Source organism: Carcharodon carcharias, chromosome 5 (genome assembly GCF_017639515.1).
Source record: "Carcharodon carcharias isolate sCarCar2 chromosome 5, sCarCar2.pri, whole genome shotgun sequence".
NCBI classification, from domain to species: Eukaryota; Metazoa; Chordata; class Chondrichthyes; order Lamniformes; family Lamnidae; genus Carcharodon; species Carcharodon carcharias.
This window is the reverse complement of record NC_054471.1, coordinates 105656699-105945056: the sequence shown is the minus strand read 5'-3', so window position 1 is coordinate 105945056 and position 288358 is coordinate 105656699. Positions and strand designations below refer to the sequence as shown.

The 288358-nt window shown below is 44.5% G+C and overlaps 1 protein-coding gene across 1 annotated transcript; it reads left to right on the top strand.

The window, feature by feature from the left end:
* The first annotated feature begins 78156 nt into the window (after positions 1 to 78156).
* On the top strand, positions 78157 to 229341 carry hmgcll1 (3-hydroxymethyl-3-methylglutaryl-CoA lyase-like 1). Its single transcript, XM_041187369.1, has 9 exons — positions 78157 to 78255; positions 81782 to 81859; positions 83088 to 83195; positions 101456 to 101551; positions 110172 to 110320; positions 149009 to 149072; positions 161252 to 161440; positions 220984 to 221109; positions 229240 to 229341. Exons 1-9 carry the CDS (start codon positions 78157 to 78159, stop codon positions 229339 to 229341), a joined length of 1011 nt encoding a protein of 336 aa, XP_041043303.1.
* The last annotated feature ends 59017 nt before the right edge of the window (positions 229342 to 288358 follow it).

The following is a 288358-nucleotide window of genomic DNA, read 5'->3' as shown; positions in this document are numbered from 1 at the left end:
CCAGCCACAGAACTCCACTACTCATCCTGAAGTTGGTGGGGTCAGGGGTGAGACCTCTCTGTCTTAGACCAGTACATGGTTAGGGGCACAGCTGTGGTCACTCCCAATACTGAAGACCCTGGAAATGCTGACAGTAGTTGCCTGCACAGGGCAGGAGGAGTCCCGAGTTAATGAATAGTCTGGATGCCAAATTGATCCCCCTGCCTCCTTCCCCATCTCCTTGGCCTATGATCTTCAGAGGTCCAGGTTCTGGCCACTGCCTGGAATCAAGATCTTTTCAATTTCTGGAAAATCAGGCACATTTCCCCAGTGAGACCGGCTGTACCTGTACAGATCACACAACAAATTTCAACTAGCTCCAAGTGTAGGGACTCCTGACTTTGGAGGTGTTTGCCTGTTTTATCTTCTGGTTTTTGTGCTGTGCATCTTCATAGTCATTCAGTTGGAGAGTAATGTGGAGTATTGGAAGGATTCATAGGCTGATTAACAACCTGATCAGCCTTCCTTGGCCTTCAAGTCTTGAAGTCGAATTGAATCCTGAGTCTTCCGACTCAGAGGGCAGGAGTGTTATTTACTGAGCCACAAGACCTCTGACCTTCTGGCAGAGGCCCAGCTCCCACAAAGCCATTCCAGTAGCTAGCACATGGTTGGGACCTGGCATATTTGGATCTTAGCTGAGTTTGTTGGCAGGGCCAGTATAATTAAAATTGATCGATGGCTCTGACACCAGTACAAAAGCCACAAAATTGGTTGGGTGCCCAAATGGATAAGAATCACCGATTGTGCCTGTGAAAGCAAGGAGAGATAATTAGTGCATGGCAGTGGCCTGTGAAACAGGACACATCACTCACAGCATGGTTGTCTGATGGATGTTGCACTGCTGGACCCTCACTTAGTAGAGCAGTGCCAACCTTACCGTCAGCACAGGACCGGTCTAGATTGTGGCCGGTCAGCTGTGTGTCTCTGTTTTCAAAGTCTGTGAGCGCCTTGATTCCAGGCATTCCTCCACTGGTCTGCGACCTGTCCCTCTTGTTGTGTGCCAGCTTGTCCTGCATGAAAAGAGATGGAGGGAGCGTAAGCTGGATGCCTGCCAGGCCAGATGGTAAGGATGTCTGGCTAGTATGGTTGGTGAATGGTGCCATGGATGGGATGAGGAACGATCCGCAGGGCAGATGAAGGTGTGTGTGAGAGAGTGAATGGTGATGTCCCTTGAACTGGCAGTGAGTGAGGGCCCTGTGAATGTGTAATTGGTTTGTGAGTGTGTGAGTTGTGAGTGATGAGAAGAATGACTTACCCTCATGAAACGGAAGAGATCATTCATCCTCTTTCAGCACTGGATGGCTGTCCTCTTATGTAGGACATTGGTGCTGACCACCGCTGCCACCGCCTCCCAAGCTGAATTGGTGAGCTTGCTTGCAGATCTTCACCTAGAGAGTGGGTAGAGGACTTCACGGTGGGCCTCCACAGTGTCCAGTAGATGCCTGAGGGAGGCATAATTAAATTTGGGGTCTGCATGTTTCTTTCCTTTGGCAACCATGACTTTCCAGCAGCTTCTGATGCCTTAGAGTGTGCTAGCTCTGTGCAGGGGTGCCCTTTAAATATAGCACCTGGATTACTGAAGGCTAAGGTGATGGTGGGGCAGGTGAATCAGAGGCTACCCTGCCAGTGACCTGGAGTGTTTCCTGGGGATGCATTATTTATGAGGCAGGACACGCTGGAATTGGGATGACCTAGACTGTGGTGTGCAGGACATGATTTCAAAATTTTCAGATGATGTGAAGATTGGAAATGTTGTCAACTGTGGTGAGGATAGTCTTGAACTTCAAAAGGACACAGACATGTTGGTGGATTTGGCAGACAAGTGGCAGATGAAGTTCAATGCAGAGAAGTGTGAGGGATCCATGTTGGCAGGAAGAACATAGTGAGACAGTATAAAATAAAGGGAGAGACTCTAAAAGAGGCGCAGGAAAAAAGGGACCTGGTGTATATGTATATAAGCCATTGAAGATGGCAGGGCATGTTGAGAGAGCAGTTAATAAAGCATATAGTATTTTAGGCTTTATTAATAGGGGCATTGAGTACTAGAGTATGGAGGTCATGTTGAACTTATATAAGACATTATTTAGGCCTCATCTGGAGAACTGCGTCCAGTCCTGGCACCATACTTAAGGAAGGATGTGAAGATGTTGGAGACAGTACAGAGGGGATTCACAAGAATGATTCCAAGGATGAAGAACTGTAGCTATAAGGAAAATTGGAAAGATTGGGACTCTTTTCCTTGGAGAAAAAAAGGCTGAGAGAAGACTTGATAGAGGTATTCAAGATCCTGAATAACCCAGGCTGGCCAGAAGGAGATGGATCATCTGCTAAGACAAAGGGCCCACAACCTTCCTTTCAATTCCTAATGGTGGAGACATTTAACAGCCATTGGAATCCAGGCAATGGATACACATCCTTTATCAAAGGTGCCGAGGTGGGAGTAATGTGATATGGGCCTCTGGCTTGTGGAACAAGTAAAATTGCCTTGCTGAACTGCATAACTCAGTCTGCTGTTTAACAATTGACTAGCAGGCCACACCAAAGGAGCTCTGGCCCAGGTTGGATAACTGGCCCCATCTATCCTGCTTCAGCTGGAAGTCTGTACCATAGCCTACAAGACTGATACATCACTGTATGCCTATCTTATTGTGTGAAGACAACACCACTGGAAAACTGAACTATCCAGCATCGGCTTTCAGCTCACTGACCTCTGTGGAGGAATACTTCATTGGACTTTGATTTTGGACTCTCAAACACACATGAAACAATATTTCTTTTCTCTTTGGTTCTGTACTATAAACCTTTCTTTTTGCTATCCCTCTCTTTACTATATGAATAGGAGGAGGGTTGTGAACCCTCTTTTGCTTTTTGAGTGTGTGCAAATAAACTAACCCTTTGAGTTCATCCTATCTTGAGTTTGCTGTGAGGTTATTAATAGAAAATTGTATTGCACCAAAACTGAGGGGTTGGGGAATATGCCGTTGTTTAAAAAGAGGGAAACAAATCAATACACTTTACTGTTTACGGACGGGTGGTGGAGAGGTGAACTTAAGAACGGAAGAGTGAACAGAGACACTAGGGTAGATTTTAACTGATCCAGAGGAAGGGGTTATGATAGTGGGGTGGGCCAGGGGGATTGCTGTGATCTGTTCCTGCCCACATCGTGTTCACTACCCTAATTTGGACAAAGTAGGACAATCACCACTGGTAGATGCGGACCTACTTTACATTAAAAAATCTGTTTTCCATCATTGGTGCTGCAACAGCATTTTATTTTCCAGATTCTGAGACAACCCTGAGATCTGAACAATGGTGGGAGTCATGGAGTAGCTAGAAGAGCTCATTGTAGCTTTCAGGAAAATGTTTCAGTACATCCTTGTAGGCTGTGGCTCCCGTGGACCCTGAGAGGAATCCTCAGGCCTCTGAAGCCTGGTCTTGCCTCTCCTTCCCAGCCTTAGTGTCAATGCCAAAGACCTAAGCAGTAGTAACTTTCTTCTGGCACCATTCTCTTGGATCCATGAGGTCCTCAGGCTCCCACCTATTGACACTGACGTCATGTTTTGGGCATGAGAATGTCCTGGAGTTATAATGGCCTGGGCATCACACTGGGGTTTCAGTCACTTCCCTGAGCCCTGCCTAAAGTCAACTCCATTGGAACAAAATAATACCTGACACATCCAAAATATATGTAATGATAATTCATTCCTTTTATTATAATTAGATTTTGTGCTCTTCCTATGTCATATCTGTATAATTAGCTTTGTGAATAAATTCACTGACTCACCTCAGAAAAGATAAAATTGTACGTACAATACTACACTAAATATCTTGAGTCAGTTTTGCTGTAACAGAGGATCTAACAGCATCTGATTTATTAGTTTTCTCCCTGCATGCTTCAGATCAAAATATTTTTCCCACAAAAAGCACAAGCTGATAACAATGCACTGAGAGAAACAAGCCTCCCAACCTGGGTAAGCAGGGCAAACTGCTGTGCACCTCCTGAAGGATTAAGAAATTAGCAGATGAAGGACTGAGAAGGAAGGTGAATCAAAGTGGGCAAATTCAACATCAAATCAGCTACAGAAAGAAAAATAGAGAATAAAAAAAAATTGTAAGAGAAAAAGAGAGAAAGAAAAAGTAAACTAAAATAAATTTGAATTTTGAAAAATCTCCAATAATTAATACCAGAAATAAGAAGACTCCATGACTTGTAGTCATTAATAGTTAACACCGCCAACAAAAGCACACAGCCTCTTCATCGATTTATATAAGATAACTGTTGGCCTGGGCATTTGATGATGTTGCCACATAAGAACATAATAGATGGCTGTGCATGCAGTGCTAAAGCAGCGTGAGGGAGCACCTGCCTTACCAACCTTGACTTCTTACAAGGAGGGTGTTGGGCATTCTGAGTAAGAAAATAATGGAGAAAGTGAGAAAGGGTGAGGTCCGAGGTATCTCCCAAGCTCACGGGTCATACTATCCTTTATTCTTCATTCTTTATATCCTTATTCACTCTCTTAAACACAGTATGGGGATAACATAGGATGTACGGCACAGAAACAAGCCATTCAATCCAAACAGTCCATGGCAGTGTTTATGCTCCACTCGAGCCTCTTTCGTCTTTTCTCATCTAAATCCAACATCATGACCCTCTAGTCCCTTCTTCCTCAAATGCTTGTCTAGTTTCCCCTTAAATACATCTGCATTATTCACGTCAATCTCTCCCATTGATAGCGAGTTCCACCTTCTCACCACTCTTTGGATGACGAAGTTTCTTCTGAATTCCCTATTGAATTTCTTGGTAATTATCTTATATTGATGGCCTCTAGTTACACTCTTCTCAACAAGAAGAAACATTCTCTCTGAACCCACTCTATCAAAACCTTTCATAATTTTAATAAGGTCACCCCTCGGCCTTTTCTCAAGAGGGAAGAGATCCAGGCTGTCAATCCTTTCATGATATATATACCCACACATCCAATATCATCATCATAAGCCTTCTTTGCATCCTCTGCAGTACCTCTATATCCTTTTGGGCAGAATTTTATGCTTCATGGGTGGGTGGGTGGGTGAGCGTCTTGACTTCATCCTGCATGCGAGCAATCTTCATCTCGGTAGGTGCACATGGTAGTTGGAAGAGCGCCCGCTGACAATTAAGCGGGCAATTAAGCCCATTAACGATGCAATTAACAGCGATTTTACGGACCAATTGGCCAACCGGCCTTTACAGTTTTGCTGAAACCTTGATCCAGGGCGGGATGAAATCTCCGTGGGAAAATAAAATAAAATGAGATATTTTGGGGTCTGTTTTTTTATGAGGTATGCTTTCAGATGCTTAACTGTGCTGCATGGACATATTTTACAGCGTTTTTGTTGCTTTGTTTAATCTGTGGAGGTCTGCATCTCCCTGAGGCAGCTGTCTGCCTTCAGGGAGCTCACCAGCACCCGTGGTGATGTCGGAGCCTTTCTCAGTGCGTGTTTCATGCTAGCTGGCCGTTAATTGGCCAGAGAGCATGAAATCACAGTCGGGGAATCCATCGTGGTCGGGGGCCTGTTTCCTGTCCACTCCTGAGCCCGCCAATCGCGTGTGCCTGATGAGCAAAAAATTCAGGCCATGGTGACTAGAGCTACATGCAGCTCTCTAAGTGTTGTCTAGCCAAGCTTCGATATAGGTTTAAAATAACTTCCCTACTTTTCAATTCTATCCCTCTAGCAAGAAAATATCTTCAGCTGCTTCATCAATGACCCTCACTCCATCCTAAGATCAGGAGTGGGGATGTTCGCTGATGATTGCACAATGTTCAGTACATTTGTGACTTCTCAGATATTGAAGCAGTCCACGTCTATATGCATTAAGACCTGGATGACATTCAGGATTGGGCTGATAGGCTGGCAAGTAACATTAGTGCTGCACAAGTGCCAGGCAATGGCTATCTCCAACAAGAGAGAATCTAAGTGTCTCCCTTTGACATTCAATGGCATTATCATTGCTGAATCCCCCACTATCAACATCCTGGGGGGTTACCATTGACCAGAAACTGAAGTGGACTAGCCATAGCAATACTATGGCCAGGAGTTTTCCCTCATTGAACGGGCACGATGGGGGCGAGTGGGAGCGGTCGGGAAGCCAACCACCACCTGCATTTGCTATTTCACGCTGGCAGGCCAATTAAGGCCTGCTCAATTTCAAACATCTGCAGCAGTGCTCAGTGTTGCCTGTGTGGTGGGGGGAGGAGGTCTGCCTCAGGGAGATGAAGAGTTTTGCAAATTAAAAATAAAGAATTGTAAAATGTTAAAAAAAACATGTCCCCTCATGTGCATGAGCAGGGACATGTTATTAATGAAATGTTAACATTTTTATTTTATTTTTAAGTGCCGTTGGAAACCTCATCCCGCCCGTGGCTGAGGTTTCCTAAAAAATCCAAAGTCCTTTTGGTCTTTTCACCTGCCCGCCAACTGTAAGATTGGACAGGCAGCAAAAATTCCAATTAATTGGTAACTTAATCGCCTTAATAGGCCTGTTAATTGACCGAAATATCGCGCCAGTGCGCGATGATGTCGGGATGCTCGCTCGTGTCATTTTACGCTTGTTCAGGTCAGGCACGCGTCCGCTCGATGAGCATAATATTCTGGCCTATGGCTGCAAAAGCAGATCAGAAACTCGGAACTCAGCAATGAGTTACTCACCTCCTGACTCCTCAAAGCCTGTCCACCAATCCACATGGCGCAAGGCAGGAGTGTGATTGAATACTCCCCATTTTCCTGGATGAGTGCAGCTCCAACAACCTTCAAGAAGCTGGACACTGTCCAGAAGAACAGACCGTTTGATTGGCAACCCATCCACCACCTTCAACATTTAGTCCCTCTAACACCGATGCACAATGGCAGCAGTGTGTACCATCTACAAGATGCATTGCAGTGGCTCAACAAGGCTCCTTCAATAGCACCTTCCAAATCCATGACATCTGCCACCTAGAAAGGTGTTTGGAACACCATCGCCTGCAAGTTCCTTTCCAAGCCACACGCCAGCCTGTTTTAGAACTATTTCACTGTTCCTTCACCCTATCTTCACTGGGTCAAAACCCTGGAATTCCCTCCTTAACAGAACTGTGGGTGTTCCTACACCACACTGACTGCAGCAGTTCAAAAAGGTAGCTCACCACCACCTTCTCAAAGGTAATTAGGAATGGACAATAAATACTGGCCCAGCCACAATGCCCACATCCTGTGAAAGAATAAATTAAAAAGGGTTGTGCTCGTTGGCAATGTCATGCATGTGCAGTTGTGTGCAGCTGCATCTTTATAGGAGACAATATGCAGCAGGGTGCGTGCGCAGTGATCATTGGCCCTGTGCAAATATTACAGCACTGGCAGCAAATCTCTCAGGGGTCTCCTCACAGGTTTCTTTATCCCATTTGATTCCCCATTTTTGTTGCCTTTTTTCCCTATTCATTTGAGAAGGCTCCTTTCTTCCAATGAACCATCTTGCCTTAGCAGCATATCTTAGTGGTGTGGAAGGGATGCTCTGTAATTATGCCTGTATTCCATCAGCTGCCTGCCTGTCGGTGCTTAAATGCGCTGTGCTGGGAGCAACAAGCCCCAGAGCTGCAAACAAAACTCTGGGTGGATCAGAAGACTCCCCCTCCTTCCCCAAACCTGATCCCTGGAAACTGCGGGGTGGCTGTGTCCCAACTTCCCGCCCACCGCCGGGCTCAGAAACTGAGTGAGCAGCTTCAGGGATCAGAAGCCTCCCCTTCCCTCCCCATCCCAATTCCAGAATCAGAAGCCTCCCCTTCCCTCCCCATCCCAATTCCTGGAATCAGAAGCCTCCCCTGTGGGGATGCCGCCTCGCGACTTCCCAAATGCTCAGAAACTGGATGAAGGGCTTCCGACTGGCACTATATCTCCTGCAAATAACAACACAGGATTCTGTGCATGCACGGCCAAGTGTGCATGTGCAGGAGATACAGTGATTAAAGAAACAGTGCTGGTTTGCTTTTTTGTTATGGCATTGCTAATCTGTGGTGCAACAATGCTGCAGCTTAGGCCTATCAGTGAAAATTCTTACCATAATTTATTTTTTTAATGGGAATTGTATTACAAGCATTCTAAAACCTACTCTCCTTTGCTTCTGGTCATTGTGAAGTTCGGGCATTGACTTGTGCAAAATAGGGTTGCCGATCGTCCAGGATTGGCCTGGAATCTCAAGGCATTGAAGGCCAATCTCCAGGATACTGCTGTCTGTAACCCTAGAAAAAAATCATCAGGACATTAAAAATAGATTGTTTTTTCTGGCAATATGTTATGACTGATACAGTTGGTAAGGCAGAGTTATTTAAAAACACCAGAGGGAAATTTTAAACAACTGTCATAACCTATAATTTTAAGTGTTAATTTTGAGATGTGATTCTAAATTCAGGAATCAGGCCATCAGTTCTTGAAGTTTCACATTAAACTAATTGAAACGTTTTATTAATTTACATAGGTTAAAAATACACATGGCTACAAATTACTACTATCATAAGTTTTAACAAATTTCCAAACTAATCTCCATTAAGGCAACAGCAACCCATGGACTTAACGAGACACCAGGCAAAGCATTTTCAACTTATGAATTCAAAATGAGGTTCTTTTCACTGTGGATCCAGGTGGAGGATTGCAGCTGCCTTTTGATCTTACATTGGCTCTGCTCTGCACACCCAAAAACTACTGAAGTTATACAACACAAAAACAGAAATACCTGGAAAAACTCAGCAGGTCTGGCAGCATCGGCGGAGAAGAACAAAGTTGATTTTTCGAGTCCTTATGACCCTTCAACAGAACTAAGTAGAAATAGGAAAGGGGTGAAATATACAACCACTGATTGAATTCAAATTCTCATTGTCTCACCAGTCTCTTTGAACTTTACCTTTTAACAATGAAACCCTATTCATGTACCAATTTTATTAGTAATATAAACATATTGCTTGGTAGCTGTTGGAAAGGTGTCAAGTTTTCACCCCACTTCTTGAATGCTGTATTCAAAAAATGCAAATACACTCTACCTCTCTGTTTACATCGCAAACTAATACATATCAAAGCACCCAGACTAGCTGGCTTTAATCTAATTAAGACAGAGCCGCAGACTAGACCTCTATTTTAAAATAAAAATATTCTCCAAAATATTATATACATTAATAGCTTCATGACAAGTACCTTTTAACATTTCTTTTTACCAGGAATAAAACTATTGAAAATGGGAAAAAAGGCTTTTTAGCTGACACTCAAGTGTCATCCAACTGGATAGTGAGTCAGCTTGCTTTCAAGTTGGCATAGGAAGGCAGTGCATCATAAGGATGAATGTGTTGGCCAACTAATGGCTGGAGCGTGGGGGCAAGTCACCTGATGAAACCTTCTGGAGTACATTTAATCACAGTGGGTAATGCTAGTATGAGGGAACTCTTGGTGAAGCACAGAACATGAGTGAGGGGGGGCTAAGTGCAATGGAATTGGAGGGGATATATTGTGCTGACTGATGGTGATGTTGAGAACTTTGGCTAACCTTGAGCTCAGGGATTTCACTTCACAGGGTCTACCAATGCAGTTTGGAGGTTCAGTCCTAGCAGTTGATGCAGCCATTTGTGAATGTGTTCAGCAGGTTGTCCAGTTTTGGACTGTCTGTGGTGGAGTCTACAACTTGAACCTGTGTAGTATGATTCCCTGCAATGAGCTGCAGACCACGTGCGGTCATTCCTGAAGCCCCCTTCACTCAGACATCACATGATACAGTTGTGAAGTTGGTAAGATTATTATGTTTTGGACTATGTCCTTTGGCTTATAAGAGAGTTATAGTTGGAGACTGTGTCTTTAAACTTATGATAAATGAAGGGGGTCATGTGACATATGCTGAAGTTTGCCTGAGAGTAAACCTTGGTGGTTTAATTGTTAGAGATCAGATGAAGACTCCGATTGTTTTATTGAGAGGGAGGTACAAGGTATTTATGCTTGGAGACAATGCCAGCAGGTATTGAGTACACCATAAGGTCTGGATTTTCGCTTCTTGGGAGCATAGAGTCGGGACATTTTATGGCTCTACAAACCCAGACCCAGGAAAAAGTGCTCTGGAAGTTGGGATTTTCATTCTGGAATGGCAGGCTTCTCTGGGACTTGGGTTGGGCAATCCCCCAAGCGATTGCAGAGGATGCCGGGTGCAAAAGCAGGCTGGGCAAAGGTGCATCGGCACTGTGTTGAAGTTTAAAAAAATACATAAAACAACCCTCCAGCCCTCACCCCTCACACCCCCTCACCCCCCCACACTACCGATGCCCCATCCTTGCTAACCTAGGCCGCCACCCACCCCTATGGCCCGGCATACTCTCTATGCCACCTCAAACCTCCCAACTACCCCTCATGGTCCCTCATAATCCCCATGCCAACCTATGCCCCTCCTCCCACCCTCATGGCCCCTTATATCCTCTATGTCAACATATGCCCTCTGCCCACCCCCATTCCCCCTCAATCTCCATGTCTCCTCATGCACCTCTGCCCACCCCAACACTGCATCCATGCCAAACTATGCCCCACCAATGCCATGGCCCCTCATACCATGAATACCACCTCATACACATCTTCCCAACTCCCATGGTCCTTTATAGCCCCTATGCCAACTTAGTGCCAACTCATGTTATGCCATGCCCCTCACCCATGCTGAAATTAAATAATATAAAGTTTTATGTCTATTGCGGACTTTTATTTAAAATAAAACCTCATTCATAAAAACCCATGTACTGAATTTATATTTCTTCAACTATATAATCTCTTATAAGAACAAACATTTCATTCAAGCTCAAATTCTAATAAAAACAAACAGTAGAATTTGTAGTCCCACATCAAACAGTCCATAACCACTTGGAGGTGCCAATCAAACTGTGAAATCGCAGGCACCCTACTGTGCTAATAGAACGTTATGAATCAGTCATGCAGCATGAATCCTGTAATGGAAACCCTAAGCCTTATATCAACAGACAGAGTGAAATAGCAAACAATTATTTTTTAAAGATTTATAGGGCAGGATTTTTAAATGCCTTGAGAGCTTTACAGTTGGGGTTGGTTTACAGAGCTTTAGAAGTTCGTTTGGATACTTCTGACAGATTTTTTTATTCATCCATGAGATGTGGCCAGCATTTATTGCCCATCCCTAATTGCACTTGAGAAGGTGGTGGTGAGCTACCTTCTTGAACCGCTGCAGTCCATGTGGTGTTGCATCTGACAGTTGCCTTTGACAGTTCATTTTGACACTTTCGACAGTTCCAATGAGCTTGACAGTTAATAAGTTTATGTATTTTTTACACGCATTCATGTCTAATTTTAACAATCCCAAGGACTCCTTACCTCTCCCAAAGGACACTGTACATCTCCCAAGGGACACATAGCTTCCCCTGGAGCCATGTGACCTCCCCCAAAAGTACCCTGGGATCTTATCCAAAGGGGTACCCCAACTCTCCAAAGGATACCACAAAGCTCAGCTCCTACCAGGTTTAACCTGCACATATCATGTTTCACACACCTGGGTCACCAAAATTGGACATGAATGGAGGAAGCTACTGATTTATAGGGCAGCTGCCTCTGCAAAACACACATGTGTGAGACATGACCCATCCCTATTCCCGCCCCCATGAAAATGGTAGGTGCTGTATTTGGGGGCGGGCTTATGAGTTTGGGCCTCTTCTGCCATTTTGAAAATTACTGAGAGGCTCTCCGTTAATGTGAAAATCCAGTTCTAAGTCTCTAAAGTCCCAGAAAGATGTTATAGCTATTAAGATGTAAACAACGGTGTTGTAAACTATCCCTTTACTCCGAAGTTGAAAGGAAAGTTGGGATCAGAGATAACTGATTAGCATTTCTACTTAGATACAAAGCTGATGTGTTTCCCGTTGCCATGGGGAAAGAGGATGGAGATGACAGGCTTCCCTTTAAACCCAGGAAATCACAAGACAGACAGGGGTTGCAGTTCTGTCCCATGTTGTCTGTAGCCAACCGGGAGATAGTGAGCAAGAAGATAGAATTAGCCAGGTCTGCACCTTAAGCAGAGAAAATGCTTAGTCTATTCACTACGCAGAATGCAGGTGGGAGCTCTCACTCAGTTTGAAGAAAATGAGCTAGCCTCCTTGGAACTAAAGGAAGAAAGTCACAGTCTAACCCTCACAGTGAAAGGCAGTTCTGGGATTAGGAGTTACCTGACGGGGGAAGTAGAAAGAAAGCAAACTACTGGAAGCTGGGAGCAATTGTGAATCATTTGCTATACAAAAGAACATACGAATATACATATGAATTAGAAGCAGGAGTAGGCCACTTGGCCTTTCGAGCCTGCTCTGCCATTCAATAAGATCATGGCTGATCTGATGGTAACCTTAATTCCACATTCCACCTACTCTCGATAACCTTTCACCTCCTTGCATATTAAGAATCTATCCACCTCTGCCTTAAAAATATTCAAAGACTCTGCTTCCACTGCCTTTTAAGGAAGAGAGTTCCAAAGTCTTGCAACTCTTTGAGAGAAAAAAATTCTCTTCAGTTCTGTCCTAAATAGGTGGCCCCCTATTTTTAAACAGTGGCCCCTAATACTAGATTCTCCCACCAAGAAGAAACATCCTCTCCATATCGACCCTGTCAAGACCCCTCAGGATCTTATATGTTTCAATCAAGTTGCCTCTTACTCTTCCAAACTCCAGTTGATACAAGTCTATCCTGTCCAACTGTTCCTCATAAGACAACCTGCCTAACCCAGGTATTAGTATAGTAAACTTTCCCTGAGCTGCTTCCAACACAGTTACATCTTTCCTTAAATATGTAGACCGATACTGTAAACAATACTCCAGATGTGGTCTCACCAGTGCCCTGTATAACTGAAGCACTACCTCCCTACTTTTGTTTCCCATTCCCCTCGCAACAAACAACATTTTATCAGCTTTCCTAATTACTTTCTGTACCTGCAGACTAGATTTTTGAGATTCATGTGCAAGGACACCCAGATCCCTTTGCTTCCCAGAACTCTGCAATCTTTCACCATTTAGATAATATGTTTCTTTTTTACACTTCCTGCCAAATGGACAATTTCACATTTTCCCACATTATACTCCAATTGCCAGGTCTTTGCCCATTCACTTAACCTATCTATACCCCTTTGTAGCCTCCTTGGGTCCCCTTCACATCTTACTATCTTATCTATCTTTGTGTCATCAGCAACTTTAGAAACCATACCTTCGGTCCCTTCATCCAAGTCATTTATATAAATTGTAAAAGGCTGAAGCCTCAGCAATGATCCCTGTGGCATACCAATCATCACATCCTGCCAACCTGAAAAAGACCCATTTATGCCAACTGTCTACTTCCTATTAGCTAGCCAAACTTCTATCCATATCAATATGTTACCCACTACACCATGAGCTTTAATTTTTCACAATAACTTTTGATGTTCACCTTATCAAACGGCTTCTGGAAATCTAAATACAGTACATCCACCTTTATCCACAGTATTTGTTACTTCTTCAAAGAGCTCCAATAAATTGGTTAAACATGATTTCCCTTTAACAAAGCCATGCCTGATTACCCTGAATTTTTCCAAGTGCCCTGCTATACCATCTTTCATGGTAGCTTCTAACATTTTTCCTATGACAGATGTTAAGCTAACTGGCCTGTAGTTTCCTGCTTTCTGTCTCCCTCCCTTTTTGAATAAAAGAGTTACATTTGCTACTTTCCAATCTAATAGAATCTTCTCCGAATCTAGGGAATTTTGGAAAACTAAAACCAACACATCAACTATCTCATGAACCACTTCTTAGAATAAAAGAGTTACATTTGCTATTTTCCAATTTAATTTAATCTTCTCCGAATTTAGGGAATTTTGGAAAATTAAAACCAACACATCAACTATCTCACGAGCCACTTCTTAGACCCTAGGATGAAATCCATCAAGGCCCGGGAACTTGTCAGCCCACAGCTCCAACAGCTTTCTCAGTACCACTCCCCTGGTGATTGTAATTTTCTAGAGTTCCTCCTCCCTTCCATTGCCTGATATACCGCTCTTTCTGGGGTGTTACTAGTATCCTGTATAGTGAAGATGATGCAAAATACCTGTTAAATTCTTCTGCCAAGTCCTTACTTTCCATTATTAATTCCCCAGACTCACTTTCTATAGGACCAATGCTCAGTTTGTTAACTCTTTTCTTTCTTAAATATCTATGGAAACTCTTACTATCTGTCTTTATATTTTTAGCTAGCTTTCTCTCATATTTTAATTTTTCCTTCCTTATCAATCTTTTGGTCATTGTTTGCTTTTTTTATAATCTCTCCAATCCTCTGACCTACCACCCATTCTAGCACAATTATATGCTTTCTCTTTTAGTTTGATACTATCTTTAATTTTTTTTAGTTAACCATGGCTGATGAGTTCTCCCATTGGAATTTTTCTTTCTTGGTGTAATGCATTTATTCTGTGTAATCTGAAATATCCCCTTAAATGTCCACTACAGCATCCCTATTGACCTATCACTTAACCTAATTTTCCAGTTCACTTTAGCAGTTCTGCTTTCATGCCCTCACAATTGCCCTTATTTAAGTTTAAAATATTAGTCTTGGACCCAGTCTTCTCTCCCTCAAAGTGAGTTTAAAATTCAATCATATTATGATCGCTGCTACCTAGGGGCAACATCACTATGAGGCCATTAATTAATCCTACCTCATTGCATAATACCAGTTCCAGTATTGGCTGCCCTCTGGTTGGTGCCAGAACATGCTGTTTTAAGAAACTATCCCAAAACATTCTATGAATTCCTCACCGAGGCTACCTTTACCCATCTGATTTTCTAGTCTATGTTTAGATTAAAATACCCCATGGTCATTGCCATTCCTTTCTGACAACTTCCCATTATTTCTTCCTTTATACCATGCCCTACATTGTGGGTATTGTTAGGAAACCTGTACATCACTTCCACAAGTGACTTCTTGCCTTTATTTCTCATCTCTACCCAAACCGTTTCTACATCCTGGTTTCCTGACTTACATCATTCTATTCTAAAGTGCTAATACCATCATTAATTAACACCCTTCCACCTTTTCTGAGCTTCCTACCCTTCCTAAATGTCCTGCACCCTTCAATATTGAGGTCCCAATCCATGTCATCCTGCAGCCGTGTCTCTGTAGTGGCTATCAGATCGTACTTACTTATCCCTACTTGCACCATCAGTTCACCTGTTTTGTCTCACAAACTATGTGCATTCAGATCCAGAGCCTTTGGTCTTACCCTTTTATTATTTTTGGAACCTCTAGTCTTATCTGCTGATTTACTCTTAGATTTATATTCTCTGTCCCTTCCTGTCATGCTCTGTTTATCATTTCCCATGTTAATACCTTTTTCTCTTGCCTTTTCTCTACTCTTTGATTTGCCACACCTTCCTAAATTTGATCCCCTGCCCCCACTACTTAGTTTAAAACCCTCTCTACTTCCCTAGTTATGTGGCTCACAAGAACACCAGTCCTAGCATGGTTCAGATGCCAACCATCCCAATGGTATAGCTCTGATTTTCCCTAGTATGAGAGATGCAATTCTGGGGAGAGTGATAAATAGCTAGAAACAGTTTCCTTCTATAGTTTGAAGTATAAGTAGCCTACACAAGAAAATAGCGTTTGGTCAAATTTTTTTTAGTCATTTGATACAGCAGAAGTTTTTGTATTAAAACGTGAAATCCTCTAGCTAATAATTGGAAGTTCAAATTTCTTTTTAAAAGTCACTATGGAGGTTGTATCATTTTAACAAATACCATTTTGAAGAATTTTGGTTGCAATTTGGAGCAACCTGTCTCCTTTGTGTTTAGCATATTGAGGAACCAGGTAATGGCAGTAATCTCTTTGTGACCCAGTGATGTAGTCCCACACAGCTGTCTGTTAAGAAGGTATCACTGAGCAAAGGTACATCTGTATCAGAAGGTCTCCCTACCTAAGTGACTTCAAAAGTGTTGTATGCCTACAGACTTGAGCACCTACTGCATGACCTGGTGCCTACAGTTTTGGGTCATTTACTGGAAAGGTGAATAAAAGTTGATCTGATTTATCCTGTAGTGTATTCTGAGAGTTCTTTTTGTGTGAAGCAGATTAATGTAACTGAGAAAAAATATTTCTGTATTCATGGGCTTTAATCCACAGTTAGTGCCAATGGGAGCTTCTCCTTTATTTGGCAAGGGTCACTGGCCATTTAACAGATGACTATTGTTTTTTGGGTGTTTCAGACACTTCAGCAAATTACATCTTCTATAGCCTGACGCACAAATCTCTTGTGTCATGGTTGCTTGTATAAATGAATCTTCTACATTTTGATTGGGATTATCTTCTGTCTTTGCACTCTCCTACCTGATCCATGGCAAGGTCACTTTGCAAGAAGCAGCTGTGTAAGGTGGAATAGGTTACAATAATTTTGAACATCACTGCATTGTTCACTATTTTCTACCCATTCAAATAAATGGAAAATTGTAAACCACCCAAACAGACCACCTATTTTATTCAGTCTTGGGATGTTGGTAGCCTGGGCACAGTCAGCATTTGTTGCCCATCCCTAATTACCTTTGAGAAACTGGTGGTGAACCACCTTCTTGGACCACTGCACCCCATGTGGTGTAGATAGTAGGCCTTCGAGGTAGTGGTGGTGGTGAGTTTAGAAGGTGCTGTGAAAAGAACCTTAGAGATTTACAGCAGCGCATCATGTAGATGGTACACACTGCTGCCACTGCATGCTGGTGGTGGAGGAAGTGAATGATTAAGGTAGTGAATGGTGTGCCAATCAAGTGGACTGTTTTGCGTTGGATGGTGTCCAGCTTCTTGAGTTGTTGGAGCTGTGCTCATCCAGGCAAATAGATAGAGTATTCCATCACTATCTTGACTTGTGCCTTGTAGATGGTAGATAGGCTTTAGACATGCAGAATTTCCAGCCTGTTGACCTGCTTTTGTAATTGTAGTATTAATGGGGCACATCACTTTAGGTTTTGGTCAATGATGTGGGATCTATTGAATGTCATGAACAGATGGTTAGGCTTTTCTCCTTGAAGATGGTCATTGTCTGGCACTTGTGTAGTGTGAATGTTACTGTCCACGTATCAGCCCAAGCCTGAATATTGTACAGGTCAGCTGCATGTGGGCATGGACTGCTTCTGTATCTGAGGAGATGTGAATGGAATGGAACATGGTGCATCAGCAAATATCCCCACTGCTGACTATATGATGGGGGGGGGGTCATTGAAGCAGCTGAAGGTGTCGGGTTTAGGACACTGCTGCACGAGTTCCTCAGAGTTAATTCTTGGGGTCTGGTGCTGAGATCTTTGACCTGCAGGATGCCACCCCATATTGTTGGTATTGACACCCACCTTCCCACCCCCCGATGCCTGAGTCAGTACACCAATCCCTGAGAGCTCCATCCTACCTTACTTCCCTGACTCTGGAAGATCCAGCAGCAATCCTCTAGGTAGGCCCTGCTGCAATACCAGCAGTGGCCACTACTCCTGGTGGTGGTGCCAGTACTGCAGAGCTGCTTACCACTGGCTGCCAGCTCTCTGAGGTGGGACATGCACCTGAGGCACGGCAAAAATTAAATGACCCCTGGGGAGCCAAGAGATCCTGCAGCAGGGTTACTGCTGTGAATTAGGAACTTTGTTCCATCAGGGCTCCCAGAGATCGGGTTGGCAGAGGTGCTACCGGATTTTGTAGCAGGTGACAGGCTGTGTGCCACCTGGAGTAAATTCTGCCGTAGCAAATGCAAATGCTTAGCCACATTCTCTATATTGTCAAAACTGTTCACTTAACAGCCATGAATATTTTTAAAAATTGTGACTAGCTGTGGTACTAAGTATCATGACATCTCTGGGCCAAATTACAGCCATTTGTGGCAATTGATAAGTTTACACCCTTTTAAAAAACAGGAACAATCATAGCTGAACAGGCCAACCTGTTTTAAAACTTAAAGTCCTTGCCACATACTGTGGGGTTAGTGTCTGAACAGATCTTGTGGCACTGTGCCTCAGCATTGGGCCAAGAAAGATTTTGGAACACTCAATAATGTACTTATCCAGCTACAAAACTGTTTCGAGCAGCTGCAGACTGGTCTTGTCCAAAAGCTTGGGTAGCAGAATATTTTTTTCGTGTCAAACCAGCAATCAGTCTAAGGCGGGTACTACTACATATAATGCTCAAAAGCCATACTGGAGATCACCAATTCTTGTACAGAAGTAGTTAAAATTGATTAAACCTCTGCATCTACTGCTCATTGTATAAAGCTAGCAATGCATTAGAAGCCCATATATCCTTTGCTGCTTTACTTTTATGTGCTTAGGTCCCCTCAAATTCATTGAGTCTGTGTCAATTGAAAAATTTCAAAACGGAGAGAGATTTATCTTAGGTAAGGGATAAGGAGCAAATGTGAGTAAATGGGATGAAGATACAGATCAGTCATGATCTAATTAAATAATGAAGCAGGTTTAAGAGGCTGAGTAGACTGATCCTGTTGTCTCTATATGGTCTTCATTCTACTTCCCCTCAGGCAGCCCAATCACTGCAGCAACTGGCGGGAGCAACATTTCAGTAATGATTTAAATGCTGTCATTAGTACTCTGGCATTTAGCCGCTTGGTGGTACAGAACTTGAATTTTGCTGTTGAAGCTTTTTGTCTTGCACTCATCAGGACAGATTTCCAAGAATACCAAATCTCAAAGGGAACAACAATTTATGGTGCATGAGAAGAGGGTGTTGATTGGTTAACAAGTGATAGAGGCATTGCTATGGAGAATGCACCAGGGAACAGGTAACTGCCAAGCTTTTGTTCAAGGTATTGCCATAGGGAATGAACCAGGGAATTGCTATACCCCAGGATTTTGTTTAGTTGAAAATGTGCAATGTGAAAACATGTTCTTTCTGTTTGCAAAGATATGTGGCTTCTAGAAAGTATGAGCGAGCCACATTGCTAGCCCGACTGATGTTCTTAAATTGGTTGTTAGTGTAATTCTGAGCACAATCAGGATTGTTTAGTAAGTGCAGTACAACTGCAGAATCACATCTAGTGTTGGACACTATGTTCTGAGCTTTGCAAGCTCAGGCCGGTTGAGTATGGGTAGTACTCTGCCTGTTATGAACAGCCGAAGGGACATGCTGTTTTGTACAATCCACCAGTCATTGGGACATATGGCCTGCATACTTGGCATCACATCGGCACTGAAATTTATATACCAGATTACTTATTACTGTGATAGGCATAAAATCTTTTTGGCTTGATGGCAACATACTGTTAGTGGAGAATACCACTCATGTTGCTGCTGAATAGTAGCTGTTGGTCAAATTTTTGAGATACCTTACCCTTCCAGGGTAATATGAGGTAGACTGGGCACAGTTCTTCCCTTTCAGATTTACTATTTTTGCAAATCTGTCCTTATGTGTGCAAAAGGAAATGCTTCAATTGCATGTCTCGTTTTCAGTAATTTTTAAAACCTGATCTGAATGTGATTTCCATTGAGGGTGTTACATGCCTTTTAAAGTACAGAAAATGCAAATACTTCAATTAAGTGGACATGTTAGACCCTAGGCTGAATTTTCTGTGCCTGCTAGTGTCGGGTGTGTTCAGTGGCGTGAGCGGACAATTTAGCACGATTGGTTTTATGATGGCGGGAAACTAGTTCACGATCATCCGCTCAGCCCACTGATGGCAGGCCACGTTTCCCACCATCGGACATCAGGAACCTAATTTTAATACATCAGCATATCATTATTAGGCCTGCCCGCCAGCATCGTCTCCCCCCCACACCCAACTCTGTTGGATCGCCCGATGTGCACTTGACGGCCTGCACTTTGAGATGAACTCGGAGGTGAGTACACAGCAACTTTCTGTAGCGCTCACCAGTGTCCCCTGTTGGACTTTACGCTTGAGGAGCACTGGGGGGGTTGGGGTTAAGGGCAAACCTGCTATTGAGGTGACTTGTGGAGGTGGGGGGCCAAGGGCCTGCCGCTGAATATAGCACAAGCATTCGGGGTGGAGGGTAGGGTGGGCAAGGGAAGTGGCCACGCATTAGGGAAACCTGTATAAAGTGTCCATTCCTCTGCAACTGAGACAGTTCAGGCGCAGCCACATTGATATGATCAGGGCTTCTAGCTTATCTGCCCATTCAGGCAATGCAGAGGCATCAAAGTGCCACAAAGTACTCCAAAGCTTTTAAATCACACACCACCCCACCCGACCCCCGCCGCACCACCTGGCACAGACTGCAAAATCATGAGCATTTTAGTGGGCTGCAGAACATGTTGTTCAATCTCCTCGCTAAAGCTGGCCATGGAGCAGTCACTGCTGGAGGTGCTCACAGCCCCTTGCAATGTCATCATCTTGGTTAGGACCAGTCTTCCCCATGGTTCAAGCTAACAGTGCAATCTTGCAGTGTGGGTTAGGAGGATGCCTGCATCTGAACTGAGAGCACAGCATGCAGTCCAATGGGCAAAGCTGCTGCCAATCGGTCGGGTGGACTAGGGTGGCAGTGCTGGTGCTTCGGGCAGCCATGCAGCACACTAAACTCTGGCCATCCATGTGGCCAGCACTCTCCGGGACCTACAGACTTAACCAGGACAGGTTCTTAGTACCCATGCTAACCACATGTCTCTCCTTCTCATCCTGCAGGAGGAATACATCAGGATCATGGAGCTTGGTGAACTAGCTGTATGCCTGATGGTGTACAGAGAATGAAGACGATAGAGGAGAGAGTGACTGAGGCTCCTGCTGCACAGAAGCAGGAGCAGCAAATTCAGGAAGAAGAGGCAGCTGGGACTCCTGCACGTGCTGCCGTAGGACCAAAGTGAGCCATCATAGGCCAGTGCCTAGCAACACCCAGAGTCTACGGACACTGTCTTTCATTCCTGCAGATGAAGGAGAGCCAGTATCGCTGGAGACTGTGCATGTCTAGGGAACTAGTTGCTCACATTTGCCAGCTACTGCAGGATTTAGTGCCATGGGGACCTGGAGGGCATCCACTGCCAGTGGCCGTGAAAATGGCCACGGCACTCAGTTTCTATGCCGATGGCTCCTTTCAGGGCTCCAGAGGTGATCTCTGTGGGATATCACAAGCCTCCATCCACATATGCAACCATGAGGTCACGGATGCCAGCTTTGCGAGGGCACACAACTTTGTGCATTTCAACTGGGACCAGGACAGCCCAGATGCAAGAGCGACTGGATTTGCCCAGATCTCGGGATTCCCATAGGTGCAGGGTGCGATTCACTGCACTCATGTGGCGCTCAGAACTTGGTCACAACATCAAGGGATTCCATTCGCTGAATGTGCAGCTGATGTCCAACCACCACAAGTGCATCCTGCAGGTGTGCGCATGGCTTCCAGGGAGTGTGCATGACTCCTACATCCTCAGCTGGTCACAGATCCCTGACGTCTTCCAGGGTCCATAGAAAATGCAGGGATGGCTCCTTGGGAACAAGAGGCCGTGGCTGATGACACCTGTGTGGCGGACTCAGCCTGCAGCAGAGCGACGCTATAATGAGTCTCACGCTGCAGCTCACAACTTGGTGGAGCAGACCATCAGGATGCTGAAGATGAGGTTCCGGTGCCTGGACCGGTCTGGTTGAGCCCTGCAATACAGTCCACAGAGGATGTCATGCATCATCATCGTCTGCTGCGCCTTTTACAACCTGGCACTGCAACAGGGAGAGGAGCTGGTTGAGGAGGAGATGGAGGAGCTGGAGGCCTACTCCGATGAGGAGGATGTAGACAGGTATGAGGGTGAGGAGGTCCTTGGAGGCAGCGATGATGGGGACGAGGCCCTCGCACTGGCCAGACGAGTTAGGTGCATCCGTGAGACCCTCATAGCTGCTAGAATTGTGGAGGATAATGACAACACGCAGTGAGGACACTCCATAGATCTTCATATAGCCTCTGAGAATGTCTGACTCCTGTCTAGCTGAGGGCAGCTCACTTGCGCTCTGTGATTAGGATCATATATAGAGACACAGCCATGGAACTTTAGAAGCATCTGATCCTTGGTCCGCCTTCAGCACCTGAGCCCTTCAGGAGCACAATGTCACTGGTCACAGATGCTGAAGAGATGGGGGCCAGCCCCACCTTAAAGGTGCTGAGAACACACAGAGAGAATGAGAGAACTCTGTGATGCCTGCCCACTACATTCTGACAGCAATGACAAGCACCTCCGAGGTTCAGAATCAGTTATGTGCCCAGGGAGTGTGAGGCTGGACCATCATTTTGGTCTGAAGGCTGCACAAGGCACAGAGAAGAGCCCCTGGACTGAGACACCTGCCTTTACCTTGTGCAGAAAGTGACAAGAATGCTGCTCATCAGAACATGGGCAGGGAGACATTCTTGAGAGTTTATTGACAATAGTGAACACTATGTACAACTGATTAACACACATTCCCAGGCTGTGCAACTACATCTTCTTAACTTTCCTAATCCTGCCTCTACGTCTTGTTGCTCCCTGGACAACCACAGCGGAGGTAGAGGCAGCCTGCTGACTGCGACACCCTGTCTGTCAGGGAAGTCCCTGCTGCCTACTGTGGATCAGACAGTGTAATGTGCTCGTCAGATTGTGATCCCGAGGCTACTCTAAAGCTAGGTGCCACTGAGGTGTGTATCTCTGTGCTGGTGGAGGGCGTGGGTGAGCGCTGTGATGGGACTTCAAGGAGGGTGCCTCCAGATTCCTCTTCAGAAGCTTCTTTAGGGCTTATTTGGAGGCCCTGGGTCATGGACTCTGATAGCTGTTTGGCAGATGTGCCTGCGGAAGCAAGGAGAGATAATTAGTGCATGGCAGTGGCCTGTGAAACAGGACACATCACTCACAGCATGGTTGTCTGATGGATGTTGCACTGCTAGATCCTCACTTGGTAGAGCAGCACTGACCTCACCATCAGCACAGGCACGGTCCAGATCCTCGCCGGCCAGCTGGATGGTTCCATTTTCAAAGTCCATGAGGACGGTGTGCACACCGGTGTGCAGCCTCTCTCTCTTGTTGTGTACCAGCTTGTCCTGCATGAATAGAGATGGAGAGAGTGTAAGCAGGATGCCTGCCAGGCCAGATGATAAGTATGCCTGTCCTGTGTGGGTGGTGAGTGGTCCCATGGACGGGATGAAGCCAATGAAGGTGTGTGTGAAAGAGTGAATGGTGATGTCCCTTGAACTGGCAGTGAGTGAGATCCCTGTGTGTGTGTGTGATGGGTTTGTGAGTGTGTGAGTTGAGAGTGTTGAGAAGAGTGACTTACCCTGGTGGAACGAAGGAGATCATTCATCCTCTTGTGGCACTGGGTGGCTGTCCTCTTTTGCAGGGCGTTGGCGCTGACCACCACTGCCACCGCATCCCAAGCCAGGTTAGTGCAGTTGCTGCCCATCCTGCGGCCAGAACTGGGGTGGAGGACACCTGGTGGGCCTCCATGGCATCTAAAAGGTGCTCGAGGGGACATGTCGCTGAATCTGGGGGCTGCAGTCTTCTTCAGTTGCAGGGCCATGTCTTCTGTGCAGCAGTCATGGTCTGGAAGCACTGAGGTGTGTGCTTGCGGCTGGACGTTAAATATGGCGCCCGGCGTGATGCAGCAGCGAGGTGATGGCACACAAGCAAATGAGAGCCCAGTCACCATGGAAATGGTGTGTTTCCTGGGAGTGCATAAATAAAGTGGCGGGTTTAGGATGATACAGTGTGAAAACCTGCCATCGTGGACAGCAGGTAAAACATCATTATCCTAGCCCGCTGCTGCACTTAGTGCAAATCCGGGAGCTTCTGCCCCCTGTCTTTTTTTTAAATCAGCTAACTTTTATTTCTGCTCACTAATTTTCTTCCTTGCTTCCCCTAGCAAGATTGATTCCTTACTGGGATACAGTTCCACTTTGATGCTTATAGTGGCTCACTTTTACATGTAAGATTGAGCACTTGAGCATTGGCAGATTTTTCAACCTGTAGGGAATGGAGTTGGTCACCGAGCAACTCTGATTCACCAACAACACTTTGCAGATTTGCAGCTGAGTCAGCAAACAGCTATCAGAGACAGAGAGAAAGAGAGACTGCTAAAAGGGAGACACTGTGTTTATACAACATCTTTGTCACCCTCTGGACAACATAAATAATTTTACTTTGGATGTGTGGTCACTATTGTAATCTAGGAAGCACAGCAACCAGTTTAATCACAACAGCATCCTGCAAAGAGCTATGAAATAAATGACCACGTGATCTATTTTAGGTGTTAGTTGAGGGGGAAGTGATGGCCAGGATATTAATAGGACCCCTCTGGATCTGCCAATGTAGATCAATGACCCCAGCCAGATAATCTAACTGAATTTGGGACTGATTGGTCTGCTTTACCTACTCAATTGATAAACTTTCTTGACCATTTGTGGGGAGGCCAGGAGCATCCAATAATAATGGTCTTCAATAATTTTGTTCCTCTGTGCATTAAACATGTTTTGGAATACTTTAAGCCAATGTTAAGCCTAAAGTACCCTTACTGGCTGGAGGAACAACAAATACTCAGTGAGACATCTCCAACAATTGTCTAAGAATTAGTAATCATTGTAATTCACCGGATGGGCTCCAGTTGGAATACTGTGTCTGGTTCTGGGCACTACACTTTAGGAAGGATGTCAAGGCTCTGGAGAGGTGCAGAGGAGATTTATGAGGAAGATACCAGGAATGAGAGGCTTCAACCATGTGGAGAATTAGGGAAGCTGGGGGTGTTTTTCTTAGAGCAGAGCAGATTAGGGGGGCATTTAATAGGCAGGAATTGAGGGGTTTTGATAAAGCAGATAAGGAGAAATTGTTTCCCCTGACAGGTGGCTCAGTAACCAGAGGACACAGATTGAAGGTAATAGGCATAAAAATTCCATGGGGAAATGAAGAGTTTTTTTAAAGGTGTGAGTAAATACATGGAATGCACTACCTGTAAGGCAGTTTCAGTACTCAGTACTCTGATATGTATAATTTTTCTGTGTAAATCTGATAATTACATATTTGTTATTAATCATTCTTACAACTTTAACAGCCTTCACTAGAGTTAAAATGTCAGGACTATATACTAAAACATCTTGAATCAATTATGCTTCAACAACAGTTTTCTTCCAACCACAACAGTAGAAGCAGATTCAACAATATCTTTCAAAAATGAATTTGAATTTAAAAAGGAGAAATTTGCAGCTAGGTGGGATAATAGCAGGTGAGTGGGATTAATTAGATCGCTCTTCAAAGAGCTGCGATAGACATGATGGGCCGAATGGGCTCTTCCATGCTGTGTGATTTTATAATTCCATGGGCAAAAGAGTGGAGACTGAGTTGGGAGCAGGGCGTATATAGGATTTACAACACAGAAACAGGTCATTAAGCTCAACTAGTCCATGTCGTGGTTTATGCTCCACTCAAGCCTCGTCCCATCTTTTCTCATCTTACTGATTCATCATAACCCTCTATTCCCTTCTCCCTGATGCGCTTGTCTAGTTTCCCCTTAAATGCATCCATATTATTCGCTTCAATCACTTCCTTTGGTGCAAGTTCGACATTCTTTCTGGGTGAAGAAGTTTCTTCTGAATTCTCTACTGGATTTCTTGGTGACTATCTTATACTGATGGCCTTTAGTTATGCTCTTCCCCACAAGAGGAGACATCCTCTATACCCACTCTATCAAATTACCCCTTAGTCTTATTTTCAGGGAGAGGAGACACAGCCTGTCAATCCTTTCCTGATTTTACCCACTCACGTCTGGTATCATCCTTGTAAATCTTCTCTGTGCCCTCTCCAGTTCCTCAATCTATGCTCATTTTATAATATGGTGACCAGCCCTGCACGCTGTACTCTAAAGGTAGAATTGCCCCCTCCCGCCCTAATATCTGCGGCAGGACCAGAAAGTCAGAGTGACTCTTGCTGCGGAATGGGTCGGACTGTTACACACAATTGTGCACTCCCTACCTTATTAATTATGCGTGTGAGTTGAGTATCATGGTGGGATGGGCAGGAAGTCGGCTGCTGCACCATCATGTCCGGGCACCATATTTGAAAGGCACCAGGACATGCCTTCGTTAACGGTGCCAGGACCCTGGAAGAAGAATGCGCAGGAGAGGGCAACAAGCCGTGGCTCCCCGCTTCAGCGATGCATCCCTGAAGCATCTCCTCGAGGCTGTGCAGCAAATGTGGGATGTCCTCTTCCCCAGGAATGGCCGCAGGAAGCCCACACAGCTGACAACCGCCAGCTTGGGAGGAGGTTGCCAGGGCGGGAATATCCATGGGGTCCAGAGAAAGACTGCCCTGCAGTGCAGGAAACAGATGAATGATCTCATTCGTGCCGCTAGGGTAAGCGAACCTTCTCCTATCCCAACCCACCTCAGCACTCATTTTGCGTTTCTGCCACATGGACATGGGCATCACTGGCAAGGCCAGCATTTCTGTTGCCCATCCCTAACTGCCCTTGAAAAGATGGTGGGCCTTATTGAACCCCTGCAGTCCATGTGTTGGGCTGTTAGCAAGGCAACTGCAGGATTTTGGGTGGAGAAGAACGTGACTTGCAGGTGCTGCTGTTCCCATGCACCTTCTGCCCTTGTCCTTCCAGGTGGTATAGCTCATGGGTTTGGAAGGTGCTGTTGAAGGAGCCTTGATGACTTGTTGCAGTGCATCTTGTAAATGGTACACGCTGCTGTCACTGTGCGTCAGCAGTGGAGGGAGTGAATGTTTGTGGATGCGGTGCCAATCAAGCGGGCTGCTTTGTCCTGGATGGTGTCCAGTTTCCTGAGTGTTGTTGGACCTGCACTCATCCAGACAAATGGAGAGTATTCCATCACACACCTGACTTGTGCCTTGTAGATGGTGATCGGGTTCTGAGGAGTCAAGAGGTCAGTTATTAGCCACAGAATTAGGAGCCTGCAACCTGTTCTTTCAACATAGGTGTTTAAATCCATCTATCTCTTTTTTCAGGAGAAGGCAGCCCACAACAGGAGGGAGGGAGAGAAGACAGGAAGGAGGAATGCCTGAGCTCGGGACCTCACTGCTTTTGAACAGCAGGTTGCCGAGCTGGCAAGGGAGGATCGTGACTGTGCCTGTGCTGAGAGTGAATATCTAGTGAGGAAGCATGCAAAATCCAGACAACCTTGGAAAATAAAAGTTAATTGATGAGAGCAATGTTTGAACCAGCCTAGGTAGTCATTCATTCCCTCCTCTCTCCATTCTAGGTGCCAGCAGGAAGAGGGTGAGGCCAGCCCCCACTCCAAAAGTAAGCTCCATCACCCAGGAGATCTCAGAGATGGACGAAGCCTACCTCACACTTGCACAAGCATCATAGCACTTACCTGTACCCTCCATCAGCCCTGAGACACACACCTCAGTGGGTGATATATCCAGTATAGGCCTGGGGTCACACCCTGGTGCTCACCTCATACACACACATGATCCATAGCAGGAGGAGGTAGTGATAGTCAAGGTCTCCAGCACTCAAAGGGCTGCTGGAGAAGAGGCCACTGCTAAGTCCGAGTCAGATGATGAGCCTCTGGGACCATTCATGGACAGGATACTGGAGTATCAGAGAGTTGCAGGGCAACATCAGGCAGAGGAGTCAGAGGCCCTTGACAGAGTGGCAAGAGAGATGGAAGAGTGTGTCCGCATGGTCTCTGAAATTGTGACTCCGGCATGCAAGCACATGGAAGTCTCCATGGAGAGGATGACCGATGCCATGGGGAGCCTGCTCCAGCAGAATGCCCAGTTCCTGCCAGATATATGCTGGACCTACACTCATCACTCTAGCCATGGGTGAGGTCCTGCAGTGGCTACGAAAGAGGGGAATGAAGCACCTTGATCTCCCTCCAAGCGCCCCTTCTCCTCATGGAGTCAGGGAGGGGCCCTTGGGCAACCAAAAGGAGGATGAGCATTAGGAGGAACCTTGGAAGTTTCCACCCAAGGAAACTCCAAGGGTGTCCAGGTGTTCCCAGTTCCCTCTGCCTGTGACCCCATCAGTTTCAAATGCTCAAGCCAAGAAAGGCACACCTGCCCCTGAGCAGGAGACCCAAAGCAGCTCAGGGCCCTCCAGGCCTCATACTTCCAGAGGACGCCTGCAGAAGTGGTCACAAGCAAGAGGGCGTAGTAGTCAGCAGGCTGCCTCAGCCTCTGCTGCAGATGATGGGCATGCACCAAGACATAACGGTAGAGTAAGGAAAATTGAGAAGTATTGAAGTGACACTGGTGGTACGAGTGTATACAGTTTTGGCACTTCCAAATGTATGTTATCATGCACTGATTGGAAGTCTCTTGGGCCTGAACTTTTCACTCGTCGGGTGTGCCTGATTAGCGGGCCTGGAAACAGATGGGAAACATGCCCCCAAACACGATCAGCCCCCAACCACAATGGACCCCCGACAATGATTTCATGCTGTCTGGCCAATTAACAGCCAGCCAGCGTGAAACGCGCAGTGAGAAAGACTCAGCACTGCTGGTGGGGGCAGGGAGAGGGCGGCCACCAACGTCACCATGGGTGAGCACTTCCACTGAGCTCCCTGATGGCAGACAGCTGCCCCAGGGAGCTGTAGACCTCCACAGAATAAACAAAACAACAAAAAAGCTGCAAAATATGTCCATGCAGCACAATCAAACAGCCGAAAGCAGATCTCATAAAAAACAGACCCCAGATATCTCTCTTTATTTTATTTCTCCACAGAGATTTCATCCTGTCCTGGATTGAGGTTTCAACAAAAATATAAAGGCCGCCTGGTCGATTGGCCCGTCCGCCAACCGTAAAAGTGGACATGCCACGAAAAATCACTGTTAATTGTTTCCTTGGATTCATTCTTGCTGCTAATTGCTTTGTTGGTCGCGTGCACTCCACCCCTTCCAGCACTGGACCAAGGATGTGTCTTCCTCCTCCACCCACTGTCCCCATCTCCTCCAGACCCACCCTTCATCTCCTCCAGATACCCTCCACTTTGTGTCTCCCATCCACCCCGACATTGTCTCTTTTGGACCCTTCCGTTCATCTTGTCCGGAACGCCCCATTTGTCTCATCTGGACACGCCGTCCTTGTGTTTACCACCCCACTTCCCATCTTCCACCCTGCTCCACTACACCTCCTCTGGACCTCCCCCCATTTGTCTCTTCTAGCCCACCCCTGCCGCCTTGCCTCCTCTGGGCCTCCCCGCTTTTGTGTCTTTGCATGTACCATACCTGCAGTCAGCTCCAGTGGTGCAGCCAGCTTCAGCTGTAAGGTAAATGCTCTGAAATTCTCCCTCACCGGGTGCATGCCATGTTTGTGCAGTCAGGAAATGGAACAACGTAAATTCTCACTGGAGGGCTGGAAGATTTGACGGGGGGTGCATGATTCTGGTCTGTTGGGGTTTTAATGAGCATGCATGAGATGCAAAATGGTTTCCTGCTGAGCTTCAGCGGGAAAGCCAACCTGCCACCAACACGCCATGAACGTCAGGAGAGGAAGATCCCAACCTCATATCCCGATGTTGGGAAACCGCCATATTTTCTGTCCCTATCTTCCACAAATCCCACTGACGGCAGGAGGGGACAATTCTGCCCTGAGTGTGTGATGCAGCTTTAGAATAACTTCCCAACTTTTCAATTCTATCCCTCTAGAAATAAAACCTAGTCCTTGGTTTGCTTTTTTTATGGCTGTGCTAACCTATGGTGCAGCTTTTAGTTTTTGGTGTATGTGTACTGGTCCCAACACCCAAATTGTTAATGTAAATTCAGTGGTTCCAACAGAGATCCTTGAGGAATACCACTTCCCACCTTTTGCCACCTTGAATCAATACCCTCTACTCCCAATCTCTGCTCTCTGTCTTGAAGCTAGCTAGCAATCCATTCTGTCACTTGCCCCCTGTCTTCGCATTCTTTGACCTTATTCATTGGTTTATTATGGGGGCCCTTTTTGAAGGCCTTTTGAAAATCCAGATAAACCACACCTCATACATTATTACCACTGTCTACCCTCTGTTACATCCTCAAAAATTTCTATAAGTAGGTCAAGCAAGATTTTCCCTTTTGAAATCCATGCTGACTATTCATTATTTTGTTTCTTAGTTCTAGATGTTCTTCTATTGTCTCTTTTTGTAGGGATTTCCTTATTTTTCCTACTACCTATGCTAAGTTGACTGGTCTATAATTTCCTGGGTATGTTCGGTCCCCCTTCTTAAATGTAGGAATTACATTCGCCATCCACCAATCCTCTGACACCTTTTTCTAATGAATAATTAATTTTATGTAGCAACACCGCTGCTATCCCTTCCCTAGGTTTTTTTTAAAAAAATACGTGGATGTAATCTATTCAGATCAGAGGCTTTATCCTCTTTTTTGTTTTAGTTTATTCAGTACGTCCTTTTTTACATTTCAAATGCACTTATCTCAATGCACATTTTATCATTAATGCCTTGTCTAACTGACCTATCTCCCTGGCAGATACCAAAACTAAGGATTTAATAGTTCTGCCATCTCTCTATTGTTACCTGTGGTATTAGCCTGTCGATTGGGTCCTATTTCCATCATTCCCTTCCTTTTTGATTAATGTGCCTACAAAACATTTTATTCTTTTGTTTTATGTTCTGTGATCATTTAATTTCATTGTTCTTCTTTGCCTACCTAATTGATTTTTTATTTCTTTCCTAATCTTTGTATTCTCTCTTATCCTGTTCTTCTCTGCTATCTATCTACTTAATGTATGCCTCAGTCCTAACCCTCAGTTGTTCCACTATGTCTTTATACATCCATGGAGTTTCACAAGTGTTTAGTTTGCTTGTTAGTTTTAATAAAGGAAGAGAAGGATCTAGTGAGAGCAAAAACATTTAGAGAAATACTTTTAGGAGGCTTTTGAAACCAGGGAGGGAGGTGACTGAGTTTGATGGGAAATGATTGCGAAAATTATATTCTGACAGTCTGAAAATGGACCATTTGTTTTTAGAACTTGAAGTCTTTGTCAGACCCTTCAAGTGAGTTGTCCCAGCGATGTCCTGACAACTTATTTTAAAAACAATCTCAAATCAACAGAAATAGAATAGAGAAAATAACTGTAAAAACTAATCATACCTTTGCTGATTTATTAAAATGAGGTACTTGCTTTTTAAGGATTTAATGATCTTTTGGCACGCTATTGTTCAGGAAAACATTTTAAGAACCAGCAGTTACAACATGTGGCGCAATAGAACTTGCACCAGTGCCAGGCGAAGGAGGCTGACTGGCTATTGTTTACAAACTGCAGACATGGCTGGTTAAAGAATCGTTTTTGTGTAATTTTTAGCTGGTATTCCATAATCTTGTATTTATTTGTCTAGGCGACATACTTCCACAGAGTGCATGTAAGATATGATGCAACAAAAAAATCCAACTTGTGTTTTTTTTAGAAATGGTTATAGAACATTGGAGTCTCACTTCCAACCACAAGAATAATTATCTGTTCTGACTTATTCAGTGGCTCAAAAGTGGGCAATTCATAAAGGGTTTGTTATAAACCAGAAAAAAATATTTTTTTGTTCAATTATAACCACAAAAATGTTGTTTGTATTTTAAAAATAAGTAAGTGGGCAATTGTGTTTAATCACCATTTGAATCATTAGCTGGAAAATGGCATGTTGATGTAATTGCTGTTTCAATATTGCTGAGTATGATTGAGATGCAAAATGATAGTGAAGAAAATAGACTCCTCCATCTGAACCATTGGGGTAGGAACTGACTAAAGCCAGAAAACAGGCTTGGGATCATCTCACACCCATTTGTTGTGTTGCAGGTAGAACTTAAAATTACCGCTGCCTTCTCTGTTAAATGATCACTGTATGCTGCCAGTACTCCTGCACCGTTCACTGTCTGCAAACGTCAGCATGAGGCCCAAAACTGAGAGTGCTAAAGCCATTTAAAGGCAGCTTGCCCTTCTTAAAGGGGAGTGCATTGTGGCTGTAAGAAGTCGTGACAGTTTTTTCAAAAGTCAGTCTGGGCTGTGATACTTTGAGCAAGGCTAAATATAGTGTGATTCTGACACCAAGATCTTCAGCTTACACACCAGAGGTTTTGGTGGAAGAGATGGAAAGGAGAAATATCTTGTATCTGCAGGGTGGCAGGAGGCCCTCCAGGGACATGTTCAGGATGCAATGGGAATATGTAATAGCAGATGTCAATGACTTGAGTGCTATTCCAAGAACACGGATGCCGTGCAGGATGAAGCTTAATGCTCTGATACGAGTAGTCAAAATGAGCATGTTCACCTTCAATCCATATCCAACTAAATGTACCACTAGCTTAATGCACTGCTCAATTCTCCATGTCCCCATCATCCATCTGTCAACAATCTCTCTCAATCTGGTCTCAACCCTCATATTCATATGCTTTACCCCTCCCTTCATACACTTTGCACTGTTGCAAGCCTCACCCCCACAATACACAACTTGCACATACTGGCGATGATTCATCCATGACAATCACATTACCCAAACATTTTGTGGGGCACTCACCAATATACTTTCTTCTCTCTTGCTGGAGAAGATGGCCCATGACAGGAGGCAACAGAAAAGAGCTGGGGGAGATATGATGAAGACAGTGCTGGCCATCATGGGAAGGGGCATCAATGTGGCTTGGCCACTGGTGGGACTGGAAGGATTGATGATAAGGGTATTGACATAGCTAATCCTCCTTCTCTCACCCTTCTACCTCTTTTTGATTTATAAGCTACAGGTGGAGTAAGCATGAGCATCTTACATTATCCTCAGTCTACAAGAATCTAACTCATGTCCCTTTTTTCATTTCAGATACTCAAGAACTGGAACCATTCTAGTTCGTGGAGGAAGAGGAAGAAAACGATGAAGATGAACAAACACCATCATTTGATTCTTACTGTTACAACCAAAAACTCAAGAATTACACTGCCTACCTTTTAAAGATCACAATCCTCCTTCGATATGGGATGCTGCCAAAGAACTGGAGGATTGCAAATATACTCCCTGTTCAAAAAAGGGGAAAGAGATAAAGCAGGTAACTATAGGCTAGTCAATCTAATGCCACTTGTGGGGAAACGTTTGGAGATGATGGGGAGGATTTAAGTTCTTGACATGCTAGAAGCAGTGGAGTTCAATAATGTGTGGGAAACCTAGAAGTAAGTGCAGTACATCTGTCAGTGGTGTTTTAGCCAGCCATTGTTAGTATTTATTATTTCTTGGTTTCCTGAGCAGTTAGCAGGAGTGGACATAATGGTGTGATGGTGGTAACAGCGAAAGGCAAAATTCATACATGGAGACCTCCACATGAGACAATTTCACCTCCAGAATTTAAAGGGACACTCTCAACATACAATTTGAAGAAGCTTGGAGTTTGAAGCACAACAGGAGGAACTTACAGAATGAAGTCCAGATGATTAATGTTTGCAACTCCTCTTAGTGACGCCTCACTGGATGTGACCCTGGGGGCTGTAAGGACCCCTACTCTTCCCTACTGATAGGACAAGGAAGCCTGATGGTCAGACAAAGAAGTTGTGGCTGAAAGTTGCCCATGAAGACAGCAGCAGGAGCATTATGTAATGCTAGTGGGTTCAATGGCAAGTGGTTTAATGATCTAACCAGGGTAGGGAAGATGAATACAGTGGCACATTCACCTCTATCCAAGTGTATATTACACAAACTCACTCACTTGTCCTTATCAAGCCTACTACTGCACATCACTCCTTGCACCTACTTACCTTGCAGGTGCACCATCCCGCTCTTGTTTATACACTTCTTCACAGTGCAATCTATCCATCCACCACTGACACTCATCCTCATCTTTAAGCAATATCTTGTCTGTCTCATGTTGCCATCCTCAATAAATGCCTCCAGCCATTCAACACACATCATTACTCTTGCTCATGGGTCTCTTTTTTCACTCCTTGCAGGAGAAGAGAGGTTATCCTCCACCCAACACTAAATTGATGTTTGTGGAAGAGAAGGAATGGGTCATTGGTGATATCTCAATATGCTTGACCTTGGGAGATGGGGCCCTCCCAGCTATCTGGTGACAGAATTAGATATCAGACAGCAATATGGTGTACGACACTCACTCATGTTGTCTTGATGTCACAAGTGAAATATGATTCTTACCACAATAGAACTAATTCATGTCATCATTCCTCCACAGAAACATCAAGCGATCTGCAGAAGGTGCTGAAGGATGGCAATAAGGACTTAGAGGAGGTCGCACATTCTGAGGGTGCATCAGCTTAATTGCACACACTGCAGTGAATCTGCAGATAGTTAGGTTTTCACCTAGTGTCTCACCTTTGGGAGGGTTGGTTAGCTCAGTTGTCTAGAGTATGGTGCAGAATAATGCCAACAGCGTAAGTTCAATCCCTGTATGAGGTCATTCTTGGGCCTGCCTTCCCACCCTGCCTCATAATATCATGTCATGAGCCATGAACAAGGAGAATGCTACATGGAGACAGAAAGAGAGGCACACATGAAAAGAGCACATGGTAGATACTGAGACAATGTAGTCTGCATCAGAGGGCACAGCTGTTCAGTGAGATGCAGATGACATACCTTGGGGGCCCATTGATGAAGAGGATACTTCCAGAGCAGGAATGAAGAATTTACGATGTACTGGCAGACTTTCTAGCTGCACTGTGCAGGATTACAGAGAGTTTGGAGGAGTCTGTCCCAAGCATGAGTGGCTCAATGTCGCTAGCCTTTGCGATGATGCTTCATCCATGGGGGATTAAATTTGACAATGAAAGCTTGCATGGTCTGAATAACACTTTAAATGAGATGCACGATACCCTAATCTTGGCTGTTTATTGCCCAGTGATCTCCAGCGAGATGCTCTCCAGATCATCGCCAGCAGGGAAGTGTAGGTAGACCATGAGAGAGAAGGAAAAAGGGGAAATGGAAGTGAGGAGCCTGTTCAAAGCACTTCCTCTTCTTCTCCGTTGTTTGGTCCTGCTCAGTCAGCAACTCCCATCATGCCTCATGACTCGATGGCTAAGATTGTTCCTGCACAGGCAGCACAGCAATCTTTACCAGAACCCCGAATGGGCCCCAAATTCCAGAGGATGTCAGTCAAGAGCATCTCAGCAGTCAGAGCAGCCACAGGGGTTGCAACACGTAGAAATGCTAGAAAGAGGAAGAGTAAATGTTTGTAGTTGCATAAGAGCATGAGTAATGTTAGACAATGTTAGATTGTTACATTTCTTATTCTTGAGTGACAAATATTTTTTCTGTCCACTGCTTCCCATGTAGTCCATTGCTGGTTTCTACCTGACAAGTGACTTGTGATAAATGCAGTAAACATTGAGGGGGATAGTAACAGATTTCAGGAGAATATAGGCACGATGGTGAAATGGGCAATCACGTGGCATGAAATTTAATGCAGAGAAGTGTGAACCACTCCCCAAGGAAGAATGAGGAGAGGCAATACAAATGGATTGGTACTGTTTTATGGACAGACACATCGTAGTGCAGGGAGACCTGACAGTTCATGTACAGAAACTTTTGAAGTTGGCAGCACAACAAGTTGATAATGCTGTTAAGAACCAGAGGATACAGATAATTAAGTAAGTAGAGGACATGAAGAGACATTTTTTGATGTGGTCCATTGTTATGATGATGTGGAATGCATTGCCTGAAGGGCAGTGAAAGCAGATTCAAAAGTAACTTTCTAAAGGGAGTTGGATAAGTACTTGAAAAGGAATAATTTGAAGCAGAGTGGGACAATTTGCATCACAGCACATTTGCATGGCTCTTTCAAAGGTCCAATGATCTGAATAGCCTCCTCTGTGCTGTGCTGTGACCTTGACTCCCGACTGCCGACTTCAGACTTCTATGGGTCTAGGTGCTGGACCCCATGGTTGCCATGGTGGCCGCTGGCTGAACCTGGTGCAGCCCCGCCGACTTTGGGATTGAAGAGTGGTTTTAGTGGGATTGCAAGGGGTGGAACCAGTGCTTTAGGCTGAGCTATTATTTTAGACATGCAAAGCATTCAGCGGGCTGGCTATGAACTGCTCAGATCGGGGATGAGTTGATCTTTCTGTACCTTTAAAAGAACTCTTTTTACTGAAGATGTTTAGTACCAGTGGAATAGAGTCACTGAATAGGGACCTTCATGCATTTAGTGTGCTTTTTCCTGCATCACTATGTAATTCTATGACAATAAAAACAGATGGCCAGCCCACATGGAAAATTATATTTGTATGGTAATGTGGAGGTTTGGCTCAATAAAACAGTAAAAACCATCCAACATTGTATGGTCATGCTCAGTGGAGATCAAAATGTATGCAAGCTGTCGGAAACAGCGTCCTTTAAAATTGTATGCATCCTCAAGCTTGCAATTAGGTCTGTCATTGTAGTTGCCATACTTGCACCTCTATCCTCCAAAAAAGTGATAATATCTCGCTTCAGATGGTACTTCCTCCCTTAATTTCCATGTTTGTCAGTCCCAGTCACTTTGAACATAGTAAGTGAAAACATGCAACATTTTTTCCTAGTTTGAGGTTGAAATTTCCTTTCCCATGAAGCATTTTCTCATTCATACAATTTAAATATGTTATCTGGCAGACAGAACAGGAACAGTTACATGCTTCCAATTCTCTGCTGAAATGGCCATTGTGAGGCGCTTGAGAATATTTTAGGTTTATTTCCATTTCTCTCTCTTCATTTTGGGTTCCTATCTGACCACTGTTTAACAATTGCCCACAGGCAAAGAACTCTACATGCAGAGGATTAAAGACACGAAAATAAATTCTACCACTTAAATATCACAGTGCACTGGGGAGTGATTCCAATACACTGTCTTTGTGCAATGCCTGAATTAATTCATTTAAAATAAATGTAAACATCTTTAGCCTTACAGAAAGAAAGACCTGCATTTACAGTGCTTTTCATAATATTGCAACATCCCAAATCACTTTATACGCCAATGAAGTGCTTTTTGAAGTTGTGACCTCTTGTAATGTTGGAAATACAGCAGCCAATTTGCATACAGCTAGGTCGCACAAACAGTAATGCAAAAGTGACTAGATATCTTCCTTTGATATTTGTTAAGGGATAAATATTGGTCAGAGTATCTCCTGTCTTCTATGCAGTAGCGTCATGGAATCTTTTACATCCACTTAAAAAGGCAGACAGCCCTCAGCTTAACATCTCATCCGAAAGGCAGCATCTCTGAAAGCGCAGCACTCCCTCAGTATTGGACTGGAGTGTCAACCTAGATATCATGATCTGGCCTCAGGAGTGGGACTTGAATCTACAACCTGTGACTGATGGGCAAGTGTACTATCCACTTAGTCATAGCTGACTAAGCAACAGTTAGTACCAAGTGTGTTGTGTATGTAGTACAAATTATTTCAAATTTGCAGCAAACATAGCCAAGAAGAGCATTAATTATGAAAGACCCCAACAGAGAGAGCTAAATGGTAAAGTGCAATTTTGAGTTCTGCACTATGTTGAGGCAATATAGAGGGTACAGGACATATAGAGTAGGATGTTGCCTAGGATGAGAAGGTCCAGGCATGAAGAAAGAAACATCGAGGCAGTTTTTTATGAGAATGGAGGAGATGAATGAGTTTTTCAATTGAGGTGATTAAAATTATGAAGGAATGGGAAACAGCAGATAGAAAACCAGTTGCCAGTAATTTCGGCAGGGATTTTCCCCATCTCCCATTGCAAATTTGGCAGAAGTTCATTAAGAGCCCACAGAAAATGCAGAAGCAACTATTTTTATTGTTTCTCGGGGTCCCAACTGATCTTTCACTGAAGCGATGGTAGGAAATCAGGGAACCTCCATGGAAATTTTATCCCAGACAGTTCCCAGTGGTCAAGAGCAAAGACACATGGATCTTAGATATGAATGTAAAATATTGAGGACTGAATGCACGAGAAACTTTTTTTCAGAATTATGAGACTGTTGGGATTGACACAGGCATTGAAGAATATGTAAGCGAGGAGCATGAAGGGAATGGGAACAAAGGACATGTGAATAGAACACTCACGTGAAGGTAAACGCCAACACAGGGCAGAATTTAATGCCCTCACCCAGGGCAAGTTTGGTGGCAGGGGGCATTTAATCAGTGGGGTGAAAAGTAGGGCAGGTGGGGACCCCACCACTGCTTGATAAAGTCTTTGGATGGCATTCCTGCTTTGCCACTAATTGAGGCCCTTAAATGGGCAATTAATAACTACTTAAGGATCCCTTTTGGCTGCTATTGGTATTCGCCCAGTGGAAGGCAGGGAACTCGCCACGCAGGGACCCCATAAAGCAAACTCAGTCAGGATTACCTGCAGGCTTCCTGGGGGATGTGGACTTAGAATTGGTGGGGGAGGGATCCCTTGTTCACAGGCACTCAGTGCCTGATTGAGGGACCTGGTATCAGGAAGGGTGGAGCCCAGCTGAAAGCTGAGCCCCATTGAGAGACCTCCCTGCCACCCCTCAGTATGGCCTGCCACCCCCCTCCCCCAAGCCATTGCTCACTCACACCTGGGTCCCTTGGCAGTCCAAGGCCTCAGGTGGCTGTAGTACCTGCAGCAGCCACCATCTCCCCAGTGGTAATATTGAGTAATGAAGATTGGCTTCTGTTGGTCAGCAGCTTGCGGTGGATGGGCCTTCCCAAAAAGGTGATGCTGGGCTCTCTCCGGCTTGCCAGCAACCAACAAGACCCCTGTTGCCTCCATTCAACACCACCCACGGAGTGGCCAGGCTGACTGCTTTTTTAATTCATTTACGTGATGTGGGCGTCACTAGCTAGGCCAGCATTTATTGCCCATTCCTACTTGCCCTTGAGAAGGTAGTGGTGAGCTGCCTTCTTGAACCGCTGCAGTTCCTGTGATGAACATACACCCACAGTGTTGTAAGGGAGGGAGTTCCAGAATTTTGACCCAGTGACAGGGAAGGAACGGCGGTGATATATTTCCAAGTCAGGATGGTGAGCGACTTGGAGAGGAACTTCCAGGGTGGTGTTCCCATCTATCTGCTGCCCTTGTCCTTCCAGATGGTAATGGTCGTGGGTTTGGAAAGTGCTGCCTAAGGAGCCTTGGTTAGTTTCTACAGTGCAATTTGTAGATGGTACGCACTGCTGCCGCTCTTTGTCGGTGGTGGAGGGAGTGAATATTTGTGGATGTGGGGCCAATCAAGTGGGTTGCTTTGTCCTGGATGTTGTCAAGCTGACTGAGTTTTGTTGGAGCCTCACTCATCCAGGCAAGTGGGGAGCATTCCATCACACTCCTGACTTGTGCCTTGTGTTATGACTACAGCCTTCAAAATGTTGCAAAGCTAACACCGAACATAAGGGCAGGATTTTTGGGGCGCCGGTCAGGCAATGTGGGCAGGCCCGGGAGTGGTTGGGAAACTGTCCACCGCCTGCAATCGGCCCCTGACTGGGATTTAATGCTGGCTGGCCAATTAACAGCCAGCCAACGTGAAATGTACGCTGAAAGGCTCAGCACTGCCGCGGTGGAGGCGGGAGGATGGCGAGCGCTGAAGTCTGCGCAGGCGCCGGGGACCACGCACTGAAAGCTCCCGGAAGGCAGAGAGCTGCCTTAGGGAGCTGAAGAATTTTAAAATCAAAAATAAAGATTTTGAAAATCTGAAAAGAATATCCCCACACAGGACTCACTCACATAAACATATAATAATAAAAATGATCTCAAAACAATTTTTGAATTAATGTCAGAAACCTCATCCTGCCTATAGATGAGGTTTCCTTAGAAATGCAAAGGCCCAGACAGCGAAAAATCTCCCTTAATTTATACTTTAATGGCCTTAATGGGCCTCTTAGTTGTTGGTGGGCACTCTGCCGATTCTCACGCGTATGTGCCAAACAAAATATCGCTCCAGTGTGCGAAGATGTTAGGATGCTCGCCCGACGTCATCACGTGCTATTTTACGTCTGATCAGGTCGGACATGTGTCCGCCCGCGAAATGTAAAATCCTGCCCAAGGTCTGTTTCTCTATAGTTGAATAATGGCGTCCATTCAACTTCTGTAAGAAATATCCTACTGGATTCCCAATTCCTAGTCCATCATCTTGTAGTAATATGGCACCAATACCAATATTACTAGATTCAATACCCAACTTAAACTGTTCTGTATAATCTGGTGACGATAGAACATGTGTAGTTGTTAATACGGCTTTCAAGCTGTCAAATGCATTCTGATGCGCCTGTGTCCATTGGAATTTTTTCTTCTTTTTTAACAATCCAATCAGTGGAACAACTACACTGCTGAGGTTTGGTGCGAATTTTCAATAAAATCCATTCATGCCTAGATATCTCAAAAGTTCCCATTTTTCTGTAGACACTGGGAATTCCACAACAGCTTTTACTTTTGGATCTTGTGGGGCCACTTGACCATGTCCAACAGTGTGGCCTAAATATGTAGCTTGTGTTTTTGCGAATTGACTTTTATCCAAATTCACAACAAATTGCCTCCCTGCAATCGAGCAAAAAGTTGTAAATGTTCCTCCTATAATTTGACTGAATACAATTAAATCATCAATATAAACAGCACAATTGCTCTACCCTCTGTCACTTTGTTTGTCTCTAAAATGTTGCTGGTGCATTTATCATACCAAAAGGCATTACTTTGCATTGATATAGACCATCCGGCGTTACAAAAACTGATTGCTCTTTTGCCCTTTCTGATAAGGGTACTTGCCAATATGCTCGCAGCAAGTCAATTTTTGTGATAAATGTTGACTGTCCCACTTTCTCAATACAATCCTGCAATCATGGAACAGGACACAAATTGGCATTTGTTGCTGCATTCACTTTTAAGTAATCAACACATAGGCTAAGATTTTCTGTGCCCACCGGCATCAGGTGTGTTCAGTGGCATGATTGGTTTCACGACAGTGGGAAACCGGTAGGTGATGGTCCGCATAGCCCACCAACAGTGGTCCGCGTTTCCCGCCATCGGACATCAGGAACCTCATTGTAATACATCAGCATATTTTTATCAGTCCTGCCCGCCAGAATCATTCCCCCCACTCCCCCCAACTGGATCGCCCACTCACATTGGCAGGAATGCATGCCAACATGTTTCTCAACAGCACATAAAAAGTGTGCGTTTGGCAGGCTGCACTTTGAGGGGAAATCGGAGGTGAGTACATAGTAACGTCGTACAGCGCTCATCAGGGTTGCCTGTTGGACCTCAAGCTTCAGGAACGTTGGGGATGGGCTGGGGTATCAAGAGTAGCCCTGCCATTGAGGTGGCATGTGGGGGGGTGGGGGGTAGTGGCGAGGGGTTGTGGTGTGGGGGGCTGCAAGGGCAAGGGCTGCCTTTCAGTTGAGGCGACCTGTGGAACTGGGGTGGGGGCAAAGGCAGCCCTGCCGTTGAGGCAACTTGTGGGAGAGGGTACAAGAGCTGCCTTGCTGTGGAGTTGTCTTATGCAGGGCAGCCCTGCCATTAAGACAAATTGTGGTGGGGGGTGGGGAGGGCAAGGAGTAGCCCTGCTGTTGAATATAGCGCACAAGCATTCGTGGTGGGGATAGGGTGGGCAAGGGAAGTGGCCACGCATTAGGCAAACCTTGTATAAAGTGACCATTCCTTTGAAGCTGAGACAGGTCAGATGCAGCCAAATTTATATGATCAGGGCTTCTAGCTTATCTGCCCACTCAAGCAATGCAGAGGCATCAAAGTGCCACCCCAAATGCTACAGAGCTTCCTCCCCACCCGCTGGCACAGACTGCAAGGTCATGAGCATTTTAGTGGACTGCAGAACAGTTGGATGACTGCGCATGATGTACAATCTCCTCGCTAAAGCTGGCCATGTAGCAGCCACTGCTGGAGGAGGCGCTCACAGCCCCTTGCAATCTCAGCATCCCGGCTTGCACCAGTCCCCACCATGGTTCAAGCTGACAGTGCAGCCGTGCAGCACACTTATCTCTGGACATCCAAGTGGTGGCCAACACTCTCCAGGAAGCATTAAGGGGCTTTCATACTTAACCCATGCTCAACACATGTATCTCTCTTTCATCCTGCAGAAAGACTACATCAAGATCATGGAGCCTGGTGAACTAGCTGTATGCCTTGTGGCTTACAGAGAGCGGAGACAACAGAGGGGAGAGTGACGGAGGCTCCTGACTGCGCAGAGGGAGGAGCAGCAACCTCAGAATGAAGGGGCGGCTCGGGTTCCCGCATATGTCGCCAAAGAGCCACAGCGAGTTGTCATTGGTCAGGCCTAGCGATACCCAGGGTCTACAGACACCGCCTTTCATTCCTGCAGATGACAGAGAACCAGCATTGCTGAAGACTGCACATGTCTAGGAAATGATGGCTCACATCTGCCAGCTACTGCAGGACTTGGCGCCAAGGGAACATGGAGGGCATCCGCGCTCAATTTCTATGCCAGTGACTCCTTTCAGGGCACCGCAGGTGACCTCTGTGGGATTTCACAATCCACTACCCACAAATGCATCCATGAGGTCACAGATGCCACCTTCTCCATGGCACACAACTTTGTGCATTTTGCCTGGGACCAGGACAGCCAGGATGCAAGAGCAATTGGATTTGCCCTGATCTCAGGTTTCCCACAGTTGCAGGATGCATTCATGTGGTGCTCAGATCGCTGTCACAACATGGGGTGAACTACATCAACCGCAAGGGATTCCACTCACTGAATGTGCAGCTGGTGTGCGACGACCAAAAACACATCCTGCTGGTGTGCACATGGTTTCCAGGGAGTGTGCACAATGCCTACATTCTCAGTCAGTCACAGATCCCTGACGTCTTCCATGGTCCACAGAGGCTGCAGGGATGGCTCCTTGGGGATAAGGACTACCCACAGAAGCCGTGGCTGATGACACCCATGCGGCGGCTTCAGACTGCAGCAGAGCAACGCTACAATGAGGCTTAAGCTGCAACTCACAACTTGGTGGAGCAAACCATCAGGATGCTGAAGATGAGGTTCTGGTGCCTGGACCGGTCTGGTGGAGCCCTGCAATACAGTCCACAGAGGGTGTCACACATTGTCATTGTCTGCTGCGCCCTTTACAACCTGGTGTTGCAATGGGGAGAGGAGTTGGCTGAGGGGAAGGTGGCGGAGCTGCACGTCTCCTCCGATGAGGACGACGCCCAGGGATGAGAAGGAAGAGGTCCTCCAAAATGGTGATGATGGGGATGAAGCTCTTGCACTGACCAGGCGAGGCAGGCATGTTCGGGAGGCCCTCACAGCTGCTAGATTTGCGGAGGATGGTGATGACAAGCAGTGAGGAGACCCCATAGATCCTCACATCACAACTGTGAACATTTGACTCCAGAGTGGCTTAAGGCAGCGTGAATATCCTCTGTATGAATGCTCTTGTCATGAAGATGCAGTGGAGGCCCTAATAGTCACTTGATTGCAGGAGGATGATGACGACATGCAATGAGGACACTTCAGAAATCTTCACATAGCCTCTGAGAATGTCTGACTCCTGTCTGGCCGAGGGCAGCTCGCTTGCGCTCTGTGCTAATTAAGAATGGATGGTAAGGCACTCAAGGTATAACCGTGAAACTTTAGAAGCATCTGATCCTTTGTCCTCCTTCAGCACCTGAGCCCTTCAGGAGCACAGCATCACCGGTCACAGATGCTGAAGAGATGGGGGCCAGCTCCACCTTAAAGGTGCTGAGAGCACACAGAGAAAATGAGAGAACTCTGTGACACCTGCCCACGACAATCTGGCAGCAATGACAAGCACCATCAAGGTGCAGGCATCAGTAATGTGTCCAGGAAATGTGAAGCCGGACCAAGCACAAAGCACAGGGAGGTGGCCCTGGGCTGAGACATGTGCTTTACACATGGGGTGGTGTGGTTGTAGGCAAAAGCAGTGATAGAAGCAGATCATCAAAAGATGTCACAGACAGCAGAACAAAAGAACACATAGGTGTCGAAGTTGGTGACATTATCTAAACGAATGTGCTAATTAAGAATGGATGGTAGGGCACTCAAGGTATAGCTCTAGTGGGGGTGGGGGGAGCATAAAAGATTTAAAAATATTTAAAAATAATGGAAATAGGAAGGAAAAAGAAAAATCTATATAATTTATTGGAAAAAAACAAAAGGAAGGTTTTACATCTGAGTGACACAAACACTGCTCATCAGAACAAGGAGCCATAGGCAGGGAGCAAATTTCTGGCCTCCAGCAGTCCTCCGAGTGCCGGACACCTGGAAAGTCCCTGCCTCCAAAACAAAAACAGAATTACCTGGAAAAACTCAGCAGGTCTGGCAGCATCGGCGGAGAAGAAAAGAGTTGACGTTTCGAGTCCTCATGACCCTTCGACAGAACTGTCGAAGTTCTGTCGAAGGGTCATGAGGACTCGAAACGTCAACTCTTTTCTTCTCCGCCGATGCTGCCAGACCTGCTGAGTTTTTCCAGGTAATTCTGTTTTTGTTTTGGATTTCCAGCATCCGCAGTTTTTTTGTTTTTAAGTCCCTGCCTCCAGCTGCTGTAGATCAGACAGTGCGATGTGCTCACCAGATTGTGATCCTGAGGCTATTCTAAAGCTAGGTCCCACCGAGGTGTGTCTCTGTGCTGGTGGAAGGTGTGGGTGAGCGCTGTGATGGGAATTCAGGGAGTGTGGCTCCAGATTCCTCTTGACAGGCTCCCTCAGAGCTTGATTGGAGGCCCTGCGTCATAGTCTCTGTCGGCTGTTTCTCAGATATGCCTGTGGAAGCAAGGAGAGATAATTAGTGCATGGCAGTGGCCTGTGAAATAGGACACATCACTCACAGCATGGTTATCTGATGAACGTTGCACTGCTGGATCCTCACTTGGTAGACCAATGCCGACCTCACCGTCAGCACAAGAACGGTCCACACCCTCACCGGTCAGCTGGATGGCTCTGTTTTCAAAATCCTTGAGGACCTTGATTTCAGGCATTCCTCCAACGGTTTGCAACCTCTCCCTCTTGTTGTGTGCCAGCTTGTCCTACATGAATAGAGATGGAGAGAGCGTAAGCAGGGTGCCTGCCAGGCCAGATAATAAGTACGCCTGGCATATGTGGGTGGTGAGTGTCCTGTGGGTGGGATGAGGACAATGACGGTGAGTGTGAGATTATGAATGGTGATGTCCCTTGAACTGGCAGTGAGGGCCAGTGATGGGCTTATGAGTGTGTGAGTTGAGAATGATGAGGAGAGTGACTAATCCTGGTGGAATAGAGGAGATCATTCATCCTCTTGCAGCACTGGATGACTGTCCTCTTTTGAAGGGTGTTGGTGCTGACTACCACTGCCACTACCTCCCAAGCCTGGTTGTTCACACGACTGCCCATCCTACAGCCAGAGTGGGGGGGGTGGTAGAGGACACCCCGGCAGAGTCCACGGCATCCAAAAGACATTCCAGTGATATGTCACTGAAAATGGGGGCTGTAATCTTTTTGCCTTTCGTGAACATTTCCCCTGCAGTGGCCGTGGGCTGGAAGAACTGAGATGTGTGCACGTGGCCGGATTTTAAATATGGCGCCTGGCGTGATGAAGCGATGAGTTGATGGAGGGCAGGCGAATGACAGCCCACATGCCATAGAAATGGCGTGTTCCCCTGGAACACATAAGTAATGTGGCGGGTTTGGGCCGGCGACAGCCGCACTTAATGTAAATCTGGGATGCTTCTACCCATAGTCTTTGTGATCCATCCGGTTTTGGCACCATTACAATAGGTGAACTCCAAATACTGTGACTGGGCTCTAGGATGTCATTTTGAAGCATAAATTCAATTTCTTTTCGCACTTGAGCTAATTTTACTGGATTTAATCTACATGGGTGTTGCCTTATTGACTCCGAATTTCTCACATCAACATCATGTACAGTTAAATCTGTTTTTCCCAGTTTATTTCCACAAATTGCCTTGCGTGACTGCAATAGCACTTTTATATCACTCCGACACTTTTCTGGATGGTAATCCAATATTACATCTCACATCTTAAGTATTCCCTCATTGTCCAATTTAATCAGAGGAAAATCATTTTCAGAATCCTTAATTCCTACCTCTGTTTCTTTACTTACAACTACCAGTACCTTCTCCTGCCTATTCTTTTAATCTTTTCTAATTTTTTATTTTCCTTTTCCTGCTCCTCTCTTTCCCATTGAAGTTTTTTTTTAAACTCCTGTTTCTTTTAATCCATCCTTTTCTTTTTCCTTCTCTTCTTTTTCTCGTTTTCCCAATTCAATTCTTTTCCGTTCCATTTTCTGTTCAAGTTCAATCTTCTTCATTTTCAGCTGAAGTCTCACTACCTCCAGCTGTGGCACATTAGTTTCAGGTATCCCTTCCTCCAACATTAAATGCTGGGTAAGTACTTTGACCATATCAGCTTTACGAAATTCTGCTTTTATCTCCACCTGCACTTTCTCTGCCAATTCTTTCAACCAAGTTTTAGTCAGAGATTTCAAATACTCCACAGTTATATTTTCCATTCCCATAAAAGTCATAGCAATTGCCAAAGCCATGTTCCTGTCCGACCACTTTAAAACGCCTCAACACAAAACTCCTGAGTTCAGCGTTCTTCTTCTACCCGTATCCCCTGGTGTCACAAACTCCAACCCAATCAAGGATTTTTTATAATCCTGCAAAGAGCCCCCAAATTTGTTATGACCACAGCCGATGTTAATTGCTGCACAAGCCAAATCTCTGAAGGAAACTTGGCTTACGGGCCACAACTTTTTTTTGTATTCTGAAACCAAGAAGAAGATGTACCGACCAGTAAGAGGTCCAGTAACACCTTTGGTTTTTAAAAATTACAAGTAAAAGTTTTATCAGCAAGAATAAAACAAAACTTAAGCACACAAGATTACATTTACACAATTAAAGTTAGTCTTGCAAAATATTCCCCCCAAAACTCTCCACTTAGTCAAACCCACAAGTAAACATCTTAAAGGCAACACTCCCTTATAGATGTTAAATATGAAATCCAGTAATATTACACAAGGCAAACTGCTGTAGCTTCTATAAAGGTGTACCCTCTTCCACTCTGTGGTGGAATTCACTTCAGAATAAAACTTCTGGCTGCAGCCCAAGGCCAGAGTTTTTCACTCATCGGGTGGGTGCGTGCCCGACCTGAATGATCGTAAAATGATGAATGATGACGTCAGGTGAGCATCCCGACATCATCGCGCAATCATGCAATATTTCGGTCAGCAGGCATGCATGAGAATCAGCAGTGTGCCCGCCGACAGTTAACAGGTCTAATAAGGCCACTAAAGTACCAATTAAATTAAATTTTTGCTGCCCGTGCAACATTACAATTGGCGGGCAGGCGAAAAGGCCACGCCGCCTTTGGATTTTTTAGGAAACCTCATCCATGGGCGAGAAAACAGCAATTAAAAATTAAATAAACATTAACATTATTTAACATGTCCCTGCTCATGTGGCAGAGTCATGAGGGGACTTTTTTTTACATTTAAGAGGTCTTTATTTTTCATTTTTTAAATCTTCAGCTCCCTGAGGCAGCTCTGTGCCTTAGGGAGCTTTTCCAGTGCCTGCACAAAGTTCCTCACTTGCCTCTTCCCCCCTCCCCCCACACAGTTAGCGCTGAGCACTGCAGCATGCATTTCGCACTGGGTGGGCCTTAATTGGGCCCACCGCCAATTGTGGGCAGCAGTCGGCTTACCGACTGATCCTGCTTGCCCTCACTGAGCCTGCCCGAACGGGGCAAAACCCTGGACCAAGACTTTTTTGGCTTGTCTGGATGGGTGATTCAAACTGCATCCTCCTCCAGCCCAGCACTCCAGATATCCCAACAGCTTAAACAGCTCCAGCCATCTCCAGCCATCTCTAGCTTTCTCTCCAGTTTAACAGCTATCCACAGTAACTCTATTATATCTTATTTCCCCTTCATCTTTTATCTATTGTTCTCACACCCCTTTGAAACCCAAACCCTTTCAAATATCAGATTTTTCATGTTTCCTCTTGTCTTTGCTTTTGGGTCAATAAAATATCATAACCCAATTACTTGTTTACCTAAGCACTCCTGCAAGATGCAAACATTTTCTTGTCACCTATGACTCCCGTTTGATGCTCAAATGAACTCTCGGCTTATTTAAAAATGCAAATGTTAAATCTAACCTATTTATTTGTACATCCGAATAACACCTTTATCCTTTTCATGTTTCCAAACCTCCAGACAACCTGACTCCTATCAAACTCTTCCCAGCTTAATTAAATCACACACACACACACACACACACACACACATACACACACACACACACACAGAGACACCCAACACTCTTTACAGAATAGCACAATATTCTCCCAAAATATTTTAAAAAATCTATTTTCATATTTGTAGATGGTGGACAGGCTTTGGGGAGTCAGGAGCTGAGTTACTCACCAAAGGATCCCTAGCCTCTAACCTGCTCTTTTAGCCACAGTATTTATATGGCTGGTCCAGTTCAGGTTCTGGTCAATAGTAACCCCCAGGATGTTGATAGTCGGGGATTCAGAGATGATAATGCCATTGAACATCAAGGGGCAATGGTTGGATTCTCTATTGTTGGAGATGGTCTTTCCCTGACACTTGTGTGGCGCAAATGTTACTTGCCACTTGTCAGCCCAAGCCTGGATATTGTCCAGGTCTTGCTGCATTTGGACATGGACTGCTTCAGTATCTGAAGGAAACTCAAATGGTGCTGAACATTGTACAATCATCAGCGAACATCCCCACTTCTGACCTTATGATGGAAGGAAGGTTGTTGATGAAGTAGCTGAAGCTGGTTGGGCTGAGGACACTACCTTGATGAACTCCAGCAGCGATGTCCTGGAACTGAAATGATTGACCCCCACAACCATCTTCCTTTGTGCTAGGTATGGCTCCAACCAGCGGAGAGTTTTCTTCCTGATTCCCATTGACTCCAGTTTTGCTAAGGCTCCTTGATGCCACACTCTGTCAAATGCTGCCTTGATGTCAAGAGCAGCCACTCTCACCTCACCTTAGGAGTTCAGCTCTTTTGTCCATGTTTGAACCAAGCCTGTGATGAGGTCAGAACTGAGTGACTCTGGAGGAACCCAAACTAAGCATCAGTAAGCAGATTATTACTAAGCAAGTGCCATGCAACAAAGTGACTGAGCAAAGACTGTAACTAACCAAAGGCAAAAAACAGTGAGAGATAGAGATGAAAGAGTCTCCTGCCTGCATCAATTGTAATAGTGAACATGCAAGTTCCAGTCTTTGCTGAAACTTTGCTACATCTGAACGTAGGAGCATACAACTTATTATGTTTTTCTCTTGCAAATTCTGTCCTTTCCTTTTCCCTTCTGATATCACTGACCTGTTTGCTGGGTTACAGCATTATCATCAGTGCCAGTGGCACTCCTGTAACTCATCATTATTCAGGCTAGGTCCTGGTCATAAGTATTTGCAGGTGAATTGATTACATAGGGAATCACTATCAACTTCACTCCTGCCCCTCACATGACTTTCATATATGTGCACATGCAGCACCTATAGATAGACACTAGGTAGGCAATCAGAAACATTGGCCAGTTTTCCACTTTCTAATCCAGCAGTGCTGAGGCCAGTATTAAAACTTCTGCTACAAAAACAGAAATACCTGGAAAAGCTCAGCAGGTCTGGCAGCATCGGCGGAGAAGAGCACAAGTGACGTTTCACTCATGACCCTTCAACAGGACTAAGTAAAAATAGGAGAGGGGTGAAATATAAGCTGGTTTAAGATGGGCGTGTGGGGAGAAGGGGGGGTGGTGGTAGTTGTAGGGACAAGCAAGCAGTGATAGGAGGAGATAACCAAAAGATGACACAGACAAAAGAACAAAGAGGTGTTGAAGGTGGTGATATTATCTAACAGAATGTGCTAATTAAGAATGGATAGCAGGACAAGCAAGGTACGGATAGCTCTAGTGGGGGTGGGGTGAAATAAGACTAAAAGGGAATAAAAAGTATAGATTTAAAAATAATGGAAATAGGTGGGAAAAGAAAAAACTATATAAATTATTGGAAAAAACAAAAGGGAGGGGGAAGAAATGGAAAGGGGGTGGGGACGGAGGAGGGAGTTCAAGATCTAAAGTTGTTGAACTCAATATTCAGTCCGGAAGGCTGTAAAGTGCCTAGTCGGAAGATGAGGTGCTGTTCCTCCAGTTTGCGTTGAGCTTCATTGGAACAATGCAACTAGCCAAGGACAGACATGTGGGCAAGAGAGCAGGGTGGAATGTTAAAATGGCAAGCGACATGGAGGTCTGGGTAATGCTTGTGGACAGACTGAAGGTGTTCTGCAAACCGGTCACCCAGTCTGCGTTTGGTCTCTCCAATGTAGAGGAGACCGCATTGGGAGCAACGAATGCAGTAGACTAAGTTGGGGGAAATGCAAGTGAAATGCTTCTTCACTTGAAAGGAATGTTTGGGCCCTTGGACGGAGAGGAGAGAGGAAGTGAAGGGGCAGGTGTTGCATATTTTGCGTTTGCATGGGGAGGTGCCGTAGGTGAGGGTTGAGGAGTAGAGGATGATGGAGGAGGGGACCAGGGTGTCATGGAGGGAATGATCCCTACGGAATGCCGCTGGTAGGGTGAAGGGAAGATGTGTTTGGTGATGGCATCATGCTGGAGTAAAACTTCTGCTGCTGTCCTGCCTGAGATTAGCTAACTCGACACATACCAGCAACCAAACCTAGTACACCTCTGAACGTTTGAAGTATGCAATCTTAAATTGAGGAATGTAAGTTGCATGTTGTTACGTGGTGATCTTAAATTAAAATATCTGAACATTCAGAGTTACCATACTTTTCCTTAGTGTGTCCACTGAAGGCCATACAGTAAGACAGTATTCTTTTCAGGAAGTCTGAATCTTATCTGAAACCATTAGTCTGACTGACATAATTTTATCCTTTATGATACAGGTAGCGTCTCAAAACCAGCAACCCTCAGGTCAGATGTTGCCAGATTTCGGATTGGGTGGGTCGAGCCATGGGCGGTTCAGGTCAAGTCGGATTGGGTGGAATGAAGGGTCGTTTGGAGCGTAGGAATAGACCAATGCGTAAGCAGCAAAGGGGTTAACTATGCAGATGCCACATTGTGCCAAGGCAGAACCTAGCTGAATTCTTTGAGGAGGTAGTGAATAGGTTAGACAAATTAGAGCCAATGGATGTTATCTACTTGGACTTCCAGAAGGCCTTTGACAAGGTGCCACACAGGAGGCTGTTCAGTAAGATAAGAGCCCATGGTGTTAGAGGCAAGGTAGTAGCATGGATAGAAGATTGGCTGTCTGGCAGGAGGCAGAGAGTGGGGATAAGGGGGTCCTTCTCAGGATGGCGGCTGGTGACTAGTGGAGTTCCGCAGGGGTCAGTGTTGGGACCACAACTTTTCACTTTATTTATTAATGATCCAGATGAAGGAACTGAGGGCATCCTGGCTAAGTTTGCAGATGATACAAAGATAGGTAGAGGGACAGGTAGTATTGAGGAGGCGGGGAGGCTGCAGAAGGATTTGGACAGGTTAGGAGAATGGGCAAAGAAGTGGCAGATGGAATACAAAGTGGGGAAGTGTGAGGTCATGCACTTAGGTAGGAAGAATAGAGGCATAGACTATTTTCTAAATGGGGAGAGAATTCAGAAATCTGGAGTGCAAAGGGACTTGGGAGTCCTAGTCCAGGATTCTCTTAAGGTTATCTTGCAGGTTGAGTCGGCAAGTGCAATGTTGGCACTTATTTCGAGAGGACTAGAATATAAAAGCAGGGATGTGCTGCTGAGGCTCTATTAGGCTCTGGTCAGACGACATTTAGAATATTGTGAGCAATTTTGGGCCCCCGTATCTCAGGAAGGATGTGCTGGCCTTGTAGAGAGTCCAGAGTAGGTTCACAAGAATGATCCCAGGAATGAAATGCTTAACATATGAGGAACGTTTGAGGATTCTGGGTCTATACTCAATGGAGTTTAGAAGAATGAGGGGGATCTAATTGAAACTTACAGAATACTGAAAGGCCTGGATAGAGTGGACATGGGGAAGATGTTTCCATTAGTAGGAGAGACTAGGACCTGAGGGCACAGCCTCAGAGTAAAGGGAAGACCTTTTAGAACAGAGTTGAGGAGAAACATCTTTAGCCAGAGAGTGGTGAATCTATGGAATTCATTGCCACAGAAGGCTGTGGAGGTCAGGTCATTGAGTGTATTTAAGACTGAGATAGATAGGTTCTTGATTGGTAAGGGGATCAAAGGTTGCGGGGAGAAGGCAGGAGAATGGGGTTGAGAAACTTATCAGCCATGATTGAATGGCGGAGCAGATTCGATAGGCCGAATGGCCAAATTTCTGCTCCTATGTCTTATGGTCTTATGGTCTTATGTATTGTTCAGGTAAGTTATTTTTTAATTTTACTCATTAAAATTAAAACATGGCGCATTCTAAAAATGTCTGTTTCATTGACAACTCCAGTTTCTGGATTTGACACACTCTACCTTATAATGATTGACATAAAGAATGTCCTTCAGAGCTTTCCAAATAAGCATAAGTTTTCATCACATCTGTAAAAATAGTTTAGAGTATGTGCTTTCATTTTTCCTTTCAAAGTTTTGGAAGCGATTTTCTCCTTGACATTTTCAGTCTCCCTTGGATACCATCTCAGTTCCTGAGCACGAGGATTGCAGGAAGCTTGTCTTCAGCTCTTGCCAATGTCACACTTGAGCAGCCTGCCAAAATAGTAGCAGTGTAGATTGATACCCTCTGAGCATCTCCCTCTAAAGTGTCTTACCTCCAACTGCTAACTCCATAGGCAGCTAGCTGTGATTAGGAACTCGTGTGTGGAATAGCAGTAGTAAACCCATGATATATCACTTCGTGTTGTAGTTAGTGAAAACATGACTTTACCATAGCATTCTGGATATTTCTAATGCTGGAGGTGCTTAACTGGTGTGTGTAATCTTGAAATGACCCAAGTTACGATAATGGCAATTTGAAAAAAAATGAGGTGCTGACCCAGCTTTCAATTCTAGTGTTTAAATCGTGGATAAATTATCTGGATCTGATATCTGGTTCTTTATTCAGACCATACTTTTTACCACATAGAGTGGCTTTACAATCTAAAGGTTTTTTTTTATGAAAGTTAAGTGCTACCCAGAGAATCACTAGACTCACTGCAAAGGAAAAACAGCAGATGAGTATTCTTGCAGACCATGATCATGTACAATCTTTCTTTGACTGCTATATTTCACTGGAGCACGGATAGCCTATTAAAAACTTAGATTTGTAAATCCTCCTGCATTATTTCCAATTTAGTTGGGTCCTTTCTGTTTAATATCTTTGGCAAAATCCATGAAAAATGTTATTGATCTTTTTATAGAATGCAAGATAGAACAAAAAAAATGAAAATTATTCATGTGAATCTGAAAGTCTGCAGATTAAACTAGTGATTGGCAAAAACCCTGGGTTTGGTTTGAGGATCTTGCATCAGTAAAATTCATAAAATTCAGGCTGTGCTAGTTGACATGTTGTGAATCCTGCAAGAACATAATCTTTGAATTTCAGCCTGTCTCACTTTTCAAGCAGTCATGGTGCCCATGGGCCTGTAGATCAATGGTGTTCAATGTTCACCTGAGGTCCCCAGTGGACTTATAACTTGAGCCAAGACACTTGAACATCCCATCTCCTTCTCCCTTCCTGTGTTCTCTTAGAATCAGAGGCAATGACAGCCCCAGAAGCCTTCAATGATGCCTGTGTAAATTTCTCCTTTGGCTTCACTCAGGCTAATCTGTTTCCAACCGCCTTAGCTCCATATCCCCTGAACACCTTAGCTAACTAAAATCTGCTCAGCCGGGTGTTCCAATGCCAACATTGGCGAATGTTGAGGCATCTGCTGTTATTGCACGTTAGGATGCACTGGAAGTCCAGACCTGCGCACATACGTGGTAATTGATGGGGTAACTTAAACTCACAATGACTTAATTTATGCTGCCCAGTGCACTATGAAAATGTCACTTACACTGAGCTCAAGGTCAGAGATTTGGGCTACTTGCACAATATTTACCTGGATAGTTACCTACTATTGTCGCACTGTTTAATTTCTCTTCTAACTCAGTGATTAGCAGCATAACCCTACCCACCCCTCATGACCTGACGACCCAGCCCACCCCATTACCCATACCCCCAGCCCAACTTCCCACCCAATCTGAGAACCCACACACCCCTGACCTGACTACCCCACCCCTCGATTCACCCAAGACCCAACTACTCAAACCCCTGACACAACTGCCCAACCTCCTGACCTGACTACAAAACGCCCTGTCTTAACTACCAACACATCGAACCAACTAACTACTCCCGACCTGATTATCCCTCCCGCCGACCGTGGCTACCCAACCACCTCGATCCCTCATACCCCAACCCCAACTAACTACCCCCTGATGTGACTACCCACCCCCCTGACCTCAACTACATGACCCCAACTATCCTCCCCCACCAATGTGGCTACTCACCCATCCCAATCGTGACGACCACCTCTTGACCCCGACTACTCACCCCCTCAACCCGACTACCCACTCCCCCAATCCAACTATCCCACCCCCCTCGCATCCACCTATCCGACCCAAACTATCTACCCCCGCCTGATGTGGCTACTCACCCACCCCGACCTTGATCACTCATTACCCTGACCTTGACTACCCAGGAGGGATTTGCTTCAACCCACCCCATAAGCTGCCAAAACAGGTAACACTGCACCATGGGCCATCACAGTCAGATTTTGGCAAGATTCACAAAATTGAGTCTTCCAGGTATATCTTTGCAATTTATTCAATCTGAGCGTCATTTATTCTGCCAATGATTTTTTTTATTCATTAATGGGATATGGGCTTCGCTTGCGAGGCCAGCATTTATTTCCCATTCCTAATTGCCCTTGAGAAGGTGGTGGTGAGCTGCTTTCTTGAACTGCTGCAGTCCATGTGGTGTAGATACACCCACACTGCTGTTAAGAAGGGAATTACAGTATTTTGATCCAGTGACAGTGAAGGAACAGTAATATATTTCCAAGTCAGGATGGTGAGTGACTTGGAGGGGAACTTCCAGGTGGTAGTGTTCCATCTATCTGCTGCCCTTGTCTTTCTAGATGGCAGTGGTTGTGAGTTTGGCAGGTGCTGTTGAAGGAGCCTTGGTGAATTCCTGCAGTACATCTTGTAGGTGGTACACACTGTTGCTACAGTGCGAAGGCGGTGAGGGAATGAATGCTTGTGGATGTGGTGCCAATCAAGTGGGCTGCTTTGTCCTGAATGGTGTCAAGCTTCTTGAGTGTTTTGGGAGCTGCACTCATCCAGGCAAGTGGGGAGTATTCCACCACACTCCTGACTTGTGCCTTGTAAATGGTGGACAGACTTTGGGGAGTCAGGAGGTGAGTTACTCATCACACAATTCCCTGCCTCTGACCTGCTCTTGTAGCCACAGTATTTATATGGCTATTGCAGTTCAGTTTCTGGTTAATGATAACCCCAGGATGTTGATAGTGGGAGGATTCAGTGATGGTAATGCCATTGAACACCAAAGGGCGATGGTTAGATTCTCTCTTCTTGGAGATGGTCATTGCCTGACACTTAGGTGGCTCAAATGTTACTTGCCGCTTGTCAGCCAAATCCTGGATATTGTCCAGGCCTTGTTGCATTTGGACATAGACTTCTTCAGTATCTGAGGAGTCACAAATAGTGCTGAACATTGTGCAATCATCCGCGAACATCCCCACTTCTGACCTTATGATGGAAGGAAGATCATTGATGAAGCAGCTGAAAATGGTTGGGCCAATGACACTACCCTGAGGAACTCCTGCAGTGATGTCCTAGAGCTGAGATGATTGACCTCCAAAAAGCACGACCATCTTTCTTTGTGCTTGGTATGACTCCAACCAGTGGAGAGTTTTCCCCCAATTCCCATTAACTCCAGTTTTGCTAGGGCTCCTTGATGCCACACTCGGTCAAATACTGCCTTGATGTCAAGGGCAGTCACTCTCATCCCACGTCGGGAGTTCAGCTCTTTTGTCCATGTTTGAACCAAGGCTCTAATGATGTCAGGAGTTGAATGACCCTTGTGGAACCCAAACTGAGCATCAGTGAGCAGGTTATTGCCAAGCAAGTGCCAATTGATAGCACCGTTGATGATCCCTTCCATTACTTTACTGATGATCGAGAATGGACTGATGGGGCGGTAATTGGCTGGGTTGGATTTGTCCTGCATTTTGTGTACAGGACAAATTTGAGCAATTTTCCATATAGCCAGGTAGATGCTAATATTCTAGCTGTACTAGAACAGTTTGGCTAGGGGTGCAATTTCTGGAGTACAACCTTCAGTACTATTGCTGGAAAATTGTCAGGGCCCATAGCTTTTGCAGTATCCAGTTCCTTCAGCCACTTCTTGACTTAATGTGGAGGGAATCAAGTTGGCTGAAGACTGGGATCTGTGATGCTGGGCACCTCTGGAGGAGGCCAAGATGGATCATCCACATGGCACTTCTGGCTGAAGATTATAGCAAATGCCTCAGCCTTATATTTTGCACTGATGTGCTGAGCTCCTCCATCATTGAGGATGGGGATATCTGTGGAGCCTCCTCTTCCAGTGAGTTGTTGAATTGTCCACCACCATTCATGGCTGGATATGGCAGGACTGTAGAGCTTAGATCTGATCCGTTAGTTGTGGGATCGTTTAGCCCTGTCGATCACTTGCTGCTTATGCTGTTTGGCAGCAAGTAACCCTGTGTTATAGCTTCACCAGATTAACACCTCATTTTTAGGTATGCCTGGTGGCATGCCCTCCTGCAGTCTTCATTGAACCAGGGTTGATCCCCTGGCTTGATGGTAATAGTAGTATGGGGGATATGATGGGCCATGAGGTTACAGATTGTGTTCGAGGACAATTCTGCTGCTGCTGATGGCCCACAATGCCTCATGGATGCCCAATCTTGGGTTGCTAGAACCACCAGAAATCTATCCCATTTAGCACAGTGGTAGTGCCACACAACATGATGGGGGGTATCCTCAGTGTGAAGATGGGACTTTGTCTGCGCAATGACTGAGCAGTGGTCACTCCTACCGATACTGTCATGGACAGATGCATCTGCGGCAGGCAGGTTTGTGAGGATGAGGTCAAGTATGTTTTTCCCTCTTGTTGCTTCCCTGACCACCGGCTGCGGACCCAGTCTAACAGCTATGTCACTTAGGACTGGGCCAGCTCAGTCAGTAGTGGTACTACCGAGCCACAGTTGGTGATGGACGTGGAAGTCCCCCACCCAGAGTACGTTCTATGCCCTTCACACCATCAGTGCTTCCTCCAAGTGGTGTTCAACATGAAGGAGCACTGATGGTAATCAGCAGGAGGTTTCCTTATCCATAGATAAAAGCAAAAAACTGCGGATGCTGGAAATCCCAAACAAAAACAAAAATACCTGGAAAAATTCAGCAGGTCTGGCAGTATCTGCGGAGAGGGACACAGTTAATGTTTCGAGTCCGAATGACCCTTCAAAAGAACTAAGTAAAAATAGAAGAGAGGTGAAATATAAGCTGCTTTAAGGGGGGGGGGTGGGACAAGTAGAGCTGGATAGAGGGCCAGTGATAGGTGGAGATAACCAAAAGATGTCACAGACAAAAGGACAAAGAGGTGTCTAATGTGTGCTAATTAAGGGTAGAAAGCAGGACAAGCAAGGTACAGATAGCCCTAGTGGGGGTGGGGTGGGGTGAAGGAATCGAAAAAGGCTAAAAGGTAGAGATAAAACAATGGATGGAAATACATTTAAAAATAATGGAAACAGGTGGGAAAAGAAAAATTTATATAAATTATTGGGACAAAAAAGGGGGGGGGAATCGGAGAGGGGGTGGGGATTCAGGAAAGAGTTCATGATCTAAAATTGTTGAACTCAATATTCAGTCCGGAAGGCTGTAAAGTGCCTGGTCGGTAGATGAGGCGCTGTTCCTCCAGTTTGCGTTGAGCTTCACTGGAACAATGCAGCAAGCCAAGGATGGACATGTGGGCATGAGAGCAGGGTGGAGTGTTGAAATGGCAAGCAACAGGAAGGTCTGGATAATGCTTGCAGACAGACTGAAGGTGTTCTGCAAAGCGGTCACCCAGTCTGCGTTTGGTCTCTCCAATGTAGAGGAAACCGCATTGGGAGCAACGAATGCAGTAGACTAAATTGAGGGAAGTGCAAGTGAAATGCTGCTTCACTTGAAAGGAGTGTTTGGGCCCCTGGACGGCGAGAAGAGGAGAAGTAAAGGAGCAGGTGTTGCACCTTCTGTGGTTGCATTGGAAAGTGCTGTGGGAGGGGGTTGAGGTGTAGTGGGTGATGGAGGAGTGGACCAGTGTGTCCCGGAGGGAACGATCCCTGTGGAATGCCGCCGGGGGGGTGAGGGGAAGATGTGTTTGGTGGTGGCATCATGCTGGAGTTGGCGGAAATGGCGGAGGATGATCCTTTGAATGCGGAGGCTGGTGGGGTGATAAGTAAGGACAAGGGGGACCCTATCATGTTTCTGGGAGGGAGAGGAAAGTGTGAGGGTGGATGCGCGGGAGGTGGGCCGGACACGGTTGAGGGCCCTGTCAACCACCATGGGTGGAAAACCTCGGTTAAGGAAGAATGAAGACATGTCAGAGGAACTGTTTTTGAAAGCAGCAAATCAGAACAGATGTGACGGAGACGAAGGAACTGAGAGAATTGGATGGAGTCCTTACAGGAAGCGGGGTGTGAGGGGCTGTAGTCGAGGTAACTGTGAGAGTTGGTAGGCTCTTAATGGATATTGGTGGACAGTCTATCACCAGAAATTGAAACAGAAAGGTCAAGGAAGGGAAGGAAAGTGTTAGAGATGGACCATGTGAAAATGATGGAGGGGTGGAAATTGGAAACAAAATTAATAAATTTTTCCAGGTCCAGACGAGAGCATGAAGCAGCACCGAAGTAATCATTGATGTACCGGAGAAAGAGTTGTGGGAGGGGACCGGAGTAGGACTGGAACAAGGAATGTTCCACATACCCCATAAAGAGACAGGCATGTACCCAGATCTCCCTGTCACTTGCCATTTCAACACTCCACCCTGCTCTCATGCCCACATGTCCATCCTTGGCTTGCTGCATTGTTCCAGTGAAGCTCAACGCAAACTGGATGAACAGCACCTCATCTTCCGATTAGGCACTTTAAAGCCTTCCGGACTGAATACTAAGTTCAACAATTTTAGATCATGAACTCTCTCCTCCATCCCCACCCCCTTTTTGATTCCCCGCCCTTTTTTTCCCAATAATTTATATAGATTTTTCTTCTCACCTATTTCCATTATTTTTAAATGTATTTCCATCCATTGTTTTATCTCTACCTTTTAGCCTTTTTCGATTCCTTCACCCCACTCCACCCCCATTAGGGCTATCTGTACCTTGCTTGTCCTGCTTTCTACCCTTAATTAGCACATTCCTTAGATAATATCACCACCTTCAACACCTCTTTGTCCTTTTGTCTGTGACATCTTTTGGTTATCTCCACCTATCACTGGCCCTCTATCCAGCTCTACTTATCCCACCCCCCCACCCCCCCCCCCCCCCACCCCCCCCCCCCCCCCCCCCCCCCCCCCCCCCCCCCCCCCCCTTAAAGCAGCTTATATTTCATCTCTCTTCTATTTTTACTTAGTTCTGTTGAAGGGTCATTCGGACTCGAAACATTAACTGTGTCCCTCTCCGCAGATACTGCCAGACCTGCTGAATTTTTCCAGGTATTTTTGTCTTTGTTCCTTTATCCATGTTTGACCTGATGCCAGGAGATTTCATGGGGTCCGGAGTCGATGTTGAGGACTCCCAGGGCAACTCCCTCCCGAATGTATACCACTGTGTCACCACCTCTACTGAATCTTTCCTGCTGGTGGGACACGGCATACCCAGGGATGGTGATGGTGGTGTCTGGGACATTATCTGTAAGGTATGATTCTGTGAGGATGACTATGTCAGGCTGTTTCTTGACTTGTCTGTGAGACAGCTCTCCCAATTTTGGCACTAGCCCCAAATAGTAGTAAGGCGGACTCTGCAGGGTTGACAGGGCTGTGATTGCCGTTGTCATTTCTGGCGCCAATGTCGATGCCGGGTGGTCCGTCTGGTTTTATTGCTTTTTGTGTCTTTGTAGTGTTTTGATACAACTGAGTGGCTTGCGAGGCCATTAAATGGGGTATTTAGGAGTCAACCACATTGCTGTGGGTCTGGAGTCACAGGGTAGGCCAGCCAGACCAGGTAAGGATGACAGATTTCCTTCCTCAAAGGGCATTAGTAAACCAGATGGGTTTTTACAACAATTGACAATGGTTTCGTGGTCATCATTAGACTTTAATTCCAGATATTTATTGAATTCAAATTCAGCCATATGCTGTGGTGATTTCGAGCCCAGGTCCCCAGAGCATTACCTTGGGTCTCTGGATTACTAGTCCAGCGACGATACTACTACGTCACTGCCTCCCCTAACCATGCACTGGTTATGAATGTGACAGGTGAATCTTTGCGGTTGAAAGTTCTGTGGTTGTTGAACGTGTTCTAAGCAGCAGGTGAGGTAGAATTTCTTCTATCTGTTTCCCTGATTTACTGGCTCCAGATGAAATTTGGTATTCTTCCTGTGAGCAAACATGGCTGAAAACCATGACCAACTTGTCCATAACAGTACATAATAGTACACTAATGGATTGAACAATTGACCCTAGCACTGTGACACAGCTAAACTATGTTAAACGCATAACTAGTTTGCCAAGATATTGACTTGCATCTGAATTCTGCTTGGCTTAAGATTTCTATAATGACAGATGAAAATAGTTGATTTTTTTTTACAATGGTTTCAATTGTTCCATCAGGCATTTAATGTAAACAAAAAAAATCTTGACAAAAAACCAATATTGCACATGGAAGCAATAACACCTGTGCAAAGTTTATTTGTAAATTAGTTATATCTTGTATGCTATGCATTAAAAATGGATAAAAAGGGGCATTTGTTGTCAGTATAATATTGGTTTCTGCATGACCCTGGATCAGGAATCTTGTATGAGGGTTAGTCAGGGACATCCTTGCCCCGATGAACAGCTGGGTGGCTTCCATCCGTGCTGCCCCCATCCTATCCCATTCCCTCCTAATTTTCTACTCTGCCATTATCCTGGTACAATTCACACCACTGTATGTTTTACATTTAAGTCTGAAGGCTGCACATTTGAGCAGGTTTTCTGCACAACTTGGTTCTAGCCCCAGGTTTGGGTGCCTACATTTAACAATACTATATCGTCCTTCACTCTGGGGGTAGGACCAAATGTGAATTCTTTTACTTGAGGACATTTTATTTATTTTTTCATGGGATGTGAGCATGGTGGTCAAGGCCAGCATTTGTTTCCCATTCCTAATTGCCCTTGAGAAGGCAGTGGTGAGCCACCTTTTTGGACTGCTGCAGCCAACCTTAGGGACACCTTAAGAAGGGGGTGCCAGGATTATAACCCAATGACAATGAAGAGATGGCAATATTGTTTCAACCTAGGATGGTGTTAGCTTGGTGTGGTTTGCCCAAGTGTCCACTGCCCTTGACATTCTAGGTGATAGAGGTCATGGGTTTGGAAGGTGCTGTCAAAGGAGCCTTGGTGAGTTGCTGTAGTGCATCTTGTAAATGGAACATTCTGCTGCCACTGTGAGTCAGTGATGGAGGGAGCAAATGTTTAAGGTACTGGATGGATGCCAATCTAGTGGGGTGCTTTGTCCTGGGTGGTGTTGAGTTTTCTGAGTATTTTTGGAACCAGGCAAATGGAAAGTATTCCACCACACTCCTGATCTGTGCATTATAAATGGTAGATAGGATTTTAGGGAGTCAGGAGGTGAGCTACTCACTATCTCCCCTTGCCCAATGCCCACTAACTTAGACAATAGATCCCCTTCTTGGGAATCTGTTCCATCGATAATCAAAATTGATATGATAACCCACTCCTCAAAAGGTTTACCCTTGTACTTATTGCCCACTAACTGTAGATCCTTCTCTAATCTTGCTTTCCTCTCTAGTTATTCCTCACTACCACTTCTGTGCTTACCTCTCCCATCACTCCCTGTTTAAATAACATCAGTCCTGTTTCCATGCTGCTTTGTGGCTAAGGTCACCAATGAGATGCTTTGTCATGGTGAGCATAGTAAATCTTGTTTTCCTCAACTTCTGTACTGTATTGTAAATGATCACCCATTCAATCATCTTCCACCATATCTCCACTTTGCAGTGCCTCCATGGAACTGCTATTGCTTGGCTTTGTTCCTTCCTGTTACAAAGCTGCAGCCACATTGCCTGCAATGACTCCTTTGCTGCACCACACTGTGATCTTGGGTGTGATTCAATCTTCCATCTTTAGCCTCTTCCTAATCTTTCTCTACATGTTTTCCATTCATGACATTCTGTTTAAAAGTGGGGTCAGCTGATGACTACCTTTCAACCACTGCCTTTAACATGACTATCACTGCCCTTATCCACCATTAAATCTATAAATTTCCCCAACTTAATGTCGGTATGATGAAAGCTATCAATTTGGTTCCAGCCAAAACTTCTGTAACTTTGCTATTGATTCTATCTTCCTTTTTGACTGCATCTAGGCTGCATCTGACAGAGCACAAATGCAATATTCATTGTGACTCTAAACTGGGCTTCGATCCCAATATTCTATTCATTCCCAATACAATCAATTTCTAGCAACATTCCAATCTGTAGCTCACCCCTAATATTGCTGAAACCATCATCACTGCTTTCATTATGTCCAAGCTTGATTAGTCCAATACTCTATTGCTAACCTCCCAAAGTTCAGCCAACGCATTCAAAACTCTGCTGTCCTCATCCCATCCTATACTAAATCTTGGTTCCCTATTGCTCACATTCTCATAAGCCACCATTGTTCTCTGTCCACTAATATATTAAATTCACAAATTTAGGCCACATCTATAAATCTTCCTGGGCTTTACCTTTCATGACTGCTCCAGCGCTATATGCCAGCATGTCACGTCTCTTCTGATTCTCATTTTCTTTTCATTCTCCCCTTCCTCTGGGCAGCACTTTTCATCCCGCGGGCAGGCTTGCAGCCGACCCGATCGGAAGTAAAATGGTGTGCATTAACATCAGGTAAGTGTCCTGACATCATCGCGCACACGTGAGATAGTTTGCTCAGCGAGTGTGTGCAGGTGCTGGAGTGGCGCCCGCAATTAGTTAAGCGTCCACTTAGGCCCTTAACAGTCCAATTGACTGTGATTTTTCCTTGCCCATGTGATTTTCTGCTCATCGCACAGGCAAAATGGGCAGGCAGCCAGCCGAGCTTTTCACAAACCTCATCCAAGGGCAGGATAAAAAGGGCCATTGTGAATAGTGAACAGTTTTGGAGATAGTTTGCTGCTGGTTGCTTATTAGTACTTGGCAGCTTCATCTCTGTTCGGGGTTTCATCCTTAGCATTTCCAGGCTTCATTTCAGGACTCATTGCTGTCTGCCAGACCCCAGAGGATTCAGACAGTGTGGACCATTCCAGGTACCAGACTGCCTTCCCTTACCCTGGTAATGGGGATTTCCACTGGAGGCACCTCCTCTGAGGCGGAGAGAGGCAGAAGGGAGAGGAGGCCAGGTGTCCCAATGCAGCTTCCAGGGGAGGGACCTGTGGGAGGGGAGGCGCAGGCACAAGGATCGCAGGGCCAGCAGGTAGTCCAGGTGGAAGGAGCCGTGGAAGACACCAATATCCTGCTGCCAGGGTTTATAGGCAGCAATGCAGCTACCTCAATATGTCAGGGGTATAATGCTGAAGGAGGATCCGCCTCTCAAGAGAGAGCATGACCTCCATTTGCCAGATGATTGGGCCTGAGATCAGCTCTGACTGTATGGGTGGACACCCCATGCCAGTGGCTCTGAAGGTCACAGTGTCCCTCAATTTCAATGCCTCCAGCTCTTTCTAGGGGTCAGTCGAGGAACTTTGAGGAGTCTTCCAATCAGCTGTTCACAGTTACATCAGGCTGGTGACAGAAGCGCTGTTCAGGCGGATATTGACTTTCCATCATTTCCGTACGGATGAGGCCAGCCGGGCTGAGTGAGCCAGAGGCTTTGCAGCAATTTTTGACTTCCCCCGCTTCCAGGGCGCAGTAGACTGCACACATGTGGCCATCAAGGCGCCAGCAGGTGAGACTGGTGCCTTCATCAACAGGAAGGGCTTTCACTCCATGAATATACAGATAGTGTGTGACCACAGGATGCAGATTCTGCAAGTCTGTGCAAGGTACCCTGGCAGCACCAATGATGCATATACATTCAGACACTCCCAGGTGCCAAGGCTCTTCAGTGCTCCAGCCCGACTGGATGGATGAAAAAGAGCGCGGAGAGCGAGGGGAGGTCATTTGAAAAAGAGTGCGGAGATCAAAAATAAAAGGAGGGGAAGCTGAAGAGGAGCAGCCAGTGTGTGAGCGGCCAGTGTGTGAGTGGCCCAGTGAGGGAGTGGAGCTTTGAGGCTTTGGCTCGAGAGGCTTCAGCGAGCAGAGGCTGAGGACGAGCTTGCTCCCAGTGGGGTAGGGCCGGGTAAGTTCCTTTAATTAAATGAGGAGTGGGTAATGGAGGCAGCAGTTGGGGCAGTCGAGTACTCCGAATGCAGCATGTGGGAAGTCATGGACAGCACAATTGTCCCTGATGACTACACCTGCAAAAGGTGCATCCAGCTGCAGCTCCTGAGAAGCCGAGTTAGGGAACTGGAGCTGGAGCTGGATGAACTTTGGATCATATGGGAGGCAGAGGCAGTAATAGACAGGAGTTTCAGGGAGACAGTCACCCCTAAAAGTCAGGAGGCAGGCAGCTGGGTGAATATCAGGAGAGGGAAGGGGAATAGACAGAAAGAGCAGAGCACCCCTGTGGCTGTTCCCATCAACAATAGGTATACCATTTTGGATACTGTTGGTGGGGACGACCTACCAGGGACAAGTTGTAGTGGTCGTGTCTCTGGCACCGAGGCTGGACCCTCAGCTCAGAAAGGAGGGAGGGAAAAGAGGAGAGCAGTAGTGATAGGGGATTCAATAGTTAGGTTAACAGATAGGAGGTTCTGTGAGAGAGATCGAGAATCCCGGATGGTCTATTGCCTCCCTGGTGCCAGGGTCCGCGATATCTTGGATCGAGTTCTCAGTATTTTCAGGAGGGAGGGTGAGCAGCCAGATGTCGTGGTCCATGTAGGGACCAATGATGTGGATAGGAAGGAGGAGGAGGTCCTGCAAAGAGAGTTTAGGGAGTTAGGTGCAAAGTTGAAGGACAGGACCTCCAGGGTTGCGATCTTAGGAGTGCTAGCCGTGCCATGTGCTATTGAGGCTAGAAATAGGATGATAAAGCAGATAAATACATGGCTAAGGAGATGGTGCAGGAGGGAGGGCTTCAACTTTCTGGACAATTGGGCTCTGTTCCAGGGAAGGTGAGACCTGTTCCGACGGGATGATTTGCACCTGAACTGGAGGGGGACTAACATACTTGCGGGTAGGTTTGCCAGTGCTGCTCCGGGGCATTTAACCTAGATTTGCAGGGGGAGGGGAACCAGAGTGTTAGAGCAGATAGTGAGGTAGTGGAGGATAAAGGTCAAGCGAGGAATGCATGTATAGACAGAAATCAAAGGTTTGTACGTGATAGAAATGTTCTCAGGTGCATCTATTTCAATGCAAGGAGTATTGTCAGAAAAGCAGTTGAGCTTAGGGCATGGATTGGCACATGGGATTACGACATTATTGCTATTAGTGAGACTTGGTAGCGGGAGGGGCAGGACTGGCAGCTCAATGTTCCGGGGTTCCGTTGTTTCAGACGTGATTGAGGGGGAGGGATGAAAGGGGGAGGAGTGGCATTACTAGTCAAGGAAAATATCACAGTTGTGCGTAAGCAGGACAGCCCGGAGGGCTCGTATACAGAGGCCATATGGGTGGAGCTGAGGAACAGGAAAGGTATGACCAAAATAATAGGGTTGTATTATAGACCGCCCAATAGTCAGAGAGAATTGGAGGAGCAATTCTGTAGAGAGATAGCAGACCGATGTAAGAAACAGAAAGTTGTGATAGTGGAAGATTTTAACTTTCCACATATTGACTGGGACTCCCACACTGTAAAAGGGCTGAATGGCTTGGAGTTTGTCAAATGTGTTCAGGAAAGTTTTCTAAATCAATATATAGAGGTACCAACGAGAGAGGATGCAATACTTGATCTCCTATTAGGGAACCAGACAGGTCAGGTGACAGAAGTATGTGTAGGTGAACATTTTGGGTCTAGTGACCACAATTTCATAAGTTTTAAGTTCGTTATGGATAAGGATAGGTCCGGTCCTCGAGCTGAGATTCTAAATTGGAGAAAGGCCAATTTTGTGGAAATGAGAAAGGATCTAGGAAGAGTGGATTGGGATAAGTTGTTTTCTGGCAAGGATGTGTTCAGTATGTGGAAGGCATTCAAAGGCGAAATTTTGAGAGTGCAGAGTTTACATGTTCTTGTAAGGATTAAAGGCAAAGTTAACAGGCATAGGGAATCTTGGTTTTCAAGGGATATTGGCGATCTGGTTAAGAAGAAGAGAGAGGTGTATAGCAGGTATAGGCAACAAGGAGCAAATGAGGTACTTGTAGAGTATAGAAAATGTAAGAAAATACTAAAGAAGGAAATCAGGAAGGCAAAAAGAAAACATGAGGTTGCTTTGGCGGATAATGTGAAGGTAAACCCAAAGGGTTTCTACAAGTATATTAAGAGTAAAAGGATAGTAAGGGACACAATTGGTCCCCTTGGTCGTATATGTGTGGAGCCTCACGAGATGGGGGAGATCTTAAACAGTTTTTTTGCATCAGTATTTACTCAGGAAACTGGCATAGTGTATAAGGAAGGAAGAGAAACAAGCAGTAGTGTCATGGAACATATAGAGATTAAAGAGGAGGAGGTGCTTGCTGCCTTACAGCGAATAAAGGTAGATAAATCCCCCGGGCCTGACATGATATTCCCTCAGACCTTGAAGGAGACTAGCGTAGAAATTGCAGGGGCCCTGGCAGAAATATTTAAAATGTCCTTAGCCATGGGTGAGGTGCTGGAGGATTGGAGGGTAGCTCATGTTGTTCCGTTGTTTAAAAAAGGCTCCAAAAGTAAACCAGGTAATTACAGGCCAGTGAGCCTGACGTCAGTAGTAGGTAAATTATTAGAAGGTGTTCTGAGAGATCGGATATACAATTATTTGGATAGCCAATGGCTGACTAAGGATAGTCAGCATGGCTTTGTGTATGGTAGGTCGTGTTTAATGAACCTTGTAGAGTTTTTTGAAGAGGTTACCAAGAAAGTAGATGAAGGAAAGGCTGTGGATGTTGTCTACATGGACTTTAGTAAGGCCTTTGACAAGGTCCCACATGGGAGGTTAGTTCAGAAGGTTCAGACACTTGGTATCCATGGAGAGGTTGTAAACTGGATTCAAAATTGGCTGTGTGGGAGAAGACAGAGAGTGGTAGTGGATGATTGCTTCTCAGACTGGAGGTCTGTGACTAGTGGTGTGCCTCAGGGATCTGTGCTGGGACCATTGTTGTCTGTTGTCTATATCAATGAATTGGATGATAATGTGGTAAATTGGATCAGCAAGTTTGCTGATGACACTCAGATTGGAGGTGTTGTGGACAGCGAGGAAGGCTTTCAAAGCTTGCAGAGGGATCTGGACCAACTGGAAAAATGGGCCAGAAAATGGCAGATGGAATTTAATGCAGAAAAGTGTGAGGCGTTGCATTTTGGAAGGGCAAACCAAGGTAGGACATACACAGTAAATGGTAGGGCACTGAGGAGTGTGGAGGAACATAGGGATTTGGGAGTTCAGGTACATAATTCCCTGAAAGTGGTGTCACAGGTAGACAGGGTTGTAAAGAAAGCTTTTGGCATACTGGCCTTCATAAATCAAAGTATTGAGTATAGGAGTTGGGATATTATGGTGAGGTTGTAAGACATTGGTGAGGCCAACTTTGGAGTATTGTGTGCAGGTCTGGTCGCCTAATTACAGGAAGGATATCAGTAAGATTGAAAGAGTGCAGAGAAGATTTACTAGGATGTTGCCGGGTCTTCAGGAGTTGAGTTACAGGGAAAGATTAAACAGGTTAGGACTTTATTCCTTGGAGCGTAGAAGAATGAGGGGAGATTTGATAGAAGTTTACAAAATTATGAGGAGTATAGACAGAGTAAATGCGAATAGGCTCTTTCCAATTAGATTAGGAGAGATAAACATGAGAGGACGTGGCTTTAGGGTGAAAGGGGAAAGGTTTAGGGGGAACATTAGGGGGAACTTCTTCACTCAGAGAGTGATGAGAGTGTGGAATGAGCTACCATCTGACGTGGTAAATGCGGGATCACTCTTAAGTTTTAAGAATAAATTGGATAGATACTTGGATGGGAGAGGTCTGGAGGATTATGGGCTAGGTGTTGGTCAATGGGACTAGCGGAATAATATTTCGGCACAGACTAGAAGGGCTGAATGGCCTGTTTTCTGTGCTGTAGTGTTCTATGGTTCTATGGTTCTATGACAGCTGGGTGACAAGGGCTAAGCGTTGAAGAGGTGGCTCATGTCGCCTCTCCGCCACCCAAGAACAGAGACAGAGAAGTATTATGCTACGAGTCATGGTGGTAGAGAGGATCATACATCTTCTGAAGATGCACTTCTGCTGTCTGGATTGTTCAGGGGAGCACTACAGTACCCCCAGAGCAGGTGTCACTGATAATGATTGCATGCTGCGTTCTCCACAATCAGGCACTGCCAAGGGGGGACCCACTGGTGGAAGGAGGTCTTGAGGCAGCTGCACAGGCCACAGATGATGAGTCCAGTAGTGAGTCTGAAGAGGACAATGGTGAGGAGAATGCTAAGGGCATGGAGCTAGACCTTGGTAACCCCCAGGGAGGCAGGAACAGCAGGGATGCCTTGATCCAACGCTCCTTCAGCTTGCCTACCAAAAATCAATTTCAGATGCATGCCGGGGCTGCTGCCTCCATCCTAGACATCTGAAAGGACCCTTTTATTTGAATACAAAGAGCACTCAGTGCCTGTGCAATTAAGTTCAGAGCTACTTACATCCAGCATTACATACTGGCGTACCCTGCACCAATGAAATAAAAAGGTGCAGCATACACAGGCAATGATGACAAAAATGAAATTTATCTCCTTGTGACAGTTCAAAACTATTTATGTAACTTTTCTGCTCCTCAATCCCAGACCAGTAAAGATAAAGTAAACAGAAATGAACATAAAATCACCCTTGACTTGTCCCTCTTGTGCTCATGGTGCCTTTAACTCACGTTTCTAAGTGCTATGTCTAGGTGCTCCCCCCTCACTGCAGCGGCATTGGAGACAGCCTGATGACTCTGGTGTCTTGTTGGCCTTGATGACCTTGGCGGGCATCCTCTGGCCAGTGAAGCCTGTGATGGCCTCGCTTGGGAGGGACTGGCCAGTTCCATGGCGGGCATCTCCCCAGTCATAGCAGCCTCATTGGATGCCACAGTCACTGGCAGAGGGTTGGAGGAGCTGCTGTCATCATCCAGTGTGCCCTGAGAGGAGCCCACAAAGATGACAAGCAGCTTGTGTGCAAATGTGAGGTTACTCTAGGCCTCCCTGCTCACCACTGATGGACGGGCACCTAGCTGGGATACTGGGTGCCTCATCCATCTCCCACACTGACACTAATTACCTGAGACCAGTGCCTTTGTGAGGGTTTGCAGGTCTGAATGCAGCCCCAGGAACCCCTGATTCTGTTCCTCGAGCTGCCTCTCCATGAGAGTTGCCACTCTTTCAATGGGCAAAGCAGTGTGCTCGGCCATGGGGCTCAACGCGGTGCTCATGCTCCGCATGGACTCCTCCATTACGGAGACCATGGCACACAGACCCTCATAGATCTCTGCTAGATCGTTCTGCATAGTTCAGTACACATCCAACATCTGGCGCCTAATAGATGACTCCAGGGGCTGGTCAATTGCCTTCGACTGAGCATCGTCCTGGTCCCCAGCCGCCCACTGATAGCTGGCGTCCTAGGCACTCTCTGCCTCCACCTGCACCTCAAGCAAGTGTGAAGTGCCCTCACCAATGTGCATCGGGATACTAGCCGCCACTCTAATGCCCACCGAGGTGCTGGTATCTGTGCTGGTGGTCTGGCTTAGAGAGCGGGTTTGACACAGGTGAAAATGATATGCAGTGGTCCTCTGGCATTCGGGGTGGCCCTTCGAGGTCCAGAGAGTGAGTGTGTGCTGGCAAATCTAAAAAGGAGAACAAGGACATGTCATTAGTTTAAGTCACCACACTGTCACTGTGCACACCAGGCACCCTGGTGAGACAACGGAGATCAGCATCATGGTGCCCTTGTCTTCCAATGATCAATGGGGACTCAAGGTTTGAGGCTCACATCAATGAAGAGATGACACTAGAATGGTTGCACAATCTGAAGGTCTCATCTCTGTGCACTGCACTCTTACCTTCGTCTGGCACCCCCGCCTCTCCACGTCCGGTTGCATGTGGAGCGTGCCAGCTTTCCAGCTCTCGAACCAGGAGAGCAGCTGCAGGTTGGGAGGGCCTCCACCTGTACATGCCCTCTCGGCTTGGTTATGACTTGTCTTCTCCTGAAACGATAGAGGAGCATGGATTAATCCACTCTCTACCTGCAGCGCCGTTGCAGCCTGGCCAACCCCAGCTGAGGAACACCTCACAGGGCACATGTGAGTTGTGGCCCTTGAGCCGCAAGGCACTCGGTCCAAGCAGCCAGGGTTCACCCCCATGGCCAGCTCCGGTGTGATTGACAGTTGGCACTCAGGCTCTGGCACCCCTGAGGTCCCTTCCTGAGTGCAGCAGGTCATTGAAGTGCTTCTGGCACTGGACCCAGGTGCGCTGCACCATGTTATGACTGCTAACCAGCACTGCCACCTCCTCCCATTCTCTCTTGGTGAGGTGCAGTGGCCTCCTCCTCCCACCTCTGGCGACAAGGGTGTCCCCCTTGGCAGCCACCTCCTCCAGGAGGACAGCGAGGCATGTATCAGCAAAGCTGGGGGCCAAGTTCCCACCCAACCTGCCCTCCCACCAAGTGTCTGCAGCCTCACTCGAGTCCATCGTCAGAATGGCAAACAGAAGTCTTTCTATGGCAGCCTTCCAGGGGCTGTCTGGGCTGTTTTTAAACCAGCCGCTGGGTCACCATTTGACCTGCCAGCCGACAAGCCCCCGCCCCCGCTCAGCCCTTCCTGGCCAGTGCAGAGCTGCGTTTCACACTGGGCGGGCCTTAATTAGCCCGCCAGCGTGAAATTGCGGTCAAGGCCTGATTGCAGGCGGTGGTCAGTCTCACAGCCGCTCCCGGGCGTACCCACTGCGCACGTCCTACGAGAGCAAAATCCTACCCTCAGTTTCACTTTCACACCTTCATCTCTTTTGGCCTCAAGCTCTGGCACATTCTCTGTAAATCCTTCAACCTTCTGCCTCTATCCCTACCCTCAAAATGCTCCTCCAACTCTACTTTCTTGTTCATAGCTTTGCTCATGTCCTTTAAATGCTGCTATTGTTTTGATATTGTGAAGTATTTTGATATATGTTGGGAGATTTAAGAACATAAATGCCACTTGTGGCTGATGCCCTAATATCAGAAAATATTCTTTGATTTTCAATTTCACCCGGACAATGCATAAGTTATGATTAAATATGTTATGCTTTAGAATTTTACAGCTTTCCATTATAGTTTAAGAGTCAGCACTATATACTAAAACATCTTGAATCTATTGTGCTTCAACAACAGTTTTATTTCAAAAACAACAACTGTGGAAACAGATTCCGTTATTTTCCAAAGGGAATTGGATAAGTGCTCGAAAATGAGAAATGTCTAGGGATATGAGGAAAGGACAGGGGAGTGAGACTAATTGGAAAGCTCTTTCAAAGAGCCAGCACAGGCAAGCTAGGCCAAATGGTCTCATTCTGTTCTACCTGATGCTATGATTCTCTAAATTGCTCACTGCTATCACATTTCATTAAGTTCCTTTCTGGATGCAATTAGCCATGCTGTATGATCACAGGGATTCAGTACTGAAGAGAAGGACCAAACCTGCCAGAAATGCTCTTCCATACTGAAATACTCCATCACTGTGTGGTGCTCATCTTAACTGCACAGACAAAAACTGCACATACGAAAATATGCAAGTTAACCTATCCATTGAGATGCAGTTTAATAAGCATTCCACAATAAGGAGCTTGGTCGGTTTCTGCAACTCCCACGCAGCCAATTCTGGTGAGATCTTTTTTGACAAGGTGCTGCACTCAACCATCAGTAGAAATGTTTTAATCTAATTAGGTCATATTTTGTCAAGTTAAGGCAAGGTGAATGAACAATATGTTCAAATCATGTTTCGAATTGTCATGGCAAATTTTTGTAGATCCTAATCATGAAACATCTTATGGTATACAGTTAAATTAAGTTACAAAATCAGCACACCTAATTGCACTTTAAGATGTTGCAAACTTGATAACTTGTAGACCAGCGATGACTTTGTCTAAAAAAGTAGCTGAAGTTAGTAACAAAATTCCAGTAGTTGGACAGAGCGCAAATGGAGCAAGAATTAATTCTTATTGCATCTGGAGCCCCTCAAGAGGAATGGAAACTGGAAAGTTGGATGAACAATGATTGCTTTGAAAGAACCGGGTCCACGTTAATGGCTGTTTTTATAAACGTTGTTAACATTTGTAAAAATAATACTGGTACCTTGTGCCACAATGTGACTATTAAGAACCAAAAAGTGTACAAGGAACAGGGTCAAATAAGGTATGCATACAAAACTAACCCTGTCATCGCCATGGAGATTTAAAACTTACTTAAATCGGATCATGATATAATAAGGTATCAACCATTTAATTAGTTTCATCTGTTCCACTCAGAGGGTTGTGAATCTTTGGAATTCTCTACTTCTGAGGGCTGTGGAAGCTCAATCATTGAGTATATTTAAAATAGACATTGACAGATTTCTAAATGCCAATGATGCAAAGGGATATGGGGATTATGTGGGAAAAAGGCATTGAATTGGGTGACCAGCCATGATCATAATGAATGGAGGAGCAGGCCTGATGGGCTGAATGGCCTACTCCTACTCCTATTTCGTGTGTTCCAATGTTTCATGTTAATAATCTTTAGTGTGGGAATATTAAGCTTCTGCAATTAAAAATCTAAAAATCTACATGAATACAGAGCCAGAATCTAATTGTGGCAGGTTAAAATCAAAAAGAAAATTCTTACCATTAATCCTACATTGTTCAAAGAACAAAGAACAAAGAAAAATACAGAACAAAAACAAAAACAGAATTACCTGGAAAAACTCAGCAGGTCTGGCAGCATCGGCGGAGAAGAAAAGAGTTGACGTTTCGAGTCCTCATGACCCTTCGACAGAACTTGAGTTCGAGTCCAAGAAAGAGTTGAAATATAAGCTGGTTTAAGGTGTGTGTGTGGGGGGTGGAGAGAGAGAGAGAGAGAGAGAGAGAAGTGGAGTGGGGGTGTGGTTGTAGGGACAAACAAGCAGTGATAGAAGCAGATCATCAAAAGATGTCAACAACAATAGAACAAAAGAACACATAGGTGTTAAAGTTAAAGTTGGTGATATTATCTAAACGAATGTGCTAATTAAGAATGGATGGTAGGGCACTCAAGGTATAGCTCTAGTGGGGGTGGGGAGAGCATAAAAGATTTAAAATTTTTTTAAAAAATAATGGAAATAGGCGGGAAAAGGAAAATCTATATAATTTATTGGAAAAAAAAAGGAAGGGGGAAACAGAAAGGGGGTGGGGATGGGGGAGGGAGCTCACGACCTAAAGTTGTTGAATTCAAAATTCAGTCCGGAAGTCTGTAAAGTGCCCAGTCGGAAGATGAGGTGTTGTTCCTCCAGTTTGCGTTGGGCTTCACAAGAAAAATACAGCACAGGAACAGGCCCTTTGGCCCTCCAAGCCTGCGCTGATCATATTGCCCGTCAACTAAAACATTTTGCACTTCCGGGGTCCGTATCCTTCTATTCCCGTCCTATTCATGTATTTGTCAAGCTGATTCTTAAACACCACTATCGTACCTGCTTCCACCACCTCCTCTGGCAGCGAATTCCAGACACTCTACCCTCTGCATAAAAAACTTGCCCCGCACATTTCCTCTATAGTTTTCTCCTCTCACCTTGAATCTGTTCAATGAGATCTCCAAAAAACATGCATATTTTATGATAACTTTTATATTATTGTAAATATGCAAAGTTTTAAAATTTAAAATAAAACACTGTTAATCTTTAAATTTATTGAATGTGTTACAGTATCACATTGCAAATAAACAAAGACCAACACATTCAGATAGAATTAAAGATTAACAGAGTTTTATTTTGCATTTGTTTTTTTGAAAGTTTGTACTTATTAACGTGGGTAGGAAGTGTTTCACCTGAATGGTTGCTATGGTAATCTTTGTTTTGTGCCCCATTATGAGATCTGGTATTTTGTTTCTGTTAATGGGAAGCAACAATCTATAGCTGGACTGACTGGGAGAAAATTTTTAGATGATTGCTGTGTTTCTAAAGCAGTTGAAGATTTCCTCTTGGTTGGAATAAAGTTAATTTTGTTCAAGTGCGTGAAAGGGAAACGACAACTTGTAAAGATTATAGTCTGAAAAACTTCTCTCTGAATGCAGTCTATCTCTGAGTGACCCCCCGAGAGCAGTGAAGAAAAATTGCGAATAATAGAAATGGTGCTCCTGTTCTGGTCGGAAAAATGATAATTAAGAAGGGGGTCACCCCATTTTATGGCAATATTTCAATAGGAATTTTTTCTTTTAAAGATGGTCATTGTGGTCTTGATCTGCACTGGGGCAAGAATTCCAAGCAGAGAGGAGCAGAAAGCTGTAACCCAGGAGCAGGGAGATATTCTCTGGTTATCAGTCCTCCTGCCAGTGAAAATGGCTTCTCCTTATTTACTCCACTAAAGCCCTTCCTAATTTTGAAAATATTTCATTTATTTTCCTTTAAATTTTTCTGCTGTCTCCAATCTCTCCATATAACTGAAATTCCTCATGGGTGGTACCATTCTAGTAAACCTCCTCTTCACTCTCTCTAAGGCCTTGTCATCCTTACTAAAGTTGGGGACCCAGAATTGAATGTGATATTTCAACTGAGACCTAACCAATGACTTATAAAGGTTTACTTTAACTTGGAGGCCTTTGCAGTTGATGAACAGTCCTAGATGTAATCTATGTCCTGTTGCAGTCAATTGATATTATGCTCATTGCTTACCACACCTCCAAGTTTGGTGTCATCACCATTGCTTCTTTGGCTCCCCCTTCCTTTTACTATCCTTTTATCATCTATATATTTAGAAAAGACTTTAGAATTTCCTTTTATGTTATCTGCTAATCTAGTCACATACACACTTTCTGCTCCTTTTATTTCCTTTCTCAGTTCCCCTCTGCAATGTTAATGTTTAGCTTGGTTTTTTGTTGCATTATGAACCTTATGTTTATCATAATCCTCCTTTATCTATTTCATTTTAACCTTTAGTCACCTTTTGATGCCCCTTTTGTTCCCTTCAAAGGAATGTGTTCATGTGAACTTTGTCCTCTTTAAATGCCTTCCATTGGTCATTTGCTGTTTTATTTACCAGCTTTTCATTCAATCCATTTACGCAGATCCCTTTTTAACTCACTGGAATTAGTCCTCCTCCAGTAAAGTATTGTTATGTTTGATTGTTCCTTGCCCTTTCTTCAAGATGGATTTAGTAATATTTGATCACTGTTTCAAAAATGTTCCTCAATGTTGCAGATTTGGATACCTGCTCATAGGGTGTATTGCAAAGCTGCTCCTGAATGGTGCAGGGGTGGAAGTGTTAAGCATGTGAGTAGTTTGCCCCATGTTGTTTCTGGTGGCAGCATAGCTCTTGTCCTGGGCCAGCTCTTACACTCTGCTCAGGGTTCCTGAGAGGAGTCATGAGCCATGTCCGGAGGGCTTAGCCCTTGTTGCCCAATAGCCAGGCTGGTTAGAATAAAAATGGCATAGAAGGTTGGCTAGGATGAAAGAGTCATGACTGCTGCCAGTTATTGAGCAAATACCTTCACAATGTGCTGCTTATGGTATCAAACCAACTGTACAATGAGCGAGTGACTCACTCCCATTGGAAAGGGTGACAGGTTGATGACAGGGACCATGTGAGGTAATGTGGCTTCAGTCTATTGTACCCTGTAGCCATGGGAGATGCTTCCTTGTGCGTGAAGCCTAGTGCTGTTTCATCCTGCTTTTTCATCCTGCTTTGCTTTGTCCATAGGGAAGGAGCCGTAATTGTTCCTCTTGGTGAAATGAGGCTTGATAACCTCCTTGATACACTGATGTAGTGTGAACTGTGAAACTTTGCTCATGTCACCTGTTGCAGCCTGGAAAGAGTCAGTGGCATAAGAGGTAAGGGTCACTGTGATGTTGACAGCCACAGGCAATGCTCTGCATATGATGTTTGAGATGTGGCTGCAGCAGGTGGCATACCTCAGTGACAGCATCCAGCATGAAGTGAAGGCACCTCATTCATTGCTCCTCTACGAAGCTCATGCAGCTAAAGTGCTTTCTAAAGACCCACTGTGGGTGTGGCCTTCTATCCAATGCCCTCTTCCTCCTCCCTCCCATAGCACCCTCTGCTGTGTGTGAACATGCTAATAGTTTGCCCAGTGTTGTTTCTGGTGGCAGTTTGGCTCTTGTTCTGGGTCAGGTCCGCAGCTGTGCGCAGATTCCTGAGAGGACTCATTCCCCTTTCCCCTGCTGCCCCCAAAGCTGCCTTACCAGACCATTGCTGTTTGAGGGAGCTTTTGGTGTATTGGTTGGTTGCCATGTTTCCTTCATTACAGCAGTGACTACACTTCAAAAATGTTTCATTGACAGGAAGGAACTTTAGGACATCTTGAGGTTGTGAAAGGAGCTGCAATAAGTCATTCTTTTGCAGCACTATCCCTTTAAATGGCATGGCTGGAGGATTTTCCTTGGTTAGCATCATGATCTTATCAGCTGGTGAGTCAGACACTGGGGCACAGTAACAAAAACAGAAAATGCTGGAAAAACTCAGCAGCTCTGGCAGCATCAGTGGAGAGAGAAACAGAGTTAACGTTTCGAGCCCACATGACTCTTCTTCAGAGTAAAGCACAGTAAAATCTGAAAAGGGTTGTGGGAAAAGTGTATGAACTTGATTTAAATAAAACATTCTGTCTTTTCCTCCCACCTCCAACCTATCCACCTAACATCAACATGACGGATGCCACACATCTGGCTGGATATGTATGGGCCACCTGGCTACCACGTTGGGACGTGAGACCCAATATTGGACAGCCTGTGGCAATATTTCTCGGCCACTATATCCAAAGGAAGATTTGCAGTTATATAGCAATTCTCACAACCACCTGACATTTCAAAGCACTTCACAATCAATGAAGTAATTTTGAACTGCATTCCCCTCTTGGTGAATGAAACTGGGCAGCCAATTTGCCCACAGCAAGCTCTCACAAACAACCACGTGAGAATAATCAGATCATCTGTTTTTGTGATGTTGACTGAGGGATAAATATGGGCCAGGGCACCAGGGATAATTCCGCTGCTCTTCTTTGAAAAGTGCCATGGGATCTTTTACAGCCACCTGAGTGAGCAGATAGAACCTCATTTTAACATCTCATCCAAAAGTACATCTGACAGTGCAGCACTCCCTCACTATTTCAGTGGAGTGTCAACTTTGATTATCATGCCTAAATCATGGACACTTTAACACAGAACTTTTAAGACTCGGAGGCAAGGGCTGATAAACAAAAGGTGATCTTGAGTATAAAGTAAAAACCCATTTTATTTTGTTATATAATCTAGTGTCCTGGAAAATACCTCATCCATTGTGTGGAAGCTGATGGGTATTTTCCACTACTGATGTGTATGTGTTAGTGTCCACCTCCAGATGAATTTCCCAGCTGATAACTGCAGGCGTACAGACTGGGCGTGCTCTGGTGCGGTGTTTGCAGCAGCATCTGTGCTCGGAGAACGGAAAGCAGCGGATTCCCAGCGGTACTTGGATACTGATCCACCATCAGTGCATCAGCACCACGTTACCCTTGCAGTCATTGCTGTTTTTTTTTAAGTAAACAATTTTATTTATTGTTTACCCTGTCTTCTTTGGAGTCGTTTTGTCGGCGATTGTATTAAAAAGGGGGTCAGGCTGTGTGATTCGGCCAGTGTGTGGGTGTGTGTGGCGGGGAGGCACGTCCATGGGGAACGTTCCCTCGACCATCAAAGAATGCCTGAGCACCGGATTGAACATGGACTGGCTCTCCATTGGAGATACTCTCTTCCCGTTAGGACTGCAGGTAGGATGTACCCGTCATTCATTGCCACCCTGCAGCTCCAGTTAACTCTCTTGATGTATGCTAACCCTTGATCTAACCAGGGTAATTATATATCTAGAATTAGTAAAGGAACAGCTCAGCTTCATTCATTGAGCCACATATATTCCTCAAACCATAAAGTGTGTGTGTGCTTGGGGAGAGGAGTAAAGGGTGCTTCTGTCTCTGTAATTACCACAAATCAAAATATAGGAGTTGGCCGCAGACATTTTGGAAATTAGGTTGCTCATTGGATCTTATTTTATGTGAACAAATTGGGTGAAACATATTTGTTTGTTAAGTCACTAATTTGAATTGATGACATTCATTCCAACAGCTGGGAAGAAGGAATGGAAGAGGGTATGGCCAGAATAGTGAAGCCAGTTTGGTTAACCGTAACTGGTCAATTAGTTTATGTGCCACATCTCTTGTTGCACAATGAAGAGAACCATGAACTACATTGGGACCCGCCTACCATCCCCCACCCCCCAGCTCCTCATGGTAATACCAGTGTGGGTAACAAGCTGATAAATAACAATATAATGAATGGAACATTGCATTGATAGCCATTGTTCTAAAAATGGGAAATTATAGTTAAAAGATATAATGCTACCATTTCCACAGGAGCAAAATGAGCTGAAGGGATTTAATACAAAAGCGGATGTTTTATTTTGAAATACAAATAGAGTATTTTGTTAATAAGCACAATGAAATAATCAAATTCTATTTTATGTGGTGGAAATCATCTGGCAGGGTGATCCCATCAATGCAAACCTGTTTAAAAAATTTACAACTTTGTGTTAATATTTTGATATGAATACTGTCATTTGTTTTCACATATTCACAAGGAACACGTGTTAATATATTTTAAAATCTTTTATACTCTCCCCACCCCCACTAGAGCTATACCTTGAGTGCCCTACCATCCATTCTTAATTAGCACATTCGTTTAGATAATATCACCAACTTTAACACCTATGTGTTCTTTTGTTCTATTTGTTTGACAACATGTTAATATATGTTTATCTACCTGCTGCCTTCCCAATTCCACGAGGCTGCCCATTTATTATTCCCTTTCTTGCACAAAGTCAAAATTATCTCCTGAGGGTCAAGGCCTAATGCAATTTTTAGTTGAGTCACAGTTCAAGGCTTGGGGATTCAGTGGACTGTATCTCACTGATGTCAGTTAATCAGCATTTTAAAATCATAGGGGTAGATTTATCCTTGGTGCAGACACACCTGTGTAGTGTGCCTGGGAGGCCAGGTAGGGACTCATTAATATTCAGCTGGCAGACATACATACATTGAATTTTTATATTTTCATAGACTTTAATCTTTGCTGAACTATGACGTATTTGTTTTGAAGCAGTCCTGTTTTTGACCACTGTCAGTTTCAGCTTTAAAGTGACAAAATCATTTATGACTCACTTCTCCCAACTGCAGAAATCCAATCTCTTGTGTAAATAACTGACTGATTATTACAGTCAAATTAATGTTTCCACGTACCTGGGGCACCCATTTTGGAGATACAAAACTGGTGGTCTCAATGACAGATAGCCCTGTTTCTGACAGAAGGTTGATCAAGTTAATTTTCACTTCTGTTGGTACAATCGCCTGAAAACAATTCCATACTGAATTTCTTTAGCAAAGTGGTATGGAACACACAATATCCAGATGCCCCCTTTGATATTCTGTACTGATTAAAAGATTTCAGTGGAAGACATAATCAGTCTCCCTTTTGATTTTATTTTCTTCAGCTTCCTGTTGTGGGATCTTTCCATGACAGCAAGGAGCTACATCCATCATTCCAGGCTGAAACTTGCCCATTGGAGATTTGAAAACTGTGGCTTTGATTTAAACACTGGAAGTCTCATTATGGAAATCTGCCCTAAATGTTCATATAAAATGGTGTATGTCATTGAAGCAATAGTGTTATGTGACTTGCATTCCAGGGGACCTTTATGGTCTCCTTGAGAGGTGAAAACAAACATGTCCAACTAGTCTGTTTTTATAAGATTTGTGGTATTCTCATGATAAATTGTCTTCCGTCTGGGAACTATAAGGAAGGCTTTACTCTTTCATTGAAGCTGTATGTCATGTAGCAGGGAGTAGATGAAAGAAAGATTAAAATTTAAATTAGCACCTTTCACAACCACGGGACATCTCAAAGTGCTTTATAGCCAAAGAAGTACTTTTGAAGCGCAGTCAGTGTTGTAATGTAAGGAACACAACAGCCACTTTGTTCCCAGTAAACCTCACAAAAAGAGCAATGTGATTATGGCCAGATAACCAGTTTTTGATGATGTTGATTGAGGGCTAAATATTGCCAAGACATCAAGGATAACTACCCTGCTCTTCTTCAAAATAGTGTCATAGGTTCTTTTCAGGGTCTCAGTTTAGCATTTCATCTGAAAGAAGGCACCTCTGACAGTGCCACACTCCCTCAGTACTGCAATGGAATGTCAGTCTTAATTGTTATGCCCCGCAACTCAAGCTGCCTCATGGAAATGCCCTCTATGCCCTTTAGCACAGTGTGGAGGGGTTTCCTGTATGGACTGCTGTTGCACAACCTTCACTTCCTTGCCCTCACTCGCCGCCCAGACACGCCCTGGCATGCCTTGTTGCCATCCGGCGGCAGAGGTCCCCGTTGGGAGGGTGATCCCTCTATGGAGGTGTCCTCCTGCTTTCCATCGGGAACCTGGGGTGGAGTGTGTTGCACGCAGCAGTCTCATACAACCATAGAATATGTCGATTCACGGACTCCCAAGATACCTGCCCTTTTTGCGGTCTTGTGGAGTCTGTGGACCACATTTACATAGGTTGTTGTAGGCTGCACTCCCTTTTCAGTTATTTAAAGAACCTTTTATTAATGTTTTATTTGCATTTCAGCCCCACACTCCTGATCTACAGGCATCCGGTGTGGAGAGGGGCTGGGAGATAGAAGGACCTCCTTGTGAACCTGCACCTGGGCCTGGCCAAGTTAGCCATTAACAGGTCCAGGCAGCAGGTGATCAAGGGGGTTGTCTGACCTGACTGTCTGCCCCTCTTCCACAGCTACATTTGCAGCTGGGTGTCCCTGGAGAGGAAGCATGCGGTGTCTGCTGGCACCGTTGAGGCCTTCCGTGCCTGGTGGGCACCATGGGGACTGGGGTGCTTTATCAACCCTCTTGATCACTTTTTGATTTGATTTTTGTAAGTTTCCTTTAAACTTTATTTTTGGTTTTCAGTTACCTTAACTTAGGGGCTGCGTTTACTTTGTCCCTGATTTTGTTAATTTAGTTTATTTGGTTGACTCCGAAAGAGTTAATTGTTGTGCTCAAGTTCTGGAGTGGAACTTGAACCTATAGCCTTGTGAGTCAGAGGCACAAGTGCTACTGACTGAGCCATGGCTGACACACTTGAGGAATATTGGTCTCAAAGCTTTGCAAATGCACTGAATTCCAAGACAGAGCAGAAATTTGCTTGATGGTATTTTTACTTTGCTTCAATTTTTACTTTTTTTAACCTCCAGAACAATGTTACTCCAGCCCTCCCTGAATTTGTAAAGATAGTTGAAGTTGGACCTAGGGATGGTCTACAGAATGAGAAGGTATGTTTACTTCAGCAAAAAAAAAATGAATACAGTGAGTTTGAACGTCATTAACTTACTTGGTGAAACTATAACCAAGGAAAACAACTATATTTTGTCATAATCTTTTTCTAATTTGTTTTTAACATACTTTTAGCTTTATAGTTATGATGATACAATTTCAAAACCGATATTGCCAGATTTTTATTCTGCAAGGGCTTTAAAGGTTATGGAACCAATACAGGTAGATGGAGTTAAAGTACGGATCTGCCATGATTTAATTGCCTGGCTGAACAGGCTCAAGGGGCTGAATGGTCTACTCCTGCTCCTATGTTCTAATCGACCTATTAACTTTTATTTAGGTGGTTACTGATTCACTGGGAGCTGAGGTTAGCTGACTGGCTATCTCCTGGGTGTACCCGCCCAAAGGATTCTGTGAGAAAGGGAACAAAAAGACATCAGGGTAGATTTTTCCTTTTGCATATGGGCATAAGATAATCAACGGGGTGGAGTACATGGTGGAAATTTGAGTGCACCCAATACCTCATATACTACCAGCATGTAATGCCCACTTTACCTAACATCAAGATAGGAAGATAAAAACAAAAAAACTGCGGATGCTGGAAATCCAAAACAAAAACAGAATTACCTGGAAAAACTCAGCAGGTCTGGCAGCATCAGCGGAGAAGAAAAGAGTTGACGTTTCGAGTCCTCATGACCCTTCGAAGGGTCATGAGGACTCGAAACGTCAACTCTTTTCTTCTCCGCCGATGCTGCCAGACCTGCTGAGTTTTTCCAGGTAATTCTGTTTTTGATCAAGATAGGAAGAGTGTTTTCTCACAGCTTCTTGATGACTGAATGGTTGAGTGCATTTGATGAGCTATACAGATCCAGGGTTGATCTCTGATTTGTGCTACACAAGCTGATCTCAGGTGTGACAATGCTTGACGGCACATCATGTCCATATGAGTAAGTAGCTTAATGATGCTGTGCTAGTGGAGAAAAGCGGGCCCATTAGGTTGGAAAGGCATAAGCAGTGTAGGTATAATTTTCCAATATGCCATCGTGTGCTGGGTGTCAAAAAATAGTTCCCTCTTTACCAATGTTTCCATTAAGAAAGCACTTAGTATCTTTTTGGTGTCTCTCTAATACATTCGTCAAGAGCAGCACCCCGCCATTTGTTGAATCATGGTTAATGAACATTTTAAGAAGATTGGTATTTTACTATATTTGAATGAATTGTTTTCAGGTGATTGTACCAACAGAAGTGAAAATTAAGTTGATCAACCTTCTGTCAGAAACAGGGCTATCTGTCATTGAGACCACCAGTTTTGTATCTCCAAAATGGGTGCCCCAGGTACGTAGAAACATTAATTTGACTGTAATAATCAGTCAGTTGTTTACACGAGAGGTTGGATTTCTGCCGTTGGGAGAAGAATCGAGTTATAAATGATTTTGTCACTTTAAAGCTGAGACTGACAGTGGTTAAAAACAGGACTGCTTCAAAACAAATATGTCATAGTTCAGCAAAGATTAAAGTCTATGAATATATAAAAATTAAATATATATATGTCTGTCAGCTGAACATTAATGAGTCCCTGCTCTCTAAAGAGCTTCGATCCTGTCTGGCCTCCCAGGCACACTGCACAGGTGTGTCTGCACCAAGAATAAATCTACCCCTATGATTTTAAAATGTTGATTAACTCATGCCAGTGAGATATAGTCCACTGAATCCCCAAGCCGCAAACTGACACTCAGCTGAAGATTGCACTAGGCCTTGACCCTCGGGAGATAATTTTGACTTTGTGCAAAAAAGGGAATAATAAATGGGCAGCCTCATGGAAATATCAATCTGGAGAAATGACAATATGACTGCTGACTTGTCATCACCTGTTTTATGCTATAACACAAAGTCAAAATGACCCTCTCAGTGTGTGGCAACATAGGAGGCGACTAATAATGATAAATAAATTTGCTTTTAAACTGTGCTACAGATTCAAATCTAGTTCCTTGAAAGGTAATAATTCAATAACATTGCATCACTTCATAGAACCATAGATTGCTTATAACACAGAAGGAGACCATTCAGCCCGTTGTGTTTGTGCTATCCCTCTGAATGAGCAATTCACCCAGTGCCACTCCCCTGCCTTTTCCCCATAGTCCTGCAAACCATCCTTTTCAGATAATGATCTAATTCCCTCTTGAAAGCCTCAATTGAATCTGCCTCCACCACACACACAGGCAATGCATTCCAGATCCTAACCACTTGTGTGGTTTAAGATTGCCATATGTATGCTGAACGTATTCATATAAGAGCTAAAATATGATATGAAAATAATTTTGTGGTGCCTCTGATTTGGCTGATAATACATACAAATATTGTCACATTCACATACCTCAAATGTCCGGTGAATATTAATTCCAGTTGTGAGCCATACATTAAAAATAATGAAATGAGCTGTCCTATTAACTGATTCTGATTGCCTGAAACTTTTTGTCTACCATTATTGAGCTAATACACAAGATTCTACTATATCACCTATATTGTCAATGATCTTCCTTGGCCAAAATAATAGGTTAGAGCTAAACAGTGCTCCAGATAAATTGCCATTTAGTCTTTGGGCCGTTTGATTTGAACTTCCCACAGCTGCACAGTGGAGAATAGAACTTACCATCCTGAAACAAATCAGAAAGATTCATTGTAAATGAATGTGGAATTCGAAATACAAACCGACCAGCCATGATCTTAATGAATGGCAGAGCAGGCTTGAGGGGCCAAATGGCCTATTTCTGCTCCTATTTTGTACGTTCATATGTATTGTTGGTGTCCTATTACTCTAAAGTGTTGTATTTTGTGGTTCCATTACACTGTTGCATAAGGACATTTCTCATGTTTCTAACAATAACAACCATCAACAATACATTTTGTTGTTACTTGAGCACCTTTAAAGGTTAAATTATCTCACTTCTTAGCATCACGAAGAAGGCCTTTGCTAGGGTCATTCTTAAAGGACTCCATCTATGCAGGCGGGGTGTACCCGGAAGCATAGCGTGGTTTTCGGGCTGCACTGACTACAGCGCAGATTTCAACACCAACCACTGTCTTGTCAGCAGCAGGGTGAAGGTGCACCCCCAAAGTGCATTGTTAAGACTTCCTTGGTAATAGATTCCAGCACTTTCCCAATGAATGATGTCAAGCTAACTGGCCTATAATGCCCAGTTTTCTCTCTTCCTTCTTTCTTGAATAGCGGTGTTACATTTGCTAACACCCAATCTGCTGGGACTATTCCTGAATCTAGGGATTCTTGAAAAATCATTGCCAGTGGTTCTGCAGCTATCCTTTTTAAAAGCTTAGGAGGTAGGCCATCAGGTACACAATTTTACAGTAGGACAGGAAAGGGCTAAGCCTTGCCCCCAATTGAGGCCCTTAAGCGGCCAATTTAAGACCACTTATGCGCTGTTCCCACCTGGCCTTAGTTTTGGTGGGAGGAGTTCAGGGGTAGGGGAAAGCCCAGAAAGTGACCCTGCTCAGGCTCAGACAGTAAGGGGTGGAGGGGCACCTCCAACAATGGCCTTCTTTCAACATTTGGCGCTTCCCCCACAAGGTGTGCCCCCCAGTGGGTTCTCACTCCCCCCCTCCTCGGCGTCTCTGCCAACACCTCCACCACCCCCTGCCTACCTTTGCCTCCTTCTGGCCAACCCTTGCTGGCCTCACCTCACCTCCCTAGCCAGAGATGCCCATACCAATCTGTTCCTGGACCTCAGGACCGAGGCTCTGGGGACTGCTTATTGTCCCAGACCCATTCACTGCAGCTTCTGGTGCTGCTGGGACTAGAGAGCTGCCAGCCAATGGGGTCTCTGAGGTGGGGCTTGTTTCTGACTGAGAGGTGGAAAGCCCATCTCCAGCCAATTTAAGTGACTGCAGGGCGGCAAGTATCAGTGGTGATACATTCTCCACCAACTCTTTGGATGGCTGGATGGGAAACCCTGCCATCCTAGAAATCCTGGCCTCTAACTACTCATGACTTTGAACACCTCAAGAGAATCACCTCTCCACCTTCCCTTCTCTAAGGAGAACCCATCCCAGCTTCTCCAATCTGTCCGTGTAACTGAAGTGTCTTATCCCTGAAATCATTCTTGAAAACTTTTCTTGGACCCTCCCTTAAGCCTTCACATCCTTCCTGAAGCACGGTCCCTGAATTGGGCACAATGGGCCAATTATAACCCTGTATAACAGCAAAATGTTTATTCATTGCAGGACAAAGTTGAAATTCCTGAAGTTGAATTCATGAGCAGAATCTCACCCTTGTCGGGCAGGCTCGGCAGGGGTGAAGGGGGTGGCCGGGAAACGGCCCGCTGCCTGCGATTGGGGCAGGAAGGTGATTTCATGCTGGAGGGCTGAGCGCTGCCTGTGTGGGTGGGGGGAGAAGTGCGAGCGGAGCAAGCGCGACCTTTGCGCACATGTGCGAGTGTGCGCTTCATTATCTCCCTGAGGCATAGAGCTGCCTCAGGAGATGAAGAGTTATAGAAAAATATAATAAAGAAATTAAAAATGTAATGAAACATGTCCCCTCATGTGAATCTATCACATGAGCAGGGACGTGTTATTGATTAAGATTTAAAATTTTTATTTATTTTTTATTTTCTTTAGGAAACCTCATCCCGGCCATGGATGAGGTTTCTTAAAAAGTGCAAAGGCTGCTTGACCTTTTTGCTTGCCCATCAACCATAAGGTTGGACAGGCAGTGAAAAATTCAAGTTAATTGATAATTCAGTGGTCTTAACAGGCCTTTTAATTGTCGGCGGTCAATCGGCAGTGCACCCGCCAAATGAAATATCGCGCAACTGCGGGTTGATGTCAGGACGCTCACCCGACATCAACGTGAGTCATTTTACGCTCGAATGGGTTGGGCACGCGCTCGCCTGCCAAGCTAAAAATGTTGTCCCCTCTTTCTGTTTCTCCTTTTGCCTTCTCTGTTGTTGCACTAACATACACAAGTTTCCCAACGATATTACATTGTGGAAACATTTAAAGCTTACACACATTTAATGACAGTCATTTTCGACATCATTCTGCCTTAGCCTTGTTTTCACTCAGTTTTACCACACTTTTCTCCCTTGACACAATGTTTACTCTTTACCATATTTATAAATTACACATTAAAAGGGAAATTGCATGTGAACTGATCTGAGATTTATTTTAGCTGGTGGCTTAACTAGCACCATATTCCAGCTTCCAAAAACATCTTGCACATTCTGAAAGGATTGGGAATCATCTGTTTCAGTTCACACCACATACATCAGACTTCAACACAGCTCATAATTTCTAAATAAAAGTTGTGATTTTTAATAGTTTAGAAAAGTCCAGCTTCATGCAGGACAAAGATACTGTGGGTGAAATTTTACAGCCATGACATGGCTGAGGCGGGGCTGTAAAACACAGTGAGCCGTTCAAAAGTCCATTGACTTCAGCGAGACCGTAAAATCTCGCCGGCCTAAAATTCCACTCACAAACTTTTTTTTCTCTAAAGTTACAGTGGCCATGCCTAACATTCTTGCCATTTTCCCCACTTCCCTTTTACACTAAACATACCTTACACAGTTATTGCAACTACATAAAATGTTAAATGAGAAATAACTTTGGTCTTTACCTCACTTCAGGTAACGTGGGGTAGAATTTTATGACCCGCGGGTGGGTGCACGCCCGACCTGATTGGGTGTAAAGTAGCTTGCAATGATGTCGGGTGGGTGCCCTGGTATCATTGCGCACTTGCCCAATATTGTAGTCAGCAGGTGTGCGCATGAGTTGGCAGCCCGTCCGCCGACAATTAAGAGGCCTATTAAGGCCATTAAAGCATTAATTAACAGCAATTTTTCACTACCCATCCAGCCTTACAGTTGGGCTGTGGTCACTCAGCCAGGTGGCCTTTGCATTTTTGAGGAAACCTCATCCATGGGCTGCATGAAGGTTCCGACATTCATTCAAAAATATGTTTTGACATAATTTTATTATGTTTCAGTTCATGTGAGTGAGTCCTATGTGGGGACATTTTTTCTCGGATTTTCAAAATCTTTACTTTTGATTTTAAAACTCTTCAGCTCCCTGAGGCAGCTCCCTGCCTTCGGGGAGCTCTTAGTGCACACTCCCCTGCGCTTGCGCAGACCTTTGTGCTCGACTCCCCCGTCCTGCCCGCACCCCGGTAGCACTGAGCTTCTCAGCGTGCCTTTCATGCTGCCTGGCCGCTAAATGGTCAGCCAGTGTGAAATCGTGGTCGGGGCCGATCGCGGGCGGTGGGCCGTTTCATGGCCGCTCCCAGGCCCACCCACCTGATGATCCGAAAATCCTGCCCATGGCTTTAAATAAATTATTTTCCATGCAGAATCACAATAATCGAATTATTTGCAGAACTTATTCATGGTTAATTTGGAAAGTAATCAACTTGTAAAATAAATATCTCACAGTCTTAGCTTAGATTGTGGCGTATAAGTCGACCCGTTTATAGGACAGTTCTATTTTCCCAGCCTCAAAAGTCATGTTTTTACATATATTCAATGTGTAAGTCAACCACCCTTTTCTGCTACAACTTGCTATACTTGCAACAGTAGCCAGCCTCAATTTTGCACCTCACAATTGCATGTTTTTCTTACCATTACCTTGTAACTGGGCACAAGGGATCAAACAGGTGATTATGGGCTGTGTTGGATGCGCAGCAGGATGGAATTTATGGGCAGAAATTTTCACTCGGCGGGCAGGCGGGCGCGTGCCCGACCTGCTCGAGCATGAAATGATGAGTGTTGATGTTGGCCAAGTGTGCTGTTGATAAAAAACCTGTTAAGGCCATTAAGTAATCAATTAAATAAAAATTTTCGCAGCCTGTCCAACCTTACGGTTGTCAGGTGGCAAAAAGGCCAAGCAGCCTTTGCATTTTTTTTGCATTTTTTTGGAAACGCCATCCACGGGCAAGATGAGCTTTCCAAAAGCAAATGCAAATAAAATAGAAACTTAAATTTTTCATTAATAACATGTCCCTGCTCATGTGACAGAGCCGCATCAGGGGCATGTTTTATTACACTTTTTATGTTTAAAATTTTTTTTATATATCTCTTCATCTCCCTGAGGCATCTTCAGGCCTCAGGGAGATTATGAAGCACTCACTTGCGCGCATGCACAAAGTTCACGCTCTGCCTGCTCGCACACCCCCCCCGTCCCCCCCAACACAGGCAGCACTCAACACTGCCACTCATGTTTCACTCTTGGAGGACCTTAATTGGTCCACCCGCATGAAATCGCTGTGCGGTGTCGATCAAAGGCGGCGATCGGCTTCCCAACCGTCCCCACCGAGCCTGCCCGCAAAAGGCAAAATTCTGTCCCATGGTTTCAAAGCTTGGAATTTTTGAGACAGACCTAAATGAGAAGGGAAACTGAAAAGGGAAACTGACCCTTTCAATTTCTAAGGAAACTAAGACTGAAACTGAGATTGGAAACCAGAACTTCAGGATGCCTGGAACTGGTTGAAAGCTTTTAAAAGGACACACAGCCATTAAAGTTCAGTTGATGATCCCAGTGGTGTAGTACAGGTAGGCTAAAGCAGACAGATGTTAGATCCGGAAGCCGAGAGGAGGCAAATATACAGTTGCTGCAGCTGTTTCCGTTATTTGAAGATAACATTAGTGGATCTACACCAATCCAGATGGTCGTAAGCAGAATTGAAGAGGTTCTACAGATGTGTGCCATTTCTGGCGATGACTGTGTCTCCGGAACTCGGGTTGGTTGTGTGGTGATATTGTCTATGGATCAGGCTAAACCTGAGAAGAAGAGGAGCTAAACTTCATCATGAGAAAGACAGAATTTTGAAAGACTTTGTAACTGAGATTGATGACATGTGGGCTTAGTGGATTGCCAGGCCAACTTGCTCAGATCTTTTTTAGCTATATCTGCCATTTAATGTGTAATTTATAGTGTAGAATTGATCATAATCTGCCTGGCAATTCATGTTTAACTTATGTTAATTCTGGGTTTCTGAATATAGGCATAAGATAGTATTTAGTGTTTGCTTTGTTTGACTCTTGCATAGTAAAAGTTCTTTTGGTTTAAATTGTGGAACCTTGTGGCTTCATTCTTTCGGAAAATAACTGGGATTTTGGAATTATTCTCCTTTAAAAAGAAGTCACTGGTCTCCACTGAGACCATAACAGCAGGAGTTTAAGTCACGCCCACCCAGACCAGACTGCACATGGCAAGCAACGAAAAGAAATGAGTCTTCCAACAAAACAAATGAAATATGAAGCTGGTTTCAAGCTAAAAGCTGTAACATCTGCTAACTCACCAAATCTGTGTGCTGCAATGAGGGAATTTGGTGTTGCTGAAAAACTGGTGTGAGAATGGAAGAAGGAATCCACCCTGAAGAAGTTGCGCAAGACCAAATGTGCCATGAGAACAGAGGCTGATCTTGAGGAGCATGTATTGGAATGAAAATCGTCAGAAGGGTTGCATGTCACTAGAAATTCAGTGCATATCTACACATGTAAGTGGGCCAAATTCAAGTCCAGCAAAGATTTCGGAGCAACAGTTTGCTGGTGTAGCTGCTTTATGAAAAGAAAATGTCTAGTGTTGCGAGAGAAGACCAAGGTCGCTCAGAGACTACCAAGAGACCTTGATGTCAAAGTGACCAGTTTCCAGTGATTCATCATTAGACAGTGGCAAAAACATGAATATTCATTATGTCACATCGGCAACATGGATGAAACATCCCTAAGTTTTGATACGCCCAACAGCCGAACTATGGAGTGGGGAGGTTTGAATGTGGTTCTAGTGAAAATGATAGCACATGAGAAGAGAGGATTCATGGTGGTCTAGCCTGCATGACTGATGGAACAAAATTAAAGCCTGTGATAATTTTCAAACATAAAATCATGCAGAAAATCAAGTTCTCTGTGACAGTAATTGTGCATGCCCATGATAACGGTTGGAAGGATGAAGGTGGATTGAAGTTATGGATTGATATTGTGTGGAATAGGTGTCCCTGTGGTCTAAAGAATGCAGCTTATTAGTGTGGGACATGTTCAGACCCCGTATTACCAATCAGACCAAGAGGTGCCTGCGAATAAATAAGACCAAACTTGTAGTTATACCAGGGGGCCTATCATCTATGGTTTGACCTTTAGATGTGTACCTCAACAAGCCATTCAAAGATCATGTTCATGGCAAATGGAATAGGAGGATGGTTGATGGAGAAAAACGCTTCACAAAGAGTGGAAACATATGTGCCTCCCTGCTTGATGTTTTATGTGATTTTTGCCATCAAATCATTAGTGCGCAAAGTGTAATCAGATCTTTCAAAAAATGCGGAATATCCAATTAAATGGATGGAGAGAAAAACGATTTGTCGGGAGGGATGATCCTGAAAGCGAAAGTGTCAAATACAGAGTGGGATCCTTATGATAATGCCATAGCCTAAGTGACTCCGAATTAATTCGATGAACTTGCGTTGGATGCTGAAGACAATGGATATGATGGTTTTAAAATGCTTTGACTGTGGTTAAAGGTATCTTTGTAGAGCTGGTTTATTCAATCAACTGTGGCAAATTAGTTTAATATGAATTACCGGTGTTATATTTTTCACATTTCAAAATAGTTGACACCCACACTGGAGGTTCACTTCTATACTTGGCATGTAACTTGATCCTCGCTTTTGGAAAGATTTTTGGAGGCTTCAAAAGTCAAATTATACGTCACAATCTACAATTTATATAGTGTGTTTATGTATCTCCAAGTAAATATCACCTCAAACTGATCTTAGTGAGAAATTATTGACTGGCTAAATGAACCACTAGTCAGCTAACACCACCATCTGGAAGTTCCACTCCAAGCCACTCACCATCCTGACTTGGAAATATATCGCTGCCGTTCCTTCACTGTGGCTGGGTCAAAACCCTGGAACTCCCTTCCTAACAGCACTGTGGGTGTACCTACACCACGTGGACTTCAGTGTTTCAAGAAGGCATCTCACCATTACTTTCTCCAGGTCAACTAGGGATGGGCAATAAAGTCTGGCCTAGCCAGCAATGTCCACAACCCGTAAATGAATTTTAAAAAATTGGCTGAAATATCCATTGGCTAAAGCGTGGAATGAGATAACTATCAATCTGCAAGCTAAAAGCATCACAAAGTGAACCAATACATTAATTGTAACATTTTTCAAAATAATTTATCAGCAGCCAACAAAAAATAAACCAATCAGGTAGCTTAAAAGGCTTTTGGGTAGGTCTTGTTTCAATTTCAAATTAAAATCCAGATAAATACAAGGGAGCTGGATGGGCCATATAAGGCAGCGGAGAGTCATCTGCACACCCTCATGCAGCCAGTGGTAATGACCTGGAACTTGCTGTCTATGAGGATGGTAGAAGTGAAGATGATAAATGATTCCAAAAGAAAATTGGATGGGCACTTCAGGAAATAAACTTGCAAAGTTACGGGGATAGAGCAGAGGAATGGGACTGATAGGATTGCTCTACAGAGCATAGGCTCAATGAGCTGAGTGGCCTCCTTCTATGCCATGATGACTCTATGACACTGTGAATTAAAGTTGACTTTAACTCTCAGTAGTTTTGGACAGGTGGGGCAGAGGTGCGGTGAGTGTAAAATGTCAATCAGATGCCCATCTGAAACATGCACAACGTGGAAGCTGGCTCAAGAGAGAGTGGAACTTTGCACAGTGGAAGGCCACCAGCCAGAAACAAGAAACAGATCACCGGCAAACAGGTAAATCAAGGAGGGAGCTTTTAGGAGTGTTTCTGAGATGGGAAAGGAGAGGAGTCCAAGGCAGGGGAGGTTCAGGTCCAAGTTAAAATTTAATTGCCATCCCACCAAAGTAATGGAATTCGGATTTTCATAAATGTATGAGGCTTCCTCCTGCTGTAATGGACATTTTAATTGCCAAATTCCAGCGAGCAATTTAAAATAATGGCCTCTGGGAATCCAACTGGAATGTCATTAAATAAGTAAATAGAGAGAATAGGATAAACTTAGTAACCATTGTTAGTAACCGTTGTATAAAATGTGAAGGACAATTTAGTTAGTACTAGAGATAAATAAATAAATTCATTAAGAACTGGAAATGACAGCACAGGCAGAGTGTCAGGAAGGAAAACATGTAGGAATTTTAATCAGTGAGACAGTCCTGGATGACTACATTTGAACAAACTCTCTGTTCTGAATAACTCTGGCTCAGAGTTATTGAGCTGCAGGCTGAGTTAAAGACTTATAAGGGAGGACGAGTAATTCTGGGATAGTTTACTCCAGAACATAGAGCAAGGAGAGAGAGGTAGGTGCAGGAAGAGGAGTGTGTAGCAGGCTGGTTAAGAGGAACTGAGTAGAAGCAAGGAAGGAAAAATAAAAATCAAAGAATCTGGTCCTGTCCAAAAGTACAGTGACCTTATTACCTTTGATGATAGGGAGGAAGGTTGCAGGAAGGACAGCTACAATTCTGACCATGGTACTGTGAAGCAGAGAGCAGTCTGACAGAACAGCTGATTAGAAATGTTGTAGTTACAATCATAGAATAGAATCATACAGCATAGAAGGAAACCATTTGGCCCATTGTTTCTCTGCTAGCTCAAGAGTTGTCTAATTAGTCCAACTCCAAAGCTCTGCAAACTCCTCTTTTTCAAATATATATCCAATTTCTTTTAGAAAGATTCTTTTCAGGCAGTGCATTCTGGATCATAATTTGCTGAGTAATATACTTTTTCCTTATCTCCTCCCTGCCATTTTCCTAAATATCTGAAATCTGTCTCCTCTGGTCGCCACCTCTTCTCCCAGTGGAATCAATTTCTCCCTATCTACTCTGGCAAAACCCCTCATAATTTTGAACACCTCTATTCAATCTGCCCTTAATAATCATCTCTGCTCTAAGGCAACAAGTCCCAGCCTCTCTAGGTTCTTCACATTAATGCAAATGTGGTCACCCAGGACCACCTCAATGACCACAAATTTCCACATTCTGCAGCCAGACGCTCACCAATGCTACTATTTTCAATTCTATATTTATTTATATTGCAGTTTTTTTTATTTATATTGCAGTTTTTTTTATTAGTAGGGAATATGATCATTAGAAGGATAGACAGCATCATTTGCAGTCAAGGTCGAGAATCCTGAGGTGAAAGTTGTCTTCTTGCTGCCAAGGGAAGGGATATCTCAAAATAATGGAAAGGAACCCTGAAGTGGAAAGTCAGAACCACTTGTGGCTCATTTCAGACCAATGACATAGGGAAGAATAATGGGAAGGCTCTCCTGAGGGAGCATCAGGAACTCAGAGTTAACAAAAAAAGCTAAGCTTCAGGGATAATTGTGTCAGGATTATTACCAGAGTCACATGCAAATTGGCATAGGCATAATTGGATCAGGAAAGTAACTATGTGGCTGAAATGTTGGTGTGTGAAAGAGTCGTTCCGACTCTTGGGGAATTGGCACCAGTACAGGGGCAGGAAGGATCTGTAACATTGGGATGGATTGCACCTGAACTGGGCAGGGAACAAAGTCCAAGTGGAGAGGAGAAATAGGTTTGTAGAGAGCATTTTTAAACAAGTGAAAGGTAAGAGGCTGGGTGGGAGTTGGGGTGAGCACTCAGATGGAAAAAAATATTAAAAGTGAAAGTAGCCTAAAGATAAGAGAAGTGAGTGAGAGCAAAGTTCAGGTTGTAGATAGTGTTAAGGATAATATAAATATTTTGGGTTCAGAAAAACAATAAATAATAATAATATAATTGATAAAAATACAAAAGGAGTAATGAAAAGCAAGGAGTGTGACAAATAAAAAGCGAGAGAAGAATATCATCAGAACAAAATGGCAGTGTAAGATTTTTGCCCAAGTAAAAGAGTTCTATTCATGAATGAATATAGTATAAGGAGTAAAGCAAGCAAAGTAGAAGTCCAAATTCAGTTTAAAAAGTCTGTCATAGTGGTCATTTCTGAGACCTGCCTGAACATGACTGGGAGATAAACTTTCCAGATTGTATTTATTTTGTGCCATTGAAGCATCCCAAAGTGCTTGACAGGAACATTGTAGAACAAAATTTGACACTGAGCCAATAAGCAGATATTAGGCAAGATGATCAAAAGTTTCATAAAAAGGTGGGTTTTAAGGGGTGTATTAAAGGAGGAAATAGAGAGAGGAAGAGAGTTAGGGAGAGAATTCCAGAGTCTAGGCAGCTGAAGGGACGGCTGCCAATGTTGGAGCAATTAAAACTGGGGAGGCCACAATTGGAGGAGTGCAGTATCTCGGTGAGTTGCAGGAAGTGGCAAGGCCATAGGGGGATATGAAAACAAAGATGAGAATCTTATAATTAAGGCATTGCTTGACTGGCAGACAATGTAGGTCAGCGAGTGCAGGGAATCTAGGTATGAAGAATTTGGTGTAAGTTAGAATGGTCTCCAGTTTGCAGAGCATACGAACGTACAAACATATGAAATAGTACGAACATATGAAATAGGAAAACAAGTAGACAATTTGGCCCCTCGAGCCTGCTCCACCATTCAATAAGATCAGCACTAATCTGGTTGTGTTTGGAGTTCCATATTCCCATCTACCCCCTATAACCTCTGCTACCCTTGCCTAACAAGAATCTATCTACCCCTTAAAAATATTCAGTGACCCCTGCCTCCACCACCTTCTGAGACAGAGTTTCAAACTTGCACAACCCTCTGAGAGAAAAAATATTATCCTTGTCTCTGCCCTAATTTTAAAAGAGTGCCTCCTAGCTCTGGACTCACCCACAAGAGGAAACATCCTTTCCACATCCACCTTGTCAAGACCGTTCAGGATCTTCCATACTTCAATCAAGTCACCCCTCACTCTTCTAAACCCCAATGAAACAAGTCCAGCCTGGCCAACCTTTCATCATAAGACAGCCCGCTCAGTCTAGGTTTCAGTCTAGTAAACCTCCTCTGAAGCACCTCCAATGCATTTATATCCTTCCTTAAATAAGGAGACTAAAACTGCACACAGAACTTGAGCCGCAGTTTCACCAATGCCCTGTATAACTGAAGCATAACATCCTCACTTTTATATTCAATTTCTCTCATAATAAAGGATAGCATTCCATTAGCCTTCTTAATTACGTGCTGTACCTGCATACTAACTTTTTGTGACTCATGCACGAGAACACCTAGATCCCTCTGCACCTCGGAATTCTGTAGTCGTTCTCCATTTAAGTAATATTCTGCTTTTTTATTCTTCCTGCCAAAGTGAACAACTTCAAATTTTCCCACATTATACTCCATCTGTCAGATTTTTGCCCACTCACTCGACTTATCTATACCTGTGTGCAAATTCCTTATATCTTCTTCACAACTTACTTTCCTACCTTTCCTTGTACTGTCTACAAATTTAGCTACCATGCTTTCGCTCCCCATGTCTAAGTCATTGAGGGTAGAATATGGGATGTTGGCCAGTAACGCATTGAACTAGTCAAATCTAGAGGTGATAAAAGTATAGATGACAGGGTGCTCAGAACTCCTTTTTTAAAAATTATGTATGTAAGTAGCCCAACAAGAGAAGAATCATTGCTGCATCTTGTAATGGGAAATGAACCAGAGCATATAGGAGTAGCATAGGGGACCATCAATGTAACAGCAAGTACAACTTAATAGGACTTAAAATAATGATTGTGAAAGGCATAAGTATGACAATTGAAATGCTAGTACTGATTCAAAGGGATTGAATTTTGTCTGTCTTTTCTATAATCTGTTAAAGTTCATGATATATTATTCCATGAAATCACCATCTGTTTCCAAAATCTATCAAAGTTCCAATATGTCTCATTGGTATTTAACAGATCATCTTTCTTGTAGGTTTCATCCAAGAACTCTAATAAATGGTTCAAATCTTCATCACTATCCACAAATGATGGACAAGCAACTCACAAAATACTGTACTTTATGTAGGAAGCAACAATGCCAAGGCCATGCCTTTTGTTTTTAGTGTGGATGTAACCTCTGACTACATATCCACTTCATCCTTCTACTGGTCATATGCTTAAAACTCCAACTTTATTGAATGGTATCAATACCCAACAATTTACACTTGCTTCCTGCCATTTTCCATAATCACTCCTGGCATTGTATTTTTCTGCCTGAGTTGATTTTTTTCTTAGCTTCCAGCCTTCACCTTTAGATAACCATTTTCTCCCACCATGTTATATTCCAGAAAGCCAGTTGGTGAAGGATAGAACTGGACCCGATACACTTTTATATTTACTTACAGAGTTACACATTATAAAGGGATTGAAATGAATCATCATTTAATACCCACCATTTGCATACAATTGAACACAATTAGCAGACAAGTAATACCATTATCATCCTGGGCTTCATTGTGGCTACTAGAGCAGGTTGAAAGTTGGGGGTTCTGCGGTGAGTAAGCCACCTCCTGACTCCCAAGAGCCTTTCCACCATCTACAAGGCATAGAAGTATGATGAAATGCTCTTCACTTGCCTGGTTGAGCACAGCTCAATTAACACTCAAAACACTTGGCACTATCCAGGACAAAACAGCTCACTTAAACATTCATTCCCTCCACCACAGGTGCGCCTTAGCAGCAGTGAGTACCATCTACAATATAAAACCAGAATTACCTGGAAAAACTCAGCAGGTCTGGCAGCATCGGCGGAGAAGAAAAGAGTTGACTTTTCGAGTCCTCATGACCCTTCGACAGAACTTGAGTTTGAGTCCAAGAAAGAGTTGAAATATAAGCTGGTTTAAGGTGTGTGTGTGGGGGGCGGAGAGAGAGAGAGAGAGAGAGAGGTGGGGGTGTGGTTGTAGGGACAAACAAGCAGTGATAGAAGCAAAAACAGAATTACCTGGAAAAACTCAGCAGGTCTGGCAGCATCGGCGGAGAAGAAAAGAGTTGACGTTTCGAGTCCTCATGACCCTTCGACAGAACTAGTGATAGAAGCAGATCATCAAAAGATGTCAATGACAATAGTACAATAGAACACATAGGTGTTAAAGTTAAAGTTGGTGATATTATCTAAACGAATGTGCTAATTAAGAATGGATGGTAGGGCACTCAAGGTATAGCTCTAGTGGGGTTTTTTTTTTATACAATGGAAATAGGTGGGAAAAGGAAAATCTTTATAATTTATTGGAAAAAAAAGGAAGGGGGAAACAGAAAGGGGGTGGGGATGGGGGAGGGAGCTCACGACCTAAAGTTGTTGAATTCAATATTCAGTCCGGAAGGCTGTAAAGTCCCTAGTTGGAAGATGAGGTGTTGTTCCTCCAGTTTACGTTGGGCTTCACTGGAACAATGCAGCAAGCCAAGGACAGACATGTGGGCAAGAGAGCAGGGTGGAGTGTTAAAATGGCAAGCAACAGGGAGGTTTGGGTCATTCTTGCGGACAGACCGCAGGTGTTCTGCAAAGCGGTCGCCCAGTTTACGTTTGGTCTCTCCAATGTAGAGGAGACCACATTGGGAGCAACGAATGCAGTAGACTAAGTTGGGGGAAATGCAAGTGAAATGCTGCTTCACTTGAAAGGAGTGTTTGGGTCCTTGGACGGTGAGGAGAGAGGAAGTGAAGGGGCAGGTGTTGCATCTTTTGCGTGGGCATGGGGTGGTGCCATAGGAGGGGGTTGAGGAGTAGGGGGTGATGGAGGAATGGACCAGGGTGTCCCGGAGGGAGCAATCCCTACGGAATGCCGATAAGGGGGGTGAAGGGAAGATGTGTTTGGTGGTGGCATCATGCTGGAGTTGGCGGAAATGGCGGAGGATGATCCTTTGAATGCGGAGGCTGGTGGGGTGATAAGTGAGGACAAGGGGGACCCTATCATGTTTTTGGGAGGGAGGAGAAGGCGTGAGGGCGAATGCGCGGGAGATGGGCCGGACACGGTTGAGGGCCCTGTCAATGACCGTGGGTGGAAAACCTCGGTTAAGGAAGAAGCAGGACATGTCAGAGGAACTGTTTTTGAATGTAGCATCATCGGAACAGATGCGATGGAGGCGAAGGAACTGAGAGAATGGGTTGGAGTCCTTACAGGAAGTGGGGTGTGAGGAGCTGTAGTCGAGATAGCTGTGGGAGTCGGTGGGTTTGTAATGGATATTGGTGGCCAGTCTATCACCAGAGATTGAGACTGAGAGGTCAAGGAAGGGAAGGGAAGTGTCAGAGATGGACCACGTGAAAATGATGGGGGGGTGGAGATTGGAAGCAAAATTAATAAATTTTTCCAAGTCCCGACGAGAGCATGAAGCGGCATCGAAGTAATCATCGATGTACCGGAGAAAGAGTTGTGGAAGGGGGCCGGAGTAGGACTGCAACAAGGAATGTTCCACATACCCCATAAAGAGACAGGCATAGCTGGGGCCATCTACAATATGCTTTGCAGCAACTCACTAAGGCTTCTTCGACAGCACCTTCCAAACCCACAACCTCTACCACTAGAAGGATAAGGAAATTAGGCACCTGGAAACATCACTACCTGCCAGTCACACACCATCCTGACTTTGAAATATATCACAGTTCTGTCATCATTGCAGGGTCGAAATCCTGGAACTATGCCCCCCCCCCGCAACACCCCAGCCTCAATACTATCAGAGTACTTTCACAACACAGACGTCAGTGGTTCAAGGAGGGGGTTCACCACTACCTTCTCAAGTGCAATTGGGAATGGGCAATAAATACTGACCTTGCCGGTGATGCCAACTTGCCATGAACAAAAAAAAAATCTGAATGCGACAGTAACAAGCACAGATGTTTCAACATTTTGAGGAATCAGAAGAGCCAGTTATTTTGCGATGTTGAACGGCAAGTGAAGCATTGCATGGACGATGATGCAAGTGTTTAGTATGCCAGATGTTATGCAAGAAATTCTTTATTGAAACAAAGGCAGACGAGATATTTGAGTTCAAAACTTGCAACATTTTAGTAAACAAACACCAGATAAAAACTCTGATCAATTTAGTGGATAGATAGTAAAACTTAATGGAATAGAAACCATTATCTGAGGATCTAAGGACTGTGCTTCATGTTCAAAGGATTCCCCACTTTATGGAAGGAAATGTTATACTCAGCAGGTTTTTTTAAAGTTAACTATTTGTAGAAACTTTCAATTATACGGTCATCTTGAGCCAGATCTTCTTCCTTGCTAGAAGTGTTGCTGACGTAAGTCATCCCTAACTGTCCTGAAGTAATTCTATGAAAAAGTAGGAGGGCTGAGATTTTAAACTAACCTAAGAGTTGATTCAGAGTCACCTTACCTCAGGAAACAATGGGTTGGCTGAGGACAGAGATACTTATACGGGTACATCTTTCCAGGACCTCGCTTGTGTTCCTTTTAGAATACCAGGATAAAGGCAGAAGGATCAGTAACCAGAGGACACAGGTTTAAATAAAAGAGCCAGAGAAAAGAGGAGGGCAGAGTGGAAGGAGGACCTTTAAAAAGTAGCATTCAGCCTTACCACCTATTTGGGATATAGGAACCCGTGCTGACCATTTAGCCCCGTCAAGTCTGCTCTGGCATTGGATTTCATCATGGCTGATCTGCGTCTTAACTCCAACTACATGCCCTGGCTTCATAATCATTAGTACCCTTGTGTAACAATCACAGGTTTGAAATGTTTAATTGGGGGAGAGAACTGCAGATTTACAATGCCCTTTGTGCGAAGCTGTACTCTCCCTGACATCACTCCTGACTGGCCTAGCTCTAATTTTAAGATTATATCCCCTTATTCTGAGCTGCCTATTTCTACCTTACTCTATCCAATTAACTCCTTTAACAGTCTTGAACACCTCAATTCCAGAAAGCCTTAATCTTCTACATTCAAGGGAATACAGGACTAGCCTATATGCAGCCTCATACGTCTTTTAGCCCTGGTATTATACTGCGGAATCGATACTGCACATTCTCCAAGACAAACATATTTTTCCCGAGCTCTAGTGCCCAGAAATGAAGCAGTATTCAAGATGCTGATCAAGTCTAACCAGCGTTTTTTTTATGATCGTAACATAGTTTACACCCTTTGGTCTTCCAGCCCTCTTGGCCAATTCCATTAGCCTTTTTAAATTTTTTTTTAACATGCCCACTAGCGTTCAGTATATTCTGTATGTAGATCCCCAAAGCTCTCTGCTCCTCCACAGTTCCTAGCTTCTTGCCATTTAGAAAAGACTTTGACATATCTTTCTGTGGTTCAAAATAGACAACCTTGTATTTACCACATCGAACTCCACCTGTCACAGTTTTGCTCACTCACTTATTAATGACCCTTGAAACTTTCTGTTCTCATCCACGTTATTTAACATGCCATCTAACTTGGTGTCATCAGTGAGCTTGGATTTATGGCTTCATCTAAATCACTTAAAGGTAGGGAAAAGCTAAGGCCCCGTTTAGATCTCTGTGAGTCACTACTCCTCCTGCCTAGGGTACATTGCCATTCTTCCTGCTCTCTATTTTTCACCTCCTAACCCAGCCTCTACCCATCTCAATGGTCCGCCTTCACTTCCATGTGCCTTCAATCTTGTTAACGGCTTCTTGTGTGGTACCTTATCGAATTGTACCTGTTTATATCACTAAATATTTGAACAGAACAAATTAAAAATATTACTCATTTCTGCACTTGTTTTTGTCAGTTGGCCGATCATATGGAAGTCATGCAAGGTATAAAGAAGTGCCCACAAGTACGGTATCCTGTATTGACACCAAACCTCCGTGGCTTTCATGCTGCAGTAAGTATAGTTCTGTTGATATTATTGATTCATAAATACAATGAGAGTAACACTGTGTTGTATGTTGATCTTATACCTTCAAATGTGGTAGGTGAGTAGTTCTGGTGGGAATTTTTTAACATGGCGACGTTGCAGTTGGCAATATTTTCAAAAATGTCTCTTAGTTTAACAATCAAATATTCTGCTTGCAACTCCAAAGCCCATGGATGTCTATGGGCAATGTATAACACAGGGATTATTTTGGTGCTATGTCTAAATTATTGTATTTTGCTCTGGATATCTGGAGAGTCATACAGTCAGATGAAGTGTAAATAAACATGTCCTGATGGGAAAGGATAATCGGTTTGGTATAGTTCCCCTTATTACTGCCACTTGTATCAAAGCAATAAGGTCAAGATAGCAGAATGAAATAGACTGAGAAAAAGAAGAAAAAGGAAAGAGACAGACACTAGAGAAAAGCTGAAAGAGAGAAAGGAGCAAGGGTCGGGATTTTCCGTGCCCGCTGGCGTCGGGTGTGTTTGTAGGCGTGAGCGGACAATATGGCAAGAAGGCCAAAAATCGGTTTCACGATGTCGTGAAACCAGTTTGTAATTGTCCACGTTCCCTGCCATCATACATCGGGAACATCACTGTAACACTTCAGCATATCCTTATAAGGCCAGCCCGCCAGACTCATCCCCCCAACCCCGCTGGATCGTCTATCCACGTCGGCAGGTAAACATGCCGGTGCAGAACATGTCTTGACAACTGTGACATGTAGGAGTTGGGACTTATCACCGGGGCATTGCTCACATCGTGGACATCCAAGGAGCAGAACGACAGCGACGGGATTCTGGAGGAATGTCCATAGCATGCTGGGTGAATTCTCATGGACATGGCTCTACTGCAAAACAACTCATGGAAGTTGCAAAATCACCGTTGATGCTCTCAACAGATGATGGATGAGGGGGTGGGAGAGGAAGGTCTAGGATTGGCTGGGAGAGGAAGAGGTGTTGGAGGGGGTGAGGTTGGGAGAGGGATATGAAGGTGCCAGGGGATGAGGTTGGGAGGGGGGAATGAAGGTGTCGGGGGGGTGAGGTTGTGGGGGGAATGAAGCTGTCAGGGGGCGAGGTTTTGAAGGGCATACTGGAGAAGAGGGAGAAATGGGAGAGAAGATGGCAACTGGGGAGGTAGGTGTAATGGGGCGTGGAAGGTGCAAGTGAAGGAGTTCGGGGGAAAGGAGTGCAGAGTGGGGAAGGAGTCCAGGGGGAGAAGGAGCACGGAGAGGATAAGGAGTCCAGGGGAAGGGAGTGTGGAGAGGGGAAGTGGTCCACGGGGAGGAAGGAGCCCGGAAAGGAGGGGGGATTCTGGGGGGAGGAAGGCATGGGGAGAGGGGAGAGAGTCTGGGGGAAGGAAGGAGTGCAGAGAGGGGAGGGAGTCCGCGGGTAGGAAGGAGTGCGGAGAGGGGAGGGAATAAGGGTGGAGGAAGAAATAAGGGTGGAGGAAGGAGTCAGGAAGTGGGAAAGAGTAGAGCTGAAGGGAGTCAGGAAAGGGGAAGGAGTAAGGTTGGAGGAAGAAGTGAGACTGGAGGAAGAGGTAAGGCTGGAGGGAGGAGTTGGGGGGATGGACTAAGGGTGGCAGAAGAAGTAAGGGTGTCTGAGGGAGTCAGGAAGGAGGAGGGACTAAGTGGGAGAGGAGCCTTGGGAGCTGGGAGAACTAAGGTGGGGGAAGGAGTTATTGGGAGAAGGGGCCTGGCGAGGGGGATGTACAGGTGAACGTGCGAGGGAACAGTCTGAGGTGTCCATGACTGCCTACTGGAGAGCAAACTGAGGGTGGGCATGGTATGATGGAAAGGTGAGAATGGCTGAGGGCAGAGTGAGGTGGTAGGGTGGCAGGGTGAGGATTCGATGGTGGCGTGAAAAGGACAGTAAGGTGATTGACAGGTATTCAGAGGCAGACACAGACCCTAGTGGCATGAAGGAGGAGTTTGGAAAGGTGAAAGTGGATGGGAGTGGGATTTTCAGGAAGGAAGGGAATGTGCACATTCATCTGTACATCCCCGAAGGAAAAGGGTTGTGGCTGGTAGGTCACGGAGGGGAGGTGGAAGATGGTGCCAGGTGTCAACAGTGATGGGGGAAAAGAAATGGGGGACTGGGGGAGGGTAAAAGACAGGGGAGTGCATGAAAAACCGAATCCAGACCATGCTGTCCAAATCAAAAGTGAGATGAGAGTTGTGGTGGACGAGATCAGGAGCTGAATGGGAGCGTGATCAGTGGGTGGGCAGAGATGCAGATCAGCTCAGATGGACAACTGAATGTGAACACCAGCAGGCAGCATTAAAAATGCTCAGGACATTGAGGTGAGTGTGATACGGCAAGATCCTGCATGTGTGGGAGAGTGCTTCCACGAGGCTCCAAAAGGCCCTGCCACATACAAACGTCTTCCCCTAGAATCAACCACTGGCCAGCTGCTCCCTGTGCGGTGACAGAGGATGAGGTTGCGGGGCCCACAGACAAGTGGGACTCAGAGGGAGATGACAGCCTCTGAGATTCCTGAGTGGATGACCCAGGGGTGTCCAGCTACCATTCCTCCTCCTTTTGGGTGCCTGGGGGCCCTGGCCTGACTCTTTGAGGTAAAGGAGGTGCCCTGTTTCCCTCTCGCATTGTCATTGCAGGAACTCACCCATGGCTCCCGCGATGGAGTGCAGGTCTGCACACATCTCCACGTTCTGCTGGACCAGGGTCTCCATGGCGTCCGCCATCATCCCCATGGAGACATCCATACATGCACACATGGGCACCACTTTATCAGAGAGCAGGCAGACACACTCCTCCAACTCACATGCCACTCTGCTGAGGGCTTCCAACAGCTCTGTGTGATGTTGACTGGGAGTCAATATAGGTCAGCAAGCACAGGGGTGATAGGAAAATGGGACTTGCTGTGAGTTAAGACACAGGCAGCAGAGTTTTGGATTACCTCAAATGTACAGAGGGTGGAATGTAGGAGCCTATTACTTTGTTTCTTCCCTAGCCTCATGAAGTTGACGCTAACTTTGACGCCATTGTTATCCTGCAGGCTGAGATCAGCTGTCTCAATACATGAACTTGGGATCTTTCTACACTTTATAGCAAGAGAAAGTTGTGAGGCACCGGCTGTCATTGTGTGATCATTGTTAAGTACTAGTGGAGTTTAATAGGATTAGGAAAGGCTAAACACAGGAATAATATTTTAAAAGGCTCACAAAACAGTTGCAGATAACCACAGGTCCATTAGCTTAACATCAGTAACAGGTGAAAAAATGAAATCCATTTTCACAAGCAAGCTAGAAGAGTACCTGGATAGAATTAGCATAAGCTAACGTGTAACCATTGAGGCTTTAGGAGGGAAAAACTTGTTTGGCAAATTATTTTGACCATTTGAAGATCTTGATACAGGAATTCATGTTCTAACTTTATGCTCCCAAAAGCTTCTCCTCCCAGGAATGTGCATTGGGAAATCACAATTTCCACCCTCTATTTGTATTAATGATTGGAAAATTATGGGTTGTATGTGCATAATTGCTTGATGTGTGCTCTTGCTTGGTAACTTGGAGTGTGCAGTCAGAAGATTTACTCGATAGTTCCACATGAATTGCCCGTAAGTGATCTAAAAACCACAAGAATCAGGGATGTGACAAAGGATTAAATCTTAAAAAGATTGCAGATTGAAAGCACAAAACAGAAAATAGTCATAGGTTGGGTAACAGGGCAATGGAAATATTGGGGAAGATTTTCCCCTTGTTGGATAGTTCTACGATTGAATAGATACATAGCTAAGATAGTTCATAACATTTTGGAGATATAAATATAAGGCTTTATATGTCTATAGTGTATTAAACATTGAAATATGCTCATACTTCCTGTCCACATCAACTTTAGTTCCTGCGTGATGTTCTTTGACTATTACTCTTAGGTCAACATTTGTAATGGCAAAAGCTCTCTGGAGTTGAGATTCCAGTTAATGGGGAGAGTGAAAAGTGGTTGCATCACCTATAGGAAGTCCCACTTTGGAGCAGAACCTGGATGTCTTTTTTCCCATTGAGGGGGTTAGCTGTAGGACCATGCAATTCTCTGCTTACCTTCTACCAGACTCTGCTGTTAGGAGCACCCAGACATGTTAACATTGAATGACTTTATCAAACCGCTGCCTTGTTATCATGCCAAAGGTATGCCTTTAATCTTACACAGATCCTGGGGCAACTCGAATTGAGCTGGTAGGATAAAAAAAATTAAGGGTTGTCATCACCTTCATAGCCTCATAGCCTCAAGCTGAACTGTCCAGGCAGATGATCTTGGCTGCAGGTCTTTGTAGTATAGCTTTCATAGCTCCCATTTTGTTTCCTTGGTAAATTGTGCTCTTCTCACTTAGGGACCATGATGGTGATCTTCATGGCCTGTGATTACATTGTGGGGTGCTGGGGTAGGGAAAGGAGTTAGGTGATTATATCTTGTGGGACACAACCTCCTCTCCATTTTCTCATCAATAGTTCAAACAAAAGAATACCCATTGGGAATGCTATTACTGATATTCAAACCCTCTTAGAGTGGGTTAAGACAACAATATCCTGGCGGTCTCACAGGCCTTTAGGATGCCAGTACCAAGGTAAAAAAAAATCCCACTAGTTTCAGCTGATATTGGCAACCAGCAGACCTTTCTCATTCCATCTATTTTTACACCGCTTCTCCTGGTGAGGTTTGCGGTGCAGTAAGCTGAGCAGGGCTGACCAGACTTCCCTTTCCTCAGCCACAAGTTTCAGCCCCTCCAGGGGGATTCCCAGGCATTCCCAGGCCAGCTGAGAGGTATAATTCCTCCAGTGTGTCCTTGGTCAGCCTTGAGGTCTGTGCCCAGTGGCCCATGCTCGGTACAGCTCCTGCAGGAGCCTACCAGGGAGCATCCTTATCAGGTGCCTGAACCACCTCAGCTGGCCCCTCTTGATCCAGAGGAGCTGCAACTCTACTCCGAGGCTGTCCCAGATTGCCAAACATCTCACCCTGTCTCGGAGAGTACGCCCAACTACCCTGCAGAGAAAGCTCTTTTCTGCCACTTGTACCTGTAATCTTACCCTTTTGGTCATTACCCACGTTTCATGACCATAGGTGGAGATGGGCATATAGATCGACCCGTAAATTGAGAGCTTTGTCCTAAAACTCAGCTCCCACTTCACCACCACGGACCAGTCGAGCGTCTGCAGTACTGCAGCTGCTGCACCTTTTTCAATTTGCCATTAATTTCTCTTGATGCAGTAGGGGTTCAAATAATCTGTTCTAGGCACTCCATCATCAGTCCCATTCATTAGCATTATTTGCCACCTTCCCCCAAGGAGCAGTGCATTTCAAGAAGAGCCCATGCAGACAGCACCAGAATGTTCAACACTGACATTATAAGGTGAAAATACTGGTGAAAATGGATTCCACTTCAGAATCTACTTCGAAAATGCTGGTTATGCTTGTGCTAAGCCCCAACCTTCCAGAAATTACGAGTACAATCGCAAGTTCCACTGGTATTATGATTAAAGGCAAGTGTTGGACATAAAGCTAGAGGGCACAGTGTGAAATTGGGAGTGTACCACATAACTTGAAAGAACACATTAAATATGAAGGAAGAATATTTGAATTAGTCCGAAATATGAGTTGAAGGCTTTGAAGTGGTAGAAATTTGAGGTGGGAATATCAAAATGACTTTTTAGGACAAGCTGTCTGTCATGGTTCCTAAAATGTTTTATATTTCCCACTTAACAGGAAAGTTGTCCTGGATTTACATTTTGAGCTGCGAACAATGAACCCTCAGTCTAATATTCATTGAAGTTTTTTTTGCAAACAGTTTTCTTTGTGGCATTTTAAAAGTTTTCAACATTAAGAATTACTCTTAATTGAATGAAATAAACTGTTGCCCAATTAGCATTTTCATAAAGCATATTCTGTATGACGCAGTTTAGACTTTTCCACAATGACTCATAAATTAAAGCTCTTTTTTGAAAGTAGCTATACTGCATGCCATTTATTCTAATCAGCCACCAAACCTTCTATGAAAGGGATTTTTCTTCATAAGCCCCAAGGATGAATTTACTCCAAAGAATGGGACTATTTTTTTGTGTGGTGAGAAATACTTTGAACAATTTGTTTTCTAATGTCTGTAAAGGTGTGATGATGATTCACCAAATCATTTTGCAAAAGTGAATAAATGAACAGAACTAAAATGTGTACATTTTGTTTCTTTCCAAGAAGAAGAGGTGCACTTCATTTTAATCTTGACAGATGACAGGAAAATGTGCTTTGAAGACAGCCTTATAATTGCAAATGAATGTAATGCTCTTCTTCAATCTGAGTGTTCCAGTCAACAGAAGAATGCATTCTTAAACACTGAAGAATGTTTTATTGGATATGACAAATTAATGATGTAATTGAGTTATCTATACAATTATCCCTCGTCCATGCCTTCGTTATCTCTAGACTTGACTGTTCAAAAGCACTCCTAGCTGCTCTCCCACATTCTTCCCTCCATAAATTTGAAGTCATTCAAAACTCTGCTGCCTGAGTCTTAACTCGCATCAAGTCCCATTCCCCTATTCCTGTGCTCACTGACATACACTGGCTCTTGGTCAAGCAACGTCTTGATTTCAAAATTCTCATCCTTGTTTTGAAATCCCTCCAAGGCCCACCCATCCCTATCTCTGTGATCTCCTCCAACCCCACAATTGACTGAGATTTCTGAACTCCTCTTATTCTGGCCTCTTGTGTAATCCCAATCATATTTGCCCTGCCACGGGGTGACTGTGCCTTCAGTTGCCTAGGCTCAAGCTCTGGAATTAACTCCCTACACCTCTCTGCCTATCTCACTTTTCTTCTTTAAGACACTGCTTAAAACCAACCTCATTGACCAAGATCTTGGTTATTTGACCTTGTACTCCTCATATTTTGTTTTATAATGCTCCTGTGAAGGGCTTGGGGACATTGCATTATGTTCAAAGTGCTATAATAATATACATTGTTGTTGTAGCAGAATGGAAAAGAAAAGTATTTTTTAAAGGTAATAAATTAGTAAATCTTGGTATTTAGAGGAAATTTGATAACCTTGGATACATGAATCGCAGAAAGTACAGTGAGAAAGTTCAGGTACAGCGAGTAATTACGATAGCAAATGGTATGTTAGCCTTTACTGCAAAAGCGTTGCAGTGTATGAGTAAGGAAGTCTTGCCGAACTTGTATAGGGCTTTGGTGAGGTGACAACTGTACAGTTTTAGTCTCCTTGGTTAACGAAGAATATACTTACTTTAGAGGCCTGTGAATCTTTGCAGTTCTTTACTGCTGAGGGCTGTGGATGCTCAATCGATAGAGTTTTGGGCAGTAAGGAGATAGGGATAGAGTGGTGTCATGAAGCTCTTAATGTATATAATATTTTGGAAAATAGTTTTCGTTTAAAATGGAGGTTTACTCTGCGGGTGTGTCTTAACTGGATTAAAGCCAGCTAGTTTGGGTGCCTTGATATCTGCTAGTTTTGATATGTAAAAGAGATAGCGTGCATTTGCATTTTTTGAATAGAGCATTCAAGAAGTGGGGTGAAAATTGATGCCTTTCTTGCAGCTACCAAGCTATATGTTTATATTACTAACAAAATTGGTACTATGAAAGGGGTTTCATTGTTAAAAGGTGAAGTTCAAAAAGGCTGTGGATACAATGAGAATTAACATTCAGTGGAGCTGGTAGGTATAACTTCAGTAGTTTTCCGGTGTGCGGGCAGAGACAATGTAAGATCAAAAGGCAGCTGCAAGCCTCCAACTGGCTCCACAGTGAAAAGAACCTTATTTTGAATTTGTAAGGTGAAAATGCTTTGCCTGTTGTTTGGTTAAGTCTATGGGTTGCTGTTGCCTAATGGAGATTAGTTTGGGAGTTCGTTAAAAGTGATGATAGTAGTAATTTGTAGCCATGTGTACATATATATTAACCTCTGTAAATTAATAAAATATTTCAGTTAGTTTAATGTAAAACTCAAGAACTAGTTGTCTGATTCCTGAGTTTAGAGTCGCATCTCAAACATAAAACTTAAAATTATTGGTTATGACAGTTGTTTAAAGTTTCCCTCTGGGATTTTTAAAATAACTCCGCTTTACCAACTGTGCCTGTCATAACAAATGGTGAGGTTTTTTAAAATTCATTCAGGGGATGCGGACTTCACTGGCTAGGCCAGCATTTTTTGCCCATCCCTAATTGCCCTTGAGAAGTTGGTGGTGAGCTGCCTTCTTGAACCACTACAGTCCATGTGGTGTAGGTACACTCACACTGCTGTTAGGGAGGGAGGTCCAGGATTTTGACCCAGTGACAGCGAAGGAACGGTGGCGATACATTTCCAAGTCAGGATGGTGAGTGACTTGGAGGGGAACTTCCAGGTGGTGGTGTTCCCATCTATCTGCTGCCCTTGTCCTTCTAGATGGTAGAGGTTGTTGGTTTGGAAGGTGCTATCTAAGGAACCTTGGTGGAGTGGATGTAGCTATGATCTTACTGAATGGCAGAGCAGGCTCGATAAGCCATATGACATGCTCCAGTTTCTGTTTCTTATGTTCTCATATTCTATGTAATTCCATATAGTTTGTTTATTGTTACTTCAGATTGAAGCAGGTGCGAAAGAAGTAGCCATTTTTGGAGCAACCTCGGAAACGTTCAGTAAGGTGAACACTAATTGTTCCATTGAAGAAAGTATGCTGCGGTTTGAGGAGGTTATCAGATCAGCAAAAGATGGCAACATTCCAGTTCGAGGGTATGTGTGATATAATTTCTTTGTCTTTCTTTACTTATATACTTACCATTGTAACTTGCTGTTTAAAAAATGCTTCCCTATGTCATCTCTGGTTGTTTTGCTAATCACCTTAAATCGTAAATCCATGTCCTCGGACCTTCCTGTCCCTAGAAACAGTTTCTCCTTACTTGATCTATCAAAGCCATTCATCGCTATGAACACTTCTTTTAAGTCTTCTCTTAACATTCTGTGCTCTAAGGAGAATATTTGAGTTCACAAACACATGTGAACTCTCATCATTTCTCTTACTTCCTGTAAAGAAAGTGAGGTTTTGAAGGGCATGCATGTAATTTCAATGGATGTTAAAGTATTTATATATAGCAAGCATGTGAAAGAGTCACTATAGTTCATTTAGTGATTCAAGTGATACATTTAAGTTTGTGACAATACTTTTAGGGTTAATGTTGGCCTACTGTATAAAAGGTAAACATATATACATTAGTGGCAGCTTGCAGCCATAACACTTGCCTTTGCTGACTTTGTGAAGCCATTAAACTTCTTCAAGGATTGGAAGGAGTCCTAGGCAGTTGGACAGCTTCACATAGCCCTGGCTGCTGCAATAGCTGATTTTGTGCCTGCCTCATCTTTAATGAGATCCCTGCTTTCCTCATTTTGTGAACGCCACTCTAAAGTTTGCTGCTCTTTTTAACTCTCTTAGCTGGAACCATTTCATATCCTCTTGATTTACCTTGAAGGACGGTCCAGTTTTAAATCCTGAAGTTGCACCCTAGCTGCACCTTCATTAGCTTGCAACACCCAACTCAGTGTGCAAAACAAAAGAAAATTGAAAAAAAGGAAATAATTGCTGAAAATAGAAGATTACAACATAATAGTACTAACTAAAAAGTGGATGCAGTTGGGTCAGGATTGGCAATGAAATTTTCCAGGTTATAAAATTTCCCAGAGGGAGAAGAAAGGAAGCAAGTGTAGCAATATTAATGAGATGCAATATCATAACACTAATCCACAAGGACCTAAATAGCAAATTTTCATCCAAAACCTTTGGGCTGACCTAAAAAAGTGCAAACATTCAGTCAAAGTATGTTACAGACTGTCAAACAGTGGAAAGGAAATTGAAGATTGAATTTGTTGATAAATTAGAGAAGAGTATATTAATTGTAAGAGATCTTAATTTTCCAAAATAGATTGGAATGGGGAGGGATGGGCTGGTGTAGAGATAGAAGTGGCAAGGATGAAATGCATTTAAAATGCATTCCGGAGTGTTTTCTAAGTCAGTTTGCTGCTACTCTAACAAGGAATGAGTAGCTACTTGATAATAAAATGGAGCAAGTGGGCAATTAAATATAAGAGAACTTAAAGGCAGCAGTGAACACAATAAGGGTAGAAAGGAAAAGAAGAAAAAAGCCAAAGAAAGAGCGTTTGTATGGAAAAAACATTGGGCAGAATTTTCCATTTGGCATGCGGGCGCGTGCCCAACATGCCGGAACATTAAATGATGCATGATGATGTTGGGCATGCGTCCCAATGTCATTGCGAAGTCACGCAATGTTTCGTTCAGTGGGCGCACGCCAGAATCGGCTGTGCATCTGCCAATAATTGAAAGGCCTGTTAAGACCATTAACCAGGTGATGAATCTGAATTTTACGCTGCCCATCCAACCTTACATTTGGTGGGCAAGTGACAAGGCCAAATGGCCTTTACGGTTTTTAGGAAATCTCATCCAGGAGCGGGATGAGACTTCCTAAAGCTTTTACAAATTAAATGAAAACGTTATTTGGAAAATAAAAGCACGTCACATCTTATGTGACACAGTCACAAGAGGGGAGATGTTTCATTAAATTTTTAATGTCTTTATTTATTTTTTTAAAAAGCGCTGCAATCCCCCTGAAGCCTCAGGGAGATTGAAGTGCTCTTTTGCGTGCATGTAGAGCCGATCGTGGGCGGCAGTTGGCTTCACGACCACCCCCTCCCGTTCCCGCCGAGCCTGCCTGATGGATGGAAAACCCTGGCCAATGAATAGTAAGATGACAAGGAACCTGGCCTAGGTTAAATGACAGGGTGAAGTTGGCATATAGAACGGTAGAACAGCAATGGAAAATACTTAAATGACAGGTTGTGATACCCTTGGACTAATAGTTTGGGTCAAATTGGAAACTACCAAATGGAATCCCTTAAAATGAAAGGCACAGCAAATAGAAAGAATGTAGGAAAGATACTAAAATGGGGAAATGAAAGACAAAGCCACCCTGACAGAAGTGACACGGAGTTCCCACTAGTCCTCCAACCAGTGTGAGGTGGGTGGTGATGGTGCGGGGAGGAGGTGTGCCATGTTGCTGGAACAAAATTCTGCCCTGTCTCACTCAGGCACTTAACTGACAGTGTCGTGCCTCCTGACTGGGTTTGCTGGGTGAGCCGCGGGAGAACCATTCTGTTAAACACCTGAGCTAGCATTAGATTTCATGGCCTCTGGGGTAGTTGCATTTAAGTGGCTTATTTATGAGCCTAATTGGTATCTCACTACCAGCGGGCAGGATTCCTGTGTTGGACCCTTCTTGTCCACAATTTAACTGGGAACAGTTTTCTTGACGCCGGGAATCATACATGGGTACTCCTGACTGACTCTACCCCCAGCCTCTGCCATCATACCTCGCTCTGGTGGACTCCACTAAATTTAACCCACTGCATGTGAGAGTAAATTAGAATAAAAGCAAAGAGCAGAGGGGTGGTATTCTATTCAAGTATTAGTAATAAGAGGATAATTAAAGTATGGTAGATGTTGGATTGGGGAGGTGATGATGTAGTGGTATTGTCCCTGGACTAGTAATCCAGGGTTTGAATCCCGCCATGGCAGATGGTGAAATTTTAATTCAGTAAAAATCTGGAATTAAAAGTCTAATGATGACCATGAAACCATTGTCGATTGTTGTAAAAACCCATCTGGTTCTTTAATGTCCTTTAGGGAAAGAAATCTGTCATCCTTACCTGGTCTGGCCTACACGTGACTCCAAACCCACAGCAATGTGGCTGACTCTTAAATGCCCTCTGAAATGGCCTAGCAAACCATTCAGTTGCAACAAGCGCTGCAAAGTCACTGAAAAAGGAATAAAACTGGATGAACCACCCGGCATTGACCTAGGCACCGGAAACGACAACGGCAATCACAGCCCTGTTGACCCTGCAAAGTCCTCCATACTAACACCTGGCGGCTTGTGCTAAAATTGGGAGAACTGTCTCACAGACTAGTCAAGCAACATCCTCACAGAATCATATCTTATAGATAATGTCCCAGACACCACCATCACCATCACTCAGTACGTCCTGTCCCACCGACAGGACAGACCCAGCAGAGGTGGCGGCACAGAGGTATACAGTCAGGAGGGAGTTGCCCAGGGAGTCCTCAACATCAACTCCGGACCCCATGAGGTCTCATGGCATCAGGTCAAACACGGGCAAGGAAACCTCCTGCTGATTACCATGTATCGCCCCCCTTCAGCTGATGAATCACTTGGCGGAAGCACTGGGGGTGGCAAGGGTGCAGAATATACTCCGGATTGGGGACTTCAATGCCCATCACCAAGAGTGACTCAGTAGCACCACTACTGACCGAGCTGACCAAGCCCTAAATGACATAGCTGCTAGACTGGGTCTGCGGCAGGAGGTGAAGGAAGCAACAAGAGGGAAAAACACACTTGACCTCATCCTCACCAACCTGCCTGCCGCAGATGCATCTGTCCATGAAAGTATCGGTAGGAGTGATCACTATACAGTTGTTGTGGAAACGAAGTCCTGCCTTCACAATGAGGATACCCTCCATCATGTTGTGTGGCACTACCACCAAGCTAAATGGGATAGATTTCGAACAGATTTAGGAACTCAAAACTGGGCAACCATGAGGTGCTGTGGGCCATCAGCAGCAGCAGAACTGTACTCTAACACAATCTGTAACCTCATGGCCCGGCATATCCCCCACTCTGCCATTACCATTAAGCCAAGGGATCAATCTTGGTTCAATAGAGAGTGCAGGAGGGCATGTCAGGAGCAGCACTAGGCATACCTAGAAATGAGGTGTCAACCTGGTGAAGCTATAACACAGGACTACTTGTATGCCAAGCAGCATAAGCAGCAAGTGATAGACAGGGCTAAGTGGTGCCAAAACCAACAGATCAGATCTTACCTCTGCAGTCCTGCCACATCCAGTTGTGAATGGATGTAGACAATTAAACAACTCACTGGAGGAGGAGGATCCACAATTCCCCATCCTCAATGATGGAGGAGCCCAGCTCATCAGTTCAAAAGATAAGGCTGAAGCATTTGTTACAATCTTCAGCCAGAAATGCCGAGTGGATGATCCATCTTGGATCCTCCCTAGGTTCCCAGCTTCACAGATGCCAGTTTTCAGCCAATTTGATTCGCTCCACGTGATATCAAGAAACAGCTGAAGGCACTGGATACTGCAAAGGCTATGAGCGCTGACAATATTCCAGCAATAGTACTGAAGACCTATGGTCCCCTTGGCCTTGCTGATTCAGTCCAGCTATAACACTGGCATCTACCTGGCTATGTGGAAAATTGCCCAGGTATGTCCTGTACACAAAAAGCAGGACAAATGCTACCCAACCAATTACTGCCCCATCAGTCTACTCTCAATCACCAGTAAAGTGATGGAAGGGGTAATCAACAGTGGTATCAAGCGGCACTTGCTTAGCAATAACCTGCTCACTAATGCTCAGTTTGGGTTCTGCCAGGGCCACTCAGCTCCTGACCTCATTACAGCCTTGGTGCAAATATGGATAAAACAGCTGAACTCCCGAGGTAAGATGAGAGTGACTGCCCTTGACATCAAGGCCGCATTTGACTGAATGTAGAATCAAGGAGCCCTAGCAAAACTGGAGTGAATGGGAATCAGGGGGAAAACTCTCCACTGGTTGGAGTCATACCTAGCACAAAGGAATATGGTTGTGGTTGTTGGAGGTCAGTCATCTCAGCTCCAGGACATCACTGCAGGAGTTCATCATGTAGTGTCCTCGGCCCAACCATCTTCAGCTGCTTTATAAATGACCTTCCTTCCATCTTAAGGTCAGAAGTGGGGATGTTTGCTGATGATTGCATAATGTTCAGCACCATTCACAACTCCTCAGATACAGAAGCAGTCCATGTCCAAATGCAGCAAGACCCGGACAATATCCAGGCTTGGGCTGACAAGTGGCAAGTAATATTTACGCCACACAAGTGTCAGGCAATGACCATCTCCAAGAGAAAATCCAACCATCTCCCCTTGATGTTCAATGGCATTACCATCTCTGAATCCCCCACTATGACCATCCTGGGTTTACCATTGACCAGAAACTGAACTGGACTGGCCATATAAATACTGTGGCTATAAGCGCAGGTCAGAGGCTAGCAATCTTGGACGAGTAACTCACCTCCTGACTCCCCATAGCCTGTCCACCATCCCCAAGGCACAAGTCAGGAGTGTGATGGAATACTCCTCACTTACCTGGATAAGTGCAGCTCCCTCAACACTCAAGGAGCTTGGCACTGTCCAGGACAAAGCAACCCGCTTGATTGGCACCACATCCACAAACATTCACTCCCTCCGCACCGACGCAGCGGGGAGTCCTATCTGCAAGATACATTGCAGGAATTCACCAAGACTCCTTCAACAGCACCTTCCAAACCCTTGACCTGTACCATCTAGAAGGACAAGGGCAGCAGATAGATGGGAACACCACCACCTGGAAGTTCCCCTCCAAATAACTCACCGCCCTGACTTGGAAATATATCACCGTTCCTTCACTGTCGCTGGGTCAAAATCCTGGAACTCCCTCCCTAACAGCAGTGTGAGTGTACCTACACCACATGGACTGCAGTGATTCAAGAAGGCAGCTCACCACCATCTTCACAAAATGCTGGCCCAGCTAGCGAAGCCCACATCCCGTGAATGAATAAAAATAATCTTGGAATATCCTACCTAGCATTATTGTGTGAGTAACATCATCACAAGGACTGTAGCAGTGGAAGCAGGTGGTCCACTACCACCATCTTAAAGCAGCAAAAGCTGGATAATCAATGTGGGTTTTGCAAGCATTGCTCCCCATTTCCCAAGATCAAAGAAGGAAGACAAGCTTGCAGTGGAGAGTGCAGAAATGCCAAGAGATCCTGACTAAATAATCTTGCTTCATGTCTCAGTAAAAATGAAGGTGCATATTGAGATCTTAGCATCTCCAGAGGGTAATTAAAACAATAGGTGAAGGTTAGCATTTAAATCAGACTTAATTCTAAAGAAGCTACCCAAACTTAAGGGAGACATATGAGTTGGTGCCTGATGGTTTACATCTGAACATTCAGAAGGAAGCTAGGAAAGAAAAAGCAAAGGCTCCGATTGCAATTTTCCAAAATTACTTTAACATTATAGGGAGTGAGCAGGACTGTGAGATTAGATTTGAGAGTTCAACTGAAGAATAACACTGGATCAAACCTAAACAAAAACAGAATTACCTGGAAAAACTCAGCAGGTCTGGCAGCATCGGCGGAGAAGAAAAGAGTTGACGTTTCGAGTCCTCATGACCCTTCGACAGAACTTGAGTTCGAGTCCAAGAAAGAGTTGAAATATAGGTTGGTTTAAGGTGTGTGTGGTGGGGGAGGGCGGGGGGGGTGCGGAGAGAGAGAGAAGTGGAGTGGGGGTGTGGTTGTAGGGACAATCAAGCAGTGATAGAAGCAGATCATCAAAAGATGTCAACAACAATAGTACAAAAGAACACATAGGTGTTAAAGTTAAAGTTGGTGATATTATCTAAACGAATGTGCTAATTAAGAATGGATGGTAGGGCACTCAAGGTATAGCTCTAGTGGGGGTGGGGAGAGCATAAAAGATTTTTAAAAAAATTTAAAAAAAAAAAAATTTTTTTAAAAATAATGGAAATAGGTGGGAAAAGGAAAATCTTTATAATTTATTGGAAAAAAAGGGGAAGGGGGAAACAGAAAGGGGGTGGGGATGGGGGAGGGAGCTCACGACCTAAAGTTGTTGAATTCAATATTCAGGCCGGAAGGCTGTAAAGTGCCTAGTCGGAAGATGAGGTGTGGTTCCTCCAGTTTGCGTTGGGCTTCACTGGAACAATGCAGCAAGCCAAGGACAGACATGTGGGCAAGAGAGCAGGGTGGAGTGTTAAAATGGCAAGCGACAGGGAGGTTTGGGTCATTCTTGCGGACAGACCGCAGGTGTTCTGCAAAGCGGTCGCCCAGTTTACGTTTGGTCTCTCCAGTGTAGAGGAGACCACATTGGGAGCAACGAATGCAGTAGACTAAGTTGGGGGAAATGCAAGTGAAATGCTGCTTCACTTGAAAGGAGTGTTTGGGTCCTTGGACGGTGAGGAGAGAGGAAGTGAAGGGACAGGTGTTGCATCTTTTGCATGGGCATGGGGTGGTGCCATAGGAGGGGGTTGAGGAGTAGGGGGTGATGGAGGAGTGGACCAGGGTGTCCCGGAGGGAGCGATCCCTACGGAATGCCGATGGGGGGGGGGGTGAAGGGAAGATGTGTTTGGTGGTGGCATCATGCTGGAGTTGGCGGAAATGGCGGAGGATGATCCTTTGAATGCGGAGGCTGGTGGGGTGATAAGTGAGGACAAGGGGAACCCTATCATGTTTTTGGGAGGGAGGAGAAGGCGTGAGGGCGGATGCGCGGGAGATGGGCCGGACACAGTTGAGGGCCCTGTCAACGACCGTGGGTGGAAAACCTCAGTTAAGGAAGAAGCAGGACATGTCAGAGGAACTGTTTTTGAAGGTAGCATCATCGGAACAGATGCGACGGAGGCGAAGGAACTGAGAGAATGGGATGGAGTCCTTACAGGAAGCGGGGTGTGAGGAGCTGTAGTCGAGATAGCTGTGGGAGTCGGTGGGTTTGTAATGGATATTGGTGGACAGTCTATCACCAGAGATTGAGACAGTGAGGTCAAGGATCAAACCTGATGGGCTAAATGGCCTGCTTCTGCACAGTAACATTCTATTATTCTAACCCAAAAACTACTTTCAAATAAGACCAGAAAGCAGAATAGAAATATATTTGGTAAGTTATATATTTTATTAATTTGAAACAACTATTAGAAGTAATTTCTTTATTCAAGGCTGATGATTTTGGAGACACAATCAAATTCCAAAAGCTGCTGGTGACTATAATACTAGAGGATGAGTATCAGTGGGGCCAATTGTGTCCTCCCATCCTTAATTTTTCTTAGATACCTTTAAAACATTTTCAGATGCAAAATAATGTAACCTAATATGACAATAGATGGAAGAATGCATTGTTAATTAAAATGGTGCACATTGCAGACATAAGCATTTATGGTGAATGATTGTCCAGCTAAAAATAAAAAAGAACCCCAACAATTTCAAATATACTAAGAAGTCAATGGTTAGAGGGCGAGGTCTGATAGGTTACAACAACTAATGTGTTTGTAGTTATTTTGTGGTGTTCCTTCCACAATGCTTTTTGGAGCACTATTTAGTAATGCCTGCATAATAATTGTAATGAATAACATTATTGGCATCCGCCAGCACTGATAAGAAGACTTGAGAATTTCCCACATTCAAACAAAATGTTAAAGAACAATTTTCAGAATAAACTTACAAAAATGTTAATGACTGGAATGACTTTTCATAATAAATAAAATGATCACAGATGTTTTTCCAGAATTTACCCTAATATTCCTGAGACTCTGCAAGATGGCAGTCTATTCTTGGTGCGAAATAGATGCAAAGTAAATAGGATTGATTATTAATTGATATGTAGAAACGCATAATTTAATACTCACTTTCTTGTGCTGTAGAAACGATGTATGCACTCCAGCATGCCAATGGTTAACCCATCCACTGCATGGTCTTGGTTTTTATTTCACATTCTCTCTCCCATTAACAAATCGAAGCGATTTTAGGAAGTCAAATGTACATTAGGATATTTCACTGGAAAGCAGGCAGATTAACTCGAAAGTATCTTTACACTTTCGGTAGCATGGAAGGCTGTCTGCAATTTTAGAAAATAAAGTGGAGAATTATCTAATAGCTCAACGATAATGATTATTACAGCAATTTCAATATTTAAAGAAGTTATTGGGAGTCGGCGGGGCGGGTGGGGGGGTGGGGGGGCTGTAGTCATTTGCAGTAAGGAGTTACCAGAATCTGTGATTGTAATGGAATTGTAATATAATTTTCATCTTTGATTTTTTTTCTCATAAGAAATGTATTCAGAAATGATTTGCAGAATAACTGATTGGCCACTTCATTGTGCATGACTTCTATAAAGCCAACAATACTGTGTCCCAGTCATGAGCTAAGGACAAAACAAAAGAAGAAACAATGCTCCTCTTTAATGCACTTCCAGGCTGCACAGAAATTGCACATCTATGTGGGAAATTGCAGGCAATAAACCCTGTACTCTACTATTCCATGTGGTATAGTGTTACATCAGCAAGTTTCATCATCATTCCACCCACGAAGTATAATTGAGTAGAAACATTGCTTACAAAAGAGAAACATATTTTCTCACAATAAAGTTCAATGTAGTAGTAATCATTCTTCTATTATCTAAAAAGGCAATCAGAGGCGTCCAGACTCGAAATGTTCTGTACTGTGCCAGCTGACCTCAGCTAAGGCAACAGTAGGAGAGACACAATTGGCCACTGACTCCTTAGGTTAGGAAGAGAAATAAATCAGTTAGAGTTTCCTTTCATAATTTCTACCTAAGCATGCATTGTCTAATGGTACATTTGAAGTTTTTCGAAACTGATTCTGACCACAGGATATTGTTTTTATCATCGACCGTGAGGATCAAGTTTTAATTTACATACAGGCTGGTGTTTTTTCTCAGTGACCTGAGGAAAGACTTTTTGAGAGAAGTGCAAAACTAGAATTCATAAATATGAGGCGGAATTTTCCGTTCCAGAGACTAAGTGCGTTGGGTGAGTTACACGGCGCATTTCCTACGGGGCCTCATGGCTGGACATTGCGTCCGATTTCACACTCGAAAACTCATTAATTATGCATCGGCAAGTAGCTCTCAGAATCACATGATGGAGCGGGTAGTGATTTGCCTAATGGGGTCCAAGGTCCAGGCATCATATTTAAATGCCAGGCGAACACACACATTACTCTCAGCAGGCCAGCTATGCACAGGAACCTTCTTGAAATGGCTCCACCAAAGAAAAAATATTGCTCCCAGCTTTAGCAATGACTCCCTCGATTACCTCATCTGTGGACTCTGCCAACACTGGAACATCCTCTATCCAAGGGATGGCTCCAGGAGGACCACCAGCGTCACCTCGCCAGCCTGGGAGGCGGTTCAAAGGGAGGTCAGCTCTTTGGCCATCTGCCCGAGAAACACCATCCATTCAGGAAGAGGATGAATGCTCTCATCAACTCCGCCGGGGGTAAGTCACCCTTCAGCTCACTCCAATCTCCCTCTCATAATGGCATCATACACTCAAAGGGTCACACTGCTCAGGGATCTCACACAATATTAGCAGGGGAGATATCAGCACTGATTGTCTCATGAACACTTTAACATTGCCAGCATCTCATCTATTGTGCTGCACACACTCCATCCTCAGCCCTTACTGGGAAGGGCTCAATGCACGCAGCAGGCATGCATGCTTGCTTCCCAACCTCTCCTCCATCCTTCCCATCATATTCCATTCCATTTATTTTCAAGCAGGCCAAGCTCACCCACAAAAGGAGGCTGATATTCCAGACGGGAGGAGGGACGGTGGACAACCAGGAGCTGTCCCAGTTTGAGGAGGATGCCGCCAAGCTGGCAGGTGAAGACAAAGAGCATTCCTGTGGGGAAGGCGAGGTTGGCCTCTCCCAGTAAACCAGTACAGATGAGCCCTCCATGAGTTGATCACATCCTTACATTCACAGTGAGTGACATGCAATATTGTATTCTGCCTGCTTATGAACTAAATCTAACTTCTCTCTCTTACAGGCACCAGCAGGCCCAGGCAGATTTCCCAGGGGCCCCAGCCCCTAGACAACCTCAGAGGAGGAGTCTGAGGATGCATCAAATGAAGAACCATCACTGCATTCACTGCACCCTCCACCAGGGCAGAGACACACACTCCGGTGGCTCATCGATCTAGATTAGGCTTGTGTTATTCTGGGGAACACCTCACTGACAGGTTTCCACAGCAGTATGAGGCAGCAACAGCCTGGGTTTCTGGCACTCAGAGGACTGCTGAAGAATAGGCACAAGCTGAGTCTGAGTCAGATGATGAACCTCTGGAAAAGGCCATGCCATTCCTGGAGATGCAACAACAGGCAGCAGAAAATCAGGCAGAGATGTGAGAGAAAGTCAATAGACTAAAGTGAAGGATGGAGGAGTCTGTCTGCATTCTGTCTGATGCCATGTGAGCACGGCTCGAGGCCTCCATAGAAAGGGTGGCGGCCTTACTGGTTCAGCAGATCCTGCCAGATTTGCACTAGGACCTGCACTCCATCGATATAGGCATTGGTGGCATTCATCAGGGTCTAGGTGAGAGGTGGGTGGGGCACCTTGACCTTTCTCCAGGAGCGCCTCCTCAGAGAATCAAGCAGGAGCCCTCGGGCACACATAGGGAGGAGGACCAGCACCTGGAGATCCAGGAGCCATCCACCCAGGTGACTCTGAGAATATCCAGCCAATCCCAGTCCCCTCTGCCTTTGACCCCATCACCTCCAGCTGTAAAGGCCGCGGATGGTGCACCTGCCCCATAGCAGGACACCCAAAGCAGGCCAGGACCCTTCAAGTCTTGGCCCTCTAGAGGATGCCCGCCAAAGCCATCAAAGACAACAGGATGTAGCAGTCTGTAGGCTGCCTCCGCCTCTGCTGCAGATGTTGGGGATATGCCAAGACGTTGCCATAGGATTATAAAAATTAAGAAACTTTGATATCACTTCTGGGTCACATGTATTCACTCATTCATATATCATGCACATTTGTAAATACATTTGCTGTTCATGAGAATGTTCTTGTCATTTGAAAGAATATACATCCATGTGCCCTCTTATTGCGAGGCTGAGTCATGCTCCCATTTAATGATTGCCTCCCTTTGCGAGCCTCACATTCATGTGATGTGTAGCTGAGTCATAATAGTTACTCGACTCTTGTGTTATGTCAGGGAGATGTGTCAGACTCTTTACTGAAGTGTTTGCAGAATGCGTTAGTAACCTCTACTCCTTACAAGACAACATGGAGTTAGGCATGCTGAATAGCCTTGGAGGGTTAACTGTAATTGCTTTTCAAACAGAGAAAGCTGGCTTCATTGGTGATGCCAAAGCACATGACCTGCAGCCATGGTGGTCTCTCCAACCATGTGAGGTTCTCTGTGTCTGCTAAAACTTCCACATTAAAGTGGCAACACCTGCATCAAGTCCTTTGATGTAGTGTTTGTGCTGTTGTGCCAACTTTCACTTCCCAGAGTGCCTGGATACAGGGTTTGCCGCTGACCTTTCCAAAGGTTAGGGCCTGGTAAATGATGAAGATTGAAGGTGCAAGTCCAAATGCTGAACTTGCTCTTGATGTTACTGGTTACAAAGGCCTTTCACTAGCCTGGCACCAAGGGACAGAAGGAATGTGACAGTGTCCTGTTGCCTGCACCTTACTCTACCTGGAATCTTGTGGCTATCAGTGTGGCGCGGGCACATCTTCCATGTCGTACTTCTTCGATGGCATCCTCACGTGAAAGGTAGGTAGGTCAGGTGTTTCTCATGTGTCGGTGCAGACTCGATGGGCCGAAGGGCCTCTTCTGCACTGTGATTCTGTGATTCTGTGATCTCCCTCTTCAGGTTCTTTCCCTTCCTGATCTTCATCATCTGAGGAGCTCTGTGGTCTGTGGTCTCCCTCTGACAAGGGATTTCCCCCTTTGAAGCACCAGGTTGTGCAGGAGACCAATGTGGAGAGTACTGCAGAACCCCACCTGAGCTGTCCAAACATCGGAAGCGCATCTTCAGGATGCCAATGGTCTGCTGAGCTATGCGCCGCATTGAATCTTTCCTCAGAGGCACTCTGAGAATGACAGACTGGTATGATGAGCTATCGTTTGAGTGGGTACCCCTTATCTCCAACAGCCAACCCTGTAATCGCTGAGGATCTTTGAATAATTGAGGCACCTGGGAGTGACTCAGGATGTACGAGTCATGGGAACTCCCAGGGTTCCTGGCACAAATGTGCGTTATGAACTTCTGATGGTCTCACATCAGCTGAACATTGAGGGACTGGAACCCTTTCCTGTTAATGAACATCAGGGGCTGTTACCATGGAGCTCTCAAAGAGACATGTGTGCAATCAATTGCACCTTGAACGCCAGGGAAGCCTGAGATAGCAGCAAACCTCAGAAATCTAGCAAACTGGCTAGCTTCATCGAGTGTGAACTTCACATAATGATGAGCCTTACTGTGGAGGGCATCTGTCACCTCTTTGATACATTTATGTGCTGAGGATTGTGAGATGTCTGGTACAATCCACAGGCAAAGCAATTGAGTGCAGCGGTGACCCTCAGGGGCCCTGGCAGGGGATGTCCTCCCAGTCCATGGGACGTTAGATTCTCCCATAGAATGTGATAGATATGAGCCATCACATCTCTTGACAGACGTGTGTGGCATTTTCCTTTGCTCATCTCCAGATTGGAAGGTCTTTTTCGGCAGACCCTTGGTTATGCAAGTCGCCTGCATTGGATGGGTCTAACCTCTGCATCTTCTGGATCTTGCTGGGGCTCCCCTAGACCATGGGTCCCTCCAGTCTCCCGGGAACCTCATGCAGTGCAGGTAGACCTTCTTCTGGTTATTCTCCAGCCTCCCCCAGTGGCCCTGGACCCCATTGTTGTGGTGGAATTTCCAGCCCTCCCCCCTGAACCAAACACTGTTGATGTCCCCATATTCCATGTGGACCTCACCCCTCTCCATCTGTGTGCTTTGTGCATGGTCACATACATAGGAGAACAACCCCCAGGAAAGCTTCAAATACCATCCCTTTATTACGTTTTCCCCATTTACAGGCTCAGAAGCTTCCCCTAACCACAACCATCCCATCTGCAGCCTAGTACCGAGCCAGACACCCCCATGCCTCCGACTGTAAGACATTGGACTCTCCTATTCCTTCATGACTGATCACAGCACAGTCTCCCTTCCTCCGCCTCCGTGAGGCTTTGTGCAACCCACCACGCATTAACACAACCATGCACCCCCACCCCTGGCCCCTCATATTCTGGAGTCTTCGTGCTTTCCCTCCCATTCATACAGTTCGATTCCTATCCACCCTTCTGTGTGTGTTCTAGTCTTCCATGTTGGACTCCAGCTTCCCCACCCTTGGTCTCCCCTCTGCCTGCCATCGCCCCCCCACCCCATCCCACTATACCCCATTAGCCCCCAAGTCACTGACATCCATCTCCCTCACTCCAACCCCACTATACCCCATTGTTATTACCCAGCAGTTGGTAAAGCTGAGATTTAAAATCCCAGAGGGAAACTTTGAACACTTGTCAAAACCTATATTCTTAAGTGATATGTTTGAGATGCAATTCTAAATTCAGGAATCAGACCACCAGCTCTCAAGAGGTTTTATATTAAACTAAATGAAACATTTTATTAAGTTACAACACATTAAAAACATACACAAGGCTACAAATTACTACCATCATAACTTTTAACAAATTCCCAAACTAATCTTCATTAAGGCAACAGCAACCCATAGATTTAACCAGACAACAGGCAAATAATTTTCACCTTACAAATTCAAGATTAAGTTCCTTTTACTTTGGTTCCTGTGGAGACAGTTAGAGGTTTACAGCTACTTTGATCTTACATTGCCTCTGCTCTATGCACATGAAAATTGCTTTCGGTTATATCCAGCACATCTCATTGAATGTAAATTCTTATTGTACCACCAGCCTCTTTGAACTCCACCTCTACTAACGATAAAACTCCTTCCATAGTACCAATTTTATTAGTAATATAAACACATTTCTTGCTCTCTGCCAGCTAGCTTCCAGGTTTCACCCCACTTCTTGAATACTCAATTCAAAAAATGCAAATGCACTATACCTCTCTTACATCTCAAAACTAGTGCACACCAAAGTACCCAGATTAGCTGGCTTTAATCCAATTAAGACACACCCACAGACTAAATTTTTATTTTAAATGAAAAGTATTTTCCAATAATATATACATTAATAGCTTCATGACACCCATTGACCCCCATGTCTCTGTCATCCTTCTCCCCTTCTCCAACCCCACTATACCCCATTGACGCCATGCCTCTGTCATCCTTCTCTCCCTCTCCAACCCACTATACCCCATCAATCTCATGGGCAGAATATTGGAGTCGGCGTGCGGGAGCGGGCCCGACACGCCAACACGTAAAATGATGCGCGATGATGTCAGGCATGTGTCCCGACGTTTTTGCGTGTCATTTCGATATTTCATTTGGCAGGCCCGTGCTGGCTGAACTGTCAATGGCCTATTAAGGCCATTAAAAAAGCAATTAAAGTCGTTAACAACGCTGTCCATCCAACCTTAAGATTGGCGGGCAGGCAAAGAGCCCAAAAGGCCTTCGCATTTTTCACGGGCGGGATGAGGTTTCCTGAAGCTTGTATGAGATAAATAAATAAATTTTCGTGACATCACAAGCGTTTCCCAGCTCATGTGACACTGTCACATGAGGGGACATTTTTAAATAATTTTTAACTTTATTATTTTAAAAATTTTTATTATGTACTTAATCTCCCTGAGACAACTCCGTGCCTCAGGGAGATTGCTGTGCTCTTACGTGCGCATGTGTGAAAGAGCGCAGGCCCCAGCTCTCCCTCCTCCCTCACCTGCACAGGTAACGCTTACCGCTATGGAATGCGTATTACGCTGGGCAGGCCTTAATTGGCCCGCCCGCATAAAATGGCAGCGTGTAGATGATCGCGGGCAGCGATTGGCTCCAAGCCCACCCCCACCCACCCAGCCTGACAAAGGTAAGATTCAGCCGCATGTCTCTGTCATCCCTCCCCCTATCCCACCCCACCTGGTTGCAATGCTGGTCTGTGTTTCAGAGTGCAACGCTGCCTGAGAGCCACAGTACACACTGAGTGCTGTCCTCCTGAAGTATGGAGGCATCCACAGTGAGCAGAGTAACCTTACACCCCCACCAAAGTGGCGTGACACTGAGAAACCGGAGCAGTGCTGTTGCAGGTAGGCTTTGAATGTTGCACTCACGAACGAAGTGAGGGCGGACAGCTGCACACAACGTATATCGAGTTGTGATTTAGGCTGGTCTAATTCCCCGCTGGTGTGACACGTAATAGAGAAGGGGAAAGTGATTCCCTCGAGTAGCGTTTTTAATGAGTATTCATGACATACTAATGCATGCAGATTGCATTTGTGGCATGGATCAGTGGGAAACCTGACTGCCATCATCCCGTCATGAAAGTGGTGAAGGGCAAATTCTGAATTGATTTCCTGCCAGCAGGATTCTGATTTTTGGCCTCTCTCCGAATTTTTTACTCCCACCCACCACAAAACTTGCAATTGGCAGGACCAGAAAAATCCGCCCCTGACCACTGTAACTCCCAACACTGAACTAGAAAGGGAACTCAGTGCTCACTCCTTGCTCAGTTCCTCCCACCGCATTTCCAGCTGAGTTTGACCTGCACCATCTTTGACGCAGTTGACTGTGATGCTCCAGGCACTGCAAATGCATGTGCGGTGGCAGAAAATGCAACCAAATATGATAGTCACCAATGAGTCCATTGGTGCATTCATAAGAAGCTTCCTTACCCAGAGAGTGGTGAGAATGTGGAGCTCGATATCATAGGGAGTAGGTGAAGTGAAGAGGGTAAATGTATTTAAGGGGAAGCTGGATAAGTACATGTAGGAGAAAGTGATAGAGGATATTTTGGTAGGATTAGATGAAGTAAATAGAGTGGGAGAAGGCTTATGTAGAGCTTAAACCATGGCCTGTTTCTTTGCTACAGTTTCTATGTATTATCATTTTAGTTTGGATAGAGCACTCACATTAATGATGCTCTCCTTTTGAGGAGGGCACTTGTAGTGAGTACTTAGTGGCAATGCATTGGTCCAGTGTCACTCTGTTGGTCTATTTGAAATACCCCTAATTGATGCTTAGAAACAGTTGCTGAGCTTGGAGTGAGAACAGGATTGAGTTTTACTGGACTATCCTCCGTCATTAAATAGTCTTCAAATGCTTGAGTTGATTTTAATCTGTAGGTATGTGGGAAGCGGGGCTGTCCAGTAGCGTGTGGGTATTGCGGAAATATGTTCAGCACTTTTGTCAATTACTTTTTAACTCAGTCGCCTCATTAACATTTTGCTTGCGCAATTCACATCCGATCAGAGACAGTGGGTGTGATGGCGACCTGCATGACTTGATCTCAACTCCACCATTTAAAGGGACATTCCTGATATGCAGGGTGAATGGGTTGGGGTTGGATGTGAGAGAACTGGAAATGTTGCAATGCAGGCAAGATGGGCAGGGGCTGAGCCCTGCATCTTGGACACCTCCCTGCAAGTGCTGCTGGGAGCTGTGAGGAGTAGTAGAGGGAAGCTTTTTCCCAGCAGTGGCAGGAAGGAGCTGAGAACAAGAAGGCAAAGTTGGAGTTTGCAAAGGAGATCAGCAGGATTGTTGTGTCGCACTCCTGAATTCAAAACAAGTAAAGGTTTACTGTTCAAAGCAGGTCAGGAAAGGTGAGTATAGTGCCAAATTCATCTGTATCCTGCTTTGAGTATTACCTCAGCCCCTCACTCTGCATTCTCAGGTTAACTCTATCACATCACTCCTCACACATACTGAGTTTTCAAATGGACACATCCTTCTCTTTGTGCCTACTTCCTCACATCGCCATCTGCCCAGCCACCACATCCCCCATCACAATCCTTCTGCAAAGTCATGTTTCTCCCTCATGGTCACCCTCATCAAATGCACTCCATCCATACCACTCCACTCCCTCACATTCTCTGTTTTTCTCTCAGTGCTAGAGAAGAGAGGATAGAACACCAGGGACAGAACCGGAGGGGGCCTTTCACAGACCACAGGACTGACACTTTTAGAGGTGAAGACACTCGAGATCAGTGGAGTTCTGGCACTCCTGACTGTTGGAGATAGGGAGCTCCCAGCTACCTCGTGACACAATTAAATGAAAGTTGCCCACATGTCATATGGCACTCAGTCATGTTGACTTACTTGCAACAGTAGGTGAAATATGATCACCTTCATGATAACTTCAAAAATTCTAATAAAAACAAAAACTGCGGATGCTGTAAATACAAAACAAAAACAGAATTACCTGGAAAAACTCAGCAGGTCTGGCAGCATCGGCGGAGAAGAACAAAGTTGACGTTTCAAGTCCTCATGACCCTTCAACAGAACGAAGTAAAAATAGGAGAGGGGTGAAATATAAGCTGGTTTAAGGTGGGGGGGTTGGGGGAGAGAAGTGGGGGGGGTGCGGTTGTAGGGACAAGCAAGCAGTGATAGGAGCAGATAATCAAAAGATGTCACAGACCAAAGAACAAAGAGGTGTTGAAGGTGGTGATATTATCTAAACGAATGTGCTAATTAAGAATGGATGGCAGGACACGCAAGGTACAGCTCTAGTGGGGGTGGGGTGAAATAAGACTAAAAGGGCATAAAAGGTATAGATTTAAAATAATGGAAATAGGTGGGAAAAGAAAAATCTATATAAATATAAAAAACAAAAGGGAGGGGGAAGAAACGGAAAGGGGGTGGGGATGGAGGAGGGAGTTCAAGAACTAAAGTTGTTGAATTCAATATTCAGTCTGGAAGGCTGTAAAGTGCCTAGTCGGAAGATGAGGTGCTGTTCCTCCAGCTTGCGTTGAGCTTCACTGGAACAATGCAGCAAGCCAAGGACAGACATGTGGGCAAGAGAGCAGGGTGGAGTGTTAAAATGGCAAGCGACAGGGAGGTCTGGGTCATTCTTGCGGACAGACTGCAGGTGTTCTGCAAAGCGGTCGCCCAGTTTACGCTTGGTCTCTCCAATGTAGAGGAGACCACATTGGGAGCAATGAATGCAGTAGACTAAGTTGGGGGAAATGCAAGTGAAATGCTGCTTCACTTGAAAGGAGTGTTTGGGTCCTTGGATGGTGAGGAGAGAGGAAGTGAAGGGACAGGTGTTGCTTCTTTTGCGTGGGCATGGGGAGGTGCCATAGGTGGGGGTTGAGGAGTAGGGGGTGATGGAGGAGTGGACCAGGGTGTCCCAGAGGGAACGATCCCTACAGAATGCTGCCAGGGGGGGTGAAGGGAAGATGTGTTTGGTGGTGGCATCATGCTGGAGTTGGCGGAAATGGCGGAGGATGATCCTTTGATTGCGGAGGTTGGTGGGGTGATAAGTGAGGACAAGGGGGACCCTATCGTGTTTCTGGGAGGGAGGAGAAGGCGTGAGGGTGGATGCGCAGGAGATGGGCTGGACACGGTTGAGGGCCCTGTCAACGACCGTAGGTGGAAAACATCGGTTAAGGAAGAAGCAGGACATGTCAGATGAACATGTCAGAACAGATGCGACGGAGGCGAAGGAACTGAGAGAATGGGATGAAGTCCTTACAGGAAGTGGGGTGTGAGGAGCTGTAGTCGAGGTAGCTGTGGGAGTTGGTAGGCTTGTAATGGATATTGGTGGACAGTCTATCACCAGAAATTGAGACAGAGAAGTCAAGGAAGGGAAGGGAAGTGTCAGAGATGGACCATGTGAAAATGATGGAGGGGTGGAGATTGGAAGCAAATTTAATACATTTTTCCAAGTCCCGACGAGAGCATGAAGCAGCACCGAAGTAATCATCGATGTACCGAAGAAAGCGTGTGGAAGGGGGCCGGAGTAGGACTGGAACAAGGAATGTTCCACATACCCCATAAAGAGACAGGCATAGCTGGGCTCATGCGGGTACCCATAGTCACACCTTTTATTTGGAGGAAGTGAGAGAAGTTAAAGGAGAAATTTTTCAGTGTGAGAACAAGTTCAGCCAGACGGAGGAGAGTAGTGATGGATGGGGATTGTTCGGGCCTCTTTTCGAGGAAGAAGCTAAGGGCCCTCTGACCATCCTGGTGGGGGATGGAGGTGTAGAGGGATTGGACGTCCATGGTGATGAGGAGGCGGTTGGGGCCAGGGAACTGGAAATTGTTGATGTGACGTAAGGTGTCAGAGGAATCATGGATGTAGGTGGGAAGGGAATGGACAAGGGGAGAGAGAAGGGAGTCAGGATAATGAGAAATGAGTTCTGTGGGGCAGGAACAGGCTGACACGATCGGTCTGCCGGGACAGTCCTGTTTGTGGATTTTGGGTAGGAGGTGGAAGCGGGCTGTCCAAGGTAGGGCGACTATCGATTGGAAGCTGTGGGAGGAAGATCTCCAGAGGAGATGAGGTCAGTGACAGTCCTGGAAACAACGGCTTGATGTTCAGTGGTGGGGTCATGGTCCAGGGAGAGGTAGGAGGAAGTGTCTGCGAGTTGACGCTCAGCCTCCCCAAGGTAGAGGTCAGTGCGCCAGACAACAACAGCACCACCCTTGTCAGCGGGTTTGATGACAATGTTAGGGTTGGACCTGAGAGAACGGAGTGCGGTAAGTTCAGAGAGACAGGTTAGAATGGGTGAGAGAAGCAGAGAAATTGAGACGAATATTTCACCAGCTTATATTCCACCCCTCTGCTATTTTTACTTAGTTCTGTTGAAGGGTCATGAGGACTTGAAACGTCAACTTTGCTCTTTCCCGCCGATGCTGCCAGACCTGCTGAGTTTTTCCAGGTAATTCTGTTTTTGTTTCAAACATTCTAACCTTGTCACGACTAATTCATGACTTTTCTCTCTGCCAGGCCTTTATTGCTTGTGGCAGGAGTTGGTGGATATAGCCAGTGACGAGTGCTCAGAGGAGCTCTTGAGGGTGCACTGTCACAGGTCTCATGCAGTCCATTCATCAGCTTAGATACTCACATTTCATTGGGAACAGTAAGGCAGATAGTTAGATTTTCTCCTGGTGACTCACATTTCAAATGTGTGCAAGAGCAGATAGTGGTGACAGGGACAGCTGTGGAGAGTCTATGTGGGTGCAGTCCTCTCCAAGCTCTGCTGAGCTGAGCTATACCCCGAGTCCATCGATAGCGAGGAGAATCACTGAGCAGCAGCAATGTGTAAAGTATTGAGAAGCCTTCAACATGGACTCACCGTAATTGAAGAAGGATGGGATGACTGGTTAGGCCGCAACTGGAGTACTACGTGCAGTTCTGGTCACCACATGATATGAATGATGTGATTGTACTGGAGAGGGTGCAGAGGAAATTTACCAGGATGCTGCCTGGGCTCGAGGGTCTGAGCTATGAGGAAAGATTGGATAGGCTGGAGTTGTTTTACTTGGAGCAGTGAAGGTTGAGAGGTGACCTGTTAGAGGTGTATAAGATTATGAGGGGCATAGATAGGGTGGATAGGAAGGTACTTTTTTTCCATTTGTAGAGAGGTCAGTAACCAGGGGGCATAGATTTAAGGTAAGAGGTAGAAGGCTAAGGGGGGAGTTGAGGAGAAATTTTTTCACCCAGAGGGTGGTGGGAATCTAGAACCCACTGCCTGAAAGGGTGGTTGAGTCAGAAACTCTTGTAACATTTAAGAAGTATTTGGATATTCACTTGTGTTGCCATAGCCTCCAGGGCTATGGGCCAAGTGCTGGAAAATGGGATTAGTGTAGTCAGATCTTTGTTGACCAGTGCGTACATGATGGGCCCAATGGCCTCATTCTGTGCTGTAAACATCTGTGAGTCTGCTCCATCACATGCATGAGGGAGGTGATGTCACAGGTCACTGAGGTTACATCTTCTTCCATGAATAGAGTGACCAGCACCAGCACCTGCTTCAATCAAATGAGTCCATGCCCATCTTGAAGACCAGTGTGCAGACTCTGGATGCCAACATGTCTGTTGCCTTAAGCAGATTGACAGGCACCTTAGCCTTGACCATACAGAGCTGCAACAATCTACATCAAAGTGATCCCCAGCTCAGTGGGATCAGCAAAGTATGGTTGGGCCAAGAGAGGAGATAATGAGGAAACAGGATAAGGGAGTGGAGACTCCACTCAAAGCACTTCCTCTTGTCACCCATAGCTCACAGTCAGCAGCTCACCACTGCTGCTTCATCTTCCAATGCCTGAATCTGCCCCTGCACTGCTGCAAGTAGAACAGTCTTTGACAGGGTCCTAACTGGACTCCAGAGGATGTCAACCATGAGTATTTCAGCGGTGAGAGAATGGATCTGAGCAGCCTGCCTCTACCTCTGCTGAAGTTAGACAGGTTGTACACTGTAAGAGTAGCAAAAAAAAGAGTTCACATTGCATATTCACAAAGGAATGCCAGTGGCAGGCTGAGAAAATATCCATTTGATAAGTTTTCTGTTCTTTAATTTGCTACTTTCCTGCCTTGTCCATTCTTGGGTGCTGGGTGGTAAGTGACTTTCTGAGCTGTTTGATGATGAACGTTTGATTTGATTGATGGCGACCAATTGTGTGCCTGGGGGTTGAGAGTTGGGGGTTGATGAAAGGGAGTGTGGTCTGTTCGTTGATTGGTTGCAGGACTGTTTGTGTCAGTGGCATTAGTGGAGATGGAGCATCAGGAAGAATGATCTTTGCATTTCCTTGTGGCATTGGCCTACTGGTACAGCCTAAGTGAACCATATATTAATAAGGATAGCCCTGGCATCCCTGTCTTCAGTACCTTTCCCCTCCCAGCTCCTCCCCCTCCTCCTCCTCTTCCTCATCTTCCATTCAGGACCTGAGTTCTATGCATTGTTCCTCCTGTCAGTCCAACCCTCACAGCTACACAATACTGGGCAAAAGACAATCATGCAGGAGACCCTGGCTGGGGTGTACTGAAAGACATCCCTAGATTCAATCAGCTGCTTGAAGTGGCATCTTCAGGGCCAGGATTTTTCCCTCATTGGGGAAGCTAGGTCGGGATGCTGTTTGCCACCCGCTTTTTCACTCTGGTGGTCCAATTACGGCCCGCCCAGTGTGAAATGCATGCTGCAGCACTCAGCGCTGCCTGTGAGGGGAAAGGAAGGTGAGTGGGGAACTTGGCGCATGCAAGCAGGTACGTGCAGGAAAAGCTCCCTGAGGCACAGAGCTGCCTTCGGTAGATGAAGAGTTTTGAAAATTAAAAATAAAGAATTGTAAAATGTTCAAAAGTATGTCCCCTCATGTGACTCTGTCACATGAACAGGGAGGGACATGTTGTTAATGAAATGTTAAAATGTTTATTTTATTTTTATTTGCTTTGGGATCTTCATCCTGCCCGTGGATGAAGTTTCCTAAAGAAAAATCCAAAGGCTGCTTGGCCTTTTCACCTGCCCGCCAACCGTAAAGTTGGACAGGCAGCCCAAAATTTCATTTAATTGGTAATTTAGCAGCGTTAATAGGCCTGTTAATTGTCGGCGGGCACATTGCCAACCTACGTGCGTGCCTGCCAACAAGTATCAGGACGCTTGCCCGGTGACATCGCGCGTAATTTTATGATCGTTTGGGTCGGGTGTGCGTCTGCCTGGCGAGTGTAATATTCTGGCCCAGCATACTGCTGACCTGTCCAGTAGCACATCTGGCAGTGATATGGCAATCATTATAATACTTCTGGGCTTCAGTGATTTTGTTTCCAAAGAGAAGGGATCAGGGAACTTGGGATTTCCAAAGGACGAAAGCATCACAGTGGCTCTCTGGGAATCTGGCACACACCCGTAGGAATATGTTTTTTGTGGTTGCACACCAGCTGCACGTTGATGGAGTGGAAACCCTTACGATTGATGACTACTCCTGGGTGATCCGAATTCTCACACGTGTGCAGTCAATGATGCCCTGCAACTGTGGGAAGCCAGCCAGAGCTTCAAAGCCAAGCACCCACTCACTGTGACTTGCATCATCACAGGCAAGGTTGACATAATTGCCGGGCATGGCAAACCAGCCAATAAATCACCTGTCTTCTGTGTTTGTGGGAAATCCTGGATATGTCTTGGAAAGATTCAGAAACAGGCAAGTAGAGGGCGGTGATGACTTTGAGAACCGCTGGTAAAGCATGGCCACCAGATCCAACAGAGAACCGGGTATCTTTCAGCAAGCTGCAGGTGTCTACCACCACCTGACATGATCATCTGAGTCTCCTGAGTCACTGCCATTCCGACATATTGAAGAAACTCAGCCTCTGCCTGTAGCCCCTGTTTCATGAGTGGTGCCTCCTGTGAGCTGCGGCTTTCTATTATTCCCCTCTCTACTGCCTTCCTCTCTGTTGGCCCCTGTCCCTCTCTGCTGCCCCACTCTCTGCCACCCCCTTTCTGCCGCCCCCTTTCTGGTGCCCCCTCTCTGCTGCCCTCCTCTCTGCTGCCCCCCTCTCTACTGCCCCCATCTCTGCTGTCCCCCTCTCTGCTATTCCTTCTCTCCTACTCACCTCTCTGTCGCCTCCTCTCTTCTACCCCCCTCTCTGCTGCTCTTTCTCTCTTTCTCCCCCATCTCTCCTGCCTCTTTTCTGGTTCCCTCCCCTCTGCTGCCCCCCTCCCTGCTGCCCCTTCTCTGGCTCCCTCCTCTCTGCTGCAACCCTCTCTCTGCTGCCCCCATCTCTGCAGACCCCTCCCTGCTGCCCCCTCTCTGCTTCCCTCCTCTCTGCTGCCCCTCTCTGCAATTTCCAGTTGTCTTCATCGTTCCTTATCTGAGATTGAGGGCAGAATTTTTTGTCCATGGGTGGCTGAGCGCCCGACCTGAATGGGAGTGAAATAATGCGCAATGACATCGGTCAAGCGTTCTGACGTCATAGCGCACTCTCGCAATCTTTCAGTCAGCGGGTGCTGCGATTGGTGGCAGTGCGCCCACCGACAATTAAGAGGCCTATTAAGGTCCTTAAGCAATTAATTAAGTTGCATTGTTCGCTGATCGCTCAACCATTCGGTTGGCAGGCAGGTGAATAGGCCAGGGTGGCCTTTGCATTTTTCATGAAACCTCATCCACAGGCTGAATGAGGTTTCCAACGGTTAATAAACAAACAGTAAAAAATTTTAACATCCTTTTTACGCGTCTGTCTTCATGTGATTGAGTCACGTGTGGGGACATGTTTATGTCATTTGTAAAATGTTTATTTTTTTATTTAAAATCCGTCAGCTCCCTGAGACAGCTCTGTGCCTTCAGGATGCTGTCAGTGCGCACTCCCCCAACCCACTTCTCCCCACCAGCCCCCTCACCGCGCATGTACAACTTCAGCGCTTTTATTCCCCCCGCCCCTACCCTGGCAGCGCTGAGCCTCTTCACCATGTTTCACACTGGCTGACTGTTAATTGGCCGGCCAGCGTGAAATTGTGGGCGGAGCCTGATAGCGGGTGGCGGTCGGTCTCGTGGCTGTTCCCAGGCCCGCCCACCGCGCCCGCCCGACGAGGGGAAAATCCTACCCCTAATCTCAAGCAGAATCAGCAGCACCCATCTTCACCTCATGGATTAGACCTTCGGAGTGTGTGAAGTAACTGCTCTGGGCAATTATTGTGAACAAACCCCTTCCTACCAGTAAGTAAGGAAACCGCTATGAATATGTTTCTCTGAGACTGATTCAGCCCCCTCAATTGCTGGTGTGTACTTGCCTTGATTTCACTGGCTAGTTTCAGGAAACCTGAGAAAACCCCTGGACCAAACATTAAAGCTAGAATTGTGTGGAACAATATTGCTTTAATTGAGCAATTAACCAATGGTAATTGGCAGCCTACCTCCCTTCAAGGAGGTGTGCACATGGATCCTCAATTGCTCAAGTTAATCTTCCGACATGCTGGCATTTTTCTGGGTTTGTATCACCCCAGCTATGGCTAAACCCACACATTCTTCCGGATTAAAATTCAGCCCTTTCTGTATAGACTAGCAGACGAAGAATGACTCTGCCCGCGCACACCTGTACAACTGAACCCCGACAAGAGTCATGATCACCATGCAGAACAGGAGGAGTGGAGAAATTTGAAAGACCAATTACAAAAGTGACCAAAGAAGATTTTAAGATCATGCAGGATCTGGAGCTTACTGACCCCGACTGTAAAAGTATCACAGAGCAAGTAAAGATGGATAACATCTGTGACTATCTGTCTTGAATACAATGCCAAATAATTGTTGAATTTTCCCAGTCATGAACTGTATACTCAGTTACCCAGCTTTGCCACATCTGGCTGTGTTTTATCTACAAATAGCCAGTTGTTAAAATGTGCAGTTTGTTAATATATGGTAGATGTTTATGTGTATTTGATCTGTCTGGAAAGACCTTATCAGTCCTTCTTGAGACAGTTTGTATCGGACAAACAGTATTTAAACAAATGCTTGTGTTAATAAAGCATCTTAAATAAACAGCAGAGCTGAATAGCAGGAAGACATAGAGTAAACAAATCTGGGGATGACCTTTTGGAAATGCACAACATTTTTGATCATTATGTTTGTCATTTAAAAAAGATACTGCTCATTGGGCTTTTAGTTTTGGAATAATTTGGAATTGATTTAAACTGTAAAATCTAGGAAATTATTAGAATATTTTACATATTTGATGCCTTTAAAAATGATCCCAGTTGTAACCTGACATCTGCACAAACTTCACCAATTTGTGTGACATTTGAATCTTTATTCAACCTTGCATAGTTTTAAGAGAAGCACAACCGTTTATAGTTATGAGTCAAATGCAATTTTGATGGCAAAGTTGTTGAATGCAGTTTGTGAGATGCAGATCTTGAATTGTACTATGTAAAGGCAAATAGTCCCAAAACACTGCTGTTATTGATGGGCTTTCAGAAATTATGAAGATATGGTGAAGCTTCATCCTCTGTAATTGGAGTTGATATGCCTATAGAAAATCAATAATTGAGCTGCATATTACGATAGATTCTGTCTACTGAGGAGATGAAGTGTTACATAATTGTGATCCTTTCATAGAGATCGTAGAAATTTACAGCACAGGAAGAGGCCATTCAGTCTATTCTGTCTGTGCTGGCCAACAAACAGCTATCAACCATTCAGCTCTTGGTCTGTAGCCTTGTAGATCGTAGCACCTCAAGTGCACATCCAAGTACTTTTTAAATGCAATAAGGGTTCCTGCCTCTACCACTACAACAACAACTTGTATTTATATAGTACCTTTAAAAGTAATAATACATCCCATTGGCTTCACAGATGCAATTTAAAACAACTATGAGACACATAAGGAGATATTGGGCAGATGAACAAAAGCCTAGTCAAAGAATTAGGTTTTAAGGTGTGTCTTAAAGGAGGAAAGTGAGGCTGGAGAGGTTTAGGGAGGGAATTCCAGAGTTTAGGGCCTTGGCAGCTGAAGGTACAGCAAGAGTGGTGGAGCAATTAAAATCAGGCATGCTGAACAGACCAGGGGCAGAATCTCTGGCTCGGCAAGTGGGGGAGGGACCCACTCACCGAGGCGTAAAACGACGAATGGTGACGTCCCAACGTCACTGCGCATCATTCAAATTTTCAGTTCGTTGAGTGCGCACCTGAATCAGCTGCACACCCGCCGAACAGTCAAAGGCCTATTAAGGCCAGTTAACAATCAATTAAAACAATTAACTGAGCTGCCCATCCAACCTTAACGTTGGCGGGCAGGCGAAGAGCCCAGGCGACCTTTGCATTTTTCATGGAACCTCATCCAAGGGCGGGATGAGGTTTCATGAAGATTTGAAAAAATGTTTAATAAAATTCATAGACATGTCCCAGCTCATGTGACAGTTTCACAAGAGGAGACATGTCCTGAAAAATTTTTTTTCCCTTCATTAAAAGTTTTTAAATTTAAACTAATCTCCCTGAGGCAGCTCTGTGCCTCAGGGAGATTTCTGCACTCTTTTGCACGCATACTCAGTGCTCCCAGGCACATGTCATGCTGGGCGGGCCTTAATTGGCTAGCTCATGTAAAATGGTGGCACCCAGCCTATTGTGGGCATGCCTGCGCCCGCTCCCCTCAAATTCTCCCCCAGAAGTAGATGAATGCAGATATCTCAGATGTTTGTAGGCCTGGAGGAAATTACAGAGGTAGGAAGGTCATGAAGGGATCTGAAAACAAGGATGAGAATTTTAAAAGTGAGGCATTGCTTAAATTGGAGCCAGTGTAGATCAGCAAGCACAGGGGTGATGGGTGAAATGGATCTTGTAGTTAATAGAGCACTGGCAGCAATTTTTGAATGACCACAGATTTAGGAGGGTAGAATGTGGATGGCCGACCAGGAGTGTGTTGAAATAGTCAAATCTGGAGATAATGAGGGATGAATGAGCATTTTAGCTGCTGAGGACCTGAGGCAAGGGAAGATAGTGGTGATATTATGGAGGTGGAAGTAGGCAGCCATAGTGACAACATGCATATGTGGTTGAAAGATCACCTCAGAATCAAATATGACACTCAGGTTGCCAATAATCTGGTTCAGCCTCAGTAAGTTGCCAGGGAAAAAGATGGAGTCAGTGATGAGGGAGCAGAGTTTGTGACAGGGATTGAAGACAATGGCTTCAGCCTTCACAATTTTCTTTCAGGCAGTGAGTTCCAGAGCCCCACCAAGTCCTGGGTGAAAATATTTCTCAACTTCCCCCCATCCTTCTATCAATTACTTTAACTCCATGTTCCCTGGTTATTGGCCTCTCTGCTAAGAGAAATAGTTCATTTTTATCAACTCTATCTAGGCCCCTCAGAATTTTACACACCTCAATTAAATCTGCCATCAGTCTCCTCTGTCCAAAGAAAACCACTCCAGCCTATCCAATGTTTCCTCTTGACTAAAATTGTCCAGTATTGATAACATCCTGCATTCTCTCTGCTGCAGTCACATATCCTGTAATGTGGTTACCAGAACTGTATGCAACACTCCAGCTGCAGCCTAACTACTGTTTTATACAATTCCAGCATAATCTCCCTGCGCTTACACTCTATGCCTCGACCAGTAAAGGAAGGTATTCGTTATTCCTTCTTAATCACCTGCCTACCTGTCCTGCTACCTTCAGGGATCTGTGGACATGCACTCTAAGGTCCATTTGTTCCCTACACTTCTCAGTATCCTACCATTTATTGCATGTTTCCTCGTCTTGTTTAAACTCCCCAAATTCATGACCTCACAGATCTTCTGGACTGAATTCCATTTGCTACCTTTCAACCCACTTAACCAGTCTATTGATATCTTCCTGCAATCTAGTTTTCTTCCTTGCTATCAACCTTATGGCCAACTTTTGTATCATCTGCAAACATTGCATGCCCCCCTACATGGTACATAGCATGAAAAGCAAGGGGCCTGGTACTGAGCCCTGCAGAAGTCCCTTGGAAACAGCCTTACAATCATAAAAACGTGTGTCAACCATTACCATTTGCATCCTGTCACTGAGCCAATTTTGGATCCACCTTGTCACTTTTCCTTGGGTCCCAGGAGCTTTTACGTTACTGATCAGTCTGCCAAGTGGGACATTGTTAGCCTTGTTAAAAGCCATGGAGACTACAGCAAATGTGCTATCCTCAATGAGGCTCCTTGTTACCTTCACAAAAAAAATCAATCAAGTTTGTCAGACATGATTTCCCCTTAACAAATCCACACTGACTGTCCTTTACTAATTTGCGCTTTTCTAAGTGGTGATTTTCCTGTCCCTTATGTTACAACCGGGATGGGAAAAGTCCGCAGTTTATCTAGCCCCATTACCCCATAGGTCGCATCATTTGTTTAAAAGTTTAATTCACTTCCCAAAATGGCCAATTATTTACCTTCAGTACTGTTAGACCCAGAATAAAAGAAACTTTAACCAGGCTTCTTTCAAAGGACTCAGAATGATTGATTTTTATAAAGTGAAATTTCTTTTTTTAAAACAAGTTGGAAGAATTGGTTAACATATAATTGGTAATCTGGAAGTGTAACTATCTGTCCCTCTTTAAATTCCCCAACACAGACACACACACACACACACACACACACAGGCATGCACATACACACAAACAAAGGACAAATGGGTAGAGTCTCTCCAGAGATGGGCGGTTGAAGAAAAAACATTTAAAACAAAAGATAAAGTTCACAGGGCTTTGATGCTGTGGACCTGGAGTTTCCTGTGTGAAGACAGATCACTAATCCTAATAGGTGTCTGGAGGTTTTCACCAATGGAGCTTAGGTGCAGAGGAGAATATAGCTGGATCAATCCTTCTTGTCTCAGCCTCTCAGGTTTCCAAAGACAGACAAGTTCCACTGAGATGAGGATTCCTGGCTGGATACTGATAACCACTCTATTTCAAGCAAAGAAAAGAGTGCAAGCTGGGCAACTTTTCCCCTTTACAGTTTATTCCTAACTGAGTTCAAAAACAAGTTCAAAATTTGAAGTTCCTCCATCAGGTGATTTCTAGTAAATCACCAGGTCTTTTCCTTTAAACCAGTTTTTCCCCATCAATTACCGTGATTACAGTTCAGTCAGCAAACAGCTCCCCCTATCCTCCCACCTCCAAGTGCCATGCTGGTCAGGTGATTTCTTGGATAAGGCATGCTTGTTCACAGTCCAAGGTGAATTTATGATCCTTTTAAAAAAAAAATCCCAAATGTGCAAATAATGCACTGTTCTTCCAAACATTAATAAAACGCAGTTCTGAAAGATATGGTTCTAACACTTAAAAGTTTTTTTTTCCCAATAATTTTCCCACCACCGAGATTAGATTGACTGGCCTGTACTTGCTCAGTCTATGCCTTCCTATATTTTTAAACAATGGCAGTCTTCCAATCTTCCGGCCCCATTACCTGTAACTGGAAATAATTAGAAAATAAAAGCAAAATACTGTGGATACTGGAAATCTGAAACAAAAACAGAAAATGCTGGAAAACTCACGCCCATCATTAGAAAATGATGGGCAGAGTCTCCCTTGCTTTTCTTATCAGCCTGGGATACATTTCCTCTGGACCTGGGGATTTATCTGCTTTCAAAGATGCTAAATCCCTTAACGTTTCCTCGCTCTATTGATAAGAGTTTTTTTGTGCAGTTGGAGGTGTTAACATGCATGCTATATATTAATTATGATATGTGCATTACCTCAAATACATTTACTGTATAATGCTGACAATTCCAATTGTATTCACAGGAGAGTTACAATTTCCAAGGATTGTAGGTCCATGAGATAATTAGCTTTACAGAATAAACATACAATTTTTAAGATTGCTAAGAAACATTTTTAAAAGATAGTTTTCAGCAACAGTTATTGGAACTGTAAAACAAAAACAGAATTACTTGGAAAAACTCAGCAGGTCTAGCAGCATCGGCAGAGAAGATAAGAGTTGACATTTCGAGTCCTCATGAACCTTCCACATAACTGAGCGAATATAAGGAGAGGGCTGAAATATAAGCTGGTTTAAGGTGGGGGGGGGGGGGGGGGGGGGGGGGCGGTGGAGAGAAGTTGGGGGGGAGTGGTGTGGTTGTAGGGACAAGCAAGCAGTGATAGGAGCAGATAATCAAAAGATGTCACAGACAAAAGAACAAAAGAACACAGAGGTGTTGAAGATAGTGATATTATCTAAACGAATGTGCTAATTAAGAACGGATGGTAGGTCACTCAAGGTATAGCTCTAGTGGGGGTGGTGTGGAAAGGCTTGCGGGGCATAAAAGATTTAAAAATAATGGAAATGGGTGGGTAAAGAAAAATCTATATAAATTATTAGAAAAAACAAAAGGAAGGGGGAAGAAACAGAAAGGGGGTGGGGATGGAGGAGGGAGTTCAAGATCTAAAGTTGTTGAATTCAATATTCAATCCGGAAGGCTGTAAAGTGCCTAGTTGGAAGATGAGGTGCTGTTCCTCCAGTTTGCGTTGGGTTTCACTGGAACAATGCAGCAAGCCAAGGACAGACATGTGGGCAAGAGAACAGGGTGGAGTGTTAAAATGGCAAGCGAAGGGAGGTTTGGGTCATTCTTGCGGACAGACTGCAGGTGTTCTGCAAAGCGGTCGCCCAGTTTACGCTTGGTCTCTCCAATGTAGAGGAGACCGCATTGGGAGCAATGAATGCAGTAGACTAAGTTGGGGGAAATGCAAGTGAAATGCTGCTTCACTTGAAAGGAGTGTTTGGGCCCTTGGACGGTGAGGAGAGAGGAAGTGAAGGGGCAGGTGTTGCTTCTTTTGCATGGGCATGGGGAGGTGCCATAGGTGGGGGTTGAGGAGTAGGGGGTGATGGAGGAGTGGACCAGGGTGTCCCAGAGGGAACGATCCCTACGGAATGCTGCCAGGGGTGGTGAAGGGAAGATGTGTTTGGTGGTGGCATCATGCTGGAGTTGGCGGAAATGGCGGAGGATGATCCTTTGAATGCGGAGGCTGGTGGGGTGATAAATGAGGACAAGGGGGACCCTATCCTGTTTCTGGGAAGGAGGAGTAGGCTTGAGGGCGGATGAGCGGAAGATGGGCCGGACACGGTTGAGGGCCCTGTCAACGACCATGGGTGGAAAACCTCGGTTAAGGAAGAAGGAGGACATGTCAGAGGAACTGTTTTTGAAGGTAGCATCATCAGAACTGATGCGACGGAGGCGAAGGAACTGAGAGAATGGGATGGAGTCCTTACAGGAATCTGGGTGTGGTCAAGGTAGCTGTGGGAGTCGGTGGGCTTGCAATGGATATTGGTGGACAGTCTATCACAGGAGATTGAGACAGAGAGGTCAAGGAAGGGAAGGGAAGTGTCAGAAATGGACCATGTGAAAATGATGGAGGGGTGGAGATTGGAAGCAAGATTAATACATTTTTCTAAGTCCTGACGAGAGCATGAAGCAGCACCGAAGTAATCTTCGATGTACCGGAGAAAGAGTTGTGGAAGGGGGCTGGAGTAGGACTGGAACAAGGAATGTTCCACATACCCCATAAAGAGACAGGCATAGGTGGGGCCCATGCGGGTACCCATAGCCACACCTTTTATTTGGAGGAAGTGAGAGGAGTTAAAGGAGAAATTGTTCAGTGTGAGAACAAGTTCAGCCAGACGGAGGAGAGTATTGGTGGATGGGGATTGTTCAGGCCTCTGTTCGAGGAAGAAGCTAAGGGCCCTCAGACCATCCTGGTGGGGGATGGAGGTGTAGAGGGATTGGACGTCCATGGTGAAGAGGAAGTGGTTGGGGCCAGGGAACTGGAAATTGTTGATGTGACGTAAGGTGTCAGAGGAATCACGGATGTAGGTGGGAAGGGACTGGACAAGGGGAGAGAGAAGGGAGTCAAGATAACGAGAAATGAGTTCCGTGGGGCAGGAGCAGGCTGACATGATCGGTCTACCGGGACAGTTCTGTTTGTGGATTTTGGGTAGGAGGTAGAAGCGGGCCGTCCGAGGTTGGGCGACTATCAGGTTATTGGAACTGTTGCTGGGTCAAAATCCTGGAACTCCCTTCCTTACAGCAATGTGGGTGTACCTACACCACATGGACTGCAGCGGTTCAAGAAGGCAGCTCACCACCATCTTCTCAAGGGCAACTAGAGATGGACAATAAATGCTGGCCCAGCCAGCAAAGCCCACATCCCATAAATGAATAAAAAGAGAACAGTAGCAAACAAATAATCTTTTTCAGTTTGTGTCCCGTGCACTGGCAGTTCTAGAAGGATTTGGCTTGGTTTATGTGTTTGGTACTGTTAAGCAACCCGCATTAAGTTTTCTTTGGGCCTGATTGCAGTTTCCATTATCGGGCTTGAGATTATTGTCAAAGGAAATGGGCTAGAGGTTAAAAATGGAATTGTTAACCTGAGGTGTCTTTGGCAAGGAGTCCACATTGGTAAATGCTTCCCTTCTTAGAAGTTGCTACTTCTTCAGTTTGTCTTTGATCAGAAAAATCCATGGGCAGATTTTTACGCTGATTGGTTGGGCATGTGCCCAACCCAGTCAGATGTGAAATTATGCAAGATGACATCTAGCAAGCGTCCCAACATCACCCCATGCTCGTGCGATATTTCGGTCAGCAGGCACGCATGGGTGTTGGAACCATGGCCCGCCATCAATTAAGAGGCCAGTTAAGGCCATTAAAAAGGCAATTGACCAAGATTCCATGTTACCCATGTGATTTCGTACTTGCCGCATGGGCAAAACAGGCAGGCAGGCAGCCGATTTTTTGCCAAATCTCATTGAAGGGTGGGATAAAAAGGGTCAGCAACATTGCCTGTGTGAGTAGTGAGGAGTTTTGGAGATAGTTTGCTGCTGGTTGCTTATTGGTACTTGGCAGCTGCATCTCTGTTCAGGGCTTCATTCTCAGCATTTCCAGCCTTTATTTCCAGTCTCCTTGGTGTCTCCAAGGGCCCCAGAGTATTCAGACCCGTGTGGACCCTTCCAGGTATCAGACAGTCTTCTGTAACACTGGTCATGGGGATTGTGGTCTCTGCTGGTGGCACCTCCTCTGAGGAGGAAGAGAGGGGCAGAAGGGAGAGGAGGCCAGGTGTCCCTATGCAACTCCCAGGGGAACAGGCACAAGGGCTGCCGGCCCAGCAGGAAGTCCAAGGCAGAAGGGGCCGCAGAAGACATCATTATCCCGCTGCCAGGGTTTACAGGCAGTGATGCAGCTCCCTCAATATGCACAAAGTGCAATGCTGAAGGAGGCTGTACCTCTCCAGAGGGCTGTGACCTCCATTTGTCAGATGATTGAGCCTGAGATCACCTCCGCCTCTATAGGTGGACACCCCATGCCTGTGGCTCTGAAGGTCACAGTGGCCCTTAACTGCTATGCCTCCAGCTCTTTTCAGGGGTCAGTGGGGGATTTGTGCAGAGGGTCCCAATCAGCTGTCCACAGTTGCGTCAAGCTAGTGACAGAAGCTCTGTTCAGGTGGGTAATGACATTTATTCATTTCCGTACGGACGAGACCAGCCAGACTGAGCGAGCCAAAGAGTTTGCAGCGATTGCTGGCTTCCCCCGCGTCCAGGGTGCAATAGACTGTACACATGAGGCCATCAAGGTGCCAGCAGGTGAGCCTGGTGCCTTCGTCAACAGGAAGGGCTTCCACTCCATGAACGTGCAGATAGTGTGTGATCTCAGGATGCTGATTCTACAAGTCTGTGCAAGGTACCCAGGCAGCTCCCATGATGCCTACATCCTGAGACATCCCCAGGTGCTGTGGCTCTTCAGTGCTCCAGCGCAACTGGATGGATGGCTGCTGGGTGACAAGGGCCATCCATTGAAAAGGTGGCTTATGATGCCTCTCAGCCAAACAAGAACAGAGTCAGAGCAGTAACATAACAGGAGTCATGCCTGCACAAGTGCGGTGATAGAGAAGACCATAGGTCTTCTGAAGATGCACTTCCAATGCCTGGACCATTCAGGGGGTGTGCTAAAGTACTCCCCAAAGTGGGTGCCACTGATCGTGGTTGTATGCTGCGCTGTTCACAATCTGGCACTGGCAAAGGGGGAACCCAATGGACGAAGTGGATCTTGACTTAGCTCCACAGGTCACAGAGGATGAATCCAGTAGTGAGTTAGAAGAGAAGCATGGTGAGGAGAATGCTGAGGACATGGAGCTAGACCTTGGTAACCTTCAGGGAGGCAGGGACGCCAGGGACGCCTTGATCCAACACTCCTTCAGCTGAACTGCCAAAGATCCACTCCCACCTCATGCCAGGGCTGCCTCCATCCAGGATATCCAAAATGCCCCTATCATGTGAACTCAAAGTCCACTCAGTGCCTGTCCAATAAAGTTTAGAGCCATTCATGTTCAGCATTACATGGGCATACCCTGCACCAAAAATAAAAGGGGAAGCTCAGGCCATCACAACAAAAGCATATTTAATGTTATTGTCACAGTTAAATCACATTGACATGACCATTACTGATGTTGATGTCCACACCAGTAGATATATAAACAAACATAACTGAACAGAAGATCACCCGTGAACAGTCTCTCTTGTGCTCATGGTTCCTTAAACTTACATTTATGAGTGCTACATCTTGGTGCCCCTCCTCACCTCCATGTCCATGGACTCCTCCACAACGGAGATCATGGCACGTAGACCCTCATGGATCTCCACCAGATCCTCCTGCACATCCCGGCGGACATCCAGCATCTTTTCAAAATTCATTCATGGGATGTGGGTGTCGCTGACTAGGCCAGTATTTATTGCCCATCCCTAATTGCCCTTGTTCAGAGAGCATTTAAGCGTCAACAACATTGCTGTGGACCTTGAGTCACGTGTAGGCCAGACCAGGTGAGGACAGCAGATTTCCTTCCCTAAAGAGTCTGCTACTTAATGGATGACTCCAGCAGCTCAGCATCTGCCTTCGACCCAGCATCATGCTGGTCTCCAGCACTCCTCTGGTTTTTGGCGCACTGGGCACTCTGCCTGTACCTCAACCAAGTGTGAAGTGCCCTCACCAATGTGTACCAACAATGTAGCTGATGACCTAATGCCCACCAAGGTGCTGGTATCTGCACTGGTGCCTGGTTCAGAGAGCAGATGTGACGCAGGTGCAGATGAAGCCTGGCTGTCCTCTGGCGTCAGGAGTGGCCCTTCAGGATCCTGCGATTGAGTATGTGCTGGCAAATCTAAGGGAGAGAACAACAACATGACATTAGCCAAAGTCATCACACTGTCACTGTGCATGCCAGACACCCTGGTGAGATAATCTGACAAATCTGCATCATGGTGCCATTGTCTTTCAATGATCAATGGGGACTCCAGGTTTGAGGCTCCCATCAATAAAGAGACTACACTAGAATGGTTGCACAATCCAAAACTCACACCTCTGTGCACTGCGCTCTTACCTTCACCTGGCACCCCCGTCTCTCTATGCCCGGTTGTATGTGGAACATGCCAGCTTTCCAACTCCAGGGCATCCTGCTCAAACCTGGTCAGCGGCAGTAGGTTGGGAGGGCCTCGGCCTGTCCGGGACCTCTCTGATTGGTTATGGCTCATCTTCTCCTGAAAGGGAGAGGAGCATTGACTAGTCCACTCTCTACCTGCAGCACCATTGCAGCCTGGCCAACCCCACCTGAGGAACACCTCGCAGGGCACATCCGAGTCATGGCCCTCGAGGTGCACGGCACTCAGTCCAAGCAGCCAGGGCTCACCCACTTGGCCAGCTCCAGCGTCATTGACAGTTGGCACTCAGACTTTAATGCCCCTGAGCTCCATAGAGGGGGACGGCCAGCCCTTAGTACTTCACCACACTGATCCATGCCAACACGGTACTCACTCTTCCTGAGCACAGAAGTTCATTGAACCTCTTGTGGCACTGCACCCATGTGCACTGCACCACATCATGGCTGCCGACCTGGGCTGCCACCTCCTCCCAGGCTTTCTTCGTCAGGTGTGGTGTCCTCTTCCTTCTGTCCTTTGATACAAAGGCGTCCATCCTGGCAGCCACCTCCAGAAGGACAGTGAGGCACTCGTCCAAAAGCAGGGTATCAAGTGCCCACGTGACCTGCCCTTCCGCCTGGCATCTGCAGCCACTGCTGAGGCCATAAGTACCGCCTCCATTATGTAGACTGTATGCTTCTTCACTGGCAGCCTTCAAGGGGCTTCCTGTGCTGTTTTTAAACAGCCGCCATTGGACCCAGCGGCTGACATGACCCTGCCCCCGCCCGACCCTTCCCGGCCATTGGGAAGCCACGTTTCACGCTGGGCGGGCCTTACTGCGCTGGCCAGCGTGAAATCACAGTCGGGGGTCGATCGTGGGCAGCAGCCCGTTCCCCGGCCAATCCCGGATCCGCCAATCGCACCTGCCCGCTGACCTGAAAATTCAGCCCCGTGTGAATCCGGCCAATAATTTGAAGTACTCCCAAAGGCAACAGTTTGGGACACGTCTGCTGTCTCTGGCCTCCTAGTTAGTGTGTGTCGCGGATCTAGATGGTGCTATGAAAGGAACCTTGCCAAAAAGTTGCAAGTCATCTTATAGATGTATATACTGCAGCCCCCATGTGTTGTTAGATGGAGGGAATGCCAATCAAGTGAACTACTTTGTCTTGAATGGCATCAAGCTTCTTGGTGTCAGAGCTTCACTCATGCAGGCCTGTCTTGACCTGTGACTTGTAGACGGTAGATAGACTTTGGAGAGTCAGGAGGTGAAGAATTCCCAGTAGAATTCACCGTAGAATTCCCGGTCCCTGACCTACTTATATAAATACTTATATAAACACTGTATTTATATGGTTGGTCATGTTAAATTTCTGGTCAATGGCACCCCCAGGGTGTTGATGGTATGGGAGATTTAGCAATGGTAATGCCATTGAATGTCAAGGTGAGATGTTTAGATTCTTTTGTGTTGTAGATGGTCATTTGCTGGTACGTGTGGTGCGCAAGTTACCTCCCACTGATCAGCCTAACCCTGAAGTCCCCACAGGGGTTGATATTATGGATGATGAATTCTGAGCAGGCCCTTTCTTATGGTTTGTGTCCTTGCCTCATCTAGAATCAGATTACTTGCAGTAATAGTCAACAACGTCTGTCTGCTTGAAGATTCATGTTGTTTGAAGTTGCATGCTAAGGAGAAAATATGGTTAAAATCTAAAAATAATTTTAGATTGCAGTTAAATATATAAGAGAGATATCCAGTACACCTCAAAATATATAAGAGATCTATTCGCAAACTTACATAAGATTAATTGCACAGCATTCATGTAACCAGTTTGAATAAGCCTGGAATATTATTCAGACATTTTTTAAAATGAATCATCATTTTTTTCAGTGGCAATTCATAAAGTTGTAGCAATAAAAGAAACAAAACTAAATTCTTTTTTACTGTTCACACAACAGGTATGTGTCCTGTGCAATAGGATGCCCATATGAAGGAAACATTACGCCATCTAAGGTTGCAGAGGTAAGCTATACAGCTTGTCTTGTACTAGTTATAGTGTTTATGGGAACTTGTGTCATAAACAATTGTTCTTGAAGGTAAATAATTTGGAAAGAAGCTGTCAGAAAGTACCTTATTGTTGTAAGGATTTTTATGGCTAGTCCGTCACTGTTAGCAATATCCACAGCAGGAAGTGAGAGATTTAATTTACTTACAATAATTGCAGTAAGGGATCACCTTCAAAAACGCCAATCAAGTTGTTCAAATACAGCAGCTCAAAGTTTCTAGTCATTTACTGTTATTCAGCTTTACCAGCAAATCTTGCAGCAGCAAATACTTTAAGAATATAAGAAATTGGAGCAGGAGTGGGCCATTCAGCCCCCCAAGTCTGCCCCGTCATTCAATAAGGTCATGGCTGATCTGCCCCAGGCCTCTTTCGTGCCAGCTTCTCATAGCCCTCAACTCCCCGATATTTCAAAAATCTATCTACCTCTTTTTTAAATACTTTCAGTGATCTAGCCTCCACAACTCTCTGAGGTAGAGAAATCCAGACATTCACTACCCTCAGAAAGAAGAAATTTCTTTTAAATGAGCGTCCTCTTATTCTGTAACTATGTCCCCTAGTTCAAGAATCCCCCACTAGTGGAAACATCTTCTCAACATCTACCCTGTCAAGCATCCTCGGAATCTTGTACGTTTCAATAAGATCACCCCTCATCTTTCTAAACTCTAATGAATAAAGGCCTAACCTGTTTAGCTGTTCTTCATAAGTCAACCCCTTCATCCCAGGAATCAGCCTAGTGAATCTCTTTTGAACAGCCTCCAATGCCAGTATATCCTTTCTTAAATACAGGTACCAAAACTGTATGCAGTACTCCAGATGCAGAATTTCACCCTTGTCTGGTGGGCTCAACGGGGGCATGCTTGGGCGGTCGGGAAACTGACCTCCGCCCGCAATCGGGGCCGAAACGCAATTTCACACTGGTGGGCCAAATAAGGCCCGCCCAGCGTGAAAGGGGAGCAGTAGCCTCAGTGCTGCCTGTGCGGGCAGAGGGAGAGGGGGAGGGGGGAATGAGTGAGAGTCGGACGAGTGCAAACTTTGTGCATCTGCACCAGTGCGCGATTCATTACCTCCCTGAGGCACAGAGCTGCCTCAGGGAGACGATGCGTTATATACAAAACTGTAAAGTTGGACGGGCAATGAAAAATATGAGTTAACTGATAATTTAACAGCCTTAACAGGCCTTTTAATTGTTAGTGGGTGCGCTGCCGACTTCGGCGTGCACACACCAAATGAAATATTGAGCGACTGCACATTAACGTCGGGACACTCGCCTGACATCAATGCGCATCATTTCATGCTCGAGCAGGTTGGGCACACTCCTGCCCGCCAAGCTAAAAATTTTACTCCAGGTGCAGCCTCACCAACACCCTGTACAGTTGTAACAAAACTCCCCTATTTTCAAACTTCAACCCCCTAGCAACACAGGCCAAAATTCCAATTGCGGTCTCAATTACTTGCTGCACCTGCATACTAACTTTTTGTGTTTCATGCACAAGAACACCCAGATCCCTCTGTGCTACACTTTTTTGGAGTGTCTCTCCATTTAACTAATAGTCTGCCTTTTGATCCTCCCTTCCAAAGGGCATGACCTCACACTTTCCTACATTAAACTCCATCTGCCAAGTTTTTGCCCACTCACTTAACCTGTCTATATCCCCTTGTAGATTCCTTATGTCCTCATCACAACATGCCCTCCCCATCTATTTTTGTATCATCAGCAAATTTGGATATATTACACTCTGCCCCCTCCAAATCATTAATATAGTTAGTAAATAATTGAGGCTCAGGGAATGATCCTTGTGGCATTTCACTAGTTAAGTCTTTCCAACATGAAAAAGACCTATTACTTGCAACTCTTTGTCTTCTGCATGTTAACCAATCCTCAATCTATGCTAATACATTACCCCCAATATCGTGAGCTCCTATCTTGTGCAATAACCTTTCATGTGGCACCTTATCAAATGCCTTCTAGAAATCCAAATACATTACATCTACCGAGTTCCTTTTATCAACTCTGCTTGTTATATCCTCAGAGAACTCTAACAAATTTGTCAAACATGATTTCCCTTTCACAAAACCATGTTGAATCTGTTTGGTTGCATTAATCTTTTCTAAGTGTCCAGCTATTTCTTCTTTAATAATGGACTCTTGCATTTTCCCTAAGACAGGTGTTAGGCTGACTGGCCTATAGTTTCCTGCTTTTGTCTCCCTCCCTTCTTGAACAGGGGCGTCACATTAGTGGTTTTCCAATCCGCTGAGACCCTCTCCTGGGATCCAATGAGTTCTGAAATATTTTGACCAATGTCTCCACTATCTCTGCAGCCACTTCCTTTAAAACCCTTGGATCCCTGGCCAGGATTTTCCAGCTCTGTTGTGGCCGGACTCACAATGGGTGATGTGGCGGTCCGGCCAAAAGCCCTTTGACTTCCAGCAGGACGGGAAGATCCCAGCAGCGGGCAGTTCAGAAAATATCAGCCTTCATTCTGCCTCTTTCATTTGCCTCCTTTTACTTTAAACCCTGGAGCATTTACTTTTACTCACCTTTTCCTCCAATGACCTTTATTTATCGTATTGATGTCTTGCACCTAGGATCTAAACTATTTCTACATAAATAGATATTATAGCAATTAAATCAGGCCATATGGCACCTGCTTGTCAGGCCTTCTGTGATTTTTTAAGACACAATCATGGCTATGTACACAATGGAAGTGTGCTGCCCACCATATTGGTAAGGACAAACAAGTGATCACCTTTGCCTATACATGAACATACATTTGATGATTTTCATATGCAAATCAGGGGCCTAATGCCTGCTTCAGGCCCCGAATGCAACTTTGATTTGCCTCAAGGCAACCAGTCCCAGGGAAAACCATCTTTAAACATCTCCAAAATAAAAAAATACCTGAGCACTTACCGTCACCATCAACATCCAGGCCCCACAAGTCATGATTCTACTTCCAACGCCTTGACTGGCCTGCTTCTATATTTGCTGAAGTCACATGAGATGCACCATGTAGAAGTGGTAGGAAGCTTAGGTTCTCAAGGATTTGTAATTCACCGAATGTATGCACATGGGGTTTTGGCAAAATGTTATATTGTTAACTTGTAATTTTTACTAATGCCCCATAAAACATATTGATTAGTTCCATTTCATATCTTTCTCATTTTTGCATCTGGAGTGTCAGCCTACACTTTCGCTTGTTTCATGATGGATGTCACTACATGGACTCTTTGTGTCAATATGCACTGGTTAAAGGATTGTTTAGTGCAAAGGGAAAGGGAGATTGTTCCTGGTTTTAGGAGTGGACAACAGGATTTCACATTCAATGTTCCACTCTGCTTAGAATACTGGGCATCCCTGGCAGCAATGCCAGCAGCTAGCCTGACAATGGGTGCCCCATCTGCATCCTCCTCTTCCTGCTCCTCCATGCCTCCTCATTCAGAGATGAGCGACAAGGCCCTTCATCCTCCTCCATCTGCAATTCGTTCTGCTGCACAGTGTTGTCTATTGACTCTCACAAGCGAGTACTGAAGAAAGCTGTCAGACCTACCTACGCACCTGGGGTGCATTTTCCGTATGTCAATGACTTGATTAATGCCACGCCTGATGGTCATGTGGTTCTCCATTAGAGAACTTCTACATCTTAGAAGTCCCTTAGTGTCCCTACTCTCCTACCAGACAACACAGTTAAGTCTGGATTGTCATGACCGGTCCCCAGGCGAGGTCCCTCAATTTGTTAACTTCCCAAAAGAGACTCCAATTTTGTTATGCTCCCAGGAGAGGGAGAATGAGCTGGCTCCCCTTCTAGAGACATGAATCCAAGCGCTGGCTCATTTTGACTATTTTCATCACAGGGGAAGTTTATTTGATTGCTGGCCTTGGAAGAAATTCCATCAGTGACCTGCTAATTGGACTTTTGTGCAGTTAACTGGGAGACCCTTGATAGGTCTTCTGTTGTCTACCTGGATGATGTGAAGGTAAAACAAATTGAGGTGGCGGTCATTTTCAAAGCTAATGGTAATGTGTCCACACTGTCCAGAGGGAGCAGGTGTAGCTTTAAGGTGGCTGGTGTCAGGTAGCAGCTGATGTGATAACTACACCCTGCGGAGTCATAGCTCCTTGACAGGTCAAGGGGTTTGGGACTCTGTCTGAAACCCTGTGATATAGTAGGTTCTTCTAATGAGCTTGGCCCTTCGCCTTTGCCCTTTGCTACTGTGCCCTTCCCTCCAGTGCACCTCTGCCCTTTGCACCTCCCTCCTTTGTACCTCTGTCCTCTACACCTCTGTCCTGTACACTCCCTCCTGTGCACCACCCTCCTCTGCCCCTCTGTTCTTTGTACCTCCTTCCTCTGTACCTCTGTCCTCTACACCTCTGTCCTGTATACTCCCTCCTGTGCACCACCCTCCTGTGCACCACCTTCATGTGTACCACCCTCCTGTCTACCTCTCTCATGTGTACCTCCCTCCTGTGTACCACCCTCCTGAGCATCCGGCTTTTGTGCACCTCTGTCCTTTGTACCTCCCTTCTGTACATCTCTCTCCTGTTCACCTTTCTCCTGTGCACCTCTCTCCTTTGTATCCCTCTTCTGTGTAGCTCCCTCCCTTGCATATCATCACTGTCATAGTCTCCCTCCACTATACATTGTCAAACACATCCAAAGCAGCTCCCATTCTGTTCTTAGCTTGAAACCTTCCAAGGTTGAAAATAGCAGTATCCACAAGCAGTCTCTGTGAACCTTTGCAAGAAGGAACTGAAACAACAAGTTCCATAAATAAGGGTTTATTCAGATGGGACAATGAGTAGTTTAAAAGAGTTTAGAAGAATGAGAGGTGATCTTTTTCAAGCATACAAAATTCTTACAGGGCTCAACGAGGTAGATGCAGGAAGGATACTTCTGCTGGCTGGGAGGGATGTTCTAAAACCAGGGGACACAGTCCCTGAATAAAAGGTAGGCCATTTAGGACTGAGATGAGGAGGAATTTCTTCTCTCAGAAGGTGGTGAATCTTTGGAATTGCCTACCCCAGAGGGCTGTGGAGGTTCAGTCATTGAGTACGTTCAAAGCAGAGATAGTTGATTACTAGTTATTAAATATATCAAGGGGTATGGGGATAGTGCAGTAAATGGCATTAAGGTAGAAGATGACCATGATCTAGTTGAATGTCAGAGCAAGCTTGAGAGGCTGATTGGCCTCCCACGGCTCCTATTTCCTATGTACCTATGTAATAACTGCTGAGATGCTGCTGCTCAAACTTGCCTAAGGCCAACATTTTCCATTAGGCAGGTGGGCGGAGCAGGTACTGATGCCCAGCCGCCCGCAATCGGGGCCGCACACGGGCGGGCCAATTAAGGCCCACCCAGCTCATTTCCGACTCCCGTGGAGAGCGGGAGTGTGAAGTTTGTGGTGGACGTGTACAGGCCGCCGGGCCCAATGGCGACCCGGCAATCTATATAAAAAAAGGCCTGGCAGCCTCCTTTAGGTTGTTGACTATGGCCAGCTGCAGGCCATACCACAGGGGGTCTGCACAGCAGGCCAATGTTGAGGTAAGGCCAAAGAAGGAGGGCAGGCTGCAGGGTGTGGCCCAGGGGTAGGCCAGCGGGGGGCCAATATGCCCCTCGCTTTTCTGATGACTGCCTTGCTGCCCTTGTCGAGGAGGTGGCAGCATGGCGGGAGGTGCTGTTAGCCCAGGATGGGAGGAGGAGGCCACCCACAGGGTGAAATGTGCCTGGGAGGAGGTGGTGGAGGTGGTGAGCTCCCATGACATGGATCCAGTGCCATAAGCGCTTCAACGATTTGTTGCACTCTGGAAGGGTGAGCATTTAACCCAGAGGTAGCCTTAACCTTTGAGGCCCCCCACCCCCCAACCCCGCACCCCACCCCCCCCCACCCCACCCCCCACCCCACCCAAGTCTTACTGTGGTGACTGGATTGAATCATGTTGGGCATTTGTCGCATGCTGGATGGTCAAGCAGATAGTGACCATGCTTACATCAGCCTCAGTGGTTCATGAGAAGATGGGTTCTCCCTGCTCCATGTGTTGGTCTTAGTCACACATGACTAGTCTGGGGGCAACCTGCAGGAGATGCAGCTAGGCGCATACTCAGAACTCCAGCGCATGTCCTATTCATAGTGATGAGATAGTGAAAGCGAGTCTCAAGGTCTTGTGGCCCAGAGCCACCTGGTGCCCTTGGCGCCGCAGTTGCGCTTCCTTACTATCGGAGCTAAGACTGTGTGTTTCTGAAAGTGATGGACGCAGAATGTGTCCAAGGTGGCCATTGGGAATGGGGGTTTTGGGAGCAGCCGTAATATATTTTTGTGATAAATCAGGAGTAGCGTGGAAAGGAGGAACTGGAGGCCTCAGATGGGCCACTGTGGTTGTGGTGGGGCACGCGCGTGCAGACTACATGAGTGGTTAGCCCCAATAAATGGTCTTCTCTGTTTTGCAGGAGAAAAATGCGCTCAATGCCTCTGAGCGTTTGCGCACTGGAAGCAGCCAGGTCCAGTTGGTAATATTGAGCCGTTTTGAGCAGGAGGCCCTGGAGCTTGAATGGCACCATGTGCCCAGGTCCACAGGTGTTGGTGAGGCTGGGGTGGAGCGGCCAAGTAGTTGAGGTCCACAGTCACATCCGCTCTGTCTTCCCACCATCACTGATGTTTGTTGGAATCATTAATGTAGCAACACTGCTCGTTCTCAGACTGATAGAGTCAGACGTGTGGGTCATAGACAAAGGTCCCTTGGCCCCTCGAAGATGCGTGTGTCTAGCACCTTCCAAAGTCGCCTTATCCCATTTCCCAGCACTATGCCTTGTATGCCATGGCGTCACAACTGCACATCCAAATACTTATTACATCTTAGGAGGGTTTCTGCCTCCACCACCCTTTCAGCCAATGTGTCCCACATTACTGTGTGCAAGAGTTCCTCATCACCTCACCTATCAACCTCATGCCCCTTACCTTAAATAAATGCCACCAGATTAGTCATCCCTCCGCCAAGGGGAATAGTTGCTTTCTGTCCACCCCACATCAATGCCCCACATAATGTTATGAAGCTCCATAATGTCACCCCTCAATCTCCTGTGCTCCACAACAAATATCTCCAGTCTATGATATGTGTCCTCATAACTCCAACTCTCCAGGCCAGCAAGCATCCTGGTCAGCAACCTCTGCATTCTCTCCACTCCAATCACATCCCTCCCATGAAGCACTGATCACAACTGAATGCAGAAGTGTAGCTGTGGCCTCGGCAGCGTTTTCTGCACTTGCGACATGACCTCACTGTTCCTACATTCTACTCCTCGGCTAATAAAGGCAAGTGTGGCATTTACCTTCTTAAACGCCTTATGTACCTGTCCTGCTACCTTAATGGGCCTGTTGACATGCCCAGCAATATCCCTCTAATCGTCCTTACTTTCCATGGTCCTACCATTCCTCGTGTATTCCCATACCTCGTTTGTCCTGCCCAAGTGCATCACCACACACTTATCCACATAACATTCCATTTGGCATTTCTTAGGCCACCTGACCAGCCCATCTGTATCTACCTGTAATGTTTGGGTCTCTTCCTGACTATTTGCCACCCCACCAATGTTCGTCTCCTTAGGTTCTGGAAGGTTGAGTGCATAATGAGCCTCGGGGAAAGGGATGAAGTGTGTCACTGTGTAGCTACTAACTGATCCACTGTCCTTGTTGTTATTTTCAGCATCATCAGAGTCTACCAACCAGGCTGCATTATAGATGCAAACTCTCACATCTGAGGGCCCTGAACTGTCACCTGTGTCACACCATTTCAGCGAGGCAGGTACCAGCGCAGATACTAGCGTACCGGTGGGAATTGCAACATCGGCTAATGTCCCATGGCACAGCGGAGAAGGCACTTCACAATCGCTGGAGGAGATGGCAGAGACAGAGAGTGCCGATGGCGCCAGCAGCCATCGACTGACTGCAGGGGACCAGGCACATGCTGAGTCAGGGTGTGATGATGTGCCTCTGGAGTCGTCCGTGATGCAGCAGCTGCAGGAAATCGGCTGGGTGTGTGGAAGCATCTGGGACTGTTGCATGAGAGTATGCTTTGCTTGGTCTCCGTGGTGGAGGAATCCATGCAGGGCATGAGTGATGCCATGAGCCTCATGTCAGAGTGTCATGCTTCCTCCATGAAGAAAATGGCGACTCTTCTGGAGACGGGCTTCCAAGAGAACAACCACTTCTCCTGGGGATACGTTCGGACCTGCAAGCCCTCACAGCGCCAGTGGCCACAGCTGGTCAGTGCCCGTGTGGGAGCTGGTCTGGGCACTAAGTTTCCCAGCTTAGTGCCCATCCATCTACAGTGACCAGGGAGGTCCAAAGCGACCTCACGTCAGTGCAGTAGCTACCTGACATCTCTGCGGGCTCCTCTCAGGGTGCTGCAGATGAGGTCAGCAGCTCCTCCGCCCCTCTGCCAGTGACCGTTGCATCTGTTGAGGCTGTGACGAATGGGGAGATGCCAGCTGTGGAACTGGCTGCTCCCTCCCAGCTGGGGCCAGCACAGGCTCCACGGGCCAGAGGACGCCTAACAAGGTCATCGAGGCCAGCAGGACAACACAGTGAGCAGGCTGTCTCAGAAGCCACTCTGAGCGATGGCGTGACACCAAGACGTAGCACCCATAAATGTAAGCATAAGGTACCTTAGGCACACCACGGGTTTCTCACTGGTGCTTTTGTGTTGGCCCTAGATTATGGAATTATTATTTCTTGCTGTTGTAAAATTGTTTTGCTTTTATTTTGTTGCACCATATCATGGATGAAATTAATTCCATATATGTTACCACAGCTGAGGGTGGCTCCTTTGTGCTGCATTTGCATGTTTCACAGACATGTCATGAGTGGACATTGAGGCTTATGTCCAAAGCCCTTAGTTGCAGCTGATGAGGTGACAGATGTAGCACTTACGTGCCACGTATGGATGCGCCAGGCAAGGCTGGTCCTCCTGATCCATTTGTGTGGAGCTAGCTGAAGGTTTGTTGGGTTTAAGTCTCCCAGGTGTCCCTGCCTCCTTGGTGTAGTCCCGGGTCAGTGTTCAGCTCCTCATCATTGCCCTGTGTATACTCATCCTACCAATCAGTGCTGGACTCATCGTGTGCAGCCGCATCCACTGCGTCAATGTCTTCATTGTCCACTGTGTCCCCCCTTTCCTGCACAAGATTGTGCAGAGCGCAGCATGCTACCACTATCACAGAGACATGATCTGGGGGTTACTGTAGTGCGCCCCTTGAGAGGTCCAGGAATCGGAAGCACATCTTGAGAAGACTGGTGGTTCTCTCCACCACAGCACTTGTGGAGGCATGGCTCCTATTGTGCTGCTGCTCAGCTTCTGTTCTTGGTTGGCGGAGAAGTGTCATGAGCTACCTTCTGAGGGGATAGCCCTTGTCACCCAGCAGCCATCCATCCAGCCGAGCCGGAGCACTGAAGAATCTTGGCACCTGGGGGTGTCTGAGGATGTAGGCATTGTGGGAGCTGCCTGGGTGCCTTGCACAGACTTGTAGAACCAGCATCCTGTGGTCACACACTATCTGCACGTTCATGGAGTGGAAGCCCTTCCTGTTGACGAAGGTACCGGGCTCACCTGCTGGCTCCTTGATGGCCACATGTGTACAGTCTATAGCACCCTGGATATGGGGCAGGCCGCGAAGCCTCTGGCTCACTGTATCTGACTTGCCTGGTTGCAGTGGAAGTGGATGAAGGTCAATACCCATCTGAACAGAGCGTCTGTGATCTACTTGACACAAGTGTAGAAAGCTGATTGGGAGACACTACAAAGATCACCTACCAAGCCCTGGAAGGAGCCAGAGGCATAGAAGTTGAGGGCAACTGTGACCTTCAGAGCCATTAGCATGGGGTGTCCGCCCACACAGTCAGAAGTGATCTCCAGGCCAATCATCTGACAGATGTAGTGCCCTGTCTCCCTTGACAGTCGGAGCCTTCTTCGGTACAGCACCTCAGTCATATTGAGGTAGCTGCTTCGCCTCCTGTATACCCTGGCAACAGGATAGTGGCGTCTTCTGCAGCCACTTCCACCTTGGGCAACCTCTTGGCCCTGCACCCATTGTGCCTGCGCCTGGCCTCCCAAAGGTGGCTCCCCTGGAGGCTGATTGTCCACTCCTGGCCTCCTCCTTATTCTAGCCCTCCCTTCCTCAGAGGAGCTGCCTCCAGTGGACATGTCAGAACCCATACCCAGGCTAATGGGAGGCCTCCAGCAAGCTGCAGGCCCGATAAAGATTCCTGGCTGCAGAGTGCTGAACTGAAGGTTAAAAGTACACAAAAAGCTGCTGGAATTCATTCTGAACTGTTACAGATCACACAGGCAAGTTTAAAAACTTTCTGCAATAAATTCTTCACAAATCAGATTCACAACCTCACTAAGCCCTCTTATCCCGCCCATGGATGAGTTTTATTAAAAGCCTGCCTGTTGCACCCATGCACCAAGCCGAAGATCGCACGGGCGCCTGAAAATCACCATTGATTGCCGAGTTAAGGGCCTTAACTAGCCCATTAGTTAATGGCGGGCATGAGTCACACTTTATCGCGCGCCCGCCCAACGAAATATTGCGAAGGCACTCGGTGACGTCAGGACGCTTGCCGTTGTCACTGTGGCCCTGCCCTCCCACACGTCAAGCACAAAATTCTGCCCTAAGTTTCTTGGGAAATGTGCTGCACATTAAATTTGGAGCAAAGTTAAAACCAATTAGGAAATACCATCATTAACATCTCCTAATATTATTAATTGCTCCTGTAGCCATCCACCAGCCTGCAATAATTAATTCCCTGAATTGCTGACATCCGAACATGCCTCCATTAAACCCAGAAACAGACACATTGGATCCGGGTTGCATTCCCGTTGGAAAAATCAAAGATTTGAAACCTCTCCATCTTCTCCCAACTGACCCATTCTTGGGGGTTAGAATTACCCCAATGGATTCATTTAATAGCATCTTCCATCCAAAATCTTTTTGAATCTCACTGCAGTGCCTTGGCTCAGCAGTTACACTCTTGCCTCTGTGCTAGGTAGTAGTGGGTTTGAGCTCAACTCCAGAAATTTGCCTGTTGTAGGCAATGTTTTTCTAAAGAGACCCTATCTACTGTCTCAACTAGATGTAAAGGATCCCATGACAATTTATGAAAAAGATTGATGAGTACCATGCATCCGCTTCTGTATTTATTGGAGAGGTGTTTTGAAGCCAATGAGAAACCTACACACCAAAGTGGGGGAATTAATTATTGCAGGGAAGTTCTCTTAGCCAGTATTTATCCCTCAATCAGCACCATTGAAAGCAAATAATCTCACTTGCTGTGTGTGGAACCTTGTGGTGCATCCCTATATTTTAACAGTGATCGCTTCAAGAGTGCCTCATTGCCCTGAGGCCATGAAAGATGTTATATTGCTGTACAAATGCAAGTTCTCTTTGATGCTATATCATCTGTTTCCTGTTTGGAGGCCATTTGCAAATTTCCAAATAACTAATAAATTAAAAGAGCAATATTCGCAATAATTGAGCCTTGTGATAGCCACTTATATCCCCTATCTAATCTGAAAGATTATCCTTTTTGTGTCTAAAGTGTTTTCTGTTGTTTAAACCAATTATATGTGTATTTGCATATGATACCTTACCTTGCCAGTCTTTGCAGATGTGGAATGCTGTCTTAACATCCCTAAAACCTAAACAAGTAATATTGTCTTGTCCACCATTTCAGCAAAGACTTCTCTCTAGTTCATTGTACACTATCCTCATCTTCTCAAAGCATGCTGAATATTCATTATCAAAGCAGATTTGTTCAATTGATCACCCACACAATCTTTCAAAAATGTTTCAAGGGCTCTCTATACGACTACTTAATGAGCTGAGATGTTTTTTAGAATTTCCATTTCACCTTTTTCATAAAACGATTGGAGCTCAGAAATCACAAAAATATTCATTGAAGTTTTGCTACTTTCACCATCCATCTCCTTCGAAACATGTGAACGCAGGATCAGATGCATTTACCTGTATCTGTTTTCTCTAATTATTTTTTTCATACTTATTAGTTTCCTCCTCATTGTTCCTAGAAACCTATTGTTGAAATGAAAAGCTAAATATGTTATTATAATTCATCACTTTTTTTCCTGCAGGTGGCTAAAAGAATGTACAGTATGGGCTGCTATGAGATTTCACTGGGGGACACAAGTGGTGTGGGAACTCCTGGCAATGTGAAGAAAATGCTGGAAGCAGTGATGAAGGAAATCCCTAAAAGTGCCCTTGCTGTTCATTGCCATGACACATATGGCCAGGCTCTGGCTAACGTTTTTGTAGCTCTACAGGTAAGCCCAGCTTTATTTTGCAATTTCTAAAGGCAGTATTGAGGATTATGGCAGGGATTATATCATACCCAGAAATGTTACAGTGTGACCAGAAACAAACTGCTAGAATAATCGCTGCTATTGGTATTAACCCTGATGGGTACATGCTTCAGATTTAATAACTCTCATCAGATCATGATGTAAATGATGTTATAATAGGATGTAAAGACTTGAAAGTGAAGCAGGTGACCAACTGCTACAAAAGGAAGTCAACTTTTTAAAACACTGAAAACAAGTATTTTGAGTGCATGCGCCAGGGAATTTGCAATGCTTTTGTATCCTGTCACAATACTGTATTCTTTCACTTATGATCAGTTTTGTTTTCCGCATGTCTCATAAAACAGTTTTAAAGTCTTATCTAATTAAGCTTAATTTAGATGATATTCCACTTCATGGAGTCTTACATAGCTAGATGACTGGACTTTAAATTAACCCAGTACTGAGCTTGAGTTTTTGCCCAGTGGGAACAGTCCCATGAAAAATTGGAATTTTAGCATAATTCTCTTTCGCCAGGTTGATCCATGTTGCTTGAGAACTTCTGGCTCTCCTTTCAAATTCTGCCTAAGGTGCTCTCCTACATTCAGCAGAAGCCCAATTATAATCATCGAAATTACTCCGAGGGCAGAATTTTCCTGGTGGCATGCAGGAGTGGGCCCTGCAAGTCTGCGCGTAAAATGACACGCGGTGATGTCGGGTGAACGTCCCAATGTCACCGCGCACCATCGCAATATTTCGCTGGGTGGGCGCGTGATGATGTTTGATGTGCACCCGCCATTAATTAACAGGCCACTTAAGGCCCTTAAGCATTCAATCGACACCGATTTTTCGGTGCCCGTGTAATCTTTGGGTCGACGCACGGGTGCAACAGGCAGGCGGGTAGGACACATTTGCATTAACCTTATCTATGGGTGGGATAAGAGGGCTCACTGGGGTCACGAGTGTGCTCTGTCAAGTATTTATTTACGAAAGTTTTTGAAACTTGTCTGTGTGATCTGCAGTGCTTCTAAACGCAGACCAGCTGCTTTTTCTGGGCTCTTAACCTTCAGGTCAGCACTCTGCGGTGAGTAACTTTTTCTGGGCCTGCACATTTCAGGAAACCTTTCTTTAGCCTGGGAATTGGAACTGAACTGTCCACTGGAGGCAGCTCCTCTGAGGAGGAAGGGAGGGCTAGAAGGGGGAGGAGGCCAGGGGTGAACATTCAGCCTCCAGTGGAGCCAACTTTGGAAGACAGACGCAGGCACAAGGGGCGCAGAGCCAAGATGTACTCCAAGGCTGAAGGGGCCGCAGAAGACACCACTATCCTGCTGCCAGGGTATACAGGCGGCAAAGTAGCTATCTCAATACGTCTGAGGTGCAGTGCTGAAGGACGCTCCATTTCTCAAGGGAGACAGTCAACTCTATCTGTCTGATGATAGGGCCTGAGATCTCCACCAAGCATAGCCTCACGTACCTCCCCCAGATGCTCTCGCACACCCAACTGCATTTCCTGCATCTGCTGCGTTGTGGACGACTGCTGAGGCACATCATCAGGCACCGACTGAGCATGTGCCTGGTCCCCTGCAGTCCTCCAACTGCTGGCACCATGGGCGCTCACTGTCTCTGCCAGCTCCTCCTGCGACTGTGAAGTACCCTCACCGCTGTGCCCCGGGACAGTAGCTGATCTAATTCCCACCAAGGTGCTAGTATCTGTGCTGGTGCCTGCCTCGCAGAAATGGTGTGACACTGGTGAGACTTCAGGGCCCTCAGGTGTGAGAGGGGGCCTCTGCTGGTCCTCCTCCCGGCTCTGCTCTGCTGATGCTGAAAGGAAGAACAAGGACATTGGGTCAGTTAACGTGGAGACAGTGACAAAATGCATCTCTGTCCCCCGGATCATTTTGCGCTCATCTTTCCATAAGCAATGCTCAAACCGTGTTGCAAAATTAAATCAATTAACATTCAGCAGTGCCATGGCTGTTGGGAGAACAATGCTGACTTCACTGTTGGCCATACATGCCTGGCCATGGCACCCCAGCCTCACCAACACCAGTGGACCTGGGTGCATGGCACCTCTCCAGATCCAGGGCCTCCTGCTCGAAGCGGTTTAGAATGGTGATCTGCGCCTGGCCACCGCCAATCCTCACACGCTCTGCCACGTTATGAGCATTCTTCTCCTGAAAATCAAAGAGCATTAGTGAAAATTGCACATGGACTCTCTTCACGGACGGCCCACGCCAACCAGAGTGGGACGTAGCAGGGCTCCAGAACCTCCTCACCTCGCTGCTGTCAAACACTCACACAAAGGTGCTGGCCTGCTCCACACCCCCTTGGACACATGCTGCCTACATCCCATTAGGCACCACATGGTATATCCCTCCATAACAAGGAGGCGCAAGTGCGTGGAGTGCAGAGGGCAGCAGATGGTTTGTTGCCATGCCACCTTGAAGCTCCCCTCCCAGCATGTCATCACCCTGATTTGGACATGTCCTGGAGTTCAAACACAGCGCCTAGGTACTGCTCCTCCAGGTTGCCCCCAAACCAGTCATGTGGGACTCAGTGTAACGCATGCTGCGGGGGCAAAACACATCTCTCAGGCTGACCTCAGCATGGGCACTATCTGCTGGTCCACCCAGCGAAGGACACATAATGTCAATGATTCAATACAGTCATTACACTCACACTTGTGGGGGATGGTGCAGCATGGGGAGTAACCGACCTGCTGGGTTAACTGCCCAATGCCAACATGGTACTCACCCTGTTGTTGAAGCACTTGTAACACTGGATCCAGGTGCGCCGCACCATGTTGCGGGAGCTCACCACCTCCGCCACTTCTTCCCAGGCATGTTTCGTCATTTGGGGCGGGGCCTCCTCCTCCCATCCTGGGGAACCAGCACCACCTGCCGTGCTGCCACCTCCTGGAGGAGGGCAGCAAGGCAGTCATCCAAGAAATGAGGGGCACCCTGGCTCCTCACCCTACCCTCCGGCCTGGCCTGTCCCACTGCCCTACCCTCCAGACTGACCTGCTCACCAGAAGCCCTCTGGGTTAGTCCTTCCACTCGCCATTGTTAGCAGCCTTACAAAGGTTGCAAGTGCTTCAGATAAACAGGCCGCCGGGTCGCCATTGGACAGGCTGCACAGGGTGGGGAAATCCCTGTCTGTGTACCTTGTCTCCCCTTGAAGAGAGAAGCCTGGTTATCATGGGAAGGGGCAGAGTGGAGTTTGTGGTCACTGGTGATGCTGGAGGAGACACCGTGCAGGGTTATTTATACCTAATCCTCTGTATTTTCTGACTTCCCCCTCATCTCGCACACTTTGAATGACAAGCTGCTAATCCTTTCAACACCTGCTTCTCTCTTTTCTCTCACTCACAATACAAGCTAACCTTTGCCCCTTTCTTTCATTTGTTTCGGATAGGAGAAAGAGTGTGAGATAACTTTGCCCCTTTTCCCTCACCTCCTAGTTGATCTCAGGTGTATTTTTATTGGAGTGTTTTAAAGCTTTTGAGTGTTGTGACTTTAAAAAATAAACACAAAGCAGGATTTCTGATAAGTTTAAATCAAAAGAAAAGATAAATGTTTATTCACACAACACCCAGAATGTAAAAGTAATGAAAACACTTGCTCCCTCAAATACACAGGCACACACATGAGAAGATGAGTTCTAAAGATGAAGCACACACTTGGTTTTATTAACAGAATAACAAGAAACAAATCACTTGTTTTAAATTAGCCCTTTAAGTTGGGAAGCATTGCAGACCTGAGGAGTTTCATCAGTTTATCAAGATAAATGGAGGTTTAAAGCCTTTGGGTTTTCACACAAAGTTGTGGCCAAGCTTCTGTCTAGATGAATTTTTCAGATGAAGACAAATTAGCCTTTTTCCCACTGCCCAGGATGACTATTCATATTAGGCAGGGTTCCTTTCTTCTTGCTGGAGGGTGGTTCCTCTTATGCCCTACTGGCTTCCAGACTGACCTGGTCTGGCTGCCCTTGGAATAATAGAATGTGTTAGCTCAAGTCAAGATCAATCATGTGATCACAGAGTCAATACTTCTATTATCCACATAGTTGATATGATGTTAGAAGTCATTGCTACATAATGGAGGATGAATGGTGGCTGTTCACACCTGCTCAGGAAAAACTAGTTTCTTCATACCTCTCTTTGTTAGGTTTTGAGTTTGCAGGCACTCAGTCTGGGGAACCATTGTAAATACCCAGAGAATATAAACTGTAAATTGCACAAGTGGTCTTGCATTTGAATGTCTTTTCTAGGGAGGACTCTCCACCCACGGACATTTACATTTTAATGATTTTCCAGAGACATGAATTAGTCCTTCTTTGAGCAGAAATTGCTAAATATCACCTGACCCTTGGTCTCCATCATGGGTCAAGGTAAATTGTCCATAGGCTCTGCTGTTTTATTAAGAAGTAAAAATGTCCATCAGCTCCATATGTTCACAGAAATATCACGCGTCACACGTTTCAGCAGCTGAAAATGTCACTGCCCCTCAGTCAGTGAAGGAAGAGGAGCCCAGTGTTCCTGAAGATGCACTGTCATGTGTTTTTTTTAATTCGTTCTCGGGATGTGGGCTTCGCTGGCTGGGTCAGCATTTATTGCCCCTCCCTAGTTGCCCATGAGAAGGTGGTGGTGAGCTGCCTTCTTGAACCTCTGCAGTGCATGTGGTATAGGTATACCCACAGTGCTGTTAGGGAGGGAGTTCCAGGATTTTGACCTAGCGGCATTGAAGGAATGGCGATATATTTCCAAGTCAGGATGGTGATTCGGAAAGCAGCAGTTTAGATACACTACGTGGACTTTAAAGGCTGGGTTAGAGGAGGGATTACTACATTGTGATTTACAAGGAAGAAGTGTACAGGAGCTAGGGCAGAGGGATAGGAAGCCATAAGTGACAGCTCACAAGAGTGAGATCCCTTGTCACTCAATGGCAAGCCTGCATCCTGGCAGCCTGCTTGGAATAAAGGCAGCACAGAGGACTGGTGCAGGATGAAAGAATCATGACTGTTGTCTGGATGGTGGCAACAGGCCTGTAAAATTCATTTGTTGCCTCTGGTCGCAAGCTGGCTGTATGTTGAGAAAGTGGCATTACATTCAGTTGATAGTTTGGAAGCACAAAAGGCAATGTGTGTGCAGTCTATGGCATCTTGAACCCCAAAGGAGGTTTGCCCTGGGGTGATAACAACGATGTCAATTAGGCTACTTTTAAATATGACGGGCACCTTATTGTTCCTGGTTCACAAGGCACAGAATACAAAAACTTTAATGCACCTCTGTGAATTCAGTGGCCATCTCTTCCCCCTCCTCTTTCGGCAGCTTCTCCTGCTCTGTGATGTCTTCCTTGCTGCTCCCCCTCATTTTCTATTCACAAAGACAGCCCTGTGAGATCACTGATGTCTACAGCAAAACTTTGCAGATAACCTCCAGAATTGAAGCATGGACTAAATAGCGAATGAAAAGCTAACCTGTAAGTAATACTTGATCCTTTTAACCAGCTCTAATGAGGGTCCTTCATGCTGCTTGATGCACGTTGTGTTGAGTGAAGTCAGCAGGTGGCAAGGGAAGTGCTGGGACAATGGAAAATGGGCCCTGCAAGAAACTCAGGATCCTAATTTTCATAAATTATTTTGAGTTTAGAATGATACTAGTGTACGCATGATATCTGCCAACAAGGCAGGCACCAGACTTCCTGTTCACCATATTAGCAACAGTAGGACTGCTTAAAACGTGTGATATGTAGTTAAATTTCTAGGACACTGAGACATTTAAAATTCATTCTATTGGAAGAAACATCCCTATTGTTAGAAAAGAGCATCTCCTCTGACTCACCATGAGCAATATCACAGGAGATGTGCTAGTACTGGTATTAATGTGTCAGGTAATTAAACTGTTATATATTTCATAATGGTTCAATGCCACTGATTGTTTATTCATTCCTTAAATTACCACTGTGTAAAACTTCATGGTGGGCCAATAGTTCATCACCTGTCAAACAAATATTTGGGTTCCAGGTCTATATGCAGCTGATATGACATACTAAGACTGATCCCTAGTTCAGAGTTGTTATTGAGGGTCAGACCCAGTATGACACAAGCTAAACATAATGATTGGCAGTTAAGACAAAATGTGCAGTGCAATTGTTTTCTATGATGGTTTGTCCCACATGCATGCAGAAATGCCAAGTGAAGAATGGTATAGAGTGAGTCATGAGGACTTCATTAGATCTATCATTTCCAGCACTCCTGAGATGTGGGCAGAGAAAAAAATGAGGCATTTGAACATTCAAAACATTGAGGATATAGTTAGTCACACATTGGCTTTCCACATTACCCATCACTCAGACTTAGCTGTGACAAGTGGCAGGGACTTTCATCAGTCACTCGAGCAAAAGTCACGTAATGGCAAGAAGGGAAGGGAAAAGCTGGGAGCTCACTATATTAGAAGCATATTGTTAACTGATCAGAGTAGCTGGAGCTGCTTGATCCCACATTTATCAAATGTTGCCTTGATATCAAGGATAGTAACTCTTATCTTACTTCTTGAATTCAGATCTTTTTCATTGTTTGGACCAATGAGGTCTGGAGCTGGGTAGTCTTGGCAGAACCCAAACTAAGCAGGTCATAAATCAGCAGCAGTTTTCCTTGTGCATGTCTACCTGATGTCATGAGGCTTCATGCCACTATGCCACTACCTCAGGTGGGTCCGTCCTACCAATGGGACAGGAGAACCACAGGGATGGTGATGGAGGAGTCTGGCACATGATCTGCAAGGTATAATTCCGTGAGTATGACTATGACTGTTGCTTGATTAGTTATGGGACAACTCTCCCAATTTTGGTACAAGCCCCCAGATGTTCGTAAGAAAGACTCTGCAGGGTCATTTATAGGCTGGGTAGACCATTGTCATGTCTGGTGCCTGGGTAATCTGTCTGCCTTTATTCTTATTATAATTTTGTGTAATGTTTTTAATACAACTGAGTAGATTGCTAGGTCATTTCAGAGGGTAGTTAAAAGTTAACCATGTTGCTGTGGGTCTGGAGTCACATGTGGACCAGTCCAGGTAAGGAGAGCAGATTTCTTTCCTTAATGGACATTTGTGAACCAGATAGGTTCTTATGATCATTCAATAGTTTCATGATCACCATTACTGAGACTAACTTTTGATTCCAGGAATAAAAAATACCATTTTAAGTCATGGGTCTGAACTTTGCATTCTGAGTTCAGGTGGCACCAGGCCAGAACGCACGTAAAATTGTGCGAAATGATGTCAGGTGTGCGTCCTGATGTTATTGCATGCACGTGCAATATTGAGGTCAGCGGGCATGTGCGGGAGCTGCAGCCACACCTGGCGACAATTAAAGGGCTAATTAAGGTCATTAAAAAGCCTATTGACCACGATTTTACATTACCATTCACTTTTACATTATGTCCACTTATACGGTTGGCGGATGGGCCAATTGGCCTGGAGGGCTTCACGTTTTTGCTACAACCTCAATCCAAGGCAGGATGAAATGTCCGGGGTGAAATATAGTAAAAAATGACGCCTGGTGACTGATGTTTTTTGAGTTCTGCTGTCAAGAGCTTGAATGTGCTGCATGGACACAGCTTGCTGCATTTCTTTCTTCCCATTTAATTTGTCCAGGTCTGCAGCTCCCAGAGGCGGCTCCGCAGCAGCTGTCTGTCTTCAGGGAGCTCGCTAGAAGCGCCCACCAGCACCCTCGCTTTTCGATTTTCGCTTTTCCACCAGCACCCTCGCTCCGGCCATCTTCCCGCCTCCCCCTGGCAGCGCTGAGGCTTTCTCAGCGCACGTTCACGCTGGCTGCCTGTTAATTGGCCAGTCAGCTTGAAATTGCATTCGGGGGCCAATTGCGGGCAGAAGCGCTTTTCACATCTGCTTCCAGGCCCATTGATCGCGTCTGCCCAATGAATGTAAGATTAGGCCCTGGTGTTTCCTGTAACTGGCCTAGTTATAATTGCATTTCTGAAATGTGTCACTTGATAAAATGAGCTTCTTAAACTATTAAGCTCCTAACACATCAAGTTAAGTGTTTTGTAGGGGAGCATTATTAGTTGCAAATTGGGAAGAGTATTATCATTTGGGGGGAAACATCTGTTTTATGCTCCATTAAAATAACTAATGAATGTGCATTTGAAAAGTCTTTAACACAGCAGCACAGGAAGCATTAAAATATTTCATTCAGAAAGAATAGGCCTTGTAATGAACTCGTGGCTTAAATTGTCATTTTATTTGTGAGGCTTTTGTGTCTCTTTCACAGCTTCTCTTCCCCAAGAGTGAAACAGTGATTTTCAGGAGATTCATCAGATGTGAAAGATTTAGACAAAGGTTCACCTATTCAGTGTCTGTGAACATGACAGCTCGATGTCACTTGCACTGCATTCAAGTTCAGGGTAAAATAGACCCTTAAGGGCTTCTGCTTTATCTGTCAGTAAACTGTTGAACTGTATGATGAGCCTGTGCCAGACTGTCAGAAAAGGATCCTTTCATTATCCCTGTACAACAGAAACACATGATAATAGGATACGAGAAAGAGAACTGAGCACTGAAAGCTTTTGGTTGAATTGAATAGCAGCCCAAACCTCCAGGCAGATTATATGTTTTTGTGGTACGATAGTATAAAAGACACAGGATTTAACTGAGATTCCAAAGGAGGGACTATGAAGGGTTCACTGTGTAAAGTATTAATAGATGTGATGATGTAACAGTCTCCATCTTCCCTGGTCCCAGGCAACCCGTCCTGAGGATGATTGGTGTTATGAAAAACTGGAAATTGCACAAAGGCTTTTAAGTTCCATATAATCAATATCATTCACTGCTCTCACAGAGGGACTCTGCTCCATTGGAAACTTGAGGACTCAAAAGTTTCATCAATCATACTGCAATAACACAGCTGAAAACAAGACATAACACCACACAAGGTCTATCTCATCATTCTAACCACTGCTATCACTGGCGTTATCCCTACTTAATTCCACAAAATGGTGTAAAGCTGTTGTGTATGCAACTATCAGTGTTATCTGTGTAGCAAAAAATTTCAAAAACCATTAGACGCCGAGTATCTTTTATCCGAAACTCTTGGGGCCGATTGTGTTTCAGATTTCGGATCATTTCAGCTTTCGGGTACCGCGTATAGGCAGAGAACTTCTTACATTACAATGGCCAAAGACTAGATCAGTGATAGTCTAAAGTAAATAAAATGACTAGGAAAGTAAGATGTGCCTCTGAAAATAAAGGTTGGCTGTGGTTGGCAAGACCTGTCTCGGCTTGGGTCACAGACTTTTCATGCTAAAGTTTAATGAGGTAAAATAAAAATACAGTTTTTGGGTATGTATGGTTTTCAGATTTACGGATAAAGGATACTTGATCTGTGTTATGACCTAGCGGTTGGTAAAGCTGAGTCATTTAAAATTCCCAGAGGGGAACTTTAAACAACTGTCATAACCTATATTTTAAGTGGTATATTTGAGATGCAGCTCTAAAGTCAGGAATCAGACCACCAGTTGTCGAGAGGTTTTTGTATCAAACTACATGAGACATTTATTAATTTACACAAGTTAAATATATACACATGGCTACAAATTACTACTATCATAACTTTTAACAAATTCCCAAACTAATCTCAGTTAAGGCAACAGCAACCCATAGACTTTAAGCAGACACCAGGCAAAGCATCTTCACCTTACAAATGTAAAATGGGGTTCCTTTCACTTTGGTTCCTTTGCAGACACAATGGTAGGCTTACAGGCTTTGATCTTACATTGCCTCTGCCCTGCATGCACAAAACTGCTATCAGTTATACCCAGCACATCTCACTGAGTGTAAATTCTCATTGTATCACCAGCCCCTTTGAACTCTACCTCTTCTAACAATAAAACCCCTTTCATAGTACCAATTCTATCAGTAATATAAACATTGTTTGGTCTCTGCTAGCTAGGTGCCAGATTTCACTCCCCTTCTTGAATGGTCTATTCATCAAAATGCAAATGCATTCTACCTCTCTTATTTCTCAAAACTAGTACAGTGGCAGTGGTGGAATCTGTGAGTCATAACCCAAACAATATAAATGAATTTAATACTGAATTAGATTGAAAAACAAACCCGAATTAGTGCCAGAGAGATAGTAAACCTAAGTAAATTGTGCCAAAATAGAATGGCTGCCAACACAGCTTTAGCTCATGCTGAATTTGGAGGCTCATGATGTCTTAGAGGCACTTGAGAAGTTTAAACTAAAGTGCAGACTGACAGTCAGCAGGTTTCCAAAAGGTACTCGTGAAGAGGAAAGGGTCAGCTACATCCTTTTGTGGGCAGAAGAAAAAGGAAGAAATGTATTTAATATCTGGCAGCCAAGTGAAAGGGGGAAGTAAAACCCAGACAATTTTTAAAATATTCAGCACACATCTCCAGCCAAAGCCAAATAATTGGATCTATTGATATGAACTTCAAGGACTGAGGTAGGAATCAGGTGAGCCTATTGACAACTTCACAGCAAGATTGAAAAATGGCAGCCAGATGATGTAAATTTAAAGACACAGATAAAAGGCTCTAGATCAGATCATTTAGGGTTCTGCACACCCCGAAGTAGATGAGGATTTCATTGGAAAGGACAAGCTCACAGTATTGCAGGCTGTAGACACTGCCAGAGCACACAAAGACACAAGGAGCCAAATGAAAATGCTGACTGCCAAAATGGCTAGCTTTTAGTTCAGTCAAGAGTAAGGTAACAGGATTGATGCAGCAAATAAGTGACAAAAGAATAGAGAGGAAGATGTACAAGAGATGTGGATGATCACATGAGTTCACAAACAGGATATCTGTATATAGATCAAACTGCAGAGCTTGTGGAAAACCGATCACTGGGAAAAGATTTGCAGACAAGAAAAGAAGATGGTAAATGAGTTATCAGAGACAGAGCAACAGGGCGAATGGGAAGTAAAAAGAACCAAAATATCTATACCCTGGGAGATGACGATGAGCTTGAGGACACAATAGACAAAAGAACCATACAACTGCATGAAATAGTTAGATGCAACAGTCAGAGAGAAAAGAAATTCATACAATCATTCAGATCAGGAAGAGGATGAGAAATAATCTCACAATTATAAATATGAAGCTAGAAGATTGATACCAGAGCATGGAATAACATCATCCTGCTCAGACTATACTAGAAGATCTTTCCTGAAAATTTAAAAGTAAATGCGTACCCAAGGAAAGGCCTTCTGAAATGAGCAATGTTCTGCTAATGACATACGAGGGAACTGAGATTCGACAGCTAGAAACAGCCCAGATTGGAGTGACACAGAAAGAATAAGACATTAACAGCATGTTCTACATCACTGAAATGGATGGTCCTGCTATCCTGAGGTTAAGATGTTGCAAAGAGCTGTAGCTTATCTCAGTAAACAATGAAATGAAGGAGGCGACACTGAGGGTTGAAGGTAGTACACCCATTGAAAAGTGCCCTCCTATCAGAAGCAAGGAAGATCTGGTACTAATGTACCCAGAGTATTTTGATGAGACAGTTGGATGCTTTGAAAATTTGGAGTATCACATCACTATTGACCTAGTGATGAAACTAGTGATTTGCCCCCAAGTAAAGTACAAATAGAACTAAAAGGAGAACATGAAAGAGGGAACTTCAAGAGATGGAAGAACAGAAGGCTATTGTCAGAGTCACAAAGCCTCCAGATTGGATAAATTCCATTGTTGTGAGAGAAGCCAAAGAGCAGTTAAGAATTTGCCTCGATCTTAAAGATCTTATTCAAAAAATAAAGAGGAAGCTCTACCCCAATCTAACTGTGGAAGAGATCACATTAACATTGGCAGAGGCAAAGGTTTTCAGCAAGCTTGTTGCCAGAAATGGCTACTGGAATGTGAAACTTGATAAGGAATCGTCATTGTTGACGATGCTCGACACACCCATTGGCCATAAAAATTCCTGCCCTTACCTTTTGGCCTTAAAGTGAACCAAGATGTATTCCAGCAGAAGGTAGATGAGACATACCAAGGATGTAAAGGTGCAATCGGCATAGCTGATGCTATTCAGACCTATGGTGTAGAAGGAAAATATCATGACCATCAACTGCATGAAATAGCTGGATGCAACAGGTCCCAGAGGAAAGAAACTCATACAACCATTCAGATCAGGAAGAGCATGAGAAATAAGCTCACAACAATAAATGTGAAGCTGAAGATTGACATCAAAGCACAGAAGTCATGGAAGGAGCCAGGAAAACTGGGACTAAGATAAACAAAAACACATGCATTGTGATGATGACAGAGTGCCATTTCTTCAGAATGGTGTACACATCTGATGGAATCAAGCTGAGTCCTGAAAAAGTCACAACTATCTCTGAAATGAAGTTTCAAGATACAAGAAAGAGTTGACAAGTTTCCTTGGTTTGATCCAGTGCATGGATTCTTTCATACCTCTTATGTCCTTACACACAACAAAGCAGTGAGAGCTGATGAAAGAAGATGTTGAGTACCATTAATCAGAGTCACATGAGGAGGTCCAACAAGCTCAAAGAAGTATCATGCAAGGAGACAAGTTTGTCGTACTACAACGGAAAGAAGCCTGTCACTCTGCAAGTAATCCTACAAAAGGACAGGGAGCAGCTCTGTACAAGTGGGGAAACCAATAGCATTCGCATCCAAAGTTTTAACATTAGCTGAGACCAGATATGCCAACATAGGAAGGGAGTTTTTGACAGTCATGCATGGACGCGAGAAATTCCATACATATCTCAATTGGAGAAAGCTCATAGTGGAGAGTGATCATTGCCCACTAGACCAAATCTACAAAAATATCTGTGTAGAGCTCCAGAAAGACCGCAGAGGTTACCCCTGAAGCTTCAGAGTTACAATTTTACTCTGATATACAAACCAGGAAGAGAAATCGGGCTATCAGATGTCCCATCTCAGTTGTCATCACAGTAGAAACATGAAGTAAAAGATCTAGGTATAAAGACCCATCACCCAGCGAATATAACACTACCAAAACTGAGTCAAATTAGAGATCAGACCAGCAATGGTGAAGAGTTACAGGTGCTCTCTCAGCAAGTGGTCCAGGGATTGCTGGATAAGATACTGCAAACACAGCCAGCAATACGGCGGTTCTGGTCTATCAGAGATGACATCTCACTGAAAGATGGTGCTCTGCTAGCCACATCCAGAATAATCACACCCAAAATAAGGCAGAAAAAGATACATGAAGACCACATAGGAATGGAGAAGTGTAAGCTTAGGGCCAGATCAACTGTGTGGTGGGTAGGCCTATACAAAGGCATCGATAAATGGTGTCTACATAAAATCAATGCCAAAAATACACAGCAGAAAGAGGAGATGATAGCTAGTGAGGTACCACCCAAGACCATGGCATACTATGCAAGCCGACTTATTCACACACAATCAAGGATAGTATATCTCAAAGCTGCAGACCATTACTCAAAGTTCCCTTTTATCTGAAAAATGAAAGATTTGAGAGCTAGAAAAAAATCATCTCAGCTGCACCAGTTGTGTTTCCTGAACAAGGGATTCATGAAAGAATAATATGTGACAATGGAATCCAATTCACCTCCAGAGAATTTAAGGGATTCGCCGGTGGGTTGATATAGAGACATTTATTTTAAAGGAAGAACAATGTTATATTCATAAAGAAATAGGAACTAATTGTCCTGGGGTGCTGCATTTTACTGCTGAACTGCAGTCCTGGGCCGAGTAACAACTTATCGTCAATCAGTCTACCAGCCACATGGAGAGCAGCAAGAAATACACTTAATGAAGTGCCAGCACTTTAACTCTAAAGTGTAATTATTTCTATCTTATGGGAACCAGAAGACATAGCAGTATCATTTTGATTGGACCTACAACTTGATAGTTCATAATTTTGTGAAATAAGTTACCTTGAACCTCTGACTTAATCGTATTATTGCATAATACATCATTTGACAAACCTTTCATATAGAAAAACAGCAGAAGAGAAGATCTTTAAACAGCATGGTGAGCTCCCTTTTAAAATCTAACTGGTATTTGAGGACTGTAAGAACTTGATGCATGAAAATGAAGAGAGAGACCTATTTAAAATATCTTAAGTTTCTGCAGGATGTTTATATATATACATTACATCAAGTATTATTAGGCATTATTTAGGAGTTAATTTTCTTGCGCATATGTGTATTGATATCGACCTCTCACAAAATAGGGTGTGCAATTGTGGGGATAGTCAATATTCAGTTCCAAAATGCTGCTCATTCACCTGTAACTGGGTACCCAGGCACTTAAGTATCAATTCAGTTGTGCCACTGAATGAATTTCCAACTAATGAAGTAAGCAAGGCAAAACAGGAAAGGCTGCTTCCCAGTGCTGACCTGCAGATCATTGTAGAAGGTATGAGAATGCCCTCTATGGGTCTGAAAGACACTCCACAAGTAACTAGAGTGTACCAACACACATGGGAAGTCATTGCTTAGATACATCCTAGTACTGTCCCCAACCAAACTCCCATCTTGGCTGTGTTGTGCATAAGAAAGGGTCTAAGTTTTGAAGGATAATGTTTAGGCAAGTAACACACACAAGTGCCGCTGACTTTACATTCCTAATAATGACTTATTCCATTGATCACCTACAATGAAGGTGTCGTGATTTGGTGTCAGCTTCATATACCCAAGTAGACTCACTGAAGAATATTAGTTTGGCAAATGTATCAACTTGCTTTATGCAGGAGGAATATATATGAAAAAAGTGTGCAAATCTTGTGATTTTTATCAATAGCAAAATAGATTAAGCAAACATAATTTGTCGCATAATAAAAATAAAAATACCTGGAAAAACTCAGCAGATCTGGCAGCATCTGCGGAGAGGAACACAGTTAACGTTTCAAGTCCGTTTGACTCTTCAACAGAACTAAGGAAAAATAGAAAAGAGGTAAAATATAAGCTGGTTTAAGGGGTTGGGACAAGTAGAGCTGGATAGAGGGCCAGTGATACATGGATATAGCCAAAAGATGACATAGTAATAAGGACAAAGAGGTGTTGAAGGTGGCGATATTATCTAAGGAATGTGCTAGTTAAACGGAGAAAGCAGGACAAGCAAGGTACAGATAGCCCTGGTGGAGATGGGGTGAAGGGAAGGGATCAAAATTGGCTAAAAAATAGAGATAAAACAATGGATGGAAATACATTTAAAAATAATGGAAATAGGTGGGAAAAGAAAAATCTATATAAATTATTGGAAAAAAAGGAGGGGGGCGGGGGGATCGGAAAGGGAGTGGGGACGGAGGAGAGAGTCGTGATCTAAGATTGTTGAATTCAATATTCAGCCCGGAAGGCTGTAAATTACCTAGTCGGAAGATGAGGTGCTGTTCCTCTAGTTTGCATTGAGCTTCACTGGAACAATGCAGCAGGCCAAGGATGGACACGTGGGCATGAGAGCAGGGTGGAGTGTTGAAATGGCAAGTGACAGGGGGGTCTGGGTCATGCTTGCGGACAGACCGAAGGTGTTCTGCAAAGCGGTTACCCAGTCTGCATTTGGTCTCTCCAATGTAGAGGAAACCGCATTGGGAGCAACAAATGCAGTAAACTAAATTGAGGGAAGTGCAAGTGAAATGCTGCTTCACTTGAAAGGAGTGTTTGGGTCCTTGGATGGTGAGGAGAGGGGAAGTAAAGGGGCAGGTATTGCACCTTCTGCGGTTGCTTGGGAAGGTGCCGTGGGAGGGGTTTGAGGTGTAGGGGGTGATGGAGGAGCGGACCAGGGTTTCCCGGAGGGAATGATCCCTGCAGAATGCCGCCGGGGGGTGCGGGGGTGAAGGGAAGATGTGTTTGGTGGTGGCATCATGCTGGAATTGGCGGAAATGGCGGAGGATGATCCTTTGAATGCGGAGGCTGGTGGGGTGTTAAGTGAGGACAAGGAGGACCCCATCATGTTTCTGGGAGGGAGAGGAAAGTGTGAGGGCGGATGCACGGGAGATGGGCCAGACACAACTGAGGGCTCTATCAACCACCGTGGGTGGAAAACCTCGGTTTTTGTCACATGTTCTGTTCTCATCTTGCAAGCTACATCACATTCCAGTCTACTATGTATCTAACAAAATACACACTGATGTTAGCCTCACTATTATCTAGCAAATACCTTCTCATTCACATGAAACTGTCCTTTCATCTTTGTACTATATGTGGCCACAGGCAGAGATCTAAAGGTGGCACACAGCCACCTTACCTCTTATCAAGGGGACCAACATGTAAGTTACTTGCTGGACTTCTGCTTGTGGTTTGAATTATACTGATGTTAGTGGAGAAAACATGTTCCCGCTTTATGAAAAACCTTCACTGTACCATGACTTACATTATCTGCAATCCTAACCTGGTCTGGCCTACATGCGACTCCAGACACACAGCAATGTGGTTGACTCTAAAGTGCCCTCTGAACAAGGGCAATTAGCGATGGGCAATGAATGATGACCTAGCCAGCGACGCCTACATCCCATGAATGAATATAAAAAAAATTATTAGCATAATCCCCTCATCTTCACATTATGCATTTTATTCCCTAAGGAAGGCTCCAGTCTAAGGTGGATGAGCCTGGATGCAGTCACAATAACACCGACCTCATTTACAGCACTTGAGGTGCACACTAACTCAGAGACAGGCACCCAGCATGTTTCAGTGATCCCAAAGGAGAAAATCTGTGAGAACCCTATACGCTGCTGATGTGGATTGTTGCGGCTGTTTAGTAGAATTTTACCAAGTGCATGGACTCTCCAGGCCTATGCTGTAATTCCGATATCATGAGGCAATTGATGAAAAGGAAGATCTTTCATGAATATAAACTGCTGAACAGGTACTTGATTCAATGCACAATGCAGCTGGTTTGTGTAGTTCATATTGCTACCAACCAGGTGACCACAGGCATGAAACCAAAGGTTCTCAGAGCTATGAACTGCTTTGGATCGGAATTAAATTGCACTCATGTCTGCAGCTATCACACTACTTAGAGCTGGCACTCTCAGACAATAATGGTTAGCTGTGGCTTGGAAATGGTCCCACCTTCTTGCAGGCACATTACAATGTTACCGATGAGGATGGTTAGCTGCTTGGTGCTATTTCACTAAAACAGATCAATAAATGACACAGTCAGAGATGAATGGGTTTGATCTGATAGTCATTAAAGAAATATAGTTGCTGAGTGACTGTGGTTGGGCACTAAATATTCCAGGGTATTTGACTTTTAGAAAAGAGAGGCAAAATAGAAAGGGAGGAGGGTAGCCATGATAATAAAGGATTGGTTAAAGACAGTGGAGATACAGTGTTTTAGGTAAGAAAATCAAAATAATGAATTAGTTTGGGTGGAACTAAGAAATAGCAAGGGGCAGAAAACCCTGGTGGGAGTTGTTTATAAACCTCGTGAGAGTTGTTGTAGGGTAGGATAGGATATAAATCAGGAAATTAGAGATGCATGTAACAAGTGTACTAGAGTAATAATGGGGCACTTTAATGTTCATATAGACTGTGTTATTGATTCTGTTCCCTTCCTCCTTACAGTGGAAGTAAGGACCCTAGAATTACAAGAACAAATTACGAGCACGCAGCAGTGTTCAGCTCAACCATAGATTCATTCATTTATTGAACCGCAAAAGCACAGTACAAGCCCCTTTACAATTTGACTGAAGCTTCAAAAACACAGTATAAAGCCCTCTACGATTTAACTGAAACTTACAGTCACCCACGCAGCTAGTTGTTACTGCTGTTGTTTGTAGGCCTGGATCTAGAGATGGCCAGTCCCAGTCCTTCTTTTCCTGAATGCAGTAACCACGCTTCAATGTTGCCCTTTTTTATATTGTTCAAGTAACACCGTCACACACCTGAGTCTCAGGCGCAGATTCCGTTAACATTCCACTGAATTGTCCCCCTCTTCACACCCCTTTATCTTGGCCCGCTCAGTGTCCTGAGCTATGTGGAGCTGCAAGGACATGGAGAATTCTCCTGCCGTTTACACAACACAAGGATAATATGATTTCCCCCCAACAGTGAAGGCCACTTTGCTCATAGTTTCTTTAGGTGTAAACTTTCCTTTCAGACTCAAAACAGGAACTGCTCGCAATTCAGAATTATAGTTAACCTGTGTCATTGTCCAGTTGCTATTGCATTCTACATCAGTCATGAGTCAGTCAGTCATGAGTCAGTTAGATTATTCTCGCTGTGTGTTCAGTCCGGGGGTTAACTGTTTCATGTCCTCCAACGGGGCAAAAAAATGATCAGTAATAGTTTGTAGGGATAGTCTATGGAATATAAACAAGATAGTTTTTTAGATCAGTATGTCAAAGAACCAATGGGAAAAAGGCTATTTTAGATCGAGTATTATGCAAAAAGAAAAGGTTAATTAATAACTTTGTAGTGAAAGGGCCTTTAGGGAAGATTGTTCTTAATATGATGGAATTTTATATTGAGCTTAAAAGTGATTTATTTAAGTCAGAAGCTAGGGTCTTAAATCTGAGCAAAGTGAATTGCATAGGTATGAGGGGTGGGTTGGCTAAGGTAGATTGGGAAACTACATTAAAAGATATGATGGTAGATAATCATTTTCTTGAAGGCGTAAAACACCAGGGGAAAAGTGGCTTCCGAGAAAAGTTAAAGAAAGTGTTAGATCATAGTAAGAGGTTTATAATGCTGCATAAAAGAGTAGTAAGGATTAGGAGGGTTTAGAATTCAGCAAATGAGGATCAAGAAATTGATAAGGAAAGGGGAAAAGGAATATGAGAGTAGACTAGCAAGAGTCATAAGGTGGAATTTTCAGTGCCCGCCAGCATCAGGCGTGTTCAGTGGCCTAAGTGGACAATATGGCACAATTGGTTTTACGATGGCATGAAACCAGTTTGTGATCGTCCGCTTAGCCCACCATCGGAGGGTCGGAAACTTCATTGTAATAAAGCAGCATATTATTATTAGGCCTGCTGGCTGGAATCTTCCCCCACCCCCCAACCCCCTCACTGCTGGATCATCCATCCACGTCGGTAGGAAAGCACACTGATATGTTTCACAACAGCACATGAATGACGTGCACTTGGCAGGCTGCACTTGAGGGGATCTCAGAGGTGAGTACACAGTAAAGTTGTGCAGCGCTCACCAGGGTCGCTTGTTGGACTTCAAGCTTGAGGGGTGCTGGGGGGTTGGGGTTAAAAGCAGCCCTGCCGCTAAGGCGACTTCTTGGGGGGAGGTGTGTTGGGGGCAGGGGGTCAAGGGCAGCCCTGCTATTGAGGCAATTTGTGAGAGTTTTGGGGTGCAAGGGCCTGCTGTACAATATATCGCACAAGCATTTGGGGTGGGGTTGGGGCAGGTGAGGGAAATGGCCACGCATTAGGGAAACTGTATAAAGTGACCATGCCTCTGCAACTGGGACAGTACAGGCGCAGCCACATTGATATGATTCATGTTGGTCTCTCGTTTATCTGCCCACTCAAGCAACACAGAGGCATCAAAGTGCCACCAAGTGCTCTGAAGCTTTTCACCCTGCCGGCACAGACTGCAGAGTCATGAACATTTTGGTGGACTGCAGAACAGATGACTGGGCACATTGTATAATCTCCTTGCTAAAGCTGGCCATGGAGCAGTCACTGGTGGAGGCGCTCACAGCACCTTGCAAAGTCAGCATCCCGGTTTGGACCAGTCTCTCCCATAGTTCAAGCTAACTGTGCAGCCTTGCAGTGTGGGTTAGGAGAATGCCTGTGCCTGAGCTGAGAGCACAGCATGCAGTCCAATGGGCAAAGCTGCAGCCAATTGGTTGGGTGGAGTGAGGCAGAGGTGGGTGGGGTTCGGGCAGCCATGCAGCGCACTAAACTCTAACCATCCAAGTGGTGGCCAGCACTCCCTGGGATGCGTTAAGGAGCCTTCATACTTAACCAGGACAGGTTCTAGCACACCCATCCTAACCACCTGTCTCTCTCTTTCATCCTGCAGCAGGAGTATATCAGGATCATGGAGCCCGGTGAACTAGCTGTGTGCCTGATGGCCTACAGAGAGTTAAGACAACGGAGGAGAGAGTGACTGAGGCTTCTGGCTGCACAGAGGCAAAAGCAGCAACCTCAGGAAGAAGGGGCAGCTGGGGCTCCTGCACATGCCACTGAAGAGCCACAGTGAGCCATCACTGGTCAGTACCTAGCGACACCCAGGGTCTACTATAGATGCCGCCTTTCATTCCTGCAGATGACCAAGAACGAGTGTCGCCAAAGACTGCGCGTGTCCAGGTAATAGGTCGCTCACACCTGCCAACCGCTGTAGGATTTGGTGCCACAGGGACATGGAGGGCATCCACTGCCAGTGGCTGTGAAAGTGATGGCAGCGCTCAATTTCTATGTCATGGCTCCTTTCAGGGCACCACTGGTGACCTCTGTGGGATTTCACAATCCGCCACCCACAAATGCATCCATGAGGTCACGGATGCCATCTTTGTGAGGGCACACAACTTTGTGCACTTTGCCCAGTACCAGGACAGCCAGGATGCAAGAGCAATTGGATCAGCCAGATCTCAGGTTTCCCACAGGTGCAGGGTGCCATCGACTGCACCCAAGTGGTGCTCAGGTCTCCGTCACAACACAGTGTGAACTACATCAATCACAAGAGATTCCATTTGCTGAATGTGCAGCTAGTGTGCGGGCACCTGAAACACATCCTGCAGATCTGCGCACGGTTTCCAGGGAGTGTGCATGATGTCTACATCCTGAGTCACTTGCAGATCCCTGGAGTCTTCCAGGGTCCACAGAGGCTGCAGGGATGGCTCCTCGGGGACAAGGGCTACCCACAGAGGCCATGGCTGATGACACCCATGCGGTGGCCTCAGACTTCAGCAGAGCGATGCTATAATGAGGCTCATGCTGCAGTTCGCAACTTGGTGGAGCAAACCATCAGGATGCTGAAAATGAGGTTCTGGTGCGTGGACTGGTCAGGTGGAGCCTGCAATAAAGTCCACAGAGCGTGTCACGCATTGCTGTGCCCTTTACAACCTGGAGCTGCAACGGGGAGAGGAGCTGGTTGAGGAGGAGATGGAGGAGCTGGAGGTCTCCTCCAAAGAGGAGGACGCTGGTGGGGATGAGGTTGAGGAGGTCCTCAGAGGCAATGATGATGGGGATCAGGCCCTTGCACTGGCCAGACGAGGCAGGTGCATTCAGGAGGTCCTCAGGAGGATGATGACAACATGCAGTGAGAACACTCCATAGATCTTCACATAGCCTCAGAGAATAGCCTCTGATTCCTGTCTCGCCAAGGGCAGCTTGCTTGCGCTCTGTGATCAGGGTCACATCATAGCGACGCATCCATGAAACTTCAAAAGCACCCGATCCTTTGTCTGCCTTCAGCACCTGACCCCTTCAGGAGCATAGCATCACTGGTCACAGATGCTGAAGAGATGGGGCCAGCCCCACCTCAAAGGTGCTGAGAGCACACGGAGAGAATGACGGAACTTTATGTAGCCTGCCTATGACATTCTGGCAGCAATGACCAGCACCGTTGAGGTGCAAGCATCAGTAATGTTTCCAGGGAGTGTGAGGCTGGACAATCACTTTGGTCTGAAGGCCACACAAAGCACAGGGAAGAGGCCCTGGACTGAGACACCTGCCTTTATCTTGTGCAGAAAGATTTCACATCTGAGTGACACAAACACTGCTCATCAGAACAAGGAACCACAGGCAGGGAGACATTCTTGGGAGTTTATTGATCATAGTGAACATTCTGTACAAGTGATTAACACCCATGCCCAGGCTGTGCAACTTGGCCTAAATAGCCAAGTGGTTATGGTACTGGGCTTGTAACCCCAAGATCAAGAGTTCAAATCTCACAATGGCAAACTATGAAACAATGTAACTTCATCTGAATAGGAACAGATGGAAACGTGTTTGTACTCGAAAGAGTTACATCTTCTAAACTTTCCTAAACCTGCCACTACATCTTGGTGCTCCCCGGACATCCACAGTGGAGGTGGAGGCAACCTGCTGACCGCTACGCCCTGTCTGTGATGACTTTGACAGACGTCCTCTGGAGGGTTGAGACCTGGAGGGCCCTGACCTGCTTTTGGGGTCCTGCTGTGTGGCAGTGGCATCCTCCTCGGCCTGTGGAGCTGGAAATGCTGAGGTCACAGGAAAAGACGATTCAGATGGGCCGGACATTCTCGGAGTCATGTGGATGGATGGCCCCAAGTTGTGCACCTGCTGATCATCCTCCCCATGGGCGCCTTGAGGAGCAGGGATAGCTGGAGTGAGATCGAGCTGCTCTACACCCTTCTCGTGTACACATTGTTGGAAGTCAACTATGGCATTAGTGATGGAGTTGAGCCCGCGCCGCAGTACAGGAGTGACGTCCTGGACCAAAGTCTCCATGGTGGCTGCTATTCTACCAGTGTTGACCTCGGTGCGTTGGCATGCCAGCACTATCACCTCAGAGTGAAGGCGGACAGACTCCTCCATCGTGCCTTGAAATCTGAGGAGTGCAGTGGACATCCCTTCCTGATGTTCCCGAGCTTTCCTTTGCAGCTCCAGAAACTGTGACATGACCGAGTCCAGAGGCTTGTCATCTGACTCGGACTCAGCAAATTTCGGCCTCCAGCAGTCCTCCATGTGCCGGAAACCTGGGAAGTTCCTGCCAGCACCTGCTTAGATCAGACAGTGTGATGTGCTCACCAGATTGTGATCCCAAGGTTACTCTAAAGCTAGCTCCCACTGAGGTGTGGGGGATGTGGCTGAGCGCTGTGATGTGACTTCAAGGAAGGTGCCTTCAGATTCCTCTTGTGAGGTGTCTTCAAGGCTTGATTGGAGGCTCTGGGTCATGGACTCTCTTGGCTGTTTCCCAGATGGGCCTGTCAAAGCAAGGAGAGATAATTAGTGCACGGTAGTGGCCTGTGAAACAGAACACATCACTCACAGCATGGTTATCTGATGGACCCTCACTTGGTAGAGCACTGCCAACCTCAGCATCAGCACAGGAATGGTCCAGATTGTTGCTGGCAGCTGGATGGCTCTGTTTTGAAAGTCTGTGAGGACCTTGATTTCAAGCATCCTTCCACTGGTCTGCAACCTCTCCCTCTTGTTGTGTGTCAGCTTGTCCTGCATGGATAGAGACAGACAGAGATGCAGGATGCCTGCCAGGCCAGATGATAAGTATGCCTGGCATGTGTGGGTGGTGAGTGGTCCCATGGACGGGATGAGGATAATGAGGGTGTGTGTGAAAGAGTGAATGGTGATGTCCCTTGAATTGGCAGTGAGTGAGATTCCTGCAAATGTGTGATGGGTTTGTGAGTGTGAGTTGAGAGTGATGAGAAGAGTGACTTACCCTGGAGGAACAGAGGAGATCATTCATCTAGCGGCACTGGGTGGCTGTCTTCTTTTGCAGGGCGTTAGTGCTGACCACTGCTGCCACAGCCTCCCAAGCCTGGTTGGTGAAGTTGCTGCCCATCCTGCGGCCAAAGCGGGGTTTTGGTCATCCCGGTGGGACTCCACTGCGGCCAAAAGGCATTCCAGAGACATGTCGCTGAAGTGGGGGGGGCTGCAGTCATTTTGCCTTTTGGGGCCATCCTGTCTTCGGTGCCGCAGTTGTGGACTGGAAGCACTGAGAGGTGTGTGCGCGGCAGGACTTTAAATATGGCGTCCACTGCCATGTGCAGCGAGGTGAAGGCAGGCGGGCAGATGAGAGCCACCTACCATGGAAACAGCGTGTTTCCCAGGAATGCATAATAGTGCGGCGGGTTTGGGACGATACGTTGTGAAAACCCGCCATTGCGGCCAGCGGGTAAAACATTGTTATACTCGCCCACTACCACACTTAGTGCAAATCTGAGATGGTTCCACCCATAAAACAGATTGTGACCATCTCTATATGTATGTAAATAGGAAGAGATTAATGAAAGTAAACACAGGCCCATTAAAGGCAGAGACAGGAGAAATTATAATGCGGAATAAGGATATGGCAGAGACGTGAAGCACAGTAAACAAATACTTTGTAATTTTCTTCATGGTAGAAAATGCAAAAAACCCCAGAAATATTGGGGAACCAAGTGAGAATGAGGAACTTATAGAAATTAATATTAGTAACGAAATAGTACTGGAGAAGTTAATGGGACTAAAAGCTAACAAATCCCCTTCATCTACTGGCTGAAATTCCAGGTTTTTGAAAGGGGTTACATTCTAGTTACATTCTCAAAACATTCTAACAGATTTGTTGAACATGATTTCCCTTTCATAAATCTGTGTTGATTTGGCTTAATCATAGAGTGATTTTTTTAAGTGCCCAGTTTTCATGTCCCTAATAACAGATTTTATCATTTTGCCAACTACTGATGTTAGGCAGTTTCCTGTTTTCTCTCTTCCTCCTTTCTTACAGCAGGGTTATATTTACTATCTTCCCAACCTTTGGGAACTGTTCTAGAATCTAAAGAATTCTGGAAGATCAAAACCAATGCATTCACTATCTCTGCAGCTCCCTCTTTTAAAATCTTAGGATGCAAGTTGTCAGGTCCAGGGCATTTTTTGCCTCTCAGTCCCATTAATTTCTCTAGTACTATTTCTTTATGCATACTGATTTCTTTAAGTTCCTCATTCTTGCTAGATCCTTGGTTCCCTGTTATTTCCACAATGTTTTTCTGTCTTCCACCATGAAGACTGATACAAAGTTTTTGTTTGTTGACTCTGCCATTTCCTTATTCCCCATTATAGTTTTGCCTGTCTCTGCAAGTAATGGGCCCACATTTAATTTAACTGTACTGTCCAGGTCCTGGGAAGGGCCCATGATAACAGATATTAAGAAACCTGCAGCAGATGACCACAAAATCCAGACACCCATTCTGACGTGGACTACGATATTCTATTGAAACAGCTCAGGCAGTGAAAACATTGCATGAGCATTCTGTTTGATGATGTTACTTGTGAGAGTGCAGCTCTTGGGCTGAATGTTATGGGGTCAGGGATCAGTGGGGGACTTCTCACCCCTTCCCCCCACACCAGAGGCAAAGTTGACGTGGAGCGGGTTAGCTCCACACTGGCCTTCCTGCAGCCATAACGTGCTGTAGGCGGGTTAAACAAGGGACAAGTCAGACTTCCGCCCTTCACTGGGGAGGAAGACCCGCCTCTGGAGCTGCTGGCCAATCGGATCGGCCGGTAGTTCCATTCGTCCCAGCAGTGCCAAGAGCACATTAGTGGGTTTCTGCTGGGACTGTAATGAGGAAGAAAAGGAGTAATGGATCCCCGGAAACAGGTAAGTCCAGGATTTGGACAGGTTAGGAAAGGGGGCGGGGATATGGGGGTAGGGGTGGTGGGTTTAAGGCTGTAGGCAGGTGGGGTGGGGGGGTGCGTGGGTTCTACATTAGGGGGGCCGCTCCTGATCCGCAAAGGGCAGCCACTGAAGATCGAAACCCCCTCTTCATTCCCACCCTTTGAACAATTTATTTTAAATGTTGGGCTGCCCACGCCCACATGACAGCCCATGCCATATGGTTTATCATGTGGGTCGCTCATTATCAGGGTCAGTTGGCTTGTATCAATTGACTTATGTAAATATGGTGGGTGGGCTGCCGATTTCATCACCCACCCGCCCGCCTGCCATATTATGGGGATGAGCTCGAGGGTGGGTGGGTAGATGGTGGAGTAGGCATCCACCCTATTTTATGTACCTCTCAGCTGAAAACACCCCCAGTGGGGGCAGGTAAAATGCAGCCTCTTGTTGCGGATTAGCTCTGCAGCTGTGCTCAGCTTCCTGACAGGATTCATGAGTCACATGCAGAAAGGGTAGCCCTTGTTTCTCAATGACCGGCCTATAAACTTGAAGGCCTGGCTGGAATAAAGGAGACATAGAGGAAGATGCAGGATGAAAGCATGGATTGTGGGCTCGGACCTGCAGGATGTGGTCACAAATCAGCTGTAGGTTGAAGAAATGGAATTGTCTTTGATTGATAAATATTCAAGGGTGCTGAAAGGGAACACACAAGCCAATGTGCATACAGTGTGTGGCACCTTGTACCTTGGGGAAGCCTGCCATGTGAATGAAGCTTAGTGCGCTCTTGTCCTACTTCACTCTAGGGAGGGCAACGTAGGTTTTTTTCCTGGTGTACAGAGCCTTGGTGACCCACCTGCTGCCATGGTCCATTACACTGGCATCCTGCAAACTCCAACTGATGTCAGCTGATGCAAGAAGTCTGTGACATAAAATTTAGGAACTGCCGAGTCCTTGACAGCCCCAGGGAGCGTTGTCCACGTCATGGTTTAAGGCTTGAATTGTGGCTGAAGCCAGTGATCTAGCTCAGTGACAGCCTCTTTGGTGAAGTAAATGTTATGCTTTGTTCCCCAGCGAAGTTTGTGTATGTGAAATGTTCCCTGAGGAAAAGGAAATTCTCCTGGTCATCTCCACGTTCCACCCTCTGGTGATGTTTATAGGATCTTCCTATGTACAGAATGGGCACTGCATTTCCTGATAAAACAGTGACTGTAATGTATTTTAATTGAAGTGTTTCAAGATGTTTCTGAGATGTGATAAGGCACTGTATAAGTGCAAGTTTTTATTTTAATTGTGCTTTCTGTGCTGTTGCCCTCTGCTGTCATACATTAAATTAGGAACCTTGGAAAAAGGTTAACAAGAAACATGGAACAGTTGCCTGAATTTCAGTTACATTTAGCCTTGAAATAATGAATTTTATTTGTTTATTTAAGTGTAACTGATGGTGCTATTAATATGTCAAAATTATAATTTTATTTGATGCCATTAAGCTACCTGGCATTGTCGAAGATAGCATGCTTCAGAAGCAATTTCAATTGAGAGCGCATCTGCTTGTTCCAGTCATTGAGGTAGACATTAATAGTTTCACACCATTACTCAAAGAAGAATTAGGAGTTCTCCCACTAACCAAAAGCACCAAAAGCTGATTAACTGGTCATTCAACTCATTCTTGTTAATGTTATGTTGCTTGTCACAAAATGCCTGTCACCTTTACCTGACTGTATTATACAGAATCATAAAATGTTGTAGCAGTGCAGGAGGCCATTCGGCCCATATGCCTGTGCAGTTATTTGAAATAGCTATCCAATTAGCCCCACTGCTGCTGTGGCCCCTTTGCTCCACAAATTTCGCCTTCTCAAGTATACATCCAGTTCCCTTTTGAAGGTTACAATTGAATCTGCTCCTGCCTTTCAGGCAGTGCATTCCAGATCATAACAACTCACTGTGTCAGAAACATTTCTCCTCAGCTCCCCTCTGTTTCTTTTGCCAATCTGTTTCTACTGGTTGCTATTCTGTCTGCCAGTTTCTCCTCATGTACTCTTACCAAAAAATGTCATAAATTTTTAAATCTATTAAATCTTCCCTTAATCTTCTCTGCTCTAAGGAGAACATTCTAAGCTTCTCTAGTCTCCCAACAACATGGAAAAAATAGCGAAATTCCAGAGGTGAGGTGAGAGTGACGGCCCTTGACATTAAGACAGCATTTGACCGAGTGCAGCATCAAGGAGCACTAGCAAAACTGGAGTCAATGGAAATCAGGGGGAAAGTTCTCTGCTGGTTGGAGTCATACCTAGCACAGAGGAATATGGTTTTGGTTAATGGGGGCCAAACATCTCAGTTCCAATCATCTGCAGGAGTTCTTCAGTGTAGTGTCCTAAGCCCAGCCATCTTCAGATGCTCTCTCTAACATGAGGTCTGAAGTGGGAGTCTTTGCTGATTATTGCACAATGTTCAGCACCATTTGCAGCTCCTCAGATACTGAAGCAGTCCATGTCCATGTGCAGCAAAACCTGGACAACATTCAGGTTTGGGCTGATAATGGCAAGTAACATGTATGCCACACAAGTGCCAGGCAATGACCATCTCCAACAAGAGAGAAGCTAACCATTGTCCCTTGACATTCAGTAGCATTGACATTGATTCATTTACTGAATTCCTGCCGTCATTATCCTGCGAGTTATCATTCACCAGAAACTGAACTGGATCATCCATATAAATACTTGGATGCAAGAGCAAGTCAGAGGTGGGAATTCTGCAGTGAGTAACTCAGCTTCCCAAAGCCTGTCCACCATCTTCAAGGCACAAGTCAGGAGTGTGATGGAATACTCTCCACTTTCCTGAATGAGTGCAGCTCCAAAGATGCTCAACAAGCTCGACACCATCCAGGACAAAGCAGCCTACTTTGATGGGTACCCCATCTACCACCTTAAACATTCACTCCCTCCACCACCGGTGCATAGTGGCAGCAGTTTGTACCATATACAAGTTGCGCTGCAGCAACTTGCCAAGACTCCTTCAATTGTACCTTCCTAACCCGCATCCTCCACAACCTAGAAAGACAAGGGCAGGGGACGCATGTGAGCAGCACCACCTCCAAATTCCTGTCCAAGCCACACACCATCCTGACTTGGGACCATATCACTGTTCTTCCACTGTTGCAGAGTCAAAAATCAGGAACTCCCTCTAATGACAGCACTGTGGGTGTACCTACGCCACATGGACTGCAGCTGTTAAAGAAGTCAGCCCAATACCACTTTCTCATGGGCAGTTAGGGGTGGACAATAAATGCTGGCCTAGCCAGAGATGCTTGCATCCAACAAATTAATAAGACAAAACTGATTCCTAATCCCTGGTGCCGTTCTTGTAATTTTACTCTGCACCTCCCCTAAGATCTTGAAACCTTTCTAAAATAACAATATCTGGAATTCGGCACAGTACTCCAGTTAAGGTCTAATCAATGATTTATGAAGGGTGAGTGTAACATTCTTTCTTTTTGCACTCTATTCCTCGATTTATAGACATTTATAAAAGACAGAAGTTATGTTTGCTCTTTTACTAGCCTTACCAGCTTGTTCTGTCAACTTCAAAGATTTGTGTATGTAAATCCCCAAGTTCCCTCTGTTCCCGTAAAGATTGTACCATTTAGTTTATCCTTATTCTTCCTTGCAAAATGAGTCACTTCACACTTCTCTGTGTTAAATTTCAGCTATGTCCTCCTCAAGTCTGTTACTTTCCTCCCTCATTGTTAACTACTTTTCCAAGTTTTGTGTCAGCTGCAGACTTTGATATTTTTTCCTTTATACCCAAGTTATCAATAAATATCAAAAAGAGCTGCGGTTCTTATGTTAACCATGATGTACACCGCTGTATACTTTCCCTCAATCTGAAGAACAACCATTAACCACTACTCTTTGCTTTCTGTTCCATAGCCAGTTTCATTTCCATACTGCCACTATCCCTTTGGTCTCATGGGCTTGAACTGTGTTAATTAGTCTATTTTATGGTACTTTATTACTTTGAAAATCTACATCAACATAACAGTAATCGCACTATCTTCACCAAGCCCCTCTATTATTTAATTGAAGAGCTCAATCAAGTCAGACAAACACAACTTCTTTAACAACTCCATGCTAGTTGCCATTGATTAACCAATACTTATCCAAGTGACAGCTAATTTTCTCCCAGATTATTGTCTTTAAAATGTTCCCACTGCCCATATTAGGCCGACTGTCCTGTAGTTACTCGGTTTATTCCTCTCCCCTTTTTTGAAGAGGGGTGTAACATTTGCAACCCTCCTGTCCTCTGCTTTGCCACTGCAACTTCGTTCTAAGTTTCGTAACGATCAAAGAACCAGTTGCTCCATTCACTGTTAATATATTGCAGCTTGCAGCATAATACGGCCATAACATAGCAGAGTTCCGAATTGTTGAGTGTTTTAGGGTTTAAATACTCTATTCCGTATTGTGCAGTTTTTGAAGAAAATGGAACTGAAAAATGCCTATTTTTCTCAGTTCTATCAAGGATGGTGTGCTGATTGTGTCAACTTTTGCTATATCTTTTTGCTTAATATTTGTTAATTTAGAGACATATGTTTAGACAACTGTTTTCCAGCAAAGGGATAACCTGTCTAAGGATAACCTGCTGTAATACAAATTAAATTTAATTTGGTTAGCTTGCCTTCAATATGAGAAGGAATAAGATCTTTAATTGGGTCTGTGAATCGAGATGAAAGATTTGTGGTGCTATATAAGTGATAACTCACTCAACCATTCACATTGTCATAAAAGATAGCCTGATTTTTGATATGACATAGATTGAAAGGAAAGCTTTGTAAAATAACTACTTTCTAATTTAGCCCTTATTCAAACACAATTTTTGTACATCACTCAATCGTGACAGTATAGAGAGGGTTGTGTAGATTTTCAATTTACCCCTCAAATCACTAACTCTCCTAATGCATACCATCCAAAGTAAAAACAGCAGCTGGATTTTCAATTAAAGGCTTTTCAAAATGGGGCAGCAACAGTACTGTGACAGGCTGCAATTAGCTCCCATATTTAATTGTACGTTGGAACAAGTGCCTCCTGAGGAATGCCATGTACCCTGAAGCATACCTTAATACCTTGTATGTTTGCCAGTTTTGGAAAACTAATTTGTAGCCAAACTTTTCCAGATACCTGAGCTGATTAGTTGCTTTTATCATGAAGCTAAGTACAGAATGAAGGTCTGTGTTTGACAATCATGAGCTTACCCTTCCTCCCACTCTTGTCCCAGCCTAAGTCAGGTCGTGTCTCTTTTGGATGCCACTGACCTGACCTCTGATGGCTGCGGATGTGTTTCTGGGCTGAGTACTGAGTGATACTCAGTTGTGAATGTAGTTGAGGAGAGTGCAGGCCTTAAAGGGGAAGTAGCGCATGATCTTCCTTTATCTCACTGTGGCAAAAATTTGCATTGTAAACTGCAACCGAAATGACAGCCATCTCCAAAATGCAGCCCTCCGGAGACAACAAACAGGTAAAATGGCCATACCTGAAGTCAGAGGAAGTTGCTGGCTGCCTCATTACATATCTTTCAGTTGTAGGGCAACAAAGGAGTGGCCCTAACCCAGTTTCTGATGGGTTGTCTTTTACTCAGTGGTACCCCCAAAAAATGGCATGAACAACATTGCTATCTCATTTCCATGCCATTTACTTGGGATGTAATTGCTGCAGGAATAAAATGCTCTAGGACGGGGATCCGGTGATACACATTTTTAAAATGCATTTTCTCATGGGTTGTGGGCAAGACTGGGAACACCAGCATTTGTTGCTCAGCAGCTGAGTGGCCAGCTTGGTCATTTCAGAGGGCAGATAAGAGCTAAGCACATTGTTATGGGTCTGGAGTCACATTTAGGCCAGACTAGGTAAAGGTGGAAGATTTCTTTCTGCTAAAGGACATTTATGAGCCAGACTCCGAGGTTAGTTCTCATAAGTTGAATTGCGCAGCACTCACAGGGACCAGTGCCAGGCTCTGCAGGCTGCACCTTGTCGCTCTCAGTGGGAGTGTCTCAAACAAGTCTCCACAGCAACCACACCAGGGTTGAGGTGGTGGGGTGGGGGGTTCTTATACTGTGTTGCAGGGTTAGGGCTCCATTGTGGGCTACGAGTGGGGAAGGTTGCATTGAAGCACATGATTGGGGGTGGGGCACTAAAGGGCCACCCAACTGAAATGATAGTTCCAAAATGAGAAGAGAGCCACAGCTGAGGCAGGTTAGTTAGCAACTGTTCAATTGACATGTGGGTAGTCAGGAGAGTGAAGCAATAAGGCCCATTCATGCAACACTGATCCCTCAAAGTGGCAATGATTGTTCTCCTAGTTTTAACCCCTTGTGCGTATCCTTCAAATTCACCATAGTATTCTGGAATTGCAGATCTATTTGGTGAATGGAGAAGCTTGAGAACACCCTTGGAAATGTGGCCCTGCATCATTCACAGTGGAGATGCCCCCAAACGCCCAAAATTAACCTCGTAGTCACTGAGCATTCACCCTGATGTTTAGTTCAAGCTGCGCAGCCTTCGAGTGCAGGGAATGATGATCTCAGCTCCTGGCCTGAAAGCAGAACATCCAGTCACCCAGCTGTAACTGTCGGCAGTCAGTCATGTGGGCTGGGGTGGAGTGCGGAGGGAAGCTTGTTGTGGTGAACATTCATGTGCATCCCGCACTGGGCATCATTTCAGGAGCCATTACCCTTAAGAGGCCTTGAGCCCACAAGCACAGACGATTCCTTGACAGAAATTGGACCTTTAGAAACAAATGCTGACTCTTGTGTTTCTCATTGATACTGCAGTAAGGAGACCATCTGGAATTTGGAGCCTGGTGTTATCGTTGTCTGCATTGTTGCTTATCGACAGGAGAGAAGAATGAGAAGGATGTAACAAAGGCCCCTGGTTTGCCAAAGGAAAGAGCAGAACCCACAAGGCCAAGGAGCAGCAGGTCATCCTCTGGACACAGAGGATGATCCTCAGAGAGCCGTCATTCATATGCGCCTTGCTAGACCTAGGAGGGTGTGGACGTCACGTGTTATCTGCAGACGAGTGAGAACCAGTGTCACCAATGCCTCCACATGTCAAGGGATCTGGTTACTCTCATTTGTCACATTCTGCAGGATTTGGCACCATGGAAACTTGGGCATCCATTGCCAGTGGCCATGAAAGTAACCACCGCATTCAACTTCTACGCCAGTGGCTCGTTCCAGAGCTCCAATGGGGACCTCCGCGGGATCTCCCAAGCATCCACCTTCAAATGCATCCAGGAGGTCACAGATGCCATTTTTTGCAAAGGCCCACAATTTTGTGTCAACCTCAGCAGAGATCGGGCAAGCCAGGATGCCAGAGCACTGGGCTTTGCTGAAATTTCCGGTTTCCCATAGGTGCAGGGTGCCATCGATTGCATTCATGTAGCTGTAAAAGCTCTCTGGCATCAAGCAGCCCAGTATGTCAGCCACAATACTCGCTCAATGTACAGCTGGTGTACAGGTTTACGCCAGATACCAGGAAGCGTCCGGGACTCGTACATTCTCAGTAGGTCTCAGATCCCTGACGTCTTCCCGGGTCCACAGAGGCTGCTTGGGGACAAGGATTAGCCACAAGGGACCTGGTTGATGACGCCATTCGGCGGCCTCAGAAAGCTGCTGAGAGAAGATATAACGAGGCTCATGCCTCAGCACACCAGAGGAATTCTGAAAATGCAGTTCTGATGCTTTGACAGATCTGGCAGAGACCATTGCCATAAGTGGGTGCAGGAACCAAGGTATCACACATGATTGACAGTGACACAGCTCATCATAATTTAGAGGCGTAGAGAAGTGGAGACATGAAATGGTTGTGAGTCAATTTATATTTGTGAGCATTATATACATATGGTTAACACACGTGCCAACTTTGTACAACTACATTTTTTTTACTTCCCTTACCCTGCTGCTACATCTTGCTGCTCTCCCAACACTCACAGCGGAGCTGGAGGCAGCCTGATGACTGCTGCTCCCTGTTTGTGATGATCTTGATGGGCGTCCCCTGGATGACTGAGACCTGGAGGGCCCAGTCCTGATTTGGGTGTCCTACTATGGTCAGGTGCACCATCCTTGGCCTGTGGAGCTGGAGCTGCTGGGGTCACAGGAAGAGAGGATTAATATGGGCCGGACACTACTGGAGTCAGCCGGATGGATGACCCCTGGCTGCCAAGCTCCTGGTCCTCCTTCCTGTGGGTGCCCGATGGCCCCTGGCGGGGTCCTTGAGGAGAAGGGGCAGCTGGAGTGAGATTGAGTTGCCTTGCAGCGCTCTCACATTTATGCTGATGAATGTCACCAATGGCTACAGCGATGGAGTTCAGCCTGCACAGCAGTTCAGGACTGCTGTCCTGGATCAAGGTCTCCATGGCGGCTGCCATCCTACCAGTGTTGACCTTGGTGTTTTGGCATGCCGGCACTATCACCTCAGACTGAAGACAGATGGACTGCACCATCGTGCATTGCAATGTGAGGAACCTCTTTCTGACGTTCCTATGCTTGCCTTTGCAGTTCCAGCAACTGATTTAGGACCAAGTCTGGAGGCTCGTCACCTGACTCAGAATCAGCAGAATTGTGGCCTCCAGCAGCCCTCTGAATGCCGGTGACCTCTGATATCCCTGCCTCTGCCTGCTGTGGACCAGATGTGCACTGTGCTCACCAGATTATGACCCCGAGGTCACTCTCAAACTAGGCCCCACCGAGATGTGTCTCTCTGCACTGGTGGAGGGTATGGGTGAGCAATGTAAAGGTCTTCTAAGGTGTTGTCCTCAGGAGACTCATCCAAGATGTTGTCGGGGCTGGAATTGAGGGCCTGGCTCGTGGATGTCCTTGGGAGCTTTCCAGAAGAGCCACCGAAAGAAAGGAGAGATAATTGGTGCATGGCAGGTGACTCTGAAACAGGAGAAATCACTCCCACTATGGTTTTCTGATGGATGTTGTTTACAGGATCCTGATTTGCGTGTGACCTCACCATCAGCACAGGCTCACAGTCTACATCCTCTCCAGCTGTAGAACTTTGTTCTTGAGTCTGTGAGAACCTTGATCTTGGGACCCGGCTGCTTTAGGATCTCTCCTTCTTACTGTGACCCAGCTTGTCCTGCATGAAGACAGATGAAGAGGGTGTGAGCAAGACGCATACACGGGCAGATGACAGGATGCCTACCATGTGTGGGTGGTTCTTATAGCTCTGGACAGGATTAGGATGCAAGCTCCAGAGAGGACGCAGGCAGATGGAGATGTGCGTGTGTGTGAGAATGAGTGGTGATACCCTGCGAGGTGGCAGCGAGTGAGATCCTTGAGAATGTGTGATGAACTTGAGTGTGATGAGATGGTTGACTTAGCTGGCCGAACGGAGGAGATCATTCATCCTCCTCCTGCACAGAGAGGCTGACCTCTTCTGCATGGTGTTTGCACTGAGCACTAGTGCAACTGCCTCCCGAGCTGGACTGGTGACCTTAATGGAAGTCCTGCGGGCAAAGCAATGGGGCCTGGACTGCATCCAGCAGGCGTTGCTGAATTTGGATGCAGCATGCTTTCTGCCTTTGGAAGCCATTTCTTCTGTGGAGCTGTCCCAAGCTGCAGAGAGTGGGAACGCTGTGCAGGGGGTGCTGTTTAAATATGGCATCCAGAGTTAAGGAATGCTGGAACGCTGAGGTTAAGGCAAGGCCGGCAAATTGGATGCCACCTGCTAGGCGGTGCCAGCGATACTGTGTGATTCTCATACATGAATTTTTAATGGTGTTTGAAGTGCACGATTTGGCTCAAAAACCCACCCCACCATTGCGACCCCTGCTGTGAACACCCGTTATCAGACTCTGCATTTTTCAGGGAAAAATCCTGGTCATGATCATCATTACTGAAACTAGCTTTCAATTCCAGATTTTATTAATTGAGTTGAACTTCCACTAGCTGCTGTGGTGGGATTTGAACCCGCAACACCAGATGACGTGTGTGGTCCTCTGGATCACGAGTCCAGTGACATTACTACTATGCCACCATCTCCCCATCTGCTGCTATTGTCTGTCCCCAGCTGTAGTGGAAATCCAATTATCTAAATTTGAGAAATATAATGAACATTTATCCAGCAGCAATAAATACCATAGTGCCTACATATTATTGCTAAGATTGAAAAGCTATAGCTAGGGTGATACTGAAGTAACAGGAAGTGTTGACCTCAAATGTCATTTCAGCTGTGTTCACAGACAACATTTATTGAAGATTAAGAACATCAATTATGTTTTTACAAGACAATACCAGCTAAAAAAGTAATTACTGCATTCAAAAGTCAGTCTCATGTTTCTTTTTCCATCAGTGCCTCTTCATTAAATAGCTTGCTGTTGTTTTTGATTAGAATGTGATCTGCCTTTGTCACTATTGTGAGTGGACCTCCCTTGAGGTCTCAATCAAATGTATAAACCAGGGAGCACCCAGTTCAATTCCATGTGCTACAATAAACTTAGAGGCTAACAAAAGACAAGTCAGCCAGAGCTTCCAGTACTGATTAGTATCCAGATACCACTACTGCAAATGTGTTTCAGTCTTGACATCAAGGTTTAGGCATGGCTAATGAATGGTTTACTAAAACACATTGCCGAAAACATATCCCCGATATCTTCAGGGGAGGTGGGAAGGAGCTGAGGTACATGCCAGCAGCCAGGAAACCCGCCAGGACTTCATCAGAATTTTATTACTTTATTTCCCGCATATGGCAGCTGTTCGGATTGAAGGCTGGACACCCGCCGGATGGGAATGCCTGAGGTTGAAGGTCACTGTCAGAGGCCATTAGGGATGGGAGATCAGGGCTGTGGTGGGTGGGGGTTTGCATGGGGGAGGTTCATGAAGTGAGAGGTATTGGATGGAGCAATCACAGTAAAAGGTTTGCTTGATGGGTTTGCGATGCAGGGTTGGGGAAGGTGGGAGATGCAATCTGGCTCCGCCAGTTCAGAAAAAGTACTTACCTACTGGGTCTGACAGCTCCCACTTCCGCCCACCTGCTGTGGAAAGCTGGTCTGCAGCCATTACGTTCAAAGCATGGCTATCGAGGATTGAGGCACTGAACCTCATTTCAATGTTATAATCACTGACTCACACCTCCAGAGCAAGGTGACCAACTGTTATGAAACAAAGGGACACTTCGACTATGGGACGGGGTGGTGGAGTGGGTGGGATGAGGAGGTTTGAGGAGACTCCCAGGCTCGGTCAGTCTGACAAAAGGCACCCACCCCTTAAGGGATGTGGGACAGTCAAAATAAGGGACAATCCCTTAAAACAGGAGACAGTTAGTCACCCTGCCCCAGAGAGGGTTACTCATATACTCCCAAATCCACCATGGATTTGGAGCGGGCTCGGGTCGGCTTTCACATTTTTCATGATTTAACTCCCCTGGCCTGTTATGGGGCAGGTGGGAGGAATATTAAAACTCCCCCGATGAAGAATAACCAATTTGGTTAAGAATCAAAGTTTACCTGGTGCTCTGAACGCTACCCTGGCAACATATCATCAACACATTCAGAAGAGGCAGGGAGGGGAAGAAGTTTACAATATAACTTTGTTAAAAGATAAAAGATCATGGCTTGCCCTATGTTGGATTTAAAGGAAAATAAAGAGTTAAATTTCACCAAATCACACTCTGTTATTAAGAACCTTTTGCTTGGTAACTTTCTCATGACGTCAATTGAAGTCAAGATGGGACTTCAAGTATCAGCCCCATACCATTTTACTGCGTCTCACAAGTTTAAATGAGGAGGCTTGAGACTATCAGTAAACCGAAGGTAGATCTGTGACTACTGTACTTGTGGGGACCATGTAATTAAAGAAGTATGTAAAATTATATATACAACCAGTGATCGCCTAGCAAAGATTATTTTCTCTGCATGGGGTGCTATTTATGTATATGCTGAGCGGTCTGGGCATTCAGCTGTACCACCCACATTCAGGGAGTTAAAACAGTATTACAACTGTTCGTCATTAACTACAAAGTATAATTATTGCAATCCAGAATGCAAAATATAATATAAACTGTGGATTTGTTTTAAAGGCAAAATGGAGCCTTCAGGTTGATATAAAGAATAATGAAAACGCGAGATCGCCAGCATTTTATGGTATGTGTAGTTATTTCATGTGGACAACCAGCTAGATCAATATAGTTACTTGTTCTATGTTTTATTTCATTAATCTAACCAAAATTTCTGTGGCAGTTCATTCATTTCTCGTTGCAATTTTGCAGAAAAATAAATAATTGTGAGAGTGTAACAGTTGAAAGTATTTCAGGGAATAGATCGTCTGAGACTTCAAACCTCATGCAATTAGAGCTTGAACTTCTGTAGAGTGACGGGATAAATTACCGGTTTATGTTTACACAACACAACTAGTGCCTAGTACAATATCCTATCCCGATGTTAGTAAAAGCAAGGGCCGGAAGTATAGAGCACAAACCAGACCTGGTGCATGTTCTTTGCCAATGCAAACAGCAATTAAAAGTCCAGAGCGAGAGAAATCACATGAGGTACTGCTGTAGATCCACAGCTCAACAAGTCAGCAGTTTTGGTAATTGCTGGCAAAGTGGTCTTAGAATGAGGATATTCAGCAAGAACTGCCCTGTATAGTTTAACACTGATCATTGATAAAACAAACATAAAGTTGAGGTCATGTGAAGGCTACTGCGTTAATTTTACTTCACTCTGGGATCTGTGACATCTGGCCCAGTGGAAGAACTTGGAAAACATCTCTAACAGTGTCATGGTAATAAAATGGACATGTGGTAAACATACTGATGTGTAGGTTGTTTAATCTTTGAAGATTCTAGGGGAAAAAAACCCATTTGGGTTGATGATGTTTACTGTGGAAAGATGCACAGTCTTATATCTCATTGTAAGTAATCCACTGGGAATGGTATAGAACTAATTATTTGCATTTCACGAGCGTGGTTTGAAGTAGGAAAAGAAATAAGTACCTGAATATCAAATTTTTATAGTTAATGGTTACTTGCACTGTCAAATTTATCCTGCTGCTTTGTAGTGTGTCATGTTTTTACTACAAGTATTTTATAACTAGGCTCTCAGCAAATCCTTTAGTTACAGATTGCCTGCATTATAGAAAATGAAGATAATCATGAAAATGAAGACACTTATCATTAACAATCATGTAGCCAATGTAACTTTCTTTAGTAAAATCAGATAAAGAATTTTGTTGTGAACTTCTTGTTAGAAAGTGGAAATAAAATGAACATCTGTGTTATATGAACATATATCAATACAACTTTACAAAGATAATATTGAGATTATGGTAAAAGAGCCTGGGTTTGTTTAAACATCCTGCGAAGAATGGCAGAAGAAATTGAAGAGTATGCGTTTTCCTTAGATGTTCTTCCACAAATAAATTCTGCCATATGTGTTATACTAAATATACGAAATAAAAGCCAGTGCAAATATAAGGGAAGGTTGTTGGTAAATTTATTAACAGTTTATTAGCAAGTGACAGTCAAAACAATGATCTTTCAAAGCTCGCCAGCCTGAACGTTAAACATCCAAATACAGCCGTGACTCGCATTCTTGTGTACATGTTCCGCATTGCTATCTTTATTTCTACACTTTCCATTTTTACCAGAAACACATGCATGCCAAGAAGAGATCATTCAAGAAAATGGGCATGACTTGTGGAGCCATTAGTTCGTTGATCTTTTGGATCGACCATGCATTATTTTGACTTGGATATGTGTTTATGAATAGGTGAAATTCTTGCAATCCTTATTTAGTATGTACTGATTTTTGGCAAATGCCCACTTACAAAGAACATTTTTAAATGTCTTGAATTACATGCAGAGCAATTCTGAGGCAGCATTGCCCCATTAACAGTTTACACTGATCAGTTTAGTTAACGTGTACAACTCATTGCTTGCCAATATTTTGCCATGAAGGCTGAAGCCTCACTTCAGAGATGACCCCAATTTGGCCACTGCGATCCAGGCAGGCATAATTCCCAGCGGTAGCTAATTAATTAAAAGGGACAGTGGCCCGCCCCCAAGAGCTGCCAGCACCACCAGAGGGCCAACAGCTCAGCTCAGTGGGCAGCAGTGCCCCCGGTGGTGCTGGCTATCACTAAGGCTACAGCTGCAGGGAGAGGGCACATCAATGGCCATGTCACTCTTGAAGAGGAGCAGGTCCGGTTAGGGGATGTCAGATCAGGCAGGGGTTGGGTCGTGGAGTGTAGGTGTGCCACTGCCATGGGGATGGCCCTTGAAGCAGGGTGCCCCTACGTGGGCCAGGGAGCGCACAAGAAGGATGGAGTTGCCCAAAAAGAAGCCCTTGCAACACCCAGGAGCCCACTGGGAAGCTGCCAGATTTTACTCAACAGTCTCCCCAAATGGCGACAAGCAGCCCAACATGGGAAAAGTGCCTGAGGAGGACGGAAGCGGCCCTTATGTAGCAACTTGAATGACTCAATTGGGCTTCCGGCAGGCATCGTATCTGCCAACTTTCCTGCCTGTTGCAAAATGGCATAGTGGCAGTAAGACATGGGCCATGCCCCCGACACGGGGGGCATCATTGAAAGGGGGGCCTGAGGGGTTCCTCCTTCTCCAGCCCCCTGTGCCAATAGATGTAAGAGTTGGGGCCCTTGCTCTTTCTGATATATGTTAATGACCCAGATTGTGGTGTGCAGGGCATGATTTCAAAATTTGCAGATGATACAAAGATTTGAAGCACTGTAAACTGTGGTGAGGATAGTCTTGAACTTCAAAAGGACATAGACATGTTGGTGGATTGGGCAGACAAATGGCAGATGAAGTCCAATGCAGAGAAGTGTGAGGTGATTCCTATTGGCTGGAAGAATATGGAGGGACAGTATAAAATAAAGGGAGAGACTCTAAAGGAAGTACAGAAACAGAGGGACCTCTGTGTATATGTACATAAGTCATTGAAGATGGCAGGGCATGTTGAGAGAGCAGTTATTAAAGCATATGGTATCCTAGGTTTTTTTAATAGGGGCATTGAGTACAAGAGCAAGGAGGTCATGTAAAACTTGTATAAGACACTAGTTAGGCGTCATCTGGAGAACTGCAAACAGCTCTGGGTGCCATACTTGAGGAAGGATGTGAAGGCATTGGAAAGAGTATGGAGGAAACTCACAAGAATGATTCCAGGGATAAAGAACTGTAGCTATGAAGATAGATTGGAGAGGTTGTGTCTGTTTTCCTTGGAGAAAAGGAGGCTGAGAGGAGACTTGATAGAGGTATTCAAGATCCTGAGGGTTATGGACAGGATACATCAAGAACTGGAGGGCACAGATTCAAAATAATGGACAAAAGAAGTAGAAGAAATGTGAGGAAATGTTTTTTCATCCAGAGAATGGTTGCAGTCTGGAACAAACTTCCAGAGGGTGGTAGAGGAAGGTTCAATCTAGGTATTCAAAAGCAAATTGGATTGCTATCTTAAAAAAAAAAGGATGTGCAAGGTTATGGTGTTAAGACAGGGGAGTGGGATTAGGTAGATTACTCTTTCAGCAAACCAGTGCAGTCTTGATGGGCCGAATGGCCCCCTTCTGCACTGTAAAGATTCTGTGATTCTGTGAATCATTAAAATATAGTCTTGGGGTGCAAACAGAAACTAATCAAACGGGCTAGAAATAAGGGATTTGCAATTAGATAGCACCTTTAACAACTTCAGGTTGTCCCAAAGTGCCCCTAATTCCTTTTTGAAGGCAGTGGCTTTTACAATGAAGGAGAGTGATTATGACCAAGTCATCTGATTTGCTTAGGAATAGTGAGGAAACGATTTCCTTTGATGGGGGGTATCCAAAACAAGAGATCAATAGATTTGATATCAAGAGATACGGAGCTGAGGTACAGTTCAGCCATGATCTAACTAAACAGTGGGACAAGTTAGAGGTTCTGAATGGCATAGTCCTGTTCCTACATCCCTACATTTCTATCATTCATTCTTACAGTGCCAAGCAGCAGTGCAGATGAATCTGCGAATCTGCTTTGGGAGTGGGTGGAGGTGGGGAAACAGGGGTGTAATTTAATGAATTGCAGAAGAGAAGACTTAGCGGATTACTCTGAATGAATGAGTTTTAGTAAGTGGGGATGACATTGTGGACACTATGTTGGCAAGAAAACCAACTCAATGTCCTGAATGTAGGAATTCAGATCTTAAAGGGCCTGCCTACTAATGGGTTTGATAGCTCAATGGCTGCATTTCATGAAGTTATTTGAGACTGCCAAGCAGCTGCAAAGTTTAGAGGCAACTTAAGAGTAGTTCTACATATGTCTCCCTTTTTCCCAATAAAGCTGCAGCCCTTGGAGTTGCAGGTCCTGGCTGCTCCTTATATAAGAGTCTGTGGCATACTCCAAGGAAGCTGCCGCTCATTGTTTCGGCATCTGTAATGAAGAAATGCTTCACTGGTGTTGCCGCAGATGAGAGTCTCACTGTTTTAGCATGGTGGATTGTAAATGCTGAGCTGTACAAATCCCAGAGGGAAACTTGAAAGAGCTGCTACAACTATTTTGCAATTTGTATTTTACTTTGAAATGGGTGCCTTGAATACTGAAGTAATAAGACTACCACACCTTCGGAGGGTTTTTACATAACTAAATTAAACATTTATTAACAAAAAAGATTTCAAGCACATACATGGGTCTACATATTACTACTATAATAACTCCTAAAACTCCTAATTAATCTGGCTCCCACTTAGGCCTCCGTTAAGGCAACAGTAATGCAAATAGAATTAAAGAGTCCCAGGCAAAGCACACAATACCCTGGACAGTGATATTCAAAGTGAGTTTTCTTAGCCTTGGGGCTGAATCTTCAGATCAGCGAGCGGGCCCCGATCCCGCTCGCCGAGGCATATAATGACACGCGGTGATGTCGGGCGGGCATCCCGATGTCACCGTGCATCATTCAGATTTTCAGTTTGGCGGGCACGCAGCCGACAAAACTGTCAAAGGCCTATTAAGGCCAGTCAACTATCAATTAAAACAATAAAATGAGTTGCCCACCCAACCTTAAGGTTGGTGGGCAGGCGAAGAGCCCCGGCAGCCTTTGCATTTTTCATGGATCCTCATCCACAGGCGGGATGAGGTTTCATGAAGCTTTATAAAGGTTTGAAAAATTTTTAATAAAATTCAAAGACATGTCCCAGCTCATGTGACAGCCTCACGTGAGGGGACCTGTCCTAAAAATGTCCTTTTTTTCCTTTATTAAAATTTTTAAAACTTAATCTAATCTCCCTGAGGTAGCTCTGTGTCTCAGGGAGATTTCTGCATTCTTTCGCATGCATGCGCAATAGAGCGCAGGCCCCGAATCAGGCAACGCCCGCCTCCACCCCCAACCCCCCCACCCTCACCCACACAGATAGCGCTTGGCACTTCCGGGCGCGATTCACACTGGGCAGGCCTTAATTGGCCCACCCACATAAAATGGCGGGGCCCAGCTGATCATGGGCAGCGATCGGCTGCACGCACGCCCATGCCTGCACCCGCTCCCACACAACCCCCCTGACAGGGAGAAAATTTTCCCCTTGGTTCCTGTAGACAGCAGTTTGATGCACAGATGCTGGAGGCTTTAAACACTTGCATTAGATCTTAGAATTCCTTCACCCTTACACATAACTTAATTTCCTTCATACATGTTTCTCCCTTTTTTGTGTAAATTCCATTGTTCTAATATTTCTTTGCAACTTTACTTATCTCATAATACAAATCTTTCATAGTACTGATATTATCAATAACCTTTGGGAAAATAAACATATTGTTTGGCTTAGCTTTTTAAGTTAGGTGTAGCATCCTACCATCTCTTTGAAATGCAAACTACCCTAATTTATCTAAAAATGCAAATTTTCTTCACACCTCACAACCTAAAACTTCAGCCATGCTAATGTATTTAGCATTTCAAACCTAGTTTCTCTTTTGATATCTCAAAAGCTCGAGACCAACTGTCTCCAATTCAATTAAATCCCCCCCCCCACACACATATCCACACAGAGAAACTAATTCAAACTCCACGATTAACCCCCTTTACAAAAAAATCACAATAATATTATGAAAATTAGCATATTTTCATGACACTCAGGCAGTCATTTAGAAAGCCCCATTTGCAGGATCGTGTTGTAGCTGTTGACTTTGTCAGCAGCTTTCCTCATTCCTGTTATAGATACTGCAAAATTTTGATGGTGTTCAGATATATTTATATCTAGGGTATTTTGTGACAGGTGCTGTTTAATCAGTTGTTCTTCCAATTGTATGTAAATGAACTCAGCAATAATAGTTTTTACTCAGACATGGTCATGGGATATAGTCAGAAATTCCCCCAGTGCTGAAGACATAGATGGTGCTGTAGGAGCCATCTGGACTTTACATGTGAAAGGTGACATGTGTTGCTTTGGTTTGACATGTTTCGGTCAGGTAAGTAGTTTCATTTTCTCATGGGGCTTATAATTAGGAAAGTCAGTGTCCATACTGCTGATGTGTATCAGGCAGGCACAGCTCATGTTACATACTTGTTTCATATTCATCCCTGGGATGCGAGCATTGCTGGAAAAATGCCCTTGAACTGAGAAGGGTTTGCTCAGCCATTTCAAATGGCAATTAAGAGTCAACCACATTGCTGTGGCTCTGGAGTCACCTGTAGGCAGGGCCAAGTAAGGACGGCAAATTTCCTTCCCTAAAGGATATTGATGAATGATGGATTTTTACACAATCCAACAGTTTCATAATCACTAATAATGAGACCAGCATTTTATTTATCAATTTATTATTAATTGATAATTTATCAATGAATTGAATTTTGATTTCCCCAGCTGCCTTGAACTCATAGCTTTGGGGCAACAAACTGGGCCTCAGGATTACTAGTCCAGCAACATTATCACTGTGTCAATGTCCTCCTGGGCAGAACTTTCGGATCGGTGGGCAGCCGCGATCGGCAGGTCCTTGTAGGTCGGGGAAGGACCACAGACCGCGATCACCCCCCATCCCCTCCCCTCCTCCTCCTAGCCACATTTTCTGCTGGCTGACCCCTAATTAATGGCCAGCCAGCATGGAAGGTGCACTGAAAGGCTCAGCGCTGCCGGGGTGGGGTTGGGAGGAGGGCGAGCGCTGAAGTCAGTGTGGGGAGCGAGGAAGGAAATTTCCCTGAAGACAGACAGCTGCCTCAGGGAGCTGACGAATTTATAATCAATAAAAATAGAATTTAAATTTGGTAAAAAGTGTCCACGCTACGGAATGAGACACCTCAACATTTGGATGATGATAATGTTTTTCAAATCATATTAATCTTTTTTTAAATTAATAACAGAAGCCTCATCCCGCCCTTGGATGAGGTTTCTTCAAAAATGCAAAGGCGCCCTGGCCAATTCACCCACCGACCAACCGTAAGCATGGACGGTCAGTGAAAAATCACCATCAATTGCTACTTTAATGGCCTTAATAGGCCGCTTAATTGTCGGCGGGCACGCTGCCAACTCTTGCCCGCTGACTGAAAGATCGCGCAAGTGTGCGATGACGTCGTGACACTCACCTGACATCATCACGCGCTATTTTATGCCCGATCGGGTCGGGCCCGATTCTGCCCATAGGTTCTAAGGTCTGCCGCGTAGCTGTTGAGAATATGTGGATCATTGCTATTATTTCCAGTCTTCAGCTTCCAACTTCTTATTCCCTTACCAGAGTGAGCCAGAGAAACTGCTGATCATAGCTGTTACCAGGCCCCCTGCCTATGCAGCTAGCATCATGCAAAGTTCAACATGAAGGGACATTTCATCCCCCTATGGTTTGAATATTTGTTGGAAATCCCCAGGAGAAGATAGCCATTCTCCTATGTTCCTGATCATCCTAGGTAGCAGGATCATCTGGCTTTAATAAGCATTCCTCAAATGCCTGAAGCTTGCAGCTTTTTAATTCTGAGTAAATCCATTTCGCCTTAAAACCAAATACTTAGAAGTAACTTCTGCTTCCAAGCCCTAGCTATGGAAAAATGGCCAAAACATTCTTAAACCTGATAAGAAATCTCAGGGCCAGGTTGCAGTAAAAAAACACATTTTTTCTAAAGTATTTGTACCTTAAAATTCACTACATATTCACACATGTGATTTGCATGCGAGCAAAATAGCATCTTGTCTCCTCAGCTCACTTCCTGATTAGAAGAACATATTTTAGAATGTTAGTAGTAAGACACTTATTAAAACTGAGTTTACTCAGCGTGATATTTAGCGTGCAGTAGTGTATCTGGATGAGTGAGTGATTAAGAGACAATAATTAAAAATTAATTAATGATACCAACCAAAGGCTTGGGGGAGATCTTGAACCTTATCCTCCCGTACTTCCTTCCTGGGCTATAAACCCAGAATCTCCAAAATGCACGCCTCATAATGAGTCAATGGTCTTAGACACAGTAAATCTTTTCCTGTTGTGCAACCATTTGAAAAAGGAACATCTATTAGAGTGAAGGATATGAAAGGAGACGTACATCAGCCAACTGTTGAATTCAGCGTACCTTACATGACACTGTGAACATGCAGTGTGCGGGCACTTTGAATTTGATGTTTATTGCTTGCCACGTTTAATGGATCACATGATAAATGCATTGATGTGGCACAAGCTCATACTGCCTACACGGGAATTTGGAAACAGTTGTCACAGAGCTATGAATTCTCTCAATATGGAACTCCACCAAGATTACAGTGAAATGCTGTTAGGTGTATTATGAAGAAACCTTGTAAATTAAGCCAAATATGAGCACATTTGCCTTGCCAACCTTTCTGAAACAAAGATTGGAATTTTATCAATAGGTAAATTGTCCTCACCGGAGGGACTGAAAAGCCGGTCCTGACCCCGTGCGAGCAAGTGGTGGGACTGTGGACAACAGTTTACTGGTGGCTCTGATAGAAGTGGCCGCTGCTGAGGCTGCAGGAAGAAGGAGAGGGAGCCTCCATGCTGAAGTGCCCATGAAGACAAGGTGTGTCTATTTATGTACCATGCCAGGGCAAGGCAGACAGACCCAGAAATTGGGGCTACACCCTCCAGTGGCACCATGGGCACATGGCACCCACTGTCCCTGTGGGGCCCTCTCTGTGTGCCATAGGGTGACCATAAAGAAGGGCTTCCCATGTCCCCCCAACAATCCTGCAACCCACTGTGAGGCTTCCAGGCTCTACCTGATGGTCTCCACATGTGCTGATGTGCCACCTGATGGAGGTAAAGTGCCGACCGGGAGTGTGGCTTAATTGGCTGAGCCACTGAAGTTCCTACCACTGCTAATATCCCATGGTGGTGGGAAGACATCAACCTCCCTTCCCAACACCTTCCACTGGCATTTTTCAGGGTTTTCTACTTGATCTCCAGCACTAACAGCATTTTATCCCCCCATATGCTCTCAGGTTTGATGTACAGATGGAAACAGCATTGGTGAGGCAGATTCTGCCTGACTTGTTGAGTGTTTCCAGTGATCCCTGTTTTCATTATTGAGTTTTAGCCATCTCCATCCAGGCTGCTCTCCATACTGTACTTGACCAGAAGATGTGCCTCAGTTCCCAAAAAGGATCACCCTTCTCTGTGCTTCTTTGTTTACTTCAGCAGCTCTCATTTGTTGCTTTATTACAGCAGTGTAGGACAGCTCTAAGGTCAGTGAGTTCCTCCTCCAGAGCTGCTGGTATTGGATAACCCACCCCTTCAGCTCTACGGCTAGAAATTCAACTTGGGTAACAGCGAAGAGCCCCATCAGATATTCAACTCCAATGAAGTTATCAGAATGGGCAGCCAATGTCAAAACAACTCCTTATCCTAATTGCCAAGAGGGAGCACTAAGCCATCGTGGAAATGAGCTAACTTCACATTATAGCACAATGTCTGAAGTTCCATGTGCTGCAGGCCCAATCCAATGTAACACTACTTTGCATTCTGGCTCTGGATCCAGCATTTTGTGTCCAATCAGAATTTGCACCTTCCACCTCAGACACACCAATAGGACTGAGGATCCTCCACTTTGGAGGGCTGGATGTTAAGTTGCTGATGCACATCTCATCCTTTGCTCCCCACCCCCCCCCCCACACACACCCCCGTAGCCAATATGGTACCTTATGTCCCAGTGGCCAGTTGCCATGTCTGAGGTGCAGGTGAGGCAATCCTTAGTAGTGACTCCTCACAGACTCCAAAACCCAGAGGACATTGACCAAGAGCAGCTAGCAGCTGAGCAGTCAAAGCAGAAATAGGAACAACCTGCACCTATCTCTGCTGGAGCCACAGGAATTACACCATATAGGAGCTCTAGTAAGAGGAAGAGCAAGGATTTGCTCATGGGTGTGTTCCACAATGTTAGAAGGTTAATATTCTGTTTAATTTGTGAGCCACATAAATAGTATCAGTTTCCCATGTTGTTGGATCCTGGCCACCAGGTTGTTGGAACTTATGGATCCAAGTTGCACACTTGTGGAATGGTCAATTGGGCACCTTAGACAGAGTAGGTCAGCAGATACTTCTTAGGTGGAACAAATTCTGTTTATGTACACAGATGCTCATCAGCTACACTTATGTGCTTTAAAATCTAACTCTTTCTCCACATTATAGGCTACTGAGGTAGCCTGCGCTACTCTGTTGTTGGATACTAAGATCATGTGATCTTCCATTATAACATTCTCCTCAAAAGTACATTACACATCAGATTACCATTTGTGTTGTCCATTTTTGGTTGCTGCCTGATAAGTGGCCTTTTCACTTGTGAAAAATGGTAAGATGTGAATAATGCCTAGTAACACAAGGCTGTGAAAGGGGTAGTTGGTTGTTCACAGGGCTGGATGGGTTTAGCTTATGGTGATTCGATGGGTGGACTGATGGAATGTAAGTGAACCTCTCAATACTGAGAACATCCGGGCAGCACTGTGCGTTGCTGCTGGTACCTTGGCAGTATCACAGTCCATCTCCTTCTCCTCTTGGAATGATTGAAAAGGCTCTGTGAATTAGGCCTTGTTTTTTCTCCAGGTCCAAGCCTCTCTGCTGGGTGATGTTGTGCAGGGCACAGCACATCGCCACCTTTCTGGAGACCCTGGCTGATGCATCATGAAGAGAGCCTCCATTTCTATGCAGGCTCCTGAAACTCATTTTCAGCATGGTGATGGCTTGTTCAATGGCACACCTAGTTGTCCTATGGCTTTCATTGTTGACTGCTGGGCCTCATTGGTTGGGGTCCTCATGGGTGACCTCAGCCACATTTTAAGTGGGTATCCCTTATCTCCAGGCTGCCAGTCTGTAACTCTGAAGAGATCAGAGTGTGAACTGCTACCAGGTCCATGCATCATGACAGCTCCCAGGAATCTTTTTGCAAACCTGCTTTAAGATCTTTTTGTCATTGAGCACCAGCTGCACATTGATAGAATGGAAGTCTTGGTGGTTGATGAATCCTCCCCAGGAGTAGGGAATTCCTAAATTGCCACATGTGTGCAGCTGATGATGTCCTGTACCTGTGGGAAACCAGTTGGAATGCAAGCCAGAGTGCCCACAGTCTGACTGGCATCATTGTGGGACAAGGTTGACACAATTGACAGCTCTGGCAAACAAGCTAGCTGTGATTTGGGTTTTGCATTCATGAGACACTGACTGAGATCCTGTAGGTATCTCCCTCTGGAAAGATTCAGAGGCGAAGACATAGGGGGTGGTAGAGAAGACATAGGTACCAGCCACTGGTAATGGCCATCATGTCGAGCTGGCAGCTAGCCTTGTTCCTACAGGTTGTAAAGGACTGCCACCACCTGACACAACATCCTGAGTCTCTTGAGTCTTGAGACTGGTGTTCCAATCTGTCGAGAAATTGTATCTTCTGCCTGTACACCCTGTGTGCTGGGTATGGCCTCCTATAGTTACACCTCTCTGTCGCTCACCACTCTCCTGTGGAGCAGCAGGTCTGTCTGCTGGTGGTGTTAGTGCTGCTTCTGCTCCTGTTGTTCCTGCTAGTGTTGATGCTACTTGCTGGGCATCTTGGTCCTCAGCTGAGGCCCATGGTAAAATATTATAACCAGGAGCCATGTTATTGATCTGAGATGAGAGCTCTAAAGTACAGAGCAGACCTTTAAGCCTCCAAAGTTGTGAAAGTTACCTTTGAATGACACCTTCTACATAAACAAGCAAAAAAGCAGTCGTGAGGTTTCAGTACTTAGCACATTCTTCTGTCATGGCTTCAGCCCCCACTATTACCGCTGTGTTCTCACCTTGTTTTTACAGACATGTTCCAGGAAGCTTGTGAAACCGGTGGGCCCAGAGTTAAACTGTAAAAGCCATGTTCGCATCACTGTAAATGAGCGATTAACATATGTTAATTGACAGCCTGTCTCTCCTGAACAGGTTGCTCACAGGCTGCCTAACATGCTGGAGTGAAACCTGGATGCTGGCAGATTGGGGCCAGTTTCCCAAGGCAGGTCCTCTCGATTTCACCAGTTTTAACCCATCAACTGCTCCCAAGCCAATACGCACCTGAAAGATATAATTTCCTTGAGTGTTAACTAACTCGTTTTAAGTGGAGGGATGCATCACAGTCCTGCCTTCATCCAGCATTCATCCTGTCACGCATCATTGTGAAGGGATCCCTGGCGGACCCCTGGTTGATTTGGTGAAATCAGTTAACGGCACAGTCTAGTGTACCAGTATGATATTCTCTTGGTGGATATGTTCAATGTCACACTATCCAATCTGTTCACCCTAGAGCCATCAAATGCAACAGCATGTTTATAGTTTTAATAATCTTTTCTAAATTGTTCACTGTGATTGTCTCATCCAATTAATATGCGTGACATGGATTCTGTTTCAATAGCTATAAACATGATTCAGTGTTTAACAATATTTGCATTCTGGTGACAATTCTACTGCCTGTGCTAATACATTCAAGAAATGAGAACCGAGGCTCTGATGATAGGTCATCAACCTGGAACGTTAATTCTGTTTAGATGCTATCTGACCGCTGAGTATTTCCAGCACTTTGTTTCATTTTGCATTGCAGCATCTGCAGTATTTTGCTTGTATTCTCATGCTAAAGGTTGATTTATTCACAAAGGGTTATGACGGAGTAAGGAATGACAGAAAAACAAATTTTGTAACAGTCCACATCATGTGAAAAGTAAGAGTTTTTTTATAGATCTATTGTGCGCCCTTCCAGCTGGAGCAGCAGTCAGACAACCCCAGGCCAAAGATTGTGATCTGTTCCCCCATGAATGTTAATAGTCTGAAAATCATGATCTCTGTGTCCATGATATCTTGCAATGCAATCCCTGCAAATGACAGTGAAGTGCAGGAGAATTACTCTGAAGTGTGAAGAAGCATTGCTTTGAATAGTGAGGTGTGTTCCCCTGTTGGGATGACTATATTCAAGGATGTGTTATTGAAAGAAATGTTAGCTTATCCTCTACAATGTTAAATCTTGTTATGCGTTTGACAAGCGAGAGGAAATTCTGAGCATTCTCTCATTTCCTGACATGTAGTTAAGGATGGTGTTGAGATATTTAGCAGCAAAATCTGTGAAAAAGTTGCAGTGAATGGATTTATGGCAACATTTTCTTCTTTCTCTAGTCAACTGTAAAACCACAAACATCCAATTAATTATGTTTGAACTAGGGGTTTCTGACAGCCGATCTTTTTCTTCTGATCCTAAATCACTTTTATATCAATAACAATATTTTGGTTTTATCTATGCGTGTTAGGGAAAATATTTTAATCTTTTTAGTATTAGGTACATTTCTGTCCATGATACCAATAAAATGCTGTGCTCAGCACAAGAAGATATTAATAATAACAGGGGAAAACCAGCTCATTCTAGTTGGTGAAGATTGCTACATCTTTGACTGTGTGATATATTGTGATATGCAAAAGTTGGGGAGCAGGCAGTAGAGAACTCGCAGTGACTTCTCATTTACCATCCACTGGCAGTCATGTCTGAAACATGGTATTGAGAAATAAACGATTGTGGCAAGAAGCTGCTTTCAATTGTAGTATTTTTTTTATTACATATGTGCTGCTAATACTGAGCATCAGGATATAATGATAATGAAAATAAGTTTTCCAGAAACCTTCACCCGCAAGCATAGAATACCATGAATTAAGCATTGCAGTTGATCAGCCCCTGCTCCGGAATGCCTCAAAAATGAGAATGCAGTAAACAACACAATGCCATACAGGGTTGTTTTTCCTCAGTTGAAATTACAACAGACAGTGAACAAAAATTAATGGGGTACAACACAGGCTCTAAAATATTTCACTCTGTGTTCCATGAGCTATTTCTGTTGAATCTTCAACAGCAAATCAGAGAAATGATTGGTTTTAGTCAATCTCCTACCATGGCACCCTAAAGTAGGCTGGAGTGCATGCGTGTAAATGCGTGGGGAGATGGTGGTGTAGTGGTAACGTCACTGGACTAGTAATTCCAGATCCACAGCAATGTGGTTGATTCCTAACTGCCCTCTAAAATGGCCTAACAGCCACTCAGGGAAATTAGGGGTGGGCAACAAAAGCTGGACTTGCCAGTGACACCCACATCCCATGAAAGAATAAAGAAAAAAAATGCATGGAGTATCACAGTAAAGTAGGTGAGCTGCAGGCGCAAGTTGCCATGTGGGATTATGATGTCTTGGCAATATTGGAAACCTGGCTCAAATAATGGCAGGAATGGCATCTCAAGATTCCTGGCTAAATATATTCATCAGAAATAAGGGAGGAAAGAAAGGAGGGGCTTTGGTAGTATTGACCAAGATACTGTTATAATCCTACGGAGGGATGATATGCTTTACGGGTCTAAGACAGGACCTATTTAGAGTTAAGAAGCAGAACAGAAGCAGTATATTATAAAACACCTAATTATGGGAAGCCATTGGATCAGCAAATCTGAAAGCAAAATTCAAAAATAAGAGAGTAATGATAGTGAAAAGTTCAATTATCTTAATATAAACTTGGGGGAAATGCAGGACAAAAAGCCTTAAATGTGTATGCTCTTGTTTGGTATGTTTCAAGTCCAATGGGGAAGGGAGCAGTGTTGGATCTAGCTCTGGGAAATGACATGGAGAAAATGGAGCATGTTTCAGTGGGAGCGCGTTTAGGAAACAGTGATCATAATATCATTAGGTTTAGTTATGGAGAAAGGAAAGGAACAATAAAATATGAAGATACTCAACTGGAAGAGAGCTATTTTCAGTGAGTTGGAAATGAATCTGGCCAAGGTGGAGTCAAAGGTTATCAGGTATTAAAGTAGATAAGCAATGGGAGGCCTTCAAAGAAGAGACAGCTTAGGTACAGACTGGATTAGGATGAGCTAGCTTTTTCATGTGGAATGCTACGTTTCAAAGTTTTTCTCACACAAATGACCAATGAACAAACTTCGGAGGGAGTCTCGGGGTGCTCACCCACTCACCCTCACCCACTGTGAGTGGAGTTGAGAGTGCATGATGATGTGGGTGGGTGAGGGTGAATGAGAACCCTGATACTGAGAGTGAGACAGACCTATGGACACACACTGTGCCTGCACACACACTCGCCTCACACTCTCCTCTCTCACAGCCCCCCACACTCTCTCTCTCACACAACAATATATTTCCAAGTCAGGTTGGTGAATGACTTGAAGGGGAACTTCCAGGAGGTGGTGTTTCCATCTAGCTGCTGCCCTTGTCCTTCTAGATGGCAGCGACTATGGGTTTGGAAGGTGCTGTCGATGGAACCTTAGTGAGTTGTTGCAGTGCATCTTGTAGATAGGAACATAGGACTTAGGAGCAGGAGTAGCCCATTCAGCCCTTCAGGATGGCTCCACCATTCAATAAGACCATGGCTGATCCAGTTGTGGTCTCAATTCCACTTTACTCTCTGCAACCACCAGCCCCATCCCCGCTCCCACCACCCACCACCCCCCATAACCCTTGACTTCCTTGTCTATCACAAATTTGTGTAACTCAACCTTGAGTAAATTCAATAACCCAGCCTCCACTGAGAGAAAAACTTTCTCCTCTTCACAGTCTTAATGGATAGACCTCTTATTCTTAAGCTGTATCCCCTAGTTCTAGTCTCCACTGCAACTGGAACCATCCTCTCAGTATCTACCCTATCACACCACATCAGGTCCTTATCAATAAGCTCACCTCTCATTCTTCTAAACTCCAATGGATATGGACCAGACCTGTTCAACCTTTCCTCATGGGATAACCCCCCCACTCCAGGAAAGAGTCAAGTGAACCTTCTCTCTACTGCTTCTCCCATAATTATATATATTTTTTCAAATAAGAAGACCAAAACTGCGCACAGTGTTCCAGATGTGGTCTCACCAAAGCCCTGTACAGCTGCAGTAAAACTTCCTTACTTTTATATTCCATTCCCCTTGCAATAAATCCCAACATTCTATTTGTCTTCCTAATCACTTGCTGCACCTGCATACTAACTTTTTTTGATTTGCACACTAGGACACTCAGGTCCCTCTGTACCACTGAGTTCTGCAATCTCTCTCAATTTTCATAGTATACTGCTTTTCTATTCTTCCTGCCAAACTGCAGAAGTTCACATTTTACCACATTATACTCCATCTGCCAAAATTTTTTGCCCATCCATTTATCCTGTCTATATCCTTTGCAGAATCGCTCCATCCTCTTCCTTTCCCACCCATCTCGGTGTCATTGGCAAATTTAGCTACCATACATTCAGTCCCTTCATCCAAATTATTGACATGGATTGTAAATAGTTGAGGCCCAAGTACTGACCCCTGTGGTACTCCAATAGTTACAGCTTGCCAATCTGAAAAGGACCCATTTATTCCTATTCTTTGCTTCTTGTTAGCTAACCAACCCTTTATCCATGCTAATATGTTAGCCACGACACCATGTGCCTTCATCTTGTGTAGTAACCTTTGATATGGCACCGTATCAACATCTTATCAGGTAGTACACACTGCTGCCACTGTGCTTCGGTGGTGGATGGAGTAAGTGTTTAAGGTGATGGATGTGGTGCCAATCAAGTGGGCTGTTTTGTGCTGAATGACGTCAAACTTCTTGAGTGTTGTTGAAGCTGCACTCATCCATGCAAGTGGGGAGTATTCCATCACACTCCTGACTTATGCCTTGTAGATGGTGGACAGGCTTTGGGGGCCAGGAGATGAGTTACTCCGTGCAGAATTTCCAGCCTTTAACCTGCTCCTGTAGCAACAGTATTTATATGGTTGATTCAGTTCAGTTTCTGGTCAATGGTAACCCCCAGGATGTTGCTGGTGGGGAATTCAGTGATGGTAATGTCATTGAATATCAAGGAGCGATGGTTGGATTCCCTCTTGTTAGAGATGGTCATTGCCCAGTACCTGTGTGGTGTGAATGTTACTTGCCATTTGTCAGCCCATGCTTGGATATTGTCCAGGTCTTGCTGCATTTGGACAAAGACTACTTCAGCATGTGAGGAGTCTTGAATGTTGTTGAACATTGTGCAATCATCAGCGAATATCCCCACTTCTGACCTTATGATGGAAGGAAGGTCATTGATGAAGCAGCTAAAGATGGTTGAACCTAGGACACTACCCTGAGGAACTCCTGCAGTGATGTCCTGGAGCTGAGTTGATTGACCACCAACAACCACAGCCATCTTCCTTTGTGCTAGGTATGACTCCAGCCAGCGGAGATTTTTCCCCCTGATTCCCATTGACTCCAGTATTACTAGGGCCACACTTGGTCAAATGCTGCCTTGATGTCAAGGGCACTCAATCCCACCTCACCTCTGGAGTTCAGCTCTTTTGTCTATGTTTGGACTAAGGCTGGAATGAGGTCAGGAGCTGAGTGGCCCTGGCAGAACCCAAACTGAGCGTCAGTGAGCAGATTATTGCTGCGTACAACTGCTGCTTCATAGCCCTGTTGACAATGCTTCCCGTCTTGTATTAAAAGCTTGCATATGTAGGAACATCATTTAATGACAATAAGATGTTAAAAAACTACTTTGGAATCATATAAGCATATTCCTCACACTGACCTCATTCACATGAGCCACGTAGTTAATTAACACTGCCATCTGCTGTTTCTCTCAGCATCATACATGCCTCAGTTGAAAATGTCATCGAGTTCTCAATTCCTTCCAAGCTTGTAATAGGTCATGACTTAAAATCAGGTAATCGGTTCTGGTTTTGGTTCAATCCACAGGTTGTATTTTATTATGCTAGTGAAAATAGTTTACATAATTAATTAAGTAGATTTATGAAGACAAGCAGCGATAGCATTGAGCCAAATTTGTATTTGTGATACCTCACGTGTGTTGGTATTGGTACATTATTTATTTGCATTTTTTTGTTTACAAAATTTGATCCATTGAACAGTTTTGAAGCCTATGTAGTTTGCCAATTGTTTGCAGGATGTAAATCAGATTTAACTGCATTAAAATAAGCTGGGGTTGTTTTCCTTAGATGAAAGAAGGTAAGGGGGAGATTTAAAAGAGGTTTCAAGGTTATCACAGGTTTAAAAGAATTGAGTGGGAGAAACTGTCTCCACTGGCAAATGAGTCAGTAACCAGAGGATACAGCTTGGCCCAAGAGCCGGAGAGGAAAAGAGGAGAAACTTTTGTAATCAGCAAGTAGTTATGATCTGGGATGCACTCTCTGAAGAGGTGCTAGAAACAGAAGCGATAGGAACTTTCAAAAAGCAAGTGGATGTCGACTTGAAAAAGAAAAAAATTGTAAGCTGGGGGCAAGAAGAGGGAAACTGTGCTAATTGGATATTTCACTCAAATAATTGGCACAGGAACGATGAACCAAATGGCCTCTTTCTGTTCCATCAGATTCGACGGTCAGGATTTTACAGCGTTAGTATCAGCAATTTGCAATTACAATTTTGCAACAATTGTGGTGGGGGTGGGGGCGGGGGGGTGGGGGGTGGTTTGGTGGTGGTGGGGGGTGGTGGGGTCTGCTAACCATTAATTCACACTGCAAATTGAGGTTGGAGCTGGAGGGCCTTCACCACCTGCTTCCAGTTCGTCATCCACATTCCCACCGGATCCTGAAAAACCCCAACTTTTAATTTTAAGTATCCATGAATAGCAAGTGATTTGCAACTGGAGCCTACTGAGTGCCACATAAAATTGCTGAGGCAGTAAAGCAATTCCAGCAATAGTTCTAGTAAAGCTTCCAATTGGAGGAAGGGTCAATACTAATTCAAGCTTCAGATGTACTAGGTCAGGAAAAACAAAGGGAAACTGTTTTGAAAATAACTAGTTATGTTTGGAAATTGGTGTGTTGCCAGTGTTTAATTACACACTGAATAGTATGAAGAAAGGAGAATATCTCAGGACGTAGCACACATGGTGGAATATTCCAGGAAGGAGGACCACAGAAATTCAGTGCCTGCTGAAAATAGATCATTGATGGTGTATTTTTCTTTTCAACACTTTCTGTCAAATGGACAATCTTTTAGGATACGTTTTCTGAAACATGTAGAGTGAAGAGTTAACATCAGAAATATAGCTGATGTAATAATGATGTCAAATCACATGACTGAGAAGTAAGAGCGATCTGGAAGGAGAAGCTCCAGCCTCATGTAGAGGTCCAAAATGTGTAAATACTTGCTGTAAATAAAGAGTAACAGTTTTAAGAAACTACAGACTCGAGCAGCATACTTTTGGAGAAAAGACAATCACCAAAACTCCTATCTAGAACCTGACCACACAACAAAACATGGTGGCAGCGAGTAAAAGATGCAGCAGATATTAAAAGTAAGATAAAGGGCTAGCAAAAAAAAGAGATTCTCAAAGGAAGAACATAAGAAAAAATTGCAAGACTCACCAAGACATCGGAACATCACATGAGCAGCAGATACAAGCTGAGGCACAGACCTGGAGACCAGACAGCAGTGAGCACAGGCCCAAAGCAGTAAACAGAAGCACAGAAGGACTCTGCAGAAGCAAGGAATCCACACTACTGCCTCCAGAACCATTTCAAAGTACAAAAGTCTTCCAGCAGGCCCAGAATTGGAACAACTGGAAAAAAAAGGTTCACAAGGTACAGAACTGCTTCAGGATGACACAAAACAGGTCAAAAACACCAGATCAGTATACTACTTTATGCAGTGGGATATTTCACTGATTACATGATGGCAAGGCAGGAGGTTGATGAGATTTCAATTTTTTCGACTCCATCGGAATTTATTAATAGGGAGGGTTAAATTTAATAAGAGAAAACAAAGACCAGGTTAAAGCATGCATTCATTCATCAATGATTTGTATAGACTAGCAGGGAACTGCGATTATGGAATCTTAAAGGGTGAGCTGATTCACGACAGAATTGTAGTCGGTGGCTAAACAAAGCATTATCAGATCTCTTAGTACAAGAGAGGATTTAACACTAGTAAAGGCAGTGCAGATTGCAAGGCAACAGTAACATCACCCACTATTCTTGCCCGATATCCAAAGTATAAGCCATCAATGGAGAACCATATCTGATGGCCATGAGCTCATGCAGTGCCTGCAATAATTGTCTATCCACAATAGATAAACATGGCTGAGGTGGCAAAAGGAACTGGGGGGTGGGGGGGGTTGGTGGTGGCAGTGCAAGGGGGGATGTGGTGAGATCTCTTCAGGCAATTAGTTGCTTGAAAATTGACCCCTTAAATGTTTTCACTTTTCCTGCTTCTTTTTGTAATTCTCCCCCATGAGGTTTGAGTATAAGCTACCTTATTTTGTAAATGTTTTCATACATTTGAAGATCCTTTGACCTTTGTTGAGAAGCCTCTTTTCTGGCACCCTTGTGGCACCCAACAGAAGACCAGGTAAGAAAATGTAAATGAAAGCAAATAATAATGAAGCCAGAACTGATATAACATTGAAGGAGATTGTGCAGATTGATAATAATTGTGAATAGTGGTTGGGGGGTAACAGGCCCAGTATGGCCGCAACAGAGGCTGCTGTGAGGAGCCCCAATCTCAAGTACAATAATGACTAAGAATGTGGAATAAGTGTTATAAAGTTTTAAATAAAAATGGTTGGATCACTGGCTGGAAATAGCCTGCTAAAAAAGAGAGACTTGCATTGATAGAGTACCTTTCATGACCTCAATACATCTCAAATCATTTACATCCAGTCAAATACTATTTTTGAAGTGTAGTCATTGTTGTAAAGTAGGAAATTTGGCAGCCAATTTGTGCACACAAGCTCCCACAAATAGCAATGTGATAATGATCAGATATTCTGTTTTTAGTGATGTTGATTGAGGGATAAATATTGGCCAGGACACTGAGGATAACTCCCCTGCTCTTTGAAAAAGATGTTTCAAACTGGCTAAGGACCGGTTAAACAGAAATCTTTACATTTTGTTTTAAACAATAGAACCATGTCACAAAATTTCACTTTTTTTAACAAAACAAATTTTATTGTATATAAAATACTTAGACAAAACAAGCACCAGTAACTTAACAATATGGTTTATAACTATGTATGTTATGCACTCGGGCTTATTTCTTACTTGCCCCAAGAATTCTTTTATAAGACCCATCAATCTTAAAGTTATTTACTTCTGTAGGGACCACCAGTAGGTATGCCACAGTCATTTGGAGAATTCTCTTCAGCTCCAGCTATCCTCAGAGGTAAAAATGTAATTTACCATCTCTTGACTGTGGATGCCTCAGTCCCTTGCTCTGGTTACTTTTTCAATGCTTCCAAGCTGATCAGCCTGTTGCTTTTTTTAACCACAAGACTCTGTAGGGGCCACTCTAGGTTCTCCCACTAGTTTCTAACTAGGCAATCTTCCACCTTCTGTTCCCTCACAAAATTCAAACTGAGATTAAGCCTCATCTCCATTCCACACAGTCAATGATGACATTAGGGTTTTACTCTGACTGCAGTGCAGGTCTATCTAACAATCAATTACTTTGGCTATCTCTAAGTGAGCTGCAAACTGCACACACCAGCTTCAAGGCACAACTAACACTCAGCAAACACCTAGATAAATTGAAACCAGAGAACATCCTCTAAGTTCCACCCATCTCCATGACAATGTAGCATGTTCTGGGCTGTCCTCAAACTGACCTTTAGATTGATTATCCCTCATTTATAATTTCTTCTTTGATCTGATGAAGTAAGTTGCTTTACAACCATTTAGGGTTTACTGAATGTTTTTAAAGTAATTTAGCTCTACCTCCCAAATAAAAACATCTCTCTGGACTGCCCTCATTCTTGCAAGGATGACAGATATAATGTCAGACATAAAAAAGTCAAAGTAATACAATAACACACGTTAAATTCTGCTCCTTTACACAGATGGGAATCAGTGTAGTGGATTGCTCTGTTGCTGGATTAGGTGGTTGTCCTTATGCTGATGGTGCTTCTGGAAACGTATCAACAGAAGATGTCGTGTATATGCTAAGTGGCTTGGGTATTCACACGGTGAGTTGACTTGCGAGTTATTCTTGAATAATATTTCTAAAATAAACTGCTCTTGGACTTCTTCCTAAAATAATTAAACAGTGCAAATTCTGTTTTTATAATGTTTTTAAGGATATGTATCTAAGAAGAGAAACAAAACCCTTCAATGATTCATGAGATCCATTTTCCTGATCTTTTTCATGGAAACACCAATGTCCCTTGGTATAACTATCAGGATAAAGGAAATGGAGAGCTGGCATGCCAGGGGTTCAGAAAATGTGTTATATGTTGGGTACAATCAGGTTAACTGGGTAAAAAAGACAAAAAAACATTAAGGCCATGAAATTGGTCCATGCAGCCGAAAGTGTGTCACTACCCACATTGGGTAAAGTTTGCAGCCTTTACCAGTTAGACACTTTACATATGCAGATAAGATATTTGAAGCTCCCTGCTTCCCCAGATCAGGTTGCCCTGAGGCTTAGAAATCACATGCAACAAAGAAGGTAAAAAAAACCTGAACAAAAACAGAATTACCTGGAAAAACTCAGCAGGTCTGGCAGCATCAGCGGAGAAGAAAAGAGTTGATGTTTCGAGTCCTCATGACCCTTCAACAGAACTGAGTGAATATTAGAAGAGGGGTGAAATATAAGCTGGTTTCACCCCTCTTCTAATACTCACTCAGTTCTGTTGAAGGGTCATGAGGACTCGAAACGTCAGCTCTTTTCTTCTCCACCGATGCTGCCAGACCTGCTGAGTTTTTCCAGGTAATTCTGTTTTTGTTTTGGATTTCCAGCATCCGCAGTTTTTTGTTTTTATCTCTGTGTTAAAAAAACCTGTATTGAATTTGGAACCAGGAGGAACCGATCGCCGCAGCAACCCCTCTACCCTATCACAGCTGGTTCCCCAGCCCATTTCTCCCTTGTTCTTAGCCCCAACCCTTGACTTCCCTCCCCTGATCCAGGATCGCTGCGACTCTCAGCTGGGGCTCCCATCTCTGACTGTCATGATTCCCAGACCTGACATTCATCTCCCCCTCCCTTGGCCCCAACAACCAGTGACACAATCTCATTCCCCCGACAACCTAACTCCCAGACTCAAATTTCCACTTCAGGTCCATTATAAACTTGGGGAGAATGTGCCCCAAGCCCATTCAGGCCCAGGGGAAAAAGTTCTGGGTTCAAGTAATTTAAAATGCCGCTGTAATACAAGATTTAAGGAACTAGACGGATAAGCTTAGATTAACTGAATTTTTCCTTCATTGTCTTTTCTTATTAGAGGCTTAGAAGATATGTTGTGTCATCTTTAGCGGTGTCAAATTACAGATCACAGGATCTTTCTTTCACTAAATCACGTGTTTCCTTATATTAAGATGTCCTAAGACAGGCATTATGATACCTTTCACAGTAGTCTCATGGAAGAACTAGCATCAACATTAAATGATGAGCTTCACTGAGTAGTTGTAAGTGGACCACATCTCAATGTTACAGACAAAAACTGAGCTATCATTTTAATTATGCTCTGACACATGGCACTGTTATTAAGTGCCTCACTGTTGGTTTGATGTAGAATACTTGAACTTAAACGGTTGACATTTCTAGCTTATCGTGTTACAAATTTGATTTACGGGGTAGTTTTCTAACTTTTCTGTTCCAACAGGAAACCTTCACACCAGAAGTCGTATCAAAAATCTGGGCAAGCAGTACATATGGTTTCCTGACCATTGTTTTTTATCTTGATCATTCTAAGGCTATAATATGTACTTTGATATGTGATCTTATCACTATGGCTACAATGAAAACTGGCTTTCAGTAGCTAATCGCACTTTATCCACTCTTCTTCTTCATGAGTTCTCTGCCTGAAGGCAGGTCCAACCCACAGCGCCACAACCTCCACCATGGTCAGGACAAGGAGACAGGTCCCGAATCCACCCCAGCCGGAACAGGGATTGAACTCCATGATCCATATCGGCTGTCCAGCCAACTGAGCCAGAGTTGTTGTGACAACATACACTTTTATACAGGGCATTGGTGAGACTGCATGTCAAATACTGCGTGCAGTTTAGGTCTCCTTATTTAAGGAAGGATGTAAATGTATTGGAGGCAGTTCAGAAGAGGTTCACTGGATTGATACCTGGAATGAGTGGGTTGTCTTATGAGGAAAGGTTGAACAGACTGGGCTTATTTCCACTGGAGTTTAGAAGAGTGAGAGGTGACTTGATTGAAGTATATAAGATCCTGAAAGGTATTGATAAAGTGGATGTGGAAAGAATGTTTCCTCTTCTGGGTGAGTCCAGAACTGGGGCACTGTTTAAAAATTTGGGGCTGCCCTTATGGGACAGAGATGAGGGAAAATTCTTTCTCTGAGGGTTGTGCGACTTTTGAACACTCTGCCTCAGGAGGCAGGGTCACTGAGTATTTTTAAGGCTGAGTTAAGTAGATTCTTGTTAGGTAAGGGGAATCAAAGGGTATTAGGGTTAGATGGGAATGTGGAACCTGAAACGCAAACAGATCAGCCATGATCTTATTGAATGGTGGAGCAGGCTTGAGGGGCCGAATGGCCCACTTCCTCTCCTTGTTCATATGTTTTTGTTTACATGCATGTTGTAGTCTGAACCTATGGATAATGATGGCAGAGGTTCCAATTTCTTTCAAGCGTGTGCCTGACCAGGAATCTCTCCCCATCTTACCACTTGCCATTGGCATGTGTTGGAAGGATTTACAAGTTGAATCTCAGCCTGTTAGGCCACGTTATGAACACATCTTCCTGGGTTATCAAGTCCTGGAGTGGAACTTGAACCTGGAGCTTCCGGCTCAGAGGCATGGATGTGACCCACTGAGCCACTCTGAACTCCACTTTACAAATTGCAAATCAATGAAAAATCAATAAATGAAAAATCATTTTGTTAAATTTAATTTAATGTTATACCCCTGAGACCAAGAAATAAATTGACACAAAATAGGCTTTCTGGAAACATCTTAGCTACACCCACACTTGCATTGTCAAATTAAGTCTCAATTTTAATTATTGTGACTTAAATAGGAGATAAATAACAGTTGGTAAATTAATTCCAGAGCTGGAGGTGCTGTTGAATAAGAGCACTTGCTGCAAATCTCTAAAAGTGCAGGCATTTTGTGCTGGTATAATGTCTCAATGATTAGAGCACTAGCATAAATGAACTCCATGTCGATAACTCATTGAAAAGACTTGAATCAAATGAGATACTTCAGGCTTTGAGGATTGGACTCTCCTTCAAATACAACATTTACACATTGCTCCATTTTGTTCGATCTTTCTGTTACATAGCATCTTGTACAATGAGGTTCAACTGATAACCTCCTCCCAGGGCCTCTGCAGGTGCTGCTTTATAACCCATTTCTAGGAAGTATTTGACAGCAGCCAACACTGAGCTTTTTATTTCACTTTCCTCCCTTTGGGGAATCACCTGGGCTTCACCAATGGAGAGGCACATCTGAATCATATTGCAGTAACCAACTGCAGAAAATATCCTTGCTGAATACTGAGGGAATGGGGTGGGGGGAGAATAGTTCAAGCTCCAGTATAGTACATTGCTTTTTCTAATTACCTGTGCACGATTTGTGGTAGGTTTTTCCCTTTACTGCTAGTTTCACATATTGTAAGTGCATGATTGAAACTTGGGTGATTGGTCCCTCTGGTTTTCTATCCTTTTATAGGGAAATAGTATTGTGTTTATGAGCAATAGCTGGACTCTTTCTTGGTGTCTGCAAACATTCCAAGTTTTAGGTGTGTTTGTCAGTAAATTGCAGGCTGCATCAGAAACACAAAAAAATGATCAGCAGGAAAATAGGAATATTTCCATTCCATTAGGCTGGCTCCAGTGCTCAAATACAGAATACACATTTCACCACTTTCTCTCCCATTTCAGCCTCCGACAGTTCGGCTCCCTGGCATTATGAGCCTGATTGCATCCTTGGACAGTCCATTCCAAATATTGGCCCCACTGTTGTGTGAAATGGTTATATCTGATCTGCCCATTCGCCTTTCCGTTTCTGGGCTGATCTTCACCATATATGTTGAGAATGTTCTCACAGCTCTGTGAAATTGCTCTCTCCTCTGATGGTTCACTCAGTTCTATCTTCTTGTGCTGTTAAATTTACAGTTCTGACCTCATGCTCCCCTTCTTTGTTATAACCCTAAGTTACTGTTCTTTGGCAAAGATTTGGCTTCAAGGACACTCCTCACCTAGATTTCACTGCACTTTTCGTGTAACTTGTCACCTGGAAGGAACATGTAGGCAGCTTCTCCCTTAACCTTAGTGAAGACTCGTCCATGTTTGCCAGATTGGTGTCACAGTTGTAGCTATACACAAATACGAAGCAGCTACAAGCACACCCAGGAAAAGGATAAATGCTTCAACAGCTAATTGAATTTATATAGTGCCTATGATGTAATAAAACATCCCAAGGTGCTTCACAGGAGCATTATAAAAACAAGTTTGACACTATGGCACAAAAGAAACTATTAGCTCAGTTGTGACCAAAAGCTTGGTCAAAGAGGTAGGTTTGAAGGAGGAGCGATAGATAGAGAGGCAGAGAGGTTTGAGGAGGGAATTACAAAGCTTAGGGTCTTGGCAACAGAAGATGCGGCCACCAATGGTAGAGCAATGAAAATAAAGGATGCTGAAGAGGCCCGAATTGAAGGAACACATATGTCTCAAATATGCCTCACATGTAAGGCTGAAAGAATTTAGAGATATGGGGGAGAATTTTGGCTGGACGGGAGCAGGCATGGGCAGGCCAATTAAGGTCTGCCCAGCGTGACGCACGCCCCACACCGTGCGTCATTTTACATGTCAGCAAGTGGAGCCCGCCCCCACCACCTGCCGACCAGAAGATTCAGGCTGTGGAGATTTAAGGCCATGAAGTGACTTGAAAACACGGATGAGTATTTTTAAATTGATGGATTGCTGAAGCGGAAGCCAAAATATATCACTTTCTTGAATGAGCTAAAGTGTGACTTTGGTCAGGCCTTACTAGAAACTGGGATAATGATGTGATACATTTTGTTGCAATGCTTAGTTTGTTATGTTGTTATTCTTGTAGAAAACCTTTTCTTTTGTACCTTTCTTTGTATGTTCTTACTCGAAGGCCTTGTAATTGAACGGAGGATAGAACTTCTGTGAGCATTGTGCCAATTTCTGGCTATTAATCTGGCAGATCAGTGGAAATCCATAGAAGAGGTTGAAAAATGCTGTTTGCACCATTTTGCCAACGTTTCGTCTGATATTTTGCCCAAGTTACAACAGGAGATTAGGAGAACACCAATGGAAATTTCACTGCCAAATTTTACTCTCAACAGCTCCAGGAGTTCACTGTTCACCTTCATTTCTGTTTGCAAAGGACACATTTTTAAAACTTCGCCCCATCTATTGCAGCTCAGGTTACTTTGGGAGGAAACATTCAGGAAACTGGAGTAGGGCACAAAGAAAATCAAGTTTTTCAGCTAATTTTCATCATTCTGAATTTTTCATCTATATGCTTTGAATAGAAACCAACCAATTAGATATGTATCAGGACAGCTTTTCCTCACGCTGTTTCACTCCAGCGTTACCCGTTGTGTGTTGTTGCTCTGTCCTCGAGTGGACTGAAACTGATTTCTGGGTTCAGCTCATTTGCAAGACCTGACCTTCCTAATTTTCACAGTGCTAATGGCTGTTATCTGTGGAAACTTCATACTGCTGCTCAGGAACAGCAACCAGATGGGGTCTACCCTTGCTGATCCTAGTTGCTAACCCTATATTGGTCAGGCATTCACTATATATGCTATTTTACCTTTCTAGAGTGGAGGTCTTTTGGGTCCGTAGGTAGTGGATCTGCCTCTGAGCTTGAAGCTCTGGGTTCAATTTCCACTCGAAGGCATGTTGGCCACAGAAGGAGCGTTCTTGAACACAGTTGAGGCACGAGATGCCATCATCTAAAGTCTCATTGCAAATTCCTGTTGGAACTACAGAAATACATGTAGAATTAAAGCTCAATGAGCAGGCACACCTTTTGTGAATCAATGGTCCTGATGCAGTCCTTCACTCAATAAGAGGGTGTTTTCTGTGTGTGGTAATGCACCTAATTTGCACTACAGGATTTAAGCAGATAGTCTAGCCTGGAAATTTCACTGTGGTACAAAGGGAGAGCTGTGTTGTTGGCGGTGCTGTCATTTGGATTAAGATGCTAAACTGAAGCTCCATTTACCTATTCTTGGACATAAAAGATCCCATTGCACTTGTCAAAGAATAGTAGGAGAAAGCTCCTCATGTTCAATCCAGGATTTGTCACTCAGCCAACACCACCACAACCAATGCACAATTTGGAATCTACCAGAACTAATCTGCTGCAGGCCTCATCACAGCCAAATATCAATGGACACAAGAACTGAATTCCAGCAATGAGATAAGATTAAGGCAGCATTTGACCAAGTGTGGCACCAAGGAGCTCTAGCATGATTGAAGTCAATAGGAATCAGGGGGAAAGCTTTCCAATGGCTTGAGAGATAGTTGGCATAAAGGAAGATAGTCGTAGTTGTTGGAGGGCAATCATCTCAGTCGCAGAATACACTGCAGGAATGCCTCAGGACACTGTCCTAGCCCCAACTATTTTCAACTACTTCTTCAATGACCTTCCCTCTAACTTAAGGTCAGACGAGGGGCTGTTCGCTAATGATTGCACACTACCCCGTTCTACTTGTGCTTCCTCAAATACTGAAGCAGTCCTTAACTGCATGCAGCAAGACCTGAACAACACTCAGGTTTTGCCTGATAAATGACAAATAACATTCACATCACAGAAGTGTCATGCAATGATCATCTCCAACCAGAGAAAACATTATCACCACCACTTCATATTCAATGGCATTAATCAAATCATAGATAGAATGATGGATCATAGAATGGTTACAGCACAGAAGGAGGTCATACAGCTCATTGTGATCATACCAGCGCTCTGCAAGAACAATTCAGTTGGTCCCACTGCCACGGCCTTTCCCTGCGGCCTGCAAATTTTTCTCTTCTGGTGCTTGTCCAGTTTAATTTTGAAAGCTATGATTGAATCTGCCTTCACCATACTCGCAGGCAGTGCATTCTAGATCCTAACCAGTCACTGTGTAAAAAAAACCATTCGCATGTCATCGTTGCTTCTTTTACCAATCAACTTAAATGAGTTTCCTCTGGTTCTCAACCCTTCTGCCAATGGGAACAATTCCTATCTACTCTGTCTAGACCCCTCATGATTTTGCACATGTCTATCAAATCTCCTCCCCAACTTCTCCAATTCTACCCACATAACTGAAGTTCCTCATCCCTGGAACCTTTCCTGTAAATCTTTTATGCACACTGCACTTTAGGAAGGATGTGAAGGGTTTGGAGATCATGTAGAAAAGATTTATGAGAGTGGTTCCAAGGATGAGGGACTTCAGTTATATGGATAGACTAGAGAATTTGCTTGTTCTCCTTAGAGAAGAGAAGGTTGAGGGGAGATTTATAGAGGTGTTCAAAATCATTTGGGTGGCAGTGTGGTCTAGACAGAGTAGATAGGGAGAAACTGTACCCATTGGCAGAATAGTCGAGAACCAGAGAACACCGATTTAAAATGATTTACAAAAGAACCAAAGGCGACATGAGGGAAACATTTTTTAACACAACATGTGATTAGGATCTGGAATGTACTGGAATATGGTGGAGGCAGATCCAATCATGGCTTCCAAAAGGGAATTGGATAAGCATCTGAAGAAAAAAATTGCAGGCCAGCGGGGAAAAATGGTGGGGGAGTGGGACCAGCTGAATTGTTGATGCAGAGAACTGGTATGGACATGACAGGCTGAATGGCCTCCTTCTGTGTTGTAACCATTCCATGATTTTATGTTGTTTCTTCGTGGATTTTGCTAATCAGTCACTAAAGTTAGGGAAACAGTTTGGGACAATGCCCAAGTTCAAGGCTATAAACCTCAAATATAGATCTGTATTTGATGTACTGAACAAAATCCTGCTTTTCCACTGCCTTTGCAGTTTAGTTTCCAGGTTGATTTCTGTATCTATGTTCAGCTAAATATGACCAGTAGAAAATTTGTAAATGTTTATTGTTAGTGCCACTTTTTAAAGATGTTTTCTTTCTTTATTGACTCTAGGGAGTAGATTTAAGCAAGTTAATGGAAGCTGGTCACTTTATCTGTAAAGCACTGAACAGGAAGACCAACTCGAAAGTAGCTCAAGCCTGTTACAAGCCATGATATGGAGCTCAACAGACATTCCATGCTGCAAGTACTTAAGCCATAATATTTAGTGTTATTATTAAACTCAACATTGCACTGGAGCACTTGAAATAATGTGATGTGCCATGGTGGGATACCTCGCATGTTTGTGTGAGCAGAGTCAGATGAAACATGGGTGAATGAGCCATTTATATTTGGTGCCAGCAGCCAAGCAAACATTTATTGTAATACATCATCCTTCTGCCAGTATAACTTACAGAACAATCAAGGGTCAAAGATAGAATGGGAGATGTAAGTAACAGCATCTGCAATTTTTGTCTCCAACACAATTACTCCTTATCAGGACTAACAATGTCATACCACCATCCATTTACTCACCAACTCCCTATAGATTAACACAGTGGCACACAGTCACCTCTCGCTATATTCATGGTCAAACCTCAGCTTTCACACAGTGCAGTACCCCTCAGCCCACAGATGTTTGATGCAAACACAAGTAGTAACAGAATCAGCAACATGTAGCATATATTGCTTTTGAACTTAAACTGTGAGAATATTGGTGTCAGTTATGGAAGTCTTCATGATTGTTGTGGGGACTCATTTGATGGAAACTCAATTCAGAGAATCTGAGAGCTGGGCTTCATCACATGTACGCCTCATATTTTTAGTGAAGGCCATAGAATTTTCATGTCAGAATCCCCTACTCTTTCCACATCACTCTTGATTTCAGAGTTACCGTCCCATGATATGAGCTTGTTTTTTCTGCACATTTTATTTAGGCCCTAGGAAGTTTCCTGGCTTTCACAAACCTCTTTACCTATATCAGGCATCTAAACAGTTTAAACATTTAGAATCCACTGGACAGTGGGCAATCCTCTAGAGTAGAGACTGGGCCAGGAGTGCCATCTTAGCTGGTAGCCAGCTTGGGAATACCATGATAAAAACAAAAAAACTGCGGATGCTGGAAATCCAAAACAAAAACAGAATTACCTGGAAAAACTCAGCAGGTCTGGCAGCATCAGCGGAGAAGAAAAGAGTTGACGTTTCGAGTCCTTATGACCCTTCGACAGAACTTGAGTTCGAGTCCAGGAAAGAGTTGAAATATAAGCTGGTTTAAGGTGTGTGTGTGGGGGGCGGAGAGATAGAGAGACAGAGAGGTGGAGGGGGGCGGTGTGGTTGTAGGGACAAACAAGCAGTGATAGAAGCAGATCATCAAAAGATGTCAACGACAATAGTACAATAGAACACATAGGTGTTAAAGTTAAAGTTGGTGATATTAACTAAACGAATGTGCTAATTAAGAATGGATGGTAGGGCACTCAAGGTATTGCTCTAGTGGAGTTTTTTTTATAATGGAAATAGGTGGGAAAAGGAAAATCTTTATAATTTATTGGAAAAAAAAGGAAGGGGGAAACAGAAAGGGGGTGGGGATGGGGGAGGGAGCTCACGACCTAAAGTTGTTGAATTCAATATTCAGTCTGGAAGGCTGTAAAGTCCCTAGTCGGAAGATGAGGTGTTGTTCCTCCAGTTTACGTTGGACTTCACTGGAACAATGCAGCAAGCCAAGGACAGACATGTGGGCAAGAGAGCAGGGTGGAGTGTTAAAATGGCAAGCGACAGGGAGGTTTGGGTCATTCTTGCGGACAGACCGCAGGTGTTCTGCAAAGCGGTTGCCCAGTTTACGTTTGGTCTCTCCAATGTAGAGGAGACCACATTGGGAGCAACGAATGCAGTAGACTAAGTTGGGGGAACCGCTTTGCAGAACACCTGCGGTCTGTCCGCAAGAATGACCCAAACCTCCCTGTCGCTTGCCATTTTAACACTCCACCCTGCTCTCTTGCCCACATGTCTGTCCTTGGCTTGCTGCATTGTTCCAGTGAAGCCCAACGCAAACTGGAGGAACAACACCTCATCTTCCGACTAGGGACTTTACAGCCTTCCGGACTGAATATTGAATTCAACAACTTTAGGTCGTGAGCTCCCTCCCCCATCCCCACCCCCTTTCTGTTTCCCCCTTCCTTTTTTTTTTCCAATAAATTATAAAGATTTTCCTTTTCCCACCTATTTCCATTATAAAAAAAACTCCACTAGAGCTATACCTTGAGTGCCCTACCATCCATTCTTAATTAGCACATTCGTTTAGATAATATCACCAACTTTAACTTTAACACCTATGTGTTCTATTGTACTATTGTCGTTGACATCTTTTGATGATCTGCTTCTATCACTAGTTCTGTCGAAGGGTCATGAGGACTCGAAACGTCAACTCTTTTCTTCTCCGCCGATGCTGCCAGACCTGCTGAGTTTTTCCAGGTAATTCTGTTTTTGGTTGGGAATACCATCTCCTTTGCTTTGGATTCCTTAGGCCAATTGTCATGCAGTAGCAAAATTGTAGGAAGAGATTTTTTTTTTAGGTGCATCTAAAGTTTAAGAAGCTGACCTTGATTTCCAGCCTGTTAATTACAGCATGACGACCTCCAGTATGCAATGCCCTGTATGGCTACGAAGGTGACCATCTCGTTCAACCATTATGGCAAAGTTTTACCTCAGGTAGCTATGGGAGCTCTGCTTAATGGATTGCCATGCATTTGCTAAGGTGACTGATGCACCTTGCAAAAGAGGTGGTATATTCATCACCTTTGATGTTACAGCATGACAGCAGTGAAGCAGGACCATCCATTGTCAGGAGGTTGCTGGTTTCCAGGATGCAATAAATGGCATCTATATTACTTTCTGGGTTCCATTGGAAACTCTCCACCAGGAAGGGCTTTTAACTTTTCAATGTGTACACTTGTTGTGGTAGCATGCAGAGGAGCCTATATGTTGATGACCAATATTTTGGAAATTATAACAATGACTTAATACTTTGAAAGTCAGCTCTCTTTGTTCTCTTCAAGGAAGAAAATCACATCTCAAATTTTCATCTGTTTCAAAATGTTTTCTATGGTCTTGTCCCACCTTAGCTTGTGACCTCTCTAACCTACACACCCCAACAAGATCAGCACTTCTATTCTGGCCTCTTGCGCATTCCCAATTTTAATTGGTCCACCGCTGAGACAATCCCTTCAGCTGCCCAGGTCCTAAGCTTTGGAATTCCCTTTTTAAACCTCTCTGCCTCTCTACCTCCCCTTCCTCCTTTCAGATGCTCCTTAATGCCTCTTTGGGTCATCGTTCTAATACCTTATGTGGCTCAGTATAAAATTTATTTTATAACTCTCCTGTTAAGTGCCTGTGGATGCCTTGCTCTAAGGTACTATATAAATACAAGTTGTTGTAAGGTTGACATGATTCTCCCCTGCTCTTCATGTCAATGAGGCAAGTGGTTCTTCAAGATTGGCCAGGGAGAGTACAATCTCTTAAAGACACTTTTGCCTTGCCTGGACAGGTCAGGGGGGACTCTTTACATTCCAAATCCTGCATCACAAACAGTTCTGTCCTTCACACCTTCACTATTCCAGCGGCTGGATTTCGACAATGCTGGTGAGCAAGCTTTGGCTCTTTTGGTGATCTGCCTATGTGGAAAAGAGCATTACAATAGCCGGCACTCAGAGGATCCTCAGTGACTGCTTCAAGGACATCATCACTGAAGCCTGCTCTTTCATAAAGCACGGTACACTTTTGGCCTTATCTGTGTCTTCCCCCACTTTCCAATAAAGAGGCCTTTCTTCAATACACTACCCATCCTACAAAATGTCAACACATCAGTCCACATTTCCTCTACAAGAAGAAGCTCATAATCACCAGCTGAATGAATAGATCAGTACTTAGCCAGTGTGTCCTTTCCAGTGTGACTGTAGCCACCACGGATAACAATTGCCAAGTCAGAGCACATGCTATCTTGATTCAACAAATTCCAAAGCATAAACAAACTACCCAGTATTACCACAATGCTTCACAGGTTGTCTGCGCATGTCTTCCTTTCACTAATTCTGCTTCTCCTCCTAGGTGCATCTTGAGAGTCAGGATCTTAAGCAGTGGTTGACTCATGTAGTCACAAGACTGAAGTGGCTCTCAGGTCATGACAAGGTGCTCCTGGCAGCCAGCCATTGTAGGTTGGAGCTTCTGGGTTGGGTCCTGATACATACTGCTGCCTTGAGAGATGACAGCTACCGGGTCTCGAAAAGCCTCGAGAGTTGGTTGCATGCATTATAGTCCTCAAGGTCTGTAACCTAATATACACAATGCTTTCTGTTCTCAACCTGTTGTTACCAAAGCTGCAGTGTGTGCTTCACTGGAGATGGAGGTCATGAATCCTCACCACTTAATTTCTGGGGATCTGCTGATGATTCCAGGGAAGATAGTACACACTCCTTTGGTGCCTACAAAGAAGACAAAGCTCCCATGATGTTACTGAAAATAAGAGCTATAAACTCAACTACTGTTAGTTATCACACATCCTCCCAGATCAACCTCAAGCCTGTATGTAGGTATAACATTCCTTGAACATCTTTCTTCTCAGATGAAAAGCCATGGGTTCTGAGCTCCTCCTTTTTGAAGCATTGGCAATTTTCTCCTTACTGTTCAGGTGGCACATCCTCATGAACTTCTCTCACTCCTTCACTTCCCTTGCACTCTCCATGAATTGCCATCACCACATAGTCACTACCTAACAGTACGAGAAGAGCTAGTGTCCAGGAATGAGGGAATCAATTATGTAGAAGGTTGGGGTGGAGGAACATGGATCATGAGGCCTCTTGGAGGAACTCCAGGGTGGGCTTTACATGGCTATCATCTCCCTCTTCACCCCCATGCCCAAACCCTCCAGCAAAGTCCTGTGCTCAGCCATCACTGATTTGCAGTAAGTTCACACGCCAACGTAACTGGCAAATGCTTCATTATAGTTTGTAATCTGAAAAACTTTCCTGCGATGGGGCAACCATTTGGTTGCTACACTCCTGCAAATTGGTTATGCATTTTTCCAGTATCCGCAGTTTTTTTGTTTTTAGACCTTACCTACTTTGGGTACAGGACATTTCTGCTCCTCCTCCGCCAGGAGCTCCAGCCCAAGGAACTATTTGTCTTCTCATTGGTCCCTGAATCGTCCTGCAGCAAGCCGCTTTGAGTCAGCTACAGCACTCCTCAGATAAAAACAAAAAAACTGCGGATGCTGGAAATCCAAAACAAAAACAGAATTACCTGGAAAAACTCAGCAGGTCTGGCAGCATCGGCGGAGAAGAAAAGAGTTGACGTTTCGAGTCCTCATGACCCTTCGACAGAACTTGAGTTTGAGTCCAAGAAAGAGTTGAAATATAAGCTGGTTTAAGGTGTGTGTGTGGGGGGCGGAGAGATAGAGAGAGAGAGAGAGGTGGGGGTGTGGTTGTAGGGACAAACAAGCAGTGATAGAAGCAAAAACAGAATTACCTGGAAAAACTCAGCAGGTCTGGCAGCATCGGCGGAGAAAAAAGAGTTGGCGTTTCGAGTCCTCATGACCCTTCGACAGAACTAGTGATAGAAGCAGATCATCAAAAGATGTCAACGACAATAGTACAATAGAACACATAGGTGTTAAAGTTAAAGTTGGTGATATTATCTAAACGAATGTGCTAATTAAGAATGGATGGTAGGGCACTCAAGGTATAGCTCTAGTGGGGTTTTTTTTTTATATACCTGCGGTCTGTCCGCAAGAATGACCCAAACCTCCCTGTCGCTTGCCATTTTAACACTCCACCCTGCTCCCTTGCCCACGTGTCTGTCCTTGGCTTGCTGCATTGTTCCAGTGAAGTCCAACGTAAACTGGAGGAACAACACCTCATCTTCCGACTAGGGACTTTACAGCCTTCCGGACTGAATATTGAATTCAACAACTTTAGGTCATGAGCTCCCTCCCCCATCCCCACCCCCTTTCTGTTTCCCCCTTCCTTTTTTTTCCAATAAATTATAAAGATTTTCCTTTTCCCACCTATTTCCATTGTATAAAAAAAACCGCACTAGAGCTATACCTTGAGTGCCCTACCATCCATTCTTAATTAGCACATTCGTTTAGCTAATATCACCAACTTTAAATTTAACACCTATGTGTTCTTTTGTACTATTGTCATTGACATCTTTTGATGATCTGCTTCTATCACTGCTTGTTTGTCCCTACAACCACACCCCCACCTCTCTCTCTCTCTCTATCTCTCTGCCCCCAACACACACACCTTAAACCAGCTTATATTTCAACTCTTTCTTGGACTCAAACTCAAGTTCTGTCGAAGGGTCATGAGGACTCGAAACATCAACTCTTTTCTTCTCCGCCGATGCTGCCAGACCTGCTGAGTTTTTCCAGGTAATTCTGTTTTTGTTACAGCACTCCTCACCTGGAAGTGGGTGAGTAGAGTTCACATGTACTGCTCCATGAAAATTGTGTCTAATCAGCACTTGAGTGCTAAACCTGCAGGTGTCAGGTTTAGCACCTTCTGGCAAGTTCAAATTATGCTAATCAGCAATTATAACCACAACCAGACTGCCACACTGACACGTCTTACTAGCACAGAACCCAGTTATTCCCTGTGTTCATCTTTTGGCCATAATAACCCTCTTGAACAAAAATAAAAATACCTGGAAAAACTCAGCAGGTCTGGCAGCATCTGCGGAAAGGAACACAGTTAACGTTTTGAGTCCGTATGACTCTTCAATAGAACTAAGTAAAAATAGAAAAGAGGTGAAATAACCCTCTTGATGTCATTCTTGGTCATTTAAAAAATGAAATACAATGGAGTTTTAGACAATGCTACTAGTTGGAAAATATCCCCATAAATACTCACTCTGAGACAGTAGGTAGTTAAGATGCTAAGGAACAGCCTTTGATGATGTTTCCTTGCAAACTGTAAGTAATCAGCTATTAGTTAGCTTGTCTTGGTAAATGTTAAATGCCTCACACCTATTGTATTGGAAAATCTTTGCATCCTTTTTGCCATTGTGAATCTCAAGAGATACAAGACTGACATGGGGCAAAGCAAGCAGTTCAAACATTGAAAGCTGGAAAACAGTAAAGCATAGACAAAGGGGGGACAGTTAGAAATCAATATGTTCACTTAGCAAGATGACCCACTGGTCCTCAGTGTGATCTTAGCTATTGTACTGTGTGTTCTGTGTGTTCAAATTTTTAAACAGATTTAAGAAGTCCATGTGCCAAAAACACGAATATCCAGTTCCTATCCCAAGGGATACTCCTGTTAAGCTTGTGTTTAATGTCATCTTTCAAGTATACACAGGGCAACTCACATAAAAATAAGGTGCTTAGGGGAGGGACTAATGCCACTGAAACTGAGAAGATCTCAACATCAGCTACAAACTGAAATTCCAACATCCTCAGATCTATTAATGGGTCAGACTGGTTTGTCAACCAGGAATCAGATGCCAAAGTCTGTCCCAAGGACTTGCCTTGATTGCAATCACCCATCACTAAGCGAGTTACTTTGGAGCAAAGACTCCGCCTACCTTTACCCGAGGAGGATATTCTCCAATTGACTATTAGGCAATTGACAAGTATAGGTTTCAACCCTTAGGATGCAAATGGTAGCCATCATATGTGGAACTGAAACCCCAAGAGTTATTGTTACCTTCAATTCTGAAATCAGTTTCTGATCAACATAGAGGGTGAGGGGTAGGTCCCCTATTTTGGAGTATTATGTTGAAACCTGAGAGTCAGGCAAAATAGTTGATAGTTAATGCAAGTGACATAATTATCCATTTTAATGCAATTTGTGCATTTAAGTCAGTTTTCTGTAAGCAAGCAAAAGAAGATTTACCAAACCTCTTTTTTTGAAGGATAGTGCCCTAAATGTGAAATAACTATTTTACTGTCACATTCTTTTCATTCACTCTACTGTCAGGGCATTGTTCCAAACCAGTTGCCATGTGTTGAATGTGCATCATGCTTCTTACATTACTCAATTAACTCTTCACTTTGATCACTGGAAAAGTTCCTATGAGAACAATGCCTTTTGGGCTAGAGTCTTTAAATTCATACACAGGCCTTAAAAATTTGAGCTTTAACTCATTTGAACTTTAAAGATTTCCTCTTATGTGAAAGAATTAAGTTAAATGTTTAAAACTATTGTGGTTGAGTGACATTGGATGTATGATGTAATGTGTGCCTTCTAATAAAGACATCAGCTTATTTCAGCTGCCACTGTGGGTGATGATTATTATTTGTAATATTATATCGATCACAGTGGGGTACTGACGTTTGTATTTTATTAGATAATGAGTTGATGGAAATAACTTTTGTATCAGTTAAAATTATTGTGAATCCTGTGAAAACAAGGAGGGTAAAATGCTGACATTCCACATTTTTAAAACATCCATGTACCCATTTTATTGAAGCAGTGAACTGGAGCAAACTGCTGAACAAGAGAAGAAACCAAAAGGAACTTTTGAGTGACTGAACGATGTACGATGAGACCTGTATAAACACACAGCCCCAAAAAGTAGACATATAATCAGAACATAAAATAACGACTGGTTCCCAGGGTTTGAATCCACTGTGTAGCCAATTTCACTATATTGGAACGTGGCTTTGTTGACATTGCATACTATTAGCTCACTCTCGATCCCATGCAGACCCATGAGAGATGCAAGTGCCGAATGTTTGGGCATTAATTTACCTCGCTATTGGATGGGGTGAAGTGCACTGCATGCCCTTAATGACAACTTTGCCCTCTCTAAGGACCAGAGCCACGTAGAGCTCCTGACTCCCCAGGACTAATTGCCTCCTCCTCCACTATCTTGGCTATCTCCATCACTCCCTGTTCTGTTCAGATGATATAGCGCAAAAATGATACCCCTCCTCCCATCTGGGCCCTGTCCCAGACATTGTGTGTCTGTGTCTCCTGAAAGGATAAAAGAAAGTGAGACAAAGAACTGTTGCCTTCTGTGGCCAATATCATCTGCCCTTATCCTTATGAGCTACATGCCCGAGTGGTGACAGGTCCTCAGAAGCACTATGGCTCTGAGCCATCCTGAGGGATGAGTAAGTGCCCTGGCACACATGCCTTCGACATTCAGGAGCAGCATGTGCTCTGAAGCTCCTCAGGTGGACTGTGGGTGCAAAGCCTGAGACCTGTCAAGGGTTGGGGTTAGCACTCACCTTGCCGGAAACTAGAAGATCATTGAACCTTTTACAGCACAAAATCCAGGTTCTTCTCATCTCAGTTCTGCCATTGACAATGGCAGCAATGTAATCCCGGACCTCTTTGGTTTCAGCTGATGGACCTCCTTCCTCTCCCTCATGGTCGCCAATGTTAAATCTACAATGGCATCGATGAAGTGAGAGGCAATCCTGCCCTGTGTACCAGGCCTCCTGCTCTCCTGTGACATCTAGCATCCTTTTAGTGCTGTGGAAGGCTTGGTCCCGATACAACTGCCCCACTCGGAACTTAGCTATGGCAGGAGACTCCCAAAAGTACAGCAGAAACACTTTAGGGACATCATCAAAGCACCCCTGAGGAGGTCAAACATTCCCACTGACTCATGGGAGCCTCTGGCTCGGGACTGACCAAACTGAAGAAGATTCCTTTGGGAAGGCACCGAACACATCGGGACACTTTGTCAGGAACATGCAGAGGCGAAGTCAAGGTGTCAGAAAGAGCACATAAACCTGCAAAAAGCTCACCTAACCCACTCTTCAAGCACCAACTGTCCTCATGTGACCAAGTCTGCAGATTGTACATTGGACTTATCAGCCACCTCAGAACTCATTGAACTGGAGTGAAAGCAAGTTACCCTCGATTGCAAGAGACTGCCCATGTAGAGAAAAGAAGCAAGGTTTTGTCACCATCAGCAGACTTTTCCCTGAGGACAACTTCAGTGATGGCCCCTGTGGGGAATCCAAATCAGTCTCCCACTTCACCTAGCTTGCCTCTGTTCCTGCCTCTGCAGGCCCCTATTGGGTAGGAAACCTGTCTCCATTATCAGTTAAGGGTTCACACCTATGAAAATCCTAACTTTAATCAGCTTCCTCCTGGAGGGGGGTTACTGACTCAAAAGTAGTTCCAAAACCTTGGCGGTGAAAATTCAGCCTATTGTGTAATTTACTGAATTTGCCCTTTGAAATAAGCTGACAACAGACCTGATGTTGCACCTGATGTTGCATCAGAAACCACAGCTGGGTAAGCATCTGCTCTGAAGATCTCATAAGGTAAAGAAAAATTGTCAAGAAGAGAAAAAATAAGTGATAGATGTACCAGAAATATCGCCGACGCAGGTTGGTATCACGAACAAATTGAAAGGACTTTTGAACTGCTGAATCTAGGGCCAGATCAATTGCTCAATTTTAGATGGGCCAGACCTCTGATGATTCATCATATGCAATGTTTACCTTGGCACCGGAGCAATATAGTTTGTATTTATACCTCTTGACTCACAAAGTTAATATTTACAGTTGTCATCTTTATTATTATTCTACAGGTACCTTGACTAAACAGTGCCAATTTTCCAAATCCTATTTTCCTGGCACTGACCTACTGGAATTATTCATTGGGAAACCACGATTTTCCACTGGTTAAAATTTATAGATGAGAAAAACACCAGGGGCACCCCAATGATTTACTGATATGTACTTCTTGTGCTCGAAAGTTGACACCTGGGACATATATTTAGAAAACCGGACCTTAGAAATCACATCCTTCATGGTCATTTTGTGACAGAAAGAACTGTAGTGTTTTAATTCTGGAAATTGAGTGTTTGGTTATTGTTATGATTCTATTGTTAATTGTTTTATTGCAGTGTGTTGTATATGAAGTTTTTAAAATTTCCTTAATGTTACTGTTATTATTATACTTACAAAGATGCAACATTGAATGTACTTTAATTTTTAACCACAGTCTTTGTTACTGACTAGATTTGAAATCATAAAGCATTCGCATTATACATTCAGGAAGGAAAATTCAATGTAATAACTAGAGGGATTCCACTGAAAATTCTTAATCAAGAAACCATGCAGATTCTCCTACTTGGAGGATTAAGTCAGGACCCTACACGTGATTGCAAAAGCAAAATACTGTAGATGCTGGAAATCTGAAATAAAAACAGAAGATGCTGGGACTACTCAGCAGGTCTGACAGCATCCGAGGAGAGAGAACCAGAGATAGTGTATCAGGCTGATGACCTTTCATCAGAACTAGGAAAAGTTAGAAATGTAATAAGTTTGAAGCAAGTGAAAGGGAGAGGTCGGAAAAGGAACAGAAGGGAAGATCACTGGTAGGTTGGAGGGCAAGAGAGATTACATGGCAAAAGTGTTCATGGTACAAAGAAATAGAGACAAGTGAAGAAACAAAATATATGTCTAGAGGAGGTGTGAATGGCAGGATCCTGAGCAGCTGAAATAAAAGCAGGAAATGCTGGAAGTACTCAGCAGGTCAGGCTGCATCTGTGGAGAGAATAGCTGTTACCTGAATGGAAACATATGGCAAAAAAGAGAAAAACAAGAGAGAGGAGCCAAAAAACAAAGAGGAAGGAAACAAAACAGGGGTGGGGCATTTTGATCTAAAATTGTTGAATTCAATGTTGAGCCCAAAAGGCCGAGTCAAAAGATAACGTGCTGTTCCTTGAGCTTGCGTTGAGCTTTGTTGGAATACAGCGGCAGGTCAAGGATAGAAAAGTCAGGAGCAGGAGCAAGGTGGAGAATTAAAATGACAGGCTATTGGAAGCTCAGGGTCACACTTGCGAACCAAATGGAGGAGGTCCACAAAATGTTCTCTGCCACTGGTGCACAGTGGCAGCAGGGTACCATGTACAAGATGAACTGCAGCAACTCACCAAGCGTCCTTTGGTAGTACCTTGCAAACCTGCAACCTCTACCATCTAGAAGGACATGAGCAGCAGATGCATGGGAACACCACCATCTGCAAGTTCCCCTCCAAGCCACACATGATCCTAACTTGGAATTATATTGTTGTTCCTTCATGGTCACTGGGTCAAAACCCTGGAACTCTTTCCTAACAGAACTGTGGGGTTACCATATGGACTGCAGCAGTTAAGAAGGTGGCTCACCACCACCTTCCCAAGGGTAATTAGGAATGAACTTCATCCCATGGACAAATAAAGAAGATGATAGGTTCTGTCATCATAATGGATGTGACAGAGAAGGAGAAACTAGGATTAGACATTAGAGGAAGCAGCCAGTGAGGAAATGCAGTCCAGGTAAATGTTGGAGTCATTGGGCTGGAATGAATATTGGCTGATAGCTTATTTCCAGATTACTATTCCCAGAAACCATGATTACTCTTTGAACAAGTCAGTTAGCACAAGTTCCATGTCAGATTTGTTGGACACATCTTCCCTGGGGCATCCAATGAATCAAATGAGAGAAAAATAAGGCAGAAGGCTGGGAACACCATTTTGAGCTTTATTACAGTGGAACTGTGTCTCCCCAGACTTATGTTTCATTAAAGAAGTGTGCTGGCTGGAGAGACCCATTGTAATAGTCCTCTGCCTCCATCTCCTCTCACAGTAACATTCTCCAGGCATAACTAAGAGGACAATCTGCCTCATGGAATCTTGAGGTAACAAGACAACATGGATAAGGGTTTCAGTGAAGTCCGGTAATGATGTGGAACTGGAATTAAATTCTGATGTTGGATATGCTGCGGGACTGGAGACTCAGCTCAGGGCCAGTTAAGGCACCAACATTTTGCATCATCTGTTTCAGTACAAGGGAAGGGAATCAGGTCTGGACAAGGGTGTGAAGTTTTTGGTGATGCCAGATAGGATAAATTCATTTTTCCCAATCTTCCAGTTGGAACAAGTTCATTTGACTTGATGTAAGAAACATAATAAATAGGAACAGGAGTAGACCATTTGGCCCCTTGAGCCTGCTCTGTCATTCAGTAAGATCATGGCTGATGTGTTAGTATTTTGAATTCCACATTCCCATCTACCCCCAATAACCTTTGGTTCCCTTGCCTAACAAGAATCTATCTAGCTCTGCCTTAAAAATATTCAATGACCCCGCCTCCACCACCTTCTGAGGCAGAGAATTCAGAAGTTGCTCAACCCTCGAAGAGAAAAAAATTCTCCTCATCTCTGTCCTAAAAGGATGGCCCCTAATTTTAAAACAGTGCCCCCTAGTTATGGACTCATCCACAAGCGGAAACACCCTTTCCACATCCACCTTGTCAATACCGTTCAGGAGCTTATATACTTCAATCAAGTGACCCCTCACTCCTCTAAACTCCAGTGGAAATAAGCCCAGTCTGTCCAACCTATCCTTACAAGACAACCCACTCATTCCAGGTATCAATCCAGTAAACCTTCTCTGAACCGCCTCCAGTTTACCTTTCTGAGAAATCTGTGGTAATTAGCATACTGACAAATAATGTTGAAAGATAGCATACTTGAACTATTAATATCTTAATAGCTACTGATGGCTGAAAGCAAAAATAAATATTTTATTTAAATTGAGTATTTATACACAGCAGTGAAATCCTGCAATCAATGAACACGAATAATATTCCAATAGGCCATATTGGCAATGTGGGCTCACTATGTCACCCATTCTTCCCATGTGAGCACAGGCATCGGGGCCAGGAAATTGTCCAGCTGGCTTCCCAGAATCTTTCTGCAACTGTAACAGGAATCTGGTGGCAGAATCACAATCTATTGCTGGAATTTCTCGTGGAACAGTCCCAACAGGAGAGAGGCCCAGGTCCGGACTATGGCCTGGACATCCAAAGGCAAGGTTAAAAAAAGATAAATTTCACTTCGGCCTCAGCTAGCAAAATGTTCACACTTGAATCGTTGACACTTTTATCTTCTCCATGGATGCTGCTTAACCTGCTGAGTGTTTGCAGCATTTTCACTTTGAAAACTCTGGCAGTGAAAACAATGTTGGCTGGTGGGAGGGTCCCCCATGCAAAATTGGCAGGTATCCCTGACCCCACATATTCTGGCAGGGTCAGCACTGGCATGTGCAACCTTTGTGTAGCAGCCAGGATCAAGCCTCAAGCAACTTAGAGGGGGCAAGTATCTACTAATTTTACATGAGATCCAAGACATCGAGTGCCCATAAATTGAGCACATCACAGCCGAGCCCTGTCTTAACTATGGGTTGGATTTTGTGGAGAGGACCAAAGTCCTGTCATTGGGATTGAAAGCAGGAGGCAGCTCCGCTTCAGTGAGTGGTGGGATACGAGGTTGCATTTTGCAACCTATTAAGTGCCCAGCCACCAACCAGAGCACCAACAGCCCAGCAGCCTCAGCAGTGCCATCGCTAGTGGTGGCACTGCTCCGGCTGCAACTGCATGGAGAGGATGCCTCAATGGCTGGTGATATTTGAAGACAGATAAGTGGGGTGGGGGCACTGGGGCCTGATTGGTGGGGATTGGGTTGGGGGATTGTTGATTATAGTGGCACCATTTGCCACAAGGGTTGATATTGTCAATAGAGGCCCCTTCCTTGGTCTGTGGAATGCCCATAAAGAGAGGCTGCTCTCCCAGAACTTGGTGGGAGACTAGCAGCGTTCGCCCGGCGGTCTTGCCACATGGCAGTGGGCCCTCCCAATGTGGGCAAACTGCCTGCAGAGGTAGGAGGTGGCTCTTAATTAGCCACCAACGTAGCCCCAGTTGGCCTCCTGGCTGACATTCAGTCTGCTACCTTTCCGGCCACTGGCAAAATGACATGGCTGAGGGAAGATGTCGGGTAATGACATTCTGTGCCAAACTGCCAACCTTCCCGCCTCCCATCCATCCTTAAAGGGCCCAAAGGATTCTGGCTCATATGCCTATGTAAATTCTCATTTTGAAAAAGTGGTATTGGATAGTAATTGATTTAAAATCCATGAATGCCATGCCTAACAGCACTTTGGGAGAACCTTCACCACAAGGACTGCAATGATTCAATAAGGAGGATCATCAACCTTGCCTGAGACACGTATCCCAGGAATAATAATAAAAAAAGGTGGCAGGAATCCTGACCATTTTGATCCCATGGCCAGCTTGGAGGGCTGAGACTAATGTTTGTAACCACATCCATGGCACCAGTTGAGGTCAGCTAGCTCATGTCAATAAAAGAAAAGAAATCAAAACTGTGTACATCAAACTTTATTTTTTTTATTTTTAAATGGACTAATACGGAACCAAAAATTTGGCTACTATAGGTCACATGACTCACAGGATTGGCCATCTGTCCTGGAAGCTTCCAACAGAAGTTACAAGAAAACAAGAGTCCCTCTCTCATCCTTGTGGAATCTCATGCGCCACTGTAAGGACATTATAATCACAAAACCTGGGAGATTGCAGAGATCAAAACTCGTTATTCCTGCAGAGTTGTCAACAGACTCATCTCACACCTGAGATTGTCCAGGTACATTTCAAAAAGGGACCATTGAGGGGACAATAGATGTCATTTGCAGCTTGGTAAGCTCACCCCTCTAGCCGAGTCATTGGGTTGCCCCAGCAATGGCTCCCCGAAACAAGATCCTCAACATGGATGGTAACTCTTTCAAGGCTAATGACTGCAACATTATAAGCCATAAATCAAAGGTCAGGCCCAGACACCAGAAAAACTTCCATTTTGAAATCATTCTCGAGAAAGGAGATCACATGACTCAAGTGACCATTCTGAAATCTCTATATTCCTTTGAGAACTGAGAAATAAGCAGCCTGCTGATCACTTCCAACTGGAAAAGAACAGCAGGGCTCCCAGCTAACCAAGCAGCTGGTCATCGTGCCTCAACTCCTCGAAGCTTGTTTGATTTTAAAACTTTCTGATCATCACTGGCCAAGTGGTCTTAGCACAGAAATCCCATTGTGCTGCATCGTTATTTGTTTCAAGGATTTTCATGCTGCTGTCTCTAACCAGGAACTCATCTGGACTGAACTCTGCCACGAAGGCAACACTCTCTGAACTTGGACTTTCTGGTCTCTGGAAATCACGTGAACTAATATTCATTTCTATGGTTCTTTTACTTTGTTATTCATAGTGATAAAAACTCCCTCTTTTCTATTCCCCCCTTATGGGGTGTGTGTGTGCATGTGGTTGCAAACATCCCCCCAGGTTTTGAATGTGAAATAAACTAAATTGACTCCTAAGCTAATCATAGAGAGTTTGCTGTGTGTTACCTCGGGGTTTGGGGAAACACACCACAGCCTACTTTAAAAACAATTCAAAAACACCTCTGCTTACAGACCGATAGTGAGAGGCTAATGAAGTTCACTTGCCTCTCTCCTGTCCATAACACTCGGCAGGTTAGGGAACATAGGTACATAAGACTTATTTGGACCTACCTGCATAACTCCATATTACACTTCACTGAATCAGTGAGGTGCTCAAAATATTAGAATTTCCTACAAGACGGTTAGATTTCCCGATTTACGAAGGGCAATTCCATGCATTGAAGATAGATCTACCTGTTGGACAACCTTATATTTAATTACATTGACTGCTTTCAGTACTAATCATGCTGATAATGTTGGTAGTGCTCAGATTTTTATAACAAATACTTTTATTGTTCAAGATAGTTTTAAAATAACATTGATGTTAGAGCCATGAGGTTCTCAATGTACTGGAACAGAAATCCCTGTTCAAAGCTACTTGCCATTACTCACATTTTGCAAATTTACACAAAACCTGCCTGTGAATGTGTCCAGATTTAATAAACACAGTTTTCCACAAGCGGTTAGAATTGTGACGGCAATTGTGCAATATTAACAAGGAGGCTGAGATTACTGTATCCATGCATTATCTAATGCTGAAAGGGAAAAAAGGGGAGAAAAGGTGCCAAATAAAATAAAAAGTTCAGAGAGCAACTATTTTGTGATTAAATAGCTCACAGCAAACATTGGAAAATATCATCAACTAACATTTGTTACCATAATCAAAAGACCAAAGACTAAACATGCACCTACTGGGAAAGAGGTTGAATACACCCTTGAAAGTAAAATGGTTGGGGAAGTATAGGTATAGATTGTGGTTAAATTATCTTCTAAAGACAAGCTGGCAATTATCATAAGTTCAGTCAAGTTCACTTTACCAGTGATTCTAATTGACCTTATAGGACAGAGGGTATATTGGGCACAACTCCAGAAACAACTCAAAGTAAGGCTCCATCTGTCATCTATTCAAGTTTATATTAATATTAACCCTGTATTTTCCTTTGTAACTTTCCAAAAGCATTTTAAAAAAACGGAGAAAGAAAAAGCCACTTGTCCCATTTGTTCCCTCCCGGTGAATACAGCACAGTTTATCTTAAACTCTGATTAAGCCATTTCACCTCATTAGGGAAGGTTCTGCCAAGCTTCTCACTGCCTTCAGGTTAAACAATTAAAACTTCATAATATCTGTCTGGCCTTACATCCTACATTACACATACTAGACCAGTTGTCTTTCTTGGCATGGAATTTTTCATTAGTTCAGGAACCATCGTGTTTCACACAGAGATCAATTTTCTCTGAGTGTATTTATCCTTATAACTGTCTATCCCCTTCTGAATTATGTATTTGTCCAGCTTGTTTCTTTGTCAAGGTTCATTATCATACAATTGACTGTTTTATCTTGGAATATATTCCACGTAACCATAAGCTGTAGATAAAATACTCTGATTTTAAAGCTTATTTTCTTAGTTTTGCAATTATGATTTCTAATTCCATCCTATCATTGTAAATTAAAAAGGCATTTATATTTATTTGGCACCTTACTACATCTGCCAGCAACATCCCAAAGCACTTTGCATGAATTACTTGGATCCATTGACTATTATTAAGAAAGCAAATGTGGGAACCATTTTAAACATGGCAAAGTCCTAAAAGCAACAATGGGGTTTAGTTTTCTCTTTTGGTCTGCCAAGGCAGATTTGTGAACGGGGAGCACCTATCAGGAATCAGGCACATGCTTGAATTCCCATACTCCAGGTTTGCAAAACTCTGCATAATGAACCCCAAAAATAATAATAAAAAATGTCCCCCCATGCTTTTAGGATCAGTTAAGTCTTATTCTTTTAGTCATTTTTTTTCCAGCAGAAATGTTTGTCACAATTCCTGTCTACTTCTTCAAATAGCACTTTAGGAGCTTTCGTGATTGCCTATAGAGGCAGACAATACTTTGGTTTGTCTTAACAAAGAATGACACCTCTAGCAGTAACAGCACTGAATTATCAGCCTGGATTCTGTGCTAAGATTTTGGACGCACAGTCTTCTGACTCAGAGGTGAAAGTGCTCCCAGTGGAACTAAATTAACTTGTTGACAATACCTCATTATGTTAAAAATTTGAATTACATCTCCTCTCAGTCTTTCTTTCACAAAAGAAAACAAATCCAATTTTATCAATTGTTCAACTTAAATTAAACCCCTGAGATCTTGAATCACCTTATGTCTCTGAGTCTTCTGCAATGAATCAATATCCCTTTGAAGGTAGGCTGCTCACACTTTGTGGCAAAGCACAAGAGAATGCTTATTTAATTTCAATTTTTAAAATTAATTTATTTAATGTTTTTGTTCCTCAACATACCTCATTCTCTGACACAGGTAAATAAGTATACAATCTAAACATTGTCGATTGTTGTTAGAATCCAATTGAATCATTAATGCCCTTTAGGGAGGGAAATCTGCCATCCTTACCTCATCTGGGCTACATATGACTCCAGACCCACAGCAATGTGGTTGACTTTGAAATGGCCTAGCAAGTTACTCAATTGTATCAAACCACTACAAAGACTACAAAAAGGAATTAAGCCGGACAGACCACCCGGCATCAACCTAGGCACTGGAAATGACAACTGCAATCTCAGCCCTGTCGATCCTGCAAAACCCTCCTGACTAACACCTGGTGGCTTGTACCAAAATTGGGAGAGCTGTCTCACAGACTGGTCAAGCAACAGCCTGACATAATCATCCTCGCGGAATCATACCTTACAGACAATGTCCCAGGCACCACCATCACCAACAGGACAGACCTACCTATCTTCCAAACCCATGACAACTGCCATCTAGAAGGACAAGGGCGGCAGACACATGGGAACACCACCACCTGGAAGTTCCCCTCCAAGCCACTCACCATCCTGACTTGGAAATATATCACCGTTCCTTCACTGCTGTTGGGTCAAAATCCTACATCTCCCTCCCTAACAGCACTGTGGGTTCAGCTCACCAGCACCTTCTCAAGGGCAATTAGTGAAGGGCAATAAATGCTGGGTAGCCAGCGACGCCCACATCCCATAAATGAATTTTAAAAATGGTGACAGCACAATGAAATATAGTCAGAAAGGAGCTGCCCTGGGAGTCCCCAACATCAACTCTGGGCGCTACGAAGTTACATCGCATCAGGTCAAACATGGGAAAGGAAACCTCCTGCTGCTTACCACCTATCATCCCCCCTCAGCTGATGAATTTTTTTTAAAAAAAATTCATATGATGTGGACAAGGCCAGCATTTGTTGCCCATCCTCAATGCCCTTGAACTGAATGGCTTGCTAGGCCATTTCAAGGGCCAGTTATGAGTCAACTACATTGCTGTTGCTTGGATTCATGTGTAGGCCAGGTTAGGATAGCAGATTTCCCTCCCAAAAGGACCTTAGTAAACCAGCTTCTACAACAATCAATGATAGTTTCATGGTTGGTATTACTGAGACTAGCTTTATATTCAAGACTTTATTAATTGAATTTAAACTCCTCCAACTGCCATGATGGGATTTGAACCCATAGCATCACCTGGGTCTGCGGATTATTAGTCTAGTGACATTACCACTACACCATCATCTCACCTCAGTGCCTGCCCATGTTGAATACCACTTGGAGGAAGCATGGAAAGCAGCAAAGGCAAAGAGTGTTCTCTGGGTGGAGAATTCAATGTCCACCACCAAGAGTGGCTCAGTAGACCACTAATGACTGAACTGGCTGAATCCTAAAGGACATAAACATAAAAACCAAATACTGCAGATGCTGGAAATCTGAAATAAAAATAGAAAATTCTGGAAAACCTCAGCAAGTCCAGCAGCATCCGTGCAGAGAGAAACAAAGTTAATGTTTCGAGTTTGTATGATTCTTCTTCAGAAATTCCCAGAGCTAAAGGCCATAACTGCTAGACTGGGACGGTGGCAGGGGGTGAGGGAAAACATACATGACCTCGTCTTCACCAACCTTACCTTCCGCAGATGCATCTGTCCATGACAGTATCGGTAGGAGTGACCACCACAAAGTCATTGTGGAGCTGAACTCCCGTCTTCACATTGAGGATACCTTCCATTGTATTGTGTGGCACTACCACCATGCTAACTGGGATAGATTTTGATCAGATACAGCAAATCAAAACTGAGCATCCATGAGGCACTGTGGGCTGTCAGCAGCAGCAGAATTATGGCCTGGCATATCCCCCACTCTACCATTACCATCAGACTAGGGGATCAACCCTGGTTCAATGAAGAGAAGGCATACCAGGAGCAGCACCAGGCATATCTAAAAATGAGGTGTCAACCTGGTGAAGCTACAACACAGGAGTACTTGCATGCCAAACAGCATACGCAGCAAGTGATAGACAGGGCTAAGCAATTCCACAACCAACGAATCAGATCTAAGCTCTGCAGTCCTGTCAAATCCAGTTGTGAATGGTGGTGGACAATTAAACAACTCACTTGAGGAGGAGGCTCCACAAGTATCCCTATCCTCAATGATGGTGGAGCCCAGCACATCAGTGCAAAAGATAAGGCTGAAGCATTTGCTACAGTCTTCAGCTAAAAGTGCTGAGTGGATAATCCACCTTGTCCTCCTCCGGAGATCCCCAGCTAAAGTGCTGAGTGGATAATCCACCTTGTCCTCCTCCGAAGATCCCCAGCATCACAGATGTCAGCCCCACCAAGTTGCTTCACTCAAAGTGCTATCAAAAAACAGCTGAAGGCACTGGATACTGCAAAGGCTATGGGCCCTGACAATATTCTGGCTGAAGTACTGTAGCAATTATAGTTCTGAGAAACGTAGGCCTGTAGCTTTAAGAATAATCCTGTATGTACGATCACATGACCTGTGTAAACCAATGAGTTAGCAGCACAGGGAATCTCTGGGAGAGAGTTCTTCTTTAGTTATGAAGTTTGGTACACACATGTAGTTGCTGTCGCTGTCTTGTAAATAAAGTTAAATATGTCCATCAAGAAAAGTTGCCTGGAAGATCAACTCTATCACAAGTACTGAAGACTGCTGCTCCAGAACAAGCTGTGTCCTTAGCCAAGCTCTTCCAGTGCAGCTACAACACAGGCATCCACTCAGCAATGTGGAAATTGCCCAGGTATGTCCTGTACACTAAAAGCAGAACAAATCCAACCTGGTCAATTACTGCCTCATCAGTCAACTGTCAATCATCAGCAAAGTGATGGAAGAGGTTGTTGACAGTGCTATCGAGCAGCATTTATTCAGAAACAACCTGCTCACTGATGCTCAGCTCGGGTTGCACCAGGGTCACCCAGCTCCTGACCTCGTTACAGACTTTGTCCAAACATGGGCAAAAGAGCTGAACTCCAGAGGTGAGGTGAGAGCAACTGCCCTTGACATCAAGGCAGCATTTGGCCGAGTGTGGCTTCAAGGAGCCCTAGCAAACCTGGAGTCAATGGGAATAAGGGGAAAAATCCCCACTGGTTCAAGTCATACATAGCACAAAGGAAGATGGTTGTGATCGTTGGAGATTAATCATCTGTTTCAGGACATCACTGCAGGAGTTCCTCAGGGTCCCAGGTTGAACCATCTTCAGCTGCTTCATCAATGACCTTCGCATCATCATAAGTTGCCTGGAAGATCAACTTTATCACAAGTACCGAAGACTGCTGCTCCAGAACAAGCTGTGCCCTTAGCCAAGCTGTTCCAGTGCAGCTCCAACACAGGCATCTACTCAGCATGGGGTTGTTTGCTGATGATTGCATAATGTTCAGTACCATTCATGACTCCTCAGATACTGAAGCAGTCCATGTCCAAATGCAGCAAGACCTGGACAATATACAAGCTTGGGCCGGCAAGAGACCAGTAACATTCACACCACATAAGTGTCATGCAATGACCATTTCCAATAAGAGAGCATCTAACCATTGCCCCTTGACATTCATTTTTTAATATATTCATTTAAGGAAGGTGAGCTTCGCTGGCTAGGCCAGCATTTATTGCTCATCCCTAATTGCCCTTGAGAAGGTGGTGGTGAGCTGCCTTCTTGAACCGCTGCAGTCCATGTGGTGTAGGTGTACCCACAATGTTGATAGGAAGGGAATTCCAGGATTTTGACCCAGTGACGGTGAGGGGATGGCGATATATTTCCAAGTCCAGATGGTGAATGGCTTGGAGGGGAACTTGCAGATGTTGGTGTTCCCTTGTGGCTGTTTCAATGGTACTTCCATTGTGGAATCCCTCACTATCAACGTTGGGGATACCATTTACCAGAAACTGAACTGGACCAGCCATATAAATACTGCGGCTACAAGAGCAGGTCAGAGGCTAGGAATCCTGTAGTAAGTAACTCACCTACTGACTTCCCAAAGCCTGTCTACCATCTACAAGGCACGAGTCAGGAGTGTGACTGAATGCTCCTCACTTACCTGGATGAGTACAGCTCTGACAACACTTAAGAAGCTTGACACCATCCAGGACAAAGCAGCCCACTTAATTGGCACCCCATCCACAAACATTCACTCCCTTCACCACCGACTCAGAGTAGCAGCAGTGTGTACCATCTACCAGATGCACTGCAGGAATTTACCAAGGATCCTTAGACAGACCTTCTAACGTGTGACCTCTATCATCTAGAAGGACAAGAACGCCACCACCTGGAAGTTTCTCTCCAAGCCACACACCATCCTGATTTGGAAATATATCACAGTTCACGTCGCTGGGTCAAAATCTTGGAAATCTCTGCCTAACTAGCTGATGAATCAGTGCTCCTCCATGTTGAACACCACTTGGAGTAAGCACTGAGGGTGGCAAGGGCCCAGAATGGGTGGGGTCATCAATGTTCAGCACCACTACTTGCTAAGTCCTAAATGACATAGCTGCTAGGCTGGGTCTGTTACAGGTGGTGTGGGGAAAAACATACTTGACCTCATCCTCCCCAACCTGCCTGCCATAGATGCATCTGTCCATGACAGTATCGGTGGGAGTGACCACCGTGCAGTCATTGTGGAGACGAAGTGCTGTCCTCACATTGAGGATACCCTCCGTCGTGTTGTGTGGCACTACCACAGTGCTAAATGAGATAGATTTCAAACAGATCTAGCAACTCAAGACTGGGCATCCATGAGATGCTGTGGGCCATCAGCAGCAACAGAATTGTACTCAAACACAATCTGTAACCTCATGGCCTGGCATATTCCCTACTCCAGCATTACCATCAAGCTAGGGGATCAACCCTGGTTCAATGGAGAGTGCAGGAGGGCATGCCAGGAGCAGCACCAAGCATACATTAAAAATGAGGTGTCAACCTGGTGAAGCTGTAACACAGGACTACTTGTGTGCCAAGCAGCAAGTGATAGACAGAGCTAAGCGATCCCACAACCAACAGATCAGATCTGAGCTTTGCAGTTCTGCCACATGCAGTCGTGAATGGTGGTGGACAATTAAGAAACTCACTAGAGGAAGAGGCTCCACAAATATCCCCATCCTCAATGAAGGAGGAGCCCAGCAAAAGATAAGGCTGAAACATTTGCTACAATCTTCAGCCAGAAGTGCCGAGTGGATGATCCATCTCGGCCTCTTCCGGAGGTCACCAGCATCACAGATGCCAATCTTCAGCCAATTTGATTCACTCCACGTGATACCAAGGTACTGGATATCACAAAGGCTATGGGCCCTGACAATATTCTGGCAATAGTACTAAAGACTTGTGCTCCACTTGTCGTGCTCCTAGCCAAGCTGTTCCAGTACAGCTACAACACTGGCATGTACCTGGCTATGTGGAAAATTGACCAGGTAAGGCCCGTACACAAAAAGCAGGACAAATCCAACTCAGCCAATTATCACCCCATCAGTCTATTGTTCATCATAAGTAAAGTAATGGAAGAGGTCATCAATAGTGCTATCAAGTGCTCAAAAATGCCCAGTTTGGGTTTCACCAAGGCCACTCAGCTCCTGACATCACTACAGCCTTGGTTCAAACATGGACAAAAGATTTGAACTCCTGAGGTGAGGTGAGAGTGACTGCCCTTGATATCAAGGCTGCATTTGACCGAGTGTGGCACCAAGGATCCCTAGCAAATCTGGAGTCAATAGAATCGGGGGGGAAACTCTCCGCTGGTTGGAGTCATACTTAGCACAAAGGAAGATGGTTGTGGTTGTTGGAGGTCTGTCATCTCAGCTCCAGGACATCACTGCACGAGTTCCTCAGAGTAGTGTCCTCAGCCCAACCATCTTCAGCTGCTTCATCAATGATCTTCCCTCCATAATAAGATCAGAAGTGGCGATGTTCGCTGAAGATTGCACAATATTCAGCACCATTCATGACTCCTCAGATACTGAAGCAGTCCATGTCCAAATGCAGCAAGACCTGGACAATATCCAGGCTTGGGCTGACAAGTGGCAAGTGACATTCATCCCACACAAGTGCCAGGCAATGACCATATCCAACAATAGAAAATCCAACCATCACCCCTTGACATTCAATGGCATTACCATCACCGAATCCCCCACTATCAACATCCTGGGCGTTGCCATTGACCAGCAACTGAACTGGATTGGCCATATAAATAATGTGGCCACAAGAGCAGATCAGAGACTAGGAATCGTGCGATGAGTAACCCAACTCCTGACTCCCCAAATCCTGTCCACCATCTACAAGGCACAAGTCAGGAATGTGATGGAATACTCCCCACTTGCCTGGATGAGTGCAGCTCCCACAACACCCAAGAAGCTGGACACCGTCCAGGACAAAGCAGCTTGCTTGATTGGCACCACATTCACTCTCTCCTCCATTGTCGCATAGTAGCAGCAGTGTGTACCATCTACAAGTTGCACTGCAGGAATTCACCAAGGCTCCTTAGACAACACCTTCCAAACGGATGGGAACACGACCACCTGGGAACACAATCACCTGGAAGTTCCCCTCTAAGTCACTCACCATCCTGACTTGGAAATATATTGCCATTCCTTCACTGTCACTGGATCAAAATCCTGGAACTCCCTTCCTAACAGCACTGTGGGTGCACCTATACCACATGGACTGCAGCACTTCAAGAAGGCAGCTCACCACCACCTTCTCAAGGGCAATTAGGGATGTGCAATAAATGCTGGCCCATCCAACGAAGCCCACATCCCATGAATTTTTTTTAAATTCTCAAATCAAACCCATCATACATCCACAGGGATTTCATATCTCGGGGGACAACACCACTAACTCTCTCACACACACCCTCACATCTCCAAGGTCACATCCTCTTGAGCTCCCATCCTCATCCACTCCACCTTCACCACACAAACATTCCATGCAGTGCCATGCATCCTGATCACACTCTCCTCATCTGTTTTTCATGCAGGAGAAGCTGGCTGACAGCAGCAGGAAGAGGTCCCAGACCAGGGGTGGAGTGGCCCACATCAGGCTTCTCATTCACTTTGAGGAGCGCGCCATCGCACTGACTGAGGATGTGGATTGTGCCTGTGGTGACAGTGAGATTGGCGGTCAACATTCACTTGAGGAACCTGCACCATATTATCCCTCTCTCAAAGTAACTGTGCTCTCTCTCCTGCTTTTGACTCTGCTGCCATGCACTAATTATCTCTACTTTAGTCCACAGGGAGCTCTTCCAAGAGACCGACAACCTCAGCCAGCTAGTCCCTCAACTCCACATCCTCACCTCCATCCAAGATGACACCTCCTCCACTGAAAAGGTGGAAATAAGCAGCCTAGAAGACCCATCAGTGTTTACCCACACCCTGGCACAAGCGCAGAGACGCACCTCGTTGGGACCTAGATCTCCAGCAGGTTCGGGTCCACAATCTGGTGCTCACTGCAGACCCGGTGTCCACAGTAGGAGGAGGCAGATTCAGCCAAGTTCCCTGGCACTCGGAGGACTGCTGGGGAAGAGGCATCTGTGAGGTCCGAGTCAGATGACATGTGTTGGGTCCAAGTCACTAGTTTGGTTGGACTTACGGTTCCAGGTTGGCACTCTTGTTTTGGGATGGTTGAGGTGGTACCATAGACAGAAGATCAGCAGACAGTTCTTAGGTAGAACACATTCTATTTAGTTACAAAGGAACTCAGCAGCTACATTTGTGTGCTTTCAACTAAAACCCTGTCTCCACATCACAGATTGTAACAATAGACGACTGGCTATTGACTACAGAGGCAGCCCACGCCACTCTGCTATTGGATACTAAGGTCGCATGATCTTCCATTATTACATTATTCTTAAAGGTATATTACAAATCAGATTACCACATCCCTCCCCCTTTATTCAGAAATACATTTTACAGTTACAATTACAATTTTTCTTAAAATATCAAATTATTTACGCAGGTAAATAATTTACTAATTCAGTCTTTCTTGGTGTTTCCTTATACATGTAGAATGTCTCCACCCTACAACTTCAGATGCTTTGTCAGGAACCTCCTTTTCTGGAGTTGTCTGAACATCAGGTTCTTCGGTGGGCACCTGCAAATCTGTTTCCTCAACTTTTACAGGTACAGCCGACCCTTCAGACACATCTGAACTCGGTTGAGTTCATTCAACAGGAGACGTTGACGCAGTTATGAACACTGGTGGTATCATTTCTTGGTACTTTGTTTCTCTCCTCCTGATATGATCTACATGTCTCCGTATAACTTAGTCTTCCGCTTTCACATGGTAAAATAGAGGTCCAGTCACTGCACTTTTTTCACCCAATAGCCGCTTTGGACCTTCTACAAAATTCTTCACATATACCATCTTTCCTATGGTAAACTTCCTGTCATAGGTATGTCTGTCATGTCCAGTTTTCTGACTTCCCTGGCTCCTTTTCACCTTCCCCACTAAATTTGGCATCATTATGCTCAATCTCATCCTGAGACAGCGTTTCAACAATTCTGCAGGTGTGACATCTGTTGTGTGGGGGTGTGGTCCTATAATGGAAAAGAAAGTGTGCTAACTTGGTCAATTTGGAATCTCCAGTTAATTTCTTCATGCCAGCTTTGAATGTTTGAACCGTGCTCTCAGCCAGTCCATTTAAGGAAGAGTGGTACGGTGAAGTTTTTACATGAGTAACACAATTGAAGCTGATAAACCATTGAAACTCAGCACTTGTAGATGCCGTCCCGTTGTCTGATATGACCACTTCTGGTAGTCCGTTGATGGTGAAACTTTGATGTAGCTCATCAGTTGCAGCAGAAGATGTTGGTAACTTCACTTCATATAGGTCCATCCATTTTGAGTGAGCATCAACAATAAGGAGAAACATTGTTCCCATAAGAGGTCCCACATAGTCAATATGTAACCGCACCCATGGCCTTCCTGGCCACTCCCAATGTAGCTGTTGGAGTTAACTTGGTGTCACTGCATACAAATTCTCACTGAACTTTCTTTCTCCATCCATCCAGGCTACCTTGGATAACTGTGTGCTACGGTCTTCATTCAGGAAATTCTTGAATATGCACTTTATAGTTCAGTTAACAATGGTTTTCATCCTTTTGGAGGAACAATCACTTGAGCTCCCCACAATAAGACACTATCCTGGCTGGTTAGCTCATATCTTCAGTGAAAATAGGGTTTCATTTCGTTGGATTCCTGCTCTTGTGACCAGCCATGAAGAACTTGCTCACATACTTTGGATAAGACTGGGTCTCGACTTGTCCAATTTCTGATCTGTCTAGCACATATCGGCGATGAATCTAAGAAGTTCAATAATAAAACAAGTTCTTGAGGAACTGGAACATCCTCACCATTTTCTTTCAAGGGCAAATGACTAAGTGCATCAGCATTTGCAATCTGATTTCCAGGCCTGTGGAAGGAAATACATTCATATGCTGCCAGGATCAATGGCCATCTTTGTATTCTTGCTGAGGCTGTGGGTGACATAGCTTTGCCCTCACTGAACAATTCTAGCTTGTGGTCTGATTCAATAGTAAAATGACAGCCGTCTGCTTACTGCTGAAATTTCTTGACACCAAAGATGATTGACAGGCTTTTTTCTATCTGAGTATCCCATTTCCACTGTGAGCGTTCTTGATATATATCCGTTCTGAACCATTGTCCATTCGATGGGAGAGCACTGCTCCCACTTCATAAGGAGATGCGTCACATGTGAAAACCAACTCTTTTCCCCGGTCAAAATGTACGAAAAGGGTGGAGTGGTGCAGCAATTATTTCCGCCTTGTGAAAGCTTCTTTCTGTGGTGTGTGCCAAGCTAATGTTGGTTTTTCTTGAATAAATAATACAGTGGTGCTAGTTCTGTTGACAAATTAGGCAAGAAACGTCCATAGTAATTGATCATCCCTAAGAATGATTTGAGCTCAAAGGGGTTCTTTGGTGCTGGTGCCTCTCTAATAGCTCTCACTTTTCCCTCAGCTAGGCAGAGGCCCTGTGAATCTACCCTGTGACCTAAATAAATTAACCCTTTCGCTTGGAATGTGCACCCCCGGACACCTTCCCACCAGTACACCTTCCTCGCCCAGTCAAACCTAGAACTACTTCTCTCCCCACTTGCTGAACATCCATAGCAGCCCACATGATGTTCAGACCCAGAGCATCAACTGACCTCCCACCTCCTGTCAGCTGCTACATGGTGGAGCCATGTCCATGAGAATTCACCCAGCATGCGATGACTTGTTCCTCCAGGGTCTGGTAGCTGTCGGGCTGCAGTATCTTCCTCTCCTCGGAGGTTCGTAATCTGAGCAAAGCCCTATTGGTAAGTCCTGACTTCTGCACATCACATCTTGTCCTGACGTGTTCTGGGTCGTCGTGTTTTCCTGCTGGTGTAATAGTAAATCTGGCATGAGGGGACGATTCTGGTCAGGCCTTACTTTGCATCCCATTACTGGGATGCAAATCGGGTTCACTCCGGCCTCCAGCAGGATTGGCGTTCCATTATGGTGGACACCAGCAAATGATCCCGCTGTGCTTTCATGATGAAACTGATTTTTGGCCTTCTTGCTACATTGTACCACTCCCCAACTGCTATGATGCCCGATGCCAACAGGACCAGAAAATTCCGGCCAATATGTTTCTCTCTCCACAGAAGCTGCCCAGTCTGAGTGTTTTCAGCATTTTCGATTTCTATTTCAGTTTCCAACATTCACAGCATTCTGCTTTTGTAATAGGGGTCTCGATGTCAGCTTTTCAAACATTAAAATTATGCTTATAGCATGAGGAAGAAACTGGGAGATGAATTATGTAAAAGAAAGTGGACACTGATAATAGGGTAGTGGAAGTGATGAATGAACTCCTAAATCTGAAACATTGCATACCTGATGAGAAAGTGTTGAAGTAACACATTGCTCTGGCTGTTTGTTTGTAAGAGACAGTAGAAACCACTCTGGATGATATGTCTCCATGATGCAGATGGCTAGACCTTGCCAAAGGCACAAAGGCCAAAGAACTATATCATTCTCTGTAAAATGGTAAGTAATAAATACCAACGAATCCTATTGTGTATTTTTTTGCTCCTCAATTAGGAGTAATGCAGATCTTTCAAATCATGAAATATGCTTTATGCCAATGTCATCAAGCTGTTGCAATATTTTTGTCAGTTAAACACTAAGCCATGTTAAGAGGCATAATTTTCAAGTTCAATTAATGTAGACATCTATACAACACATGTGTTGCGTTAGAATCTTCAACACGATAATAATCTACTGCCAGTGTGCCAAAATCAGTCAACTTTGAAATGCAATATTCTCACATGGGAGTTGAAGAAATGCATGTCCATTATTATTAAATAATGTAATCCATATGTACATTTTGGTTAATAGTCAACAAACTAATATAACTGCTTTATACATTAGCTTTTGTTGATTTATATATTATAAAGTGGGGTTGGACCTAAACAAGCATCGAGTAGCTCCACCACACAACTGCAGGGTAGGAAAAATAGCGCTGCTAATGAAAAGTGTCTAGCCTTCTCTGAGAAACTAATCCCAGTGGCCTTAAATGAAAGCAGTTTTACTAACAATGCTTTGTTTTTTTTCTTTTGCTTGCTAGGGATGTACATTGGGCATTTGTGAATCCTCCAGTTTAAGATTTCCCATCAGCTGAGGTCTGAGCTGGACACATCCCTGATACAAGGTCACAGACCTGAAACATTAACTCTGCTTCCATCTTCACAGATGCTGCCAGGCCTGCTGAGAGTTACCAGCATTTTCTGTTTTTATTTCAAATTTCCAGCACCCGCAGTATTTTGCTTTTGGACTCATCATCCCCTGAGATGACAAGTGGTCTTCTGTGGGAGTCAATATTCGAGGGCCATTCTGGATTTGAGGATCACCATTTTCACCCCTCTCTCTCTGCCATCTTTTTGGTGGAACAGAGTTGGTAAGGGGTGAGGAAGATTGGTCAAGGATTAGTCTCATTCTGCCAGCTCCCAGCTAATCCTTTAGGGCCTCCAATTTCCCACTTGTCCATCCCAGCATTGCTATGGTTGTGGTGGGGTGGAAGGGAGGGGATATTTAACTTTTAATAATAGGAAAGCTTGTGTAATCCATTACAGGGTTTAACTCTCCACAGATGTTGTGTGATTTACCCTGTGTTTGCAACGTTTTCTCTTCTTTCAGATATCCAGTATTCATAGTATTTTAATAGGTGATTAATTGCACGGGGTTAAGTGTTAGTTTGACATTTTTAAAAGAACTTTAACTGCAGGGACTTTGATGGATACACTGGCCTAGAATTTCCTTAATATGAGCACCTTCAAAAAAAAAAGTTGTTACACATACTGATGACCTATGCAATCAGTAACGCAAGTTTCCTGAATCTGTGTATTTGCATTATCATTGGTGTAAAACTGGCATAAAGAATCTGAATGACCAGGAAAGTGAGATTAAAGGTATGTATGTGGTTGCCTCTCACCCTTCTCAATCTGCCCCATCTCACTTGAGCTATTTGGGGCTGTGGCAGGCACCAATCGCAGGAAAGCTGGGTCCGAAGGGAAGGCCAATATCACATCATAGCTTCCCCCACTGCATTTTAACCCAGATCCGTGGAGGCTCCGCCAATTCTCACACCAGACGGCAAAATCTAGAGGGATTGATGTCTGAGAGCTCCGGGAACTTTCAGTTGCAGTTCAAGCAGAGCTCAGAATTATTTGGTGCCTGGATTGTAAAGTGTGTACCAGCTGTCGGTGCCACACCTAGACAGTTTTTTATTCAAAAGTGTGGCTGGTAACCCCGCATTTGTTGCCCATCCATAATAATTTGGTGCCTCACTCCTTAGCTTAAAGTTTTTCCCTTTATTATGGGAACCATTTTTGCTTCTTTCTTCTGGATGGACAAGGCAAAACGGGAACAGTAAGCCAGCTTAGCAACCACCCCAGTCACCAGCTGGGCCTTTCAGAGTGCAACAAGGTCCCAGGAAGCCTTGCCCAGCACGTAGAGGTGACACAACAACACCCACCTTCTGGGACCTAACTGAGCAGCAGTACAGGAAGAGGTGAAGCTTCTGCAGCCAGGCTGATGCAGACCTCTGCAGCTTTCTGCAACTGGGTCAACAGCCTGCTGGGGGTAGGGGTGCTGGAGGAGGGGGTACATCACCAGAGCCCTGAGTTTTCATGCCACTATCCTCTTTCAGTCTGCTGCTGCTAACCACATTTCCCAGGCTGAAGTTCACCACTGCATTAGGCCAGTGAGCAACACATATTTTACAGGGCTGTGTAAGGATTTAAAAAAAAAAATTCAGGCAATGGGGAGGAGCAATGAAGTGAAGCCCAGAAGGAAAAAACAGTTTGGACCAGTACTCTTATTTCCCAGTTTTTACTGGTGTTCCATTTTAAAATATATAAGTCCAGTTTGCACCAGTATTCTTATTTCCCAGCTTTTACTGTTTTTCCCTTCTGTGAACTAATTGAATTGTTCTTTCAAAGAATAGACCCAGGCCTGTTGTGTCAAATGACCTCCTTCAGTGCTGTATGATTCTATGATTTTCTATCCAGGAAGCCATCACAATGTTTCTATTCTCTGACAATCTACCATCTCTGAGCTTTTCAACCCTGGGAGGACCATGAGGGAATGGCTCCTGGACACAAGAGATAGCCCCCTGCAGATTTGACAGATGACATGGCTGAATAACCTCAACACACCTGGGCAGCACAGACACAATCAAAGCCACTTCCTAATCCTGCATTGAAGAACATCCAAACCATTCAGTCGACATCTGTGGCAATGACATTCTGGTAAAGGCACTACTAAAATGCTCTGCAGGCCAGGGTTGCAAATGTAGTAAATGTGTTTAATTTAATGGAAAGCATAAAAATTGTCTTCCATTCATTTTGAACAATAGTGATTGACTCTCACTGCTTTCCTTAAGATTTTAAGGTTTCCTAAGGGTATCACTTGCATGAGGTGCTCTCCCAGCAGCTGGTGAAAGGCTGCTGTTCTTCATGAGGGGACCCTTGGCATGCTGTTGGCCATGAAGTGACTTTTTTTATTCTTTCACTGGATGTGGGCATCACTGGCTAGGCCAACATTTATTGCCAACCCCTAATTGTCCTTGAGAAGGTGGTGGTGAGCCGCCTTTCTGTGTCCTTGAGCCTGAGAGAGCCTGGCTCCTGACCTCTGTTTCTCAGATGCTACTGGAGCAATCAGACCCAGCTACCTACAGGCACCGTGCAAATATTGGCTAACGGTGATACCAATGTGCAGACGTGGAGAGTAGACATCAAGGGTTGCTCCCTTCCCCTCACTGTCACTGCCTTGGTGCTGAGGTCATTACTTTGGGCTGAACAAAGTGAACGAGCCCTTCAGGTTCAATCCACCATTATGGAGTTGAGAATTTTCATGCCAGTCATTTAAGCATCTGCCTAATTGCAAATTATGCAAGCATAGCATCCTTCTGCAGCATTCCTGGAGGTGACCTCACTATCCAGGATATGGATTACAGAGTGGTGATGCCATGCAAGCTGCCAGCACTGAGGCAGGACTACTACACACTTCCAGATATAGTGAGGAAACTCTTTGGCACACTGATGGTATTAAACTTCCTCTTCCACACTGAAGCCCAGATAGAATCCTGAATTCAAGTTTAAGCAGCACATATTGGCCTCAGTGGCGTTGTAGTGGAGATTCACCAGAATGATAACTGGGGCTTAAAGGGTTAAATTACAATATCAGTTGATATAAATTTGGGTTGCATTTCTTGAGTGATAAAGGAGGAGTGACTTGACCAATTGGAATATGTTAATTAGAATCCCATTGAAACCCCATTGACTTTAGCTGAGCGATTTAGCTGCTCTTCGAGAAGCCTTCCTTAAAATTGGAAATGCCAGGATCCAGGTGGATTTCCAGCAGGCAACTGACCTGAGGCATTTTAACTGCCCCGTCCCTTTTCGCCAGCACCCACTGCCAGACAGGTAGGATTAAAATGCCCATCTTTCTGAAGTTTCTACTCACGTATCAGGACCATTGTATTCACATTGTTTTGTCAAAGATTGTAACCAAAAATTCAATAGCCAGCTTGCAAATATTTGGAGCCAGAAAGTACATGTCTCCTTTATATGATTTGTAGATGAATGGTCTCTGAATTTAGTAGTACAGAGTGGCCACGACCCTTGGTGCAACTAAGTCCTGGTTGGAACACAACAGTCCTGGAAGCATTAGCAAGGAAACCAATGGTTAAGTGGCACCACTAACCTCTGTAGTGCTATTTCTAATCAGCACAAATACACTTGACTACAGGGCATTGATGTGTTGCTGAGCTACAGCACATTTTGTTGGCGTATGGTATTCCTCCTTTGATTAGTCACACAGGGGTGGCTCTTGATGATAGTGTGAATTGCATGGTAGCGAATTGACAGCCCGTTTTATATTTTGCCAAGATTTTAGCTGCATTGACTTCAAAATCTACCTCAATCAGTTGCTGAATTTAGCTTTGCCAACTGGGGAAGCACAGAGCGCAGAAGAAATCAAAGTGACAGTTGCACAGGGAAACCCTTAATTAGGTAACTCTTTAACAATAGGATGAAGAGCAGCATTGGCTGAGGCCTAAGGAGCCTGTTACCTGTACATATACCCCGTCAGTCAGGAAATGGGATATGCAGTGAAATGACATCTGCGAGAATTGGAAAAAAACTCAATGGGGAAAAAAAAAGCAGCAGTTGGAACTGGAGCTGTCAGAAAACAGTTCCAGTGAATATGACCTGGGCAGTATTTACTTGCAGTTATGTATAAGCATGAGTTAAACTGTCCAATGCAGAAAGCAGTCCATGATTCATGCAATAATTGTTCCTTGTTGAGCACGCCATTCAAGTGGTGTTTTTCTTAGAAATTATTTGGAACAAGTGAATGTCAAAATTAATTGTACGCTAGTGGAAGTAGAATGGGTCTGTGATCAGGTAATGTTCCTACAATGTTGAGCAGATGATATGAGGAGCTTGTTTTTCACTAGTAGCACATATGCTAGTCATAAACTACCATCTGTACAACACTGCTGGCCAATCTACATACCTGGCATCAAGCATAACACAAACCAGAGATCAACTTAACACATCAATTGCAGTATTCCTGAGGTACTGAGAAACATATTAAGTATTAAAGTGCAGTGTGAGAATTTTTTTCCATGAATACAAAGGGCAACAGGTTTTTTTTTCTCCTCAGTGTTTACTGTACACAGTAGATCATACTAAACCATGTTGAAAGCATCAGTAAACAAAGTTTTAGTGTGTCTTTGTATTGTCATGTTGACTTTGTTCAAAATATTCATTTAAAACCATTTGAGAATGATTATTTAGCTTTTTATCAAGATTTCTAATCTGGCCTCATGGAAAAACATTGTGTGGATAATGTGGCAGTGCTCCATCACCATAGATACATATCATTTTCATCACTATTACCCTGCACTGAAGCTGTTAGTCATCTGATATGAGAATGTTGTTCAAGCATAATTGAACAAATGTTTCTGCTTCTTTGAACCATTATTAGACAACTCAGGTTAGTAAAATAATAAATAAGCTTTTTTTTTGAAAATTGATTAAATAACAAAAGGCCTCTTGCCACAAATGTCAAGAGATGTTAGGAAAAGAGTCCTGGTTTTAAATTGGGTTAATGCTGATCTAGCTGATGTTACTGGGAGGGTAGCAGAGGGCAGGCCACCATGGCTTGGTTGCGGGGAATCAGTTCTGGTTCTTGCTCCCAATCACTCAGTTATTCCTGTTACAAAATGGATGTATGCAAAGACAGCAGGAGCTTCTTGTCATAATAGAGGCTGTGCAGCTGGCAGGAGAGACACTTTCAACAGCTCACACTATTTCGGAGGAGGTGCAACATATAGGCATCTCTACAGGGTCTGAAGACGGAAAGCCTGACCGCTCTCCCCAAGTGGGAGACCGCACCGCGGCAGAGACCTGGAACTGGTTTTGTCCCAGAAGAAGTCGACTAGTTTCTACTATAACTTGGTGCCAACTCCTGGGGGAGAGATTAAAATGACCAACTAGCACCACAGCATAGTGGGCACCAGTTGGATTATGACCAGTGCTCAACCCATGTAGGACAGCACTTAGGGCGCTTGGTCAGGACTGCTCTAAGTGAGTGGTGACCATGGCCTCCAGTTCTTGCCTGTTCTCTAGCTCGGGACCGTGTAGCACTAGTCAGGGTGGATCATGTGGGCTAACATGGTGCCAAGATGAGCAGACATGCTGCTGGCAAAAATCCTATAGTGCGTGCTACAGAAACAGGGTGCCAGCTCTTAAACAGGTAGCATTTGCCCCTCTTGGGCAACAAGAAAAAGACCACTTATGGCAAGGGAAAGACACCCCTCCCTTCAAATGATGTGGAAGAATGGCTTCCTCCCTTCTGTGCAGTTGTAAAGACATGACCGTAATCACTGAGAAAACCGAAGGTGAAGTTAGTTTGCCTGTCAGAGAAAGAGAGAGAGAACAAAGGAGGGAAAAAGGAGGAAAGTTAGAGGGCAGCATCGCCACTCAAAGGGCAGTCTCAGTGGATGGGTGGCTGGGTGCTGCAGGGAGATTTCTCCTGGAGATTTTTCAAGTCTCTGGTTGTGGTCCTTGTGGCGAGGGGAGGAGATTCCTTTATGCAGAACTACCCAAGCACAGTTCTCCACCAGGTCTTATTGATGCAATGAAAAAAAAATCACCCAGGCAGCTCTAGCAATTTCTTAGTGTCTGCAGCCCAGATGATTTGCAGGAGAACATTCACAAAATCTTCACGATCCTCTAGCCTCTTCCCCACCTACTGTAACAGTCTATAAGAAAAGTGCACCAAACGCTGGTTGTTAAGAGTTGGTCTCCTTCTCCCTCACTCTCATTCTCTTCTCTAGTGTAGATGTAGTTGATCGTTGTTGCCTCTTTCTCTCTCTCTCTCCCCTTCTCCCCATATGGGGAATTAGCAGCAAGGCAATAGGAAAGCTCCATCAGGCTTCTCCACTCTCTCTCTCTATCTCTCTCTCTCTCTCTCTCCCTCCCTCTCCCTCTCTTCCTCTCTCTAATCTGGGTCCCACACTTCAGCAGCAGCAGCAGGATCTCTCATCATCTGGCAATGACTGGTCAACTACAGACGGATGGCAAAGTATCTAACTGGAGTCTAAACTTTATATACTTTTGATAAGTATTTGTTCACTGACATACGCATAAGTGTGCATCTTCTGAATTCAAATCCCATTTCCAGTCTGTTCCTATTTATATCTCTTTTGAGAGACCCATAAACACTTAAGTGCCCCATTTGAAAGGGGTACTACTGACCTACTGTAACAAATACAAACCAAAACATTAAAGGAAACTTAATAACTTAAATTAAAATAGCATTTCTGGGGATGATAATGCACTGCAAACCTCTCGGTGCCCACAATTCATGGAAGGCCTCAAGCCTACCAACGGATACCACATGCCTCAGGGGTACCCAGGTGTGGACATAACCATGGAAGAGAGGCTGGAGATCAGGCTGAGTGGCCCTTTTCACAGCTCACCACCTGGACCTGTTAATGGTCTCCTTGGCCAGGCCCAGGAGCAGGCAAATGAGGAGGTCCTCTGATTTGCCTGCCCTCTCTGCACTAGATGGCCAATGATCAGGAAGGTGGGGCTGAAATGCAATCAGAAATTGAGGAGCAGGCCCCTCAGATATTGAAAGAGGGGTTGCAACCTCTCACACTCTGTATGAATATGAAACATGGACTCCTCCAGGCCACAAATTACAGGCAGCCCAGGAGTCCATGAATTGGTTTAACGATCTATTGGACAGGATTGCTGCATGCAACAGCCTCCATACCATATCCCCAATGATATTCCTATTTATAGGGGCCCAAGTGAATCCCCTAGTAATGCCCACCACGTGCATCCGATTAAGCATAATTATTATACCACTAACACCCAAATCCAATTCACCACCACCTCTACTGTTTCCAAGTTATCTGACTGCTTATCCAACATCCAGTATTAGAGAAAGAGAAATTTCCTCCAGCTAAATATTGGGAAGACTGAATCCGTTGCTTTAGATCCCTGCCGGTAACATTTTCTTATCTAGCCACTGACTTCATCCCTCTCTCTGGCAACTGTCTGAGGCTGAACCAGATTGCTTGGAGCCTTCCTGTTGTATTTGACTCAGAGATGAGCTTCTGACCACATATCTGCATCATCACTAAGACTCCCTATTTCCAGCTCTGTAACGTGCCCGACATTCTCCCCACCTTAGCATGTCTACTGCTGATACCCTTATGCATGTTTTTGCAACCTCTAGGTTTGATTCTTCCAACATACTCCTGGCCTGTTTCCCATATTCTATATTCAATAAACTTGAGGTCATCCAAAACTCTGTTGCCTGCCTCCTTATTCACAGCAAGTCCTGTTCACCCATCACACATCTCCTCACTGACTCTCAGTCAAGCATCACCTTGATTTTAAAATTCTCACCCTTCTTTTCCAATCCCTCCATGGCCTTGTCCCTCTCTAACTGGCCCCATATCATCTGAGAGATCTGTGCTCCCATTCTGACCTCCTGAGCTTTCCTGATTACTGCACCATTGGCAGCTTTAACTGCCAATTTGCACAAGCAAGATTCAACAAAGAGAAATGTGATAATGACCAGCTAATCTGTTTGCATGTTGGTTGAGGGACAAATATTGGTCAGGACTCAGGAGTGAACACCTCACTCTTCTTTGAAGTGTGCCATAGGATCATTACAGCCACCTAAAGGGGCAGACTCTTTAGCCTTTCATCTGTGAAAAGCCAGAAGTTGTGATCCATGTCACTGTTTAAAAGTAAGGGGTTGCCCATTTAAGACAGAGGAAGTTGAATCTGATTGTACTTTTTGTGATGGTGATTTAGAAATGTTTTGTAATGTTCTTCCAGATATTTTATGAATTAAGTATATTTTTCAAAAAAAAAATTAAGACAGAAGTGAGGAGAATTTTTTCTCTCTCACAGGGTTGTGAGTCCTTGGAACTTGCTTCCTCAAAAGATGGTGGAAACAGTCTGAATATTTTTAAGGCAGAGGTAACAGATTCTTGATAAGTAAGGGGAGTTAAAGGTTATTGGGGGTAGATGAAATGTGCAGTTGAGGTTACAATCAGATCAGCCATGATCTTATAAATGGAGCAGGCTGGAGGGGCCAAGTGGCCTACCCCTGTTCCTGTTTGCATGTCTGTCCACCAGCCACAAGGCACCAGTCAGGAGTGTGATAGAATACTCCCACTTGCCTGGATGAGTGCACTCCCTCAACACTCAAAAAGCTGGACAACGTCCAGGATAAAGCAGTCTGCTTGATTGGCATCACATCCACAAACATTCACTCCCTCCACCACTGACACACAGTGGCAGCATTAAGTACTATCTACAAGATGCACTGCAGGAACTCATCAAGGCTCCTTAGACAGCACCTTTCAAACCCATGATTGCTACCATCTAGAAGGACAAGGGTAGCAGCTAGATGGGAACACCACCATCTGGAAGTTCCCTCCAAGTCTCTCACCATCCTGACTTGGAAATATGTCGCAGTTCCTTCACTGTCGCTGATTCAAAATCATGGAACTCCCTTTCTAACAGCACAGTGGGTGTACCTATACCACATGGACTGCAGTAGTTCAAGAAGGCAGCTCATCACCACCTTCTCAAGGGCAACTAGGGATGGGCAATAAATACTGACCTAGCTAGCAAAGCCCACACCCTGTAAATGAATAAAAAACAATGCATGTCGGAACCAACAATATAGAAAGAAAGAGGGTTGAGGTCCTGCAGTCAGAGTTTACAGAAAAATTTAAAAATCAAGACTTCAGTAACCTCTAGATTATCCCCAGTACCACACACTAATGAGAGTAGAGAGAAGAGGGTATTGCAGGTTAATTTGTGAATGGAGTCATGGTGCAGAAGGGAGGGCCGCTGATTCCTGGGACATTGGACCAGTTCTGGAGTAGTGTCGAGGGACCTATGCAAGATGCATGGGTTGCACCTGAACAGACCTGGGACCAATATCCTTCTGGGCAAGTTATCTAGTGCTGTGCAGGAGGTTTTAAACTAATTTGGCAGGGGATTGAGTACCAAGTGGTAGTAATAAAAAGGTGTATAGAGATATGGGAGAGACACATTTAGAAATATTACATGTTTTCTATAAAGACTTTCGAAAGGCATTTGATAAAGTACCTCTACATTGGAGAGACCAAACGTAAACTGGGCGACCGCTTTGCAGAACACCTGCGGTCTGTCCGCAAGAATGACCCAAACCTCCCTGTCGCTTGCCATTTTAACACTCCACCCTGCTCTCTTGCCCACATGTCTGTCCTTGGCTTGCTGCATTGTTCCAGTGAAGCCCAACATAAACTGGAGGAACAACACCTCATCTTCCGACTAGGGACTTTACAGCCTTCCGGACTGAATATTGAATTCAACAACTTTAGGTCGTGAGCTCCCTCCCCCATCCCCACCCCCTTTCTGTTTCCCCCTTCCTTTTTTTTCCAATAAATTATAAAGATTTTCCTTTTCCCACCTATTTCCATTATATATAAAAAAAACCCCCACTAGAGCTATACATTGAGTGCCCTACCATCCATTCTTAATTAGCACATTCGTTTAGATAATATCACCAACTTTAACTTTAACACCTATGTGTTCTATTGTACTATTGTCGTTGAGGTCTTTTGATGATCTGCTTCTATCACTGCTTGTTTGTCCCTACAACCACACCCCCCCCACCTCTTTCTCTCTCTATCTCTCCGCCCCCCACACACACACCTTAAACCAGCTTATATTTCAACTCTTTCTTGGACTCGAACTCAAGTTCTGTCGAAGGGTCATGAGGACTCGAAACGTCAACTCTTTTCTTCTCCGCCGATGCTGCCAGACCTGCTGAGTTTTTCCAGGTAATTCTGTTTTTGTTTTGGATTTCCAGCATCCGCAGTTTTTTTGTTTTTAACCAAATATTAGGCTTGTTCGTAAAATTGAAACTCATGGAACAAGAGGGTCACTAACAGCATGGGTACAAAATTTGCTAAGGATAGAAGGCAGAGAGTTGTGGTGAATGACTATTTTTTTAGACTGGAGGGAAGTATAGGCTGGAGTTCCACAAGATTCATTACTAGGATTCCTGCTGCTTTAGTTAGAACAGGGCACAATTTCAAAATCTGTGGATCAGACAAAATGTGGCAGTGTTGAAAACAGTGAGTAAGATAGAAATATACTCAAGAGTATGCCTAGACAGACTGGTGGTAGTTTTGAGGCAAACAGCAATAACAATGCAAGACCAGCAAAATCTCTCCCTGTTTAGACAAAGTGAATTTTTCAGAGGGATACAAGCTACCAAAAAATATCAATAAGTAAAGCTACAGCCAGAAACAGTAGAGCAGCAACTCATTTGTCAATACTACATGAACTCTTCAAATAGTGCTAATGAGCGGGCCTTCCTGCCTGTTAGTGCCAGCATGCACTGAGTGAGATCAGCAGCTGGTGAATGAAGCACTGGGGCAATTGAAAATTGGAGAGGGTAAGAAGCTCGGGGCCATATTTGCATACATTACTGAGAGCTGTCAGCATAGACTCCAGGCTCCCATATGACCTCCTCTGTCAGTATGGCGGGTGGCACACTTCCAGGTAGAAGTTTGCCTGTGTTTGCTGTCCACCAGATTGTGGTTTTTGTAGGCTGATGAGCTCCTGAAAATTGAGAGCTGCACAGGCAAATTATAGGCTGCTGTCTTTAGGTGGCAAAGTCAAAATGAATGTCATCCAAATGTGACTCAGAAGTCACTTTCACAACATCACACAAACATATTGCCATGTTTTAAAATGTATTTATTAGGATTATTTGGAAGTTATCATTAAATTACTTACATCTCCATACTAATACCATATTTTACAAAAACAAAAATCAATGAACAATAAACAATAAACCCACTGAACTTTTTCTATGTATCAGAATAAATATTGTGATCTCACACTCAGTGCAGAGTCTTCTCAATGGGATCATGGGCTGGAAATAAGGTAGCATGTAGCACTGATTCTCCAACAACCCCCATCCTAAAAGCACTCCACTGGGAGCTCTAGATCATTCAATTTAATCCAATAAACAATCCCTAAAACAAATGCAAATGCAGTTCATCAAACAAGCTATGTCAGTGTACTTGGAAAATTTGACAGCTAAGCATAGTTTCACACATGCACTGTACAGGTTTATGATATACATAATGCCATGAGACAACATGAAAACTACCAGAATGCTTCCTCCAACGCTGCCAAAGTTTCAGGATATTCACATTCATTTAACAAGCAGAGCTCTTCACATTCTGTTTAGATATCCGGCACATTCTGAAAGGAAACACAATTGTATTGGTGCATTATTCACAAGAACCTGAATCAGGTATTGACATTAATTGCTATATAACAGGTATTTTTAGTAGGGTTGCTTTGCTGTTAATGAGCTGAGCTATGTGAATATCTGTTTTAATCTGTCCTAACTTGCCCTTCAGTGTATGGTAGGATCACAGCATCAAGGGTTGAGGCAGAGTAGGAGCAAAATAATGAAAACTATAAGGTCTTACTAGTAACATGTGGCTGGTAGTAATTCTCACCTATTTATAACAATGGTAATTAGGATTTAAACTACCATGTCAATTTTAACCCTTGAGTGAGAATGCGGCTTAGCATGTAGCATAGGAGATGCCTTGCCCATTTTAATGGTGGGGCCTCATTTACATTCTGTAGAATGGAATGCCATCTGAACCCAGTGATGGAGTGGAGAGTGGAGATGCTGAAAATGATAACAGGTTGGCAACAGGACCTGAGGGAACAGCACCCAGTATAAGGTAAATGGTCAGGGGCATGTTGTCTGTAGGTAATCGGAGGAGGGAGGGGGAAGCTCAGGGCAGGGGAGGCCCAGGATCCCTTTGTGAGGCCTGAAGACGCAATCCTACTTCGCTGGTTCCCAGCAAGTTAGGTCTTCTTAAGAATCACCCAGGGTCTCTCCATGCAGGTCTAGGGTTAGTAATGCAGTCAGGTCCAGATGACAGCATTAGGACCTGATCTGTATACTTAAACAATGATTTAGTTAGTGTCCACGGTGCCTGCAATTTAAATTTGCTGTTAACAGGATCAGAAGGGAGGCCAATAGGTAAGTATCAAACTCTGTTTCCACTGGCCTCCTGTTGGGTAGGTGCGGTTAACATTGCCCTCCACCCCACTGCATCCGACAAGGCTAAAGACGCAACAGTGAAACAGGCACATAAATCATCACTTTGATGAAAGCTTCGTGCAGAAAGTAATCAAAGGTCCAAAGTAACAATGTATTATGAGTCAAAAAAAATGCTTATATGGGCCACAGGCTTCAAAGCACTTGAGACTGTGGAGACATCCAATGGATATTAAGATGATGGGGGAGAAAGTGATTCACATAGCGCTGTTGCCATTGGGGCTTCACATACTGATGTTGATTCTCCAGTGCTGCAGGCCACTACTTGTATGGCCTATGAAGAATTCTTCATTGAAGAATGCCACGTAGGCCATGCAGGGAATGACCTGTAGCACTAACTGCCTCGGTGAATCAAGGTGAAGCGGCATCAGGTGAATGACTTCCTTCCCCAATAAGATCCTGTAAAAGGACTATATATGTAAAGTCTATTCAACAAAGAAAACAGAAGTAGCAATTCCTGGTCACAAATAAAGTGCAGGTAAAGAGTGGTGGAGAGATTCATGGAGATGGGGGACAGAGCAGGTAATTAAACTGAGGAAGAAATGGAGATCAAAGTGGTTTGGATCAGCTTCAAGAAGAATTTCACTGAAATCCTCTACAAATGCAATTTGCACTTGAATGTTTTGAAATGGATGATCCTAAATGTAGAATATTGCTTTCCATGGCCACCTCATTGACATAGTTACATATATAGCCTCACGTGCCAGTCTGGATAAATGCAGGAAGCAAACTAATGGTTCAAGCCAAAATGTGCTTTTGGGTTCATTTAAAGGGGAACAGACAAAGGGGAATGTCAGGGTAGAGGGGAAAGGTTCAAAAGACATTTCAAACTCAGTCAAAAGGGAGAGCAGATCAAGACATAACAGGAAAAAAAGATGCTGGTGATGATGCAGCCCAACATTTGACATGCAGTTTGTTGGTTTTTGAGATGCAGTTTGGTGGTCCTGTGTGGCTTTCAGAGGCACCATTACTATAGATCATTGTAAAGCAGGAGGGTAAGTGCCAATACCCCGTGATTAAGCAAAATGGCTTATTTCCATGTTGTAATTTTTATTATGTATTTCTTTGCATTTCTATGCATTTCAGGTATCCTGAAAGGAGATGACACAGATCTACAAGTAGCCATTTGGTGACCTTCAACCAAGGTTCCTTTTCGCTGTTACCAGATAGCAATGAAAATATTGCGGGTATAGTTTGGAACATCTTGGAGGCTTTTTTTCATTCATTCATGGAATGTTGGCATCGCTGGCTAGGCCAGCATTTAAGACCCATCTCCGAATTGCCCTTACATTTAAGAGTCAACCACATTGCTGTCTGGAGTCACATGTAGGCCAGACCAGATAAGGATGGCAGGTTTCCTTCCCTAAGGACATTAGTGAACCAGATGGGTTTTTACAACAATCAGCAATGGTTTCATGGTCATCATTAGACCCTTAATTCCAGATTTTATTGAATTCAAATTCCACCATCTGCATTACAGTCCAGCAACACCACTACGCCAAAATGAGCTATCAAAATAAGCCTTCTGTTTTTTATATGAAATGCCACTGGAAGAACTACATACATACCTGGCCCAAACCTGTGAAAAATTGAGGTATGTGTACTTCTGTAAATACAGGGTGTGAGTTCCAGCAGGTGGGCAGAGAACACTGACCTTCTTTTGCCATCCAAGAGTTGCGATGGGAGATTCCCATTTGAAAACCCACAGGTGACTGTAATAGGGTTGTTGGTAAAAAGAGAACAGCATAGCGCAAGAGTAAGCACAAAACTTCAGAGAAGCTAAGTGTCAAGGGAAAGGAAACAACACCAGCTTAAATTAATATGATACCTTCAATTTAGTAAAATACCAAAGGCACTTTACAGGAATATTATTAAACAAATTTGACAACAAGCCATATAAGGAGATACGAGGATGGATGTTCAAAAATTGATCAAAGAAGCAGGCTTTAAAGAGACACTCTTTAAAGGAGGAGAGAGACAGAGAGGCAGAGAGGTTTAGGGAGGGAGTTCCAGAGCTTAGGGCCTAGGCAACTGAAGGCATGGTCACTAATGGTGGAACAATTAAAATCAGGGATGCATAAGAGACTGGGATTGGGGAAGTGCAGAATTCTTGGAGAGTTGTAAGGCTGGAGGAGGTTACAGAGTGGGGTCTGGAGATGCAGCCATCAAAAGGTGTCCAAAAAAAAATTACCATAGCATTAATGTCCTTACAATGACCATCCATATACCTACGATTACCTCGTGACCCCTGACTCCTATTTCATAAGACTGTGATTATGAACAGATACCTTGTATGCACAGACATTGGCAAATGTCATGCAAGATTTCCTCATCCACAGTTGAATATTTACATGAAGCTTTGTCTTACTTTAGGTAAGTGCCTCCTGTTCCCAGTGTGTTAGGTGCTGGAAATGGACAGATGACATGAAATGAGCAGGTACCTGGAATGATAGATCTCCAACCAGCTTTCTGATCAATTTCTGGACAGTTTGCTCAATTTATGCCTGAAAATTGAATAAACCCACTGGAAAAAAACAGGAACAGGATCAGGAAACCTGATGCTTTAAAAAAATTAACGATATATTAAATGCATTGTCTTAGTTCCCTACTGCTCTAATGGTGAAAGAGGCTGCCTGGTGTAACATGAATAACAGCCAAAATGTGCCACATTGAATTCCTGCTCTGCCCTGGGTTAGCTGGTCTCAGCCAGAACCAATGACAATGTAGGATATTACTCTACTCAAAAAGCTTTAGGATCTGTGATTCCCAATTCTGGTCCCTGCTCAATGACTCAATTGAAAGGTACGTGTGTGAATATCAGCTAAGAACAGGGTTGGCTTCAGTTGTCATGCTCTACACAGTGAAATGGCACTAACTGCATAGGCTCACACATGAAGTATGACCTCATAATGGTGATACTGGAGGGAAGCCAACATCCTTGGAAGTTACTGTAAGGAGAAATGAGAATTCAATTAGGAAAGAATGGTATCCTTTTTTCTGGATACAGAGTGGGGACGATTTTCAATGGCTTGTTCAGGTACTAAAAAGCTTCCGAGGTGACAAAGATGAGCTGTCTGATCATCTTGGTAAAGGATTTGAAGCTTTGTCTAAAAATGGTTACCTGGAGGTTTGTTAAGAGGCTGAATGCCAATTAAATTGCCTTTGCTTATTAACGAGGCTCTTCAGCATTTTGGTGGCCAGTTCTTGAGCAAATGTCCTTATTTATCAGTGACCAGCTGATCAGGAAGAAATTAGTTATTGCAGAAGATTTTGAGTACCATTTAAAGGTATATCATCTTTTACTGTTCACTTGTTATTGGAGGTTTAAAGAGGGCTTTTGAAACACATCGGGATGCTTTCTGCGACAATCTGTCAAGACTTTGCCAAGACTCTATCAACATTTATTCTGGAAATTCTCGGAGGACGTCACCTAAAAAGAATGAATGTTTAGCTGTTCTACTTTTTAGGGCATCTTATGTGAGTTACCAGGAGAAAGAGAGTTCTTCATAATGGACATCTTTTTAGGAGTCCCCCTTCACCATTAGGAGGAATGGGAGCAGGCCATGACACCAGGGTGAGCAGCACTGGCAGTTGCAGTACAGAGGGACACACAAGGGCAACATGGGCTCATTCCCCACTGTACAGGGTACCCCTGCTCCTTTGATGCTCTTGCCCAGCACACTCAGTGCCACATCTGAGAACCTGAACACCTTGCTGTATCCCTGAGCTATCCTGCAACCTGTTGCTCTATGCCAACCAGTGTACTCTACACCTTCAGTGGAAGTGATGGATGGAGCCCACATAAACAGGTACAAAAATCTCCATTATGGCAGGCATGACGTGCTCATTTCAAAAGGAAGTGTGTTGTCCACTATATTCTCCAGAGATGTTCAGAGCACTACTCCAGACCAACTGAAAGCAGAGAGTAAACAAGGAGTTAAATAGAAGGGAATGGAATATCCTGGACTGTTACTCATGCTTCCTGGCACCTACAGCCCCCTCCCACATGATGTACCTGCAAAGCAGCAAAATGTGAGGCGGACAAGAGGGAATCCTCAGGGTACTGAGCAGCAAACTACTGGCCCTACTACCGTATGGGGAATAAATGGCCAGCGAAGGTGGAATGGAGGCAAGTCTCAGTCAATGTGGTGATGGGGTGTTAGGCTTCACCACAGCACTGTGATAGTGCCCAATTGTGGGTGGGATCAGAGAAAAAAAGCCCACCAAAGTGTTTGACAGCCATTGACATGTGAATTAAAATATTTATTTGGAGACTTCCAGATTGAACTATTGTATCTGGAGTAGGAACCTTGATTTATTTGTGTGTGAAAATAAGCCGGTACAACTTCAAGAGCAATGAACCTCAGAGACAGAAGTTATAGATCTTTCATCTTTATCTCTTTAGAGCTCTCACTGGTCAGAAAACATCTAATTAAAGTTCACAAACCTAATCAGCAGTAAGTATACCTAATGTAAACACAGCTACATTGTGATACCATTCACTAAAGCAACCAATATTTATGTACTACCTGAGTGTGTGTGCATCTCACTGGGCTTTATTTAGTTCCAGTAAACTGCTTGATATTTATTCCAAAGTGTAGGTCATGTTCTCTGGGTCTACTGTTTTAACACAATGCATGGCCTGCATTATTCAGTGCCTTTTGTATCATATTAAGTCTTTATGTTTTCCCTTAAGAGCGTGCCTAGTTTATATAATCACCATTTCAGCTCAATAATGATATTTTAATACACCCAAACAATTTCTTTAATTCACTAAGTGATACTTTTTCCATTATTTGTGCCCTCACAATGCTCAATCACTGCTGACTGCTCTTTCCCCGTCTGCTACACTGAAATAGCAACTGGGATAAGGCCTGTGTCCTGGTCCATTTACTTTCTTTCCCCCCCACTTAACTGCTGCTTGATGGGTAATTGTCTGGAATGTTGCCAAAGGTTCTTGGAAGCAAGTTAAAGGCCTTGCAGCAGCTAGTCAACCACAGAAGTTCCCTGTGGTAAAGTGGAGTGCTATGTACCTTTGAGAAAATGTAGTTAACTGATCATGTGACTGTATTGACCAATCACTATACAGCGTGGGCTACTTGGGTAACAGGAAGTCTAGAGCTGGAGTTGATTGAAGAAGCACCTTGTGTTAGTGTCCTGTTGTTAGTTCCAATAAACCACCAGTATTTGTTCAGTTAATTGGTCTCTCTGCTTGTATTGTTTCAAGCACCAACTAATGTGTTAATATGAAGGGTGCAGCTTGTGTGCGCTGGACAAAATGAACCTGATAACCTAAAACATAAAATTGGCAACAAGGATAAACCAGATCAATTCACGGCAATCGAGAAAGCTGCGGTAAACCAGCTATGTTACTTCGCCACTACATTGAAAGCGCAGTCTCCTTAGCCATCGAGTATGCTGCAGTTTGGGCATCTTGAGCCATTCGATCCCATTTCCGATGACTGGTCTCATTGCGTCGAATGCCTGGTGTTGTTCTTTACCGCTAATGACATCATGGGGGAGGACAAGAAGAGGTTGATTCTTTTGTCCATTTGTGGGAGCAAAATATATGAGCTGATCCACAGCCTCACATCACCAAACACCCCGATACGGAGACTTTTGATGAGTTAGTAAACTTTGTAAAAAAACACCTGAAGCCAAAGCCCTCAGTCACTATACAGCGTTTTTAATTCAATTGGAAGAATAGGCTTCCAGGAGAGACAATCACTGGCTATGTAGCTGCTTTAAAGGGATTAACGGAATATTGTGAGTTTAGAACTTCAATTAATGACATGTTGAGAGACCGATTGATATGCGGAATCAGGGGCGATGCTATTCAAAAGCAATTGCTGTCTGAAACTAATCTAAATTTCAGTAAGGCATTAGAATTGGCAACAGCCATGGAGAGCGCTGTTAGAGACTTGGAGGCAATAAAAGATACACAAAATAACGCCGTCCATCTTGTAGGGCAGGAAGGGCCGGTAACAAAAGATGTGAAAATGTCGGACTCTGCAGAAAGGCTCCCACTATAATCAGACCATCGAAGGACAACAGTACTACAGTGAAAACCCACAACATTAATGAGGGAAATGCATCCAGGCAGCCTGCAGGCGATCGACAGTTCAGAAATGTCAAATGCTTTTTCTGCAATGGTCACATAATGTGGTAATTTCAAGATAGGCTGAGACAGCATTTTAAAAACAAAGGTAGAAATCGTGAAACTTGTCTTATTGAAGAACCAGACGAAGCAGAATCTGACATCTATTTATAATACAACCTGAAAGTGAGTAGAACTGAGCCAATACAGGTAGTCATTAGAGTCAATGAACAACCCATCAAGATGGAGATTGATACTGGGGCATCATTGTCTGTCATAGGAGAACATACATTTAGACACTTAAATAAAGGAGTCCACCCTTTAAGTTTGGAAGAATTGGGCACTAAATTAAAAATATATATGGGCAAAGATAGATGAGTGAACACGATATGTCAAGTCCTGGTGCAGTATAAGGATCGGTCTGCAAATTTATCCCTTATAGTAGTGGCTGGGGCAGGCCCCAGTTTAATTGGTTGCAACTGGCTCAAAAAGATTAAATTGCAATGGGCCAATATTTTTCAAATCAGAACAAGAAACTTACAGGAATTGTTACAAAAGTACCCTTCCATTTTCAGAGACGAGCTAGGAAGGATTTGTGGGCTGCCAGCCAAAATCCATGTAGACGCTAATGCAACCCCCAGATTTATCAGAGCTAGATAAGTCCCTTATGCTCCACAGGGCAAGGTTGAGACCCAGCTAAACAGGCTGGAAAAGTTGGGTATCTTACAACCGGTGCAATTTTCCGAGTGGGCGGTACTGAAGCCAGACCAAAGTGTTCGCTTATGTGGTGACTATAGGTTAACTGTAAAGACAGTGGCCAAACTTGATAGACACCTGATATCAAAGTTTGTTGAATTATACTCGAAATTGGCAGGGGGAAGCACATATTCAAAATGCCACATGTGTCACACCTACCAGTGGGTAGAGTTGGAAGAAGGCTCCAGGGAATTTGTGACCATCAATATACATCAAGGGTTGTATCAATATACTCGACTACCCTTTGGGCTCTCATTAGCGTGTGCTATTTTCCAGCGTATCATGGCAAACCTATTTCAGAGACTGCCCCATGTCGTTGTTTATCTGGATGATGTCTTAGTCACTGGACTAACTGATGAAGAACACTTAGCTAATTTGGAGGAGGTGCTGAAATGCTTCTCACAAGTGGGGGTATGCTTGAAATGAGAGAAATGTATTTTTCAACCCATGGAGGTAGTTACTTGGTCCATAAGGTCGACGCGTACAGGGCCTGCATCCCATGGAAGAAAAGGTCAAGGCTATTTGCAAGGCACCTGCACTGAAGAAACACTACAGAACTAAAGGTCGTCTTAGGCATGATAAACTATTATGGGCTATTTCTCCCAAATCTATCAACTGTACTGGCTCTGTTATACACATTGCTTCAGGAAAACCATAAATGGATTTGGTAAGCTCTACACCAGGATGTGTTTCTGAAGGTAAAGCAATTGTTAAGATCATCAGCCGTACTGGTCCGCTTCGACCCAAAGAAAGAATTGATTATAACTTGCGATGCATCCCCTTACGGAGTCAGGCCTGTACTTTCACATCGGATGGCGGATGGCTCCAAACGACCCATTGGTTATACATTTCGCACACTCAGTGCTGCAGAGTGACGATATTCTCAAATTGAGAAGGGGGGCTTGGCTGTCGTGTTTGATGTTTGGAAATTCCATCAAATTTCATCATGGTCGCCATTTTCACATTATATCCAACCACAAGCCCCTGCTGGGATTATTTGGAAAAGGTAAGGTGATACCCACCATCACATCTGCTCGCATCCAGAGGTGGGCACTGATATTGGCTGCTTACGAATACACTTTTACTCACTGATCAGGAAGCCAGATCACACTTGCTGATATGCTGAGCCACCTCCCCCTGCCAGATAATAACATTCAGGTTCCAATTCCCCAGGAACTTGTCTTAGTATTAATTTTTTTTTATTCCACCCCTGTTTAGGCCAAACAAATCTGTGTAAACGGACAAGCCGAGATCTACTTATATCTCACATCTGGGAGCAGGTCTTGAATAGATCGTCAGGAGAGCCTAAGTCTGTTGACATGAAGCCTTATTTCAATCGCAGATATAAGCTCACCTGCCAGGGCGGCATATTACTCTGGGGAACAAGGGTTATCATGGCCCCGCGATGGCGAAAGCCATTACTGGCCGAATTACATTGTGCTCACCCTGGCATTAGTAGCATTAGTAGGATGAAGATGCTCGTGCGCAGCTACTTGTGGTGGCCAGGGATGGACATGGACATCGAAACCCTAGTCAAAAGTTGTCTTCAATGTCAGCAGGTACAAAAGCTCCCCCCTTAGCTTCATTGCACCCCTGGGAAAGGCTGGGGCACCCATGGGTATGCCTCCACATCGACTACGTGGGGCCCTTCTTGGGTGTAATGCTCCTTTTACTAATAGATGCCCAATCCAAGCGGACGGATGTCTACAAAGTTCGGTCACCCACATCTACTGCTACCATAGACCGTTTGCGACTGAGTTTTGCAAGGCACAGGTTACCGGAGGTGCTCATGTCAGACAATGAGATTGCATTTACCAATGGGGAATTCCACAGGTTTACAACTCTCAATGGAATAACCCATATCAAAACCTCGCCTTACCACCACGCCTCTAATGGTTTGGGTGAACAGGCAGTCCAAACTTTTAAATCTGGGATGAAAAAGCTGGCCGGAGATTCTATCAGCATCAGATTGTCACGGTTCCTGTTCACATACCAGACGACGCCACGCACAACCACCAGTATTGCCCCCGCTGAATTACTAATGAAGAGGCGTCTCTGCACCCATCTAACTCTTATCAGGCCAAATTTAGAGGGGAGGGTGGAGAGAAGCCAAGAGGCCCAGAAGACCAGACATGATGGCCATAATCATGAAAGAAATTTCATGGTGGGAGACACAGTTCTCGCAAAGAACTTTAGAGATGGGCTTTAGGTGAAGTGAGTGCCATAACAGGACCTCTCTCTTATAATGTGTTGATAAACGGCCAAATAGTTAAATGACATGTGGACCATCTCCAGAGAAAAGAGACAGGCCCATAAGAAAGAATGCTGTCACCATTTACGTTTGAGTCTGCCCCACACATGGAAGGAATATGACATGATTTGGAAGCACCGGTGGGGCCTGTTGGACCCGAGAGAGTCAAAGACACAAACTTACCAACTTCCACTGAATGGCCTGGTGGACAGTTGACCCCTGAGAAGGAGGTCTCGGAAAAACCAGCCCCGGTTGTTGAGCTATGACGCTTGACACGTCTAGGGAAGCCTCCTGAGAGGTTTGACTTGTAAATAGTTATTCATGTAAATAATTGGGATATTGTGATGCTTGTCAATTATGTTTTCAAGTAAAGGGGGAGGGATGTGGTAAAGTGGAGTGCTATGTGCCTTTAAGAAAATGTAATTAACTGACCACGTGACGGTATTGACCAATTGCTATACAGTGCGGGCTACTGGTGTAACAGGAAGTTGAGAACTGGAGGTGATTGAAGAAGCACACATTGTGTTAGTGTCTTGTTCTTAGTTCCAATAAACCACCAGTGTTTGTTCAGTTCATCAGTCTCTCTGCCTGTGTTGTTTCAAGCACCAACAAATGTGTTAGTATCAAGGGGCAGCTAGTGTTCGCTGGACAAAGCGAACCTGATAATTAAAAACGTAAAACTCCCCCAACCTGTTCTCAGAGGGTGCAGTACTCTTTATCTCGTGACAAATTTTTAAAAATCTGATTGCCATTGAGAGAAAAGTACCCTGATAAAGCACCGATGTTCGGCTCACTGCTGAGCTCAGAATTCCTGAAGTTAGCACTCTGTATTGTCGAAGCATTACTTTCTCATTTCAACTGGAAATGTTGAAGTTAAAAAAACAGCAATGTGCTTATAACAGCAGTATACCCTTGTTATCTGTAGTGGTGCTCTGTTACCTACCTCACTTACCATGAGGTGAAATCTGTGATAAATATTGTTCGCTGTGACATGATGTGATTCTCACTCACTCTCAGCTGAGTACTGCAGTTAATGAGCATTGAACTCAGCACACAGAAACCAAATGATATTTTGTCTTATATTCTGCATAATCAGCAACCCCCCCTGAAATATTGAACAAAAACAGAAACACCTGGAAAAACTCAGCAGGTCTGGCAGCATTGGCAGAGAAGAACAAAGTTGACGTTTCGAGTCCTCATGACCCTTTAACAGAACTAAGTAAAAATAGGAGAGGGGTGAAATAAAAGCTGGTTTAAGGTGGGGGTTGGAGGGAGAGAAGTGGGGGTGGGGTGGTTGTAGGGACAAGCAAGCAGTGATAGGAGCAGATAATCAAAAGATGTCATAGACAAAAGAACAAAGAGGTGTTGAAGGTGGTGATATTATCTAAAAGAATGTGCTAATTAAGAATGGATGGCAGGACACGCAAGGTACAGATAACTCTAGTGGGGGTGGGGTGAAATAAGACTAAAAGGGCATAAAAGGTATAGATTTAAAAATACTGAAAATAGGTGAGAAAAGTAAAATCTATATAAATTATTGGAAAAAACAAAAGGGAGGGGGAAGAAACGGAAAGGGGGTGGGGAAGAAACGGAAAGGGGGTGGGGATGGAGGAGGGAGTTCAAGATCTAAAGTTGTTGAACTCAATATTCAATTCGGAAGCCTGTAAAGTGTCTAGTCGGAAGATGAGGTGCTGTTCCTCCAGCTTGCGTTGAGCTTCACTGGAACAATGCAGCAAGCCAAGGACAGACATGTGGTCAAGAGAGCAGGGTGGAGTGTTAAAATGGCAAGCGACAGGGAGGTTTGGGTCATTCTTGCAGACAGACCGAAGGTGTTCTGCATAGCGGTCGCCCAGTCTGCGTTTGGTCTCTCCAACGTAGAGGAGACCGCATTGGGAGCAACGAATACAGTAGACTAAGTTGGGGGAAATGCAAGTAAAATGCTGCTTCACTTGAAAGGAGTGTTTGGGCCCTTGGACGGTGAGGAGAGAGGAAGTGAAGGGGCAGGTGTTGCATATTTTGCATATGCATGGGAAGGTGCCGTAGGTGGGGATTGAGGAGTAGGGGGTGATGGAGGAGAGGACCAGGGTGTCACGGAGGGAACGATCCCTATGGAATGCTGCCGGGGTGGGTGGTGAAGGGAAGATGTGTTTGGTGGTGGCATCATGCTGGAGTTGGGGGAGATGGCGGAGGATGATCCTTTGAATGAGGAGGCTGGTGGGGTGATAAGTGAGGACAAGGGGGACCCTATCATGTTTCTGAGAGGGAGGAGAAGGCGTGAGGGTGGATGCGCGGGAGATGGGCCAGACACGGTTGAGGGCCCTATCAACGACATGGGTGGAAAACCTCGGTTAAGGAAGAAGGAGGACATGTCAGAGGAACTGTTTTTAAAGGTAGCATCATCAGAAAGTATGTGACGGAGGCAAAGGAATGGGACGGAGTCCTTACACGAAGCGGGGTGTGAGGAGCTGTAGTCAAGGTAGCTGTGGGAGTCGGTGGGCTTGTAATGGATATTGGTGGACAGTCTATCACCAGAGATTGAGACAGCGAGGTCAAGGAAGGGAAGGGAAGGGTCAGAGATGGACCATGTGAAAATGATGGAGGGGTAGAGATTGGAAGCAAAATTAATAAATTTTTCCAGGTCCCGACGAGAGCATGAAGCAGCACCCAAGTAATCATCTATGTACCAGAGAAAGAGTTGTGCAAGGGGGCCGGAGTAGGACTGGAACAAGGAATGTTCCACGTACTCCATAAAGAGACAGGTATAGCTGGGGCCCATGCGGGTACCCATAGCCACACCTTTTATTTGGAGGAAGTGAGAGGAGTTAAAGGAGAAATTGTTCAGTGTGAGAACAAGTTCAGCCAGACGGAGCAGAGTAGTGGTGGATGGGGGTTGTTCGGGCCTCTGTTCGAGGAAGAAGTTGAGAGCCCTCAGACCATCCTGGTGGGGGATATTCCCCTGAAATATTCTTGTGACAATGATGGCAACCCATAAATAAACTATTTTAGGGATAAACAGATTCAGTCACATTGATTTAATCACACGACATTGATTAACTTGACTCTGGTTGATAGAAAACACTTCCTAACTGAGGTTAGCCTGAATAAATCTAATAGGAATTGTATTTCCATGTACATGCATTGCACACATAACTGATGAGAAAATACTTTAAACCAGTAAAACCAGGGAGCATTTGTTGTAGTAACTCAAAGCACCGCACACAGAATACTGTGTCACTCCTACAGCGGCCTCATTCCAGTTTTTGTTTCAGACAGAAATAGTATAGAATCTAATGATTCCTCACCTTGTCTTGCATAAGATGACAATAACGACCACTCCAATAACGAGTGTGACTCCACAGACATAAGTAATCGCACATATCATTAAACCTGAGAAAAAAGACACCGACTCAGTTTTGTATTCCATTTGATATTAACTCGCAAGGTATATGGTAATTTTTATAGAGGACAGGGTTATAAACTATTTTAATCGATTGTCATTACCTTTTGAGATAGTGCCCTTACTAAAATGCTGCACTCTGACTCTAACCAGAACTCTTGCGTGGATCTGAATGAATATTTTAAGTCAAAGAAAGACTTGCATTTATATAGAGGGGCACTTTACACCACTGATGATATGCCTTTGATTTATCATTCATTATTTGATGTTCTATTTCAGCAATAGCTTTCGGAAATACCTTTGACATATCAACAGATGTGAGATACCACTGGCTGCTTTAACACCAGCAGTAGTGTTTCACATTGTGAGGAAAAGATAATGAAGTTAACACTAGCACAAGAAAACCTATTACCATCCAATAATATGAAATCCAGTTCCCTGAGCTCAATGGCCTCTCAATCCCTTGGTGTAGCCATAATGAAGCTAGTAGAATTGTCTGTTACATTTGCATACTGAGTAGGTATCATATACTGTCACCTCTTGACCTTTTCCAGTTACCTTCAGGCAACGCAATCCACTTAAAGCAAAAATGCTTTATAAAGATAATAAATTGTCAGAAAAAATAATTATCTAAATGGTAGTAAAACTGAAAGGAAGATGGAACAATATTAGGTTCAAAGTAAAAAGCGCGATGATTTATCTTGGGCATGTTTTAATTCTCTATATTTAAGACTGCTGTCTTTAACAAAGACTCCCTTCTCCTAAGTGATAGAGGTTGGGCAACTTGCCATAGAGTCAGTTGATTTCATAGTTTACAGACTTTTGCGAAAATAACAAACACCTGGTTTAGCTTTTTCTAACCACCACACTGGGGCTTCTGATAGGGCTTCTTTTTCATTACAGGTTTTTATTACATTTCCATAAGCCGTTATTAATCAAACATTAATTAAAGCAATGATGGTTGCATCAACCACTACCTAAATTCTAAAAGATGTATTTTCCTTTTGCAAGAAAGTATGCCCAGATGGCCAGGCCTTGTGTCTAAAGCATTTTTCTCCTTCGGTGGGGGAGGGAGGGAAAATGTCAACTTTAAATGATATAATCACCTGAATACAAACTCTTGGAGTAATGTTTCTGCTTTTATTCTTAACAAGCCTTAATGAACATTTCCACATTTAATGTCAGGAATTGGATTTTGTTGTTTTCATTGAACAACAAGCTGACATACACATTTAATTGTTACTTCACATTTGCATAGTTTGCTTCATTTTGAATTTCCACAAAGACTAAACTGATTGCGCCCCAGTTTAACAAGGTATTTTTAAAAACATTTTCATGGGTTTTTTTTTATCCCCTCATAGGATGTGGGTGTTACTGGCAAGGCTAGCATTTGTTGCACATCCCTAATTGCTAGGTCATTTCAGGGGACAGTTAAGAGTCAGCCACACTACTGCAGCTCTGGAGTTACATATAGACATTATCAGGTAAGGACAGCAAATTTCCTTTCCTGAAGAATAAGAGTATAATTTCTTGTCACCATTATTGAGACTAGTGTACTTCAAACTTTATTAATTAATTGAATTTATTCATTTTTAACCAGCTGCTGTGGTGGGATTTGAACCACACCTCCAGAACCACCATTTTCCCCTCAACATTTGCTTTGCCTTAACACTAATGGGTTTGTTTTGAAGAAACGTTGATTGATAAATAGCACTGTTATTTCCTTGTGAGGTTGTAAGAGCATACAGCTGAGCAATTATATAAAAAAAACTTGATTTTTGTAGTTTCTGGTTAACAGAAAGACAAAAAGAAAGCCCTATGGCTAGAGATGTCATATCTATTCAGTCTTGGATTAAAAAAGGTTAGTCTTGTTAGTGAGCAATCCGGGAGTGTATAGTGGTATCAATATGTTGGTTTTTAAGTAGAGGTTCACTTACTTTTGCAGTCTCATTCTGTTAAAACATTGGTAACTGAAGTTTTATTTAAAATCCCTAGCAAAGGAAGTTTCAGAATAAAGACATGGTCTTACCCTTGCTTTGCCCTTATCCTGTCTCCTATCCCCAATAGACATGATAAAAGCTGGTAAATCTCACAAAAACACAAAAGGACAAGAGCTTTAATCTGATCCATTTTCTAGCAGTATTGTTTAAAAAGTTTTGGCTAGATATGCCTTAAATTTTATCTGCCCATAAGGAACAGAGTGTGAACAATGGCATTACCTAAGACAAAACTCCACAGAAAAAAAGTGGATTGTGAAATTTTGCAATGTATTGGAGGGTTGACCTTTACAACCCTGACCTTTCAGATTAGACGTTAGAGCAAAGTCCCGCCTGCCCTCTCTGGTTGATGTACAAGCTTTTATAGCAGACTTTGAAGAACAGGAGAGATCTCCTGGTAACCCAGCCAACATTTTTCCCTTCAACCAACATCACTGAAACAAATTATCTGGCCATTTATTTCATTGCTCTTTGTGGGACCTATGCTGTCTGCAAATTGAATGCTAAGTTTTCTACATTACAGCAGTGTCTACATTTCGATAATACTTGATAGGCTGTGGAGCACTTTGGTCATGAAAAGTGCTATATTAAAGCAAGCTTTTTCTTCCCTCTCATCCTTCTTCATGTCCTCACACCCAGTACTCTATGCCAACTGTTTTAATTGACTTGGATTATTGAATTGCAGCTGCTGTGGTTCTTGTGTTCCTGGTGCAGCCATGAAAGCTAGATCACTCGTGCACTGTTACAGGGATAACCTCATGGTAGACTGAGATGTGGGCCGCATCTCTTTAATGGTATGATACACAACAACAATTTATATTAACAGTAAAAACTATTTTCTATAGCACCTTTAAAATAATATAACATCTCAAGGCACATAAGGAGATATTAGGTCAGATGACCAAAAGCTTGGTCATTGAGGTAGGATTTAAGAAGTGTCTTAAAGGAGGAAAGTGAGGTAGTGAGGCGAAGACGTATAGGGAGGGTATCCCAGAGCAATATGTAAAAACTAGCAGAAATAAGGCAGCATCATGAACTCCCTTAGATGTGTATGGTTTCGAACTGTGCCAAATCCTAGAGCAAGATGATCTGTCCCCCATGTCCTGCCAGACAGGATAACAATACCCTCAGAAACTTTCCAAAAGTCTTTTCTTAACCTGTCCGGCCATCTTTCCCACTGTTTAGCTTCAGCAGGAATTAGATTAACTGTGGAACTGTAACTAATGTGGATATTGAGAACAGGCCTTATTGTGCGGTTACCATATTGCAGCTTGTTATAAGTGATATGGCTCTCTGTGGTGAGCTATTGCAGGCAGCGAGAAGAACTTTCAGAAACTAATTGGCGCACAACAGTTAAGCTGACTTTTCCATCTCTATTAAAGTTGGTTCAAGTTATCCCTTGGGTATATGTCTTCATTCTGTTGTTCAAGGAATACAGGATATAGAAATACTAGGATCAGTTTCAGGTCTTTGGCATTGGATTTTGCTTCAGATGTGGTCTGGGTGGTCAGATTCAAATACTTCAAGTTTCTGATTTTAATGATCCAAAATTTTGGCTTTGGAAAGTTGAACCGATTTAGAAAACGTGGTTAGGATTAGAAATTGGCTTTGGACTGTACAAAATGGCCTGAAGCTGCTCATCTGTACTAAGGGCTGACGAATGAGAGGGATAGCCATTCTATTCAGTAAAGCCATAGCAATAACTTCCATTTATAAAGATCCTTTTAACATAAAACAAATCTGTAGCAAGGTACTTTGTAGAAGGCATGTAGGAAACAAACACCGAGAGTTTTGATAGATTATGAGATGTGTTGAAGTCAAGAGTTGGATGAATACAGAGCTCTTGAAAGATTGTAAACTGAAGGGTGTTAC

Excerpts from the sequence above, each read along its gene's own strand:
- hmgcll1 (XM_041187369.1), top strand. The coding sequence starts at position 78,157 with ATGGGGAACGTTCCCTCGACCATCAAAGAATGCCTGAGCACCGGATTG. Across the intron at positions 101,552-110,171 it reads TCCGTGGCTTTCATGCTGCA|ATTGAAGCAGGTGCGAAAGA; the intron begins GTAAGTATAGTT and ends TTGTTACTTCAG. Across the intron at positions 110,321-149,008 it reads GGCAACATTCCAGTTCGAGG|GTATGTGTCCTGTGCAATAG; the intron begins GTATGTGTGATA and ends TTCACACAACAG.